At 46.3% G+C, this 248,094-nt stretch overlaps 1 protein-coding gene and 1 long non-coding RNA gene across 7 annotated transcripts; one reads left to right on the forward strand and one right to left on the reverse strand.

The window, feature by feature from the left end:
- Nucleotides 1-9,530: 9,530 nt before the first annotated feature.
- MYLK (myosin light chain kinase) lies at nucleotides 9,531-239,719 on the forward strand. 6 transcript variants are annotated; one of them, XM_081138328.1, is made up of 33 exons: nucleotides 9,531-9,615; nucleotides 40,598-40,651; nucleotides 80,484-80,651; nucleotides 116,051-116,258; nucleotides 126,446-126,491; nucleotides 127,417-127,582; nucleotides 128,762-128,927; nucleotides 130,557-130,575; nucleotides 131,807-132,342; nucleotides 132,905-133,111; nucleotides 135,636-135,770; nucleotides 139,024-139,176; nucleotides 150,549-150,686; nucleotides 152,754-152,951; nucleotides 153,648-153,897; nucleotides 159,525-159,596; nucleotides 160,037-161,127; nucleotides 168,546-168,662; nucleotides 177,036-177,122; nucleotides 190,795-190,845; nucleotides 191,608-191,735; nucleotides 193,588-193,741; nucleotides 199,255-199,557; nucleotides 205,963-205,995; nucleotides 206,094-206,187; nucleotides 207,465-207,668; nucleotides 213,298-213,515; nucleotides 215,682-215,805; nucleotides 224,579-224,731; nucleotides 227,547-227,670; nucleotides 233,355-233,484; nucleotides 234,936-235,067; nucleotides 237,695-239,719. In XM_081138328.1, the coding sequence occupies exons 3-33, from the start codon at nucleotides 80,487-80,489 to the stop codon at nucleotides 237,934-237,936; spliced, it is 5,844 nt and encodes a 1,947-aa protein (XP_080994454.1). In that variant the 5' UTR covers nucleotides 9,531-9,615; nucleotides 40,598-40,651; nucleotides 80,484-80,486; the 3' UTR covers nucleotides 237,937-239,719. The 6 variants fall into 6 exon arrangements, with proteins under 6 accessions (XP_080994454.1, XP_080994453.1, XP_080994456.1 ...); XM_081138327.1 differs by lacking the exons at nucleotides 9,531-9,615; nucleotides 40,598-40,651 and adding an exon at nucleotides 74,353-74,558; XM_081138329.1 differs by lacking the exons at nucleotides 9,531-9,615; nucleotides 40,598-40,651 and adding an exon at nucleotides 74,647-74,920.
- On the reverse strand, nucleotides 178,949-195,370 carry LOC308557668. Its single transcript, XR_013998873.1, has 3 exons — nucleotides 195,320-195,370; nucleotides 189,074-189,131; nucleotides 178,949-179,035 (listed from the first exon to the last, which is right to left on the reverse strand). It is a non-coding gene; the product is annotated as an uncharacterized lncRNA (long non-coding RNA).
- Nucleotides 239,720-248,094: the final 8,375 nt, after the last annotated feature.

A 248,094-nucleotide genomic window follows, 5' to 3' on the forward strand; every position in this document is an offset into this window, starting at 1 on the left:
ACTCATAACTGATTGAAGGCTGCTTCTCATATCACCAGGAAAGAAAGGTGAGTATGCATCTTCCTAAGACCATCTAGTTATAGTCTTTCTGAGTGGTAGGGGGAGGGACAAGAAGAGACCCTGGAGGACCAACAAAGAAGAGGAATCCACCTTAGCTGCTTTGGCTCAGTGGTTAGAGCATCGGCCCTCGGACTGAAGGGTCCTGGGTTTGATTCCAGCCGAGGGCATACACCTCAGTTGCAGGCTCTATCCTTGCCCCTGTTGGGGTGAGTGTGGGAGGCAACCAGTTGATGTGTCTCTCTCACATTGATGGGTTCTCTCTCTCTTTCTCTCTCTCTCCTTTCCACTCTCTCTGAAAGCAATTGAAAAATACCCTTGGGTGAGCATAAAAAAAAAAGAGGAATCTGAAACGTTGCTTGCTATCTTAGCTAAACTCCCAGTTTCAAGCTTCTGTTCATGTGAGGGCTCTTGGCTTAATGAGACAGTTTTTCCAATAGGTACGTGGACGTGTAGGAGACCATTATAAAACATGCTGGGGATAATCCAGGCAAAAATTTCCCAAAGAAGGCTTTCTTCTGGGTATTTCCCCACACACACACTTTTAGAAATTTCATTTTGTTATTACAATATAGCTTGGTGGTTTTGTTTTTGCAATATCTTTTTGTTGTTACTTATTTCCACAGGTAAGTAATACAATAAATGTACTTTCTCATTCACTTTGTGTTTTCACAAATAATGAAACGAATTTTAGCCCACTTGGGGCCAGAGTGTTGAATTTGGCATGGCATGTGGAATAGCTAATTGATATTCCACAGAATAATAGTTACTATTTGTGGAGCAATTACTATGTGTCAGGCACTCTGCTCATATGCTTTGCAGTGCATCTTCTCATTTGACCTTCACAACAACCCTATGAGATGAACAGAGTTTATTTCATTTGTATCTTGTTTCTAACAATTAGGAAATTAAGGCCCAGAAGAATTTAAGTTACTTGTTCAAGGTCACACAACTCATTAATGGCAAAGCTTCAAGGCAAACCAAGTGGCTGACTCAGAAGATCTTACCACTACACTGTACTCCTTCCACACGAAGAATCTGAGGTAGAAACGTATGACTTACCCTCCAACCTCCATTTCCCCTTCACAAAACAATGGATTTTTAAATTGGCGATACCATCCAGCTGCAGATTCTCATTATGCAGAAAACTGAGATTACAGAATTTATAAGTCAAGGGTCTTATGTATAAAATGCCCCTAAATTTGCTTTACATGATAAATAGATTTCTTACTCATGATTTTTATGTGTTCCTTTTGTCCTTAAATGTGGTCTTTGCTGTGCTGGGTTTTTATAGTGCCTCCCTCCATGGTTTCTAAAATAAACCTCTACAACATGTTTGGAGGGTGGGGGAGCAGATACAGAGCCTATAGGTTATTATCAGTAGAATAAGAGGAAGAATGATAAATAGAAGGTGAAATAATACAATGTGATCACTAGAGTTTACATTTGTCTGTTCATTTAAACTTTGGTTGCTGTTCTTTCAGACTGTATGAGAGTGGTTTAAGTGTTCTGCAAGACTTCTCTGCAAAGTGTTGCATGATATAGAGAAAAGCAGAGCTGCTCTGGATAAGGAGTGAATGGGGACCTGGGGTCCTGGCCCCAGGCCCCAGACCCCCTCCAACCCACCCCCATCACCTTCTTGGTTCCTGGGGTTCTGCAGCTTGAAATCAGTTGTTTAAATTTTAAACTTGTTTCTAACATCATAATAACCACAGGACCTTTAAAATAACAGTTTAGACTACATTTTAGAATTATTATTATAATAAGTGATCTAATAAAACAGTCCTTTCCTGAAAGATGCCCAAGAAATTCTGGACAGAGGTTGCTTAGGGGATTGTAGGAGGTGGCTGTGGGGGAGATGACAGTTACTTCTTACTTCCTACCTTCTGTTCTTCCATTCTTTCTTTCCTTTTTAGCAATTACAATGTATGACTTTTATGGTTAAAAAATTAATTTAAAATTTATTTGGGAATTTGGAATTATATTTTCATTAGTGGCTTTATAGTCAAATATTTTCCCCCAAAGATTAACTATTTCAATTATATAATTATAATGCATGAGATAATAGGACTTAAAGTACAGAAAATCTGTTTACAGTAAATATTTATAAGAACAAACCACAAACACATTCCAGAGTTCAGTATGTCTGTATTTTCATATGTTAATGCATCTGATCAAGATGCTGGTACTTAAACAAAGCCTTTAGAACTGAAGAGCAAACAGAAGCACATTTAATTTCCAAACTGCTCTTTCTGCTTTGAATTTTACCTAAGCTATAAACAGTTGTGAACTCTGGTCCCATATCAGAATTACTGGGGAATTTTTAAAAAGTCATTCCCCAGGCCCCACTTCAGACCAACTGAATCAATTTCTGGGGGTGACACCCAGGTATAAGTATTTTTTAAAAGCTCCACCGGTGAGTCCAACATACAGCCAAGCTTGAGAACCAGCAAACCTTTAGCCTTAATCTGACAATGCTGATCTAGGTGGATTTAATAAATTCATAAGCTAAGGTGAGCTATTTATTACTTAACACTTGTGAGAGATTAAAAAATGTGACATTTTGCCCTTCCCTTTCTTCTTCGGGTTTCCTGACAGGGACCCAGCAGTGAAGGGGGCCAGAGATAGGAAGGAAGTGCAGAGGATGTGCACAGACAGATGGAGCCCAGGGCTTGCAGATTAGACTTCCAGGAAGGCAGTAAAAACACACAGGCACCCCTCCTCACCAAGCAGAGCAATATTTTCTACAACTAGTGTCTTGCTTTGGGGCAATGGGGCGGAATTGCATTATTTCAGAATGTCTAAGGGAAGGAACAGCCATTTTCTCTCTGAAGCAGATTTATGTATCTTGATAAACCAGACATCATGTGCTGGTTTTGTGTGTTTGGACCAGGGCATTTTTTTCAGGTTAATCGATCTATTTCCTAGAACTTTGGGCAAACCCGCTTGACCTCCAGTCACTAGCCAGAGTTTAGAAAGACTGGTGTGGTCTAGCTCTCATTAACTCTCAACACTGACCAGCCAAGGCTCCGTCCAGGACAGGACTGCACACTGAGGAGAAATTTTGGAAGTGAAATAAAATTGACATAATAGAGCAGGATGCAAAATCAATAAACAAAAAACCCAGTTGTATTTCTACATACTAGCAATTAATAATCTGAAAAGGAAATTAAGAAAACAATTCCACTTTCGATAGCGTCAAAATGAATAAAGTACTTAGAAATACATTTACCAAGGAGGTGAAACACCTATATACTAAAAACTACAGAACATTGCTAAAAGAAATTGAAGAAGACCTAAATGAATGGGAAGACATGCTGTGATTGTAGACTGGAAGACAATATTGTTAGGTACTACCAAAATCAGTCTACAGGTTCACTGCAATCCCTATCAAAATCCCAATGGCAGTTTTTGCAAAAATAGAGGAAAACATCCTAAAATTTATATGAAATTTCAAGGGACTCCCCAAAATTTCCAAAACAATCTAAAAAAAAAATTAACAAAGTTGGGGGTCTCATACTTCATGATTTTAAAACTTAGTACAAAGCTTCAGAAATCAAGACAGCATAGAAGTGGCATAAAGACAGATATTAAGACCAAATGAATAGTCTGGCCAGGTGTGGCTCAGTGGTTGAGCATCGACCTAGGATCCAGGAGATCGAGGTTTGATTCCCTGCCAGGGCACATGCCCAGGTTGCAGGCTTGATCCTCAGTTGGGGGGCGGGGGGGGGGAGGCAGTCAATCCATGACTCTCTCATCATTGATGTTTCTCTCACCCCTCCCCTTCTCTGAAATCAATAAAGATACATTTAGAAAAAAAAAAAAAAAAAAAGACCAAATGAATAGAATAGACAGCCCAGAAATTAACCTTTACACATATGGTCCATTGATTTTTGACAAGGATGCCAAAACCATTCGATGGGGAAAAGATAGTCTTTTCAGCAAGTGGTGCTGGGAAAATGGATATCCACATGCCAAAGATATTTCTCTGAAGATGTACAAATAGTCGATAAGACCATGAGAAAAGAATGAAGTTAGACTCTCACCTTATGCCCTATGCAACGATTAACTCAAAATGGACGAAAGACTGAAAAGTAAAAGCTAAAACTGTAAAACCCTTAGAAGACTACATGGAAGAAAATGTTCACGACCTTGGATTTGGCAATAGTTTAAGTATGACACTAATAGCACAGGCAACAAAAGAAAAAATAGATAAATTGAATCGCATCAAAATTTTAAAATTTTGTGGAGAAAAAGACACAATCAGCAGAGTAGAAAAGCAACCCATGGAATGGGAAAAAATACTTGTAAATCTATACTTGAGAAAGGATTAATACTCAGAATATATAAAGAACCCCTACAAGTCAATGACAAAAATCCCCAATAATCCAATTAAAAAATGGGCAGGCCCTGCCTGGGCCAGTAGCTTGATTGGTTAGAATATCATCCCAATACACAAGGTTTCAGGTTGGATCCCTGGTCAGGGCACATACAAGAAACAACGAATGGATGCATAAATAAATGGGACAAAAAATTAATCTCACTCTCTCATTTCCTCTCTCTCTAAAATCAATAAATAACATCTTTTTAAAAAGTGGGCAAAAGAATTCAGACATTTCTCCAAAGGAGACATACAAATAGTCAATAAGCACATGAAAAAATGCTCAACATCTTTAGTCATCACAGAAATGTGATCAAAATCACAATGGGATATACGTCACACTTGCTAAGATGGCTATTATCCAAAAAGCCAGAAAATTTAAGATGTTGATGGGAGGCTTCCAGTTTTTGGTCTGGCATGTAAGAAGTTTGGAAATGTCCATCCTAACAAAAAGCTGAACAAACAAAAATCAACCCTTCTTGGAGCTGTAAGAGAAGTCATCTCACAGGGCAAACTGCTGGTGTCAATATTGGAGAGCCAGACAGGTGGATATGGAGAATTACAATTTACCAGAGCAGAAAAACACAAGCAGAAACCTCCACAGGAACCAGTACCCAGTGGAAAAAACTTGAACTGTAACTGACAAACCGATAGAAACTCAGTGTGGACAAGTCTGACAGTTAAAAACATCAGGGGGGACACAGACATGGAGAGGGAGGGGCCCACACTCTTGTGAGTTTTACCTCCAGTAGCCCAACTTGATTCTCACAGTGAATATCGGAGATAAGAACAAGGGCATCAACTAGAAAACAGTAACAAATATGGCAGCTATATCAACAACCAATCCAACCATATCAACAACCACTTTGAACATCAATGGTCTAAATGCATCAAGTTAAAAGACAGATTGTCAGAGTAGATTTTTAAAAAGACCCAAATATATGTTGTCTACAAGAAACCCATTTTAAATATAAAGACACATATTCATAGTAAATGTTTGGAGAAAGATATACTATGCTAACACTAATTTTTTAAAAAAGAGTAGTTACATTAATTTGAGACAGAGCAGACTACAGAGCAAAGAAAATTATCAGGTTTAATGAGGGGGCATTCCATAATGATAAATTATGGTCAATTCTCCAAGAAGATGTAACAATCCTTAACATGTATGTACCTAACAACAAAGCAACAAAATGCATGAGGCAAAACCCGACAGGACTGCAAGGGGAAACAGATGAATCCACTACTAAAGTAGGAGACTTCATCACCCCTCTATCAGAAATGGACGTATCAGCAGACAAAAAATGGATAAGGATGGAGTTGAACTCCAAAATGACTAGATTAGAGAGACATCAGGAACTAATACTGAGCATTAACTATATATTTACCTATAGGCCTAAGACTAAATGCAGGTTAAATGAGAAAGATAATAATGTACAATGGTGTAAAAGCTGACAACTAGTGGAATACAACTATAATAAAATTTAAAAATGTCTGCAAAACGGTTTTCAAGATTCATAATTGGCGGTGGTAGTATTAATATTGTTATTTTGAGATTATCATATGTTTAATGTGAAATAAAGCAAATTAGCAAATTGGGATATTCTAATTTCATCATCCCCTGTATCCTTGAGAATCAGAATTTTCCATGTGGAATTTCTTCAGAGACTCTGATGTAATATAGAAGTTAATTAAAAACATTGTGGTTCTGAAATTGAATTAGAAATATTAATATGAATTCATGAAGCATTCTTTCTCAATCTATCTATTGAAAAGGGCTAGAAACAGTTACCAATCTGGTAGAAATGAAATCCCCTAGTGCCCATATTGTCATCTTGAAATTTCAATAAAAGAAACTAGAACTTCTTGGAAAAATGGCTGATTCCAGGTCTGAAGCAGCATATGTAGAAGATGAGGCTGAAACATTTTGTCATATCAGGTAGCAAAGGTAGCTACATATTGACCAAAGATGGAACAATTTTTTTTTTAATCCTCACTTGAGGATATTTTTTCCATTGTTTTTCAGAGAGAGTGGAAGGGAGAAAGAGAGAGAGAAACATCCATGTGAGAGAGACACATCGATCGGTTGCCTCCTGCATGCACCCCCAACTGGGGATTGATCCTGCAGCCTAGTTACCTGTCCTTGGCTGGAATTGAACCCAGGACCCTTCAGTCCATGGGCCAACGCTCTGGCCACCGAGCCAAACCGTCTAGGGCAGATGGAACAATTTGAGCTTTAATGAAGATTAGAATTGCATTAGATTAAGCCCATCAAATATATTTAAATCCATGAATTTATAATGACACTGAGAAACTGAATAAGTAACTTCCAAGTATGACAGAGAACCAATTTATTATCTTGAAAACTGAGTAAATTAAAAGAAAGAAGTAAGTATTTGCCCAGACTTCCCTATATAAATTTGATCATGGTAAATACTAGATGAGAGGAAGGTCTCCTTATAAACTTACTTAGCGAATAAATATAAACAAAATGATAGAATTAAAATATCATTGTTTTGCAACCCTCAGTGAATTTATGAATGTAGGAACTGAGCATAAACAGCTGCTAACCTCAAAAAAGAGTAATAACAGACATTATATGCCTCTTGACGACAGAGCACACCACCACCTCTGGTCTTGCAAAAGGGATCAAATCTCAGTTGGAGAGAGGCTCTGCATTAGCTGCCAGTTTGCAGGAATTGCAGAGGACGGAGGAATATGCTGAACTGCCCCAAGAAAACGCAATGCCCAGAGTGTGGGAAAGTCCACATGTCAAAAGGAAGGATAGTCCAAGTGAAGAGATCAGGAAACCTACAAAACCTTCAACGGATAATTGCAACAGTTCATTGCAACAGTAGACTTAAAAGGCACATCAAGTTTTTAGAAAATGAGCAAGATGCACAAAGGAGGTAAACTGTAAAGAAGCTAGCAAAAGTGATTATATGAAAGACAGGCTGTGGGGACGACTGTAACAGTGTAAACAATAAAAATAAAGGGAAAAAAAAAAGACAGGATAATGGTTACTTTTGGGAGGAGGGTGATAGGGGGCTGTGATTGGGGTGGAGGTGCATGGAAAGACTAGTTGTTGACTAGTCACCACTAGTTGTAGTGGTGACTGCAAGGATGCTTGCCTCATAATAATTCACCAGTCTATATATTTGTTTTGTGTGGTTTTCTGGACCTGTGTTTTATTTTACAATAAAAAGCATGACAAGTACTCCTTTACCTGGAATAAACAGTTTAAAAAAAGGAAGGAAGGAAGGAAGGAAGGAAGGAAGGAAGGAAGGAAGGAAGGAAGGAAGGAAGGAAGGAAGGAAGGATAGTTCAAGTGAAGAGATCAGGAAACCTACAAAATATTGCATAGCAGGTGCAAACTAAATATTAGGCAAGCCAAATAAATAAGGAAGTAAGTAAGTAAGTAAGTAAGTAAATAAATAAATAAATAAAAAGCATCTAAAGGGGCCTTTTAGGTACCCTCCAAACCAATGAGAAGTTCTTAACACAACAAAGGATGGTGTCAGAAGATCTCTGGGGCCATAATTTAAAAGCTGGAAGATGCCTGAAAAAAAATTTTCATAGAGTTTCCTCATTTTACAGATTAGAAAACTGAGGTTCTGAGGGTAACTCATGCAAGCTCTGGAAAGCTAGTTCCAGAGCCAAGTCGACCACCCAGGTCTCCTAGTCTGGGACTTTTTTTGCCACAGGACAGACTTCGATTCCTTTATAGTTCAACCCTCCCTCCCTCCCTCCCTCCCTCCCTCCCTCCCTCCCTCCCTCCCTCCCTCCCTCCCTCCCTCCCTTCCTTCCTGTGACTGAGTTGAACATTTTTTTTTCCCCTCCAGAACACTCCCAAGATAACATTTCACAATGTATCCAAGGTTGGATCTTCTGGAGAAGAAAGATACAGAAGACACAGAAATGCCTTCTCGGATCTGGGTCTGGTTAGCTTGACAGCAGAGTTGCGTGGAAGCCCGGCGCTGAGCCTTGGGGGACTGTCTCGTCTCAGGGCTCCGTGTTCTCTGCCGCCTCCCGGGCCCCTCTCGCTCCCCGCCTGCCGCCGGCCTCACCTCGATGCCGTTGCTTCTCCGCGGAGCACGCGCGCCTCACACCTGTACGTTTAAGGGTTAATCGTAACTGGATGCTGCGCGTTGCCACATCTCACGGAAGCCCCGCATCCCTGGAAGGCACTAGATTTCCCCATTGTAGAGAGAAGAAAACTGAGTAACCGAGATCACAAGTAACTAGCCCAACGCGCCGCAGCTAGAAAGCAAGTAGAGCGCTGCACTCCAGGGCCACGCTTAAGGGACTATGCTGTCCTGCCTGGACCATTTCGTAGTTCCTCGTTCACTGAACGAAACTGCATGTTAGCTTGTTTGTTTGTTTTTTAATTATTATATTTTGAGAGAGAGAGAGAGGGAGGGAATCGGTGTGTCTTTCCACTCATCTGTTCATTCACTGTTCGACTCCCGTGTGTGCCCCGACCGGGGTATCAAACCCGCAGCCTTGGCGCGTCAGGACGACGCTCCAACCAAGAGAACGAGTTACGTTTTTCACGATATTTTGTCCAAAAAACAAAGTTGTATTCATTTCAGGGATCGACTCGATTATTCGCTATTTTTTTTTATAGCCACAGCAAAGAAAAAGGAAATTAAAAGTCTGCAGAGTTCTTCCAGTGTGTGGTCCTCTTTTGTCCTGGATCGAGTGGCCACCCCGGGAAAATAAACTTTAAAAAAAAAAGTGGAGAGAGAGAGAGAGACTCTCGGACGGTCCCGGCGGGAGAGCGAGGAGCGGGGGAGCCGCGGGGAAGGGCGAGGTGGCGGAGCTCGGGCCCGGGCGCCTGCTAGGGATCCTCCGCTGCGGACTCCCGGGGAGCGCGGGGGGCGTGGCGCGGAGGGCGCAGGTCCATTCCCCGAGCGCTATGCAAATGAGATGCAAATCAGCGCGTGCGGCGGGCGCCCGCAGTTAGAGCCTGGACGCCGGCGGTCGGGCTCTCAGTCGCGCTCCCTCTCTCCCGTGCGCTGCGGACGCTCCCACTTGTTCACTCTCCCGCCGGGCCGCTCACCCCCGCCCCGCCGCGTCCTCCCGGGCGCGCCTCGCCGGTTCCCCGTACCGCCGGGTCTGCAGCGGGCGGAGGAGCGAGCGCCGAGCCTCGGCTCCCGGCCGCCTTCGCCGCGCGGGTGAGTGAGCCCGCCCCACGCTTTGTCCCGGCGCGGCTCGGGGGGTCACTCTCGGAGGGTGGGGGTAGGGGGCCCGGGGTCGGGACCTTCCCTCGGAAGCCTGCCCCTGACTCCCAGCTGGAGACGGGTTCCTACGTGCGGCGAGGAGTTGGGGCAGGGGCGCGTAAGGGGACAAGCCCAGGACTCCAAGCAGCCGGGCTTTTTTGGGAGGTGAGGTGCTTGGGGACAGTGATGCTGTTGTCTGTTAGCGTCACCGCAGGACGTGCCTTGGATCTCAGGGGTTCGGATCGCCGCTAGCCCCCAAGGAAGAGAGGTGGGCTCTGCTCCCAGCTCCCAACCCCTGGCAGGAGGGCTCCGCTACGGCCGCGCGGGGCCGGGGTGACACGTTCAGGTCCTCCCAACCCAAATGTGAGACGGAGAAAGTAGGGCAGTGAAGGCTGCCGCGGGGTCCCAGGCAAAACTGGGGCATCGGGCGTTGCCGTCTTGCTCTCTCACTCCTTGCTCCTCGCTTAAGCCCGTCGCCTGCTCTGCCTCCTTTACTTCAACTAGGGCTCCAAGATTGAAGGACCCTTGTTTGCATAGCGTTGCATTGGAAAGTTTTGGATAAACTAAGTCCCAGGTATAGCTGTCAGAGGCTGAGGTAGAACTCCCTGGAACTTGTACTGCTATCACCCTTCAAGAGCCAAAGGACTGAATTTAGGAGTGGTTTAGCAGATGCGAAGATGGGCTGGTGGGGAGAGGTTTTCCAGGATTTTTTGTTTGGTTGGTGGGGACACACACACCCTGTGGATCATAACCGGAAGGAGAAAGACCCCACTCCTCTGGGACCTAGAGGGGGTGAAAGTAGCTGTTGCAATTCTGAAGGTGGATGGGCCTGGGGATGCACCTGGGCGGTGGGCATAGCGCCAGGCCACCGGTTTTCACCGTCTCTCCTCTCCCCAAGTTTAAAGAGCAGAGTCTGTGCAATGTCCCCACCTCCCCAGCCTTAGGGAACTTGCCCTAGAGCTGCATCCCCCTTCCAAGCGGGGCTGTAGGTTCTTCCTTGCCCTAATGCAGTCCTCTTGGTGCAAATGCCTAACTGTCGATACATTATTTCCAAGTGGGGGGACTTGAGAGGATCATTTGTGGAATCCCTCACACTTCAAAGCACCAGCTTATCCACAATGCAAGTCTCTGGGGGGAAGTGTAGATACTTCTGGTAACCTTATTGTGTTCTTAAAAGGCATTTCAGGTACTAGAAAAGTAGTTTTTGTTTTTCTCACTTTCTCTCCCCCCTCTCTTTTTTCCCTTAAATTCGTGACCTCCTTTTCTTCTGTTTTCTGTAATCCTGTCATAGCCTTTCCCCCTGCATTGCACACTGCAGGGACCGGAGGAAGGTGCCACTGGCCCCACAGCATCCTAGGCCATCATGGAATGTTCTCTCCTGGTGCACAGAGTGAGGCTGGCCCTTTGTCTCCCACCTTCAGTGGGCCAAGAGCCTTGAGCCAGAGCAGGTAGGGTAGGAGCTTGGGCAGTTGGCCCTGGGTGGGGAGTGGCTGGACGCTGGGTGCTGGATTGGGTAGTGGGCACTCTGAGGGCTTTTATAAGAGCCTTTTCACCAGGATGTGCACGTCTGTCCCCTCATTCACTAAGGATATAAAAGGATGCTGGCCCTCACACAGCATTAGGCATGAGCTTGGAGAGTCACCCCACAGTGGTGAAGGATTAATGCGTTTGGTTTCTTATACACAGTAACTGGCTAGCTGCAGCCTTGGAGTCGATTTTCTCTGTGTGAGGTTTATTGACCTCACATCAGGAGACTGTTTCCCTGGGGGCCAGATTTTGGGGGACATGCATAGAGAAGACTAGGCCCTTGGGAAGTTTCTGGTCTAATTGGTAGGTCAGGTGGAGGGATCTTAGACAGGTATACTCACTATAGGACTGGGGCCCCCAGCTGGCAGTTGTAGGAGGGTCTGCTGGGAAGGCTTATCAGAAAAGGAGGCTGGCCCAGGTGGTGCTGAGGGGAGAGGGGCCCAGGTAGTGCCAGAGGTGAGGGAGGAGTCTTGATCCTGGCTAGGGAGGCCTTCTCCGGCCTCAGAGGAATAGGTCGTGAATACTCTGGAGTCACAAGAATGACCCCTTGCTTCCCCCTCCAAAAAATGAGTCTATGAAACAGAACTAGTTGATTTATTATTGGTTCTTTGCCTATTAAGAGGATTAGGAGGTGGCAATTTGAGAATGCAGCCCAGCCTGGGTGTAGAGATTCAGGGGCCCCATGAACATGTGGAGTCTTATTTACTGTCTTTCTGAGAACATTACTTGGTATTTTGGAAATAGACCCCAAGGCCACTTGAAAGCCTAACTGCCCTTTCCCCCACTTCAAACCAACACACACTGGTTGGAAATTGTTCATTTTCAAAAGTTTCTTGTCCTATCCTTTCTATAAATGGAGTGACGTTTAGAAGACAACCCTTAGCAAGTAACCTTTCCCAACAGACCACATTGTCCTCGCCCAACTTGACTATTGAGCCATTTTCCTCTGACCAACAGAAGGTAGATGCGTGAAAAACATACAAGCGGATACTTGGGTGGCAGGTGGGTTCAGAATCAAGGAAACATCCAGGCAATAATCCAGAGGGAGGACATCACAGATGTCACCGTACAGAATAGGCTCCGTACCATGTGACTTCTGCCCCATCCCTTCCCTCTGCTACCCTCCTACCCCACAAGCACAGAAGGGTGAGTGTGCTGGGCTGGAGTCTGCTGTGTGGGCCATTCACCTCTCCCACCTGTGCCATTCTGCAGATGAATTCTCTGTGTCTTTATTGAGTTTTGGCTTCATGCTTTTGTTTGTTTTAAGCCAACACATTGAGCAAATAAATGCAGTTTTCCTTACACTCTCCAGGTGAGTGGACCTTGGTGTTCGTCACTATAGGTCAACAGTTGCATCCCTCCTGCCTTGCTGTATGCACCTGGTGTGCCAGGGCTGCAGCCCTTGTTAAATGGACAGTGACAGCCAGCCCAGTGGGGCAGGGACAGGAGGAGGGACAGTAAGAATTGCTCCCTGTTTACAGCTGGTGGGGTGGGGACAAGGCTGGAATTCCAGATGCTCACACCACCTTCTTTTCATGGCCCCCCTTGGTAGCTGAGGGTGAATGCTCACAATGGGCACCCCACCAAGGAGCTGTGGGAATTTTGGTGTAGACTGGCTTCTCGAATTTCCCATTGTCCCCATCCCACCGCTGTTGGCACTTCTGTCCCCCTTTCTCTTCTCTTTTCTCTCAGGTCCTGAGTACAGCGCCCTCTGGAAACAATAGAAACGGGATGAGGAGAGGATTTTCTTTTCTTTCAGATCTACTCCTGGATTTTCTTTTCCTGCTCACCCCCCCCCCCCCCCGGCCCCCAGATCTGATGCTAATTTGTTAATGAAGAACCTGAATGATTTCTCATAATCTTTTGGGAACCGAACACCTACAGTTTTGAGCTTTCCTAGTTGAGAATGCTGTTTATCTTTTTTGCGTTCAGAGACTGAGATTTCTAGTGAGAGTAGGTCTCCTTCAGATTTATGGCAGGAGGAAGCAGTGCAAGGGGAGACTGATCTCTGGTGTTAAACTTGGGTTCAGAGCCATCCCGTTCTCTGACTGGCTGGATATTCACGGGCATTGTATTTAATCTCTGTGAATGATTCCCCTTTCCTCATCTGACAATGAGGATGGTTATAAAAATTAAATGACTATGTGAATTTAAGGCACGAAAGAGTGAATACTCAGCACTACCCTACATACCGAGTAGTGTTCTCTTTGCCTGTGGAAGGACCTATACATCAGCCAGCAAACATTAATTACGGACCTCCTCTCCGTCTAGCCCTGTGTAGGATTGTGAAACAAAGGCAATATGCTCAAGAGACTTTGGGTCTGTGTGGGGACACAGCTAACACGTATGAAGTAGTTAGAAAACGGACACGTTCTGTGGTACAGACTCAATTAGGGAACTTATGGGTGGCAAAAAATTCAGGGGTTGGAGTGGTCAGGAAAGGCCTCAAAGATGAGGAGGGAGGGTTGTCATGAGCAGGATCCTGAAGGGAGGGCAGGCACTGGCCAGGAGAGAGGAAGACTGAAACACTTGGCTCCAGTGTTCAGAACTCTCAGCTCCTCCTTTGTTGGAACCTGGTGCAAAACCTTTGACCCTGTGGTGAGCTCTCAACCATGCAAGACCTGCTTGTCCTGAGATTTATTTTGGGGGTGGCTTTCATTCTGGGCTTGTTTTCCCTCTGTTGCCCAGGATATTCCTGGAACAATTTTGTTTTAATTTTATGCTGGATCGAAAATAATGAGAAGCAAATTTATGGCCAGAGTGAAAGTCCAGTCCCATGGAAGACTTTTGGGTTTCCAGGGCTTTGTGCTCTTTCCTTAGGCTTCACGTATTGTAACTCATTTCCCGGTTCTGGAATGGCAGGGGTTAGCGCTGCAGGAGATCAGTCCACCTGACATCTGCATTATGCTGAGGTGGAAACTCTGGTCTAAGAGGCCAAAAGATGGGGTGGGGTGTGGGGCAGAGCTGGAAACAGCCAGAGTCTTACCCCACCCTGATGGAGGGTGCTCAAGGGAGTGGGAAGGCCTGACGTAGGTCAGAGGAATGGATGCAGATTGGTTCCATTCCTTGTTCCTCCTGGTTCTTCAGAGTCCTTGAAGTTTGTTCTGTTTAGCCTAAGGGTCTCTGGGGAGCAGGGGTAAATGTTCCTTTATCTGGACTGACTCTGTGATTACTGCCATCTGTCTGCCGCCAGGCACCTTGTATCTATCCACACAAAGTCCACCTACCTTAAAGCCCTAGCCCCTATCCCACCTAATATTCAGACTCAATGCCTATGGCTGACACTGTATTCTGGGTCTGCCTTGACTCTGGAATGCACCGTCCTTCACAGGAATTTTCACTCTTATGAACAGTTCGAGGCTCTGGCCATCTCCGCTGACTCTGGCAGGAGGGCTGGGCGAGGTAGAGTATTTCCCGGGGCTGTGTGAAAAACCTGGAAGAGCCCATGCTTCGGATCAGCTCCCACGCTGTCCAGGTCTCTGTGTGTGCGTCTGTAAATGCAGAGGGGAACCCCTTCTTTGCTTACCTGAGCAGGCTTTGGGCGGATGAACAAGTGCTCGGTTACCTTTTCTTGTGATGTGGTTGTAAGGCTTGGTGTCCCACTGGTCTGTGAGCTCCTGAGAGCAAAAGCCTTGGTTCATCCTTGTGTCCTTAGACTTAGTTCAGTGCCTTACACACCACTAGGTGCTTGGACATCTGGGTTGAAGGACTGGCTAATGGGGTGAATGGAAGTGCTCAACAGAAGATTCTAAAGGATTTCCCGCCCGGGTGGGCATGGCTTAGCAGTTGAGCATCGACCTAGGATCCCGGTGATCGGAGTTCGATTCCTGGTCAGTGACTCTCTCATCATTGATTTTTCTTTTTTTTCTTTTTTGTTTTTTGTTTTGTTTTATTGATTTCAGGGAGGGGAAAGGAGAGGGAGAGAGAGGGATAGAAACACCAATGACAAGAGTCATTGATCAGCTGCAGCCCGCAACCCGGGCATGTGCCCTGACCGGGAATCGAACCCTGATCGCCCGGATCCTAGGTCGACGCTCAACCGCTGAGCCACACCCGGCCGGGCCATCATTGATTTTTCTATCTCTCTCTCTCCCTCTCCTTTCCTCTTTCTGAAATCAATAAAGATATATTAAAAAAAAAAAAAATTAGAAAGGATTTCCCCTCTGCTGCTTTGTAAGAAGGCACTTTCCACTCATCTACCTCACTTCTACAATTGTCCTCTTTATGTTTAAGTATAACCATTCTAATTTTTCTCCTGCACTTTTTTTATGCATTTTTCCTGCTAAGTGCTAAGCCTATTTATTCATAGATCATGCCTAAAATGGACCTATTCCTTCTTTCATTCTCCAAGTCAAGTTCCCATTTGACATTTTTGTATTAGTAATCTCCCAGTCACTTGGTTACCAACCTTGTGGAAATGAATATGTTAATGAGGAGGTAACAGGTTGTGTCAGAGTGTACCTGGAGGAACACAGCCCTTACCCTGTAACTTGCCTCATATTACTACCTAAGGCTTCTGTCTTCATAGTGGGGCCTCATGATGGGCATGGTACAATTAATGCAGTGGCTGCTGATTTTACCTCTTCATGTTTTAACCAGTGTTTTTGGGAGTTCTCAGGCTTTTTGTTGTGATTGGTGGCCACCTAGGGCACCAGCTGGTGGTAGATGACCACAGGGGGCTCGGCCACTCCCCCTGTGGACAGTCTGGTTGTCCCAGTCAGAGAAAGCCTTGGTTTTACTTTCATATTGCTGTTGCTCCTGACCAGACCTTCACTGGCTCGTACTTGGACTATTAACTGTGGCTTCTTTGTGGCACAAACACATTTTACACTTGATTGCCTTGTTAATCTTAAAACACAGTCTAATGGTGTCACTTCATATTCAGAAACCTTCAGTAGCCCTGCTTCTCACAAGACAGCCATAACCTGAAGTTCAAGGGCCTCCATAATTTGACCTCCAAACCAACAAGACTTGTTCACTTATTGCCCCTGAACCCAGTTTACACTTTTCTGTCTCTCTGCCTTTGACTGTGAGCTTATCTTTTCCTTGAATATTCTCCACATGCCTCTTTGACTGACAAATCCTTCTATTCTTAAATATTTGTTCAGGGGATGAATTAATTTCCTAATAACTGTCAGGCACTACTCCCCAAGTGGGGGCTGCCTCCAACCTCTTCACATTCAAGTTCTCTCCCTTACTTGAACGTCTGTAGCAATTAGTTCCTATAAAATTCTTTTGAAGGCGACAAGTTATGTATTATTATGGAATGTTTATATATTCTGTTTAGTGCTTTTCATGCTAAAATTTGTATATGTACAACTACATTGGAAACAACTTCAAGAGGAAGACAGGACTAATGCCTCTATTTCCTCGGGCAGTGGCTCCAGAGCTGGCAGATAACAAAATCCTTTTGGGAGCCTTGCTTACAGAATAATCCATGCCTCCCTAGTCCCCAGCCCAGCGCCTGGGTGGGCTCAGGGAATTTCTGTTTTTACAAAGCTCCCCACGCGTTTCCACTGTCAGCCAGATTTGGGAATCAGTCTTGGTTGCTTTTTCACCATGTAATTCTTTCTTTGATTTGTGTATTAGGAAGGATTATTCAGAATTAACAGAGCCCGGCGGGTGTGGCTCAGCGGTTGAGCGTTGACCTAGGATCCAGGAGACTGGTTCAATTTCCTGGTGAGGGCACATGCCCGGGTTGCGGGCTCGATCCCCAGTTGGGTGTGTAGGGGGCAGCCGATCAGTGACTCTCTCATCGAGGTTTCTATATCTCTCTCTCCCTCTCCTTTCCTCTCTCTGAAATCATTAAAGATATATTTTAAAAAAAGAATTAACAGAAACCAACTCAGGCTAGCTGAAGAGAAAAAAAAGGTAAGTGATGACATTCCATATTTTCTTGATTTCAAGCTACCATAGGCTGTAAGATTCATATCACTTCACTGTTTCTCAGGAAAAAAAGGACTTTAATATATAGTTTTAGAAAATTTTCTAAATTATCATTTTATTCACAAAATTGTGTACCACTTTCTTTATTATAATCAGAATCAAAATATTAAGATCCTTCTGAACTATGTTTGCCTATCAGAGTTACACATGATTTCAAGATGAATTAATGGTTTTCATAATCTATGTTCATGATTTATTTATTTGTTTGTTTATTGTTGACAGTATTACAGATGTCCCCCATTTCCCACATCCTTTGCCCCCCTCCACCCAGCCCCCGCTGCACCTCAGGCCTTCCTTACTATTGTCTGTCTGTGTCCAGGGTTATGCATATATGCATATATGTTCTTTGGTTACTCTCTTCCCTCCCAGTCTGTCATTCTGTTCCATGCATCCATGCCTCTGGACCTGTTTTGTTCGTCAGTTTATTTTGTTCATTAGCATCCACATATAAGTGAGATCATGTGATATTTGTCTTTCTCTGACTGGCTTAGTAAATATTTTCAACTTTGCAGGCTATACCATCTCTGTTAAAAGTATTCAACTCTGCCGTTGTAGCATGAAAGCAGCCATAGATAATATGTACATGAACGGGCATGGCTGTATTTCAATAAAATTTTATTTACAAAATAGATAATGGGCTGGATTCGGCCATAGTTTGCCCACTCCTGCTTTAGTCTGTTAATATGGTGAGTTATGTTGACTGGTTTTCAAATGTTGAACCAGCCTTGCAATCCCTATATAAACTCTACTTAGTTTTAGAGCATTTGGTCTATACCTGTCTTTGCTTCTTAGCTTGTGTTGTCACCAAGCTGTGAGCTTCTCAGGAGCAGGACCACAATGTTACCACCTCTTATCTCCCAGCGAGCATATAGTCAGTGGCTAGGAAACATTTGTACCAGATGGAAACAACTGTGTGTGTCCACAGTGCCTCTGCTGAATTCCCTTTAGGGGTCCAGAGGAGGTGAGGGTTGTGTGGAGGAGTTGGGCCCAAGTGCTGTTACTGCAGGCACAGGCTGATCTTTCATTTTGGAGACTATTTTGGAAACATGACTTAAGCTTGGTCTGTGGGGCGCTGCTTTCTAATTACTCTCTCCTTTTCCTGAGGGTTGTGGTTGGCACAATGGCTGCCAGGCCCAGGAACTCAGGCATCCAGATGCCAGCCCAGTGCTGGTGTTCTGATGGGGCTTGACTGACCCCTTTCCCGGGCCGCGGCCTCCTTTACAGAGGAGTGTGCCTGTGTGGGAGAGGTAGAGCAGGCGAGGCCGGCCCGCTGGCTCCTGAACGTGAGCGCGCTTGACCTTCATGTCTGTGGTGAGCTATGTGTTCACCACCTAGTGCTCTGGCGACATGGCACACCAAGCAGATTTTGTACAGGCAGATTGCAGAACCCATCTCAGCTACTCTTCCTCACTGATCAGGAGAGCTGGATGTGTAGTTGATGGGAAGGGTCTGGGCTTCGCAGCTGACAGACCTGGATTTGAATCCTGGCTCAACAACTTATTAGATGGTGAACCTGGGAAATTATTTAACTACTCTCGACTCATTTCTAAAATGGAGATGTCTGCAGTGTCCCAGCATGTGAAGGTTACATTAACTCCACACTCTGTCCACAGACTTGGGGAGAGGAGGAGAGACTTTAAGGATATAAAGCAGGATTAGTGGGCAAGTCTAGAGAGAGATGCAAAACAAATGGCAAACATGATGGGAACATCCGTTAGAAGACTGGGGTGTGAAGAGGTGGTATTGGTCGCTTTCTCCCTCCTCAGATACTCTGGACTGAAGGGTGGACAGGGTGACGCAGGGGCTGAGTCTCTGGTCTTGCTCTGGAGCAAGGAGGGGCTGACTGCCAGGTCTGGGTGATGCCTTGGATTGCTTGGCCCTTTCGTCTTTTCGATATTCAGCCTGGTTCACTGGTGTGGAAATGGGGTCCTGGGGCTGTGCCAGACCTGGGTTAGTGGAACCAATTTCATAATCGCCTAGGATTTATAGTGCCAGGTCCATAAGACCTGGCAACAATAATAACCCTCCTTTATATAATTATAGGCCCTCACTGCTGGCAGAATAGGTTGACACAATCCTTACAACCACCCAGTGAGGAAAGGGTGAGGAGAGTCCCCTTCGAATGCCATCAGAATGCCCACACCTCTTTGTGCACTCTAGGGTCTCTGTTTTCCTCTTGCCAAGGTTTGAGACCCCGGGTACAGCAGTTAGGGTATGAAGCCCCTCCATTTCTTGCAGACAGTCAGTGAGTTTAGGGAAGTACTGCTTCCAGGCCCACCCTGCCCACCCTCTGAAGAAATCAGACCATGTTGTACTAGAGAGTTCATAAAACTTGAGGATTAAAAATTAGAATTAACAATTCTAATTTTTCCACCCTGAGATGATTTTATATTATTGTACCTTAAAACAACATTAAAACACAGATCTGCTTGTAACACTCCTGGTTATAAAACAATCTTAACCCTCTACTACATAAAAGATAAAATTCTAGCTGTTAACTTCGCATGCAAAATAGACTGCTGTCAGACTCCTGCCACATAAGATATTCACAGTTATCAATGAGTGGGGCTGTATTTTTCATTTAGTTAATGCTTTATAGTTTACTTAATGTTTTCACACATATAATTTTTTTAAATTGATTTTAGAGAGAGAAGAAGGGTGAGGGAGAGAGAGAAACATTGATGTGAAAGAGAAACATCGATTGGCTGCCTCCTGCATGCACCCTGACCTGGGACAGAACCTGCAACCTGGGCATGTACCTGACCAGGAATTGAACCTGTGACCTTTTGGTGCACAGGACGTCACTCAGTGCCACACTGGCCAGGGCTGTTTTGACACATTTTGCATTTAATCTTTGTCAGTTTTATGATGTTATTCTTATGCTCATTTTATAGTCAATGGCCTAAAGGTTAGGGAAGTTAAAAAGAATTTGCCCAATTTAACATGGCCACAGTCAGGTCACTACTCTAAGCAGGGGGCATAAAGTAGAGGTCACGTGCTTCTTCCTGTATGACCTTGAACAGGTTTCTTTATCTCTAAAACCGGGATAATACAGCTATGCCATAGGTTTCTGTGAGGGTTAAGCAGGATAACCCAAACGAAGCACTTGGTGTAGTGCCTGCCATATAGTAAGGGCTCAGGAAATGTCAGGTATTATTATGATGCTCTCTTTTAACTACTCCACAATTAATGTTTCCAGTTTTTATTCCACTATTATGAGTAACACTGCTATATTATCTTTGTCTAAATGGTTTATTTTTTCTGTTATGTCATTTCCTTGAATTATATTCCAAGAACAGCATTACCAGGTCGAAAGATATGATCCTCTCTTTTTGCTTCTGGTTAATATTGCCAAATAGCCTTTTAGTGAGATGATTCCCATTTAACAGGCCGCTGCTCAACTCATGAGTGATCCCTCTTCTGTGGGTGGTACTTCCCTGTGACCTCTCAGCCCGTCAGAGGGCCCATCAATCATTCTTAATGAAGGCGAAAAGACCAACAGGTCCTAGACTGGTTGGAGCCAAACCTTGTAAAATCAGTTGTGCCTGCAGCAAGACATAGACCAAGCTGGTCAGCAAACTGTACTGACAACACCAGGAATTGCTGGATTCTCACCTGCTTTCTGCAGGGCTCCGTGGGAGGTCTTTGCATGTGCACTGTAGGTACATATGAAGGAGAGTAATGTTTAGGGAGGCGGGAGCTGCTTCTGAGCCCTGCGATTGCAGGGGGAAAGACTGTGTATGAGGACCAGGGGTGGCTCCAGACTTTATCTGTGAGGGTGTTCTAGTTTCTCAGTGCATCTATAATGAACGTATCACAAACTGGGTGGCTTAAAACAAAATAAATTTATTCTTTCAGTTCAGACTAAAAGTCTGAAATCAAGGTATTGACAGAGCCATGCTCCCTCTGAAGGCTCTAGGGAAGTCTCCTCCTTTGTCTCTTTTAGCTTCTGATGGTTTGCTGGCAATCCTTGGTGTTCCTTGGCCTTTATATGCATCACTTCAGTCTCTGCCTCCATCTTTATGTGGCCTTCTCTCTTCTGAGTCTGTGTCTGTTCACATGATATTCTCTCTTTATGTGAGGACATTGGTCATTTGATTACAACCCACCCCACTTCAGTATGACCTCATCTTAACTTACAAAACCCCTATTTCCGAATAAGGCCATACTCACAGGTTAGGGTGTTAGGACTTCACCGTGACTTTTTGAAGGACACAATTCAACCCACAGCAGAGGGGCTAAGATGAGAAAATGGAAAGTGTCCATTTTCTCTATCAGAGGCTGCATTGTGTTGGGGTTATTGATGGAGATGTAGCAGTGCCACTGGTGGGAAGGCTGCCATTGTTGTCTAGGGTCAGTGCTGCTTCTATTCTTGGACTTCTCCACCCTGCCCACCCTGGGGACTGGTCTCGGACTGTCTAGTGACAATGTGGAGCATCAGATGGATCTGGCTGGGGTCATGCAGCCAAGAGAGAAAGAGCTGAGTTACTGATGGGATGTGGTTTCCCAGGAGCCAGTGGGGAGTGGGAAGGAGAGCACAGGGCTGGGCAGATATGCAGATCTCGTGCTAAGCCTTAGGCGAGCTAGAACATGTGACTTCAGTTTCAGGTGCGGGGTAAGACCAGATAGCTTCTGTGGACTCTTCCTGCTTTGGCATCACATAATTCTTATTCGAGAATTGATGTTTTAGAGAAGCGCACGCTCTTTGACCCTAAGGACTGTTGTGAGTCTGTCTGAGTGACAGTGTGTGAGCAGCTGACATGGGAAGGGTGCCTCGTTGGGGACAACCAGATGGAGCTTGGTATTTCCCATCTCAGGCCTTTCCGAAAGGACTTTATTCAAGTCACCTTCTCTGTGAAGCCTCTCCGGGGCACCCTTTCTAAAATTTCAACCCCACCCCTGGTATTTCATGTCCTGGCTTTAGTGTTCTCCATATTCTTAACCCCTGTCTTACATGACTTATGTCTTACTTCCTTGCCTCACTTTTTGTCTATTTTCTCCACTAGATGGTAAGCTCCTAGAGGACAGAGATTTTTATCCAGTACTAAAAGATTGTCACATACGAGGCACTCAATATATATTTGTTGAATGTTGAATAAATGAAGGTATAGTAAACTTGATAAACGGGATAAAATTTTAAAATTTTATCTTCAAGGAGTGTCAGTCTTTGTTGGCGCCTGGCCCCCAGCCTACCCTGCCCAGGGCCTGCTATAAGTAGCACCTGCTTTTGAAGGGATAGTTCCAGTTACCCATTGCTGGTAACAAAACACCCCCGAACTTAGCAGCATAAAACAACATTGTTATGCTCAGCATAATAATATTAATAATAATAATAATATATTGTTTCTTATACTCAGTCGTTTTATGGGTCAGGAATTTGAATAGGACATGAGGGTGTGTGGTTTGTGAAGACCTGAATGGCTCAGGTGACTCAAATGGCTAGGAGCAAGAATCATCTGAAACCTTCTTCACTTACTATCAGGTTACTAGGCTGAGATGACTTGAATGCTGGGCTCAGCTGGGACACATGCTGCTAGTGTGCCCACATGTGGCCTCTCTCTGAGGCTTGGGTTTCTTCACAGCATGGTGAATGGGTTCCAAGAGGGGGTGTCCCCAAAAGGAGCATTTGGAAAATTAACATTCCCTTAGAGCCAGGTGGAACCTGTCTAGTCTTTTATTACCTGACCTCAGAAGTCATAGTGTCACTTTCATTGTGACAGGCAGTCAGAAGCCAGCCCAGATTCAAGGGGGAAGAGCATAGATTCCCCTCTACTTTGAGGGGAGCAGTGTCAGAGATTTTGGGACCATGTTTTAAAACTGCTGCAGGGCCCGGCCAGGCGTGGCTCAGCGGTTGAGCGTCGACCTAGGATCCAGGCGATCAGGGTTCGATTCCCGGTCAGGGCACATGCCCGGGTTGCAGGCTTGATCAATGACTCTGTCATCATTGATGTTTCTGTCTCTCTCTCCCCCTCTCCTTTCCTCTCTCTGAAATCAATAAAGATATTAAAAAAAAAATGCTGCAGGGATCCCACTGTATAGGTCTTTATTTTGGCAGACATATGCTTTTATTCCTCTTGGGTAAATACATAGGAGTGGGATATTGCTGGGTTATAGGATAGACCTAGGGTTAGTTTTGTAAGAAACTGCCAAAGTGGTTGTGAAGACCTGAATGGCTCAGGTGACTCAAATGATGCTGCTAATCATGATTACATTTCCACACACATGTATCAGGGTCTGGTGCTTCTGCATCCTCATCGCCGCTTGTTGTTGTTAGACTTTTTAATTTTAGCCATTTCGGTGTCTATGTAGCAGTATCCCCAAAATGGTTTCAATTTACATTTCCCGAATGATTAATGCTTTTCCCCCTTTATGGATATCCAGTTGTTCCTGACCCATTTTTTTTTTTGGTAAAAATACTTTCTTTTTTGTCAGGTACTATTTTTAATCCTTGTTGTGCAGATGAAGCAACTGAGACAGAGCTGGATTAAATAACTCGTTCACAGGTCCTACAGCGGGTAGACACAGACCCAGAATTTGAACTCCGAGCCTGGATTTTTAACCAGTGTGCTGTTTCCTTCTCACACTGATGACTCGGAGGCTTTTGAGCTGGGTGCCAGGCAGTTCAGTGTAAAGCCCTGGCAGAGAAGTCAGGAAGGGGGGTGAGTTTCCTTTGGACTTGGGTTGAGGAGCCCATGGGATACCTGAGTGGGGAGAAGACAGAAAAAGAAGGGCAGAACAGGTAAGGAGTGGGGAGCTAAGCAAGGAGGGAGGGGGCAGGACTGCTGAAAAGGAACATAAGCCTAACCTCAGCTCTGCCTTTTCTGTTCAGTGCCAGGGGATTGGTCCCATGTCACATCAACTCTGGCAAGAAGAGCCTGTGGAATAGGCAGATATTAGTCTCACTCTTTGGAATCGAGGCGGGAAGGGTGACATGAGCAAGAGTCATAAGGCTAGAGAAGAGAAATAGATTAAGCGGGGCAGGGAGAGTTAGCCCGCAGCATGATTAGGCGAGGGTATAGAGCTGGCCTACTCCGTGCCAAATAAACTTGGTTTTAGGCCTTAATTCCAGCCAGGCAGCTCATTAACTACGTGAGCCCAAGCAGGTTACTTCATTTTTGTGCCTCATGTTCATCATCTGTAAAATGAAGGTAACACCAACCTCACTGAATGAAATTAGACAATGAATTTAAGTCAGTGTGGTGTCCAACACATGCTAAAGACTCAGAAAATGACCAGTTAGTGATTTTTATTAATATTCAGTATTTTAAGCATGTGGTTAGGAGCTGGAATAGAGTAGGCCCTTGGGGAAGTTTACTGAATGAACAAATGGCTTCCGGAGACGCAGAATTCTCCCACTTACATTGCACAGCTGGGCAGTTTTAGAGCACACGGCCAGGAAGTCAGAGTAAGAAGCTAGGATCATGAACTGGAGCTGGTCTCCAAATACCCAAGGTGGCACAGGAGGCAGTCCAGATGGCTGGTGCTGAGCCAACTTGGCCTTAAAAACTTCCTTGGGAAGGACACAGACTGCTGGCCCAGGTTCTGCGTGGGGTCCCCACAGGCCCGGAGCTCTGCAGCGGGCAGGGAAGATGCTCCTGCTGGGAGTGACAGAGAGCTCCCAGACAGTGAGGAAGAGAGCACCCTGCCTGTGGAAGGGACGGCACCTTCTAGTGTGTTTTTGCCCAGTGAATCACAGAAACCCGTATCTGTCTCTGGTTTTAATTTGCCTTGCAGTATCTAGCTGCACTTCTAGAAAAGCCCATTTAAATAGAGTCTGTATTGTTAATATTTTGAGTCCAGTCCACTCCACTTATGAACAGCAAGTAGAGTCAATCAAGTAAGTATTCACTGAGTAAGTATTCACTGAGTGTCTATTAGGACACCGCCTGCCCTCCAGGAGCTCACAACCTAGTTAGGGAGATGACACAGGCACAAAGAGGAACATGGTAAGTGTCAGATGTAGATAGCCAAACACATGAAATGGCCTAAAGATGGCTTGGGCAGAGCATGCCTTCTACATGTGTTGTCAGACTAATAATAGACATTCACGCCCTTTAGCATTTCCTCCAGCCCCACCACCTCCCCCCTTCTAGGGGTAATAACTAACATTTGAGTGCTTTCTGGGAGGGCGGCAGCGCTTTAATTGTATTGACTCCATTTCCCCCTTACGATGGCCCTATGAGGTGAACCCTGTGAGTATCCCCATATTTCAGACAAGGAAACAGAGGGACAGAGACTCCAGGAGACTGACACACAGCCATATAGCTGGAAGTGATGGTGCCAGGGCGTAAACTAGCAGCCTTGCTCCAGAGCCTACCTTGTTAGGCCCACAGGGCCCAGCTGGCTAGTATTTTATAATTCTCCTCCTTCAAATATAGAACAGGAAGGAAGATTATTGACATTTCTTTCATAAACTTAACATGTAATCACATAGAGTACAACCAGTTTTTAACTAAATACAGCCTCCTGTACATTTTGCCCTGGCACTAGTTCAGGTAAAATATTCTTAATTTCAGAAGAGGAGGCAGCAAGACTGAACCACAGTGTTTATTGACCAATTTAGACTGTCTCGGGGCACTGCTTTGAGGATCGGAGCACGCTGGGAGTGAATATTTTAACAATCCATGGCAAGATGACAGCATCTTGGGCTCAGACACAGAATTATTCTCAGACAGGGCTTTTTTTCAGTGCCATAAATTTAACCAGCTGGAATTCTTTTCCATCCTATTCAACCTCCCCAAGTCAAGCATTTTGCCTTTTATTGGGAAATCTGCATTTCATTGTATAGATAGAACGCTATGTCCTTGGCTCAGTGGGTCTCCAACAGAACCTGGGTCTCTATTCTATCGCAGGCCCTGGGTGTCCTAAGGGCTCAAATACCAGAAAGTCTCTTTCAAGCATGAATGCTCCGATCAAAGAATGTGAGAGGCAAATCGTCCACCCCAGTGCAACCCAAGCCTTGTACATGATCGTGTGGGGAAGAACCACAGTCGGGGAGAGAGCGGTGCTACTGCTCAGCAGTGTGGCTTCCACCAAGCCTCTGGGCAGGGGCCCTGTGCTGGGCCTGCCAGGGAATGAGCTCTGCCACGCTGTCCAGGATGGGACTGTGGAGCTGGAAGAAGGGTATTTTAATCAACATATCAGAAGTCATTGTTTATATCATTGATGTCCTTCAAAATAGTGCTCTTCAGGGAGTATGCATTACTACTTCTTATTCTGGTGATGTTGCCATGGCTCAAAATGTTTTTGGAATTTTAGTTTTACAATAGTGTTTAAGGCTTGGTATACTTCCTTCTTCCTTCTGAAGGAGAGTTTTCCTGTTTATTTAGCTGCATGTGAAAACATTAATAACCTCATCACTTAAAAATTTATTTATGTATGTGGACTTTTTGTTTCTACTACCTACAGGAAACTACTGGTAACAGTTTGATATGTACACCTTACCAAAACCAGATCATATCAGTCATTTAAACTTTTGTCAGTCTAATGGGTAATAAATGCTCACTCTTTGTTCACTTAATGTTTACTTACCTCTAGTAATATTGGGCATGTTTTCATGTTTTTTGGCTATTTGTGAATGAATTGTCTTTTCTAGTCCTTGGCTCAATTTTCTATGAAACTATTTGTCTTTTTCTTTTTGATTATTGAAGTTATTTATATGACAGGGATATTTGGACAGTCTTTTAATATCTTGTATTATAATACAGCTTCATCTTTTGAACATGGGTTAGATTTTTGGAAAGGGCTGATATGTGGCATGACTGAGTCAGGCTGAATTATATGCGAAGTTAGTTATATAATTTAATAAATAGAATTGGCACAAATGGTTTTGGGGACAGGCCAGCTGACAGCTTACTTGGAGGGAGCAGAAGGTGGACTAGAGAACTTGAGAATAGCCTACTGGCTCTGAACATTCAGCAGGATGTGGCATCAGTCAGTATCTTGTTCAGAGGGAACAAAAAGTGCTAGCTAAAAGGGTGATTCTGGTCAATGGAGGTTATATAAAAGGGCTTCTACTCCAGCTAACACTTACTGAGTAACTGCTATGAGGAAAATGCTCTGTGTGCCAAGGGCCCTTCTGTCCCCTCCAAATGTATGGAAAGGTCAAAGAGCATAGCCCTTTCTCCAGTCAAAATATGGGTTGTCAAAACCGAATCCCCCCAAATCCTTATAACTAATTATGTACACCAGGGGTGAGGAACGTATGGCTTGTGGGCCATATACGGCCCGAGAAATCATTTGGTCTGGCCCTGCCAAGGCAACCACAGGCAGGAGTCGAAATTCAATAAACCTAAAGCTTTTTTCATAGCTAATTTTTAAGTTGATAATTTTGTATGGTCCGTAAATCGTGTTATAAATATCCAAATGGCACTTGGCAGAAAAAAAGTTCCCCACCCCTGATGTACACATACAGATTTTATATCCATCTTTTCTGGTTTATACCATGAAGCTGTTTCTATAGTGGTTTAGAGTACAGCCCCTGTATCGACTGCTTAGTTTCAAATCCTAGCTCTGCCATCTGTAAGTTGTGTGATTTTGTTTAAATTCTAAAGCTTTTCTTTCCCTTGGTTTTCTCATCTATAAAATGGAAATACCAGTACACACACCTCAAAGGATGAGGTAATGATTAAACAAAACAGTGTACACCAAGCACTTAGCACATTTGGTTTCAGTATGGGGTGGGAGGAAGCATTTTGGTGACCTGCTGCTTGTGGTCATCTCAGGCTGTCCAGGGAATTAACCGAAGAGGCCAACGATGTGGGTGAAAGGTTAGGGCCTGTCTACATTTCTGGGGAACCAGCTCCAATTTTTCTTTCCTTAGTACTTTGAGGCCTCTTCTACTCTGGGGACCTCTCAGTCCTTTCAAGTTCCACTCTGCATTTTTCTGCCTATTATACCATCTTCAGGACCAATGCCAATACCACAGGATCTGGGCACTATCACAAGTGATAAAAATAAGCTTGACAAGCAGACAAATCCCCAGAGCTTCAGCAGCAGCAGCAGCAACAACAGCAGCAGGAAAACTATCAAACTTCAGGGCACTAACTGAGAAGGGCCCAGAATCTAATACCAGGAGGGACCCAAAAGTTCTTGGTGCCTCTGCATTCTGCCTGTAGCTGAGAGTTGTTGGGCCATAGGCCCCAGAGGCACAAATGGGAGAATTGTGGTGAAAGGGAAAAATTAATACATACAGGCCTGGTGACACCTCTAACATAGGCTGTTTTATATTGGAGTTGCCTCAGTTTGAAAACCTAGGGCCATAGCCCATAACACACAATTTCTTTACACCAAAAAATAGGTGTCCTCAGATTGCAAAGCAGAAGCAGTGAAGGCTATGGAGTCATATCCAAATTCAAGCTCCAGCACTGAACTTCTCTAAACCTGTTTCCTTTATTGAAAAATGAGGATAACAATGCCTATTTTGGATGACTAGCTGTTGTGAAGATTAAATGTGTATATAAAATGTATTGTCTTGCATATCAACGGCCTCCATTAGAAAGGAGCTGTTATAGTCATCAATAGGTGATTGATAAATATTTGAATGGGCAGTATAGCTAAATGGAAGACTGGTTCTGTTAGGATAGGCTTGGCAAAAGCAAAAACAAAAATAAGCACATATATAATGTAATCTCCTGGTGGTTAGTGCTGAGATGGTTGTGCCTTTTCTTGTGCCACCTGGTGCTGAGACCAGTTCTGGGAAGATCCCAGTGGATACACAGATATGTCACCCCAACATAAATGAATCAGGAGGCTTCGCTAGAATTAAATGACAAAGTTTTATTCGAGGGTCTTAAACGAGTGAACTGCAACTCTGGGAACACTACCAGGCAATACCCAGACTGTTTCAAAGAAAAACAAAAGGTGAGAGTTTCTATGGTGAAAAGCACATCCTTGAGAAGAATCAGTCCTGCATTCTTAGCTTCTGGATTAGTCCACGATGGTGATCTTCCAGCTGTTCAGAGGTTTGGACACATGCACATTCTTTCCTAAGTTCTTCAAAGGGTTACCTATAGGTATTGACACAAACGGAAAAATTCCCAAGTTCAAGTTCCCAGGCTACTTACAGTAAAATAAGATTGTTTTCCTCACGTTGCAGTGTATTCTGATTTTTGTTAGTGCCTTCATTTTGTTTCTTACTCTTTTCTCAGGTGACAGAGTTGTAGTGCCATGTCACAGGGAAAGAGAAATTGAATTGCTCCAACTGAAAGCTAACTTTCTTCCTATGTGTTTGTTCACAGGCAAGGAAGAGTCCTTTTCCCTGTCAAAGGGAAGCAAAGCTAATGCAGTGTTGTGGTTTTGCATTTATTGGCTCCAGGCTAGATTATACCCCTTTATTTGTCCAGTAACTGTATAAGGACATCATGAACACTGGAGACTCAGGTGCTCATGCCCCAATGTACCAAGTTCTGTTTTGAAATGGATGGGCTTGTAGTTTTGAGATATGCCACATCAAAATGTTTACTGTTTCCTTCTTCCATCGAATTCTTTCTAACTGAAGGTTTTAGCTTTGAATGAATGGGAAAGATTGTGTTAGTCTTAAGTTCTCGCCATAATCCTCTGTTCTAATTGATCAGCAAACAGCTTAAATGTAAAGGACGAGTTCCCAAATCTCCAGGGGGGGGGGGTGGCAGAGGACAGTGGGCCTATTTGCCTTCATCACCCGATTGCCTTTTGGACACAGAGGCTTTAATGAGGCGATGATGTTTCTCTGGTTCCAGAGAGAAATATTGGCATTCGCAAACGAATCCCTTCTTTTTTTTAAGTTTTGGGGGAGCATGCAACTTTTCCAAGGAGGACCAGATTGTTAATTTACATGTTGTTTACATTTTCAAAACTACCTCTGCTCCAAATTCATCTCTGATGGACAAAAAGAAAGAGAAAACAAAATATGGACATAAGCAGCCAGACATGAAGTAACCGTCTCTGTGGATCATAAAAGAAGAGAACTGCAAAAGGTGACCAGGGACCAAAGCTTGCTGTTCTCTGCTTGGAAGGAGGCAGTGGCTGCAGAGAGTTTGGCTCCTGTAAAATAAAGGGACCAAAATGCTCTGCACAGGTTGAGAAACCAGAGGAAGGCTTGAAGCCAGGGGCTGAAGGAGAGCTCACCAAGTCATGGAAGAAGCCTGGGTGCAAGAGGGAAGGAGGACCGTCAGCCTGCTGACTGTGACAGAAGTGGCGAGAGGAGGAAAGCCAGGACAAGCACAAGGCCTTGCTCCCAGGAACAGAGCCCAGCCGCCTGATGGCTCCGGGACTGCGGCTCCGTGGGGCTGTAACACCCAACCTGCTTCTGCGCTGGAGGCCTGGAGGGTCAAAAAAAAAAGAAAAGAAAAGAAAAGAAAAGAAAAGAAAAGAAAAGAAAAGAAAAGAAAAGAAGGAAGGAGGGACAAAATAAGAAAAGGAGAAGAACAGACTCAAAAGGAGCTTGCAAATCTAAAATTGTAAGTAAATTGTAAAATACAGCTAAGCATCAACTGTAAAAAGAAGAAATGACCCCAGTGAAGTTTATTTTGTACAATAGTCTAAAAAAAACTTTATAATAAGTAGGTGGTAGATGTGCCCCTGCCCTAAAAAAATAAAAAGAAGGCAAGGCATAACTTTCATTTAAAAAATAAAGAATTGTAAGAAATACATAAAATAAAATTACGTATGTAGAGAGAGAAAATTAAAGTGTAGAAATTAAAAACGTAGCCATTGAATTGAAGGTACTAGACAGGCTAGACACCTAGATACCACTAAAGCACACGTTAACACATTGGACAGGGGTGCAGAGGAATTTATCCTGTCTGTAGCACAGAAATAAAAAGATGTAAAAAAATAGAAAAGAACAGTTTAGAAATATGAGAGGCACATTGACAGGCTTCAGCATTCTTTAATGAAAGTTACAGGGAGAGCAGAGGGGATGAAAGGGAAGCAATAGTTAAATAAATGGCACACACTTTTCCAGAGTTGAATAACAATGTGAGTTCTTCGATCAGAAGTGCATTAGGATACAATGAAGGCTAAGTAAAAGGTAACCCACAGTTAGACAGATTGTAGTGAGATTGCAGCGTATCAGTGGGGGAAACAAAGACCAATGTGTGAGTCTGCTTGGGCTGTCATAACAAAATACTGTTGACTGAGTGGCTTAAACAAGAGACACTTATTTCTCACAGTTTTGGGGGCTGGGAAGTTCCAGATAGCTCTCTCCTGGCTTGCACGGGGCTGCCTTCTCACAGTGTCCTCACAGGGTGGGGAGACAGAGTGCAAGCTCTTTCCTGTCTCTTCTTAAAAGAACACTGATCCCTTCTGATCAAGGCCCCACTCATAACTTCATTTAGCCCCAGTTACCTCTATAAAGTTCTAAACTCCAAACACAGTCGCATTGGGGGTTGAGGCTCCAATGTATGAATGGGGGGGGGGTAGACACAAACATTCTGTCCGTAACAACCAACTAAAAATCAAAGTTAAAAATATGTATAAATGAATGATAGACTGATAGATGGTTTAGCAGCCCGGAGGGGTAAGAAGACATAGGAGTAACAACTTCTAAGCGTTGAGCCTAGACTACTATACCTAGAAAACTATCCTGTGCAAATGAGGGCAGAACAAACACCAACAGTATAAATTCACAGACTCTCACTAAAACAACTTTTAAAAAATATACTTTAGAAATAAAAAATTAAACTGAGAAAAAGTGCACAATATAAGAAACAACAGTGAACACAGTAATTGGTAAAATATACAGGGTGTCCCCCAAAATGTATATATACTTTAACAGCTGATAGCTCAATTTTGAAATTGTAATCTATTTTAATAAACACTGCCTTTATAATTATTCAATGTGTGTGTATACATTTTTTGGGACACCCTACATTTATATTTACATTCATTTTATTGTTAACTATGCAAAAAATGTTAAGTGTGTGGTTTAAAAAACATGATTAAAATGAAAACAAGGCAATGATAACAAGATGAGGCAGGCTCTTTACAGAGAAAAATATTAAGGGTCAGGAAGATGATAATTGATTTTGTAAGAAAAAAATTATAATTTTATCAGTTGAATTTTGCTGCATAACCACTGCAAACCTTAATGTCATGTAACAAACATTATCTTATTTAGCTCTCAAATCTTTGGGTTGGCTGTGCAGTTTTTAAAATCTGGGCCAGCTCAGCTGATCTTGACTGGGCTGTGACTGGCTGGTGGCTAACTAGACGATCTAGGATAGTTTCACTTATGTGTGTCTGGAAGTTGATTGCCTGCCTGCTGGGATGCCGCAGTTCTCTTCCAAATTGTCTCTCACCTTCCAGATTGTCTGCTGGGGCTGTTCCCGTGGTAGTCCAGGTTTCCAAATGCAGCCAGAGAGCGAGCCTCGCCGTGCAAATATTTTTCAAGCTTCTGCTTGTGTTACATTTACTAATGTCCCAATGGCCAAAGTAAGTCGCATGGCCAAGCCCAGATTCACGGAGTGGAGAGATAGACTCCACCCCTTGGAAGGAGGAAAAGAGTGTGTGTGACTGTTTTTAGAATCTACCATCGCCTGCTCCTTGGCCACATATTACTCACATTTCTCCCACGTGCAAAATTTGCTGATCTTCATCTCAGGCTCTCGGTTTCATCCTGTGTACAGCATCGGGCTGGAAGCCTGTGACTGCAAGGCCAGGATGTGAACGGTGCTCCTCAGATGTAGCTCCTTGGGTAAGGCTCTTAATCAAGAGACCTGTGAATTAAAAATGACACCTGCTCCCTACACAACAGACATGCAATGGTGAGACAGGGGCAGCTTATATGAATAGACTCTCCACTTCAAAGAAGGGGAGAACAGAGATTCATAGCAGTTACAGGTCTAAAATACCCCCTGGGTAAGTGTAGCCCGGTCACCCTACTCCAGAGCAAAGAATAGCCCTTCGTTAGGGTTCAGTTCTGCGTCCTAGTGTCCTTCCAGTCCATTTTCTTCAAGGCTCTTTATTCCATTCTCTAGTTTCTTGGTCATCCCCCCCCCCCAGAAGTCTTTCCTTTATTTCCATAAGAAATGACCCACATTAACAGTCCAGTAGTTTTCTCATCTGGCCCCTGCCCACTGATAGTTGAGAGCTCAGAGACCTTTCTGCAGTTTAATCAATCTCTGTCCCTCTAGTCCAAGTTGATGGTGCTTTTGCTAGTATAGTTTTCTTTAAAACATTTCACAATTTCTATGTAACAGGTTATTGTCCACCTCATTGAACAAAAGCCACACCCACAATTGTTTTTCTCTCTAGATTTAGTCACAGTGATTTTGGATTAGGGCTCTGTCATGCCCTTAAGATTCCTTTTTGTCCAGCTAAGAAGGTATACTAGGCGCTTCCGTAAATCCTTCAGAGGTCTTAACACATGGTCACACCCTTGACTCGCCCTTTGTCTGAAAGCCTCCTTTTACTTTGAGACTCTTTTACTCAAAGATTATCAAATATGGGGAGGCTGGAAATGAGAGACAGTTTGGAAACGACACAGCAGGCCCTGGCCTTCTGCATTTTGTCTCAGTTCTGGTTGCAAACTGGACATTTCCCTCTTTAGCTCATTGTTGTCTGGACACACTTTATCATGTGCAGTTGAGAGCACCCAACTAACACTCTCCATATTCTGTCTGGAGAGCTACTTAGCTGTAACTGAAAGTTCATTGGGTTCATCTTTTTCTCTCTCTCAGGTTATTTCAGGCTTCAGTTTTACCAGTCGTTCTATCCCTACATAGCACAAGTCATTGTTCTCCAAGCCTGCCGTAGCAGTTCTCATTCCATTTTCCCAGCCTTTCCAAGCTGTTTCCTGAATGCTTTTTCTAGCCACTGTCCTAATCCCAAGCCAACACCACATATTTTAGGTTTTTGTTATGGCTAACCCCCGCTCTTGAAACTGTTGGGGGCGGCAAGAACGCCGCCAGGTGTTAGACCAGTGGGATCAGATGGGACCTGTGTTCAGCAACCTCAGTGCTTGGGTTCTGGCTAGGAAAGAATTCAGAGCCAAGACTCAAACTATAAGAGAACATTTATTTATAAAATCACAGGGGTAGAAGAAATAATTTGTAGAAGAGATGGGCTTAGGAAACAAGTTATAGAGGCAAAGGAAGAGCCCTTGGAGCTTAGAAGTGAGGAAAGTAAAGGTGATGCTCCTAGGGGGACGGGGAGGGAGAGGGGAAAGGTGTGAGTGTGCTACTGGGAGGAAGAGTGCACTTGGTCCTCTGTCCTAAGGGTTTTAAGGGTGAAATTTTATGGAAGGTCCCAGGGGAAGGTCTTAATATAATATTCATCAGCTTTCCAGTTATGTCCTTTCAGGGTCGGGGTCTCCACTGATTGGTCAGCACCACGGCAGGGGGGTCATTATTCAATGCAGCTGGTCCTGAGGTCAGTTGTGACAGTGCGTTGCTTGTCTGGTTTTGCTGCTTTCTGGGCCTGGAGCTGAAATACCACTGAGGCCTAGATGCTATCCCTAGGGAGGAAAGGTCAGGGGTCCAAACTGCATGACCAGCAACATGCTGGGGAGGAAAGTCACCCTGGGGATGAGGTCCCACTCTGCAGTTGTCATTTGCTAGGCACCCAGGACTTTTCACCCTGGTGACCTTCCATACCTGGCCCATAGTCCTTGCTCTGCTCATGTCTGTTAACTGCCTACCACAAAACCAATACCTCTATTAGTTAGCTTTTCTGCATAAAAAGCACCCCAAATTTAGAGACTTAAACCAGAGCTGTTTTTATTTATATTACAATTCTTTGGGTTGGCCAAGTGGTCTTTCTGGTCTGGGCCAGCACAGTTGATCTCTTAGTAGAATCAATAAAGCTATTCTTTGAGCAAAATTTATGGCCTTAAATGTGTTAATTAAAAATTTAAAATATGTTGAGTATTGTGTTATGTTAAATTGTATTTGGCTATGTATAAAAGAGAATCTAAAAGACCATGGCTTAAAGGAGCTAGAGGTTTAACATCTGTCACATAATCAGAATTTTAGAGGGAGACAGTCCAGGCCAGATGTGGAGACTCCATTATGCCATCAAGATCCCAGACTCTTCATGCTGGTTAGCTTTGCTCAGTGGTTAGAGCATCGGCCTGAGGACTGCAGGGTCCTAGGTTCGATTCCGGCCGAGGGCACATACCTCGCTTGTAGGCACGAGCCCTGGCTGTGCGTCCCATTCGGGATGTTTCTCTCTCACATCGATGCTTCTCTCTCTCTCTTTCTCTCTCTCCCCCATTCTCTCTGAAAAGCAATGGAAAAAAATATCCTCAGGTGAGGATTTAAAAAGAAAAGATCCAAGGCTCTTCTAATTTTCCTTTTATCTACACTTAGCTTTCAAATGCGTGCTTGCAGCTTCCTCGCTGCAAGGTGACTCCTTTACCTCTAGCTTCGTATCCATAGTCCAAGCACGATGGAGGAAAGGACAGATTGTGAAAGAGGCATGTTCCAGCCGAGTCTGCTATTTTATGTAGAGCTTTCCTGGAAGCCCTACCCAGTAACTTCCACTTATGTCATTGGTAAGACATGAATCACATGGTGGTTCCTAGCTGCAAGACAGCCTAGGAAGTATAGTTTGTTACTTAGCTTGGCACATTGCCTTCCCAGATCAAATAGGGGCTACATTAGTAAGGAACAAAGGAGAGGAAACATTGTGTTGACAACTGCTGTTGTCTATATGTGTCCATGTCAAGAAGTTAGAAATAGAACAAAGTAAGCCTTTAGAAAAGTAGAAGGAAGGAAACAAAAATAGGGAGACAAATGAAATGAAATAGAAAACAATTTGGAAGATTAAAAAAGTATAATAAAATAAATTCCTAGTAAGACTTTTTTTCTCAAAAAGCCATAAATAATATTTTTAAAGAAAGGGAAATACAGCTAAATGTATGAAATAGATAATAAAAATCGTAAGACTGTACTCTGAAAAAGGTTATGCCAAAATTTGGATTGGGAAAAGGCATGGAGTTTTCTAGGCAAATATAATTTGCCATAACTACTTCAAAATAAACAGAAAACTTCAATAAAACAACAATCATTTAAGAAATTAAACTGATAACCAAAAGACTTTCTCTCAAAGAAAGTACCAGGCTTAGGTGATTTACACCTGTACTTTGTTCAACTTCTAAGAATTAGATAATATTGTACAAACTATTTAATGGAATAGAAAATGAGGAAAAGCTATCTACTTTTACAGTGATAATATAGTCTAAATGCTCCAAGCAGATGAGCAAAATACAAGAAATTAAAATTATAGACCAGTCTCATTTATAAACATAGATGCTTATGAGATGTTTGCAAATCTATTTGAAATATTTGCATTCTGACTAAGTAGAGTTTATGCAAGGAATTAAGATGATCCAATATCATAAAATATATTAATGTAACAAACCATATTAACAGATTAATAATACCTATAGTCTATAAGATACAGAAAAGGCATTTGTCAGAATTTAGTACTCATTCATGATTAAAACAAACTTCTCAGGAAACTAAGAACAAAAGGGAATTTCCTTAATTTGATAAAGGGCATCTATCAAAATATTACAGCAGAAACTATTCTTAACACTAAGATTTTAGGCTCCCTTTCAGTCAGTACAGTCATAAGAAAGATAAAGATGTCCTCTCTCATCTTTTATATTCAGCATTGAACAGGAGGTTCTAGGTGATGCAAAAAGACAAAAAAAAAAAAAAAGGGTGTGAATATTGGAAAGAAAGACGAAGCTGTCCTTATTTGCATGCAATTTGATTTTCTTGGAGTTTTTAAGTGGAGACTATAAAGAGCTTGCAAATTTCCCTAGATACTAAATCAATATATCAAAATCCCATTCACCAATAATAACTAATTAGAAAAATTAATAGATAAAGGATCCCATTTTCAGTATCAAGATACCTAGAAGTTCTCCTCACTAAAACATATACAAGAATACTGGAGAAAATTATAATTATTGAAAGAAAAAACAAACAAACAAATAAATGGAGCAAAAGGCTATGTTCATGACCTGGAAGACTCATTATGAAGATGCCAGTTCTCCCCATTTACTTATAAAATAATAGACTTACAAGTGCGGCTGAGGATGTGGAGCAGCAGAGTCATTTACCACCGAGAGAAGTGTAGATCAGCACAACAGCTTTAGGAAACAATTTGGTTACACCTTTTTTTTTAAATTATGTTTTTTGTTTTTTTTTAATATGTCTTTATTGATTTCAGAGAGAGGAAGGGAGAGGGGGAAAGAGAGAGAGAAACATCAATGATGAGAGGGTCATTGATTGGCTGCAGCCCGCAACCCGGGCCTGTGCCCTGACCGGGAATCGAACCCCGATCGCCTGGATCCTAGGTCGATGCTCAGGCGGCTGGGCTGGTTACACCTTTTAACCCAAAATTCCATTCCTAGATGGAGAGCCTTTCTTGTGTACCTCAGCAGACTTGCATTAAAATGTTTATTGCAGCAAAAAATAAGAAACAGCCTAAATGTCCATCAGCAGGAGAATGGATAATAGTGCTGTGCTCATAGAAAGAAACACTATACATATTATGAATAGCATTAAAATAGAACATTATTCTCAACAGATAAATCTCAAAAACAATGTTGAATGAAAGAAGCAAATTATGGAAGGATATGAAAAAAAAAGTATTTATATAAATTTAAAGCTTGGGAAACAATACTACAGGGTGGGGCAAACATAGGTTTACAGTTGTGAGTACATGAGACAGAGTTTATTTTTGTGTTATCATTTATTAATTTTATTAATTGTATTATTTTCCATAAGAACAACTGTAAACCTGTGTTTGCCCACCCTGTATATAGCATTTATGCTTAAATTGTCCTTTTAGGAGACCACGCAGACATGCTCAGGCATGGTAAACCGTGAGATTATGATGGTGGTTATCTCTAGGGGGGAAGGAAAGGACATAACAATGGGAAGAGAGGCGTCACAAAGAGCCTCCGGTGTGTCTGATATTCTTTTAAACAAAGGTCTGTTTGTCTCTAGTTTAGAAATCTTTCACCATTAAAAGATGTTTTATCCTAAATGTAATGAGGTGTCCTGGCTTGGATCCTGGAACATGAAAAGGACATTAGTGGAAAAACTGGTGAAATCCAAATAAAATCTGGAATTTAGTAAATAGTAATCTGCCGATGTTGGTTTCTTAGTTTTGACAAATGTGCCATGGTAATGTAAGATGCTGACATTAGGGGAAATTGGATAAAGGAACTCTGTGTATCATCTTAGCAACTTTTCTAAAAATCTAAAGTTATTTCCAAAATAGCCATTTATTTTAAAAAGTGAGGGGTAAGCCCCGGCCAGGTGGCTCAGTTGGTTGGAGCACCATCCTGTGCACTGGAAAGGTGGGTTCTGTTCCTGGTCAGGGCACATACCTAGGTTGCTAGTTCAATCCCAGTCAGGCTCATAAGGGAGGCAGCTGATCGATGTTTCTCTCTCTCTCTCTCTCTCTCTCTCTCTCTCTCTCTCCCTCTCCCTCTCCCTCTCCCTCTCCCCCTCCCTCTCCCTCTCCCTCTCCCTCCTTCCCTCTCTCCTTCCCTCCCTTTCTCTCTCTTTCAAATCAATAAACATATCCTCGGTTGAAGGTTTAAAAAAATGGGGGGTTGGATTTTATATTTTAAAATGCCCCTCTTAGCTCTCCCCCATCTCCACCCTCCCCACTGTCTACCCTGACCTCTGTCCTTGTGTGGATTCACTTCTGACAGGTCCTTGTGGTCAGTCCTGTTTGGATTTACTGCTTCTGGTCTGGTTATGTCCTGCACATCTATCTGCCCTGCTTCAGAACACTCTTAGAGGGCAAGATTAGTGTCTGCAGAATCTGATTTATTCTAATTTCAGGGGTTGTTTGGTACTCAAAGATCTTAGAGTGGGAAGGGACCCTAACAGAGCATCCTGCCCAACCCCTTTCCACAGGGAGGTAAGGCAGGGAAGTTATTTCAAAAGAAACACCTGGTGGCCAGAGAGGCTTCGGGACTCAGTGAACAATGAAGACTGGAACCCAGAAGTTTTACCTCCTTGGATGATCTTTTTTCTCACCTCATTGTCTCTAATAATAAAGACAAGTGAGATTGAATAGCCTCACTTGTTTGTTTTGAAAACCAGAGAGTTATATATTACCCAGAAATGGTTTAGGTGACAGAAACACTGTAACTGTAGAGGTCAAGGTGAGGTTGGTCCATCTTTTTGTCTCTTTGTTATGAATCTTCTTAGGATTAGAGACTGCCTACCACCCGAGCAGAGTGAGCTGGGGTGGGGAGGGAACCAGAGCTGTAGAATGCATCTTGGCTCTCAATCCTTATCCTAACCCTCTGGATAGATGTAATTGCTCCCATCTTACAGATGAGGTAACAGGCTTAGAAAGATTAAATGACTTCCCCAAGGCCATAAAACTAATAAGCATAAAGGTGAAATGGGTGTTTTTGGTCATTTATAACGAGCCTCTTTCAGCCACATCCGAGTTTATAAGAATCAGGTGAACTTTGGAAAGTCCCTAGATAGCCACAGGATGAGGGCTGGCTACCAGGGGAACCAACCAGGTTATTAGAGGGTTGGAACTTTCAGTATCACCTCTTTACCTCTTGGGAGGGGACAGGAGCTAGGGACTGACTTACTGACTAATGGCCAGTGATGTAATCGGTAATGCCTATGTAATGAAGCCTCCACAAACACCCAAAAGGACAGTGTTTGGAGAGCTTCTGGGCTGGTAAGCAAGAATGTATCCATGTGCCGGGAGGGTGGTGCACTCTGGGCTTCTGTGGTTGAGATATTTCCGGACTTCATCCTGTGTATCGCTTCATTTGATGTTCATTTGTGTTCTTTAGTGTCCGATGTAATAAACTATTAATCTAACAAATGATTAAACCCAAGGAGGGGGTTGTGGGAACCTCTGATTTATAGCTGGTTAGTCAGAAACACAAATGACAACCTGAACTTCTGATTGGCGTCTGAAGTTGGGCAGTCATGTGGGATCTGACACTGACTCCAAGTGGATAGTATCAGAATTGAGTTGAATTGCAGAACACCTAGCTGGGGTCTGAGAATTACTTGGTGTGAGGAAAGCCTACACACATTTGATGACCAGAGTAGTGTTGTCATAGAGAAAAACAATGGAGAGTTTCCCTTTATACCTATGTTGCAGGAAGCCAGGGCTGACTCTAAGAACTCAGGATGAAGGAAGACCCTTCTGAAGGCAGGGAGGAGAAATTCCCCAGAGCTGACTGCTGCTCTCGGAACAGCTGGGGCTGGGAAAGATGCAGAGCATGGGCCAAGACAGAACAGCCTGGAACAGGCTGAGAAGAGCTTTCGGGGTGGGGGGTGGGGCATCAGGCCTGCCAGGGCTATGAGCCTCTGTGGATTCTTCCCTCTGGAAAAGAAAAAGCCACGTAGGTTGACTCCCCTTTCCTCCCACCCCTCGTTCCTCTGTCCCAACCCTGCTGTAGGGCCCGTGCTAACTAGCCTTCCTGTGGATGCCTCCTTAAAACCAAGGTTCTCACTTTGTCTCTGTTTAGGTGGTGTGGAAGAGGCTTGTGTAACTGAAGAGGACTCCTCAAGGCTTAATTGAGGTGATACGGGTAAAAGTAAACTGTAAATCACTATATGAATGTGATTGTTGGCTGAACAGAATGTAAACCAGGGAAGTTTGTGGGGGCAGAGGGGGAAAGTGCCTTTTGAGAGAGGTCTCCCAGGAGAATGTGAGATTAGTTGAGGTTCAATGAATTCCTTTGTTGGTAACTCAAGAAGCATATTTGAAGGGATAAGCCCCCTCACTTAGAGCAGAGCATCCTAGACTTGTCACCATAGTGACTATGATCAAACAGAGGCTTAAAAACCAGAAAACACCAGGTCGGAGGGATTCTTTTGGGACTCCAGTAGAGGACTCAGCTATTGTGTGCTAGGAGGAGAGGGGGCAGCGAATTTGAATAGTTTCCCTTCCTTCCTGTCTCTTGCTGTGGGGCTTTTGTTTGGGTTTTTCTCTCTGGATTGATGTGGCTTTTGGAAAGGGGTGACTCCCTGTAGAAGGAACCTAGTCTTCATTAAAACTTGTGTCAGAAGTTGGAGGCATGAACAATGAACTATGTAAAAAAGAAATTAAGGAAACAATTACATTTATAATAGCATCAAACAGAATATAATACTTAGGAATAAATTTAACCAAGGAGTAAAAGACATGTACACTGAAATCTGTAAGACATTGATAAAAGAAACTGAAGAAGACACAAGTAAATGGAAAGATATGGATTGGAAAAATTAATATTGTTTAAGTGTTTATACTACTTAAAGTCATCTACAGATTCAGTGCAATTTCTATCAAAATTCCAATGGCATTTTTCACAGAAATAGAAAAACAATTCTAAAATTTGTGTGGAACCAAAGAAGACCCAGAATAGCCAAAGCAATCATGAGAAAGAACAAATCTGGAGGCATCACAGCTCCTGAATTCAAACTGTATTACAAAGCTATAGTAATCAAAACAATATGGTACAGGCATAAAAACAGACAGACAGATAAATGGAACAGATTAGAGAACCCAGAAATACACCCACACATATACAATCAAGTAATCTTTGACCAGGGATCCAAGAATTCACAATGGGGGGAAGAGAGTCTCTTCAATAAATGGTGAGAAAATTGGATATCCACATGCAAAAGAATGAAATTGGACCCTTATAGCATACACAAAAGTCAAATCAAAATGGGTTAAAGATTTAAACATAAGACCTGAAATTGTAAAACTACTGGAAGAAAACAGGAAAAAGTATTCTTGATATAGGTCTTGGCAATGATTTTTTAGATATGACACCGAAAACTCAGGCAACAAAAGCAAAAATAAACAAGTGGGACTACATCCAATCAAAAAGCTTTTGCACAGCAAAGGGAACCAGCAACAAAGTGAAAAGGCAACCTACAGAATGGGAGAAAATGTTTCTAAACCATGTCTCTAATAAAGGATTAATATCTAAGATATCTAAGGAACTCATGCAACTCAATAGTTTTTAAAAAAACACACAAAAACAAACAAATAATCTGATTTAAAAATGACCCAAGGGCCCGGCTGGAGTGGCTTAATTGGTTGAGCTTTGTACTATGATGGTTCGATTCCTGGTCAGTACATACGTGGGCTTTAGTTGGATCCCCTGTTGGGGCATGGGTGGAAGGCGACTGATCGATGTTTCTCTCTTTCTCTCTCTCTCTCTCTTTCTCCCTTAAAAAAAGAAAAATGAGCAAAGGATCTGAATAAACATTTTTTCAAAGAAGACTTTTAAATGGCCAGCAGGTATTTGAAAAGGTGCCCAATATTACTAATGATCAGGGAAATGCAAATCATTGAGATATCACCTCACGCCTGTTAGAATGGCTAGTATCAAAAGATGAGATAACAAATGCTGGCCGAGGGTATGGAGGAAAGGCAATCTTGTACGCTGTTGGTGGGGATATAAATTGGTACAGCCATTATGGAAAACAGTCTGGAAGATCCTCAAGAAATTAAAACAAGAACTGCCGTATGATCTAGCAGTTCCACATCTGGGTATATATATATATATATATATATATATATATGTAAAGGAAATGGAATCAGTATCTGAAAGAGATATCTGTATTTTCATGTTTACAACAGTATTTTCATGATAGCTAAAATATGGAAACAACCTCAGTTTGGTTGATAGATGAGTGGATAAAGCAGATGTCACACACACACAGGAATATTATTCAGCCATTAGAAAGAAGGACATGATTGTTTCTTCTAATCTGTGGCTTTATTTGTCTGGCTGATTGCTTTTTCTAATCTTCATATCTTCCTGTTCCTTTGACATTCGTCTGGCCTTGTGCAGCTCTGTTTGACAATTTGGTTTCTAGACTTGGGCCTGCTTTGACCCTTAGACCACTGAGACCTGAGCTATTGAGTTGCCAGTAGAGGGGGGACGAGGGGTGTCTAGATTCTGTCACTCATCCTGGTCCCAGGTCTCTCCCTGATGAGCCATGTTCTACTCCCACCATAGTACCCCAAGACCGTACTCTAAACCCCACCAAGCCCCCTAGCTTCAGTGTTAGGTTCTACCCTGCCAAAACCAACATGACGTCTGGCCCAGAAGCACAATAGAAGCTACCAAGTCTGTACTAGACATGATCCTGCCTTAAGGCACTTGCCTAGTGATAGAGGTGACACTAGAATGTAGGCTCCTAAAAGGAGGGACATTTCTCTCTTTTGCTTTTTCATTGATGTATCTCCTGTGCTTAGAACAGTGACTGGTATTTAAGTGTTTAATAAAAATATATTAAATAAATTAATGAATGGTACAACCTCCATATACAATGTCTAAAGAGAGAAGTACAACAATAAATAGGGGAATTTCAGAGGAATGAGATGTTGGCAGAAGAACCAACAGAAAAGATGATCTTTTCTATTAATATTTACTATATGATCCTTTGGAATTTATTGAGACTTACATCATGGTCCCTTGCAGGTTAATTTTTGAAAATATTTCCTATGTGCTTGAAAAGAAAAATGCATATTTTGTAATTATGAGATGTAGGGTTCTGTATGTGTCTGTTAGATAAAGCTTTGTTGCCCATGGTAACAAACTTGGGAACTTTCACACAAACAGTTGTGGGATTGAATTAAATTAAGCAGAATTGGCCTGGTTCTGAGCATTGCAGTTACCGGACACTCCTTCCCAAAACCAATGCCAGGGATATCCTCTACACCTTTATCTCATCCCTGTTATCATTTTATAGTAATTCTCTTTCCTGATTAATTACATTAAAATCTATTTTGTCTGACACTAATTTTACTATTCCAACTCTCTTATGGTTAGTTTTTGCCAGAAATATTTTCATATTTTTCCGTTCACTTCTTTCCACTTCTTCGTGTGCTTTAAGTTCATCTTGTAAGAAGCATATACCTGCCACACACACGCACACACACGCGCACACGCACACGCACGCACACACATGTATATGTATTTCAACACTCTTTTCTCAGTAATTGATAAAAGAAGTGTATGAAAATAAGTAAGGATAGAGAAGAGCTGAATACCACTGTCAACCAACTTGACTTAACCGTCACTGTACCCAACAAGGCAGAATACACATTCTTTTCAAGTGCACATGAAATATTCGCCAAGATAGACCATATTCTGGGCCACCAAAAAATGTGAATCAATTTATGTGTGTGTGTGTGTGTGTGTGTGTGTGTGTGTGTGTGTACAATAATATACTAGGCAGAGACTGGAGGAAGGAGTTGAAAAGGAGAACTGACATTTATAAAGTGTATTCTGGTACACTGTTGTGGTAAATTGTCACCCATGATGGCCATCAACAATTCTTCCATTCCTGTACTTCCATTTCTGTACCCACATCACTCTAGTTCCAACTGTATCAGAAATCACAATAAATATAAATTGACCAAATTTATTAGCATATACACAAACACACATATAATATTTACTTATTATTTTAATGTCTGTAGGGCATTAGTAATATCTCCTTTTTTATTCCTGACAATTTTATAATTTGTATCCTATTTCTTTTTCTTTCTTTTTTTTAAAATTTTTCTTTATTGTACTGCTAGGACCTCCAGTACAGTGTTGAACAGTGGTGAACTTATTTCCAAATTCAAGGCGAAAATTTTCAGTATTATAACCTTCAGTATAATGTTATCTTAAATACTTTGCCAAATTAATAAAGTTTATATTTTGAGGTTACCAAGAGAGTTTTAAAAAAATCATTAGTGGTTGTAGGATTTTATCATATTCTTTTTCTGAATTTAGTGAGATGATCAGCTTTTGAAATAATTTTTTGTTGTTTATCATGGAGATGGTTTTTTTTATTGAATTTATTGGGGTGGCATTGGTTAGTAAAATTATATTGGTTTCAAGTGTACAGTTTATAATATATCATCAATATATTGTATTGTGTGTTCGCCACCCAGAGCCAAGTTTCCTTTTCTCACTATTAACTTCCCCTTTTCTAATACCCATTACATCCCCTACCCCTTTTCCTCTGGTAATCACCATACTGTTGTCTGGAGTCTATCAGGTGTGTTGTTGGTTTTTTTTTTTTTCTTAATCCCTTCACCCCTTCACCTTTTCACCTAGCCCTCCAACCACCCTCCCCTCTGACAGCTACCAGCCTGTCCTCTATCTATGAGTCTTTCTATTTTATTTGTTATTTTAGTTTGTTCATTAGATTACACATATAAGTGAAATCATATGGTATTTGTCTTTCTCCAACTGGCTTATTTCACTTAGCATAATACTCTCCAGGTCCATCCATGCTGTTGCAAAAAGTAAGATTTCCATCTTTTTTATGGCTGAGTAATATTCCTTCGTGTAAACATACCACAGTTTTTTATCCACTCATCTACTGTTGGACACTTGGGCTGCTTCCAGGTCTTGGTTATTGTAAATAATGCTGCAGTGAACATAGGGGTGCATGTATTCTTTTGAATTAGTGTATTGGGTTTCTTCGGATATATTTCCAGAAGTGGAATCACTGGGCAGTTCCTTTTTTAAGGTAACTCCATACTGCTTTTTGTTATAAAACAACCTTCATGCGAGGCCCATGGAGAGTTCTCCAAAATGAGAATTTCAGGACTATTTCCCTACAGGGGATTCACTAAGAAATCCACAAGAATCACATGATGGCCTAGGAGATGCTTTTCTGTGCAGTGAAGGTGCACATGCCCCTGTAGTGTTGAATGTTCTCAGACACTCAGAAGTCCTCTAGGGTGTTTTTGATGTTTCTGATATGGAGAAGCCTAGGAAATATATTAAGTGGAAAAAGTAAGGTATGAAACATTGTATATAATATGCTATCATTTGTATTTAAGATAAAGTGGGGATGAAAACATATAGGAATATTTACAACATATTTCTGGAAGACACTGGTGACAACCACCTGTCTCTGAGGAAGGAAAGTTGGAGCTGGGTACCTAGGAGCAAAGGTGGGTGGAAGGACCTTTCACTGCATATCCCTGTGTATCTTTGAATTTTGAACCATGTAAATGTATTGGCTCTTCAAAGAGAAATACAAGTTAAATTAAAAACAAAATCCTTCTAGGATGGTTAATCAAACTTGAGACTTCAATTGGCCCCTGATAACTTACTCTTTGCTCCGATTTCTTCTCACTTAGGTCTTTCCTCTTTAGGCCCTTCACCTCTGGTCATTTGCTGGCAACACCCCCCTCCTTCTCAGAGTCTAATAGAAACTCTGCAGAGAGGTGAGGCAGCATTTCTAAAACAGCTTGTGACTGATGGCCATCTTTAGCCCCAAACCATCTAGACCAGTGGTTCTCAAACTTGAGCCAACATCAGAATTACCTGGAGGGCTTGTTAAAACAGATTGCAGGACCCCACTCTGAGTTTCTATTCAGCAGGTTTGGGGTAGTTCTAATATATTCCCAGGTGATGCTAGTGGGAGCACATTTTGAGAACCATGGCTCTAGGCAAAAATAGTTCCTCCTGTGATGTGTTGATGTGCAGTTTGGGTGTCCCAGCTGTGTGTTCTCATTTAGATCTGTGAAGAAATAAAAACCAGGCGAGGTCAGTTCCGTTCGACTGGCACACCTATAGCTCCCCACTGTCCAGCTCTCTATCTAGCCAACAGTACCCGGTCAGGCTCCACCCCCCTCAAAAGATAATATGCATGTCACTACCAGCAGGATTGGCATATCTGAAGCCTGGCATTCCTACTTCCCAGAACAGACATTCTTGTGGTCACCGCTGTCAACTCCCTGTGAAGACTTAATTGGTATTAAAAGCAGGCATTAGAAGAGTCATGCTAGTTCCCGATTCCTCTTCTAGTGTTTCTCAGCAGGGGAACAATTAGCATTTTAGACTAATAATTCTTTATAATGAGCATTCTGTTTAATGTAGGATATTCAACATCCTTCCCTCTTCTCTATTCTTAGTCATTAGAGCGATCAATAATCCCACTGCTCCTTCCCCACCTTCCCCTCCCCCACCTTCCCCACAGAATGGGTGGTGAGCACAGCACAACTTTCCACTGAGAACCACTGTGTCTTGTATTAAGCAACCAGACCTACCCCCCAAACCACATTGCTTTAGCTCCCTACAAAAATTCCAAGTAATATTTTACTATTTTTCTTTCTTTCATTAAATGTTGATACTAAAAAGTGACAAAATGGTGACTATTTCTTTGTGAAAACTCTGTGGGTAGAATTGTCCATCATGATATTCAGCCCTTTCTCTGTGGAGATTATCACTGATGGAGAGCCTTGTGTCCTGATGAAGTGGCTTTGCATCCTTGGGGATAGATGGAATGCTTGATAAGGTGGCAAAATTAGCTTAGAAAACCGTTTTGCATGTATTATCAGTTTTTATACAGTTGTGGTTTTTAAACAATCAGTAGCTTGCTTTTGCCTTTTCTTGTGAGTAACTTCAAGCCCGTATAGAAGCAGTCCTTGGTACAGGTTGAGTTGTGAAAGGATTATAGTCAGGAGTGGCCTCATCAGCCAGGCAAAAAACAGATGTAGTGGAGCAGCCAGGGCCTCTTGCGTGGGCACAGGACAGGTGGCGGGCCTGAGGCATGGGAGGAGCAGCAGGAGAGGAGGCCCCTCTTGCTGGCAGCAAGTGGAAGGGTGGCTGGTGAGGAAGAGGTGCCAGGTGTGCTCAAGCTGGAGGTAGAGTCTAGATCAAGGAACTAAGAGCCACTGACATGCCTGAGCCCTCACCAAGGGTGGAGAATCCCAGGCAGCAGATGGGCTAAGCTTGCTGGGCCAAGAGAAATTCTGCTGGGTCTCACTGGCTTAGTCCATGAGAAATGCAGAAACCATTACTCATAGAAACTCCATCCTGCTTCGGCTCCCACTTGGCCCTGTGAGCACACAGATTCCCAGGAGCAGCTAGGTGCAGATGGGCTGGTACTCTTGGGGTCAGCTTTCAGCTGAAGATCCCAATTCAGGTAGAAAAGAACATCTAGCCACGGGACTGTAACAGAGTGGGGATTTCACCCTTCCTCTGATGGCCCAGCAAGTTCCATTTCCTCTCCAAAGTATGTTTCCAGGTATGGGGGGCCACCACGCTAGGCCTGGGGTCCCCACCTTCAAGATCTGTGTGATTTAAGGGATGTGTAAGGACCTTGTGGTGCGACTGTCTCTCTGCTGAAATTCCACCATGAGAGCTCAGTTTCCTCCAGGTTTACAGACTAACCTTTATAAGTTAATAGATCTTCTGGAAGGGTCTCACACAGAGGGCTCAGAGACAAGTCATTTGTGCCTTTAAGAGAATGGATTCACTACTTACTGTAAGCATTTGTTTCCCTCTGAAGAAGTATGTCAAATCTGCTATGGAGGGAAACAGGAGTTTCTGAAGGAAGGAAAAGACGCCTGGGCCAGGCTGAGGGCTGGGCCCTGTGGGCTACCTGGGTGGGGGTTCTGGGGGAGCAGGGGATGTGAGCTGGGCTCTGGGACAGTCGAGCAGGTCACTCACTTCTGAGGACAGTCCTCTCTCAGGTGTGGGTATTTTCTTCCTGTTCTTTCAGACCCTCCTTCCCCTGGCCCTGTCACTGAGCTGGACCCCGGATTTCCCAGGAGCCAGCTCCCTCCAGAGGCTCCAGTGGCCACTTACCTACTCATGACCTTCTTCCCTCACGCCTGCCAGGGCCTCTGCCAGAGCCTGCGACCTCACCCCAGCTCCATGCTTCTCTGTTCTCCAGCGTCCGTCCTCTGTGGAGGAAGAAAGCACCCCATTCTGGTTCTCCTTTTAACTATTGTTCTAAATTCTAAACCCATCACCCCTACACTGGGCAGTAAAAGTAACTGTTGTCTCTGGGACTTTTCCACATGGCCTCCCTGAGTGACGTGCTCCTCCCAGCTGCTCCCGCTTCCTTTTGCACGTCTGTCCCTGGTTTGGCTTTCCTCTACTCCTTCCCACCAGCCACTGGCCAGGTGGCTCCCAAATTGGCTGCATCTGCGGCAGCCAGAACAACTTTAGGAGCTTCCTGCACCCACAGGAGGCAAACCTCTTTCTTTGTTTCCCCGCCCAGTTGTCACAACAAACAGATGAGGAGATGGGGAGCGAGCAGAGTTTAACTACGTTGTCCACCATTCCTCTGCAGGCCACCCTGAGGACGCTGCAGGGAGGAGAACTGTGTGCCTTGCTGTGTGTCTTGCTGGGTGCCCCCAAGGTGAGATGACACCTGGTCAGGTGCCCAGGCAGGTGGGGGTGAAGTCAGCACGCTCTAGCATTACCTGTTGACCTTGGCTTAGCTGGCCAGAATCCTAGAAATGGTGTTGGTGGGAACTGTCGTTGGAGCCAGCAGGAAACCAGGTTGATTAAGTGCCTGCTGGGTGCCCTGGCCTCTGCTAGAAGCTGTTCACGCTGCCAACTCTGGTACTCCGTCCCTCCAAGTTGGCCCAGACCTCCCTCCTCCTGCTTCTCTAGGAGGCTGCCCTGATGTACTCTACTTGGTTTTGATTTTCTTTTTGGCTTTGTGGTTCTTTAGCGAGCAGAATCGCCGGGGCTGGAGCACAGGTAGAAGTCTGTGTTAATTGTGGGACTGAGTTGTTACCGGGCCTGGCCAAGATTTCCCACGAGCCCTGCTTCGCAGACAGGGTCGTCTTCACTGTGTTCAGTGAGCAGTCCGTGTGAGCGTAACATTGAGTGAGTCTCTTTAACAAAGATGGTGCTTTCTTTCAAAAATGTGAATGATCTTTTTGGATTTCATATGTATAACTCAGGGACGGGGGTCCATTGCTTTCTGCAGCTTGGGCTCATGGGGAAGATGGTTTCCCTCTGCCATCCTCAGCCCTTCTCCTTAGGGTCTCACAGTTGCAACGCTTCAGGGGTCATCTGCCAGCATGGGGGGGCACTCTGTTCACTTTCGGGGCAAAGGAGGCTGACAAGGTCACACCCAGTTCGAAATAAACAAAGTGAGGAAGAGGAATTAGTGAAAGGAAGTATGGCCTGCGATTTTATAACACTGATTATGTCCCACAGTGTTGTAAAGCTGCTTTGAACAATAGTCCCATCACTCGAGTGAGAAAATAGCTTCTTGGACTACTTTGAAAAACAAAACTAAGAGGTTCTGCTCTTTTGTTGAGAAAATAAATTCTGTAACTTTAAAGGAATTTTTAAAAAGTGACTGTAAGGTTGGACTCTAAAGTGGCTGATAAAGGGAAAAAGCAGTGTCCTGTCACTGCCTGAAAGAAAATACAAAACCTGTAGCTGAGATGGGAGGCTTTATTCTAGGATTCAAGGGAGGCTGGATCAAAGTGAACACTATATATATGTGAGCATGGTTCCCTTGAAAGGCAGAGCCTGAAGGCACACTGTGAGGCAGCAGAGGCAGATCAAAGGATTGGGAACGTTCATGCAAGCCCCTTCATTTAAAGGCAGGGTTGCATTGGCTCCAATCAGGATGAAGGTAGACCCTCTGGTGCTGAGGAGTGGGCTGTGCAAGACGCACTCCTGTGTAGTCGCCAAACGTATGCTTTTGAGAAATTTACAATGAGGCAAAGAGGACAGTCAGACTTGCCAAGGGGACTGCAGAGATCACCCAGTACTCCTTTCCCTGCTTGAAGAGGAAACGGGGCCTCTTGAGCAAAGCCCTGGCAATGCAGCTGTCAGTGTGGAGCTGGTCTAGAACCTGGCGCCCCTCTCTGGAGACCCTTAGAGTCAGCTGGTGGACCACTCGCAGATGATGCAGGAACCTTTAGCAGGACACATTTCTTGATAGACTTCTCAACAGGGCAAGTGATCTTTAGTCTCCTCCACACGTTTTTCCAGAGATGCCTGTGGAAAGTCCCTTATCTGAATTCCATGACCTTAATGAAGATGTTCATTCTGCCTTTTCTTTTTTTTAAATATATCTTTATTGATTTCAGAGAGAGGAAGGGAGAGGGAGAGAGGGAGGTAGAAACATCAATGATGAGAGAGTCATCGATCAAGCCTGCAACCCGGGCATGTGCCCTGACCAGGAATCAAACCCCGATCGCCTGGATCCTAGGTCGATGCTCAACCGCTGAGACACACCTGGCCAGGCCTCATTCTACTTTTGATAAAATAACTTTGAACAATAAAGTGTGATACTCGATCACATCAAATTATATTCACATAGGCTTCTTGAGTCATCTCTTCTAATGAAAGCATGTGTGTTCTGGAGAGCTTTATATTGCTTCATATATAACTTGTAATTAAGTACGGGTTTACTCATACAATAGTCCCCCCATATCCACAGTTTTGCTTTCTGTGGTTTTAGTTACCTGTGGTCAACTGTGGTCTGAAAATATTAAATGGGGAATTCCAGAGATAAGCAATTCATGAGTTTTAAATTGTGTGCCGTTCTGATGAAATTTCAAGCCATCCAGCTCCATCTGCCTGCAACATGAATCATCCCTTTGTCCAGTGTATCCACGCTGTGTACACTCTCTTCCCCTTAGTCATTTAGTAGCTGTCTGGGTTATCAGGTTGGCTGTTGTAGTATCGCAGTGCTTGTATTCAAATAACCCTTATTTTACTTAATAATGGCCCAAAGATCAAGAGTAATGATGCCGGTGGTTCAGATACGCCAAAGAGAAGCCATCAAATGCTTCCTCTAAGTAAAAAGCTATGAATGTATAGGAAAAACCATCGTATAGATAGAGTTCAGCACTATCCATGGTTTCAAGCATCCATAAGGGTCATGAAACATATCCTCCTCGGACAAGAGGGCATTACTATATTTTTTTAAAAGTTGGGCATTAGGGCCTTCATAAATATTGTATCCATCCCTTATATTATTGTTTCTATGAGAAATTCAGTCCCCTTTCCAAGAAAAAAATATAATCCATGTCAGTGTGGTTAACAGTGATCTGATTAATGTTCATCATAAACTCCTTGCTCTTGTGTGATTTCCATTCTCATGAGAAAGGAAGACAGTACTGTCTGGCATTGATTTCAATGTGCAGTGAAGAAAAATAGAGCAGGGCTGGGGAGTGGAAGGATTGGGATCTTCAGATAGTCAAGGGAGGCCTCTGTGGAGGTGAGGTGTGAGCAGAGAGCAGAACGAAGTGAGGAACAGAGTCTTGAGATCTGGAAGAAGAACTGTATTCAAGGCAGGAAAACTGGCTCTGAGGCAGGAGTGCCCTTGGTGTGGTTGGAACAGCAAAGTGGTAAAGTGGCTGGTGAGGCGCAGCATGATGGCAGCTGACTTTGGAGCAATAGGCAGGGCTGGGTGAGGTAGGGCCTTGTAGGCCATGGGAAGGAGTTTGGATTTTATTCTGTGTATAATGGGCGGTCATTGGAGGGTTAAGTCAGGGAGTATCATGATCTGACTGCTGTGCGGAGAACAGACTGTAGGGAAACAAGTGTGAAAATGGGGAGGCAGTTTGCGGCGGTTGAAGAGCATGAGGCTGACGGCCTGGATGGATGGCCGGTGACATGGAGGTGACATGGAGGTGGAGAGGAGGGATCAGCTTGAAGGTAGAGCCAATGGGAGTTGCTGATGGGGTGGAGTGGAGTGAGAGAGGGAGCAAGGGAGCAAGGGGTGACTGCTAGGCCTGAGCATTTGGACGGGCGATGGAGCCTTTGCCTGAGGGGGAAGTGCTCCAGGAGGGGCACCTATGGCTGGAGAATATTAAAAGAGACTGTTGGATAAGCCAGTGGAGATGTGGAGTAGGCAGTTGGGTGTAAAATTCTGGAGGTTGGTGGAGAGGTTGGGAGAGGGAATGTGTTTGGGAGTCCTCAACTTGTAGGTGGTACATACACCCATGCGACTGGGTTGGATCCCCTGGGAGTGAGCACACCCATCATTTAGAGACCAGGAAGAGGAAGGAAAGGGAGGAGAGTGCAGAATCCCAGAAACCAAGAGAAGGGAGTCTGCCCATAAGGAGGGGGTGATTAACTGCCAGTGCAGCCAAGAGCATTTAATTCCATTATCAAGCTGGGAACAGTGTCCTCTTGATGATTCCCTGGTTTCTCATGTACTCACGGGGCTGGTCTTCCTCCGTTTGCTCAGGAGCTCCCTGAAGCCAGGGACTATGTCAGTGTTCTTCTGCCTGCACTTGGAGCCACGCAGAGCTGTGACTTAACTGCCTACTGGCAAAGCTGTGCTTTGTGGAGATTGAGGCACAAAGGACACTTCCTTGGAGGAGCTACTTTTGTAGTTGTCCATCACTGGAGCTGTGGGGACAGTGTTGATGAGGAAGGGGCAGGACCAGCCCCACTCTAAGCAAAGAGGCCAGTGATGTCCCAAATCTGAGTAGAAAGAATTGGGTGGCAGAGGAGAAGGCAGATGGGAAGAGCAGGAAGGAAACACAGGAGTGTCAGATTCTGGATTTAGGGAACTGTTAGTCCCTTAAATATCGTGAGTAATACAGCACTAACCTGAGGAAGGGAGGCACTGAAAGGCTAGTTAGTATGCGCTCTTTGAACGGTCATGGATTGAGGCAGCATTTGGATTCTGTACCTTCCACCTCTGCAAAGTGTATATGACCCCAGCTATGGCTGAAGAAAGATGGAGGAGCCCCTCACAGCTTTCCTTGAAGGCACCTGACTCAGCACCGCAAGGTCAGGTCCTGACAAAGAGCAGAGTCCCAGTGGGACCTGTGTCTGGGGAGGAAGTCTATGGGCAGTGCTTCAGGACAGTCACGGCCTCTTCCCTTGACTGGGCTCCACTGATCTGTGTCTAGGCGGGCAGGGACCTGGGCCTGAAGGTCTAGCCGTCTCTGACTGGGGCAGTGTCTGTGATGGAGCAGCCTAGAAGACAATTAAGGGCTGGGCACACTGGACTTAATCTGCATAGGGAGAGAGATGAGTTTTCTGGCAGTCAGGAGTCTGCTATAGGGTTTGGATCCTATGAAACGAGAGGACCCATAGGATTATAAGAAAGCATTGGAGTAGCCTCTGGTTGGGGCACTGGGAGAGCTTTGAAGAGATGGGAGGCCATCTTTAGGAAGGAGGACCAGAAGTTGAGGGTCCTCTACAACACCAAGGAGATGCTGGTTGTGGGATGTGGGTGGGTCCCTGGCCCTGCAGAGTTTAAGCTGCTAATAAGCCTGCAAGGCAAGGGCCCATCCCCTGGAGTTATCCTGGGAACCTAGTTGCTAAACTTTTCCAGGCAATCCCTGATCATGGGGCCTGATAAAGCCCAAGCTTACTGCTAAAACAGTGTTAAAATAAAAGCTGTTTTTATTCATTTTATATCCATTAAAGCCATCACAGATTAATTATTTTTCAAAAGAAAGAAAACTGTGCCACAGTTCTGCAAGTAACTTGTGACCAGATGTTGAGGTCTCGGGACACCCTGTCATGCTTAAAAATATTTTAAGAAATCTTTAAACAGTAGGATTGATTTTAAATAAACCTAAAAATAACACCCTCCCCCAATTAAAAAGATGAATAAGAGAAAAGCATTGTAGTTCAAGAGATTTATTGGCTTATTTATTTTTATTTATTTGTGAAAAGAATCATGTCATAACGTAATACCAGATGTTGAATCCTAGATTTTCTCAGTTTTGTAGTGGAGAGGGAGGGCAATTATAAAATGCAAGGGAGAAAACTATGTGAATCGCTGGTAGCTTAGCTGAATAGTCAATGGGCGTCTACAAGCTAGAGTCCATCATGTGCGTGAATCCCTGAACTGAAAATGAGTGGCCGTGGCAGGGACAGTGGTAAAGACCACCTCCCATTAACTTATGGAAAATTTAGAACCACTGACAGCTTCCAGATCACCAGCCTCCCTCTGAGCTTCCTGGGGTGAGTTGAAATTGTAGTGAGTGAGTTGAAATTGTATTTTGTAACATTACCTCTAACTGTGTTCCTTTCTTTCTTAATGCCCAAGGTGAGGCTGAAGCACATACATGGCAGTATTTACACTTCTCTGCCCCATTCAGATCTCAGCCTGCTCTGGGTTATAGTTTCAGCTGGTGTCTAGGCCAGATTTCCCAGAAGAACACGGGTGTTCTTACCTCTTTTTCCTCACTACACCAGCTGGAGTCCTGGTGACCTTCACCCCTGTCATATCTATTAAGCCACGCGTCCCCACCTTTCAGGGGGGTGGTGGTGGTTAGTTAGAAAGGCCCGCTCAGTGCTCCCCGTGGAGGGTGAGGAGAGAACCAAGAGCATCCTGGGATGATGGTAGAACTTACCATTCTTTTGCCCACAAACCCAATGAAGGTAGAAGCTTGTCATGAATTTCATGGGCAAAAGTAGGTTTACAGTTGTAATACAAACAATACAATAATTAATAAATAATAATATGAGAATAAACTCTGTGTTTCATGTACTCACAATAGTAAACCTACTTTCGCCCACCCATGTACAAACCCAGTGTCTGGTACTGTGGGTGAGAACCTGGATTTGGACCGACGGTCTCGTACGCAGGAGAGGTTAGTGGAGTGGGGGGAGAGACTAGGGTCTGTGCGTCTAAGACAAGGGAACTTGAAAGGGGGAACTTCAAGTTTAAAAGATGTCTCCCCCTCCCCCTCTCCCCAAAAAGCTTTAGAAGGACCTCAAATGAATGGAACTTTCAATGAAAATCAAGAAGATTAAAAAATCAACATGAATAAATACAGAGAAATCTTTGACTTAGAATTTTTAAAAAAATCAGTTAACCATGAGCAGAATGTAATGGAGTTGATGATAGTTTATGGTAACAACTGCAGGAGGCCGGAGGAGTTTATTTGGCCACCATCTCTTCCCTAGGTTGCAGTTAAAAACTATGGAAGGTCTGAGATTTCTCCTACTTGAAAGCTAACAAGTTATCCTGCCACAGTTTCTTGACTGCTAGTGGAAGATGAGACCCATGGGCTGGGGACAAAGGACTTTGGTTCACAACAATAACAGTGACCAGGGCATCAGCATTTTCTTGCATTGGTCCTGTGAGCTCCAGTCTGTCTAGGGTGACACGAAAGACCAGCACCTGCACACACAGTGGAGAGAAATTCTGAGCTTAGGGAACTCAGATCTTTTCTAATGAACAGTAAACGTGCCTGCGCTTTGCTCCAAAGGTAGATACTATCTCTCTCTTCCAAGGTTGTTTATGATACAGATATTTTTGAAAAGATAGTTTGGAACAAAGGCAGTCAGTGCCTCTACTTGCAAGATGTGCAGAACTGTGGGAGATCCGGGGAGAAGGGCTCCCAGCTGCAGCATCAATACAAAGGTAAAGGAAGCTGATGTTTATTGTCTCCTTGTTACGCACCACCCCTCACCGGGGGACTTCTCATTCCTCACCTCCTCAAAGCTCAGAGGTAGTACTGTTGTTTTATCAGTAAGGAAGCTGGTGAATAATGAAACTGGAATATCCAGATGCAGGATTTGCATAGGTTTCTATATCCTTATATGCTAAGCATTGTGCTAAAAAAAAAAAAAAAAGAGTTAAAACTTAATTAGATGCTTATCAGATGCCAGTTCTAAGAGTTGTCCATGAATTCACTTATGTAATTCTCATAACTAAGATTATCAGGTGCTGAGGAGGAAACTGAGGCACAGTGAGTGAGGGTCTGGGATCCAAACCTGTGTGCTTAACCACTGTGCTCCTGTGTTCTTTCTTCAGTCCCCAGGGTCATACCAAGGTCACCATGGTGTTCCCAGAGGATGTGGAAGGGCTTGGAAACAGTGCCAAGTAGGCACAGTTGAAGGGGCCAAGTGTGTTTCGTCTGCAGATGGGTAAAAGATAAATGTCTTCAAATATTTGCAGGCATGTCTTGTAGAAAAATAGAGTTTACTCTCTGTGATCCTGGGAGCAGAATTGGGTCCAGGGATGGGGAGGCATATCATGGTTTAGCTCATGATGAAATGGGTTGCTTGTGCAGGTGGGAGCTTTCTCCTGCAGGGTTATCTGGGTGATCACCTTTTGGGGTGCCCTGGCTGGGATCTTTTGAGGGCCCCACAAAAAGTTGCTTTGTTTCTACTCTCTACAGCTGGATGATGGAGGAAGATGGCCCCAATGAGGTGCTGTAGACTTTTCCTAAGAAAGCAAGCCCTGCTGAACACAATGACCTGAACTCCCTCCCCCGCCATTCCTTCCTGTCCCCTTTCTGAGAATTCTCTACTGTCAGACATGCCCGGAGAGTGTTCCTGCACGAGTGACAGGGATGCCCTAACTCTGGGGCATCCTGGCCTGCCCTAAGTTGGCTGGCAGCATTCATCTCAACTGCATCCTTAGGCCTGCAGCTCCTGGCACATATAGGTCTGCTCTATCTCATGGAGGGGTCTGCCAGGATCATGGCTAAGTCCTGCTTCTAACCCTCATGGGTCAAGCTCCTCCTTGCCGCCAGCCTGGCATCACCATCCTCAGGCTTTGCTAGGCAGTTGTCCACACACTCACCAGGCTCTCTGTTGCCCAGTTTGGGACAGAACAGAATTCTTCTACTGGGTCGAAGGTTGAATTAGAAGATTTCCATGGTCTCTGAACTGTATCTGTGGTTCTGTGGTTTACTCTTTGTCAATAGCACATGCTTTAAAAAGCAAGAGGGTGCCCGGCCGGTGTTGCTCAGTGGTTGAGCATTGACCTATGATCCAGGAGATGGTGGTTCAATTCCGGGTCAGGGCACACACCCAGGTTGTGGGCTTGATTCCCAGTAGGGGGCGTGCAGGAGGCAGCTGATCAGTGACTCTCTCATCATTGATGTTTCTCTCTCTCTCGCCCTCGAACCAAGGGTCGTGGGTTTAATTCCTGGTAAAGGGCATGTACCTTGGTTGCAGATTCAATACCCACCCCAGTCGGGCGCATGTGCATGTGCGAGAGGCAACCAGTCAATGAATCTCTCTCACATCAATGTTTCTCTCCCTCCCCCTCTCTCTAAAAATCACCCGCTCTCTCTAACTCTTTAAAAATCAATGGAAAAATATCCTCAGGTGAGGATTAAAAAAACAAAACAGCAAAGTGGCTGAGTCCAGCACTGCTCTGTAAGGACCTGACTGTGGCCCTGTGATCATTTCCCTGGTTTTGGGTAGCTCCAGTCCTGAGCAGAGCAGGTTTGGTCCAGATGCAGGTCCAGGGAGAAGCACTGGGCAGGTGGGGAAAAGAATTTGAGGAGATGGTGAGGAATAGGAGTGGTGGTAATTGGCCTAATGGCATCTGTTCCACTCAGCCAGAAACATCTTCTGTTGGAAGCTAAAGTGGTCTCCCTAAATGTGGTCTCAATTAGCCTGTGCATATCTTTAAAATAATTATATTTTCCTCAAAGAGTTTTAGAGAGTGATGTAGCCCAAAGTAAAGGGTGTGATTAGGATCTGATCCTGAAATAATGTCTCTGCTATCCCAGATGTAGGGAGTACTAAAAATATACTTAAAACTCTGAGAATTCTTGGTTTATTGGACCCATCTCCTTTTTCTCTCATCTTCCCTCCAGAAAGTGAGAGAGTGAAGAATTGAGCCAAAAATCTTTAATTATCCAGTCTGCTGACATTATTTATCTGCACCACTGATATTAAATCTGGACAGCATTCCATTTCAGTCACACAGCTGAGAACAACCTCTACGAATCTGGCCTCTGTCCTGCCGGTGGTGGCCGTGTCTGTTTTCTGCCCTGCCCCATCTTCCCTGAGACTTCAACTCCAGGGCTCTCTGTGGCACCCGAAATTACCTGTCTGTGGAATGTTCAGACTTCAGGAAACTCCCCGAACTGTGTGTGTTCATCCCCACTTCTGTTCTCTTGGCCATTTATGGTTGAGTTCTGGCATGGGACCAGCATTGGAGTATCCTTGGTTTGGCAGGAGCATTTTGCCATATTTCCATCATTGACATAAATAAAATCCTATCCGTTTCTATCAGTGGAGAAGGAAGAGAAGGTCTGGCTAGGTTTTTTTCTTCCTTTCTGTACAAATTAATTTTCCCTGTTACATCCTTAGCCCTTCTGGCCAGTCAAATGAATCGTTAATTTCAGTTGGGTCCTCTGGTCTGTGACCTGTCACCTGGTTTAATGTGGACACAGTCACCTCTTGGGTGGTTTACTTAGCACCCAATTAATGCTCTTGTCATTGCTACAACTGGGTTCATTTATTGGGGTTTCTGGTGTGCCAAGCACTGTGCTGAGACCTTCAATCTTAGTAGGCAAGTACTCTTACCACCGTCCCCACTTGATAAGTGAGGGTCAGGCTAAGAGAGATGAAAGAATTTGCTGAAGGTCCCGCAGCAGAGCCAGGATTGAAAGCCAGGCAGGGTGGCACTGGAGCTGGCTAACTTCTTGCCCCTTCACACTGTTCACTGGCCCCTGCTGTGTATATGACAAGTGTTCCCACTAATTCTCTGGGAAGTGTTGGTGTCTTTATGAAACCCTGTCTTCAGAAAATATGTGAGAACTGACTGTGCAGGACACTCCGCCATGGAGATATAAAAATGTACAAATCCGAGTCCCCCTGGAGGGCACTACCACTGTGAGACAAAGCCACTACAGTCCGAGCTCAAGGTCTGGGCAGGGGCACCGTTTCCTGTTTGTCTAAGCCTATTGATAGTGACGCTATTGGCTAGAAACGCATGGGGACACTCACCTGGGCCCACCGGTACTCCGTGTGGGGAGCCCTCACAGACATTTCCCAGATAGAGCCAATGTTGTGGCTGGACTGGCCCTTGTGGTTCTTATTAAGATTGCACCATCTGTCAACAACCATCCATCCAAACAATCACCGTCAGGGAACTTAGAAAATACAAGGTTTATTACTCACAGGTCTTGGAGGGTACATTGCATGCCTGGGGCCACACAGCGAGAGGTCCTGGGTGGAGGGAGAGAGGAGGAGGGAGAGAGGGAAAGGGGGAGGGGGAGAGAGCGATTTCAAGCATGGACCTGGAGCACTGCTTTAATTGAGATCGAGGGTGAGGTGCTTAGGGTTTTACGGGTTCTCTCTTTATTGGTGAATTTAGAACATAGGAGCAGGAATTAAAGTGCAGGAAAGGAAAAGCAAGCCATCTAAAGTTACTTAAGCCAATCAAGCTTTCTAAAGACAGGAATTTCATGGGTGAGGGGCCAGGGTTTTTATCTAGTCCTGAGGCTGGCAAAGTGTTTATTCCAGATGGATGTCTTTGAAGTGGGTGCCTTGGCAATCAAAAGCTTAACATCAGGCACTTAAAATACAAACAATAAAGCTCACTGTCAGGGTTCACACTACAGGTACCTTTGTCTGTTGTGTTCATAGCTATGTCTCCCAGGGTGTAGCATAGTACTTGGCAGGTAGTGAGCTCTCAGAACATGTGATGAATGAACAAACTACTAATCAAATAAAACTGTGACATTTTTACAAATAAATGAAAGAATACATTAATTCTAAAGAAGTGTGAAGATTAAAGAAAAAGCCTTTTAAAGTATGTATAGTGAGCTGTGGAAAACTCCACGTGTCCTTTTCGTTTTTCATATTTTATCATGGGTTGATGGGAACTTTGTCCTGGAAGAGCTCTCATGAATCCATGTCAAAGATCCCACTGGGAAGGTCTTAGGGGAGAGGAGATCTTGAGGTTGGTTAGGGTAGGACTCAGTTGGGTGGGAAAGACTACCTATCGAAGGCATTCCAGAGCTGCCCCGCTTGGCAGGATTATAGAGGAGAGGGCAGAAGGCCTCATGTTTTGCTTGATAACAGCACTTGTTTTGAACTTCCTGACTCCTTGGGGTTGGATCCTTTCCTGTCTTGCTCCATACTTGTCTCAGTTCCCAAACCTTGCCTAAGCCGGTTGATATTTAAGTTCACATCCCTTCAAACTGTGCAGGAATCCCACCTGGCCATTGCCTTGGACCAGGCAGCAGATCAAGGACTTCCAGCTCACACTGGGGCTGAGGAAAGAATAACCTATTGGGGAGCCAAAGTTGGCCTCAGGCAGTGGGTTGGCAGAAATCAAGAGGCCCCAGATTCAAGAGCCACAAAAATGTCATGCACTTTGACTCAGTAATGAAAATCCTTGAAATATGTCTTGGGGAAATAATCTAGAATGAAGGAAAAGTTATGTTCATGAAATTGTAACTTGTGATGTTTTAATGGAATTGGAAGCAACCTAAATGGTAAATAACAGGGCACCATTGAATAGATTATGGTGCAACCATTTGATGGAATTTTATAGAATCATTAAAAATGAGATTATGAAGAGTAGGCCATAACCAGGAAAAAGTTTGTGGTTTAGCTTGAAGAAAAGAATGAAAATAAAGGCAAAGATAATGTGTAGGCCTAATTTTGTTTTAAGTATACTTTTAGAAAAAGACTAGAAATATATATAGAAAATAATAGTATTTACATTAGGGAAAAAATGTCACTTGTAATCCTATCCACAGCCAGACTTTCAGCAAATATTGTTTATGAGCAGTGACAAAACAAAATGGAATGAGGGAACTGGAGTGGATTTAAAGTTCATGTAAAAAATCAGCAACCAAGACACTGTTTAGAAAGGAGCAAGGACATATATGAGAAAATATCCAAATATATCCCAGTGTGGGAAATAACATAACAGTTTCCTGGACCGAGGACATGTGAAGCATGAGCTTGGCCAGAATAGGGTGACCGTGCCCAGGAAAGACATCTTTGAAGTGACAGCTCACGCCTAGACTTAGGGAGGCTGTGGAGGTGATTAGGGTGCTGAACATACATTTGGTTTCCTGGGACAGTCCCAGCGTGAATATTAATAGTGTCCCTCTTCATACTCAGAAGAGACCTGGTTTGGATAGTACAGCCTGTGGTCACTCTAGTTATTGAAAAGGAAGGAGGAGGACATTCTAGGTTGGGGACAGTGGCTCTGCCAGTTGCCTCTAGCATTTAAGAGCTGGTGAATTGAGATTCCCTGATGCTGAGGGAGGTCCAGCCTGATGAAGAAGTGACCCAGGGGTAATGTGAATGTAGCTCTGCTTCCCGATTAGTTGTAGGAAAATCAAGGGGAGTATTTCCCAGTTGCCCCAGCGTGGGGCTAGAATGCACGTTTCACTCTGACCCTGGAGCGCCTCTTTCCCTTGCACCCGTCCTCACCTATCCCACACATCTAGTACATGACAATACCATTTTCAATGAGCAGAAGCAGTAAGAGTGGATAATTTGACAGCTGAGCCTTCCTACTTATTTGTGTACCTGGAAGCATTGCCCTAGAGAAGTTCTTGCCTTGTAATAGAGAAGTCCATGTATGGCTAATGCAGAAATAAGTTCAAATGGTAGAAGATGACAACTTTAAGGGATAAGGCATAGCCTGGGTGGACTCCGTTTACTTCTTGATGTCTGCCCTCTGTTCTATTGGCTCTGTTGAGACTGACTTATTGGAAACCCTGTTCCTGAGCAGAGGCACCAAGTTGACCATTTGCACTTGCAAGAAAAATGGGGTGGGATTATTGAGGAGGCCCACTCCCCTGTGCCCACAGGAGTGTTGCTCTGACCCTGAGTGTCCCAAGATGCCTATCTGGACATCATGGGACTGGACTTTCTGAGGGCAGTGTCTCCTCACAGTCTTAGCTCAGAGGGGTTTCCAGTCAATGGAGAAGCCAGCCAGACGCAGCTCACTTTGCACCCAAGCAAACAGATAAATGGTTCAGGGATTGCAAAAGTGGAGAGATAGCTAAACCTTTTTTAGATGTTTTTTTCCTGTTGTTTGGTTAAAGAATGCCGGTGGTAAGTGTGGTAACAAGTTATCTTTGGTTTTTCCTGGACTTAAGCAAGAAATTACCTTCTGGCTCCTGGAAACTGTTTTAACCCTCTAGTTAAGACATAGGGGGGAAATCATTGCCTCACTTAAAAAAGAGAGAGCTCTGCTTTGGAGGCCAGGCTATAGACAGACTTGCCAGGAACCTTGTAACTGAGGGAGGACACCTGAGCAAGTTTGACTCATGCCAAATTGCTGCTTCCCATAGTGGCCCAGTGGGGGAAGTTGACCTTTTCATGGGGGAGAAAGTACTGTTGTGAAGACATAAAAGGAAAGTAAGTAAGCGAGGCAGTTCTGGCCTTCCCCTCCTTTTATTTTAGCACACTACAGAGGACAGGTGTGGTCAGGAGTGAGGTCCAGGTCTTACTTGGGCCCAGAAATCAAAAGGGACAAGGCCATTAGGGAGACGGAACAGCCCTGACTAATAGGTGTGGGCAGGGCAGAGTTGATGGCCGGAGTTCTTCAGTATAATGTCCTGAATCTCCCCCCATCAGACCCTGGACTCTGGGAGTTCCCTGGAACTGCTTTCTCTAAGAAAAGTTCTGTATCAGGTCATAATTTAAAAACCAGCCAGAGGCCCAGCCAGCCTGGCTCTGTGGTTGAGCATCGAGGTTCCAGGAGATACAGGTTTGATTCCCGGTCAGAACACTCACCCGGGTTTCGGGCCCGATCCCCAGTGGGGGGCGTGCAGGAGGCAGCTAATCAATGACTCCTCACTGATGTTTCTCTCTCTCTCTCTCCCTCACCCTTTCTCTCTGAAATCAATAAAGATATATTTTGAAAAACACACAACAGGCAGAGAAAACTTATTCATTACCTTAAACATTAATGGTAAAAGCTCCAGATGATAGCATTTTGTTAAATGTTATGTGACTGTTAGAAATGGAAGTTAGTAATTAGAAGTGCATTGCCACCTTAATAGATACATTGGGTATCGGTGAGCACATTCAGGCCTCCTCCTTTTGTCTAATCAGCCACACCTAGAGGCCTAGCTGGTTGGCGGCTGTGCCCACTGGGTAGAAGCTTGCCTAAATTACCTAGAAGAAAATGTTCCGACAACTAGAATGGTCATTTCAAAGCTTTGCAGTGATGGTAAACAATATATTTCTCTGTGCCATCTTGTTACTGTGGGGGAGGGAGACTATTTAACACCCAATAAATTCTGGGACCACACACCACTCTTGGCTGAATGCCAAGAGATGGACTGCTGCTTTTGTGTTGGCTGAATGTCCTGAGTAGGATGCAGAATTGCTGGGTTCAGGAGTGGAAAAACATGAAGGGTTTAAGGGCCTGTGACCAGGCCGGTACCCTACTAGCTGTTTTATTTCTATTGTTTATTATTTTGTTTCTATTCTCTTTTGTGATCTGGCCTCCCCAAGAAGATTCTAAGTCCTTTGTCCTCAAGGTATGCCCTCCCCTGGCCAGTTGTGAGCCCAGCTAATACTTGGGGGTGGCCCATTGACCTTCTTGCTGGCCCGCATCAGCCTGCACCTCCCTCTCTGGTGGCTGGTGGGGTCTCTTGTGGGAAAAGGTTTTTCCTCCAGGTGTAGTGACCCCCTGTTTCTGAGAGAAGGTTGGGAGGGACAGAGGCTGTCTCCTCCTCACCGGGAGCCAGTTGAACTGACGCAGGTGCTCTCTCCTGAGGGTCAGTCACATTTTGCTGGGTTCATGCTGATCCACTTTTAGCCCAAGCCTGAAATTGGGGCCCAGAGAGGCCCAGGCTCTGCAAATACCAGCTCCAGACCCAAGGACACCTGTCTACCTGTGGCATTCAGGGGCTGCAGATTGAACTCTTCACCCGGAGAGTGGGTACTTCAACTGGGGAGGAAAAGCAGGGGCAGGCGTGGGAGGGCGGTCAGGGTGTGAGGGAGGGAGCTCATGGGAGCAAATGGACCACCAGCGGAGTGAAGTCCAGAAGTAAGGGTGTGTGTGCACTCTCACTGCAGCGCGTATGTCATCGTATTGGGAGGATGTGGTGCCCGCCACATTCTGTTTAACCTCTCACCTTGTTTATGGTTACAGGGGTCATTGTAGGTGCTCAGTAAACACACAGTGGTGGGTGTGTGGACAGACTGTGCATTCTGATCCTCAGGCTGAAGTTTTTTCTACTCTGAGGGGAGCATAAACTTGATAATCCTGGCTTGGTTGTCTAGGTGGTCAGTATGGGAGCCAAGGATAGTATAAATATTCTAAGTTGTCAAGAGGGAGTTGCATCTTCTCAGCATGCTTTCGTCCAGCCATGGAGCAGGCTTTTTAGACAAACATTAGTGGCCTAAGAAGTTGGGATCTGGAAGAAGATTCTTATAGGTGTGAACCACAGGATGAATGAACTTCTAGAATTTCCTTGCTGTGGGGGCTGTGGCTGTGGCTGTGGCTGTGACTTTTGGCTACTAGTATGCAAGGCTTAGCTAATTACCAGCAGAATGGCTAATCACTTCAGAAAAAGGAGTGAAAGGCAATCATCAAATGAGTTTTCTTAGCAAACCCCGTCCAGCTACCTGGCAAGAGGGTAAAGGTAGCTTGTCTGAGCTGCTGTCTGCAGACTAAAATGTGTAAGGTGCCCCGGGCTCATGGAGGCTGACCGGATGTGCATGTCAGATTACAAATTGATACGCCCAAGAGGAACGTTAGAGGATTTCTAACCCCAGAGAGGTTAGGACACTTCCCCAGGACCTACTGTTAGCAGATTCTGTCCCTGAAATACAGTGGCTCTGGCTTTGAGCCAGGCCCTTCTCTCTGGGCCTGGATTTTCTTATCTGCAGATTGAGAAGGTGAGCTAAACTCCCTTGTGTTTTGTGGCTGTGTGTAATCTACTGGCAGAGCCAGGATACGACACCAAGACCTTGGACTCTGACCCACTCCCAGCTCTTCCCCGTGGCATCTCTAACAGTGTGACTTTGTTTCCAAGGGTCTGAATGTTGGGGCCAGAGACCTGGGTTCAAATCTAACTGATAAGAAGTAGTGGTTATTGTTAGCTCTGTGACCTTGGATGTATTGCTCAACTTCTGAGTCTTCATCTTTAAAATGAAAATAATACCTATCTTATAGAGTTGCTTTGAAAAGGAAAGTTAACTTAGGTAAAAACCTCAGTACAGTACCTGGCCCCTAGCAAGCATTTAATAAATGGGTCATTTTTATTACTAACAGTAGGTATTGTGGTTCAGTCACTTCATCTGATCTTCGGTTTCCTTTCTATAAAACATGAGGGTTAGATGGGACCAGTGCTTCCGACTTTTCCATCCCCAAGGGAAGTGGAGAAGGAACATGTATTGTGAGGTAGGGGCTTGGGCATAGCCTGAAGCAGCTTACAGAAGGCATCACATTCCTTTGAAGTCCTATAGTTATTTGTAAAATCTACATATAGTTGTCATCCTATAGAACAATGTGAAAGCATTGGTTTTAATATAAAAATGCTTCCCCCAAATCTTTGAATATAGTTGATCCTTCAGGATGAGGTGTTTTCAGCTGTCCCCAAAGTGCACACATCTGCATCGGAGGATGAGGTGGGGTTACATCATTTCTAAGGTCCCTCCCAGCCTTGACATTCTAGGCTCCTCGGGTAAGTGAGTCTCCTCTTCAAAAGACCTGAGGTTGGTACCCAGGAGTCCCGCAGGAACCTCAGAGAGCCCCTGTGCCTCTGCGCCTACTGGGACTGGAAAGTGCTAGGTGGAGGTGCAACCAGCAGAAGGGAGGGAGATGACACAGCCCCTTGGAGTAAAGAATGAAGACGTCTGGAGGAGGGGCAGGGCTCTGTCTGAGCCTGACTTTGGCTGTTGGCTGATAAACCTGGCTGGGTTAGGCTGGCAGCCCTCCACCGCCCCAGGTAAGTATCAGGAAACACTAAGCCATTGTTTCCCATCCACAGCTGGAGGCTGTCCTGGGAACGGGGCCTCATATCATGGGAGGTTGGGTGAGGGCAAGGGGTGAACTGCATGTGGAAACATAGGGCTTGTCCCACGGCCAAGGCAGCCTCCTGGCAGTTCCACCCAAGGCCGAGGTCTGGGGTTGTGCCCAGCCCGTGGGAGGAGAGTTGAGGGAGCCTAAAGAAGAACAGCGAGCTTTGGGGAAGAACACAGAGATTCCTGTCTGTAAATGGGAGGAAAGAGCATCTCTGTGTATGGGGAGAGGAATATCTACTGATGGTGGTGCATAAATTTTCTACAGCTTAGTCACTATGCCTCTTCTCCCCCTCAGGCCTGTGGGATTGAAATGAAGTCATCCATTTGTTTAGGACAAATACAAGGGGCTTTCCCTGGGTTAGAGATTGACTACATTAGTCAAATTTGTACCCATCAGATATCATTTTAATAAAATCTAAGGGACTATCAACACAGTTGTTATGCTGGAAATTTCCTGTTGGGCATGGTATCTATTAAAATAAGATTTAACATATCTTGCTAAATCTTTCCTGAGCATGTTACCAAATTGAGTCAGCATTTGGAGTAAGGACTAGATTCTAGTTCTTTTTTTTTTTTTTAAATATATTTTTATTGACTTCAGAGAGAAGAAGGGAGAGGGAGAGAGAGAGATAGAAACATCAATGATGAGAGTCATTGATTGGCTGCCTCCTGCAGGACCCCTACTGGGATCGTGCCTGAAACCCGGGCATGTGCCCTGACCCGGAAACGAACCTCAGTCTCCGGGATCAGGTCAATGCTCAACCACTGAGCCAGGCTGGCTGGGCTCTAGTTCTGCTTTAATAGCTACGTGGCTTTAGGCAAGTCCCTTGGCCTTTGAGCCTCAGATTTCCCATCAGTAAAATGGGGTTATAATGTATCTCAATATGTAGTGAAGTTAAAGTGAGATCTTGATTGGGAAAGTGTTAGTAAGTTGTCAGTAGCTCAATGTTAATTTTAAGTAGAAGCCCTTTGGGCAGCATTATCTAAGGGGATTGCTATCTTCTGGGTCCTCCACAACCTAGTCTCAATCAATTTGATGACTGTCTCTCTCAAAACTCCTTTTGGCCCAACCCTTTCCAAAATGAGTCCCCTTGCTCTTAGACATGGAGCACCATCTTCCTGCCCCAGCTCAGCTCTGCTTAGATGGCACTAGCCCTTTCTCTGTGCTTTGCAAACTTCAAAGATCCCCACTCCTGTCTTTGAGGATACAAAGGTCCACTCTGGGACCATTTCCTCAGCTGTAAAATAAGGGGGGTGGATTAGATGATTTAGGTCTCCTTCCAGTCCCCACATTCTGCGATCCAGCCATATCCCACTGTGCTGACCATAAATCACAATTTGGGAGGGTGAGAGCAGTGCTTATTGTGTAGCCATTGACAAGCAACTGATATAAAGAAGTCAACGTAGGAGCATGAATTAGTAACCTATTCTTTGTGATAGGTAAGGCTATATCTGCAGCAATATTGAAATGGACTAGAACATCTAAGTGAAATAGGATACCTCTGCTTCTTCATCATAACTATTATTAGAGAGTTACCATTTGTTGAGTGCTTGCTATGTGCCAGGTATTGTTAGAAATCGCATATTACAGCTATAATGTATTGAGTATTCTGTGTGTCTACTTTGTGTTAGATACTTGAAGTTTCCTCTGATCTCCATAGAGCCCTACAAAACAGATTCAGAGATGGGAAAATTGAGGATTAGAGAGATTCAGTAAATCACCCAAGGTCATCTGGCTACTAAGTGGCAGAAGCAAATTCACATCGAGGCGTGTCTGACTGCAAAACCTGTGATGGGATCATTCACAGAAATCCCCTGGTTGACTGGCACCACCTAGCTTACTTTTAGATTATTGATTTATTGTTAGTGGTGTGCTAGGACTAGTGGTGACCCCAGCTGTGTTCTTGATACAAGTCGGGGTTTGACCCTAGAGTAGTGATTGGCCTCTCCCTAGGTGAGGTGGCCAACCTGAAAATTGCGTGGGGAAAACTCACCTGGGAAAATCACATGAAAAAACCCCACTTGCCCAGCTGGTGTTGCTCAGTGGTTGAGTGTCTACCCATGAACCAGGAAATCACAGTTCCATTCCTGGTCAGGGCACATGCCCAGGTTGTGGGCTCGATCCCCCATAGGGGATGTGCAGGAGGCGGCCGATCAATGACTCTCTCTCATCATTGATGTTTCTATCTCTCTCTCCCTCCCCTTCCTTCTCTGAAATCAATAAAAACTTATTTTAAAAAAACCACACAAACAAAACAAAAACTCCACCTGGATTTAGCACCCTCCCTCCTCCCGCAAGTTGGAGACACCAGGCTCCCGCTGCCTCCTCATGCACCTCTGTGCACCTACCGTCTTGTCTCAGTGGTAAGCTTGAGTGGAAAGAAAACTAGAAATCCATCACACTGTTTGCCAGGCCTTTGGCTTGAGCCAGAGGAGGCGATTGTGTTGCTGGAAGTAATTAGAAGGCAACTACAAACTTGACTTTCAAATCCTGGAGCATGTAGGAGCTGATAGATCAGGTTGGCTGTGCGCATTTTCTTGTTCCCACTCAGAGTGGGGAAAGTATCTCCAGGCCTCTCAGTAAGGGAAGCTCAAGTGAGCCGTGGACATGCCATGGCCACGTGGGTACTGGCAGCTGCCTGGGCCCCAGGGAGTCCAGCAGGAGCTGCGGACTCTTGTGGCTGGAGACCATCTTCAAACCCAGCCTTGGCTCTTACCTGCGTTCCCCATCTCTGCAGCCCCTCCTGTGAGCAGTGCTTCCTGCCCGCCTCTCCTTGGAAGAAACTGTCCCAGCCTGATGCCTGGGGCTCTCACGGGGAAAGGCAGGACTCCCACAGAAGGATCCTCCTCATTTTCCCTCCTCCACTCATCCAAGCCGTAGTCCAGCCACGGAGCTAATGTTTTCCCAGGAGAAACAGGCCAGGGGAAGCTGGCATCTACCCTAAACTGTGTGGAGAGGAGCAGGGGCCACCGGAGATCTGCTCACAGTTCACCTGCATCCGTGTTCTCAGAGTCTAAGGGCCCCCAGAGCACAGGATCCTCTGGGCCTGTCCCTTCAGATCACCAACACAGGGCCAGCCCCCCCCGTCCCCTCCCCAAAGTAAGGGGCAATGTGCCCCTCAGGCGACTCAGAAAGAAGGACAGGACATTCCAGTCTGGAGCCAGAGAAGCTGCTAGAGCCCCCTTCAGGGCGGGGTGTGATCAGCAGAATCATGAGGCTCACTTTCTTCCAAGGCCTCCTTTTCCAAAGAAGACCAGGAGAGGAGGGTTAGGGCAGACTCATGGCACAGACTGGTGACCCTTCTCTTCACTCCCCTCCCTCCTCAGCCCTCTGACATTCCTACACCATCAGCACACCCATCCGCCAGGGGCTGCCCCACCTGCCCTCCCACCTGCTCTTCCCTGCCCAAGACTCATGTTTCTAAATAACTCAGATTACTAAATGTTGGCTGAACTGGGGGAGGGAGAGGAAGAATGAAGTAGTAGAAAAGGAATACATTCCATTTACTGAATGATAGTCCCCATTAATTTTGCTGTTATTTTTGGCCACTCTACTAAGGGATTAAATGAGATAAGTCACCTCAAGTGCTCACTCCAATGCCTGGCACTGGCGAATAGTGCTCATTGAAAGTAGCTCTTATTGGTCGCCTCTCATTCTCCTTTTTTTCCTGAGTTTCCGCTCAGCTCTTAGCCCCAGACCCTTCCTGGACAGACCTGGGAGCTGGCATAGCTGCATAGGTGCCTGTTCCTAGCACTGACCCAATGTTCAGAGCCTTCCTGGCCTATGCTGATGTGCCCCGAGGACCAGGTGTGCCTGCTTGATGTGGCTGCTGGGCCTGTGGAGCCCTGCGTGGCAGGCCCGGAACAGAAGGCTCTGGTAGGGAGGGCTTTGCCTCCTCCCTGGTGTCCCGCAGCATCTTGTTCCTGCTCCGGGCTTGGCTTCCCCTGCTGGAACCTTCCCTACCTGTCCAGGTGGCCTATAGAGAGCTGGTCTCAATCCTGGAGACACAGGTATGCTAAGGCAGGAAGGGTCCAGAGAGGCCCTTCAGGCCATGTAGAAAAGACTAGAGGAGGAAATTGACTTTCTTAAGGTCATAGCCAGTGGGGTACAACCATAGTAAGCACTAGAGTCACTGACTCTCTTCTGTGCTGTGTTACCCTCTAGTGCTGTCTTCTGTTTTCTCTTGTGCTGGCTCCCTTCTTGGCCAAGGCAGCTTCTATCCTCTGAGCTATTGACAGGAATATGAAACCAACAACATTAACAATAGCAACCACCACTGTTTGAGCACTTGTTCTGTGCCAGTGACTGGCCTGGGGATGCTTTTTATACATGTTGTTGACCCTCATAGCAACCCTGCAGGTATGGGGGTTGGTATTAGTAGTAGCCCCATTTTACAGATGAGTAAACTAAGACTTTAAGAGATTGTCACTAGCTTCGGGCCGCCCAGTTTAGATGTGGAGAACACAGCAGAGCAGTCTGTTCCCTGCGATGGGGATTGTGGGGATGGAAACAATGAACACTGTTCCTATTCCTTGAGTTGATTTCCCAGGGTCCCACAGACCTGAGTACTCACAGTGCTCATTTCATATGGTTTAAAAAACTGGGCACAACTGGTGTAGCTCAGCAGACTGGAGGGAGTAGACCTGGCAGTTGAGGAGATGGTTAGATAAACATACTTGTGACCCCAAACTTCCCTCTGTGGAGATGATGCCTGATAATGAAATGAGTGAACTTGAGGATTGTTGCTAGATTGTGATAGGAATGTGCATTTTGCTAATTTGGTTATAATCGGGGTTTCTGGCTTTGATTTCTTTTTGCATGTGACTTTTATTGCAGAAAGCCTCTCTCAGCCTGTTCTCATTAAATCCCAAATTAAGCAAGAATCCCAGCAGGAAGGGAGCAGCTCCAGGGGACCAGGCCTCGCTCTTTCACACTGTGTGTACGGTTGGGTGTGTTTATTTGATTTGATCTGTGTGTGTGTGTGTGTGTGTGTACGTGTGTGTGTGTGTCCCCTTTTGAGAAAAACTTAAAAATAACTTTCCGCTGAAGATGTGGGCACTCGGGTCGTGTTGCTGAGCAGACACCCTCCTCCCACCCGTAGCCTGCTGCTCTGCTGATGTGGCCAGGCTGACGTGGGCAGCTCATCTGCCTGGAGAAGCCCAACCCCTCCTTTAATGTGTTTTCCAAGAGGAAAGGCCCAAGAAGGCATAGGGAGGGAGAGGCTGAGTGGTGCTCAGGGAAGAACTCAGCTGTGTGGGACAGAGCAGGCTAGCTTTTCATGATTTCACTTGGGAATCCAGGGTTGTGGATCTGAGTTACTCAGGGATGCCAGCAGGAAGTCCAGAGAGTGTAACCCAGGCAGAGCGTCATTATGCCCATTTCACACACAGGAAGACTGAGAAGCAAAGAGTAGAATGGATGCACGGGTTACAAGCCAGGTTTAGAGCTGGACTGGCATGTGTCTAGAACCAAATACCTGCGGGCCCCAGAGGGGTGGATATTTTACTAGTGTTACCTGTTCACCACTGCTTTTCCTACATCATCTCTCTAATGTTTGCAAGATTCCCTATACAATAAAATTAAATGGGGCTGTAGTTTGGAAGTGATTTTTAAATGTTTCTTTTTTAGCCCTAATTTCTATTCATTCATGTATTCCACAAGCATCTGTTGAGAACTTACCAGTAATTTCACTTATCAGAATCCTAGGTATTAAGGATAGAGCAGTGAGAAAAACACACAGGACCTGTGACCCGGTGAAGCTCGTGTTCCAGGTTAATCATATAACCACACAGCTGCGCGCTGCCAGTTATGACGTGTGGAGTCTGACGCGCTTTCCTAACACGGGGCCTGGCCTAACCTCGGGGGGACCGGAGTCTGTGTTGAGTATTTCCAATCAGCCATTTCGTGCCTGGCAGTCCTTTAGTTTTTGCTTTGAGCCTAAGCACAGGAACTTAAAAATTGTTCTTTTAAACATCCCTCAAGCTCCGGTCCCTTTTGCTCATTTTTCAGGGGTGTATTTATCATCCACGTGATCGCTGTTCCTACTTGCTTAGTGTAACCCACAGATTTGGCAAACACACCTTCCATGATTTTGTCCAAATCCAATGACTTTCCCAGTCCTGTTGTCCACTACCAGAGACCTCTGTCTAAGACTCATATCCAATTTTCCTCCATTCCTCAATGGTGAACAGCATGGTTCTTCTTCTTTTTTTTTTTTTTTTTAATTCTTTCCTCCTTTGTTAGCCATAAAATATTCAAATATCTATTACATTCAAGGTCTTTCGGCATCTGGGTGTATAGTTAGTTCTCGACTAAGAACTTAATTGACTTAAAGGTGTTCTCTTCGTTAGTATCTGTTTCAGGCTTCCGATCTCTCGGGTCCACATTTGTTCAACCATTTTCTTTGGGTGAAAAGATGGAATCAGGTTGGGTATGATACACCCTCTTCCCCACCTGCCCATGAGAGCTGCACACCACTGTTCTCACAAAACCACTTTTCCACTTGTTTATTTTAAGGAGAACAGAAGTGGGGGCAGATGGTGACAAGGAGAGTAGGGGGAGAGACTAAAGCAGCGGTTCTCAAAGTGTGCCTTGGTGTCCTTGAGACTTTTTCAGAGGCCTTGAGTCCAAATCATTTTTGTAATAAAATGTTGTTTGCCTTTTTCACTCACTTTCTCTCTCCAGTAGACAGTGGAGTTTTCTAGCAGCTACAGATGTTAACACTGTGATGTCACAACAGACTGGATACAGAAATAGATATGAAAATTTAAGTGTCTTCTGTTAAGCCAGACATTTAAAAAAATTAAAAAAATGAACAACTCTTCTTACTTTATTTGTTTTGGAAAATATATTTTTCTTTTGAAAATGTTATGTTAACATATAATGGGCTTAATGATGCTTTTACATGAACTAATATTTTTTAGTTTTAATTTCTAATACAGTAAATATTGATAGCAGTAACTTACAAACAAAAGTTCTTTGGGATCCCCAATAGTTTTTAGGAGCATGAAGGGGCTGAGAACAGCTGATAACCCACAGGATTAACCCCATAGAGGATAAGGGGTCGCCTAGGTGTTATGAGAATTTCAGTTACTCAAGAATCAGACATGAGCCAACAGAAAAGCTTAAATTGCCAATTCATACATTTGTAGTCTGTCCCAAGGTGTGAATTGCATAGGATGAGAGATTCCTCTGGAATTATGGAAATCCTCTGTCCCTTGGAGGAGAGGTACTGGGCTAGGCATCAACTTGCTACCACATTGTAGAGGTATGCTTCAGGAACTGCTCCTGAAGCTCCCCAGGGGTCAGGACTAGTGCCATTGGGTCCTCTATACGATGTGAACACAGTCTGTGGAGCCTGGTTGAAACCTCAGCCCAAATTCCCTAAGACAATTAGAGCCTGGAGTTCTCCCATCCATCTGCTGTCTGGGCTTGCCTCCCACTCAAGGGATCATAAATGGGGTTTCCTCAGTTTTAGGAGGAAGGAGCTGGTTCTCAGGAGGCAAATGTCCCATGAGCCCTGGGTGGTAATTCTAGGCCAGATGTGCCAAGGGGTGAGTGGTATTCCAGGCCAGATGCAGAGCTGAGGGTGTGCCCAGCCCCTCCAAGAGTTCAGCTCTCTGCTTGACAGCATCCTCCCTTTGCTCCACACTCAGACTAGAATCTGCAGCTCTGTAAAAACCCATGAGCTTCCACCCCTGGCTTCCCCAGGACTCCATTGAGAGCCTCTGCAGCTGGCAGCCAGGGGTTTCAAAGGTCACCCCAGCTGGGCGGATTAGAACAACAGATCTCCCTGACCGGGTGAAGCTCGCTGCCCAGCGGAAGGCAAGTTGCAACATCTGAGAACAAAGTCAACCCCCCTTAACTTTTTCAGTCTGGTCCTGGGCTCTGCGGCTTCCTGGCTCTCCTTCCCTCTCTTCCTTCTCGGATGGACGGACTCTGGGCAGGAATCTCTGCAGTACAGTGGTAGAGAGTGGCTGTCCACGCGTGCCCACTCATGCGAGAGCTGCCAGGGGAAGAGCCACGGTAAGGCGTGTCTGTTCTTTGGTGTGTGGCCCTGCTCCGCTCTTTGCTCCCATGGGTCACGGCAAGTCAGCGTGGCACAGCCCACAGCAGGGGAGCAGCCACGCAGGGCTCAGAGGAGCAGTCAGGGAATTCGTGGGGATTTGAGTCCTGCGGAGAGAGGATTAAGGCGGGGAGTGGAGCTGTCATTGCCTGGCTGGTGTGCTGCCTCCGAGCCGGGCTGTGGCCTGTCGGGAGGTTCCCCCTGACAGCCAGGCTTCCAGTGCAGAGCCTGTGGGGCAGCCCTGCCCTGCGGGGAAGGTGCGGTATTTCCAGGATGCCCTGCTGGCTGACCAGGTGCTTAAAGACAGCTGCGATCATTTAAAGTGAGTGCACTTTGGGTAGGGAAGGGGATTGCTGGTTTCTCTAAACCTGTTCCGCCCTGTAACTTGACCCCTGATTTTTAACTTTTATTCTGAGTCTTTTTTTGCCTCAGAGTTGCACTCTGTTTTGGCCATAGTTAAAAGTATTCCTTTCTGGGTTCAAGAGACAATTTATAGTGCTTTTGATCAAATTAAAGTCAAATTAACTTCGAGCTGCTTTGAATGATTAATACATTCTGTTAGTTGTGGAAACCTCATTTGGAGGTGAGCATTGTGTGTGTGTGTGTGTGTGTGTTGGGGGTGGGGTCTGCTTCCAGCTCTTCCACCACTGCTCTTTTTGGCCTCCTCCATTGTTTTCTCATCTTACTTCTCTTTCTTTGATGAATATTGAATAAAGCCCTCTCGCTGATCTGTCTAAATCCAGCCACTGAGCACCGCTCTGCCGATAGAGAAGATCCTGCTGGTATTCTTGGTGGGAGGGTGGTCACCAGGCTGGTGGGGGCATTAGAAGGGAACAGGATTGGTTTGCTTTGATTTTTTTTTTTTTTTTTTTGATAGAGCATTCCAAATATGTCAGTAGCCATTAATTGGCAGTGTGGACGGAATCTGTTTATGTGTTGATGGCAGTGGGCAAGGCGATGGGCTGAGCAGAGCTGTTTGGTGTGTCTGGCCCGCCTGGGACTGGGCTCTGGTCCTGCTTGCAGATAGTTAAGTAACTGCCCCCGACAACCGCCTTGCAGGGGACTGGATGTCTTCTGGTTGTATTGACTTGCCTGTTCTCTTTCTAACCATGAAGCCAGACCACCCCTAAGGATGGATGGCTTCTGTCCTCTGTGTTCTTGGAGCCAAGCATGTTCCTTTTGATGACTGTATCCAGGGCCTTTGGGAGGTTTAGGTGGACCTCAGAAGGTCTTGGATCAAGAGGATTTGTAGAGAGGGTCCTGAGCCTGGTGTCACCACTCCTATGTTTCAGCTCCTCTTAAAGCGGAGGCAGAAGAGTCTTGTGTCTTTCAAAGCCAGGCCTGAGAGCAAAGGGGAGACACATTCCTCCCTGCAGCTCCCAATATTCCTCTCTGCAGTAACCTCTGCCTATCACATCTCCCTTTACTGGGAATAGCAGGAAATTCCTCATCTGGGTCATGGGCCTAGGGTATGACTCAGTTAGACTTTGGCTTGGTTTCCACTTCTTAGCTATGTGACCTTGGACAAGTGTGGTTGGCTTTCTCAGCCTCGGTGTTGTCGTTTGTAAAGGGAGCATAGTCAGAACTGCCTTGCAGGACTGTGCTGGTGCCCAGCACGATGTCAGAGGCACACACCCTGCCCATTAAACGGTGCTGCTAGGACAGGACAATCCTTCTTCCCCATCTTTTCACAGAGTTCTGCCATCTGCCTCCTCCTGCTGTTATACAGCAGTCCCACTGAGCTACCCTTCCCCTGAAGGTAATCGGGCTGGCCTGGGCATCTTGCCGTCCTTGGTGAAAAGGGTCCGTGTCCGATAGGCTGGGGAAACTGGTTTTCTTTTGGAAGCCGGATGATGATATTGACAGCTACTACTTATTGAATCCCTTTTGTGCTATACTATGTGTCTTATATACACTCTGTTCAAATCCTCCCTTCAACCTTGTGAGGTTGATATTATCATTCCCATTTTATGGAAAAGGGGACTGAGGCCAAGGAGTTGAAGTACCTTGCCCAGCTCATAGTTAGAAAGTAGCAGTGCCCCTGGATTTATGGCAGGGTCTGACCCTTATGATACCTACCCTCACCTCCACCCCACTCCCCTTCCCCCCTGGTGCTGACAGCACAGAATGTATCTGTCATCTCACCTCAGTGGCAGTGGAGGAGAGCAGAGGGAGCAGTGTCCCTTCTAGAGTATGTTACCCCATTTTACCCCATTTGACACACACACATAACTGTTCACTGCCACACCCTAGCATCTAGCTTGGCATGTGATAGATGTTCAATAAATAGGTTTAATTTTTCAATTGCAGTTGACATTCAATATTATATTAGTTTCAGGTGTACTGTATAGAGGTTAGACATTTATATAACTCACAAAGTGATCCCCCAATAAGTCTAGTACCCATCTGGCACCATATATATTTATTATACTATTATTGACTATATTCCCTATGCTATACTTTAATTCCCATGACTGTTTGGTAACTACTTCTTAATCCCTTTTCCATTTCCAATCCCCTAACCCCCCTCCCATCTGGCAACCATCAGCTTTGTTCTCTGTACCTATGAGTTTGTTTCTGTTTTGATTATTTATTTTGTTCTTTAGATCCCACATAAAAGTGAAATCATATGGTATTTGTCTTTGTCTGACTTATTTCACTTAGCATAATACACTCCAGGTCCATCGTGTTGGTGCAAATGGTAAGATTTCAGTCTTTTTTATAGCTAAGTAATATTCCATTGTATATATACCACATCTTCTTTATCCAATTGTCCAATGACAGACACTTAGGTTGCTTCCATATCTTGGCTACTGTTTATGAAATGTCTTTCTTTGTCTCTTGTTATAGCCTTTGTTTTAAAATTTATTTTGTCTGATATAAGTATTGCTACCTGGCTTTTCTTTTCATTTCCAGTTGCTTGAAATATCCAGTGTCTTTCGATCTGAAGTGGTGAGTCTCTTGTAGGCAGTATGTGTATGGGTCTTGTTTTCTTATCCATTCAGTCACCATATGTCTTTTGATTGGAGCATTTAATCCATTTACATTTAAAGTAATTATTGATTAAGTATGTAGTTTTTGCCATTTTGTTATTCATATTTTTAATATTTTTCTTCTTCTTAAAGAAGTCCCTTTAATATTTCTTATAATCTGGTTTGGTGGTGATGGACTCCTTTAGCTCCTCTGGTCTAGGACTCAATCAATATGTTTTCATTGAGTGAATGAGTATATCATGATTTGTGCCATTAAAATTATCTCACAGTTACTTTGAAATGGCTCTGCAAATACAAACACAATGATATAAATATGACAAAATGCTAATTGTTGAATCTAGGAGATGGGTATTTGAGGTGCTGATTTTATCATTCTTTCTACTTTTCTGTATGTTTGAAATTTTCCATAATACAACTTATTTTTAGCTTAAAATTTCTATATTATTAAGTTTCTGTCATTATTTTCCTTCTAAGTATACACTCATGTAACCACTGATATTCTACTGTGTTTAACCCATCTTAGATATTTTAAGGTATTTTTTCTGTTTCTATTTAACTGAATTATTTTTCTGTTTCTTTTGCTATAAGTAATGTGATTACTGTTTTCATATATAAATTTTGGGCTGCATCTCTGATTGTTTCCCAATCACACATTTCTAAATGTAGGGTCACTAGGAAAAGAGATGGACATTTTGTTCAGAATCCTTTTGCCAAATTGCTTTCTAGAAAGATCACACCAATTTATATTTCCCTGGGTGCCCACCTCACCAGTCTCACTGCCATTGTGTTATTTTTCCTTTTAAATATTAATTTGGTTAGTTTTCTAAGATAATAGCTTGTTCTTAATTTGCACTCTTGGGTTCTCATTGTGGCTGGGCAGTGTCCCTTTGTATGGTCATTGGTCCATCTTCTATGAATTGTCCAATGCATAGCCTCTTCCCATTTATCTGTCAGACTGTTTTCTTATATGTAAGGTGCCCTAGTCCTTCGTTTTTATTGTAAACATTTTATCCCAGATTATCACCCATCTTTTAATGTTGTCGAGAGTGTGTTTTGACATGCAGAAAAACTTAATTTTTACATATGTGGGAGCAGCTTTCAACTTTCTGCCTTGTTACCCCAACCTCACTCCCCTTCTCACCAGCCAACTCTGACTGCTTACAAGAGGCGTGTTAAGAATAGGAGCTCTGCCAGACAGCTGGGTTCAAGTCCCAGTACTGCTCCCTATTAAGTGCCACAACCTTGGGCAAATTCCTTAATCTCTTTGCGCCTTGGTTTCTAATCCATAAAATGGGAGTGATGAGATTATCTGTCTCATAGTGTTGCTGTGAGGAGCAAATACGCTATTACTTATAAAGTGCTTAGAACAGTTCCTGGGTTACAGAAAGTGGTGCATAAGGTTTGCTTTCATTATTACCCACTGCAGTGAACCTTTGGAAAGGATTTTGCTTGCAAAGCTAATATCTTATTAGTGAAAGAGAAAGCTGGATTTGTCAAGCAGGGATGTGCCCTGTTAATAAACAGTTCTAGGTGTCTGTTATTTTAACTTTGAAGTCAAAATATTATCGCCATTTTATTTTTGTTAGATGTTATTGAATTTAAACAAACTAATTACATGCTCACCCAACTCACAGCATAAGATTTAAATGCGTGACTAAAGATCCCAAGAAAGTGAACAGAAAATAAAAACTAGGCATATTGTTCTTGTTCAGTTTAGCAGATGTTTGTCATATGCCTGTAGTAGTCCAGGAGCCATGGATTCTGTAGAGAATAAGGAATGGTCCCCAACCTGGGGCCATCCCAGCCTGGTGTTTCCACCTGGACTTGGAATCTGGAGCAGGCATACCCAGGCTGTATTCTAGGTGGTGGTTGCGAGTGCCCAGGGACCTTGGCTGGGATCTGACCTCTCAGCTCTGTCACTGCTGCCTTTTCCCAGCCTGGTTCTCCAGCCTTTCCTATGGATTTAGGGAGTTCCCCCCAACTCCACCTTTCTAAGGGATCCCTTCTCTGTTTATGACAGCCAGAGTCGGTTTCTGTAGTTTGCAACCAAGAGCTCAGATTCATACCTGTTACTAATCCCACTTCTGGAATCAACCCTAAAACTGACTGTACCAGTCCTCATCCATAGACACCTTGTCTAGTCCCAGCTAGGCCTGGACCAGGAGTCAGGAACCTGAGGTCCCCTTGCCCCCTATGGCATCGTGTTTGCTTTGTCTCTGGGCCAGTGACCCCCTTCTGGGCCTCAGTTGTAAATGAAGGAGCTCACCTAGACAACCTTAAAACACTCTCTTCTCTGATGTCCTGGGACCTTTGAGCTTTTCCACAATCTAGTCCCCGGAAGTGGGAGGTCCTCCTAGCCTGCCTTCCCTGCATTCAGCCACACACTCTCACCTCACCCAGGACCCTCTCATATTACTCTCAAACTACTTTCTTTCTTGGAGTTTGGATCCTGCTTTTTGTTAGCCCATGAGTTCTCCCAGTGCAGGCAAAAGCAGCCCTCGCTTTCTCCCACAAGTGCCTCATGGAGGTGTTGATTCTGAAAGGTCAATGACTAATAAACGCTGGTTTTAGATGCCCACTGTAAACACCCGAGGACCATTTGGTTTCTCTGTGCTTACCCCAGCCGCCCCTTTCCTGGAAGTTCTCTGTGGGGTTTTGCGGAGGCTGGGGTTGGCCCTGGGAGCTGGCACCTGGGCCCAGCTGGACCTCACCCTGGCAGCCTCGCGTGCGGAGAACACAGAACCTCTCATTCCCAGGGGAGCTGCAGGTGCACCCTGACCTGACAGGGCACCCGCCCCCTGTAAAACTCACAACACACTGGGCCTGCTGCTGCCTGCGGGGAAGCAGGGCTGCACTTTATCTCATCTGACCTGCCTTCCTTCCTGTTTGCAGACTATGGGGGATGTGAAGCTGGCAGCCTCCACGCACGTTTCTAGAACCTCCCTCAGTGTGGATCACTCGCGAGTCGGCTCCATGCCCCTGACAGAGGCCCCTGCTTTCATTCTGCCCCCTCGGAACCTCTGCGTCAAAGAAGGAGCCACCGCCAAGTTTGAAGGGAGGGTAAGAAGTGGGCTTGAGGAGGTGGGAGGGGGTCGTCACTCCTTCTGGAGACTTTTCCTCATCAGGATGGATCTGGTAGAGGACCTGGTTTGTTTTGGACCCACATATAAAATGAATGTATACCAATTTGCCCTCTTTATTTTGTTCATGGTTGACTTTGGTCTGTGTTGGTGGACTCAGGTGGGGTGTGGGGAGGGACACCAAGAAGTGTTGCTGTTAATATAGGTCGTGTCTGGGTATGTGCTACCTGATTATAGGAGAACACGTGGGCTGGTGGCAGGAAGCATACAGCTTGGGTTTAAATAAGTGCCTTGGAATATGGACAATTAAAAACTGACTATAATTTTTCTTTCACTCCCTCCCTGAAAGGAGCGTTTAGTTAATTAAGCTTCTCGTATATCTACTTGCTATACCCAGTGCGGTGGGATGGGAGGTAGGACCCGTTATCGGCACTGTCACCCTTTGCTAATAAATATTGGTCTCTTTCCCTTACTGGGTCTCCATTTCTTCTTCTGCAAATGGGCATGATAATTCCTTGTCTATCTTGTACTAGAAAGGAGACTAGCTGTCAGAATATCTGGTGCTGTATCCAGTTGGAGAGACTTTGAGTAAGCTGCTGGCTCAGACCACCGGGAAGTCAAATCGTCAACTTGACGTAGGGATGCATGTGGAAGTCGGGGGGCGGGGGTTGCAGGTAATAGTTGTCCTGGGATTAAACACAGGGGTCTACTCCAGGAAATGCTTTAGAAGCTAGAGGACTTCAATCTGAGCAAAAGGCAACTGAGGTGGTGGGAAATTCATAGGTTGCACTGTGAATCTACAGTTGACTCTTGAACAACACAGGTTTGAACTTCAAGGTCCACTTATACGTGGATTTTTTTTCAATAAATATACAGTCAGCCCTCCATATGCCCAGGTTTCACATTCACAGATTCAACCAACCACGGATCAAAACAGTACTTTTAATCTGTGGTTGGAAATCCACAGATGTGGAGGGCAGAATTAAATTATATGCAGATTTCCCACTGTTCAGGGGTCAGTGCCCCTAACCCCATGTTGTTCAAGGGCCAATAGAACAATTCAGGAGAGGCCTCCAAAAGCTTGTAGAAGGAAGGGATTGAGCACATCATTCTTCCCTGGTGACCCTGGGCCTTGCCTTTGTTCAGGTGCCAGGTTTGGCTGGGTGGTCCTCTGGTCAGTGTGCTGGGGCTGCTGCTTTGAAAATGGCCCGGCTGGTTAAGACTGTTTGCTGGTGGTGAGACATAACAGTCCTTGTCGCAAGTTACCTGAAGAAGATTGTGGAGAGTGATGGTGATGCTGCTGAAGGGTGTATGTCTTCTCTCTGGGCACTACCAGGATGAGGACCCTTTTCTGTCGTCCTGACTGTGGTCCCCCATCATCGCCACAGCTGGTAGGAAGGAAGCGACAGGAAGAACCCTGGGGGTTTAGAACGGGCTTAGGTGGCCAGAGAAAGGAAGGAGGTGCTGATTCCTGCCTCACCGTGGGTGGACATGGAAAACATCACACTAAGTGGAAGAAGCCAGACATAGAGGCCACGCAGTCGATGATTCCATGTATATAAAATGTCCAGAACAGGCAAACCTATGGAGGTAGAAGGTAGGTTAGCGGTTGCCAGTGGCTAGCCGAGTAGAGAACGACTGCTGATGGGTTGGGGTTTCTTTTGGGGATGAGAAAATGTTTGGAAATCATATAGCAATGAGAGTAGCACAACTTCGTGCATACATTATAAAACACTGAATTTGCACTTAAAAATAAAAAATTTAAAATGAAACAAAAAATAGCTTAGCAAACCTATACCCACCCTCCTGCCCTCTGCCTCTGAGATGAACTCCTTCCTCGGGTTCAGACACGTGGAGAGGAAGCGATGACTTTGCTTCCTCATAGCAGGTTGATCCCCTGGCCTCCTTTGTGACTTTGGAGGCCACCAAGGAGCCGCACCTTTGAGTTCCTTGATTTGGACCCTTTGAGGAAGGAGCACTGGCCTAGGTGCCAGCACACTGGAGTTCTCTGTTGCTCGTCACTGTCCAGTTGGCAGGTCACACCTTCTAAGGACCTAGTTTCCTTACCTGAGAATAAACAACTAGTTGTTTCTGTGTTTCTAGCCTATAGGGATGGAAAAAGAAAATGAGTTGAAGAAGAAAATGGTAAAAAGCATGCTATAAAGTTAAAAAGTGTAATAACACAGTATTTTTTAATGAGGTGAAATTCACATAACATAAATGTAACCATCTTAAAGAAAGCAATTCAGTGGCATTTAATGCATTCACAATTTTGACTGCAGTCTTCTTAAAGTATAGCATTCTTTATGGGAAAATTTTGTTTATATTGATGAAATAACTGATGTTGTATATTACATGTGGACTAGATGTCAAGATGAATGTGCTGCTAAAAAGTCAGCCTGGAGATCTACTTGACTGCTTACCACGTGCCTGGCATTAACCCAGAACTTACCATGGCAGCATGCTGGTGGACACTGGGCACGGGAAGATGATTCCAGAGAGGTGTTGGATGGAGTGGGAGGCTCCACCTGCAAACTTGCAGAGAGAAACGCAGAGGGAAAGGCTGTTGCAGAAAGTGCTCTGTACACTAGCATGTTGCAAGTGTGTGTTATCATTAAAACAAAGGAACATTTTGCAACAGGGAAAGGCCACTCAGATGATTCCAGAATGAGGAAGCTGTTTGTTTTGATACCAGAGATGATGTTGATCAGGGGTGTTCCTGACCTGGAGCCCTCAGCAAAGGGAAGGGTGAGGTAGTGTTAACCTGAGGTGACATAGGCATTGAGAAGGGATTGCTAGTTACAGAAGCCTGAGCTTCAAAGGGGTCACCCACTGAGCATGGTCTGTGGTCGTTCCTGGGGCCACTTGACCCTGCCTGCAGCTGACTCCTCCCTCCAGGTCCTGTTCTTCGTAGTAGCCCTCAGGAGCTCTGCCTGCTTTCCTGTCCCCCCACTCCCCTTCCCTCTTTAACGTTGCCACCAACAGCTTGAGCCCTGAAGCTTGGGTGTGAAGGATACCAGGATGTCCCAGCTTCTTCTGAAGGGGGCACAGGGATCCTCCCATCACTGTAGAAATACAGTGGACACCACAGATATGAGAAAGTTATAAAAGTTTGTTTCCTACCACCTCCTGAAGCTGGTAATTAGACTTTGGTTCAAACCGCACTTTCTGTTTTTATTCCTGAAAGAGGTAAAAACTATTGCCTGCCCTGCTCCCATTTCTTTTTTATGCCTATTTTTAGGCCAAGGACTTAATGAACCTTTTTCTCTTCTTTCTAGCAAAGACTTGGGTGGCATTAAGGTGAGGCCACAGGTGCCCCTTGTGGTTAATGTCTTTTTCTGAGAAGCCCCAGACTCTGAGATGTTCAGCTCTGTGGGTCTCTGTCCCTCACATCTACTAGAGTTTTTCTGGTTTGTGGCAGATGCTTTAGACAGCCAGCACATACCCATTACCAATCCCCGTTGCCCTTGCCCTTTTCCACTGTAGAGGCCGCTGTAGAGGTTTTCTTTGCAGTCAAGGGTGGACCAGTGACAAATTATGGCTGAAGTCTGCTGGGGAGTTTCTGGGAAAATTCTTGCTTTTCTGTTTTGTTTTATTTTTAAAGAAAAGGTCATCACTGCTGCTCTCATATTCCACCTCTCTCCAGCTTCCAGCCTTGAATACAGATGTGATACCTGGTGCTCAGGCAGCCATGTTAAAACCATGTGGCAACAAGCCAGAATACTAAGGATTGATTTGGGTGGGTATGGGTGTGGGGTACAGCAGTGGATGGAACATAAAGACCAGTAGCTAAGAGGCAAAAATCATAAGGCTTAAAGGCTTTCTCAGTTAAGATCTTCGGCCATGGTTATTCTCACAGGAAATTTTACAAAAAGTATTCCTAACTGATAAACACCTAATAAGATGCATGCAGAGATGTCTCTTTAAATCAGGGGTGGGGAACCTTTTTACTGCCGAGGGCCATTTGGATATTTATAACATCACTTGAGGACCATACAAAATTATCAACCTTAAAATTATCTATGAAAAAGGCTCCTATTAAAAAAGATTTATTGAATTTCTATGCCAGCCTGTGTTTGCCTTGGCAGGGCCAGACCAAATGATTTCTCTGGCCATATATGGACCGCAGGCCGGATGTTCCCCACCCCTGCTTTAAATGATGGGGATAAACAGGGAAGGAGACATAGCACAGAGAAAAACTAAAGAACACTTTCAGACCCTTACTAAATCTACCAACAATGAGGGGAGTGCCTTACTCTGAGTTGAACGTGACCCTGCAACTCAGGCATTCTAGACAAATCTGTTCTTGGCGGTGATCATCTGGCTTGAACCAACAGAGTCTAGGGTTTCTGAGTGGAAGTCAACCACATGGGGTCAAGTAGTAAGCTCATGTCTTTGTATGACAAGTACTATTTGATCAGGGTCTATTGAATGGGCCAGAACTACATTCCTTTTCTGACTGCCAGGCTAGAGCTTGAGATTGTATTTCCAGAAACTCATAACACTTTGGCTCTATAGCTCATCAGTGCCACCTTGAGACCTAGGCAACCTGAGCCCATGTTCTAGAAACCCCAGTTCCTTTGTCTGGCTGTACCTTTGCCTCAGAGCAGGGGACCTGTCTACCCAAGGCATGTGCCTACTGGAGCCATACCATCCCCCTTGGTCTGGGCACCCAGGACCCCAGAATTCTTTACCAAATGGCCCTGAGTCCACTTCCAGAGCCTGTGGGAGTCTCTTCCCATGCAAAGATATTGCTAGGCCTGAGTGGGGCACCCGTTTGCTTGGGGGGGTGAGAAGGTAGGTGAAACTTGGATGTGCATAGGTGGGAACTAGGATGGGAAGAGTAGTGCTCTGCACTGTGCCCTGCCTGTGATCGCTGCTCGGCTCCGGGCGCTGGGGCCTCTGTGGATAGATGGCCAGGGCCCCCCAGTGCCAGGGGCTGAATGAAACTCCTCCAGCTGTTCTATTACCCATGCAGGCAGTTCGTGTCCATGAGCTGCTTCCCCCACCACAGTCAAGTATGAAAGGAGCCAGATGGTAGCAAAAATACTGAAATTACTGGGGATCTCTTCCCCTCGGCCCTGGAATTCATTCTTATCAGAAAAAGCAAACATGGTGATAGGCCCTGGCTGTGCTGCGAGTCAAATGAGCTGATACGTTAGTGCCTCTTGAGAAGCGCAGCCTGAGTGAGGTTTCCGTCCAGGCTGGGTTCTCGGCGTTCACGGACATGGGCCCTCAGTCCAGGGCCTGCCTGGCCTCGGCACGGCATGTTTATGCTTAAGTCGTGGAGGGGAGAGGAAGGGAACCAAGAAAACCTGACCCATGAAAGCCTGAAGCATTCCTCAGTTCCTCCTCCAGGCTGCTTTCCTTAAGTATGTTTTCCCCCCACAACCCCTTCCCAGTTCACGCCTTGCTCGGAAACACTCAGCCACTCTGAGAAATTTGAAGGAAGGATCTGATCTGCTTTCTGTCCTCAGGAGTCTTAACGATGTGGTTCTGGAGAAAAACGTGCATATGAAATAGTAGGATATGACAGTGTATAATTCAGTGCTTGAAATAGTTCAATAAATTGTATGTATTATAGGAATTTAGAGGAGGTTAAGACGAGGCTTGGAGTGGCTTGAAAACTGGTTTCTTGCTGCCTGACTTCTGTCCTTCCAATGTGTCCTTCCTACTGCTACTTAAGGGATCCTCCTAAAATGCCGTCTGCCTGTGTCACGCCCCTGCGTCACCCCCCTGCTTGATGTCCTTGAACAATGGATGTTCTCCAGCACTGCCTGAAAGGCCTTTCATCCTCAGCCCCTAGCTCTTGGGCATTGAAGGCAGAGGCTGGCCTGGCTCACCCAGCCCACTCACACATAACACAGGAACCTTGTTCTGCTATCGCTTGCGGAGAAAGGGTAAACAAGAAAAATATTTTATCTCCCCTGTCTATCGATTTGGGCAGAGTGTGATAGGAAGGAACTAGCATTTGTTGGGGCCCTATTGGGGCTGGGCATGTAACCCCAGTCACTTTATCCTCGTGGTAGGGTGGCCGTATCCCCATTTCTATAGAGGAAGAGCCTGGGGGCTCAGAATAACTACAAAACTTGCAAGGGCTGCATCTGGAAGAGATAGAGGCAGTACTTTAGGGCCCAGAGTTTGTGTTCCTCACTGTATATGATGCGTCCCTTTCACATGTCTCATCTGGTTCCTTGAACTTGTGACTGTTTCTTATTTATCACAACACCTGCCACATGGTGGGCACTTGGTAAACATTTGGTTCCCCAAAGAACCAAGGTGGTAGGGTCTAAGACTCCAGGCTCTCTTGCCTGTCAAACTTGTAGGGATTTGGTCCCAGGCTTCTTATAGGGGCTTCTTCCCTTATGCCAGCCCACTCCCTACCCTCACTGTCCCTCACCCACAGGCCTGCATCCCGGCTCCCCCATTTCCTCCGGCTATGCCTCAATGTGGAATGCCCTTCTTTCTCTCCATTCTATCCAGACTCAAGGTCCTATTTAAATTCTACCTCCTTCTGGCTGCTTTCTCTTTAAAGCATTTGATTAGAGGACAGAAGAGCCATGGTAATAGGATGTGGACTATTCCCAGTAATCACATAAGATCATTCATGAGAAATGACCACTGGAAAGAGTTGACTGCTTTGGCCTTTTAAAAACACATTATTCATTAATCATCTCTGTGCCTATAACTTTGTTATAAAGGAAAAAAGGATTTAAATGTTAAACTATTTTTAAAACAAAAATTCAAACAATGGAAAAATATTCCTTGCCTTGACCCTTCTGTTTTCTACAGGTAGCCATTGTCAACATTCCTTCTAGAAATGTTCTATGCAAAAATAAGCATATATCTATATATGATCTGTAAATATAAATATATGTACATATATGTGAAAATATATACAAGTGGACCCACATACATATACATATCTGCAACTTGCTCTTTTTACTTGACATCTTTTGACTTTTTTTATACATCAGCACATAGATATACCTCATAGATCTAATCCTGAACTTTCTAACCTTCAATAGCTCCCTCCTCTGAATTTCTATAATACTTATATATGTGACTCATTTTTACTTTTTGTCAATTTTCAATTTTATCAGTTATTGTGTATTGTCTTTTGTTTCCTCAATAAGAATGAGTTGTTCAAGGTCTAGGATAGCTACTAGCCACATGTCGCTATTTATATTTTGGTTGGGACTAATTAAAATTAGGAATTCAATTCCTCAGCCACACTAGCCACATTCTAAGTGCTCAATAGCCACATGTGGCTCATAGCTACTTTGTTGGGCAGCATAGATTATCGAACATTTCTATCATCACAGAAAGTGTTATTGGACAGGGCTAACTGACACCACTGTTATATTTAATTCAGTTCCCATACACCAGAGAGCCACAGCTAGAAGGTATATTAACAATCATTCCATTCACAATAAAAATAAGACATTAAATTCCTGAAAATTTACTTAGGGCATGAGATTCATTCAAAGAAAAATGTAATTTCTTGATGAAAGACTCTTCGTCTTCCATTTTTGTTGAAGAATGGTAATCCTGGTATTCCAACCAGTTTGAATGTGCTCCCCAAATTTCCATAGCTGTCTGTTACAGAGATTCTCATGGCAGGGAGACTGGGTGGGCTGCCTGTGTGTCACAGAGTTCCCGAAGAATCCAAAGCAAAAGCAGCAGAATGGGAAATGTCAAGGCAACTGTTGTTGAAACTACAGTTGTCAGCAGCTGGTGGTCACTTCTGGTTCAAAATGCTGGACTAAACAGACTAATTAACTGCTCCTTTCTGCAAGCATGCCACTGAAATGAATATAAAAGGTATAGAGAGAATGAATTCAGAGCTGCACTGAGAACAGGAGAGGGGACATTAGTGGATGAGAGATTTTCTTGGGGCTACCTTGAAGGACGTATCAGCACTGCCTGCCATGACATATGAGGGGTGAGGCTCCAGCAGAAGTGAGAGCCACATATTTAAGATGAAAGGATTTGGAAACTAGGAGTGGGTTATAGGCCAGAAATCAGAATCATTAATGGATGTTTACTTAATGTCTATGTGGAGAAAACAGAAGCTCCTAGTATGGAATTAATCAGTATCTCAGAGGAAAGTCTTTTCACTTTGGCACCAGGTGAAATGTGTTGGATGAGTGTCTGTCCAGTTGCCCTCTGCCCAAGCACTCCCAGTGAGCCTGCCCATGGATGTGCTCCATGCGGCCCATGGAGCTTGCGGTCAGGCCCTCAGGGAGACAGGACTACACCCTGGGATGGAAGACCCACACCGGCCACCATTTGGAAGCTACTACTTCAGTCATAGGTTGTGAAAAGTTAATTCATGGCCACCATGAAGATATTTGAAGAAAATACTTATACAATATCAAGAAAATTAAAAAAAAAAATCAACCCCTAGACAGAACTCAAGAGCATTATAGTTACAGAACAGAAAGTAATCTGTGTAAGCTTTGGCAAGGCGGAAGTAAAGGAATGGTGAATGGTAAGGTAGAGGTGGGAAATAACGGAAGAGAAAACTATAAAAACACTAATGTCTTCATCTTACAGAGTGGGAAGTGAGGAGATGCCGTCTAAAACAGATGGATCACATAGCAGAGGTTTGAGTATATGACTTAAAACCATAATGACAGGGGGCAAAAATGGTCAGCTCATGGGCCATATTTGGCACACAGACCTTTTGTGTTTGGCCAGTGGTGTTCTCAAAAATTTTGAACTAAGATTTAGAAATGAAAAGCTTACACATACGATTCATTTCTAAATGGCTTTTCTTAAAAAAATAAGATCAGCCAACCTTTCCACATGACAACAGTTGGTCAGTGGGCACTACCCCCTGCATCTAAACATGTCTCTGCCAGGTTGCTACAGTCTCCCCCATTCCTAGTGATTGTTTCACACATGGACACACATCTGTTGCCAGTGATAACTGCTTTCTCCCCAGCCATGCCCATATTAATAGTGGGAAAGCAAACAACGGGCAGGAAGGGCATCGCGATAGCTCTTGTCCGCACCTACTTTCTGTACTTGGGTATCATGCCCAGACGCTGTAGGCATTTGAGTTTGTGACCTTGCCATTAATGTCCAACAGAAGATCAAAAAATCAAAACAGGCCTGGTGAGAGGAGGGCAGTGTAAGTCAGCGAAATTCCTTGTCATTCATAGTGGGGATCCAGTAAGTGTTGTCCAAATTCTTAAATAAAAAAATAGAGTATGTTATCTAGAATTACTGATTTTAATGCTAAGACTGCAAAGATGATTCAAGGGTTATATCTGGGAAGTGAAACTATTGCAAGGAGGGGGAAAAGTAAGAGGAAAAGAAGCCTTTTGCCATTTTATTATACCCTATCTTTCCCCCCTTACTTTATACATATTCTCATTGCTTGCATTTTTTGACAGTAGATAGGAATTACTTCTGTAATTTTTTTAAAGCACAATAAAATTGCCTGTAAAAAAGCTTGGCATGTCTGTCTGAGCTCAATGTCCAGGTTCTGTTGGATAAAATGGTCAAAGATAAATACACAGTTTACATTGAAAGAAATGTAGACAAGGCCTAGGTGTGAAAGAATATATAACACTGCATTACATACACCACAGAACACTGCGAGCAATAAAATATATGGAAATTAAAATACCTTGAAAGTACTTCAAAAACTAGCAAACTAAAAGATGCCCACTGTTGGGGCTGTGAGAAAACAGGCAAAGGCTCCCTTTGCTGGGAGCACTGATTGTTGGTTCAGCCTTTCTGGGGCTCAGACTGGCAGAATGTTACAGGCACAATAACATCCTTGATATGCTTTGCCAAGACTTCTGCCTTTGACACTATAACTTAACTCTTACAGGAGGACAAAGGAGTTGGTGCAAAGATGTTCAGAGTACTGTGTAAAATAGCAAAAAAGGAGCTAGTTTTACTCAAAAGGAAATAATTAAACACATCAATATGGCAAATATTACACAGTCACATACTTGTAATTTTCGGAGCTACGTCCATAAATGGAAATGTGTGTGAATAATATGAAGTGGAAACAGAAGCAAAGCAAGAACAGTGCATGTTATGATCACCGCCACATGAAATCATGGATGTGTTTGCTACCTAGAATTAGAAGAGGGTTTGGAACCACGTAAATAGAGTTTTGTTGTTGCTGTAAATTCTTTAAGTGTTTGTATTTATTAAATTTCACAATGGTAGTTTACCCATCAGGGAAGATAGATCTATCTCTCTACTAATAAGTCCTTTAGGCTATTATTTTTAACATGTTTCAAATTATCTTGACTGTCTGCCTTGAAATGGAAATGAAGTTGTGCTGCAGAGTGAGCCATGAGAGATGGAGACACTGGAAGAGGCTTTTCTTGTTCTAATGGTAGCTCCTAGGAGAAGGTGTGGGTGCTGGGTTTGGCATTTTTCAGTGGGCATTTATATAGGCGTGGGGGATGTCATTAAGGCCTGGCTTATTTTTTCACATAGATACAATTTCTGCAGAACCCAAGATGTTCACATTCCTTATAATAGGCAACTTCCTTCCGACTTTAAATGAAGTTAATAATTAGACTCTCTTAAAAGCTGGTGAACATGAGTTGATTTTCCTCTGTGCTCTGGACACTGGGACAAATAAAAATAAAACATGATTCTCATCATCAGTGTGATCTTGCAACTAATGGACTGTCGTTTTTGGTAACAGAAAATTAAACTTTTCCTCCTCTCTGAAGCCTTTTCTAGCTCCTCCAACCCATTATATTCTTTTCCATTGTCACATTCTAGGAGGTTTCTATTCTGCCTTGTACAATTTAAAATTAACTAGGTGATTAATATAACATGTGGAAGGAACACTGGACTGGGGTTCTAATTCCTGCAAAGTTGCCTTAACACTTTTGACAAACCACTAAGCCTCCCTGAGTCTCAGATTCCTTCTTATAAAAATCATGATTTAGATTACCCATAGGCCCTCTTTGATCTGAGATTCAATGTTTTATACATCGCAGTGTGTGTTCCCAATTTCACATGTCAAATTTTTAAAAACACACCTCAGTCCCAGCTCCTGGTAGCTGAGCACTAAAGAGAGAGTATTTGCTCAATCTGTGAATTTGCTAAATTTTAATCTCTTGCATCATTTAAAAAAGTAATGTTCGCTTTTATTTAAGGTAGATTTCTATTGTTTGGATTATTTCATTCAACCAGTGTTTACTGAGCACTTTACCATGAGCCGGCGGCTGTTAATTTTTTAGGACTGAACATGTTGAAGGAGCGCCGGACCATCATTTGTGAGGACTTTAGTATTTGGGGTCTATAAATCAGCCTGGGAGTTGGACCAAATAATCCTGACAGTTGTTCCCATCTTAACGTTTTATTATTTTATTTGGTTCCAAAGTCTTGGTGTTGGAGTTTTCTTTGTATTTTGTTTTGATCACATCTTATTTTAAATAATGGACCCTACATTTGTATAGCACTTTATAGTGTACAAAGTTTTCTACATTTGTTAGAGGGTAGAAAGCACTAATTGCCCCGTCTCCCATTTCTAAGCACTTTGGGAAAGAGACAGAATGAAACAGAATGACATATATGAATGGAGAGCCAGTGACTCCCAGAGCACAGTGCTCTCAGGGACAACTAGACCGAAGGATGAGGCTGGGCTTCTAATCACCTTCCCTGAGTTAAATCTGCCCACCCACTAGTGGGCAGCACTGCTGAAGAACGTCTGGCTTCTCTTGAGGGGTGAGATCTTACCCCTGGGGCTGAGCTGACCTGTCAGGGCTCCCAGGAGCTCCCCCTCAGGCCCTTCCAGGCTTCATCTGCTGTGAGGTTCTTCTTTAAGCAACACTTCTCGGCCCAGAAGCCTTCCGTGGTTTCGAGTCCAGGCTCCCTGCCTGGCATTTAGATGCGGACCAGTCCCCTGGACTAGCCCTCTTCCCAAATTCCCTGGAACCTAGGCCCTACCATTCCTGAGCAGGGCCTGGGCTTTGTCTCTCTGACTCTGTCATCTTTCTACCTGGAGTCTGGACCCTAAGGCTCCTGCAAATGCCACTTCTGTCAGAGATCCATCCAGCTGCTTCTCCTCCAGGTACAGTCTCCTCCGTCCAAATCACCAGGGCTTTCTTATACTGTATTATAATCTTAGGCTTTATGTGCTGGTTATTTATGTAATTGTCACTAGAATGAGAGCCCCTTGAACAGTTTCTGACTCACTCTTGTGCCCTCCCCAGCATCTAGGATGGTGCCCTGTGCACGGCCTGGCTGGCTGGTGGCCGGCAAGGATGGGTTTAAGTGCACTGCAGTCCGCCCGGTGAGGCTGAAGTGCTGTCTTTGCAGACGCCTTTGCTGGGCAGTTTGCTGGTTATTATGGGGATCTGGCTGCTCTCAGGACCAATGATGTGCTCTGGGCTAGTCATGGGTCTGGGTCTTTGCCTCTAATTCGCTCTGACCTCAGGGCTTTAGCTTCCACATCTATAAATTAGGAGATTGGACCAATGAGGGATGCCTCTTTCTGCTCTAACGTTCCACGATTCCATAAAAATAAAATTTAAACAAGATTTTGGAGTAGAGACCTAGTGTTTTATTACTGTGCTGACCAGCTGACCCCGGTGCTGCTGGAAGTTGTGACACTCAAGAAGGCTGACTTGAGTGCATGGTTTACAAGTTAATTCAGTTCAGCAAAAGTTAGCCATATACAAGATGTTTGGCACCTCTGCGATAACAAGATGACAGAGGACCAAGAGAGTGTCCCCAAATTTAAGGGATTCACATTCTCTCACAGCTGAGGCTGTGAATCTGCCCCTTCACACCCGTTCCACACACACACCAGCCTTGAGTGCTGGGGTTACCTCTGGGGAGGGAGGATTCGAGTTTTGATTTGATGCCACATGTCAGACACAGTGCCTCCTTCAGGTTCAGTTCCTGTCCCCCGTCTCTGCTCAGGGACACTCTGAAATGAAAGAGGGTGGGGCACGGGGATGGTGGGTTGATAAATACCTGTGTCCTGACAGAGCTGGCTGAGTGGTGCAGAGGATGGGAAATAGACCCATTCATTTTCTTTCATTTGCTGACCTGCTGAGCAACTTCTCTAAGAGATGCAGGTCCGTCCCTCTCAGAAAACTCAGCGGGGTTCAGGGCGAGCCAAGGTGGTGGGAGCAGGCGGGGGCCTGCCGAGCGCTGGCGTTTAGGTGGCGGGCACAGGGCCCGGGAAGGAGGGTTGTCTGCAAAGTGTGAAGAACTTGGCTCACTTGGCCCCCAAACCCTGGGAAGCTTGACAGGGGAGTGAAAAATGAGCCTGGGAGAGATGGAGCCAGGAAGGCAAGGAGAAGCAAACCAAATCTGGATCCTGATCTAAAAGGCATTAGGCCCTGGGGAGCCAGGTACCTGAGCATACTTTCCACAGCCCGTCACGCTGCACTTGCATCACCCGTGAGCAGCGAGGGGAAGTTGAGGCTGCTCGGGGGCAGACACCGCCCCATTAAATGCCATGCTTTGTTGGGCTGGGGGACAGGGAGACCTGCTGCAGGTAAGCCCAGAGAAAAGAGAGAGACACTGGTGTCTGGAAGGGGGAAACATCATGACCTAGTGTGGTCAGTCCCATACACATATGATGAAACGGGGGCCTAATTAATGACTTACTTGAGGCAAAGCTTTTTATAATAAAGTCAGATCAGTCAACTCCACCCTGGTGCCTGCCATTTGTGGTGACACTAGAGTGTTTCTCACAATGGGGTCCACCAGAATCCACTGCGGCGCTTGTAGGCTCTCCCCCAGACCCCCTGAGGTGACACCAAGGTCTGCGCTGGAACACCATTCCCACACAGGTTACTCTTTAAGCCACGAAAGGGAGACTGTTTGTTTCGAGAGCTGGAAGCAAAGGTCGTGGCTGCAGGTTCCGCTGCAGATGGGGGAGCACGTGGGCGTGGCTGAGGCGGTGGAAGCAGAAGGGCTGGTCTTCTGTGTCTTGTGTAATTTTTCTTCTGGGGATGACGTGCCTGGCAACCTCGTGTCGGGGGAATATGTTCCCTTATCGATGGGCTCAAGCACATGATGGACTCATATTGACCAGTGGTTCTCAAAGAAGCGTTTGGCATCTGTTTATGTACTAAATGTATATTCATATATGTGCTGTCTACACAACAATTAGGAGTTTTTTGCCCCCTCCTCCTGAATCAATTTTTGCCCCTTGGAGTGACATTGCCCCATATTGGTTAAATTTTATAATGCTTAAAATTCTCTACTTGGGTGGAGATAAGGCATCAGAAAAGAGCAGTATGGAGGAAATAATAGACTCGGGGTCAGACTAGCACACAGAAATGAGTGCTTCAGTCTTTTCTAGTTGCTAGAGACAGGCCACACATTTGACTATAAGCTCCTGGAAAGTCATGATCAGATACAAGAACCATTTTGTCCTTAAAAAGTAAACCTACTTGCTCAGGAGCTGCAGCACAGAATATACCCAGTGGGAGCGCTCCCGATGGTACGTACCTGTAGATACGAACACATTTCCTGTGCTGTCCAGATGTTAAAGGCGGCACGAGATGGACGCTATTTGGACAGAAAAGTGGAGGACCCTGCTCTTTCATGGTTCTCTGCTCCGTGATCGTCTCTTCCCCGGAGCTCAGATCACCACTGTTGTCCACTCTTCCTTGTTCCTAAACGGGCTCAAGCCCTGCCAGTCTCCCTGTGGCCCTAATCTCATGTCCCTCAGTCATGCTCCCTGGACCACTCAGTGCCCCCACCAGGTGAGAGGCACGATCATTCCGAAGTTTCAGGGATGGGGAGGCAGGGAGGCTGGGGAGACGGGACTCCAGCTGTGGCCAGAGGCAGGTAAATACCGCTGGGAGGCCCAGTTCACCTTGACCTCTTCAGGGAACAGTGGCCAGCCCTGTGCTTATAAACATGTGTTTTTCAGAACTCATATGTCTTAAAATATCACGGCAGGGACCCAAGAACCTCCATGCAGTGGGCTGTAGGAAGAGTCGAAAGAGTACAGGCTTTGCAGCCAGGAGATCTGGGTTTGAATTTCTTCTCCCTGGTTCTCTAAGTTGCATAGGTGAGCTGGAAATAATAATTACTACTTTATACCATTACTTGGGGAAAGGGAGGGTTGATGCAATAGCAGAAGTAGTAGTTGTACTATGCTAGCACATAGTAGTTGCTTAATAAAATGGTAGGCATTATATTAGTAATAAGATCAGGATCACTGATCTGTCATTAACACCACTAAAAATCTTACTTTAAGAATGTTTTAAGGTAAAAATATAATATACTATTTAAGAAAGCTTAGAAAAACAAAAATAGAAGGTTAAACCTACTCATGGTTTTACTTTGCTATATGGTCACTACTATAATTTTGTTTGATAGTTCTGTCTTGTGTTTCTTTGTTAAGCTGGGGGCTGCTTTTGCTGTCACTGTGGGGATAATTGTAGTATTTATAGGGGCAAGGTGGCTTGCTGGAGGATGGCAGGCTTGGAGTCTGACTTGATTTGAATTCAGCCACATCCTTTACCAGCCGTGATCTTGAGTAATTTGCCTATTAACTCCTTTTTTTAAGACCTATCTTTATTGTTGAAAATATTACAGATGTTCCCTTTCTCCCCCAACTGATTCCCTCTACCCCACACCCACCTCCACTCCCAGGCCTTCTTCACACTGTTGTGCCTAGTAGCTCTTTAAGTCACTTTCCTGTCTATAAAATGGATAGATTACCTGTATTATGGCATTGTTTAAATGAATTTTCTCTGCTACATATGTAATATAACAAGTGCTTAGTAACTTTTTGTCATAATTAAAATCATTCATACTGTTTTGTATCTTGCTTTTTTCCCCCACCCAGCATACTGTTTTTCTAATCACCATCAATATAATTTTGTTGTTGTTATTTTTGCTAATCCTCACCTGAGGATATTTATTTCATTGATTTTTTTTTTTTTTGGAGAGAGTGGAAAGGGGAGTGGGGGAGAGAGAGAGAGAGAAAGAGAAACATCAATGTGAGAGAGACACATTGACTGGTTGCCTCCCACACATGCCCCAACCAGGACCAGGGACTGAACCTGCAACCCAGGTACGTTCCCTTGACCGGGAATTGAACCCACTGCCCTTTGGTCCACAGGCCTACGCTCTAACCACTGAGTCATGCCAGCCAGGGCAATGTAATTTTAATGGTTAATATTATATTAAATTTGATGTATTACCATTTACTGAATCATTCCTCCATTTATAGTTATTTAGGTGGTTTCCAGTATTTCCGTTTATAAATTAAATTCCAGTGAACATTTTTATAGGTAAAGCTTTCAGTTCCATATTTAATATTATTTCCTTGGGATGGATTAGTTTGCCTTACCGGGATTGCGAGGACAAAGGCCCTGGGCATCTTTAAGCTCAAGTGCTTTCCTCACACTGCCATCAGTAAGCAATGAGATGTGACTTCCTTGCAAAGGCTGTAGTGGGAAAGGCATGAATTCAGGGACCTTGTACAAATTACTTAACTTCTTTGAACTTTATTTTTCTCTCCTGTAAAATTAGCGTGGTAATGCTGACCTTCTAAAATATGGGGAAGATTTAAATGAAATGAGGTACATAATGTGGTGTGTATGTAGTGAGGCCAAGTGTCCAACCCCTCTGTCCTTGGGTAGCAGGGGGAGGAGCGGTAAGTGCCTCGGAGGCCTGTGCTGTGGTCTCCACTGACCCTGCAAAAGTGCTGTAACCCTGGCCTGACCTGCTTGTAGGTTGCTCAGGGAGAGGAGCTGAGAAGTGACAGGAAAAAGGTTTTCATGTGCAGTTCATGAGTTAAGAGAATATTACTTAAGTGCGGGTTTGATGGAAAACATTATGTGAAGTTGGTTCAGATCTTTCCAGAGGTCTGCCAGCAACCTCAGAAGTGGAGCCTTATTGAAAACAGCTGGGGAGGAGGTTGGCGCCCAGCCTCTTTGCTTTTCCATGCCCCAGAGCTGTCTCACTCTGTGGCCGGAGCCCAGCCCCAGGACTCTGCCAAGGCCCTGGCAGCCTCAGCTGGGGACTAGCAGTGACTCTGCCTAGCTCCAGACTCTAGCTCAAAGGTTGAAACCAGTTAAACCTGAGAGGGGATTTGGCCAGGACTGCCAGTCGGTAATCCTTTCAGGGCTTGGAGTTAACCACTGACTTCAGCCTTTGCCTGATGAGTTAACCAATGCAAAGTTCTCTGGGCAGGGGTGTGAGCTGCCTGCTGGGCAAGTGAGGATGGAGTGCAGTGTCCTTTGAAGTCTCCTTTCAGCAGTCTCGCTGGGCACCAGCTAAGGAGTGAGGACACTGTTCAGAGCAGAGCCCCCCTCAGAAGGCTGACTGCCCCGTTGCAAAGGGCCTTCCATGGAGCAGGCTGTTACCTCTGCTACCACAGAAGCACATTTTGTCTTGTCTTGTTTTCAAAGGCCATGCCTATTTCAGCCAAAATTTCTTTAAAAAATTTTTTTAAATTTTTATTTATTGATTTGAGAGAGAGAGAGGAAGAGAGAGAGAGATTTGTTGTTCCATTTATTGATGCATTCATTGGTTGATTCTTGTGTGTGCCCTGACCAGGGACTGAACCCACAACCTTGGTGTATCAGGACGACTCTCTAACCAACTGAGCTACCCAGCCAGGGCTCAGCCGAAATTTCTTCCAGACAAGTGTGGCATGCCATTCCCTCGGTCTTCCTTTCTGAGGAGACTTTTAATCACAGCCATTCTCTTTTTTTATTTATTTGCATAAAAATGTGCTTGTAACAAATTTACGTAATTTGAACTTCAGTAAGTTAAGTTTTTAAAGAGTAAAATATGTTCATTGTAAAAAATAAATAAATTGGAAATACAGAAAAATATAGAAAAGAAAATATCCCACCACCCAGAGATAACCATTTACTTTTTTATAGGTGTCCTTTGAGTTTTTTCTTTTATAACAGTGAGAATATATATGATTATTAAGTATCATGTTATACATATTAAATAATGATAGTTTGTCAACTGCCTTTTTACTTAATAGTTAAACATTTTCTCATATGCCTCAAGATATAATTTTTAATAGTCATATAGTATTTTATTTTATTGTTTTACCATCATTATTTTAAATGGACTATATTTTGGACATTTGGATTTCTAATATTTGATCTTTTAAATAACTTAAACTTATATCCATCATCATGGACATCTTTGATAATTTCAAAGGCAGATATTAGACTTATTGAATCTTTTTAAGCCTTTTCATAGCTATTTCTAAATTGTTAGGATAGCCATTAAGATCAACATTACTATGCTACCTTATAGATAAGAAATACGAAGGTTAAGTTGTTACCCTTGCATCGGCAGTGATAAAGAATTTGTAATCACTAGTAGTCACTTTACCTATTAAATTAACAAACTTTAATGAAGGATATCACATTTTACTTTACATTTGCTTAATTTTAATTAAACATTTTCGTATGTTTGTCTGCCTCATGAGCTTCTTGTTCATATCTTTTATGTCTTTCTTTATGTGCTCCTTTTATTTAGTCATATTAACTTTTTATATATTAAGATCTTTTGCCTTTGTTTCTGTATATAATTCAAATATGTTTAGTTTGTTTACCTTTTAATATTGGTCATAATTTTACTTTTGTACAAAATTTAAAATTTAAGTGGCCAGATATCTTTATTGTTTCTGTTATTGGTGTCATGCTTGGAATCCTGATTATATCTGCATTTCTTCTACAATTTTTTTTTTTTTTTACTTTTAACATTTTAATCAAAATGGGTGTTTCTGGGTATAGTTTGAGGTAGGAAATTCTAAATATGATTTTCCCCCCAAATTATCTGTACTTACTGAATAATCCATTCTTTTCCCACTCATTTGAAGTCACTTTTATCATGTACTAAAGTCTTATGTATAAGGTTTGTTTTAGGATTTTTCTGGGCTGTTTTATTAATCGGTATGTATATTCTTTTATCAGAACCAAAATGATTTTAGTTGTTGTAGTTTTTTACCATAGTCATATCTATTAGTATAATCTCATTGACTACTTCTAATCCAAGGGCAAAATATTTCTCTTTATTTACTCAAGACATCATATGATTTAGGAAGTTTTGAAATTTTCATTATATGGGATCTTTGCACTTTTTAAGTTTATTCCTAGATGCAGTGTATGTGTATGTTTGCTTTTTCTAATTGGTAATAGCTACTAGATGTGAAAACAATTTTTTTTTTTGAGTAGTTAGTTTATAAGTGGCCAAAGTCAATATCAGACGTATATGCATGGCCTTCAATGCTTTTATTATTGAACAAAAAAAACCCTAAAAATTAATGAACCAAGCAGTCAACTTACAAAATCAGAGAGTAGAACAAACTAATGGAAAGCAGGAGCAAGATATTTATACAAAAGCAGAAATTAGTTCATTATAACATAGAAAAACAATATTAATGAATAAATTTAAGGACGAGTCTTGAAATAGGAAAACCCAACCAGGCCAATCAAAGAAAACAGAAAATATACTTTAATTTTGGAAATGAGACAGTAACCACTGATCTGAAGTTGACAAAAATTAGATTTTCATGTTCAACTCTGATAATACACTTGGAAATCTTGAAAGAAATAGATGCTTTATAAGAAAATAGGAACTTTCAAAACTGACTAAAAAAGAAGCTGAACACCTAAAACGTTTAGTGAAAGGAACTGGAAAGGTTGAGGTAATACCTGCTGAAAATGTGCTGGACCCAGATACTAGTTTTGTGGGTGAATTCATTAAACCCTTCAAGGAACAGATCATTCCAAGCTCTGATTCATAGCACAAAGGTTACTTAAAGTATAAATGGAATATTTCTTTCATGTTCTCTCTCACTTATGCTTTCAGTTCTGATAAATTCTTAGGAAACTAAGATTGGGGTTGGGAGGTACCTTAGAGGGTCTGAAGTCTTGCCTTGACAACATACCAGCTGGATGGTCCTCCAAGCTCATTGTGAACACTTCTGAAGGTGGGGACCTACCATGTCACACTTGGTCCCTGTGGCTATTCAGGCAAGGTTATCCTTCCTTGTATGAGCCTCAGTCTGCCTCCTGAGATTTTGGACCCATTCACTCCTGTTCGGTCTTCTGGAGCTACACAACACATAGATTCTTTTATACAAGATCTCTTCGTATACTTGCAAACAGATATGTCCTTTTATTGTGTTTTATTCTAAATATACTTACTTCCATCAACTGGTCTCTCTGTCCTTAAGTAAACATCTTTTGAGCACCTGTAAGGTGCCAGTTGGGCAGTGGGCATTGCCATTCTCTCACAGATCATGAGCCCTTCATCAAAGCCCTGTTAACATGTGGCATGTGTGCCTAGAAGCATCCTGTCGGTGGTCATCAGACAGAATGGGACTGCCCTCTCCTTGTTCAGACACCATGTTCTGTTAAACAGCTTAAGACTGAATAATGTTTAGGAGACTCTTACCCAGCTCCTTTTACACATGAGCTGCCCCCTACTCCGAGTTTGTCTAGATGACTTAAGGCCTTAAAGTTCTCTCCTAACTTTCTTTTTCTTTGGACCTGTGTTCTTCTAGAATGTTGATCTGGTTATGCCCTCAATATTGATGCCAACTTTAGTTCTCATGAGCAACCTTGCAGACTTCACTCAAGTAGTTAATAAAAATGTTAATGTAAAAGAGAAATATGAGTCCTAGGACCTACCAGAGAGACCACGTCATTAATTAAAAACTACTTATCGATCACCTACTATGTGCTAAGTGTGCTGGGAGTTGGTGATTCATTGGTGAGCCAAACCATTGCAGTTCTTTCCACAGGCAGTTATAGTCTAGTGCTGTGAGACAGGAGAGAGTAACTGTGATATAGGTGAATGATAAACCTTGATGGGACCCACTGAAACAAGACTGCAAGGTGCCATGGGAGCGTAACAGCATGACTTAGTTTGGGAAATCAAGAAAGGTGTCTCTGAAAATACACTTGAGCTGGGACACAAAGATAGGAGAGGAGAGACATCAGTCAACCATTCACTCAGTTGTGGCTTTAGTAGCCATGCTAGGCATGGAGAGAACTTCAAAATAGGTGTAATGTCTAGTTTCCCCTCTTGAGTAACTCATAGTCTTGTAGGGAGTTGTGCCAATTGTGTCTGAAATAAACAAAAGCATCACTTGTGTTACTGGTATAGAAACTCTCATCTTGGACTGTTGTGGACCATTCCAATTTAGAATATTCTCACTTTTTCCAGTAAAGTCATCCAAATATCCTTGGAGTTCCAATATTTCAATGTTGAGAGTTATAACACCAACTCCTTCTTGCACCTGGAGGCTGCCCATAAATTTCTTGTCAGATAATGTGCGCTGGGTTTTTTTTTGGTTTTTTTTATGGAACATATGGTCACTGGGCTCGCTGTAGGGCAGAAAGAAATATGAAAGGTGATGTAATGGTGATTAGTTGCCTCAGATTTTCTGGGACAGGCCTGATTTTAAACAGTCTGTACTGTGATCAGATAAATGTCTGCTGGTTTTGAAAATGTGGTCATTTCAGACAATAGTGTCAGTGCTGAAAGTTGGGAGGCGGGAAGGATCAGAGGGGGCTGAATAATTGGGGAGGCCCCAGGGAGGGGGAGTGAGTAGCCCTGGAGAAGTGGGCAGAGAGGGAAGGGTGTAGCACCTCAGAATTGCTCCTTGCTTGGTTCCCTAACCGTGCACATTTCTAGGGTATTTATCTTGTTCACCTAACAGCGTATGGTGAGCATTTTTTAAAAGGACAGCATTAGGAAAAGAAATCTGAGGTACAACACAGGCTATGGGCAAATAGAAATAGAACCAGAATGATCTTTTGCAGCAGGGAGATAAGTGAGAATTGTTTGTGTTGGCATTTAGCCCTGGCTTTAGGATCCCCCCCCCCCTCCCAGCTTTATTAATAAATACGACCTACTTAGGGATGGAGCTCTCTCCCCAGTAGCCAATCTGCAGGTATGTTTAGAAACCAGTACCCAATCCGAGCCCTGAGTGGTGGCTTGGATGAGTCTTATGGGTCAGTGTCCCCCTTGTTCCATGGGTCTCCCCACAGGTGACTCAGCTGGACAGGCAGAGCTGAGAATTCTGGCTCTGCCACGGCCTGCACTGCATCTCCCGTATCTGCTCTGGTAGCAGACCCTGCCAGGGGCAGCGAAATCAATTGCAAAGAAGCTGAGGGCCGAGCAGCTTTAGTTTCTCCCACTTCTGTCTGTCCAGCAAAAGGAAAGGGAAAATACCACCCTCGCAAATGCGACCCTGGTCCTGGACCCAGCTGTGAGGCTTCTAAGACAGAAAACGGCTTTGAAATAAAAGCTGCTCTCACACGTGTGTCCTGCTGCTGAGGATGAAGGGCTCTTGGGCCCCAGGCATGCCCATTCCTCTGGACTGCAGACTGGCCTGGCTCCCATGGCCTCTGGGGCAAGAACCCCTGACCTGCTCGGGCTGTGGCGGGCACCAGTGTCAGTGAAGCGGCTGCCGTGAGTTGTGGATGAGCAGCAGGGAGTGTTACCAGCTTCCCAGAGTTTAGGGGCTCCCTGAGAAGGTGAGGGGTGCTGGTAGATGTTAGACTTTTCTAGTATAAAGTCGACTTTCTAAAGTCATAACAAGTTTACAGATCTTTCCAGTACCCACAGAGCACAAACCAGGCCATTGCCCAAGAGCCACCAGGGTCTCTCCCGGCAGCCTGTCCCCCTGAAGGCAGCCTACAGGCACCACTCTTCACGGCGAATGGCATTTCTCTGCCACTTTCTGATACTCCCATGGGACTGGCATCCACCACTCTTACCTCTTCCTCGCCCCTCAGGCTTGGAGGTGACCATAGCTGACCCCCTTCTTTCAGTAAAGGCCCCACTTGGGGTGACCCTGGAGCCTGCCAGCATAGCCACTCATTTTTCATAGCAGCTCAGGGTGCACCAGGAATTCTCTGAGCTGGGTGGTCTGAGCAGTTGCCCACACTGAGCTGAGGCCGAGACCCATCCACAGGCTCCTCAAACCAGATTAGTAACCAGAGCTTCTATCTAATAGGGCACTTATTTAATTTTTTATAGTTTTGTGTGTCTAGAAAAGGAGCGCAGATGCCCAGGCTTTCTGCAGGCTGCCTGCTCACCCTCCTTTCCTTAGGGATACTCTAGGGGGTGGGAGAAGGGCTGCCTGGGCTGCGAAGCTCCCGACACAAGAAGCCCTCCAGCTTCTCTCGTAGCAGTCTGGGAAACCGGCTGGTTTTGAATCCTCTACCAGCCAGGGCTTGGTCAGGCTGAAGCAGCCTCCACTAACCCTGCATGCACAGCTTTGGGGGGTGGGAGGCACCCCAGCCTTCTGGTCAGTGACTGCAGCTGCTGCTTGTACTGCCAGCCTCCTGGGGTTGAGGGTGCTCTGTGCCAGCCCAGCTGGGCCCCAGCCCCCATGGATCCCTGAGGATCACATAGTTGAAAGGGACATTGGCAGAAGTGGGAAAAGGAAAATTTGAGCTTTGTTTTTACTAAATAACTGGGCAGCTTTTCCCTCCATTTTTCCAGATGCTTCTTCAGAAAAAAAATTTCAATGTCTTGGACTGGAATGTTTAAATCTGGTTTAAATACGTGTTTTGCGCTAGGACTCAAACCCCCAACACGCCACTAACAAACAGCCAGAGAAGCTCCACGCAAAGGCTTGCTCACCATAGGACCTTATTCGAGGGCCACTGCCGTTTCTTCCTTCTGTCTCTCCTGTGCCGCCTGCAGCCCTGCCCTAAAATTCCTGAACAATAACTTGTGCAAGAACCACACTGCGTGGAACTGAATTGGCAGGAGCAGTAAATCAGGCAGAAGCGGCTGAAGAGAATGGCTCTGGTTAGCCTGGAACTGTCTGAGGAGAGAGACTGGAGGAGGAGAGGGAGCCCCAGGGCTCCTCCTGGCTGTGCCTGCACTGCCCTGGAAACCTGGGTTTACCTCTCCTGGAGCTCAGCCCAGTGTGGGGTCCCTGAGCCGCGGAAATAAGGTGGGCAACCAACTCTTGTCTAGTCAAACTTGCATGGCTGGTTCCTACAAACCCAGTCCTCTCAGTCAGGCCAACCCAGGTCCCTTGGCGCAGAGTGCTGCAGTGGGAAGTGGCCTGGGGTGCCCGCTCAGCTCTAAGCAACAGCCCACCCAGCTTCTCCCCGCCCTCTGTGCTCCCGCAGCACTAACTGGACGTGCTCTCGTTGATGGCATACCTGTCACCCAACAGACTCTGGGGTGGAGACCCTGCTGTCTTCGTCCCATCTCCTGCCCAGAGAGCAGCTCTGTGTGGCAGGAGTAGAGTGGGACAGGGCAGAACAGGAGAGAAATAGCAGGGCCTTATGAGCCATGCTAACTGGATTTTATTCTTAGTGCATAAAAGCCATTGGAAAATTTTTAAATCGAAATGACTTTGTCTGATTTATATTTTTTCAAACTTCTTTTTCTTCATTTTAATACTTAACATAAAGCTATTTTACTAAAGGCAATGTAGTATTTGGCAAAGGGATAAACATACAGGTTATTTTCAAAAATAGATCCACACATATATATGGTTCATTGATTTTTTTATTGTGTTAAATATACATAGCATAAAACTGACCATTTTAACAATGTTTAAGTATACAGTTCTGTGGTATTAAGTACATTACATTGCTGTACAATTATCACCACCATCCATTTCTCAAGCTTTTTTCATCTTACAAAACTGAAACTCTGTACCCATTACATAATAATCCCCCCTTCCTCCCAGCCTGTGGCAACCACCATTCTGTTCTATTGTCTCATGAATTTGACTACCCCTGGTAGCTCATATAAGTGCAATCATACAGTATTTGTCCTTTTGTGATTGGCTTATTTCACGCATCACGATGTCTTCAAGGTTCATTTGTGCTGTGGCATATATCAGAATTTCCTTCTTTTTTCAGGTTGAGTAATATTCTGTTGTATGTATATATCACATTTTGTTCATTCATCCCTTGATATGCCTGGGTATCTTCCCTCTTTGGGTTGTTGTGAGTAATGCTGCTATGAACATGGATTACAAACACCTCTTTGAATCTCTGCTGTCAATTCTTTGGGGTATTTACATAGAGGTGAAAACTGCTGGATCATAGGGTAGTTCTACGTTTAATTTTTTTTTTTTGAAAATATATCTTTATTGATTTCAGAGAGAGGAAAGGAGAGGGAGAGAGAGAGATAGAAACATCAATGATGAGAAAGTCATTGATCAAGCCCACAACCCAGGCATATGCCCTGACCAGGAATTGAACCCCGATCGCCTGGGTCCTAGGTTGACGCTCACCCGCTGAGCCACGCCCGGCGGGGCATACGTTTAATTTTTTGAGGAAACATGATGCCGTTTTCCACAGCAGCTGCACCATTTCACGTTCTCACCAGCAATACACACAGATTCCAGTTTCTTGTCATCCTTGTCAACATGTTATTTTCTGAGTTTTTAAAAAATAATAAGCATCCTTAAAATGAGTTTTCATAAAAACTTATAAACCCATGAGGACAGATAGAATGGGAGAGAGACAACAGCGGATAAGAGATGTCAACAAATTGGTGAATGAAGGAAAGCTAATAGATGGTTGGCTGCCTTGGGGTTCAGCTTTCTGTGTTGGGCTATGACTGTAGTTAGGGGTGTGCAGTAAGAAAAGTAAGCCTGCTTGTGCCAGAAAATTCCTGAAAAGGCTGAGGAATTAGAGATATCAATGCTTTCAAAGCCCAGGTTGTGGAGTGAAACTAAAAGCTGGAGGATTGGTGAAAGCGTATGTAATAAGGAGCAGTTAGTCCCCAGACCCCTGCTGTGAAAGGAGCAGTTAGACCCAGATCCCCTTCCGTAGCCACGTGCCAAGCCCCTGTTCCCCGCCTGCCCAAAAGGATTGAAGGTTCTCTTTGGAGACATGGAACCTGACCAGCTCTCAACTCCGGGACACAAAGCACAGCTCGAGGTGGGGGTGCGGTGTTGCGCTCACAAAGGAGAAGGGGCTACGTGAAGGTCAGTATGTTGAAGTGAGACCCCCCCTGGCCTTCCCTCAGAATCCTAAATGCTGGTAGACAGGCTTAATTACTGTGTCCCCACCACCACCACCAAAGCAGGAAATTGGGAGAGTACAGTTTCTTTGTGGAAACTGATCATCTCACAGAAGGAGATCCATAGATATCGACAATTGAGGGGTTTTACCCACTCACTGTGCTGGGGTCTCACAAGTTGGTAAGTCCCCACCTGTGTGCATGGAATTTTTAATTTCTTTACTCATGTATGTGAGAAATCAATGAAGGATCATCAGATGGCTGAGGGAAGCCTCTGTTATGAAATAGACCAAAAGAACCACAAAAGGAGGTAAGTAGACTACAGAAAATGGAAAACGTCAAAGAAATTCCTCAGAGGTGATGTGTTGCTTCCATCAAACAAGAAGAGGAGATTATTTAGAACAGTTTTGAAAAACTGAAAAAGAAAGGCTTTTTTGAAGTTAATGATAGCCAAAATAACAACTGTAACTTCAAAAGGCTGGTTGGAAGATAAAATCGAGGAAGTCTCCCTGAAAGAGCAAGAAGGTGAAGGCGGAAAGTAAGTGAGGAAAGAAGGGCAGGGGTCAGTCTAGTGGGCCTCCTGGCCAACTCCTAGGAGCTCTACAAAGAGAACTTAGAACAAAACAGGGGAGAAAAAGTTGTCAAAACACAAAAACTCAAAAAGAAAAGTCATGCAATGCCGATAATGAAAAGACCTATTCCCAAAGATCCAACACCGTGAGTGAACAAAGACCCACCCCAGGGCAAATCATGAGACTTTAGACTGTCAGGGAGGAAGAGAAGATTCCAAAAGTTTGAAAGGAAAACACACACACACACACCCGCCCAGGCTGAGGTCAGGATCAGCATGGCATTATAACTCTCAACAGCAACATTGGATGCCAGAAGCATTGCCTTCAGTGTCATGAAGTCATGCCTTCAAAATTCTGAAGAAAAAAAGATTTTCCATGGAGAATTCCATCCTTAGACAAACTGTAAGTTGTGTATACAGGTAGGATATTAACACTTTCAGAAATGCCAGCTTTAAACATTTCAGCCTTCATTCATTCTTCAGAAGCCACTGTGGGGGCAGATGCTCGGCCACAGCGGTGACACACGCCGAGAAACCCGCACCCAGCCCAGCGAGCGCCGGGCTTCGAGGGGGGAGGGCGCGTCAGGGGTACCTCCGGCCGAGGGAAAAACTAAACGCCAGTGATGAATCCACTATCCGACCACTGCTGAGAAGAATTTTATAGTTCTTTTGAGAAGTCGGGGTTCTTAAAAAAAACCAAAGCATGACTGCTGTTAACTCCATGAACAATGAGAGGTTGGAGCAATTTAGTTGTATACTGCGGAGCTTGGCGGTGAGCAAAGTTCGAGTGAAGCAGACACTGACACACTGATGTAAAATCTATGATGTAATCGCTGGGGGGTAGTGGGAGGGTTTCTGGGGAGGGATATTTGAGAGCTACACGCTCATATTCTATACAGAAAGTTAAGAAATAAATGTCTAAAATATGAAAGAATAGAACAGGAGTTGTGAAAGGCTCTTGTTTAGAAATATGGAAGAAAATACCAGATGAAATGGCTAAAAGAGTTCAAGATGATTGCCTCAGGGAAGGAAAGTTGGGGTTGGGGGGGGTGGAACAGAGCCCTGCTTTTGTCGTTGTTACTTGTAGTACCTTACAATTGACCATGTATATGTATTGTCTTGGTAAGAATAAAAACAGTTTAATAAATCATGTTTGGTTGTGCTTTTCAGCCTGGTGGGCAGGCAGACACTGGCATCGCACAAAGAGCAACTCTGACTCCTTGTCTGGTTCTCCATGCAGATCAGGATGCCTTTGGGCAGCTAGGGTCTGGGGAAATCATTCTGCCATAAAGTAGCAAGCTCACACGACTGCCTTCTGCCCCTTGTGTCAGGTATTTTCTGCCAGCGTCCCAGAGATTCTCAGGCAGCAAGAAGGGTCCTGCTTCCCAAGTGCCTCCTGCTCACACCCCCTCCCTCCCAGCCTGCTGCCTGGGAGAATCAAAGCAGAATGCACACTTTGTGTGAGGACGTGCATGTGGACAGGTGTTGGGTCAGAGGGAAGCCTGGGAAGACCAAAAATCAGAATTTAAGGCAAGGGGACCAAGTTGAGATGTTCTTGGGTTGTTGGGACCCTTGAGTTACCTTTGCCCAACTCTGCTTTTAAACAAAATTACCTAATATTCTCAGAGAGTCCTGCTAGGACAGGACCATCCCAGTACAATCCATGACCAGTTTCAGAGTCTTGTGGCATCTGGGCTCTGCTGTTTGAGGCATGAGGAGGCATTGCCAACTCATCTGTGTGTTATTTGGGGAGGAGCCCTCTGCTCCATCCCTTCTGCCAGTGAGGTATGCCTCTCTCTCTCCGGGTCCAGCCATGACTGGCTAGAAACTCCAGATTTATTGCCCCAGATTGATTTCCTTCCCAGCACTCACTCATGCCCTTGAAATTCCAGGGCTGCATTAGGCAGTGAGGCAGAAATCAAGGGATGGTCTCTGTCTCAAAGGTGCACATGGTGTTACAGGACTGGAATGATGGGACAGTCAAAACTACAGACTGGATATTTGTTTTAAAGTGTGCTTTGTGATGTTACGTAAAAATAATTACTTTTCTAATGGGGTTTACTCTTTTTTTAAAAAATATATGTCTTTATTGATTTCAAAGAGAGGAAGGGAGAGGGAGAGAGAGATAGAAACATCAATGAAGACAGAGTCATTGATTGGCTGCCTCCTGCACGCCCCCTGCTGGGGATCCAGCCTACAACCCTGGCATGTGCCCTGACCGGGAATCGAACTCTGATCTCCTGGATCATAGGTCGATGCTCAATCACTTCTTCAACCACTGAGCCACTCGGGCCAGGCTGGGGTTTACTTTTTAAATAAAAATAATAAGCCAGTTCAGCTAAGGCAGAAGTTGTTCTCAGACTGTTCGGTGTTTATCGAAAAGTGTGATGCCTTGCAGTTGTTTATAAGAATGTGAGTTGTGTAAAGTGAGGTTCAGCAAGCCCAGAAGTTCACAAGTGCTGATATTTCTTAGGGCACAAACAATTTCACGCTGTTAAACAAAGCTGGGAGCTGAGTGGTTTCTGGGGTACCTGATTTTAAAGAGTTATTGATTTTGAAGAAAAGAAGAGACAGAACTAACCTTTAGACTTTATTAATGTACTATTGTACTTCATTTGATCAGAAACTTTCCCATGGAAGTGAATACTGCTATCATCTCATCTCACAGTTGTATAAACTGAGGACCAGATAAATTAAGTAACTTGCCCAAAGTCGGGCAACAGGTGATCAGTGCAGCCAGGAGCCACACACAAGTCTGATTCCAGAGACCATATATTTTTCTGAATTAGTCAGAACTCGTTTGCAAGTGAGAGAAGCCAACTTCATCTGGGGTAAGCGATAGAGATGTATTGCCTCATATGAGTGGATCTGGAGTCCACCACAGCTCTGTCAGGCAGCACCTCCATCTCTTCTCTTCTTCACTGTGTGTGTGACATCTTCCTTTGTAGGTGGCTTCCTCTTCTTGGGTGGGGGCAAGAAAATGGGGGCAGGGATAGGAGAAGATGGCTGCAGGCAGCTTCAGGTTTATATCTTTCCACCTTGGGATCCCCGTGAAAGTAGACAGTAGTTTGGTCTCCCTTTGTTCTAATTTAAAATTGCAGGGAAGAGCTCTGATTGGCCGCCTTGTATCACATGCTCAGTTTTGGAGCCCAAGTACCTTGGCCAGAAGGCAGCTGACCCAATCACACCCCACCAGACTCACTGTGGTGTATGGAGGGGGGAGGAGCTGTTCCTCGAAGGAGGAGTGTGCAACTTACATTGGGGAAGGTGGGCAGAAGATTCTGAACGAATTAAAAACAAAAACAAACCCAAACCACAGCACTAACTTGTTAAACCTCTGCAGTGCCAATGCCTCTTATTAATATTTTAATATATTTGAGAGTATATCAGCTCCCAGGCCAGCCTTACCAGCTGGAGATGCTGTGTCCTTGGAAGGCTTTTGAGAGGGAATAAAGCCAGATCCCAGGACTTTGTGTAGAGAGGTTCCCGGTGAGGCTGGAATCCCACAGTCATCCCACAGGGACTGGGGGCTCAAACAGAAGGACCCTAGTTTTTATATGAAAACTATGAATTTGGAAGAACTAAGAAAATGTCACGTAGGATTCTGTTTTTGCTGGACTGCTTCAAAGGCTTTTAGGTGCTTGTATCATTAAAAAGGAATAAAAAAGTTGCATGCATTGATAAGCCTAATCTAGATAAAAGGAAATAGATCTTTTTTGGTTTTTGAAAGATTCAGAAGAGCCTGCGGTGTGACCCAAGGCAGCCAACCTGTAACCTGCCTTGTGCTCTCAGTGGGAGAAACTTGCAGATGTTAGGGTGCGGGGGGTGGGGAAGAGGGAGGAATCTGTGTCTTGGGCCTTAGGAAAAGAAAACTTGACCTAGAAAGAGAGAGTGGCTGATTGCAGAGAGAGACTTTCAGCATCTGTCCCTGAAGATTCATGTGGCATTTGCTGGGCCAATTTGAGGAATGGCTCTCGACATTCTGAATTTATTTTTCATGGAACCACTTTTGTCTTCACTGTTTCACAAGTTGGACTAGGGACAGGGAGCATCCAGCAGTTTAAGCCTCTCACTAATTGCTGTTTTTAGCTGGTATGATCTCTTCCTGATGGATTCTGTGGTTTCAGTTAAGGCTTTTGACAGTTGGCAACGGGATTATTCAAAGCCTTAATTAAGTTCCAGCCTGTCCAATGGGCGGTGTGCCAATTGCTGACACAGACTCAGACCCTAACATTGGTCATGTCATGCCCACGGCTCACCCTTCACTCTTCACTCTCCTACTGTATCCATGATGTAAGTTTTATAGACATTTTTTTGTGATCTAATTTGTTGGGGGATGTTAATGTTTTAATTCTCCTTTCTGTGCCTCCATGACTATTTATTATTTGGTGAACTTATACTCAGAGATGTGGCTGAGGATTCTTTGTCAACTAATTCCTCAGCACCATTGGTTTATTTCCTATTATTTTTCAGCTTTTAAATAATCAGTTCTGTTCTAGTCATTTATCATAGAATATATTTATTGTAGGAGAAGCTGCCTTGAAATAGAAGTTCAAAGTAATGTGCTACAGGCAGGCAGGCAATTAAAAGCATGTAGACAGTCATGTTGCAGAATCAGCTTTGTCTAGCTTGGGGGACACACTTGTCCAACAGGCTTCCTTAATGTCCCATCCTCCAGGCTCAGCCTTTCCCAGCGTTGGTTCAATTGCTCAACAAGATTAAAATAAATACTTAATGACAACCCCTTGAGTCAGTTGTTACTGGCCCGGAGAATTTCCCAGCTCACTGCTGACTTTTTCTTTGTGTAGCTTTCCAACTCCCCAGTGTCCTGGTGGGCAGCCTGTTTTCACCCAGCCTCAGCTCAGTTCTGCCTTCTCTCCTTTTGGTCTCACTCCATCTCAACGTGGGCAGAGCCTCAGTTGCACCTCCTGCCCAGCTGTGCGCTGCAGCTGCGCGGGCTTACAGTGCTCATACAGGGACAGGCCCACCCAGGAACAAAAGACATGTAGGAGATTATCAAAAACAGAAAAAGTATCCCCTTCTGTTCCTCATCAAGCTTAGAAGACAGCAGATGTGTTGCTCTGAATCTTGCAAGGGTTGTGGAGACAGAGAACCTGCCACTGCTCTGGGCTCAGGCTTTGGTAACCTGTCCTGAGCAACTCGGAATTGACTGAAGGCCCTTTACACATGTCAGGGAAATATCAAGAGGCTTAGTGCCCTTAGAATGTTTTACTTTTCGTCATTAAGTAAATCTCAAGACAGCACCAGGTTCTGAATAACTGTCCCTCAAATACGACAGGTAGATGTAAGGTAGCAGCAGCCGCCTGCCTACCTCCCAGCTTTCTCCCCACCACCCAGCACACACAAAATGAGCCCCCATTCCTTTTAAAGGCCTTCTGAGGCCATAAAGGTTTTTGAGGACATTTTATAGAGCTGGAGCACAGTTTTACTATTTTAAATTATTATAGGGGTTATGGTTACTATATCTTTATTTTTATGACAAGTTGTCGGTATGCCCTTGATTTATTTGATCCTGGGCTTTTGTTCAAGAACACAACCTCCAATTACATGTGGTTACTGTGGCAAAAACATGATTCTCCTTAAAATGACCCTCTTTGGGGCTGTGTCCAAAAACTCATTATGGTGAAAAGTCAGGGCTGCCTATTCATGTCCATGAGCATTTCTCCTTGTGGTCACTTGGTTTTCCCATACAGAGGATTACAGGGGACCAAGGCTGTGGGCTGAACCCAGAGGAGTCTGTAGGGAGAGGAAAGAATCTTCCAGTGGAAGCTAAGTGGGTCACTGTTTAGAACCACACTATTTCAGAGATGGGAGGGATCTTAGCCTGAAGCATCTGGGAAGCCACGCTAGACCCCAGGACTCAAGCCCCAGCCCCTCTCTGTACCACACCGACTCTTCTAGGGGTGTCTTGAGCACATGCATAGGACCAGTCCTGTCTATCTTAGACCATTTGGGCATCTCTGCTGTAACAGAGATACCATAGACTGGGTGGCTAAACAACAGAAATTTATTTCTCACAGTCTGGAGGCTGGAAAGTCTAAGATCAAGGCACCAGCAGATTCCATGTCTGGTGAGGTCCCACTTTCTGGTTCACAGATGGCTGCCTTGCCTTGTCCTCACATCATAGAAGGGGTGAGGGAGCTCTCCAGGGTCCCTTTTATAGGGCCACTAATCCCATTCATGAAGGCTCCAACCTCACGTTCTAATCACCTGAAAGTCTCATCCTAATACCTCCTAGTTCCATCACATTGGGGGTTAGATTTCAACAAAAGAATTTTGGAGGAACACAAGCATTCAGTCTATAGCACTGTCCTGTTACTACAAGAAAATGGCCCAAGACTTGCTATGGATGGCCATATCTTTGGTGAACCCTTTGCTTTTTCCGCAAGTAGAGAGAAGATACTGCTTTAAACGAGAAGAGATTCAGGGTCTATTAGAGATAGATACTATCCGTGCTTTGGATTCTACAGTATTTGTCTCACCAAAAACATGAATTTACAGTGAGGCACAGAGAGACAACCACTCAACTTAGGGACCAATATTGTCCCGATCTGCCACTTAATCTGCCCTTGTGAGATCACTGGCAAATAGTCCACTTCTCCAGGCCTCTTTTCTCAGCTCTCTGGGCTTAATAATATGATTGACTTTGAGTTCTGTCACAGATGTTGTTGGTGCCCTTCCCAGACCCCTTCACCAGGTGGGTACATCCATTTCCAGCCGCTGGATTGTTGGCTAAGGGTTTGTAGTTAGGGTTCCCTGAATCCCAATTTCAGGTTCTGCTTCCAGGGAACCCAATCCAAGACACCTTCCTCATGGTGTTGTTCCAAGAATCAAATACGATTCTGTATGTGGAGGCCCTCTGGAAACTAAAGTATCAGTGGGGTTTTAGTGCGGTCCTAGGCCAGGCTGTAAACATACCAGCTGCGGCTCCTTGGCTGATGGCCTGTGATGAAGGCAGATAAGGCACCCAGGGAGGGCAGGGCTGTTGTCAGGGCTATTGTTGTACATCCCAAGAATGAGGACCCAGGCTTCTCTCCCTTCCCCACCCAGGAGTCCAAGAGAGTGGACAGACAGTAAAAATGGGTCTACTTGAAGCTGAATAATTTTTACGCAATGTTAAGTAGTGGTTGAGCAAGTTTTTCCCATGTTGGGAGGATCAGAGCTGGAGCTGCAAATCATTCAAACCTTGGAACAGAGCAAGGTCACAGAAATTCCTGCCTTTGCTTCGGATGCAAGGTGTACAAAAGTCCCATTGCTGCAAATGACACAGCTTCCTAAGAGGTATCAGTTTCAGCATATTTAAAAATCCCTAAATATTTATTTTAACAGGACATTTCAGATGTAAGAGTGTGTGCGTGTGCGTGTGTGTTGTGTGTAAAATGAGAGGAAAATTGAAAGGGAAAGAGGGAGCTGTGCCCCTGAGGTCTGGAACACTCGCAATGTCCCCAGTTAATCATTGACGCCTCAGGGACTGATGGGCCACCAGAGTTGGCAGTGCTGCAGGGGGCCAGAGTACTTGCTAATGGAATGCTAAGGATGCCTTTGGTACAGTTAATGATTTATCTGTGCCCAATTACAGTGCTCTACATGCCCTTTCTCTGAAGCTCACAGAAGGCTGGTGATCCTCTTCTGGAGGTTAGGCTGGCCCTGCCTAATGAGATGGGGGAGAAGATAATGATGATTTACAAATTCAGTACATGACCAGACTCCCCAAGGGCCTATAGAAAGGGTTTCTTTTCCTGCGTTGTTTCCTGAAGATACACTTTAACAGAGGAATCGGGCATCGACAGAATAATTGCTGTCTGATAATCCTTTGTGTGGACTTTTGTGCCAAGATAGTGCCACAATGTGACACATTATGTAGACACATGACATCTGTCACCGTCAAACATGCATAAGGTTTATTTGTGTAGTGTTTTTATTTCCATTGCTAGATTTAAATACTTTGAAGGCCTCCACAAATTAGTGAATGTTTTGTGCTATACATTCATTATTTAGACACACTAATATAAAAGGAACACATTTTCATTTAAGTTGCTTTTCTGTTTTACAAAATGCAGGTGTGTTGTTTGCAGAAATATCAGAGAATAATAGTTAGGTAAAAGGGAAAGAGGAGAGACCTGGAGACAACTGCCAGTAGTACTTAGTTTTCAATGTGTAATCAATATTTTTAAATTATTGAGCTCTTTTACATTCTTTTTTCATTGTGTCTGAAAAACACAATGTATAATTTAGTTCACATTGCAAGTCAGTTAGGACGAGCCACATTTCATGTACTCCTTCACCACCTGTGGCTAGTGATGCCATTCTGGGCAGCTCGGGGCTAGAACCTTGCTCCTCAAGGGGACCAGCAGCGTCAGCATCATCTAGAGTTTGTCTGAACCGCAGAGTCTCAGGTCTCACCCAGGACCTATAGAAGCAGAATCTGCATTTTAACAAGTGATTCATTTGCATGTTAGGGTGGGAAGCTCATCTCTACCCCTTGGGATTCTGATTTAACTGACCCAAGGTAGGGCCTGGACACTTGTATTTTTCAAAGCTCCCCTCGGCGATTCTAATATGCAGCCACGCTTGAGAGTCACTTGTGTCATGGGCTCTAGAGCATGGATGCCTGACTGCTTCTCTCTACCTTCAAGACCTCAGGAAACCTACCCAAACTCTCTGGGCCTCAATTTCTCATCTCTGAAATGGAGATGGAAATAGTATCTGCTTCAAGGGTTGCTATGAGGATAAATGAGTTAAAACATGTAAAGGACTCAAAACAGTACCAAGCACATAGGAAGTACTCCCTAAATATAAACTCTCACCCTTTCTTCTTTTTCTTGAAGGTCCGGGGTTACCCAGAGCCCCAGGTGACATGGCACAGAAACGGGCAGCCCATCACCAGTGGGGGCCGCTTCCTGCTGGATTGTGGAATCCGAGGGAGTTTCAGCCTTGTGATTCACGCTGTCCATGAGGAGGACAAGGGAAAGTACACCTGTGAAGCCACCAACGGTAGTGGTGCCCGCCAGGTGACAGTGGAGTTGACGGTAGAAGGTGAGTCCCTGGACGGGAGAGCCCTGGGGGGAGCCGTCCACTTCCCCAAGGCCCGCAGCTCCTGCTCCAGCCCTGTCTTGGGAAAGGAGCCCACAAGAGAAAGCACATCCGTCCCTGAACTCAGGAGGTTTAAATCTAACGGGGAAAATGCAGTTCTGTGAACAAGGGAGGCTTCCCGAGAGGCAGTGTTTGTCACACGTCACCTCGTTTTCTTGCTACAGTCTTCTCATGTCTTCCCCTCACACAGACAGAGGCCAGAATCCTTCCGAAGCCCTGCCCAGTCTGGTCCCTGGCTGGCTGGCATCCCCTGCCAACCCTCACCTCACTCCACTGTGGTCACGCTGGTCCTCTGCTCATCCGAGAGCAGGGCCCGGGGCCTGCACCTGCAGTTCCCGTCTGAGGAAGAGCTCTTTCCATGGCCTTCACCTGACTCCACCCTCACTTCCTTCAGGTCTCTGCTCAGATCTCCCCTCCTCAGGAAACCCTTTCTGACCACCCCGTCCCCAGGCCTCTCCATCTTCTCATTCCACCTGAATTTTTTCCTCTAGGACTCACATTCTATTATCTCCTTCATCGCCCACCACTAAATGGAAGCTCTAGGAGGAGGGGGACTTGATCTTGTTTACTGCTGTATCTCCAGCATCTGGAAAACCTCCGGGCTCATGATAGATGCTAAAATAGTTAGAGAATGAATGAGCAGTATTTATTATCATCATTATAAAGTAATACATGTCTATTATAAAAATCATCATAAAGTAATACATGCCCATTATAAAAAATTATGTAAAATTAAAAAAACTATATGAGATAAACACTCCAGTGTTTTAACACTGATTATTTTGTCTTCACCCCCCCCCCTTCTTTATACTTAAAATTCTATTCATTTTAAAACTTCCAGGAAGAAAACATTTGACCATAAGTAAAGCTGTTTCTTTTGCTGCTAGTTCATCCCCACATGCAGAAGCACTTCCCTGGGGAGGATGTTTCCAGTTCAGGCTGTGGGCTGACAAAGACCTGGTGTCTAAAGGGACATGGGGGTTTGTCAGAACCTCACGTAATGGCAAGGTTCCCTCGACCCTTCCAGGCCTTTTTAAGGACTTATACACCAGACTTTCAGAGTCGGTTTTCCTCTCTCAGAAGACATCCCTCCCAACCTGGGTTTCAGGGAACATCATGTGTGAGGATTAAGGTAGCCAGGGAGGGTTCCAGAAGGTGGCAAGGGGCACCTGAGCCAATGTTTTTCCTGTTTCCTTGCATTGTAAGAGGACAGACTGTTTCATAGAACAGAACATGCATAGTTTGGATAGTTTCCCCAAATTCTTTAACTGAGTGACTCGTTTCTTTTAATGACCTTCCACTGCCTGTGGGCTAGGGCATTCCAGATGGAAAGTGGTCCCCATCAGAGTCTCTGAATGGCCCTCATCTCAGCCAGTTCTGGTGGTGTTCTTTCCCCTACATTGTGCACTTTTCAATGCCCAAACTTTGAGTTGAAGCCCACAAATAAAAATTACTTTATCCCCTTGTATTAGTCAGCTTGGGCTGCCAGAACAGACTGAATGGCTTAAATAACAGAAATTAATTTTTCACAGTTCTGGAGGCTGGAAGTCCAAGATCAAGGTCCAGTAGGGTTTGGTTTCTGGTGAAGACTCTTCCTGGTTTGCAGACAGCACTTTTTTGCTGTGTCCTCACATGGCAGACAGACAGAGAGACAGAGAGAGACCTTATGACCTCATTGAACCTTAATCACCTCCTCACACGCCCTGTCTCCAAATAGTCACAATGTGTATGCTGGGGGGCGAAAGGCTTCAACATTATGGATTTGGGTGGGGACACAAAAATACAGCCTATAACACCCTGTTTCTGATATTCTGTTTGGAGCTGAGGAAATGGGTAATTATGAGTCAAGGATCCAAAGTTCTGGTCCCACCTTTTACCAATCAAATGTGGATCTCTGTTTCTGCAGAATGAAGTGTTTGAATTCAGTGGTCTCTAAAACGTGGGCTAGCCCTGGTTTTCTGTGATCCATTTTAAAGGAGTGGAGTAGGTTAGGAGTGCAGGGCAGGTATATAAAACCTAGGTAATATGAAACCTTTTTTGCAATTCCCATTTTGAGGAAGTTAGATCTGATCTCTCAACTAAGCAAGAAAAATTTTAGTAGGTCATGATACTCAGGACAAGGGCAGAAACAAAACAAGAGAGGCACAGCAGAGTGAGAGAAGACTGAGGCTCTCAACCTTCCCCCACCCCATGGGGAGACTCAGGCTCAGACCATTTCCGATGCTGTATATATCTTCTAGGAGGCAGAGAGAATGGCCTACAGGCTGCAGCCTCTTTGAAGGTGAATGGCCCTGTACACATTCTGCTTCTGCATCAAAGGCCACTTTCAGCTGATGTGTGGTTTGGGACCACCCCATAGACCATAGACCTAGAAAGGTCCACTCTGGTTCCGTCTGCCATGAATAACTTGTTACTGTGCCAGGCCAGCCCAAACTCATACAGAGGGAATCTAGCAACCCATCTGCCTTCTTGCCAACTCTCTGCTATGATTCTTACTTGGAAAGAGCAGAGGTCCTGGAATTAAGAGTGTAATTCATATGTATAGCCTTTTGACCCCCTGGTGGTCAAGTTTAGAAAGCAGTGTCATCAAATGGTCTTGGATTTGAGCTCCACAAATTTTTAATCTTTCCTGAAGCTGGAGCTAATGACTACTCCACAGGGTTGTGTAAGGATCAGTGCAGCTCTGGCAAAGAGTAGGAACCTGGTATTAATATCCTGAGAACTACTTCAAGGGGCAATCCTTTTATGGAGAGTAGAGGAGGAAGCTTTCTCGTCTGATTTCCAGTTTGGTAACCAGGGCCAAGAAACATGTGATATCTTCCATGAGGACAAGCACCTTAATGACAGGGCCATTCATGACCTTATACAGTGGGATGCACCCTAGTCTAAGCCCTGGAAAGACTTTCTGAAGCCAGTCCTGACACTCACTCACTTCCAGAGGACTGGCCCAGAGGCTTGGTGTAGAGTAGGGAAGAGACATGGTACCTGCCCTCTGGAACCTTTCTCTCAAATGAAGGAGCCACAGGACTGTTCTCTAGCACACCACTGTCCATAAAAACATGATGTAAGCCACATACGTAATCTTAAGTTTTCTAGTAGCCACATTTAAAAAATAGGTAAAATTAACCCAATATACCCAAGATATTATCATTTCAAAATATAATCAATATAAAAATTTTAATGAGATACTATATATTCTTCAACATTTGAGTATATTTTATACTTACTGCTTATGTTTTCTTATAGGTTTTTTATGATTTAGTGACTTATATTTAAATCTTTAATCCATTTTGAGTTTATTCTTGTGTATGGTGTAAGTTGATGGTCTTGTTTCATTTTTTTGCATGTATCTGTCCAGTTTTCCCAACACCATTTATTGAAGAGGCTGTCTTTACCCCATTGTATGTTCTTGCTTCCTTTGTCAAATATTAATTAACCATAAAGGCATGGGTTTATTTTTGTACTCTCTATTCTGTTCCATTGATCTATATGCCTGTTCTTGTGCCAATCCCATGCTGTTTTGATTACCATGGCCTTGTAGTATAGTTTGACATCAGGTAGTATGATAACTACAACTTGGTTCTTCTTTCTCAAGATTGCTGAGGCTATTCAAGATCTTTTGTGGTTCCATACTAACTTTTGGAGTATTTGTTCTAGATCTGTGAGATATGCCATTGGTATTTTAATAGGAATTGCACTGAGTCTGTAGATTGCTTTGGATAGTATGGGAATGTTAATTCTTTCTATCCATGAACATTGTATGTGCGTCCACTTATTTGTATTTTCCTCAGTTTCTTTCTTCAATATCTTATAATTTTCTGAGTACAGATATTTTACCTCCTTGGTTAAATTTATTCCTAGTACCTTATTTTTTGTTGCAATAGTAAATGAGATTTTTTTTTCTCTTTCTGATAGTTTATTATTGGTGTATAAAAATACCACCAATTTCCGAACATTAATTTTGTATCCTGCGGCCTTGCTAAATTCATTTATTAGATCTAGTGGTTTTTTGATGAAGTCTTTTGAGTTTTCTATATACAATATCATGCCATCTGCAAATAATGACAGTTTTACTTCCTCATTTCCAATTTGAATGCCTTTTATTTTTTCTTCTTGTCTGTTTACTGTGGCTAGTACTACCAGCACTGTGTTGAATAAGAGTGGTGAAGGGAAGCATCCTTGTCTTGTTCCTGATCTTAAGGGAAATGCTTTTAGCTCTTGCCCATTGAATATGATGTTGGCTGTGGGTTTGTCATATATGGCTTTTATTATGTTGAGGTATGGTCCCTCTGTTCCTACTCTGTGGAGAGTTTTTTTATCATAAATGGGTGCTGGCTTTTATTGAATGCTTTTTCTGCATCTATTTATATGATTGTGTGGTTTTTATCTTTCATTTTGTTTAAGTGATATATCACACTTATTGATTTGTGAATATTATACCAATGTTGCATCCCTGGAATAAATCCCACTTGGTCATGGTATATACCCTTTTTAATGTATTGCTGGATCCGGTTTGCTAATACTTTTTTGAGGATTTTAGCATCTATGTTCATCAGGGATATTGGCCTATAATTTTCTTTCTTTGTAGTGTATTTATCTGGTTTTGGAATTAGGATAATGCTGGCCTCATAAGTGAGTTTTGGACGTCTTCCCTCCTTAAGAAAGGTAGGTGTTAGTTCTTTGAATATTGGTAAAATTCGCCTGTGAAGCCATCCAGTCCAGTACTTTTGTCTGCTGGGAGTTTTTTTAAATTACTGCTTCAACTTCATTAGTGATAATGGTCTATTCAGATTTTCTGATTCTTCCTGATTGAATTTTGGAAGATTTTATGTTTCTAGGAATTTATCCATTTCACTCACGTTGTCTAATTTGTTGGTATATAGTTGTTCATAGTATTTTCTTACAGTTGTTTGTATATCTGTGGTGTCAGTTGTTACTTCTCCTCTTTCATTTCTGATTTTATTTGTTAGGGTCCTCTCTCTTTTTTCTTGATGAGTCTAGTTGAAAGTTTGTCGATCTTGTTTATCTTTTCAAAGAAGCAGTTGTTGGTTTCATTAATCTTTTCTATTGTTTTTATAGTCTCTATGTCATTTATTTCTGCTCTGGTCTTTATTATTTCCTTCTTTATATTTACTCTGGGCTTTGTTTGTTGTTCTTGTTCTAGTTATTTTAGGTGTAGGGTTAGATTGTTTATTTGAGATTTTTCATGCTTCTCGAGGTAGGCCTATAATGCTATGAACTCTTAGGACTGCTTTTACCATATCCCATAGATTTTGGGTTGTTTTGTGTTCATTTCATTTGTTTCTAGGTAACTTTTTATTTCTTCCTTGGTCTCATCGTTAACCCATTCATTGTTTAATAACATGTTATTTAGCCTCCTTGTGTTTGAGTGTTTTTCAGTTTTTTTCATTGTAATTGATTTCTAGTTTCATACTATTGTGGGCAGAGAAGATGCTTGATATGATTTCAATCTTCTTGAATTTATTAAGACTTATTTTGTGTCTCATAACATGTGGTGTATCTTTGAGAATGTTCCATGTTCACTTGAGAAGAATGTATATTCTGCTGTTTTGGGATGAAAATATTAATTAAATCCATCAGGTCCAGTGTGTTATTTAAGGTCACTGTTGCCTTGTTGATTTTTCTGTCTGGAAGATCTATCCACTGATGTCAGTGGGGTGTTAAAATACCCTACTATGACTGTATTGCTGTCAATTTCTCCCTTAATGTCCACCAAGATTTTCTTTATATATTTAGTTGCTCCTATGTTGGGTGCATACATACTTACAAGGGCTATAGCCTCCTGATGGGTTGATCCCTTTAGTATTATGTAGTGACTTTCTTTGTCTCTTGTTATGGCCTTTGTTTTGAAGTCTATTTTGTCTGATATAAGTATTGCTACCCCAGCTTTTTTTTTTTTTTTTGCTTTTTTCATTTCTGTTGGCATGTAATATTTTTTTCCATCCCTTCACTTTCAGTTTATGTGTGTTTTTTGTTCTGAGGTGGATCTTTTGTAGACAGCATATATATCATGGGTCATGTTTTCTTATCTATTCAACTATCCTATGTCTTTTGATTGGAGCATTTAATCTGCTTGTATTTAAGGTTATTATTATTATTATTATTTTTAAAATATATCTTTATTGATTTCAGAGAGAGGAAAGGAGAGGGGGAGAGAGAGAGAGAAACATCAATGAGGAGAGAGTCATTGATCGAGCCCACAACCCGGGCATGTGCCCTGACCGGCAATCGAACCCCGATCACCTGGACCCTAGGTCAATGCTCAACTGCTGAGCCACGCGTGGCTGGGCTCTCCTGAATATTTTAGATTGAGCTTTACATTCATTTTCTTTCTGAAGTGAAATATGTGGGTGGTTAGCAGCAAACTTCAGTTCAGCGTGGCTCAGGAGGCATTGCTAAGTATCTGTTATTAAAAGTGGGCATTTGTTCTGATTAAGTGGAGAACCACTATTTTAAGTAATCCTTAAAATCCATTTTGAATTTCCCTACTAGTAGGATGACTGCTCCCTGGTTTGCCTGGAACAGTCTTGGTTTAATCTATTTTCCTGGCAGAATTGTTAATTATGTCCCTTTCAGTGTCGAGAGTCCCTGTTTGGATGATAAATTTTTGGAAGTATTTCCTCTCTTTACCATCTTGATCATGTCATTCCCCTTTCCAGCAGCATTCTCTGTCTCCACTCAGTCTTTCTATATCCTTTGACAGAAAGTGCTAGGCCTCTCCACTGTTGAACTTCACTGCTAGAAGCTGCCAGCATTCTGTTTTACTTGTCCTTGAAAAAAATGAAAGATAACTGTTTAAATACCTTCAGTACCTTAGCTTTTTCCTCTCATTAACTTGAACCTGTCTTCACCAATTAGTCTTCTATTTTTAGCATTTCTACCTTAATCTCCTTTCCACTTATTTTTCTACATAGCCTTGCTGTTCTGCCAAATTTTCATGCTTTCATGAAATTAATTTTGTCTTATCTGACAATTTGCAACCTCAAATTTTTTGCCTATAAATAGACTCCATTAGTTCTTTTAGCCCAAAGTCCTTTTTGTTTTGATGTAAACTCTCTGGTGTTAACTCACATTAAAATAAGCATTCCTCAGTTCCAGGTTTAGCTGAATGCTTTATGTGTTACCTTTGGATCAGATCATAAACAGCTCTTACTCTGATATGGAAGCACCTCCGACCAGCATTCTTTTGCTGTTGTCTGAGGAACTGCCATCTTTTTCCTTTATTTTATTTTTTAAGGAATACAGGAATTTTAGCCTTTGGATTAACATGTTTAGCTCCCAAGAGTTTTAAAGACTCTTACTCTAATAGTTTTTATTTTGGTAAATACATATAACTTAAAATTTACCATTTCAACCATTTTAAAGAGTAATGTTGAGAGACATTACGTGTATTCGCAGCGCTGTGCAACTGTCACCACTGTCTGGTTCCAGAACTTTTTATCCCACTCACGCTGAGCAGTCACTCCCCACCCCCTCTCCCAGCTGGTGACAGCCACTCATCTGCTTTCTGTCTCTGTGGAGTTGCCCCTTCTGAGCATTTTATATAAATGGAATTATACATTTTTTGGTGTCTTGCTTTCTTCACTTGGCATATTTGTTTAGGGTTCGTCCATGTTATAGCATGTATCATTGCTTCATTCCTGCTTTTTGTTTACCCATTCATCAGTTAATCAGTCTAATTTTTATCAGCTCTCTACTCCAAAATGAAATGAGTGTTACAGTAGCTTAAGTGCAGTGAATGGTACGTAGATATTTTAAGGTGCGAGTCCTAGTGTCTGGATATGTGGCTAATGCTGTGGTATAAAGCATGCGTAAGAGGGCCTATTTATTTCCATTTGGATACTGGAATCTCTTTCCTTTTTAAATTTTCTTTCTCTACCACCACCCCCAACACTTTTCCTCATTTTTTGGATAACTAGATTATGTTTTGCTTTTTTTTCTTTACCATTATATTTATAAGTTTTAGAAAATACAACTAAATAAAATTATTCATAGTCCTACCACCCCCAAACAACATCTTGGTATATTTTCTTCTGGTCATTTCTCTATGTTTGGGTATTTTATTTTTATCTAATTATGATCACCTTGAACAGAACATTTTAGATGCCACACTTTTTCAAGAAATTCATTAATGTAACAAATATTTGAATATCTACACCATGCTGGGCACTGTTCTGGATGCCTCTGATGGACGAATAAGAAGTACTGATGGGATGTGGTTCAGGAGTCGTCAGCTTACAGATGGTAGTTAAGGCCACGCGCTGTCCAAGCCCTCCTGGGGGGGAGCCGGCGGTGCTGAGGGGGGACCCAGGGCTCATCCTCAGTGCTGCTGCTGCAGAGGTGGAGCAGAGAAGGAGGGTGAGGAAGGGGGCAGCCTGGCGAGCCTGAGGAGCAGGAGCGTCTGGGGAGCCGCTCTGAAGGGGAGCGCCCCCCCCCCGGGGGCGTCTGAGGGAGCCCGCAAGAGGACTACCTGCGGGTTTGGGGCCGTGGTGGTGCGGATGGAGCTCATGGAGCAGAGGATCACAGCCCAGTCAGAGTGTGCTGAGGAGCAAATGATAGGATATTTCAACATACTTCTATGTTTCATATATTCCTGAACATAATTTGATGACAGAGTAAGATGCTAATTGTACATTTTACCCAGCCACTTACTGTCTTCCTGCTGTGTGACATTTACATTCCTTCCAACTTTCACTACAAACAAGACCAAGGTGAACAGCTTTGTAAACTTGCTTTTCTCCTCTTAGCTTCACTCCCTTTGATGGAGGCACAGGAAGGAAGGTGCTGGTCTGAGAGCCCAGTGCCTTTAAAGCTTCTGCTTCTCCTTCGCTCAGACCCTTTCTAAGAGGACTCCCGGTTTCCCCCTCCAGCAGTGTCCAGCAGCGCCTTGACTGCAATTGTCAGTGGGATTTTCCGAGAGCAGGTCTCTTCTGCTATCAGCTTAGAAGTTCTTTTAACCTTGAAGAGAATTGAATGACAAGAACAAAACCCACGTCATGGAGTGAAAACTATACACAACTCCCTAGACATGTTAAACAGAATGCATGTGCAGTAGTTGCCAGTCCGTGTGGCACCACAGTTAAATGTCATGCTGGTGTTGTTATTCCTCTCTCACTAAGGTTCTGATTGAATCTTAGACCAGCTACGACCGAGGGAAATGCTTAGCCATGATCTTCATCTTCTGTTCCTATGCATCCTTATAGATGTGGTCAGAACTAGAACACAAGGGAATTTACTCTTTTCCAGTAAACACTCCGCAATCTCTCATGGCAGCTACCTGTTGATACCAGAGGATGATATCTGCCCTTTCCATCTGTGCCTTGGGTGGGGGTTTCATAAACATTCCCAGCTTGTGGCAAAGAGAGAGCAACTTCCAGACAGATCCCCAAAATGCCCTCCCCTGCCCCTCCTATTCCTCAAAACCCCCACCGCTTTATAGTCACTTCATGGTCACATTGTGAATTGTTCCTCCCTGCAGTAGCAGCTGGATAAAAGGAGCTGACCCCAGCTGCCTTGCTGGGTTTGCTGTTAACGGCTCGCTCCACAATAGCTTGTCCCTAGTCATCTGCGGCATTCCATCAGGGTGGGTATTTGCTATTTGCTGGGCCTTAAGTGGAAAGATGGAGTGTTGATTGTGTCCAACATGAATAGATGCGGTAAGAGAGGTGCAAGTAGCACTCTCTCCCTCCATCCCTCCAACTGAGTCATTTCCTGGAGAGGTCGTGGATCACGGTAGATAATCCCCAGAGTGGAAACTCCAGCGGCATGAAACAGCTCAGCAGGTGGTTGAGTAGTCTGGGACAGGCGGACGTGGGTGCATTGCTGCACTGATACTGGCTCTGTGGCTCGAGTGGGCGACTTCTCTGAATCTCATTTTTCTTGTCTGCTTAAAAACTAGAGGGATGATGTACCACCAGCCACCTTAAATTATTGCAGGAAATCATGTGATGATGTGTGTAAAGTGCTCACTGTAGTGCCTGATCCATACAGGCTGTCAGGGTGAACTGTTTCCTTTATTAGCCCACCCACCCTTGTTGACTCCAACTCGTTGCTTCATGTTGGTGGCTCAGATCCAACTCTTCAAGCCTCTTTCTGTTTCCTACTTGCAGGGGGCTTTCTGAAGAAGCATGGTCAGCCTGTTTCCAAAAGCTTGGGGTAAGTTCTGGGATGTTCAAGCCAGGGTAAGGGCTGAATTGGCTTTTCCTGCTGACTTGACCAAACAAGTCTAGGGAGCACATCTTCTTGGGCATCCCAGGTCATGATAACTAAAGCAGGAGCCTATTGGGATGTGATGGGTCATTCATACAGCGCCTCCTGACCTGGCCTCCTCTGTGGATAGCTCCTTGACTGGCCCAGCTGCTAAATGCTAAGGAACCAGGCTCTGTGGCCATATAGTCTGCAGGGATGTCTAACAAGGCAACAGTTGAAAGACTTAAGTAAGCAGACTTAAAAGAGGAAATCTATGTTACACTTCTTGTGGAAAGTGAACCTATATTGGTAAGGGTAAGTAACAGTAGCTGCTGTGACAAGCAAGCCTCCTAATTGCAATGGCTTGACACAGGGAAAGTTTATTTCTTACTCAAGCAAAGTCAATTCAGATATTCTTGAACAGGTGGAGAAATATCCTATTATTTTTCAGGGATCCAGGTTCTTTCCATTTTGTGGCTGTATCATCTCTTAGTCCTCAGAACCTCTGCTGGATCCTGTGCATCTAGCTAGAAGAGTGGGCAAGAGGGAGTATGGAGAATCTCACAGGGGGTTTATAGGTCCAGCCTAAGAAGTGACATACAGCACTTCTGCTCACCCAGGCTTTTGGCCAGAACTCAGTATCATTCAGGCATACCCTACTTCCAGACAGTCTAGTAAATGAAGTCTAGCTGCATGCCCAGGAGGTAGAGAAAATAGGTTTTGGTGCCATAGATTTTTCCAGGGAGTGCATCAGAAGTGTGTTTGAGACATAGAGTTGGGAAGGCTGCCCTTTACTGGTTCCTGGCCCCACCTCAAGTGACTTGATGGAATCAGAGAGAAGATCTGAATTGCTGCAGTGTCTGGGACGGATTCTCTGCTGATTTCTTTCCAGGGACAGATTCACATCCCCCTCAGCGGAGACCCGTCCTAGCATCTGGGGAGAGTGCCCTCCAAAGTTTGCTACGAAGCTGGGCCGTGCGGTGGTCAGAGAAGGACAGATGGGACGATTCTCCTGCAAGATTACTGGCCGGCCCCAACCACAGGTCACCTGGCTCAAGGTGAGGTTTTGTCTGCCCCAGTGCTGGCCAGGCCTGGGGACCCTGAAAGTTTAGGGTTAGGCCCTTGGACTAGTGGGCGTGTCTTTCTAAGCAGCTCCTTCTGTTTCACCCATAGGTGGTTCTCAGGGTTTCTCTGCATGTTTTGCAGCCATGCTTGTTCTTGCCCCTGTTTGCATACTCTCCCTCTGTTACTCAGTCCACAGTGTCCTGTGATCCACACACGCACAGAACAGCATAAGACTTCTGAGGTGACACAGACCTGGCCGTCTCCAGAGAGTGGAGTTTGAAGTCGTGGGACTAGGTTTTAAGCCACAGCTCCCTGGCTCACAAACCGTGTGACACTGGGGAGTCATTCGGCGTAGTAGAACCCTGGTTTCCTTATCTGTGAGGCGGAGCTATCCCACCTGCCTTGAAATGCTCCATGTGGAAGTGCTTTATAAATCTTTCGTGTCTGGGCAACGTGAAGGCAGAGGTGGTTGGGGAGGTAGATGGGAATTGGGGGCAGCTGCAGGGAGAGGACAGGGTGGGTGTTAAGCAAGGCGCTGAGGAGCCGCGGGGAGAGCTTGGGGCGGAGGCCAGCGAGAGCAGGTCTTCCACAGATGGGACTCCTGGATTAAAATGGGTGGTGGGACACGTTTTACCTGTTTCCTAATTCTCCTAAACTGGCCCCGGGGGAAAAAATAAAAGGACCAAGGAGGCGAAGGAGAACTACAATGAGGGATATAGGATTTCCCACCTCAAACTAGGGCTCCTTTGAAACAGGTTCCACACGTCTGCTCTGAGCTCGACCAAACACCGCACTGCACCCGCAGGCCTCGAGTCAGGGCAGCGGGGCCGTTCCCAGGCTGCTCTTGCACAGCCTGGGGAATAGAGTCAGTAATATTGTCATGACTATCTGTGGTGTCAGATGGAGACTGGACTTACCGGGGTGATCACTTCGTAAGGCATATAAATGTCTAGTCAACTATGTTGTCCACCTGGAACTAATATAACAGTGTATGTCATCTGTAATTGAAAAATAATTTTTTAAGTCTGTTTTCTAAGCATGTTGACAGAGCCCAGAGCAGAGGGCTCTGCTGCCCATGGCTGGTGTCTGTCCCACTAGGATTGGCTGGAGGTAGGACAGAGCCGGCAGGTGAGCAGGTTTCTCTGACCAGGCCACCCTACTGCCACCCACAGGGAGATGCTCCCCTGCAGCCAAGCGCCCGAGTGTCGATGTCCGAGAAGAATGGGATGCAGGTTCTGGAGATCCAGGAGGTCAGCCAGGATGACGTGGGCGTGTACACGTGCCTGGTGGTGAACGGGTCGGGGAAGGCCTCCATGTCAGCCGAGCTTTCCATCCAAGGTGGGCATGGTGGAGGGCTGGCTCGTGCGTGCGGGCCCGCCTGGCGTCCGTGCACTGCCAGCCTGTTCGTTATGCATCTCTGCGTTACATGTGTCATTTATGTGCCCGCGGGTTCCCCAGGGCGGGGTCTTGAACCAGAGGAAGGAAGCCGGAGGCAGCACAGACACGGCCACCCTCCGCCCACACCTGTGTCTTCAGTCTTTTCCTGCTCACGCTACTTTTTTATATGTCTGAATGCCGGTTGGAAGAGTGGGCATTGCTAATGTCTTGCCGTCACCCCAAATGTAACCTGCCCCAAATCTAACTTATACCCACTCTTCGTTCTGTCCTTCAAATCAGTGTTCCCTCACTTAACTCTCTCTGCCCCAGGACCCCCCTTTTCTTCTCCCCCAGACCGGACATCCCCGCCTCTCCTTTCACCCCGCCCTCCTTGCTGGAGTCCTCAGCCCGCCAGCTCTTCCTTTGAAGGGTCTTTGAATATGTGTCCTTCCTGTCCCCCTGGGCTCCATCAAGTCCGGCCAGGGAGAGCCGGAGTGTGTGGAGTGGGGACCTCGAGCAAGGTGGGATTTGGGGGATCAAGGAGGGAAATGACCTGCACTGCTCCTCCTCCTTTCTTACCTCCTTTCTTCTGTGACTTTTCTCTTCCCATTTTCTTCTGTTCCCAGAAACTATTCCTCCTTACTTTCTTTACCATTTTTGACCCAAACGTTTATCACAACCCACAGAAAGAAATGCATTCTGCATTGCAGCCCAGGACATTCATCTGTATATAAACGTATTTGACTGAAACAAGCTTCACGAAACAGTCCTGAGTGTACCGTGTGCACTACATGCCGGTATTTTCTGTTCCATTCTGCATCACCTGGTCCCAACCAAAGAATCTGGCTTCACAGCCCACTGCAGGCTCAGGACCTGCCGTTAGGCGTGGAGAGTTGTATATAAGCCATTCTTCCTTTACTTGCCGGAGCATTGAATTAAAGACCTGTTCCCTTCTGAAGGAATTAATAACAAAATGCTGTGTCACCTGGGATTTGTTTTAAAATGCTCCCAGAAAAAGCTCCACAAAACAAAGCAAAAGGATAGATAAGACTGGCAAAATATTGACGTTTCCTTCATCTGGGTGATGGCGTTCAGAGTTCGTTACATCCTGCTCTCTACTATTGTATATTTTGAAATTTTCCATGATAAAATTATAAAAAATAATGTGGCAGGAAAAAAATATTTTTTTTAGGAACTAAGTAAAAATACTCTTTCCCTTAACATTTTATAGCAGGTATTTCTAAAAAAAAAAAAAAAAAGTCACTTGGGGGTTGTTTTTGAGGGCCACATGTAAGTTAAACTGCTTGAGTTTGGAATTTTCAGTATGTGTTTACTTTTATTTGTCCCTCTGTCGGCTTTGGAAGCACTGACAGTAACCCCAAAGCTCGAGGGGTTAGTCAGATTAACCAAGGAGTTCAGGACCAGAGAATCTGAAAGGAGCGAGGGAGGTGGGACCATGGGTGAGGGGGAAGGTGAGCACTTAGGAAGTGAAAACTGAAGTAAATGGAAGAGGTTGTCGTCTCATTCCTTTCTCCTCCTGGTGTATAGAATATCCCACTAACAGTGTTCCTGCCCTCTCCCTTTTTCCAGGTTTGGACAATTCCAATAGGTATGTTTGCACTTTGTGATTATTATGTTTCCATCTTGAAATGTCCTGAATTTCTGAGTCATAGAGGGAGGGCGAACTGTTTGAGGGGCTGTTGTTTTATTTTGGGTGTAGGGGGAGGGACAACTGTTTGGAGGTGTTGTTTTATTTGGGTATAGAGGGAGGGTGAACTGTTTGGGGTGCTGTTTTATTTCGGGTGTTTCCTTTTGCTCCCCTATTGTAACATACCATCCGGGTTCGATACCAGGCTTGCCATCAGCGTTGAGGCTCTGAGACAGTGCTGTCGTCCTCCTGTGTCTGCTCAGTGTCCTCTCCAGCCAGCGTCACTAGGAAGGGCTCTGTGCCTGGAAGGCTGCCTTCCACATGCGGGGCCAGAACCCGCCCCCATCCATCTCCTCCTGCTCGGCAGCCTCCCCCCTGTGCAGGCCCTGGGTGCGCGGGGCGAGCAGATACCTGGTGTTGAGAAGGGCTTTCAACAGAGCCTCACAAATACTTAGTCACAAACCGTGATGGCTCTTGAGGAGGAGTAACAGAGAAGCGCACCTCTGTGTGGACAGAGGGTCAGAGAAACCCTTCCTGCGAGGGTGATGTGTGAGCCCAGGTGCGACGAGTATGATTAGCCGTGAGGAAGAGCTCAGGGAGAAAGTGCTCCAAGCAGGCGGGCACGTGTGGGAGCAGCGAGAGGAGAGGTGGGCGCTGGGGTCACCATGCGGCTCCAGCCCGGTAGGCCACGCAGACAGTGTCTTGTGAGGCTCAAGAGGCATCCTGCTGGCCTTCTCGGGAAGCTCAGTTTTGTTCTTAATATCATGGGAAAGCTGTTGGAAAATCTTGAAGCTTGAAATGACATGATGAAGGCTTCTGTATTTAAGATCCACTACGCTTGCTACGTGGAGCATGGATTAGAGAAGGCCTTGTGGACAGGGGAAGCGGTGGTGTGGTTTGAACTGGATGGTTCTCGTTCAGAAGAGAAAAAAGGCAGATTTAATACGTGTGGACAGAACAGGCTCTGGATTGGGCATGAGGGCCGGGGAAGCGTCGAGAATGGCTGCTTGTTTTCTGGCTTGGGAAACTGAGAAGACTGCAGAGAAAGACTTACTCTCACTTTCTCTTAATCTGTGGGCCGTTGTGATCCCTGGAATCTGTGCTTGTGATGAGTAATGCTTGTGAGTAGCCAGATGATCATTCTATTCCTCCTTCTCTGTCCTCGCTGTCCTCCCCACCCCCACCCAAACAGGTCCTCATGCAGGGGAACAAAGGCAGCCAATGCAGATATCAGGAAGGAAGTGACCAATGGAATCGGCCCGGGGCTGAAGCTGGACGGCCTGGAATCTGCAGCTGACAGTAAGAACTGCTCCAGCACCTGGAGAGGAGGCTCCCCAGCCTGGGCTGCAAGTAGCCAGCCTCAGCTCCCGAGGGAATCCAAGCTGGAGCTGCCTGGAGACCCACCGGGGAAGACCCTGAGAACACCTGTCCTGCAGAAGACTTCTAGCACCATCACCCTGCAGGCCACCAAAGTCCAGCCGGAACCTAGAGTGCCAGTCTCCGGTGCCCTCTTGCCTTCCCGAGATGAGAAGGAGAGGCCAACGGCTTCCCCTCCAGCCACCCTTCCCACCAGGCAGTCTGGCCCGGGAACCCAAGAAGTCATGAACAAAGGTGCCACCAGGAAAATCCCCATGGAGAGCCGGAGGGATTCAACCTTCCCCACATTCGAGAGCAAGCCCCAAAGCCAGGAAGTCCGTGAAGGTCAAACAGTCAAGTTCAGATGTGAGGGTGAGTAGAGCTAATCAAGGTCACTGGCCCCCACAGTGCAGCCCTGGGTGGCCACTCCCCTCCGTCAGCACAGTGGCCTGAGCCTCCTGTACCCAACCATCCCCTTGGATACCATTCACCCTAGAAGCCACTGTACAGGGGTCTTCCCTCAACAAGGACTTGGTCTAGTGATGCCCCTTGTTCTGGAGACATACCCATTGCTCTATTATTGGGCAGAGCATTAGCTTTGTGCCTTAATTCTCACCACCTTGGAGGGGAAAACTGGCCATCACCATCACCATCAAAACACCAGCCACAGGGTCTCCTTCTCTTTCCTCCCTTTTGCTGGTTTTGGCTCACCTGGAGACCTAGCTGTCACCCTGTATCCCTCCCCCTCCCCAAAGGACCTTGCCTCTGTCTTGGGTTGTTTACTTTTGTGACATGGAGGACTGAGGGGTAAGAAAGTGGACTCAAGCAGCAGGCAGCTACACACCAGACTGAGCTCTTCCCTGGGGTGCAGCCTTCCATCCCCCAAGCACAGTGTGCTCGCTGGGAACCTCACAGCCTCCACCTGGCCCTGTAGTTTCAGGGATCCCGAAGCCCCAAGTGACCTGGTTTCTGGACCGTGCCCCCGTGAGGAGACGAGAAGGCGCCATTGAGATTTATGAGGACGGCGGGTCCCATTACCTCTGCCTGCTGAGAGCCCGGGTGAGGGACAGTGGGAGCTACAGCTGCACCGCCTCCAACATCCGGGGCCAGGTGTCCTGTGACTGGACTCTCCTGGTGAAAAGTGAGTACATTCCTCTGGTCACCCGGGGTTCTTGAGGGGAGACTTCATATACTGCCCAAGGTCATCTCCCACACACCTCACCTAGGGTATACAACCCCACAGAAACAGTGTCCCCACACACATGCCAAGGCCAGAGTCATTGCCCCAGGACAGTGGTTCCTGATCAGGAGTTCATCAGAACCACCTCAAAATAAACTTGCTCAGGCCCCACAACCAGCCCTGCTGAGAGCTGCTGTTTTTAGGTTCCTCAGCTGTCTGAGTAGCACCGTGACTCACTTTTGTAACCACAGGGAACCAAGCGTTCACTAAATATAAGCATTTAAAGTAATGTGAGATGTTGTGGGATCCCACATCTTTTGTGTTTATTGTAATATCTGTTTATAAAAGTAATGCATGTTCACTGTGGGGAATTTAAACAATACATGATCCTATGATGCAAATAAATGATATTTTAATGTTTTTAAAACAACATCGACACTGCTGTTTGTATACTGCTTTCTATTCTAGTTTGCTCAAGTTACAATAGTATCTTTCTATACTATTTCTCTCTATATTATTTAGTATCATTTGAAAACATAATTTTTAATGGCCTTGTAATGTTTCATAGAATAATGTACCTAGTTTAGTCATGGTCTTATTGTTGAGTATTGAGATTGTTTCCATTTTTTTCACTCTTGTAACAAAACTGTGATAATGCTTTTACCCATCTACCTTCCTATAAAATTTTCCCCTTTCTCTTTTTTTCTATCACTGCAGAAATGCTGTCTGTTTCCCTTAGGGAGACTTCTCTTTCCATGCTTTCCCTTTCCACAAAGATTGCAGCCAGCAATGACTTACTCTCCCGCCATTATCTCGCCCCCTCCCTTTATCTAGAGGCCTCTTTCTTTTCCCTGCAGGCACATGGTCCTCCCTGTGCTGAAAAGGAAAGAAAAATCTTCCTTCTGCTCGACACCCCTCTTTAGCTCCTACTGTATCTCTCCAGTCTCTCTCATCCTTGGGCGTGCTGCCAGGTATAGGTCGTCTCTATGCCCAGCTTCTATTTGATTGTAACAGCTAACACTCCACCTGAAAAGCCTGCTCAGTGTGCCAGGGTTGGTGATAATGTTTTACTTGCGTTGCTCCATTTAGTTATTTCAACAATCTTACAAACTCATTATAGTGACACCCAATACTGAGTTCTAGGGAGGTTAGGGACTTATCCAAGGTCACGTGCTTTGTAAAGGAAGCCTACTTCTAACCCACGTTGGTCTGACATGGGAGCCCATATTACTTTCAATGGCTCACAAAGGCATTTCTCTAATGAGAGAATTTGACACTGATGGGGGGAAAAGTGGAGGTGGTGCCTCCCCACAGCTCTTGGGTAGCCCTGTTCATCCCTTCCTCAGGGCCGTCATCAGAGGCCCATCACTCTGACTCCAACTGCTCCTCCACTGCCTACTCTCCCCTTAGGGGAGCTGGTCTAGGGCAGGAAGTGTGGGTGTAGAGTCAGAGAGCTGGGCAGCCTTGCTTCACCATTGGACTTAACTATGGGAAATTATTAACTTCACCTGTAAAATTAGCCAAGGTAGCAAACTCAGGGCTTGTCATGGTCACATCTGGAAGAGGACCTGGCACACAGTAAACCCTCAATATTAGTTTTTGTCCTTAAGCCCCTGCAATGCAATAATATGGCATGCTTCTCGTCACTGTATTGAACAGCTTATCTTGAAAGCACAGGTGAGATACCTTCTAATCATCACGTCCAGTTACGTTTTCTCAGCTCTCAGTGGCCTTGACATTTCTGCAAAGTGTTCTGGTCATTGTAGAAGAGTTGATCTACTCCTATTGCTCTTAATTAAGATCCTCAAACTACAAAGTGCTCCCCAGTTCACCAATGCACAAGCCTTCTTGGAAGCTCAGCTGGGTGGTCCTCAACTGGAATGTGCATCAGCATCATGAGGGAACTTAGTAATGTGTGGTCCCGAGCCCCCAGTGGCTCTGAGCCATTGGCCTGAGGTGGAAAACTAGAACACATAGGAGTCTGTCATCTGATTTAGTCCTAGAGTTGGAAAAAATGATTATAATAACTTAGAATTGAAGTGTTCTCACCAGTGAGCTACTCCATGTAAAAAAAGATTCACAGGACTGTGCAGTCACCAATGGGACATAAAGAAGATAAGAGACAGTAGAAAGAAGAGTAGGACCAAGAAAGGTGGGAAGGAGGAGCTCCGGGGATGCTCCAGGATAGCAGAAGTCAAGACAAGACAGGAGGTGCCTGAGTCCCAGGGAGAGGAGGCAGGCCCAGGCCCTGAGCACGCCCTGACCTGGGGTGTTCTGTGATGGTGAAAGGCCCTGCCAGTTACTCTGCCTCCAGCTCCAGGTCGCTACACTGGAAGTGTGCCCGCTTCCAAGTGTGAGGCCTCCAAGGAAGCCCTGGGTGTCCAGAGCAGCGAGGCGTCTGCCTGCAGGACTTGGGATGACTAGTCAGTTGCCAGAATGGGCCAGCCGTGATCTGAGATGGCCGATCTATTCTTTGCCCTCGCAGGACTGGCCATGATGGAGGTGGCCCCCTCATTCTCCAGGGTCCTGAAGGACTGCGCCGTTTTTGAGGGACAGGACTTTGTGCTGCAGTGCTCGGTGCAGGGGACCCCGGTGCCCCAAATCACTTGGCTGCTAAATGGTGAGCCCCCTGTCCCAGTGCCCGACCCCAGTGCCCTGCCCCAGTCCTCCGGCCCCTTTGCCCTGCCTGCATTCCCACTTGGCTTCCCGTTTGTCACTCTGAACCACACACGCATAAGAAGGAAGCACAGGCTGCAGAAAGGGGATGGGACCGAGAGTCTGCTATTGCCTGCAGGGGATACCGGGCAAGTCACTGCTCCTGTCTGAGCCTTGAGCTCCTCGCCACCAGAAGGAAATAATGCCGCCTACCTTCCAGGGCGGCGGCTGTGAAATTAAATTAGATCCTTTATATAAAACAGTTAACGAAGTGCCTGGCATATAGGTGCACAAGCAATTTAGTTCCTTTTTATATGGCCAGACTCATAATAGGCCCTCAATAAATATTTGTTGAGTCAATAAATGAACAAATACACCAAATTAATGAACCATACTAGAAGTTACTCAAAGGACCTGGTCTTTTATTTAGTGGCAGGTGGTTTTCGGGTTCATAGACTAGTAACTCTTTTTAATGTTATAGTCCTATGGAGACATGCCAACTTTTTGTAAAATTTTTATTTATTGATTTTTTGAGAGAGAGGTGGGGGAGAGAGAGAGATACCGACTTACTGTCCCACTTACTTATGCACTCGTTGGTTGATTCTTGTATGTTCCTTGATCAGGGACAGAATGTGCAACCTTGGTGTATGGGGATGACGCTCTAGCCAACTGAGCTACCTGGCCAGAGCACCAACTTCTTTTGTTTTGTTTTTGCCAAGTAACATCCTTTTTAAAAATTATTATATATTATCATCCTTCTCTTTTTAAAAATTTATGAAATTGAGCAAGGTCTGCTTTGAGGATCAACTTGGGATGGAACAGCTGCCAAGAGTCAGGAGACAAGGGCACGTGTCCTTCTCTGCCATTGAGTGGTTAGGTGACCTTGGACACCCCACTTTACCTCTCTGGACATCAGCTTCTTTATCCATGAGGAGATGGGCTGGAATAGAAGGTTCAGGGTTTCAGCCAGCTCTCACAACTGATAGAATAGGTTCCTTAAGGGAGCACATAGGTGTGCAAGCACCCATCACCTATGGACCAAATAGTCCCAGCTGTTTCTGCACCATTGATGGGTTTGCTGCCTGTAAACCTTCCTTGTTGGTATAGTTTGTTAGACTTTGATGGAAATTATCTTTAGTCAGTGAGAGAAGGTGATGTGTAGTTTTTCTATGTGTCATCTACTTGGATAGATAAGTGAGAACTGAGTTCTCCCTTCCCTCCACCCTCCTTAAGAACAGAGCTCCTGTTGGATCCCCTGGATAACTGCAAGGAGGCCGCCTCCTTGTGGCTGGAACAGAACATGGACATTAAGGACTAGTGATGGATCTGAGTAAGAGAGTTTCACTTCCATTGGCTCAGAGTCCAAGCCAGAGGGGCAAGAAACTTCTTCTGTAAAGGGCCAGATAGTATTTTCAGCTTTACGAGCTACATTGTCTCTGTCACAGCTACTCAACTCTGGCTGTTGTGGCACAAGAGCAGCCAAAGACAATATATAAACGAATGAGTGTGGCTGTGCTGCAGTAAAACTTTATGAACACTGAAATGTGCATTTCATACAATTTTCACATGTCATGAAATAATTTTCCTTTGATTTATTTTCAACCATTTAAAATATATAAGAACTATTCTTAGCTGTCAGGCTGTACAAAAACAGGCTTCCCGTCAAATTTGGCTCACAAATCGTAGTTTGCTGACCCTGGTCTGTGCCACTCAGGCCTGAAAAGCATCCCCACCTTCTTACTCTTGGTGAATTTTGGCATTTCCGTACTCTTACCACTAGAGGACAATCGTGTTCAAGTTGGGCTCCCTAGGCTGCTAACTGGTCTTAGCCTCCTTAGAGCTGGGAGAGTTCTGTCTCTGGATTCTGAGTACGTCTTCTCTGGGGCCACCATTTCATCCCATCTTGTGAGGACAAGATGAGTTATGCTCCAGGAGAGCTCTCAAACAGCTTGTCAGCACATGTTTAGATAGCAGAGCCCTTTGGCGTCAGTCTTGGGATGTACTGGAATTCTCAAGGAAGAGAAGTGTTAGGATGTGATTTTCACGAAAAATAAAAACCAAGAGCAGTGTTCAGCCCTCTCAGTATCAAGATCCTGGCCCTTGCCTTCCCCAGCCCCACTTTTATGCAGTGTCTAGGCCGGGCAGAGCCTCTGCTCTCAGGTCTTGTGCTTGCTCGAGGCTGCCATGGAGATGTGAAGTGTTGTTGCAGAAGAAAACATTGCATTGCAGGGAGAGCGCTTCTTCCTGTACTTTCTCCCTCCCCTACTGCCCACCCCCACTTTTATGAAGTGCAAACCAGGACCCTGTAGCCTAACAAGGGAAGAAACTGACAGTTGCTTCCTATATGGTGAACAGACACATTCCTGCTCTGAGGCCAGAATCTTCAGTAATGAGGTTTTTGGGTGTGTGTTTTTTCCTGAAATGAAAGTTTACATCCTGGAATAACCTGAAAGCCCCAGGAACATACAGCATTGGAATAACCTGAAAGCCCCAGGAACATACAGCATTAAGGGAACCCCTGAAGTTCACAGCATGTGTTTCTGTCTCCATGCAGGATTTTGTAAAGGGCCTCTTGTGGAAGGGTCTCTGGGAAGAAGGGGCCAAGGTCATTTTTCATCCCCCATGTCTATCTTTTTTATGAACCCGAAAATGCACCTTATCACTTAAAAGGAATGCACCTAGCTGCAGCATTGGGTTGAGATTTTTGGTAAATATCTACAGTGGGATATGGAATCATTGCTTCTGGAAACTTCTAAAAGGAGCCATGAGTCTCCCATTCAGTCTGGCCAAGGTCTGTTCTGCCTGAGACTGGGCCATGGGCTAGATGACCCTGTAAGATTCTTTCCAGGCTCAGAATTCTGTGAAGTCCAAGGGGGGGACTGTTCATTTAAATAGAATGCACAGAGCTATGTCCCCTTCCCTCCCGCATCTTAAATGCCTCCAGAACCTCTCCCCAGGCCCTCCAGCCCCAGTCTCTTTCCTTTACCCCACACAGTTACTCCTCTCCTTCATCTCTCTAGCACCTGCCTCTTTCTCCATCTTCAAGGCTCTGCCCAGGTGCTTTGCGGGGAGCGGAGGTACTGATATGTCATTAGCTCTCAGTGGATCTGAGCAACCATGGAAGCATCAGGGTCACAACAGCAGCCATGCTGAGGTCAAGGCTCAGGTCCCTACCTCCAGCGCTCCCTGGCCTGAGCCTCCTGTGCTTCCCTCCACAGAGCAGCCCATCCAGTATGCTCACTCCACCTGTGAGGCCGGCGTGGCTGAGCTCCACATCCAGGACGCCCTGCCGGAGGACGATGGCACCTATACCTGTCTGGCGGAGAACCCCTTGGGAAAGGTGTCCTGCAGCGCCCAGGTCACTGTCCATGGTAGGAGCCTCTGCAAACACATCTGTTTTGAAAAAAGGGCACTGCACCTGAGAGCAGGCAGGTGGAGATGGCCTCCAGGAGTTCACAGTGACAAGGGTCTCCCAAGGGAAGTGGACATGCAGAGGCCAATCCCCACCCCTTATCTCACCAGGGCTGAGGGAAGAAATGGAAAGGAGGCAAAGACTCCTTTGGCTCGAGCAGCTCCTGATCTGGTAGGACGAAAACTGCACACCGAAAGGTGACCTCAGAGGAATATCCTTATCTCCTTAAAACTTAGGGCTCTCACAAAGGACCCCTCACATGCTGGAGAACACCAGGGACAGAGTGCCAGTATTGAGGCTCCTAAAGGGTCTGCCCCTGCTTCTTCCCACCACCCCAGGCTTGTTTTTATACATCAGCCACCAGCCTGGTGTACAGTAATCTGATTATCAGGGTCATCCATTGATCCCCGCCAAGCGCTTAGTACCAGGAAGTGGCAAGGCAGCTACAGAGCTCACGACAGAGCTGTCTGGTCTGTGGTATCAGAGGTGGTGACAGTGCCCAGGAAAGTGCTTCTCGGGTCCAGAGTGTGCAGGTAAGCCTGACTCCCCACCCTCACCCCTGGCCTGGGCCCTGGCTCCTTTGTGTGACTGAGGCCTGAGTACTTGAACTGGGTGCTCTGTACTCTGCTTTCCCTGCCGACAGCAGGAGGACCATTTCTGCTCGCTCAGTCCTCCCAGGGAGAATGTCCCTGTAACATGAGCAGCCACCTGGAGGTTTGCATGGCCTACCCCAAAGTCTAGCGGTGGCAGAGAGCCAGATGGGGTTCAGTGGGCATGTCGTCTGAGATGCTCCCTCACTAGCTTCAGCCAGTGCCTGCCCGGGGTTGCCAGTGTTAAGATTGGATTAGACAGACCCAGCTGAGCTGATCGTCCAGCTGTAAGAGGGGGACCCCAGATAAAGGATCAGAAGTCCTGTAGCCAACCCTGCCTCCAGGTCTGTGGGAGGAGTGTGTGTGGGGGGTGGTGATGGCCCATCCAAACATGTTTTAAAGCAGAAACAGAGAGGTTCCGGCAAGAACTCTGCCAGACCATTTGGACTTGCTCTGAGAGCAGCCCTGCGTGAGTGAGAACCCCCTCCGAGTGTGGGGATTTACTGACCTGTGAAGGCCAAGCAGAGGCTCAGATACCATAAATGGTGAAGGAGGCTGAGAGACGCAGCCATATGCCGAGGCCGCTGCGTCAGGGCTGTCTGCACAGGGATTGGGGCAGGCAGAGCCTGGCACAGTGAGACCTCTGGCTCTGTGCCCCAAGGCACTTGGGAAGCTCGAGTCCACCTCCTGTGCCCCTCACGACACAAACTGTGGAGTTTTTCTTACTTTATTGGCAGCTCCTTTGGCTCCAGGTCCTCTGAGGGCCGCTTAGGGGGATGGGAGATGACTGCAGTGGAAGCCTTTGCTCCCCACTGTGTGTGCCGCTGTTCTGTCCTCTCCCTTAACTGCCCAGGTCTGGCCTCTCTGCTGCCCTCAGTGTGGCTCTGAGTCATGGTTGGAGCACAGTTGTGGAGCCAACTACCTGGAAGTGAATCCTTCTCCAGTGCTCACCAGCCCTGCAACCTGGGCTGCTGTTCAACCCCCCAGGCCTCACCTTCCTCTTCTGTGAAATGGGGACACTGATAGCCACCCTAGTACTGTGAGGGGGAAATGAATGAATATGCACAATGTCTTCAGAATATAACAATTGCTCAGTAAGTGTGTGCTGTTACAATTGTCCAAAAGGGCCCTGACCTTTAAACAATATAAAAGTTTAAAATGCCAGGTCTAAGGAGCTGTCTTACCAAAGGATCAACTTTGTCACAGTGGGCGGTTGTCAGTCTGTCTGTCTGTTTTGGGTAAAGGGAAGAGAAAGTCAGAGGCTCAGAGAAGGGAGCCTGAACACTAAAGCCATAGTCTCAGGCACCCCATTTTAGGGGCTCTGGCCACAAGAGGGCACCATCCAGCAATGCGTCTTCCTCTGGTTGTCTGGGTTCCAGGGCGAGCTGTTTCTGAGGGCTGCTCTGCAGGGTCAGTGGGAGAGGTCAGCCAATAGTTTGCTGAAGACCAGATGTGGGGACTCTTTCTCACCTCTTTAGTCTTTTGCCAAGGTTTTGCAATCATCCAGAAGTTGCTGGCCCAGCACTCTGGCATGATTTCTGCAGCCACTTTTTCCTGCTTTCTCTGCCTCCTCTCCTTTGTATCCCTTCCTCCAAAACTCCAGCTAACTCCCTCTTACATATGTCTGTTCCTCTGGGAGGCCTTCCCTGACCACCCCAGAATGGGTTCTCTTCCCAGCTGTACCTCTCTTAATATCACTGTGCTTATGTACCAGCAGGTCTTTGTTGAGCATTTACTTTGTGCCAGGCTTGTTCTGGGGAAACTTCAGGGAATAGGACAGAGAAGCTCTGCCTTCATGGCATTTACATTCTGATGGGGAGACGGGTAATACTCAATATCCAGTTTAATTAAACACTGACAAGTGCTATTAAGAAAATGAGAATAGAGGAGGGCAGAAGGCTTCCAATTTTAGTTGGGTGATGAAAGAAGTCTCTACAAAGAGTTAACTTTGAGTAGAGTCTTCAGTGAACTGGAGAAAGAATGCCCCAGGCGGGCGGTACAGCACATGCAAAGGCCCTGCGTTGGGAGCACCTTCAGCCTGCCTATTCAAGGAACAGCGAGATGGCCAGTGTGGCTGGAACAAAGTGAGTGGGTGGCTAAGTGGTAGCGGATGAGCTCAGAGATAGAGGCAGGGGTACGCCATGCAGGGCATCCAGGAGTAAGGACAGCGCATTTTATTCTGTCAAATTTTACTCTAATGGCTATTTGTCTTCCCCACTAGACTGTAAGCTGCCTCCAGGCAGGGACCACGTTTTATTCACCATTTCAGGTAAAGCAGGGCCTGCCATGTGGGCATGTGTCTGTTCAGTGAGTGAATGAAAGAGCAAACTGAGGTGGTGAGTCTCCCTAGCAGTGCAGGGGAAGGGAGCATTCTGTCCACCTCTCTTGCCTGGGGCTCAGTCAGTGCTCACTGGAGGGTGCAGGAAATCCACAAACTAGCTCTTAAGTCCATCAGCAAATATTCCTTCTTTCCTTGCCCCTGCTCAAGGGAAAAAAAAATCCCCAGTCGTTAACCAGGCAATGAAAGCCTTCCCTCCTGACCCAGGATGGGGCCTAAATGGTGATTAATCCAAATTCCTGCAGGGCCCAGGAAGATCTGAAGAGAATAAATTTTTTCAGTGCATATGGACTGTGTCATTGGTGGGGGGCGTCCTTGGGCTAGAGTATTTTAATTTATTTCCCTCTGGAGTATCTCTGTCAAGGCTAAAATTCTTAAGTGACTAGATTTATTAACCTACTAATTGCAACCATTTTGACATAGTTTTTCAGCCTAATGGTTTGTTTATTTAACTGAAGGTCTGTTGGGCTTTTTAAAGACTCCAAAGGACATAGAAAAAAATGAAACTTAATAACCATATTTATTAGAGTATTTGTTTTGATTCGAGCTCCTAAACACAAAGGGCACTGGTGAAGTGAAAGCATCAGGAGAAGCCCAGCTTTTCAGATTAGTGGCAGCCACTCTGTGTGGCAGCCTTGAGCACTGACGGCCTCCGTGGCTGGAAGACACTGGTGGCCACCTCTTCTCTCCTAAATTATGCTCAGGTATTTTGTACACTGTGTGATCTGTCCAGTGGGTGTCAGGGATGGATCCTGCCCACCATGAGTGTAAAAACACTGAAAACTTTAAAAATACTTATGTTAGCTAAATAGAAATTTACTAAAGGAGAAGAAGAAATACCGGTTTTAACTTTTCTATTTTTTTTTTTTTTTTTAACACATCTGTCCAGAAGTCTTTTAAATTCTAAGAAGGCCAGCAATTAAATGTTAGGTTATTATAAAACCAACATTTCAGTTTTATATAGGTAGACTGCAACAGAATTTGGACACGTGGATCCTTCATGTCACAGAAGAACTCCCAAGTATATATTTGCACATTTGTGTCCATGTCATAGAACTTGAGCTTCATTTTACTAATTGAAGATTTATACTGTCTGCTTGTACAGCACACTGTAGGTCATATCTGCCATTTACTGGCTTGGAGTCCTTGGTCAAGAATACCATCCCAAATTAGAGCTCTGTGTTCCCAGTGGCAAAATGCGATCCCTGCTGCGACAGTGTGGGGAGGAGCATGGTCGCCAGGCACTCGTTGGGAGGGAACGTTGGGTGGTTTGGATGGTGCATCTTGCCGTTTGGAGTTTGATGATACTTTTAAGGCAGTAAGAAGGCCGTGGTTGCAATGATGCCAGCTTCCCATCTAGCAACCCTATCATTACTGGTCAGAGATCTTTTTCAGGATGTCATACGTCATTGTTTCCTTTCATTCTCTTCTTTGCACATGTCTCTTCCCATTTGCTTCTTAGGTTCTGGAGAAGTCCATGGTGGGGGGGGGGGAGCCAAAAGAGAGCCAGGCTATGGGGGAAAGAATCTCTTTGTGTGCCACAGATGTAGCCGTTGTGTTGATTCTCCAAGTAGGTTTGTTGGTTAGGACTTCTGTTGGAAGAGAAGTCTGGTACCTCCCTGGGGATTGCACCTTGCATAGATGTCCTGCAGACGGGAAGGGGCCGGGCTCCTCTTTAGCTGGGTGATGGTGACCTTCCTTTGATGAGTCCTCTGGAGCCAACAGTCCTGGAATTTAGGGAAAGGAGGAGGCTAGTCTTCAATCCCTAGCCCAGGCTGGGTTTTAAGCACCAAATAAAGGAAGAAGGGAGGACTGTGTTTCCAGAACTCCTTTCAGTTGGTGATTTACTGAATTTTCATAGCATAACAGTGTGTGGAGTAAATCAGATTTGCTGTTGAAATAGTATTTTGCATTCTAATGACGAAGCAAAACAGCCCAGATTTCAAAGCTTAAGGAAAACCCTTTGGAGATCTGAGAAAAAGGCAATCACTTTCCCTTCCCCTAACTTCCCAAGAGGTCTGTGTCCTCCTGCCTGAGAAGTGTTGGGAGAGGAGGTGTTAGGAAGTAGGGGAGGGGAATGCCACATCCATTTTCATTTGGTGATCACCTCTGAATCCAGCGTGCTCTTAGGTTGTGATGGGCAGAGGCTGGGACTTAGGAAATGGCCGTGACAGCAATAGGTGGAGGCCTTTGTAGGGAAGATTCCTGAGGAGCTCTTTAGAGGGTAGTGTTTCTTACCAGTATGCTGTCTGTTTTATATTTCTGTGTCATCTGTTTAAACACTTTAAATGTAACATTCCATAATTTTTTGTTTGAATCCAAAACAAGTTTTAAGTGAGCTGGGAGACTGCAGTGGGCCATTTTCAAGGAAAACTCTTAAACTATTCGCGTGTGAACATGTGCATTTAATGCAAATTCAGATCCATAAGCTTATCCATAAACATGGGGCTTCAGAGAGCCTCAGGTTGGCTAGTAAAAGTTGACAAGTGAAGAAAACACATTAAGGAGAAATTCAGAACTGTTTTTCCTGCGAGAGCCATAGAAAGAAAAGGAAGGACTCCGAGGGAAGGACAGGAGAATTATGTAGTGTAGAGGACGACGCTGAGACCACAGCCAGGCACCGGTACACAGGCCTGAGGGGCTCCTAATTTCAAGCCCGAGAGAAATTAAAGGCCTTGTCCATGTCTCTGGGTTTGAGGAACAGGTTATATAGATTACTGTGTGAGAATTAGTGAGAAAGGTCAGTTGTACCTGTTGTGTGGGTATTTCACTCTTTCTCCAAACAAGAGCTTTTCAAAATAAAATATCAGGTTAATACCAATTCATGTGAGTCTTTTAAACTAAAACTACTATTAATTCATGTTTTTAATGAGGAACATTGCTTTGACAGAAAAATCTAATCAATTGAAAAACTGGTTTGTTTTGTCTCATCCCCACAACAGCTCTACTTTCCCTTTTTGAATTAAGTCCACTTTACAGATGAGGAAAACTGACACTTGGAGGTTACGTCAGCTGCTGACAACCCATCCCCCGCGCATTCCTCTCTCTTCTCCCCTTTCTCGTCTCTCCTCTCTCTCTCCTTCCCTCTCCCCTACTGTTCCCCTTTCTCAAGTCCTGTTGACAACTTTCGTCTATATGGCATCACTTTTACTTGTCAGTAAACTGCTTATAAGTATTCTTAATCTTAGCTCTTATCTTCCCCATTGGAAGACAGGCCTGGTCCTTTCCCTGCCTCTCAGATGGACAGTGCACCAAGAGCTGGCAGTGACGGAGCCGGTCAGTGGGGGAATGGAGAGGCATCGGCCACCGACCAAGTACCAGAGCAATAGATGGAGTCACGTTAAAGCTTTCATCCTAGGCCAGTAACCAAGGAGGCTCAGCCCTTCCTGGACCGCAGAGGAAACGCCGTCTCTGGCCTTGGTCTCAGCAGGGCAGCAGGAAGCACAGCTGTGGGAAAACCTGGGGTGTATTTAGTCTGGTCCCATTTAAGCTGGGCAGCAAGTCTGTCACTGGGTCCCAGGCACCCCTCCCTTGCTCTTTGAGTGCCACAGCCAATGCCTGCCACCTCCCCAAATGAGCTCAGGTTCCCTGAGGCTCAATTGCCACTGGGGGGCCCACTTCAGACCCTGGCCTTCCTACCCCTCAAACCGGGATGGTGACAGATGACAGCTAAAGCACAACCCCAGAAGGGCACATCTCTAGGGTGATCAGGGACTGTGGGCATGCGTACAATGACAGGAAGCTCCTTGTGAAATCTAGGTGGCCGGCCTTTGTTTTCAGGGCAGTGGAGGGAGAGAGCCCAGACCAAGACCCTGCTGATCATATCAGCTCTGGGGTCTTAGGACAAGCCAGCGTCCTTCTCTGAGCCTCAGCTCCCTCCACTGTGAAATGGGAACACAATCTCCCCCACTTCAGAGGCAGTTCAGGATAACACCCAGCAGAGTCACGACATCCTTCAGAATCACAGAGTGCTGAACTTTGTAAGCAACTGTTACAGTGTTATCTCAGTGATAGATGTCAACACCCTTTCAGGTCTCTGCCTGAGGAAAAGTGATGTCCTGGTTTGGGGACTTTTCTCGTAATTATTGTCAGTTTGAGTTTGCCCGACCAAAAAGGTCAGTTGGGTTATAAGAGGCACAAAACATTTAATGTTGTCCTTATTACCTGCCAGATATTGTTCCAGCTGTTTTCCATGTTATTTCTGTCAATTGTCTAAAAACCCAGCAGAATTTATCCTGAATGACACTGATGATGTATACAGTATACTCATAATATAGCATTCTCATTAGTGATTGATGATAACTGTATTATCAGCAATTTGGAGGAGAGAATACTGAGGCTTGGGTTGGGGCACTTCCTTCAGCTCACACAGGTAGAGCTGTGAGTTCAGGGCACTGGTGTCCACCTGTCTTCCTTTACCTACATCCACCCAAGAGTGAGCATAAGCTGACGCATGGTCTGTAGGCCACAGATGAGCCAGGATCATCTGTTTGGCTTTGGAATTAGATGAATTACACACATGTTGCCCTTTTCACCTGGCTTGCCCCTGCTATGCTTTAGTATTCCTCCCTTGTCAGGATCTAGGATATGGGTCCACAGATAATACACTTGTCCTCATGAAGGGTTCACCTTGGGCACCACTGGAGGAGGCTGGTTCCCTGGGAAGAGACCATCTCCAGAATACCTTGGTCTTGCTGTCAGGAGACCTGGCTGTGACCTCTAGGACTGCCCCTAACTATAACAGGCTTTGCGACCTCAGGCCAGACGTCACCGGATCAGGTCCTGGTTGCTCCATCAGTAAAGCAGGTGGTGGGGTTTGACTGGGGTGTCAGGATTCTGTTAGGGCTGCTCTTCTGGGGTCACCTAAAGGAAGCTGCTTGCCCCCAAATGGAGATGCTCACTGGCTCCTTCATCCCAGTGCAGGATGTGTTTGTAGGGAGGGTGGATTGGTTTTCTCACCCTATGGAAACTTTGAAGCGCTTGGATACTGAGATGACTCTGCCATGCACAGGCCTAGATTCAGTCTCTGCAGTCCCACGTGACCCCAGATGCAGGTCTGAGGACAGGTCCATTTTGCACATTTTCTCCCAGTCGTGTCCCTCTTTCCTCCATTCTTGCTGTGGCACCTGGGGGAAGAAAGAGCAGGGTCAGAGGTCATGGGTGACACTGGAGCTAACTGCCTGCCCTAGGGTCAGTTCCCACAAAATCAGTCACTCTTATCTCTCTCCTGGAGGGAGTGCAGTGAAAGTTTGTTCTCAATTTACTTTAGATTTATCTCATGATATTTTAAAGCCAGAGTTTATATTCCTAAACAGTATTTGCCTCAGGTGGCATAAAAGTGAGTCTGTATTCCTTGGGTGAGGGCCAATCTCCAGTGGTTCTGCTCCTGCTGATAAACCCACCAGGAAACTGAGCCTACGTGGATATGTGTGAGTCAGCTCCCACCAGCCTCACACAGGTGGTATCTGTGATGGTGAGTGGTCTACAGAGTGCTTTCATGTGTTACCTCTGACACCCCCAAAGTCCTGTGATGATGCCATTACTACTGTTATGTACAGACGGGGATGTTGAGTTTCAGAAAGAGGCAGTGGTTTGCCTGAGGCCAGGACCCAGCCTCAGATCCGAGATTTCCAGTGGCTTTCAGAGAGCCGGTGAGCTGCCGTGTGGGGGGGAGCAGTGCCCAGACTGCCTCTCAGGAGAGAAAGGCACAGATAGGCTTCTAGTCCCCATTGGCCGAGGCCCCTGGGGTATCAAAGCCCCAGACCAGGACACTGGGCATTGGGAAGACTCCAGGGAGGATGGGGGTCAGAGAGGAGCCACCCCAGCTCGAAGGAGAGGGAGCTGGAGTTTTAGATGTTCCCGCAGCACCAAGGAACAAGAGCCTCCCTATCTGCACGGAGTTCTGTGAGGCTGGGGACTCTGGCAGAGACAGCAGAGAGGCGGGAACGGGGAGGGCTCTGGACAGGCGAAAACATTCTGTCCTCAGGCCTCTCAGTCTGTGCAGGACAGGAAATTCCTTAACTCTCCCGAGGCAGCCTGCTTTCCTGGCCACCGCAGCCCAGTCAGAGAAATGAGATCTCTGCATTTCCAATGCCGGGCCCCGGCCCGCTCCCGGGCCTTCTGCCAAGGCTGCCCGGTGCCCCTCCGTCAAGGGCAGCAATGCCCCGGCTGGGGCAGAGGAGCGGGGGCCTGAGAGCCCGCCCCTGTTTGTGGGCTATGAGGGTACCCTGTCTCGGCTGCCCTTACACTTCAGCTCCGTGCCCTTCACACCACGCCTGACGGGGGGGGGGGGGGGGGGGGTAGTTTTTCCTCCAGCCCGCCAGGCCTTCCCAGGTTCTCCCGTCTTCATTCCCAGAGGCTGTGCTGGGAGAGCTCTGTAGTGGGCTATATTTTGCTTTCAGTGCCAACAGAAAAAAATTCAATGGCAAATATGGTGTTAGTCCTTTCTCAGGTATGTAAAGCACCCTGTAAATGTATCCCCACAGCTACAAGCTTCCAGGAGAAGACCTGGTATCTGTGGCCCTGTGCTAATAAGAACCCAAAATACTAGAGTCCCTTTCCCCCTAAGCTTAGATTTTAAGTTAGAGATAGCATAGCCTTCTCTGATCCTACCCCTGCTCCCACCAAAAGGCAAAAATAAAAAAACTAACAAAAAGAATTCGAAAGTCAAAGCCACCTGGCTCGCAGGACAAGGGCAAGATCAGAGACTGGGCAGCTGTGAGCTCATTTTGCACCACGGCTGGCCTGTGTGGGGAATAGACTCCACAGCCCCTTCGCTGCCTTTCCCCTTTGGCCTGTATATGAGGCAGGTCAAAGCTCAGCTTGGGGAGGGCTCCAAGAATAATGGAAACCCTATTTGTTAATCGGTCTCCCCAGAAAACTGAATGGGGGTGAGTGGGCCAGCCCTAAACCCAAAGAGTTGTGCTAGTTTATGTCTTTGACAAGCTGGTGCGCTCCCTCCCTCTCACACAGAGAGAGAGAGAGAGGCCTCCTCCCACCTCCCACCCCCGGTTTTTACTGAGGCAGTATTGATGTACAATAAACTGCATATATTTACAGTGCTTAATTTGAAAGCTTTACCACAATTTTAAGAAATGAACATCTCCATCACCCCCAAATGTTTCCTCATGCCCCTTTACAGTCCATCCCCCCATCCACTGCCCCAGGCAACCACTGATCTGCTTTTTGTCACTATATTTTACATTTCCTAGTGTTTTATATAAATGGAATCATCCAGTATGTGCTCTTTCTTTGTCCAGTTCCCTTTATTCAATGTAATGTTTGTGAGGTTTGTTTCTGTCGTAGTGCTGGTGTCATCATTAATCCATCCCTTTTGCTGAGTAGGAGTCCACTGTGTGGCTAAATCAGTCTGTCTGTTCATTCACTTGGTGATAGGTTGTTTTCAGTTTAGGGCTATTAGGAATAAAGCTGCTATGAATGTTTGTGGACCGGTCTTTGAATAGATATATGCTTTCATTTCTCTTGTATAAATACCCAAGAGTAGAATCACTGGATCACATGGTAAATGTATGTTTAACTTTTTAAGAAACTGCCAAACTGCTTTCAAAAGGGTGTGCACCATTTTACACTCCCACAGCAGTGTGAGAGCTCCTGTTGCTCCATGTCCTTGCCACACCAGTGCGTAGGATGCTCAGCCTTTTCAATTTCAGTCATTCTAATGCTGGTCATGTCTTTGGCTCTTGGGAGCTTAAAATCTCACAACATAGCAATGGATCAGCACACAGTCATAGAGAACAACGAGGAAGCTCTTCAGTTCTGTTTTATGATAGACGTCAAGATACATTGTTAAGTGAAAAAGCAAGATGCCGGTCATTGTGTGTACTATGCTATCGTTTTTTTTTAAGAGGAGAAAATAAAAGAGTGTGCCTATTTGCTTATATGCATTATACACATAGATCAGCTCTGGCAAGAAACTGAAAACTGGTTGGGGAGAGAGAGAGAGACACTTCATGGCTGGAGGACAGGGGTGAAAGGGAAATATTGCACGTACTCTTTAGTACCTTTTGAATTTTGTTCCATGTTTAAAAAGTAAATAAATTGAAGAAAGAAAAAAATCTCATAAAATGCCAAGTATTGACTCCCTCCCACCCCCTCGAAGTTCTCCTGAGGAGCCAGAACCTGGATTGGGCATGGCCCTGCAGAGCCTCATCCTTTCCCTACTGTCTGGCAAGAGCACTGCCATATCGGGCAGAGAAGCAGGCCCACCTTGTTCCCAGTGACCTCCAAGGCCTCTCTAAACTCCTCATCTCTTCGTGGTCAGTCTCTGGTGGGAGCCAGAACCTGACAGTCCTGTGCCGAGGGGTCGGTTAGTGTGTGTTTGTCTAATGAATGAATGAATGAATGAATGAATATTCATCACACGTTCTGTTGTCTGCCACACAGAAAGGAAGAGTGACGGGAAGAGTGAGTACCTCCTGCCCACGGCCCCCGGCAAGCCCGCCGCACCTCGTTTCCTGCAGGGCCTCTCTGATCTCAAAGTCATGGATGGAAGCCAGGTCACCATGACAGTCCAGGTGTCAGGTGTGTCTCTGTATCTCTTTCTTGGGGTGTAAGTGAATGTGGGCATGGGTGCAACATGGGCATCGCTCCCACTCAGGTCATTGGTCCATCAGGAAACCGGCATGGGACTGTCAGTCAGTGCACCCAATGAAGGAGACCCTCTTGGTCCTTCTTTTTTCTTTCTCTGGGCAGGATTTTCTGGATTTCAAGTTAAGTGATCCAGGGGAAGAAGATGGCCACAGCTAGAGGTTTGAGGGATTGATGTGAAAACATAGTGTGGCCAGTGTAGCTGGAAGATTTTGAAAACTGGTACTAAACCAGGTGATGTGAGAACTTCCCAACTCCTGGAAGATGTTCTCAAGTTGCTCTATTCAAATATTAGGTGAGAAGAAGGAACAGAGGTTCTTGCAAAAGAGGGACTGGATTATTAGCAGCCCAGTGTGAGCTGTCACAGCCCTTGCTGGAGGCCAGCAGGAGAAGCCTGGGGAGACCAGATCCCCCTTCACTGTATAAATGGTTGCTGGCCACTGGCTCAGTCCCCTTGATACCCTGGAGGTCACTCTCTTGGGTTGTTATTTTTTATCATAACACACAGAAGTGCCAGAAAAATGAGTATTTTTATATAAAAGGATTTTATTTGTATGTGTCATTCATTTTTTATTACAGTTTACATTCAATATCATTTTGTGTTAGTTTCAGGTGTCAACACAGTAGTGAGACAATCATACACTTTCCAATCATACACTTTCCAATCATACACTTTCCAATCATATTGTGGGTACAATATTTCCAGTACCCACCTAGCCCTATAGTTATTACAATATTATTGACTATATTTCCTATGCTGTACTTTACATCCTTGTGACTATTTTATAATTACCAATCTGTATTTCTTACTCCCTTTACCTGTCTCACCCAGCCCCCCAACCTCTCTCCCATCTGGTAACTATCAGTCTGTTCTCTGTGTCTATGAATCTGTTTCTACTTTGTTTGTTTATTTTGTTCTTTAGATTCTGCATATAAGTGAAATCATATGGTATTTGTCTTTCTCTGTCTGACTTATTTCACTTAGTCCTCCTGGGTTTTTAGTTCCTCTTGAACTGCAGAAGCAATAAAGATGGGCTGCGAGAGGCCCCCTTGGCTCACCATGTTAGAGCTCCCTGCTCCTGCTGGCTGGAGGCAGTCCTGGGACAGCCCCCGTGGAAGGTTGAGTCCCCTCCCCTGTCTGCACTCCTTGAGTTGATAGAAATCAGTGGCGCTGTGCACGCAGCCTTCAGACACGTGCTAGCCAACCCCTCGGAGACAGATGTCGTCCCCTGTCCTTCCTCCAGAGCCCAACACCTCCAAGGCCACCTCCTGCAGCCTTGCTCCTCTCAAGCAGAGCAGAGCAGAGCAGCTCAGCTCTTACCACAGAGGAAACCCCCAGATGGCCATTGTTTTATGCCCCAAGAAATTGCTAGAAACCACCCAGGAAAGCAGACTAGTAAAATTGGAAAATGCTGGCCTTCACGAGCCCTGTTTAGAAATCCCGTACAAGCTGGCGCTCATCTTTCCCCTCAGACAGCACTTGTAGGGTGACAACAGGAAATGCAGCGGAGCATCCCTCCTGGTGAAGATGACAACAGAGTTGCCATAAAGCCACGCTGAACGCACAGTGAGGGTCAGCCCAGAGCGACAAACTCGGGCACTTCACACCCAGCCGCCCAGCTGCCACTCAGGCAGCTTGAATTCTGATTTAAAAACCATTCTTCCTGGGTTTCCTTTTTCATCCAAGAAATCATAGTTTTTCATTTCTGGGTTCTTCTTCATTGCCCCAAATCTGTTGTGAAATAATTATAAGAGCGAGCATTGAATACTTCTTTATGCCAGGTGCTGTGCTAACCTGCTGTTCTAGTGAGCTGTGATGGGGGCCGTGCGAACTCGCATCATCTTCCCAAGAAGCCTAGGAGCTGGATGCAGTTAGAGTACTTGCTGGACGCTGAGGCATAGTTTAGTATTTACTACAGTGACCCAGCACTATGTGCAGAGTTGTCACACGGCCCAGGAAAGCACCTCCCTGACCAGACCCCCAACCTTCCTCCCATTCAGGGAACCCACCCCCTGAGGTCATCTGGCTTCACAATGGGAACGAGATCCAGGAGTCCGAGGACTTCCACTTCGAACAGAGAGGCACTCGGCACAGCCTTTGCATCCAGGAGGTGTTCCCAGAGGACACGGGCACTTACACCTGTGAAGCCTGGAACAGCGCTGGAGAGGTTCGCACCCAGGCTGTGCTCACAGTGCAAGGTGAGGCTGATCAGCCGCCCGGCAGGGTTGGGAGGGGTGCTGCCAGGGTCTCTCCAAAAGTAATCGGGAGGTGAGGAAACCACGTGAACCTACTTTGTTCCCACCATGAACCCGGTGCTGTCCTGGTCCTATCCCAGCCCCAGAGACCAGCTCCTCACCCTGCGTCTCCAGGTCTGACTGAGTAGGGCCGCTGTTCCCTACCTTCTGAAGTCCTGCCCTCTCTGGGTTTCTGGTGACAGCTGCACAGAGTGCTGGGAGGGACATTTCATAATACATGTAACCATTTGGCAGGGTTCCCTTTTGACATGAGTTTTGGGCTTATCAGAGTCCTTACCTATAGAGAGCCTCCATTTAAGAGAAGAGACAAGTTCAGCGCACATACAGCAAGTGGCAACTCTTAATCATCACATCTAATGTAGATCGTTGGTGCCCGGCCAAGTGCCCCTGTACATTCTGGGCTACCTCTCCTTGCTCTGGATATACAGTTCTTGTGAATATTATCCTCTGAGAATGTAACCACAACAGATTTGCCATAAGAAGAGTATGCTATAACTGTATATCCAATAAAAGTGATTTCTGAACAAGCTGTAATTTGGGTAACATGCTGTCTTCCGACCTTCACCACCATGGAGAGTCAAGTGGATACTCTCTGCTGAAAGGTCTCCCTCTCTAACTCAGCCCTTTGCCAACTTCCAGAGCCCCAGGATGGCACCCAGCCCTGGTTCATCAGCAAGCCTCGCTCGGTGACAGCCTCCCTGGGCCAGAGTGTCCTCATCTCCTGTGCCATAGCAGGTGACCCCTTCCCCACCGTGCACTGGCTCCGAGATGGCAGAGCCCTCTCCAAAGACACTGGCCACTTCGAGGTGCTGCAGAATGAGGACGTGTTCACCCTGGTTCTGAAGAATGTGCAACCCTGGCACGCCGGCCAGTATGAAATCCTGCTCAAGTGAGTCTGCACGTCCCGCCCCCGAATTCCTACCTCCCGTCAAAGTTCCCACCTGGGGCTGGGAAGCCAGAGGAAGCACAAAATAGTGTGGGACTAGGCTTCAGGGTAAAGAGAGCACAGATGTGGCGCTGCTCACAAGCTTTCGTTTCTCCTCTTCAGTAGAGCAGACGCTCACGGAGAACCTTCCCTTCTGACTCGGTTCTCCAGAGCCCTCTGTCTTACTACACCCCGCGTCTGTTCCCTGTTATTTGGTACATGGAGATTATGAAGGAGGGAAGTGTGGATCAAAATGGGAAAAGCAGCAGGTAGAGGGAGTGTATTAGTTATCTCTTGCTGTATAACAAATTACCCCAATACTTAGCATCTTAAAACAATAATTATCTCACAGTTTCTATGATTCAGGAATTTGCAACAGCTTAGCTAGGTGATTTTTGGCTCTGGGTTTTACATGAGGTTGCATTGAAGATGCCAGGAGAGACTGCAGTCTCTGAAGGCTTGACTGAGGCTGGAGAATTCACTTCCAAGAGGGCTCACACACAGGGCTGTTGGCAGGAGGCCTCACCTCCTTGCCATGTGGACCTCACCATATGGCTGCCCGCGTGTCTTCATGACATGGCAGCTGGCTTCCCCAGAGCTAGTGATCCCAGAGAGAGACGAGCTGGAATCTGCAGTGTCTTTTATGGTCTCCCCTTAGAAGTCTCACACCATTACTTCTGCCATGTTTTATATCAATTAGACGTGAGTCATTAAGTACAGTTCACACTCAAGGGGAGGAGAATTGAGTTCCGCCTCTGGAGAGAGGAGAATTGAAGAAGTCATAGATATTTTCAAACCACTGCAGGGAAGTTAACTATTCCCATTCCTTTTTCTTCCCTTTCAAGGTCTTTTTAGGTTACATGGGAAGGTAAGCTCCATGAGGGCACACTGCCATGTTCCCAGTGCCTAGACCATGTCTGGCCCATAGTCAGCGTGTGGTAGCTATTTGTAAAATGAATGTGATCCAAAAATGCTATTTTAAAAATGCTCTAACTCAAAATTCCATGCCAAGCCTGGGTTGGTGAAGACAGAATGCCAGCCCCTAGGGTTGGTGTGAGCACTGAAGAAGAGCACTTGTCTGCACCTTGACTCTGCAAATAGGTTGTGCCACATCACAAGGATAGTTGGACCTGCCCTGGCTCAGGTGCTTGGCCACTTTGTAAGGGGGCTTGCTCTCCTGGATGAATCATTTCCCTATACTGAGCTCATCATGTTTAAGACACTGAGCTATAGACAGGCTCAGTAGCCACATGCCATGGCTACTGCCACGATAGAGCATTGTTCCTGCAATAATCACAAAACCTGGTATGTGTCCCCTCCACTTGGGTCCTTTCTGGGCATGTTCTTTATACTTGTATCAGTCGGCTTTTGCTGCCTAACAAACCACCCCAATACTTAGTGGCTTTGAAAAGTAGCCATTATTATTTCTTAGGAGTCTATGGATCTGCTGGGAAGTTCTGCTAGGCTGGGCAGGTCTCAACAAGTCTCAGCTGAGCTAATGACACATCTGTGGTCAGCTGATAAGCTGGTTGTGGGGTGGCCAGTCATCCTGCTGCTATCAGTGTATGTTCAGAAGCCACCAGCGGCCTTTGCCTTGTGCCTGAACCAGCTATTCTCAGGAAGGCAAATCTCCCTCCAAAATAGGAAAAGATACACTTTTCCTCTCTCCAAGGCCAGTACAAGTCATGGAAACATCGTATGTGAGAATAGAGCTTGTCTGTATGGAAGGGGTAGTGCTTTGAGGCAATTACTCATATCAATCAACCAGACATCCTGAAAGAGATGAGCTTTGGGGGGCATTTTGAGGAAAACAGGCTGAGGCTTAGCAACAGGCCCTTTGTAGCTAAGGGCCTGCTGAGGGCCTGCTGGATAGGCTGAGCAAGACAGGGTAGGGAAGGGCAAAGCACGGGCTGTGGGAAGGCGGCCAGGCCAGCGTGGAGGGTTGCATCAGGAGGTCGGCAGGCAGACTGTCTGGGCCCAGCTGGGGACAGTCATAAAACTTAGGCCGTCCCAGTTGGAAGGGACTTCAGAAGTTATCTAGCTGCCTCCTCATTTAATAATGGGGGAAACTGAGGTCTCAGGGTCATGGACTTGCTCATGGCCACCCAAAGGCCAGTAGCAGAGCCCAGATTAGAATCCTAATCTCTGTCTTGAAATCAGATGCTCTTTCATTCCTTGTTTCTCCCAAGTGCGCTGGGACCTTGGGGAACCTGGGAAATCACACTAGAGTCCTCACCCCACAGCCCTTGCCCCTTTTCGCTCTCCAAAGTCCAGTCTTTCCATTCCTCTGGGAGGCTGGTGCCCTGGCCTTGGCTTTGTCCCCAGCGGGGAAGGAGCAAGTCAGTGGAAAGTTCTCCCAAGGAATGTGTGCCAGGCCTGCCAGGGGCCTCGCTCCCCTCTTGCTTTTCTCATCCTGACAGAAATCAGACGGAGACCCAGGGCAGAATGCCTTTCAAGGAGGAGGGCTGGGTGACTGGGAGGAAGCGGGGGTGGGAGGGCTGCGTGGTTTCTGCCTCCCCTTGCTTTCCCTAGCTCTTCTGTCTGAACTAAAAGGGGAAGTGTCAAAAAGTTAGCTCCAAATTCCATCTGAAAAAGTTGCTTCCCAGGAACTTAAATCTTTAAGCTAATTTTGCATATAAAAATCCATTCAGAGGTGGATGATTTAGAGTGGGACAGGCTCCAAGGCTTTGTACCCAAGGAGTAGGCTTCTTATTCAAGGGTTGGGAGGTGGGGGCACAAAGGGCTCTGTTAGTTTATAAAAGGTGCAGGGTGATAGCCCCATATCCTCTGGGGCAGCACCTGGGCTGGGCACAGGGCAGGGGCCCCAAAGGTTCTTCCAGCTGGTTAGATTATCTGGTGTGGGTCCCAGGCAACAGGCCTCTCTGACCTTCGCAGGCTTTGAATGAACCATGATTTGCCTTAAAGGCCTCGCAGAGATTTAAGTTTATAGCTGCAGAAATAGTGACCCCCAGACCACCCTGAGGGATGGTTCACTTGTGAGCCAGCCATGGAGTCCCAAGTTCTTGACCTCCCAGCTGCCCATGACACTGCCCTGGGGGTTCAGGGTGAGGCCCCGGAGTGGGTTGAGCAGCAGGCCACCTGTGGTCCCCTCCTCGAAGACAGGGAATTAAAAACAACAGAAGCCCTTACCTGTGTCCCCCACAAGGAGATAGAGCTTAGTCCAGCTCAGGAGTCAGGGCGCCCCACTGTTTAAAGCTTCTGAGGAGCTTGGCTGGGGTAAAGCGGGGCCATCTGGTCAGTGTCTGCTCCTGGTTTTTGCATCTGGGCTGCGTTCTCCTTGTGACAGGAGGAAACTCAGTTAAGAAGATGTTGAAAAGGACTCGCAGGAAAACATGGCCTTTGAGCATCCTGTCCTCCTGCTTCACACCAGCCCTGAGCACCACACCCTGTGCCTGAAAGAAAAGTGGGAAAAGAATAGCCTAATTCTGGCCAGCAGCCTGGCAGAAGTGGGTGCCAGGGGCTGGGCATCCCCCCCCTAAGTTACTTCCCATGGTTATTCTACAAGCTGACCCAAGTTCCATAGCTTTCTGTGCTAGTGTTCAGGGTGCTGTGAGGGCCCCTCAGCCTTCCTGGGGTCTGGCACCATGGAGGCACCTAATTGCTGTTTGTTGAGCGAAGGAGCACCTTGGGCTGTCAGACTCTCCAGACGTGAGGCTCCCTGAACCTTGAATCTGTGCTTCTTGAGAGCCTGAGCATTGAGGAAGGTGTCCAAGAGGAGATCCAACAAATAAGAGGAAGGATGGGGGCGGCAAAGATCAACCTCTCCTTCCTTCAAATGGGTCCTAGTGCTAGAGAGTGAGCAGCAACCCCCAGGACCCCTGAGCATCATCTGCTGTGCCTTGGGCTGCCAGGGTCTGACCCAGGTCAGCCCTCCATTGGGAGGGTGGCTGGGCACAGTGAGGCAGGTACCCACAAACATCAGCAGAGCTCCGTGAACACATGCTCAGGTGTCTGTCGTGTGGAGTGACTGGTGCATGGGCACGTGTTCCCAAACACACACCTGAAGGTGCAGGTGCCCACCAGGTCGACCCCACATACATGTGAATTCATGTGTGTGGTTGATCTGTACATATACACATAGACATGCGCACGCACACATGTATCCCAGAATAGATTTGTACTGATGAGCACTACAGGGCTGGGTGGGAAGGTCACAGGTCTTAGATTCAGGTGGACCCACGTCCCAGCCTTTTTCCCCGCTAGTTAGCTCTGTGGGTTTAGGCAGGTTACTTTACCATTATAAGTCTCATTTTTCCTACCTATATAAATGGTGCTGACCCCAGCCTCACAGAGCTGTCATATTAAGTGAGATGGATTATGTAAGGAACTTGTCACAGAGCTTGGCACATCCATGCTAGGAGGTGAGGCACACATTGGTCCCTGAAGGGCTGGTAAGACACTGTGTGCCGTGGAATGAGTGGGAGACCCCAGAATCCCAGCATTGCCTCGCGCAAACTCCTGAGCCTCTTTTCCTTACCTTTCAAATGAGTACAGTGGTTCTCTGTACCTCACTGGGATGTCTGGGGACAAGAAAGACAATGGATATGAAAATCATGAAAGCTGGTGGGTGCCGTATAAAATAGGTGGTTATTATCATGAAGAGTTGCCTTTGGCTTTCAGACCTGCCCCTCCCCCAACCCCGTCAGAACAGGACCTCTTGGCTGGTCAGAGCTCAGAAACGCCAGCAGATGGCAGCCTTGTGGGGCCAGAGGGCTGCGCTGCTGCTGTAAGTCCTCTAAAGCACCCAAGCTTGGAATAGCCCTTCCACTGAGCAGAGGGGCGCCTCAGCTGGTCACCCCCCAGCTCGGAGACACTGAACAGTTTTAACAGTGAGTTGAAGAATCCAGAGGCCTCTCCATCTGAAGGAAGCAGAAAAAGGGCCACCCATTACGGAGACACCTGCTAGGTTTCAATACAAAAATTCTGATCTGAGGGCATTAGCCAATGGGTACGGATTGGAGGGTGTTCTCATTTCATGAGCAGGCAAAGGGGAAGTAGCCGATGGGGGGACACTGTGAGGAGAGGGGAGTAACCAGCTCTGTACTAAGGGAGCACAGAACCCAACTCAAGGACACTGGGCAGACTGACCAAGGCCACTCAGTCCAGACCAAGCAGCTCCATCACAGCCCCCATCAGGTTTAGTCTTTACTCTTTTTTTTCTTGATTGAGTAATCAGTTGATTGAATTATTTTTGTAATATACTTACAGAAAAGTATTCCTGCTTTTGGATGACTGTCTTAGCTGTTGTCCAGAAGATACTGGTTTTTTTCGTCTTGTTTTTGTTTTTGTTTTTTCCTTTTTAAACAAGAGCTGGGAAAATAAATAGTGAGCCAAGGGGGAAGGGAGGGGCGGAGAAGTGAAAGAAGGGGAGGGGAGGGCCTGGCCCTAAATCTAGGTCTGGGGTGGGTGTGTTGGGGTCACAGCTAAGCCTGTGGTCCCATCTTTCCTGGAGCCAGCAGCCAGCCTATGGCCAAGTTGCTGCCTGCCCTGCCCTCATCACAGCCCTTGGGCTCAGGAGGCCCTCAGCCTAGAGAGCCTCTTGATCTGTACTGATCCCTTGAATTCTTTAGGAACCAGGTTGGTGAATGCAGTTGCCAGGTGTCACTGATGCTGCAGAGCAGCCCTACCCGAACCCCCCTGCGGTGAGTGCCCCCCAGGAGGTGACTGGCCAGGCCCCCTGCCACTGCCCACGCACCTTCCTCCTGGCCCCTGCAGGCCCAGTCCAGCAGCCCCAGATTGTTTGTATCCTCCAGCTGAGGCTGCCCAAGCCAAGAGGGAGAGATTGGAAGGCGAATGAGGGAGGGAGAGCAGGGGAGGAGAGGGGGGTGAATTTCTTTCTTTTTTTTTTTTTTTTTGCACACACCCTTATAAGGCTACTGAAGTCATTACCAATGTAACAACCAACTAAGCAAGCAAGCGCCTCTCCCCAATGCTCCCTTCTATAAACACAGCCTGGCCAGCCCCACCATTCCTTCCCCTCCCCTCTACCCTCCTCCCTCAGGGATTTGCTCTCCCCTGACGGCTCCTTTTCACCCGGCCCCTTTCCTCCTGCTTCTTTCCATTTTCCCCTCACTGGTTGCAGGGGGAGGGAGCCTGCCAGCTGTGAGGGCCTCTGCGGCCGAGGAGTTGGTGCTGATGGTGGCGATGGTGACTGCTATGGAACCCTGAGGCCTAGCTGGCCAGCAAGAGGGCAGGGTTGGCCAGAGGAGGACGACGGCGAAGGCGTGCGGGGGGTGCTGAAGAGGCGCGTGGAGACCCGGCAGCACACGGAGGAGGCCATCCGCCAGCAGGAGGTGGAGCAGCTGGACTTCCGTGACCTCCTGGGAAAGAAGGTGAGCACCAAGACTGTGTCGGAGGAGGACCTGAAGGAGATCCCAGCTGAGCAGATGGATTTCCGTGCCAACCTACAGCGGCAGGTGAAGCCCAAGACAGTGTCCGAGGAGGAGAGGAAGGTACACAGCCCCCAGCAGGTCGACTTCCGCTCTGTCTTAGCCAAGAAGGGGACTCCCAAGACCCCAGTGCCTGAGAAGGTACCACCTGCAAAACCTGCCACCCCGGATTTTCGCTCCGTGCTGGGCAGCAAGAAAAAATTACCAGCAGAGAATGGTAGCAACAATGCTGAGGCCTTGAATGCCAAGGTGGCAGAAAGTCCCAAGGTTGTGGGCAATGCCAAGCCTGCTGAGACCCTGAAACCCTTGAGCAATGCCAAGCCAGCTGAGACCCCAAAACCTTTGGGCAATGCCAAGCCAGCTGAGACCCCAAAACCCTTGGGCAATGCCAAGCCAGCCGAGACCCCAAAACCTTTGGGCAATGCCAAGCCAGCTGAGACCCCTAAACCCTTGGGCAATGCCAAACCAGCTGAGACCCCAAAACCCTTGGGCCACGCCAAAGCAGCTGAGACCCCGAAACCAGCAGTGAAAGAAGTCACGAAGGAGGTTAAGAATGATGTGAACTGCAAGAAGGGGCACTCAGGAGGCACAGATAATGAACAAAGATCGGAGAGCCAAGGGACAGCCCCGACCTTCACGGAGAAGCTACGAGATGTCCATGTGGCCGAGGGCGAGAAGCTGCTACTCCAGTGCCAGGTGTCTTCTGACCCCCCGGCCACCATCACCTGGACGCTGAATGGAAAGACACTCAAGACTACCAGGTTCATCATCCTCTCCCAAGAAGGTAAAGAGGGCAGGGGCTGGGGAGGAAGGAACTTTTGCATGAGGGTCACTGCCAGCTCATGGGGCCTTGGTCTTATTGAGGACCCCTCTTAGTACACAGCCTCTGTGTGCCTCTCACTCACAGGACAGGTGCCCTGCTCAGGGTCCGTGGGCACACACTCCATTCCTGTGGGGTGTGAGTGGGAGTGTAGTTCTGTGGCACATGCCCAGATCTTGGCATCTCTCCAGCAGGGCCCTCTCAGCACCCCAGCAGTGGCCTCCTCAGAGCACACGGGGCCTGAACTAATGCCCCACAGCTCTTGCTTGGAGAGGGCTCTGTTCACAGGTTTGAAAATGAAGGCACAGGGGCCAGAGCCCACCAGGGACTCCAAGCTTACAGTTGCTTTTGCAGCAGCATTTTGGGTTTAGGGAAGGGTGTGCAGTGACGGGATGGCATAGGACTGATTTGGGGTCAACAACTGAAGTCTTGATAACATAGTGGGTTTGAAGGGACCTGTGGGAGAACCTAAAACCCAAACATCCCCTATGGCACACGCTCCCAGCAGACAGAGCAGCTCGCTTCCTAATTTGGATGAGATTTTCGTTTGCTGCTATTTCACATTCTTGGGTGGGGGGGGGCTCTAAGTCTTGCCATCTGGGGCCTTTTGGGGTCTGGAGTTCTAGAGAAGTGATGAGGTGAGGGGGGTATTTTCCCTGGACCCTCAATTGGGTTTGAAATGTTTTTGTAAATTCCAAACCTGGGAGGGAGCTCCAAGTCCGGGAGACTTCCCTCACCCCATTCTGGTGGCCAGCAGAGTATGGCCTGAGCATGAGGCTGATGCTTGTGGCTCTGGGCTGGGCAGGGCACAAAGCTCCCCAGGAAGTGGCATTTTACCTTGGAGGGTAGAGAGCTGCCAGAGCAGAGGCCCAAGAGGACAGGTCCTGTCAAGTCCAGATCAGCTGAGATTTCAGAAACACTCCCTGCACTGCTGCTCTCCTCCTGTCCTCCACCTCACCCCTCTCCACTCCCTCCCTGACACTGTGATCTGCTTCCTTCCTCCCTTCCAAAGCCCAGAGTGAAGCCCTGGAAGATAGAGGTAGCCCCTCAGGTCATGATGAAGCTTCTCTCTCGCTCTGCATCTCAGACAGCAGATCTGGAACAGCTGAACATTTTGAGTCTAAATGCTGGAGTAGTAGAGGGGAAATTGGCCAGGAGAGAGAAAAATGTTTTCTTTTCTGCTAATGTGTTGACAGGATAGCTTTTCCACATGGATATGGCCATATTGGTAGGGTCCTCCAGAAGTCACCTCATCCACCCTCTTGCCTTTGCTAGTCCAGCCTGCCACACGCAGGTGGGCATGGGGACTACCAATGGTGGGGTGAGATGTCCAGGGGGGTGGATGCCACAGCCTTCCCTGTCACCCCTGTGGGCCCCTCCCAAACGGAAAGTCTTTGGTAAAACTGATCCAGAACTTTGACCAGGAGCATTTCCCAGGTTACCCTGAGGTGATATCTCCTGGCAGGGTGGAGGGTGGGCCGCTGCCGTCCTTGGGGCATGTGTATCACACAGGATTGCGCAATGTGATGTCCATAGCAGCACAGCCTCAGAAAGACTGATATTCAGACAGCTGAAGGCAATGCCCAAAGCTCGGAGACCTGCATGGAACCTGCAGAGTCACCAGCAGTCACTTATAAACAATCCACTCAACTAAATAATGTAAGCAGACCTCAGCCCTGGTCTCAGAAACACGCTTGAGCCATTAGACGTTGCTGCTCTTGCCCAGAGTGCAGCAGTCTGTTACATCTGCTGGTCACTGAGTGTTAAAGGGCATAGAGACCTGGCTACTCCAGCATTACTTCCCCCAGAAACCATCTCAAAGGGGCAGTTTTGATCCAAAGCAGCAGAAGAAGACATGAAAAGAAGGCCAGCACAAGGAGAAGATAGACAGGGACTATGAGGGAGATGAGAGGGGTTTATGGAGACAGTCCCAAATCCAACTTTAAAAAATATTCTAAATAGTTGTAATTCTCCTTTGAAAAATAAGAACAGCAGGCATGTATTGAACACTACGGGCCCAGCACTGTCCTGGACATCTTACACTTTTCCCTCACTTAATCCTCCCAACTACTATGCTACCCATCGAACAGAGAAGCTAAGTGCCTTGCTCAAGGTTGCACAGCTGGCTAGTAACAGGGCCGGGATTTGAATGCAGACAGTTCCAATGCCTAGACCACTATGATATGTTACCTCTAAGTTAATTCTTGTTAGCATGTCAGCATACTGATGCAGCTGGGAAACCTTTCATGATCCATCCGCTCACCAAGAGAGCTGCCTATCAAGGAAAAATGCTAATGACTACCCCTCATCACTGTCAACAGTGGTCAAGAGGCTGAAGGACTGGTGGTGCTCTCGGGCTTGCCAAATCTCTGGTATTTTCACTACAATGGAGGAAGCAAACCCTGAAACAGTCCTGTCCTGTCCATCTTGCCACAGTAGAGAGAGTGCCTCGTCTCAAAATATCAGCCCCACTTTCTTTCTGTCCAGCCATCATTCCTCCCTCAGAGCTTCGCTCTCCAAGTCGTCAAGATCCTGGGTTAAACAGAGACCCAGGAGAAAGCCCATCTTAGAGCTCTATCAGTGACCACCTCAAGCCCCACTGCACGGAGTAGGTCCCTCAGAGAGGTGTGAGTGGATCTGCTGTCAATAGAAAGAGAGAATACACGTTCACAATGATCAAGCTATCCCAGTCAAGTGCCCATGATGAGCTTCTGGGAGCAGGAGGAGAGGGAGCTGAGTGCTGGGGCCACTGATGGTAAGAGCTGGGTCTAGATTGTGACCTTGAAGGTAGACCAGAACTCCCAGCCCAGAAGAGGGAAGGTATGGGCTTCCTAGGCAGGGGCACAGTAGCTACGAATGCAGGCCTGCTCACAGGATGGTCTGGGCTATAGAGGAAGGGAAGGCATGGCCTCAGCCCACCCTGTGTCATGCTGAGGAACTATTCCAAAGGCAGTAGGGAGCCATGAGAGAGTTTTGAATGAGAAGCAGTGCACACAAAGCTGGGGTTTAGGGGGCTTGATTGACTCTGTGCCCAAAGACAAGTAAGGCGCCTACTGAAGAGGTTTGAGAGGAAGGTGGTGAGGCCTGAATTAACAAGGTAGGCAGGGGCACAGACAGGAAATAACCAGTTCAAGAAGCAAGGACAGAATTAGCAGAACCTGTGGCTTGAAAGGGTGGGGATAGAGGGGCAGGGAAGAGGAAGGGGTAGAAGACCACTGAGCGTCACTGTCTGGGTGACTGGGGTCAGTGAAGGCATCAGTGAATATAGGAAGCTGTGGTTTGAGGTGGTTTGTCGGAGAAGATGGAGGGGGTGACTGTGCAGGTCTCCTGGCGCTTCACACCCCACAGCATCCCCTCTGCCCCCACTTCCCTGACTTGAAACTCTTGCTCCACTGCACCGAACCATGTACAGTCTTCCCTTCTAAGATCAAGATTCACTTCCTCCAGGATGCCCTCCGAGACTCCTGTCACTGCCTTTGGCCATGAGAAACTCTTGGGCTCTCCTCCCCCCACATCAGCATGTATGTCTGGGCACTAACTGCTAGTGGATGCTCTGTTTATAGGTTTCAGGGGGCTTCTCTGAACTTGCGACTTGGATAGGGCTTGTAGCCCGCATGCCCTCCGAAACTGGGTTATGTCCACCCCACTTAGTGCTGAGGAGAGCAGAGGAAGTGTGACAGCAGCCCAGTCAGTTGGAGTGTCCATTAATTCTTGGAGGGACATGTGGAGATGTCCTCCCTCTTCCTGTCTGTTCAAGAGCTTCAGGGTGCCTAGTGTTCATTTCCAATGCTGGGCCTGCCTGCCAGGCTGGTAGAGTGGCCACACCAGGCCCTCTCTGAACCTACAGCAGCTGAGGCCTCAGGAGTGGGAACCCGATGAGCCAGGGGGGCTCTGTGCTGCCCTAGAGGGGCTTCCATCTTTGTGCCTTGTTTCCTGTCCCCAGGCCAAACTTCTTTCTTGGCAAAAATTTTTACCAGTCTAATAACAAGGATTCATTTTTGTTGCTATTGTCAACCGATGATTCATTTTTAATTGCCTTCAGTGTGGGACCTTGCAAAAGCTTTTTCAAAACCTTTATAAGTTCATCCTACAAAACACAAGGATTTATGTAGCACCTACTATGTGTGAGGCATTATTCTAGCCCTTTTCATTGTAGGCACAATCCACTCAAGAACTCTGAGTTAGGAGGGGTTTTTTCTTTTAAGAAACTAAAGGTATACCTTGGAGATATTGTGGGTTCGGTTCCAAACCATTGCGATAAAGCAAGTCGTAATGCAATAAAACAACTTGTAATCTTTTTGCTGGTGAAGGGTCTTGCCTTCAGTTTGTAAAAAACGTAACACCTGTGGAGCACGATAAAGCAAAGTGCAATAAAACGAGGTATGCCTGTATATTATCTTTTACGAGGCAAGTTGAATTTGATTAAATGTTCATGACTCTCTTTTGCATAAATCTTACCAGGTCACCTGCTACAGAAATGCGCCTTTGTCATTCTCAGAATGGCAAATATTTTTTTTCACTGTGACTGCATTCCAGGCTCAGGAAAAACATTCATAATAGATATGGTCACTGCCCTCCAAGAGCTAGTGTGGGAGACAGGCATAGGTTTCAGCAATGGCGTTGAGAGACATGTTTTGATTAAGCTAAGCTTAGGGCACAGAAGAGGTCCATCTATGGCTGGGAGTGCTTAGCTTAGGAGTGACATGGAAGGCACCATCTCTGAGGAGGTGACCTGGAGCTGAGTTTCACTGTTCGGACATGCCAGGGAGCCAGGCCCTGCTGACTGAGGGCAGCCTTGGAGCAGAATCTCCAGGGCTTTGGGCCACTCCCTCCACCATGCACATCCCTGTCTTCTCCATACACCATGCACTTGGGAAAAGAGCAAGGTGGGGGATCTTAGACCCCATGACCGTGAGAGGCTCTCCCAGGGACAGTTTAGCTGAGCCATTCACTGGATTCCTGGTTCTGTGGTAACTGCTCCCATCCCCCTCACCTCCCTCTCAAAATTCCCCACCAGGCTGAGGCTTCTCAAAAAAACACGCTGGGAAACGTTTTTCTTCTGGAGGTCAGGAATAAGCTGTCCCACAGGAAATACCAGATTCTTCAATCTGAGCTTGCTGAGGCTCCAAGCCTGCCTGGGGGCCCTCCCCCAGCCCACGCATGTGGCCAGGGGTCCAGGCTTTGAGCGGCTTGGGAAAGCTGCCTACTGGCACTTTCCCTGGTGAGGGGCGAGGGCTGTGGTCTAAATGCTCCACTTGTCCCGGTGGTCGACCTCACTACTGTCTCTGCAGTTTGTGCCATTTGGTTTAAGGCCGAAGGCAGCTGGGGGACTGAAACCAAAAGGCAATCAAGGATTCGAACAGGATGTGCACTGGGAGTGGGGTATCTGCTCCCAGAGCCTTAGCCTCAGACTGAGGGGAAATTGCAAGATGGGGTCTGTTTCCTCTAAGCCTTGAGTTTTGGGGTCAGAGGTCATCTTAGCCTTCTACTCCCCTCCCAGATAAGTGGAAAGTTCTCTCTCTAGAATATAGTTAACTCATTCCTCCATTCCTGTGCCTCAGGGCTCATATTCTCATGACAGACTTCCTAAAGATCCAACTTAAACCCTTTCTGTTACACTTTCTGCAGATTCTCTCTTACAGTGAAAGAAATCCCAATCCATTGCCCTCCCCTGTAGAAGAACTCAGCAAGGCCTTGCCAGAGAGGCAAGGTCTTATAAGGGGGTGGGCATGCAGATCAGCCATCCTGCCCCACGTAGTCAGTAGGACTGTGGTTTCCCTGTGTTTTGTTGTTGTTGTTGTTGTTTTTCAAATATAAGTGAAAGTTATTTGGAAAGTCACAGAGAAAGAAAAAGTGAGCCAGCTGGGCTGCATGGGCTCAGGAAATGAGTTCCTGAGGCAAAAGAATGGCCCTTGAAGCTTAGGAGAGAAAGACAGCAATGGCCTTGAGGGAAGAAGAGGGGGAAAGGTGCAGGTGTGCTCCAGAGAGAAAGCACCAGGTTTTCCTGTTTAAGCCACACCCAGGTGCCAAGAAGTGAAGCGAACTATTAAGACTCCTCTTCCTCTTGCAGCCTTAGTGAGGTTGTCTGGGCAGAACTCACATCATCCTTCCTCTCTCTGAATATTCTTGTATTTGTTGGTCAAGTCTGCATCTGTCTAATAGAGGTGAGGGTACTTGTTGAGATCCAAGGCCCTTTGGGAGTTGTGTCTGCGGACCTCCCTTCTGGCCAAACCACCCACACATACCTGGGTGGGATACACAGCTCTGCCCACCCTGGGCAGTGGTAGGGGGAAGGGAAGTGGCCAAAGCCAGTGGCTCCAGGCAGCAGGATGCACATGGCTCTGGCTCTGTCCCCCTCCTTGCGTGATGACTACTCCCCTGACAGCAGGGGCAGCTTTGGGCAGGACGGCATGCTGTTGGCTTGTTGTATGTCTCAAGGCAGGAACTAGGGAACTGATTGCTGCCCGACTACCTGGCCCAGCAGGCCCAGTCCTCAGCTGGCCTCTCCCACAGCCCGAGGGAAACTCCCCAAGGGGATTCCCCCAGACAAGGAACTAGCCATGGGATGAGAGATCCAGGATGGGTAAGGACCAGACCCCAGATTCTTGTGTATACCCAGCCCATCTCCTCCTTCCCCCAGCCAGGCCAGAAGAGGTGTGCTGGGGTGAAGGTAGACTGGGTGAGAGTCCTCGGGATAGAAGGCCATCTCTACCCTTCCCTGAGGTGGCCAAAAGACCCGGCACCGAAGGGAGGCAGCTCCAAAGTGCCCTTCTCCCATCCCACGATTCTCAACTCAGATACCATTCCTGCAAAACCAGCTCCAGGGTCCCAGGCTACAGTTACCTCCTTCTCCCAGCACATCTTCCCACAGGCCAGGGCCCCTGCGGGACAGACTCCTGCCTTCCCCCACCCACCTCTCTGTTCAGAACTTTTTCTGAGATGCATTCCCAGAATCACTGCTGTAAACTGAGCAGAGCTCCCTCAGCGGCTACCTTTCCTCACACAGGTCTATAAACCTGTGTCTGGCTACTGCTTAGCGCTCTTGGTGATGCCCCAGTGTGTATGACCTGTGTCCACCTGCTCCTTCATTGGATTAGATTGTAGAGACTATTTCTTTCCCTTCTTCTGTGCCTTTTCCTTAATGTCCTCATAAGAGAACTCTCTAGAAGAAGGTTACAGGGTCTAAGAGGGAGTATGTTTAGGGATCAATTATTTTGGACCTGGCGTTAGTGGGGATAGCGGTTGGTTCCCACCGGGCCTCTGGCTCCTGGGCTCCGAGTGGCTGCCCGTGGGAATAACACTTGCCGACCGTGCTGCAGGTTCCAGGGCAAGTATTGGCCCCATACCTGGTCCATTCAGCAGTCCTTCCTCTTCCTCTCCAGGCTCCCTCTGCTCCGTCTCCATCGAGAAGGCACTGCCAGAGGACCGAGGCACATACAAGTGTGTGGCCAAGAATGTCGCCGGCCAGGCCGAGTGCTCCTGCCAAGTCACCGTGGACGGTAGGTCGCGCCCACCCGTCGCCATCACCCAAAGTCCCACCTCTCACACACCCTCCCTTCCCACCACACCTGAACAGGACTGCACCGAGGCTACTGTCCGACCCGAGGCGTTCCTTCTGTGGGTGTCAGGCTGTCTTTTGCAGAAACATGACAGGAAGGAAAGTGGGAGCCCTACTTGAAGGTCCTGTGTGGCCTCAGCCCCACTCCTGGCTGGGAGGAGGAGGGGATCACCTTGTCGCCTCCTCTCCCCAGTCCTGGCTCCACCCCCCAGAACCTTGCTGAACAGGGAAGCCGGGCACAAGGCAAGAGGAGAAAAGACACACCCACAGGAAAGTGACTGCCCAGTCACTTTTTTTATAAGCCACACAAACAAGTGCCTGTGCTGGCAGAATAGCCGGTGAGGAGCAGGGAGCAGAGTGGGGTCGATGTGGGGAGGCTTCGTGGAGGAGGTGAGTCGGAGCTGTGTCTTTCCCTAGAGGGGATAGGGCTGCCTCTGCAGGAAGGAAAAAGCACCAGGAGCAGAGCAGAGGGAGGGGAAGGGACACGTGGGGACAGAGAGGCCTGCCAGGTCTGAGGGGAGTTTCCGAGTGATGAAGGGGTAACACCAAACTGTCTTGAGGAGTCAGGATCTGTCTTAAAGAAATGCAGGCAGTGTGTTTGTGACTCTTCTTTCTCCCCTCTGTGTGCAGTTTAGAATTAGAGACTCAGAAGTGGAACAAACCTGTGATGGTTTAGGCTACCACCCCCACTTTATAGAATAGAAAGCTGAGGCCATTCAGAGAGGGACAACGTCCTGCCCATTTAGGGCCAAGCCAGGGCCAGAATCCCATCTCAGGCCTCAGTCCAGTACCCTTTCTTTACGTTGTTATTTGCTTGGAACTGCTTAAAAATGTAGTTTGGGGAAAACAATTTTTTGCCCTTGAAATGCTGGTTAGTAACCTTTAGTGACACGATTTAAAAACTGGTGTTCAAAGAAAGCATCTTGAAGACCAGCTTTGTTGTTCCAACTGCTGAATATGACTGCTTGGGCTCTAAATTCTGACCTATTTCATTGTCAGTCCATAAGATGTAGAATCTTCATCCCCATTCTGGATTTTATCATGATTTCCTGGTTACAAAAGCTGAGATCTATGATATATAATGAATGGGAGAGAAGAGTCTTAAAAAGAAAAATCTTTTTAAAAAATACACACAATGGCATCACAAATTAAACTGTCCAAAGCAAAGAGAAAAGCTGAAATTGTCAAATATTGTGCATCTACCTAGAGTTCTGTGAATGTCTTTGCCACAGGGGCTCTGAGTCTAAGGGAACAGATTTGATGGGTTAAGGTGTGTGGTCAGTTCTGAGGGGGGTTTGAAACACATGTTTTGAGGCTCTGAGTAGGGGCTGCTGCTGCTAGTTAGTTACTCCTGTGTGTGACCTGGGCTGTCACCCACCCAAGTGGATCCTGCTTCTTTCTAGACAGGTGCTGCAGTTAAAAAAAAAAAAAATAGTGTTTCTGAGAACTTGACCCCAGAAGCTTATTCCTAACAGCCCCACTACTCATGTGGGACCCATGCCGGTTCCAGCCAATCTATAAGGAAGCTCAGCCTGCTAATGAGATTATCTGCTGTGGAATCCCCAGCCTCTGGGTCCTGCTTGCTGAAGGCAGAACAGCAGTTTATTCTCTTTATCTGCAAAATGTCAGCACCTTTTCGAGAAACAGCAAGTGGTTTGCTTTTCAAACCAAACTTTATTTTCAAAATAAAATTTCCTTTTCCCCTACAGAATACATTTGGGGAATCTTTTCTTTTTCAAAAGTTTTGGAGAATCCATTCTGCAACTTAAGGGACTTTTTTGCCCATAAATAGGTCTCCTAGTTCATTTTCTTGCTCTCTCCATTAATCTTGATGACCTTCATTATTTATCTCTAGTTCCTGCAAAGAGGCCTCTGCAGGAGTTGGCCTCAGGCTGCAGATTGGGAGCTGAATCTTTGGAGAAGAGCAAGGAAAGGGCTCTGAGGTAGACCAGCTGAGATAACAGGACTGATTCTCGGTTACTTGGGTCTCCCCCTTGACATGCACTGCTTTCCCTGTTGCTCTACTTGGAGATATATTAGTGCCCTGTGTGCAGGTGGGCTTCTGGCCACATTTAGCTGCATTTTTCCATCAAGAGCCACCTCTGGGAAATAGTAAAGGACTGAAATCTCCTTAACTGCCTTCCTGTGCTCCAGCAGGCTGAATAGGCTTCCTGTCCTTGGTTGGTCTCCTGATCTTCTCAGCTCTCCTCTCTTCCCAAGGCAACAGCACCTAACTTAGAGATCACAGTGGGTTCATGTACCTTTGAAACTATGGGCACAATTTTGTGTTTGTGGGTGAGAGCATTTTTGTGAAGAGAGGATTCATAGTTTTAAATCGATTCTCAAAATGAGCCACAAATTAAAATACACTGGAGAACTGCTTGCCACATTAGTTAACCGTGACTAAGTTTTCAAGCCCAGTCACTGTGGGGTCTTCCAGTCTCTCTCCATCTGCAGCCACCTGCCTGATCTCTGGATAGGACTCGTCCTGCATTCCTCCCAAGGGGCTGTGAGGTCCTTCTCCACAAGGGGTGGGGAAGACAGCTGATGCTGACGTAAGGCAGGCTTCCCCCTGCCACCCGCCCAGCAGGACCCTGCTCCTTGCACTGTCACTCACACAGCCTGTGCCAAACACCATTAAGACTATACATCTCTGGCCAATGTAATGATATATTTTAAGACCTCGTAAAATGACTTTGGCACACTGGCTGTTCTGTATTAACCACGCTACTGTTTCCCTCTCATAGCAAAGGCAAAGGGAGGTAGCCTTTATGATGCAGCAGATCTGGCTATTTTAGTCCTGCTCTTTGAGTCTCTTCCCTAAGAAAAAGGGTGCCAGTGCTCATGTGCACTTTCTTGATTGTGGTCACACTGCCCTTTCCAAGTGCGGCAGAAGACAAGTGTCAACTTGTACCACAGAAGGTAACTGAAGCCTGCAATATGTAAGGACTTGCCAGAAAACTCACCAAGGAAGAGAAAAGACTGACCTTCAAGGCCTGACTCATGCATTTTTAGTTGATGCATTAGTTGGGCAGAGTGTCTTTCTCACTGAGAAAAGCAAGGCTCAGCGAGTGTCAACAGCCTTCCCAGGTCAGGAAGACAGTATACAGGAGATTCAGTGTCTCTGGGTGTCTCTGATCTCGACACACACCCCTCGAGCCACCCTGCACAGGGAGACACAGATGAGTTACCCTGGCAGGACTTGAACCTGGGTATGCCTGGTTTTGAAGCCTGCACCTTTCCACAACCTAGCGTGGCCTCCGGTCTCATGAATCACATGGCAGTGTCCACTCCAAGAATTCCACATCTCCTTTAGTAACAGCCCTTCCCGCTGGGAAGTCCTTTGCATATGTGGCTTGAGTGACCCATTCCCTTTTATTCTGACCCAGGTGAGAGGTGAGGAAACAAAGCCCTTTGTCAGCCAAAATCCCAAGACAGGAGTCAGTGGACACCTCAGTGCCCTCACTGGCTCACCCAGCCCTTCCCAACTCAGGCTGCCCTTCCCCAGCAGCCTGGCTGAGGGCATCTGGCCTCAACTGCTGGTAAGACCAAGGGCTTCGTGACCAGGGAGGGTTGTGCACATGTGTGGTAGGAGGTAATGTGCCAGTGGTCGCCCACGCCAACACTCATTCAATAAATATGTGGGTGCCCACCCTGTGCCAGGCACTGCTTCAGGAGCTGAGGCTAAAAGCAGTAAGCAAAACAGAAGTTTCTGCTTTCAGGGCCTTTACATTCTAGTGAGGGGAGACAGGAATGGGGATGGACAGATGCGGCATAAACTCTCAGGCAATGTCATGTGTTTGAAAAACGCAAAGTGGGGTAATGGGGGAGGGAAGGCTGCCTAAGTGTGATGGGACAACACTGAACATTGAAAGGATTGCTCAGGTGGCTGTGAGGTGACCAGACCCAGAGAAGGTAAAGGGGAGAGCAGGAAGACGCTCTGGGAGGTTGCTGCAATTGTCCAGGCAGGAGACAGTGGCAGCTCAGGCTCCATGGGAGAGGTGGGAGGTGATCAGCCTCATAATCTATTTTGATGGTAGGGCCGATAGGATTGGCTGGTGAATTGGAAATGGAGAAAAAAAGAAGTCAAAGGCAACTCTTGGTTTTCATGGGGAGTGTGTGCAGATCAGTGGTGGTACCACCTACTGAGATTAGACTGCAAGGGCTGGGGTAACGAGCAAGAGTTCCATGCATGTGAAGTTTAAGATGCCCATGAGACTTCTAGGTGAGCATGTCACATAGGCATTGAGATAACCCAGGTTGAGGATAGAGCCAAGATTGGAGACAGGGTATGGGGAACTGTGCACAATGAGGCCATTTGATGCCCTGGGACTGAATGAGGTTCCAGAGGAGCGGCTGTGGATGGAGCAGGGAAGGAGGCAGAGTCCAACATTGAGAAGTAGGGTGGGACAAAATCTGCAAAGAAGATAAGATGGAATGGTCCCAATGAGACGAGACGGGAAGAAATCCAGGAGAGAGGATGTCCTGGAAGCCAAATGGTGATCATTCTGATAGCAAAGGAATGATGGAGATCAACATGTCAAATGAGCTCGGACATTGGCCATTGGATTTGGCAAGCTGGATCTCTTTGGTAACCACGACAAGGGGGTTTAGGGGAGTGATAGTAAAAAAGCCTAATTTGAGGCGTACAGAGACCAAGTCTTTGCTGAAGTCCACACAGCTAATAACTAACTGGGTGGGACTTTAAACCCAAGTGTTGGCTCCTAAACACTGAGATCCAGCTGCTACCATGGCCACCTCTGACTGTGGCTGAACCAATTTTGAGTCACCCTTCTCTTGCTGGCCTTCGTCCTGCCATATTCATAAGTCTGCTCCTATTTTCACATTTCTTCTTCTTTTTTTAATATATCTTTATTGATTTCAGAGAGAGGAAGTGAGAGAGAGAGAGAGAGAGAGAAACATCAATGATGAGAGAGAGTCATTGACTGGCTGCCTCCTGCACGCCCCCTGCTGGGGATGGAGCCCGCAACCCGGGCATGTGCCCTGACTGGAAATTGAACCACGATCTCCTGGATCATAAGTCGGTGCTCAACTGCTGAGCCACATTTATTCTTAATACCATCACAGGTAACTAATGTGTATTAGTTTGAACTAAATAAAGTTGGTGTTTTAGTAGGTCCAAAACATTTGAATATTGGTGAATAGTAGGGTTTAATGAGAAACAGCATAAAAACAGTGTTATGCCAGGCACAGATAAGTACCCAATAAATGCCAGCTCTGACTGCATGCCCCATTCACTCCTTGGCTGAGGTGTTGTTATTCCTGTGTTCCTGGTAAAGGGTCAGGCTCAGAAAAGTCCAGGAATTTGCTCAAGGACTCAAGTCACCAAGCAGCACAGCCAGAAAGGAGCCGTTTCCTAACTGGACTCTTGGTTGTGCCCGCATGCTGCTTGTTCATGGCAGAGAGGGAGGCCGACTCCTCTGCCCTGCCCCCTCATGGGGCTTCTGGAAACTCGGACCCCTTCCTAAAGGCCTCCCTACACCCCTTTCCCCTTTCCCCCTACCTAGGGTTAGAGCTCAGGGAACTGATCTCTTGGGGGAGACAGAAGCAAAAATGTGCCCCTGGAGGGCTGAGTCCAGAGCTAGCCCGTGAGTGGAAGGGGTAAGGCATTGTCCATATAAGGACACATTTTCCTCTCTATATGGAGGCCCCCCACATCCCCCACTGCCATCTTCTTCCCACATGCTTCTTCAGGACACAACCAGACCAGCAAAGGACTCCAGCCCTGGGGCCCAGGTCTAGAAATGGAGTTTAGTTTCATCACCAACTGATTAAAATAGACAGAAAATACAAGCTGCTCTTAAACTTTTATTACTATTATTTTTATCCCCTGGGCAGCTGAGTGAGCACAAAGCTGGCTTTGATTAAGCACATGGTCCTTCCAGCCCACCCCTTGCTGCAGTTCTCACGGAGGTCTAGCGGCTCCTGGGGCAGGCACAGCCCACACAAGGCGGGGGTAGGGCTGCAGAGGAAAGAGGGGCTCCAAGCCAGGGTGGCCTGGTTTGAAAGGGAAAGTGAGCCCCTTTCCTCACGGCCAGATGGGAAGATAAGGTGCAGAGAGCTTCTAAAAACAAGGCTCAGAGCACATGACAGGGGAGTGCACTCACATCAGTGTAAAGCCAGCACCCAAGAGCTGAGGACAGACATAGAGGCTGGAAAAAGGCAGTGGGGGAAGTCAGGGAGGGCTTCCTGAAGGTGGAGAGTTCTAAAGCAGATTTGGAAGGAGATGAGGCAATGTGGTAACAGGAGGGATGAATGAATAGGAAATGATCATTTTTTTGCTCTCCAGAGCACTGTTGCTTTCTCTCCTGTGAGCCTTGTAACACTGTGAGGTAGAGGAAAATCAGTGGCATTCCCTGTGTTCAGATGTGGAAATAGAGACCCAGGGCAGCTGGGTCCTCTGATTATTTGTCCATGATCCCAGGATGGCTGATAACGAAGCCCATACTAGAACCCTCCTCTCTTGGTCACGCCTAACGATGTTTACAAGCAAAACCCAGCACAGCCCCACCAGGAGAGAAGGAAGCTCAGGCCCTATCTCCCTTCTTTCAGGAACCCAGGAAATCTTGGCCTCTCACCCTTTGCTTGCTTATGCCTCGGTTTACCCACCAGTTTAAAGAAACAAAACAAAACAAAAAACCCTCACCCTTCTTTATCTCCCTCCTCTGATGCCCCCAAACGCGCCAGGAGAAAGTTGGCAAAGAGAATGCTGGCGCCGAGAACACAGAACTGTCTGCACGTGTGCTGCCCTCTCCTGCTTGTCCTTAAAAAGGGGGGAAATAGACACATTGCCGGTGCACCTTTCTTCAGATTGTCCTTGGTGCATGTCAGAAGACCTGTGTGCCTCGTTGCCTCCGTGAGCCTGGACAGTGCCTGCCCCGGGCCTCCACCCCTGGGTTTCCCAGCTAACGGAGTGGGCAGGCATCAGCTTGGGAAGGAAGCCTGACCGGTGTGGGGGATTCATGGGCAGATCCACATCCTGGAGCAGGAAAGAGACCCAAATGCCATCTAGAAGGAGCAGTGCATCCAGATGGGAGCACCGAGAACCCACGTGCTAGGCCCCAGCTCTAGCCGCCCATGCCCACCCCTAAAGCCCTAAGAGAGAGATGTGTTGGCAGCCAGGACTGCCCCTCCAGGAGGCAGGGACAGCAAGATGCCCTTCCTCCCCAGCCAAGCCACAGGAATGTGGCTGCGGCCTCAGCTGGAAAGTCCCACCCCACACCCCACCCCCTTTCTCCCTCTGTTTCCTCTCTTCTGGAGCCGGAAAAGGACTTTGAGGGGAGGCTCCCTCCCAGCACCAGCCCTGAAGAGAGCTCCTGGGGAAAATGCTGCAGTGTAGTGATAGCTGGGGGGCCAGCTGCTGCTTATCTGCGCCCCTGGGTGGTTTCCCCTCAACTTCCTAAGTCCAGTCTCCTCAGGGCCAGTGAGGGCCTTTTATGCCCAACCCAGCCCAGCCCAGCCCAGCACGATGTTGCCTGTCTGCCTTGGCAAGGGAGGGTTCCCCTGCACTGCCAACACTGTGCATCCCGTGTGAGAGGGAGCATGGAGGAGGGGCCTGAGGGTTTGTGCATGCACCCATGCAGCATTTTAGCCACCAGGAAGGCTGCTGTCACAGGGTCCCACTGGGTCCTCTTTGGGGAGGCCTTACAGGAGCCCCCACAGTGGGCTCAGGCTCAGTCCAGAGCATGCTGGCTGCCTGCTCAGAGATCTGTGTCAGGTTTGGAGGTTTGATTGTCAGTGTCCATCTGTAGAAGGAAGTCCAAGAACTCAGAGGCTATAAGCCCCTCCAAACTGTGAGCCCAAGAGCAGGACCCTGTTCCCTCCTTCTTCTGTACAAGAGACCCCTCAACACAGAGCAGGCTTCTGGAAACCCAGAATGTTTGCCCTGAGGGAGTCAAGACCCAGTGAAGGGAAAGGATGGGAGAGGTGAGCCAGGGGGTGCCGACTCTCCCCTGCCCTGCGTGATGTGACGCTTGCCAGCAGGTGCTGCTGTGGAGGGGAACGCGTTAGCCATCTCCCTGGTTAGCCTGTGCATCCATCTTGCCCGGGCTCTGCGCTCTCCACCTGATTTATAAGGCCCAGGGCAGCGCCACTCCTTCTTTGGTGCTCTTGTGGAAGAAGGTCCCAGGCCCAGGCTCCGCCGCTGCTCAGCAGCCGCTGAGGTCCTCAGAGTGGAACAGGGACGGGAGGGGACTGTCATTTTGGTTGGGGTGGGATTTTTTTGAGATGCCTCCCCTGCTCATTTCCTTGGGCAGCTGCTGACTCATGTTTGTTGTCACCTGTTTTGTTCCAGATGCTCCCGCCAGTGAGAATGCCAAGGCCCCTGAGATGAAAGCCCGGAGGCCCAAGAGCTCCCTTCCTCCTGCGCTGGGAACAGAGAGTAAGTACTTGTTCAGCTTTTCTAGGCATCCGCAGGACTGAGGGCCAGTGGAGACCCCTGCCTGCACCTGACTGCCCTGTGACCTGGAGCCGGAGCCGGTGGCCTTTTCTTAGGTCCTCCCATCCTTACCCAACCTCCCCACAGCCTGGGCGGAGGCGCATCTCCACGTCCACCCTCAGCGTCACTCGGGGCCTTTCTGCCTCTCTGACTCCTGTGAGAGCGCCTCCTCACCCCTCCCAGTGTCTTTCCTGCTGGCGGGTACACCTTTCGAAACTGTGGCTCAGGCCTCATCACTCCTGGTTGGAGTGCCCGGCAGCCCCTGAGCCTGTGAGTGTCACACAGGTGGACCTCTCGCACTTTGCTGCCCGGCACACCTGCCACACAGGTATACACGCACATCCTGACACTGCCCTCAGCCTGCTTTCCGAGTGCTGCCCCCAACTCCGTTACTCCTATTTTATACTCAGCCAGACCGAGCTCCTCCGTGTGCGCTGGGCAACCCTGCGTTCCTTCCTTCACACCTTGGTTCTGGCGCCTCTCTCATGGGACAGGCTCCCATGGAAAAGCCACCTTGTCCCTGATTTTGTCCTTGCTCCAGCTGGAAGTAACTCTGCCCTCCTGTGAGCTCCCGTAGCCCTCAGCACCTCCCTTCTGCCATTGTCTTCTTCCCAGGGTCATGGTGATGGGCCTGGTCTCATTCTCCCTCCCCCACTGTGGGCTCCCTGAGGGCCACAGCGAGGCCTACTCAAGCTCCCCTTTCCGGATGGCTCTGCTGTGCCTTGCTCACAGGCCCTTATCAGAGCCTCCGAGGATCCGGCGGTAGCTGTGCTACACATGGCCAGGAGGGGAGGAGCTGCTTCTGGGACTGTATACGGCTTTCTCCCTCTCTTTGGGTCTTGGCTTCCCCCAGGGCCCACTTATCTGTTGGCAATGCCTTTACAGGCCCACAAAATTATTCTAACATCTTATAAAATTAGAAGAAAAAAAACTGTAGGTCAAAGAAAATGTTTTCATTCATAATATTAACATAATCATCTTTATACCAGTGCAGTTAGAAATATAATTTGTATGTGTGTATATTTGTGTGTGTGTGTGTGTGTGTGTGTGTGTGTGTATATATTTTTTTTTTCTTTAATGGAGGAAGGGGGTCAATGAAGGCGAAAGTGCCTAGAGTTCAAAGAAGTCATAATGCAGAGCCCTGGCTTCCCCTACTGACTAATTATTGGTCTGATTTTGTTAGAACTATGCTTTGAATCCTCCAGTCTTAACAGAGGGTGTGGAATTGCTTGAACAGCCCTAACACACACTTACTGTGTTTAAAAAACAAATGAGATAGGCTCTTAAATACCCATACTAATAGAGGAAAGTGATTGAGCTTGATGAATTCAAAGGCTGTTTCTCTCTTTCATTACTGTTCAGTGTTCTGTGACTTAGTTTTACTCTTCTTTTCAAAGGAACTCATTTCCCTTCCTAATGATGAGCTTGGGTTCCCGCGTATATACCAGCCAGGCCGTCGGGGATGCTCAGCCTTCAGTTTGGCAGGTCTGCCAAGTCAGAATTATAATTTCTCACGGATATTGAACTGCAATGGGGAGCCTCTGTTTATCAAGAGTAAACCTTTAATAAGTTGTTGGAAGTGCATAAACAACTCTAAGAAAAACCTAGTAAAAATGGGTTAATGATTTTTATCTCGCAAAAGGATTTTTATGCCCATGCTCTGTTAGTTACAGGGAATGTGAGCAGAAGATGCCAGATCTTAGAAGAGCACTAAGTACTTGTGAAACAGGAGTCTCCTGGGGGCGCAGCGGGAGTGCATGGAGCTTAAGCTGGGATGTCAGCAGCCTCCTGTCCTCAGCTCTGGTCCATTCATCCCAGTGAGGTCCTGAGGGAGGTGAGGGGGGGTCAGAGGGGATCTGGGAAAGAGGAAAACAAGCTGGAGAGTAAGCAGACCGGTCCTGGGCTCTTTGCCCCGAGAAGAGAGGGCTGTGGAAAACTCCCACCAAGTTGTCATCTTGCGGTTCTGGGGCAGGGGCTCTCCACTCTGGCTGCATAGTAGATTCACCTGGGGAACTTTCAGAAACACTAATGCTGGGGCTGCACCCAGGTGAATTAAATCAGAATCTCTGGGGATGGGACCCAAGCCTTAGCATTTGTTTAAGCTCCCTGCCATTCCAGTGTTCGGCAGGTCAGGCTGGAAACCAGCTGTTCCAGGGAAAGCCTGGGGCCCCTGCGCTGCTGGTCTTGAGGAGCAGAAGGGGTCTCCTCTACCCCTTCCATTAAGTGTGAACACCTCCGGGCGACTCATGCCCCGGTCCTCAGAGTATCTCAGTCACCTACCCCAGCCTCCACACTATAGGGAGGGAGCAAGGTGTTTGGCTCTGCAGTGTGGATGCTGGAAGACTCGTTCTTACCCCTCTAGAGGGAGCAGGAATGCTCAGTGGGCAGTGCTGCTTAGTGGGAGGGGCAGGACTGGCAGAAAGTGCTTCATCTCTCTCGAAAATGAACACGTTCACTGCTGGATTAATTCCACAGACACTGCTTGTCTGCTGAAGGGGAATTTCACTCTGTGTAGAGAGCCTTCATGTTAGAATTACAGACACACATGTGTCTCCATGTGCAGAGTGGCCACTTGGAATTCCTCTGCTGGCCCATCTACCCCCGCCCCCATCCCCCCACCTGTTACTCCCTGGAGGCACCTGAGGAGGCAGCTGCCCAGTGATAAGAAATGAAGAGGATGTCTTTTAGGCCTGCACTGCAGTTCTTTTCTCACTTTGGGATAATTTGTATTATTTATTAATTGCATAAGTTAAGTATACATGCATTCTTGTTTAAACATTTTAAACAGTATCGAAATATACCAAGTACAATGTGAAAGGCCTCTTTCATCTACCCCCAATTCCACTCACCTCAAATAGATTCACAATTACTTTATTCTGTGCATTTGCATTTACATATGCAACTTTATCACACAATCTGTATACCTCTGCAGCTTGCTTGCTTTCTCTTAACATTGCCATCTCCAGTCCCAGATATCTCTGATTCCATGAGAAAGCCCAGAGACCCGTGTCCCTGATTGGCCTGGCTGTGTGTGTGTGTGTGTGTGTGTGTGTTCATTTTTGTTAAGGGCTGAGAAGTACCTAATCTAACCAGGAAATCCATCTTTCCTGCCTGCGACTGAGGGAAGGTTGAGTGGTTTTCTTGTCAAACAGATTGTGGCCAGATCCCTCTCTGCAGGCCTCCCCTCCGCAGCGCCCACGTTCAGTCCCATAAGTGAGCTGTCAGGTGTGAGAGTGGACAGCACTTGTCCGCAGCGGGGCCTGAGAGCCCCGGGAGCCCTGCCATGGCTGAGCCAGTCTCCCCAACCCCAGAGGAGGGTGAGAGGAGTGTGAGTTAACCTGCCAGACACCCACTCACAGGCACAGGAATGAGGTGGGGTGGAGTGGGAAGATTTGGGGGTAAGGGAGACTCTGGGCCAGGCTACGGAGGAGGAGAATTGGTTTGGTTGAAGAGGAATGATAACATTGTTGGAGGGAGAAACTGCACAGATGCCAGAATGAATATTGTGAGGACACCTGACTCAGAGGATCATCTGCAGGTCATACGAAACAAGCACGTACTGAGCAGACATCTTCTTTGGTGCTCAATCTATGTCACTTCAGGCAAGTCTCACCCTACTGAGTTGTGCCCATTTTACAGGTGAGCAAAACTAAGCCTTTAAAAATTTAGAAAATTTAGAAAACTAAATTTTCCTGCCCAGGGTCTCATAGCTAGTAAGCTGTAGAACTGTGAGGCCAACCCTGCTCTACGTTCCTGCCACAGCAAACACCCTGTGCCTTGGCGTAGCCTCAGAGCCACACTTTGTACTGTCCACACAGGCCTGGGCAGCACTTCTGTCTGCCCACTTTGGGGGCAGAGGTCTGACTGTCATTGGAGCTGGGGGGAGGGGGGGCAGCTGGCAAGCTTCCCTGGATCTTGAGATCTGTCAGGGTGTTTGCTGCAGGTTTCTCAATGAGAATTTTTAAAATACCTTTATTTGATATAATTTCAAATTTGCAGAAAATTTGCAAGAATAGTACAAGAAACTTTTGAATACACTTTACCTAGATTCACTAATTATTTACATTTTGTTTCATTGCTTTATCGTGCCATGTGTATATATTCATATACATACTTGCCATTCATCATATATTCATACAGATATATATTTACAGTATATCTTAGAGCTCATATACATATATACTATGTATATGTTCATACAGATATTCACCGTTCATCTTATAGATATATATTCCATATATGAATGAATTAGAGACATCATGCCCTTGACCTCTAAATACTCATTGTGTATCTAGGAACAGAACCACAATGCATTTATTAAAATCAGGAAACTTAACATTGAGCCAATACTGCTATCTAATCCACATCTATACTCGATTTTTGTTGATTGTCCCAATATCTTTTTGGCTGGTTTTCCCCTTCTTGATGGGTATTTAAATGGCATCACTCCTGGAACATAATGGACTCCTCCAGCCCAGAGCAGGCTGTCTCCTACCTTTGGAGAACTAATAAGAGAGAAGTGTGCACCGAGAGAAGCATCCAAGACTCCTCCCCTGAGCTGAGAGGGTGTGGAGCGGCAGCAAGCTCAGGCACAGGGTGTGGCCAGATAGCCACTGGGCTAGAGAGCAGGGGACAAAAGTCTTGGTTTTATCACTAATTAAACACTTGGCCTTGGTGAAAGTCCTTTGTACCTCTGGACCTTGGCTTCCTTGCCTGCCAATGCAGACTTTCTCCGACTGATCCCAGGTTTTTGCAGCTCTGACATCAGGCCATTCATTGGAATGCTTTTTCTGAAGTGACACAGTTCAGGTGAGGTCAGCTAACTCCCTTGGTACCATCTGATGTGTGAGGCTCAGAGCCACAGCCAACATGGGTTTGTTGCACAGCAGCAGGGACATCCCGACAGGAAGGAGGCCGTAAGCATAAGGCCCAGGCTTGAGGTGTTCTAGCCAGAAGGAATCTGAATGGACTTTGTGGGAAGAAGACATCAGTGGGGCTTAAGAAATGGTTTTAGAAAATACAGATGAGGCCGTGCCAGCGCAGTAACAGACTCGGGGTTTTTCCTATCAGTCTGCAGAGCTGATGGTCTTTTGGAAAAGAGATAGATGGGCGTCCACAGGGCACTTTTATAACTTGAGGACACGCACCAGGGCCTGTCCACCTCTGAATCTTCTGTGCCCGGCCTGAGCGGGAACATAATAAGTGTTTGAGTTTCCAAATTGATTCATGAATTTCCAGGCTTTAAGGGCCTCTGCCTCCACCATGTTTCTGGGATTTGGGGAGACACAGGTGGAGCACCCCTTTGTATTCCATGCCTGGCCTTGGTCTGAGCTGCACCTCTGCCACTGGTCACTTTGGCTTCAGTCACCACGATGGACCATCCAGATATGAAGCTTGTCGATATCTCTGCTTTGGCCTCCCATGTGTGTCTTTCTTTGAAACCAAAAGTCATGCCAACTTGAAAGCATCTTGGGATATCAAAAACAGTGTCCGGTTTTCCTGAAAGGTTACCCCAGAATCAAATCTTTCTTTTAAATATTCTCTCCAGGTCATTCATAGGGAATATTAAATCCTGATAGGATTCAAGAACTAAAAGGAGATGCTGGAGAGGCTGAGACTTGGCATCAACTCACCTGGCAGTGAAAGATGTGCGACGTGGAGAGAAGCTGGGGTATTTCCATGAATGTCTTTGAAAGCTGGTACCAACTCCCACTTACTCCCAACCAGAGTATCGGTCTATGAGGAGCAATGGTGCCTACCACCGTCCTCTACTCTGCCATGCATGTGACCCACCTGGGGCTGCTGCCACAGCTCCTTCTTGGCTCTCCCACTGCCTCCTACAAGCCAGTTAAATGTCAGGAAGGGTCCTCCCCTGGAGGACGCCGGCAGGCCACCCTGGCACTGCTCTCTGTTACGCCTGGCTGCCTCTTTCACAACCTTCCTGGCGTTCCGTGTCCTGGGGGCTTGAGGATGGGTGTCTGTGGTAACAAGAGGAGCAGTGTTCTTCCGGAATCTTCTTATGTGGCAGCCTTTGCTATGGGGGGATGCATCCAGGAACTTTGCCCAGAGATGTTAATTCTGGGAAAACAACCAGTATTTCTGCACAAATCTGTAAGGAACTGGAAGGGGCTTGGTGTGTGCAGGGGAGAGGTGGTGGCTGTCAAGTTGCCCGGAGCCTGGGCCTGCCCCAGTGCAGGGCAGTGGGACTCAGCCTTCCATCCCCAGGTCCTCACTGCCACCCTCCTGCTCTGACACAGCCTGTAGGGTGGGCACTCCCTGCACCCTTCATCCAGTCCGAGACCCCTTTGGGAGCCTTTGGCAGAAAGTTAATGCTGATTTTGGGAATTGTGAAGATTTTGATGTCTATTTTTAGTTAACTACCTAAAAAGGGCAATGTCCCCAGAGAGGCAGAGATCCAGGGACCTTCTCGTACCCAAGGCTATTCAGGCCACCTCCCTAATTCTCCTTTGCTTTTCATTATCTCAGAACCTTTGACCCTGTGAGACCCGCCTTCAAGCTCTGTAAATATCTCTCCCAAATGCTTGCTCTTGTCTTTCTGCCCTTGAGTCCCTGGAGAGATGTACTCAGCTGCCTTCAGACTGAGCAGTCTGGAATCTTCTTGGCTTGTTGACCTCCTCCCTGCCAGGACAGAAGGTTCATGAGGCTAGGACTAGTTTCGGACTTGGGCAGGCTGGGGCAGAAGCAAAAGATAGATTATGCAGGCACCTGCAGGCTGGCCTCCTCCAGCCCTGCCCAGGTTTCCCTGGAGGCATCCACATTCAAAGCTTTGATCCATGATGTTTTCACTGGACTGCTTCACTCCTTCCAGCCCCCTTCTCCTGTCTAACGTGGAAGGTTCAGCACCTGGAAGGTTCCATCTGGTTGGTAAGCCAGGAGGCTTCTCCTTTTCATGGAACGTTGCACAAGGATTCAAGCTCCAGGACCTATGTCTCAGCATCAGAGCCCAGGAGTGTTCTTGGGAATTCCTAGGTTAACAGAAATCCTCAGGGGTTCCACTCATGCCTTTAACAGCTATTTTTCAAGTATGTGCCAGGTTCTGTGCTAGGCACTGATGATACAGAAGGTGAGCAAGGTAGGTCTTGTTCCTGTCCCCAGGGAGCTTGCCGTCATATATGCATGTTGAGGCAGGTTTCTGCAATTGCATTGCCTTGTGATGGGTGCTGAGATAGAACCACCTCGGAAGGGCATGGGACCCAGCCTGGTGGTCGTGATCCATGAGCTGAGACTTGCCTGTGGAATGTGTAGCAGTCAGCAAAGAGCTGATGGCAAAAGCCTGGTATTGCAGAAACTGAACGGCATTCAGTGTAGAGAGCAGTGCCCCCCAGAAAGTGGTGCAGGGACCAGCAGCATTGGCATCCCAGGAAGACCAGGAATCTGTGCTTTTAGCAGTTTCCCAGGTGATCATAATGCGCACTAGATTTTTTTTTTTTTTAAACCCACATCTTTATTGATTTCAGTGAGAGGAAAGGAGGGGGAGAGAGAGAGATAGAAACATCAATGATGAGAGAGTCATTGATCGGCTGCCTAGCCCACAACCCAGGCATGTGCCCTGACCAGGAATCGAACCCCGATCTCCTGGATCCTAGGTCGATGCTCAGCCGCTGAGCCACGCCCAGCAGGGCGCGCACTAGATTTTGAGAACCACTGATACTGAGCGTCAAGGGCATGGGTGAGGGTGTTCCCCAAAAGGGAACGCAAGAAGGCAGGCTGGAAATTAAAGATCTCCAAGCGCCTTGTAAGATGAGTTGGACTTGATCCCGAGTGGCAGTGGGCAGTTACTGGAGAGGTTTGAACAGTGGAATGACATCAGACCTGCATCTGAGAAAGAAAACTTTGGCCACAGAGTGATGGATATGTTAGGTTGGGGCCTAGGAGGTGGTATACTTAGGAGTGGAATGGTGATAGTGGGGATGTGGAAGGTGGCAGACCGAGGAGGTATTTAGTTGATGGAATTGAAGATGTTAGTGACTGGATATGGGTGGGAAGGGGGCCTTGGGAGAAAGGGGAACAAGCAGCAGTGTGGGGAGAAGATCCTGGTTTGGGTTGGGAATGTATTTCTACTCAGCCACATGTGCTTTTATGAATCCAGCAAGCCATCTGACTTTTATGCAAACCCACCTCCTTTTTCATGAAATGGAAACAGTGTGAGGTGCCCTGCTTAAGTTTGGTTGGGTAAAAACCAAATGAGAGAAAGGACCATGGGTTAGAAACAAGGCAGAATCCAGCTCTCTACGGGAAACCCGGTTTAGAATCAGGCGACCCTACTTTCCAATCCATAAATTAGGTTCTAAGCCCGGAGTACAATTAATGGATTGCAGCAGATGGTCATATAATATATATATATAGAATAGGATACAGAACATTGTTAACATTTAAAATTGGTTTTACTGGTAAGAACCAAACCAGTTTCAAATGCTAACCAATTCAAACATCAGAAGCTCCAAATTTAAAGAACAAACATAAAACTTCGGCCTTCAATTCCATTTGACTGTAACACAGAAAGATGGATATTAGTTCAGACTCTACCTCTGGCACATAGGTTTACTCAGGGCTGCCAGGAATAGTTGGTATAGGGCAGGGCTTGGGCATCATCTGATTTCACACTGTGCTGTTGCACCTCCTTGTCAACTCCTGGTCCACCACTCCAGGGGCTGTCAGCCTCCCTCCTGGCCCCAAGGCCCACACACAGCTGCATTCATTTGTCCTAACAAAGCACCACAGACTGGGTGGCTTAAACAGCAGAAATGTATCGTCTCATGGTTCTGGGGCTAGAAGTCCAAGATCAGTGTGTCAGCAGGTTTGGTCTCTCCTGAGGCCTACCTATCTCCTTGACTTGCAGATGGCTCCCTTCTTGCCATGTCCTCACATGACCTTCCTATTGTGTCCAAATTTCTTAAGACCCACCCTAATAGCCTCATTTTAACTTAATTACCTCTTTTTTCTTTTCTTTTTTCCCAATCCTCATCTGAGGATACTTTTTCCCATTGCTTTTCAGAGAGAGAGTGGAAGGGGGGGAGAGAGAGAAACATCGATGTGAGAGAGACACATCAATAGGTTGCCTCCCACATGCGGGCACGGGGATTGAGCCTGCAACCCAGGTACATGCACTTGGCCCGAACCTGGGACCCTTCAGTCCACAGGCTGACACTCTAACCACTGAGCAAAACTGGCTAGGGCTTAATTACCTCTTTAAAGGCCCTATCTTACAGTCATATCCCGAGGTACGGGTGTTAGGGCTGAACGTATGAATTTGGAGGGACACAACTAAGCCCACAACAGTCCTCCACAAAGTTCCTCTGACCAGATGGCTTTCCTCCTCCACAGGAGGTCAGATCCTGGCTATGGTCACAGCCTTTCTTCTTCCCTCGAGGGCCTCTCTCTTCCAGTTGTGCCCTCTCCCTTCCCAGCAGCCCCAGATGAAGAGGGACAGGGGCTTCCTGGCTCAGCCAGTCATGGCTGTTTCATGTTCCATCCAGTACCCACTCCCGAGGGATCTGCCTTTCTCATGTTCTTCCTGTCTAGCACCTTTGAGCTCTCCCTTTCCTAGCCTCACACTCTTCTCTCACCCTGGAAGAAACCTTAGCTGCACCTTCCTCTTCTGTCACCCCATTTCTCTCTGTCCCTTCACCTCCAGAATTCTTGATGGATTAGTTGACTCCCTACCTGTTTCCTTGAGAATATCCTCTGGAGTGACGTCTGACACCCCTGTCCCACTGCACCTGCCCTCTCCAGCACCACCCATCACTCGGTACTGGTCAAACCTGAAGCCCACTTCCCAGTGCCTGTTGTCTTCCCCCCTTGGTCACAGTGACTGTCTTCCTTCTGCCTCGCAAAGTCCTCCCACAGACTCTCTCCTTCACTCCAGTGCTTCACTGTGGGCATCGCCTGGGATCAGACATTGGCCCCTTCTCATCTTTTACTGCATTCTTTTCTCCAAAGAACTGACCCACCCCAAGAGTTTCCATTACAGATTGCATTTTTGATCCTGAAATCTTTCACTTCTAGTCTCCACCAACCTCTCTCTGATCTCTGAATTCTGATATGGAGTTTTTGCCTACATACAGATTAAATTCTTTCATCTACCACTCTCTCTTGGACCAAGCCAAACTCATCTTTTACTCCCAAATTCCAAAATCTATCAATATCATTTCCCCCATTTATCCAAGCGAGAATTCTCTAAGGAATCTTTGTACCTCTCTTTTATTTAGCCCTAATTTTTTTTAAACTTTCCCTGTGTCTCTTACTCATATTTTCTTTTCTGCCACCTTTACCAAAGCTGGGCCTAGATGACCAGTTGCTTCCAAGAGTATGGCAATAGCCTCCTAATTGGGTATCCTTGTTCCCCAGGGATTGTAGATGTCCAGATGTCCTCTGGCCCAGGCAGACTGCTGTTTGTGTGGACTCCCTGACCACTCAGGGCAAAGACCCGACTCCCAGACTTGGCACCCCAGACCAGCACTGTCCAATGGGACTTCTGTGATAGCGGCAGTGTTCTGTGTCTGCACAGTATGGTAGCCACTAACCACATGTGGCTATAGAGCACTTGGAATGTGACTAGTGACTGAGGAGCTGAACTTTTAATTTTCTTGGATTTAAATTGTCATACTATTCTCACACCACTGCTCTCTAATCCCAGCCCTGTGCTCTGGCCACCCTCCCCAGACATCACCCTGACTCTCAGCTCTGAGCCACTCCCTGCCCCTGAGCTATGGGACAGCTCTTCTCCCTTCTCTATTTCAGATCTTCTCTAGTCCTCGGGCCCTCCCCATGTCCCGCCTCTGAGCCCTTCCTAACCATCTCCTTATCCCACAGTGTATGTTCTTTCTCCCTCATGTGAGCAACCATGTCATGTTGGCTGGATAAATTCATTTTTAAAATGTTCTATTCAACCTCTATTTTGAAATAATTTCAGGCTTATAGGAAAGTTGCAAAAATAATACAAATCTTATATACCTTTTACTCAGATTCTTCAAATATCAACATTTTATCATGTTTTCTTTATCATATTTCGTCTCTCCCTCTCTTTTTCCATCTCTCTTTCCCCCACACCCACACATTATCAGCAGTTTGAAAGTAAGTGGCATGTATGTTATCCTCTGCACCTAAATTCTTCAGTGTATATTTCCTAAAAACACAGTTTCTTATGAAAGCACATTTGGGAGGTCAAAACACAAAATTAACATTGATGCAATACTATCATCTAATTTATTGGACTTAGTTAAATTTTTCCAGTTGTCCTATAAATGTCCTTTATGGCAAAAGAACAAGACCACGTTTTTTGACATTTAAGCTCTTGAGGACAAGCCCTGATGTCTACGTTTGGTTGGTTTTCTCCTCAGCACGCAAGCTAGTAGTCTGTACTAATTGGCATGTTCCTGGCACATAGTAGGCCCTCAGTAAGTTTTTTTTTTTAATCCTCACCGAGGATATTTTTTTCCATTGCTTTTCAGAGAGAGTGGAGGGGGGTGTGGGGAGAGAGTGAGAGAGAGGGAAACATTGATTGGTTGCCTCCCCCACCCACCCTGACTGGGGCCGGGGATTGAGCCTGCAACCGAGGTACATGCCCTTGGCTGGAATCAAACCCAGGACCCTTCAGTCCACAGGCCGACATTCTAACCGCTGAGCCGAACTGGCCAGGGTCCTCAGTAAGTTTTTATGAGTTGGACGGATAGATCAATAATGGTGACAAACCAGGGTCAACTTGACTGAAGCAGGCCTCTCCCTGGGCTCAGCCACGTAACTGGTAGTTATCAGCTCTGTGCTCCCAACATGCTTCTGTAGGGATCAACTGCTTATACGATCCTCTTGGGGCTCTCGGTAGCAGTTCTCCCATTTTCCTGATGCACTTGACAATCCACAGTTAGCTGACCTACCTGTGGCCGCAGAGCAACTGCATGCCTAAGCCAGGACATACCACTGCCTCTCTGTAACCTGCAGAGGCAAAGCGTTGTGGGTGAATAATGCTAACATAACCCCGCTCGTTCATTCAATAGTCATCGAGTGCCTACTGCGTGTCAGGCACATTGGGTATACAGCTTATACTTTAGGGGGAGGCAAAGGGCAAACAAATAAGTGAATACATAGTTATATAGTGGTAAGTGCCCCGGAGAAAATAAAGTGGGGAAAGCAGTGCTGGGGTGAAGGATTGATATTTGATATAAAGTGCTAAGGGAGGAACTCATTGGGTAAGTGACTTGTCCCCATTTTTTGTGTTAAGGTATAATTTACATGCGGTAAAATTCACCCATTCTAGTGCATAGTGCTGTGAACCTTACATATAATCAGGTAACTACCACCACAATAAAATATGGTTCCATCACCTCCAAACATGTCCCGGTGCCTCACACTGGCTGGGTGGCTCAGTTAGTTGGAGCATCATTCCATACACCAAAAGGTTGCAGGTCGATTCCCAGTCAAGGTAAACACCTAGGTTGTGGGTTCAGTCCCTGGTTGGGGTATGTACAGGAGGCAACCGATTCATGTTTCTCTCTCATATCAATGGTTCTCTCCCTTCCTCTCTCTCTAAAAATCAATTAAAAAAAAATATCCTCAGGTGAGGTTAAAAAAACACATACACAAAAACATGTCCCTGTAATGGCCAACCCCTCCCCCACCCACCTCTGGCAAGCACTAATCTATTCTCTGTCCCTTTAGCTTTGCCTTTTCTAAAATGTCATGGAAATAGAATTATACAGTTTGTAGCCTTTGATTCTGGCTTCTCTTAGCAGAAGAGATGAATTGCCAATGAGATTCATCCATGCCGTGTATCTGTAGTATGTTTCTTTTTATTGATGAGTAGTATTTCATTGTATAAAGGTACCATTCTCCAGTTGTATTTGGATATCTTCTAGCTTTGGGTAATATAAATAAAGCCACTACAAAATATTCACATTCAGGTATTTGTTTGCATGTAGATTTTCATTTCACTTGGATAGATTACATGGCCTTTAGGCAAAGCCCTGAAAGAAATATGAAAACAAGCCATGAAGACAGCTGAGGCTATTTTTGCATATTTACCGTATTATTATTTAGCCCAACGGATAGGTTTGTGCTGCAAAACGGGTCTGTTTGGGTCATTTTTTTATGTGAATTGTTTGGCGGTAAGCATGGAGGAGATCATTGGTTAGCTCGTTCATTTGTTCAGTCATTCATTGATCCATTCAACAAAGATTAAAAAAATGAAAGTCCACAGTCCACAGTCCACAGTCTGAGACCCTTGGATACACACCAAAGGCTAATTTTAGTTGGTTTATCTGACATAATTTCCTTTTCTGAGTTTCCTGAAAGCTGGGGTGAGAGAATAGTTAGTGAGTCTGGGTTGTTGTCATTGAAATGGACAATGGAGGTGTAAGCATTTTTCAGTTTCCTCTCAATGGAGACTCTAGGGACCCTCTCCAGAGGCCGCCCCGAGAACTGATATTTATTCTATCATAAGGTTTTCAGGGTGAGCCTACAAGATCCCCAGAAAGACGTACAGCAGTGAGAGCTCTGTCTAGATGAAGGGCCAGTGGGAAAGGCTGCATCCTCCTAGGACTCAGGAGCTCTGTGAAAAACGGAACTGACAGAAAGTAACCTGTGGACTTCTTTGTTTCAGGTGATGCAACTGTGAAAAAGAAACCTGCCCCCAAGACACCTCCGAAAGCAGGTAATTGGTCATAGCAATGTGTGGGGAGTCATCTGCCATGAGGACTGTTCCTTTGCCCTGCTAGACTGACCACCGGGTATGTGGCCCCAGGAGGCCACCTGCATCCCTAGTTCAAGCTCTGCATTTTCCAGGCTCAACTTTCCCCCAGAGCCCCTGCACAGCTTAGTCCCCAGCCTCTTTCACTACTATCTTTTCTCCTGCTTCCCCTGTAAGGACCGCGTCACACAGTAGTCTCCACTCTCCCATCCGTTCTGCAAAATTCTACTTAACCTTCTCCCTTCACTCTGCCCCTAAGGGGGCGATCCACACTGTGCTGTTTTAATGCTCTGCTCTATCTGTCCTTGTCATATGGAGCCTTGTCTGTTTTCCATTGAAAGACACTGGGGGACATGAACCATACTGAGCCACCCAGCCAGGGTGACCTGGAGGTTGAAAGGCAAGGTGCTGTTTAATTAACAAAGGAGTTAGAATGGAGATTCAAAAAATTAGGGTAATATACAAATTCTAGTGCTACCAACCAATGGAGAATTATGCCATGTAACTTGTGTGGCCACATCCGAGGGACTCGGAATAAAGAGGTGAACAAACCGAGCAAGTCCATCAGCTCCGGGTCCTGAAGCAGTGGCCATGGCCCTCGGTCCTACCCTGAGGTTTCCGGGAGACGAGAGAGGAGCGAGGGACCAGCGTGGCCAGCAGGGCCCGGTGAGACCAGCATGTCTGAGCCCCTTCCTCCTCACTTGCTCTCTCACCCTTCCCCTCCAGCCATGCCCCCTCAGATCACTCAGTTTCCCGAGGACCAGAAGGTGCGCGCAGGAGAGTCTGTGGAGCTGCTCGGTAAAGTGACCGGCACCCAGCCCATCACCTGCACCTGGATGAAGTTCCGAAAGCAGGTCAGTGGAAGAGGAGAGTGGCCCGAGAACGACCCACACAGCCTCTAGGCGAGGGGGACGGGAAATGCTCCAGTGGAGGCAGCGTCGCCCTTCCTCATCACGGGCCTTAGGGACGGGGGGAGCCCTCGCCCACTCACCACCACCCCTCCATCGCACCTGAGTTCTTACAATAGCCCTTCCTTCCGAATCTCTTGACACCTGCTTTATAGACTATTGGTATAATAGAGAAAAGTATGAAGGAAGAAGTAGAAACCACCCTTGGTTCCCATCTGATTTTTAGGAAAACAGAATCACTGACCTAAATGACCTCTCGGCCCCTGTAAGCGCTCTGGGATTCTGTGCCAGTCCGATGAACCCAGTCTGTGGGAACAGCTTAAACTTACCACATGCTGAAGGGATAAAAGTGAATCTGAGTATTTGGATAGATAAACTGTACGTTAAATAGAATGTTGACTTGCTGGCCCAGAAATCAAGCTACCATTTATAATCATGGCCCTATGGGAAAATGTTTGAAATTCCGAACAACCCAGCTCTTAAAGGAACTTGGAGATCCCACACTGGCAGTGTGTGCCCAGACACATGATCAACAGAGGCCCTGGGGCAGAGGGCTGCACTGGATCAGAGACTCTATAGAGGTGTGAGGATTTCTTCTGAGCCCTCTGTTACTCAATTTCCAAACCATTCAAGTTGTCTTAAGGCCCAGAAATGGGAGGCTAGTACCAGGAAGGAAAAGAGGGTTGGTCTCAAAAGCTGAAGAAGAGAAGCTGGCCTTCACCATCCCAAAGCACGTTCGCGCTGGGCGATGACTGGGCCAGCATTGTCTGAAGTAAGGTGGACTCTCATCCCTTTTCAGAGACATTTAGCCAGGTCTCAGCTCTGTCTCTGTCGTACTCTTGGAAATGTCCTGTATCTCTTATCCAGTATGTAGCCACTAACCATGTGTGACTGTTAGTACTTGAACTGTAACTGATGTAATTAAGGAACTGAATATTAAATTTTAAGTAATTAAAAGTTATTATAATAGCTTTGTTGAGATATAATTCACACACCATAAACTTCACTCTTTTAAACTTACTCTTTAAAAGTGGTTTTTAGTATACTCACAAGGTTGTGGGACCATAACAATGATCTAATTCCAGAATGTTATCAGCAGCCCAAAAAGAAACCCCAGACCCATTAACAGTCATTCCCTCCCTTCCCCCAGACCCTTGGCAACCATTTGCCTACTTTCTGTCTCTATGGATTTGCCTATTCTGGGCACTTCTTATAAATGGAATCCTATAATATGTTTTCTTTTGTGTCTGGCCTTTTTTCACTTAGCATAATGTCTTCAGGGCTCATTCACATTGTAGCACGAATCAGTACTTCATTCTTTTGTATGGCCAAATAATATTCCATTGTCTGGATATAACATTTATCCATTTGTTAGTTGATGGATGTTTGGGTTAGTAGCCACATGGGGCTAGCGGCTGTGGTTTCAACTGCACAGAGAGGTCAGAACCCATAGGGCTGGGATTTATAAGTGGTTTTGCTCAGATGTGGCCTCCCACTATCCCATCCCAGGGTGATGGAGGAAGACTAGGATACTCCTGAACTCCGATCTAGAGCAGCCACTGCAGAGTTCCTTCCCCCAATCCTGCCCAGCACCCCATGTCTGTCCCAGATCTGGACCCCTCAGGGAGGCTTGGCTCTGGAGGCAGCAGAGGAGGGGTCTTGGGGGGAAGCCCAGAGTCCAGGCAAGGCCAACCCCCCACAGCTTGTGCAGCTGTATCCCCTTGGGAGTGGGGAACAGGGGTCAGCCCCCCTTCCTTTCCTGGCCCGTCTCCAGTGCCTGCCCACCCTCTGCCCACAGATCCAGGAAAGCGAGCACATCAAGGTGGAGAACAGCGAGAGCGGCAGCAAGCTCACCATCCTGGCCGCGCGCCAGGAGCACTGCGGCTGCTACACGCTGCTGGTGGAAAACAAGCTGGGCAGCAGGCAGGCCCAGGTCAACCTGACTGTGGTTGGTGAGTCTGGGGACGGGCAGCCTGGGAGTGGGGGACAGGGAAGGTGGGGACCTCCAGGCAGGATGGTGGACCTCAAGGCCTCATCTCCCAGGGGACCTGTCCTTCTGCACCCATCATCCCTGCCCACAGCCTCCCCTACTCCCACTTTATTGCTCTCTCCCTGGACTCACACTGTTGCTGTGCTTCATGCTTGTTGAGAACTCCAGACCCCACCCCACGCACACTTCACAGGGTTTCCCTCTTCCTGCGCGTCCCCGCCTGGCTTTCTTTCTGCCCTGTGGCGACCCTGAGCTCCGCTACTCCAGGCCCTCTCCTGCTGGCACCTAAAACTCCCTCTCCCTCCACCACCCTTCCCCCAGTCAGTCCCCTTGAAATCTTCACCTTGAGTTAAGGCTGCCTTCCGACTTCACTGCTCCCACACCTGGTTTTCGGGGCATTGCGGGAAGATCACATCAACCAACAGGTTCAGTCTGGACTCTGACAAGATCCAGCCTTGGTCAAGGCATCAGTGCTGATCAGTGCCCTCCCCCACTCTCTGAGGTCGCTTATCACCCCGCTGGTCATGGCCTCTCACTTCTCTGAGAATTAGGAGGCATCAGGCATGGCCTTGCTCAGGCTCTTGGCCCCACACCTGCAGGTGGCAATGTCCGTCCCCAGGCTGACCTCACCCTCCAGGCTCTGGGGGTGGCCAAGCTTTCTCCCCTTGAGGCTGCTTCCTCCCCCTGCTCTCTGGATCCAAGGCTCTTGGGGTGCCACCCCCTCCTCTCTTCCCTTCCACTCCACCTCTACTTCTCCCATCTCAGCCACACCGGCACCTCGCCTCGCTCTAGCCACCCTACCATCTCTTCCTGCCCCCTCCTTATGGCCAAGCCCTCTGGAAGGGAATGCTCTCTCCTCTCATTCTGCTCCCTCACTCCCAGGGACCCTTAAGCTCCCTGCAGCCTCCCCTGCACACCCCAGGAGTCTGCTGGGATCACCCTCCTGAGGTCACTATGACCTCCTAATCCTAAATCTACTCCTTTCTTCCTATCTCCTACGTCCCAGTGTTGGGTTGAGTCTGTCTCCAGGCTGATTCTCAAGTTCACTCTGTTCTCTTCATTCCAGCCACTGTGTTGTTCATGTCACTGTCCTCTCTCTCCTGAAACACCTACTAGCTTCCTAACTGGTCTCCCGCTGTTGGTCGTGCTCAGATCCTTATCCCCCCATGAGGCAGGTGCTCAGGACAGACAAGGAATGGCAGATGACAGAGCAGACTGATGGACAGTAGGCCGTGCCCCTGTACACTTGTCAGCCTTCATATGTTGTGCACATGAAAGCCTTTGACCTGGTGCTTATTGATCTGATCTTTCTTTTGTTTCCTTAGGTCAGGAGTTTTAAATCTGGGGAGCCAGTGTACCGGGGGTCAGGGAATAGAAGGGGCCCTTTTCTCTTTTGGTGACTCTGGATGCTTACTCAGTAGTTTCCCCCCATAGAGCCAGGAACATTTGGGGCAGGGGGTCCCGGGCTTAGTGCCAGTGATCCAGTCTCTCTTTACATTAAGACCTGTGCCTGCAGTATTGATTGGCCCCACGCCCTTACCTGTCAGCAAGCATCGGTTTCCAGTTTTTCTGGGTGTTCTCTCTCATCTGCGCCTGCTTGGGGAACTTTGGGGTCCACTCCTCTGAACTGCTTTTCTGTGCCCAGTGCCCCCTGCACTGGACCAGCGCCACTCTGTGCCACACACTCCCCTCCCCCATCACCAGTGCACGAGCTGCAGATCTGGCCTTTTATGGTTTAGTTTCTTATGCTCCTCGGCCAGTACTGACAGGACCATTGCCGTGGCCGCCCGCCAGCTGGCAGGAGCAGCATGTTAAATACCGTCCTGGGAGGGGAATGGAATGGAGGGACCGGGCTTTCTGTCTGCCTCCCCTTCGTAGAGCTAAGAATAGAATTGCTCAATAAATGAGGACTTGCATTGATGCAAACAGCAAATCCCCACTCATTCAGGGCCCGTGGATTTAGAATTACTCTAAAGTAAACCTGGATTAAGCCCAGATTTACCTGCACATCTCTATGGACATCTGTGTATTATCTGATCAAGGTTGATTAACTAGATGTAAAATGTAAACGAGATGAAATAGGAATTGTTTGGCTTATTCTGGACGGTTTTCAAGCCCTTTGGAAGCATCCATTTACAGGCTAGCTAAATAAGGCTGGTTTAACACAACTTCTGCTTGTCAGCAGTAAATGTCTCTTCGTGTATGTTCTTTAGAGCACCACTTTCTTTGCAGATAGTTTGTGACTCCTATTTTATAAATGACAATAAACAGCCTTCCCTTCAGTTAGTTTAAATGAGTAATGCTTAGCTATTTTAAAGGCTTATGATTATTATATGTTGAAAAGCAGTGCAGGGATTTGTGACGCTCAGAGGGCCTGTGCCTATGCCTGCACCTCTAGCCACAGCCTCAGAGGGATGGGGGTGTCACTCGGGCAAAAGAGAGCAGCCCTACCCAGATGATTTCCTTCCTGTAATTTGTCCAGCAAGAGAAAAACAGGTCACTTTGCATATCTTTAAAGGAGGAAAACAAAGTAGAGAGAACCCCAAATACCCAGTAACCCCCAAGTTCTATCTGAGCCTGGAACTTGCATGCTTTTTAAGGGCCAGAGACTCTCCTTCGTAGTGCTTGGCTTGGATTTCAGCACAGTGTGTTCCTGATCTTATTCTACCTTATAGCCTGGAAAATAAGAGGCCCTTAGAGCAAGGCTCTGGAGATTTTTTGGAATCTCCTTTTGGCTCTGCCACAGGCTAGCTGGATGTTCTTGGTAAGCAGAGTGCCTTAGCATCCCAGGGGCCAAGGGCCAAGATTATCCAGGTAGATGACCCTGGAGCCCTTGCAGCCCCCTGCCATTCTAGAAAAGATGCAGGCAACTGCTGAGGTGCTAGTGAAGGAGATCCAAATGGGGTTAGGTGCAGCCACAGATCATCTTCAAACACACAGGCAAGTAGAGCCCACCAAAACAGTTCCTCACAAGAGCAGCATTAGCCTTGAGATCCTCCGTTTTCTCAGGAGTATGAACATTTGCTGAACAAAAAAATCCTGGAGCTGGGTGCCATCAGAGACCTGTCCCTTGGACTCAGCATTTTCTCTTCTGTTATCAGATCTCCAGGGAGCCACAGGAAAATTCCCAGGAACCCTGGAGTTCTGGGCTCTAGACACTGAGCCTGCCTCCCCTTTACCAGGCCATGCCCAGGCCTCCCTCCCAGACCAAGTGAGGCTGTGTCTTAAGCATGGAGGGCAGGCTCACAGGCGCTCTGCTCTGGAGGTTTTCACCTCTGGCTAGTCTGTCTCTGCATGGGCTCTGCAGGTTGTGAAAACTAGGACACATCAGGCATAGCCCCTGGCCCAGAAGGGGGTGGGGCTTCCAATCTCAGACCACCTCAGACTTGGGTCTTTTCTGAACTCCTTAATTCAAATTCCTTGAGAGAACTGAAGTTTCACTTAGAATTGAAGCCCCCCTCTCCAAGTTTTGCACTTCCTCTTATACCGCAGGGGGTGATATATATGTCCTATGTCAGTTCTCTTGCTTTCAGACGAGACACAGCTGAGCAGGGTAGGGTACAAATAGTACCTTTTCCACAGTACACACTTCTCAGAGTTTTCTCTTCTTGACTAAAGCAGAAGGGGAGAAAATCAGTCAGTGGAGTGTACTGCATTCACTATTTAAACCCACATGACCCTAAATGTGTCCAATCCGACGCATTCCAGGCAGTTTTCTTGGGGGAGCAGTGAGTCTGTCTGTCGCCCTTCTTTAGGCTTTCTTCCTGTTTTAGCTGGGTCCTCAGAGGACTTGATCCACTTGTCTCTAAGAGAGTGCAGAGCAATAAACATCTTAGCCAACACCAGAAATATTTTTTAAAAGACCAATATATCTTTCAGAACAAACAGTTTTCCTAAGAGAACATACTTAACACCCAGTGAAAGTGGTTCCATCGCAGGAGGCCTCCAGAGTGACTACAGAAAGTGGCCCTGTCACAATCCCAGAATCAGCACCGGGTGAGGTCCAGGCTTGGGTTGCAGGGAATGGACGGTTTCCAGGCAGAGCGCTCTTGGCTGGAATATAGAAGCAGCAGGGCTTCATGGAGGGGGGAGTGAATATGTGTATGTATGTGTGTATGTATATGTTCACACACGCACAGTACAATGTTTTTCCCCCATTTGCACAGGGCCATTTGAAGGAACTTTGGGTTTCCTGCCTTGCTAAGGGGTGGGAGAGTGGGAGTCAAGGTTTTCTTACTTGATGCTGGCAAAACCTCTAAAAGGAACATATATATTAGCACTGTGTTTCCAAATGAAAAAGTCCTAGGAGTTAAGGAATTCGCTAGAGCTCACATAGCTTATAAATTCACATAGCACAAAAGCATGGTTTTAATTGCTGCTTAGGGGAGCTCTGCACCTCAGACTGCCTTGGAGGGATGAAGGTTTACTAAATACTGATATCTGTAACTAAACCAACCACCTGCAGAAACTAAATCTGAAAAAATAGGTAAATTTTGTTCAGATGAGCAACTGACAAAACCAGCAAAGCTCACGAGCCTCATTAAAGTACTGGCTGCCGAGACTTGCCTTGAAGTTGGCAGCGTGACTGGTTCTTAGCATTACTGGTCTGAATGGGAAGGCAGCCAGCCAGAGTGACCACTTCTTGTGTCCTCAGCTCGTTTTCCGGCCCTTAGCCAGCGATGGTTATGACTTGCAACTGTGGTTTGCTTTTGAAATTCTTTACCTCATTTTATGCCAGTCCTATGAGGATAAAAGAGGTAGGGTAGGGGTAACGTTTAACATATTACAGAATCAGAAATGAACTCCTGTGATAGTGATGACAGTAGTGGCTACTCACCCCAGCAACTTTTCTAAGAACTTTTAATAACCACCTTGTGATCCAAGTGCTGTTATCATCCACATTTGACAGACGAGGAAACTGAGGCACAGTAACAAATAGTGAATAGGATCAGAGCTGTGTTCAGGCTCGTATCTGTCTGACTTCAGAGCTCACTGTGCAGCAGCCTCTCAGCGAGGCAGGCGTTTCCCAAGTCTCAAAGAAAGTGGAGTCTGACCCCACAGGTCACAGGTCATTGGCCTAGGGCCTGAAGGACACACACACACACACACACACACGCGCACACACATTGAACTCTCTCTCAAAACACATTTTTGATGGGAAGCAGTCCACGCCTTCTGGGCAACTTCCTAGATCTGTTTACTCTAAGAAATATGTTTATGCCTGGGACAAAGTACAGGAAATCATGACTTGTAGACTAGAAAACTAGCCAGAAAAAAAGAGTTTTCTCTGAGCAAATAGGTATTTGTAGGGCTTTCTCGTAGGCGGGTTTGTGCATAGGTGTGACTGTGTGAACCAGAGCCTGGGCCAGGGATGTCAGTTTGAGTTCTGTAGACATCTCCCCCACAACAGACCTAATTCAGAAACTGCCCCTGAATTCTGAAGAGCTGAGTGATACTGTGCTTCTCTATCCCCAGACAAGCCGGACCCCCCAGCCGGCACACCCTGTGCCTCTGATATCCGGAGCTCCTCCCTCACTCTGTCCTGGTATGGCTCCTCATATGATGGGGGCAGCGCCGTACAGTCCTACAGTGTCGAGATCTGGGACTCGGTGGACAAGACGTGGAAGGAACTAGCCACGTGCCGCAGCACCTCGTTTAACGTCCAGGACCTGCTGCCTGACCGAGACTATAAATTCCGCGTGCGGGCAATCAACGTGTACGGAACCAGCGAGCCAAGCCAGGAATCCGAACTCACAGTGGTGGGAGAGAAACCTGAGGGTAAGCTACCTTCACTTCATCACTGGCTTGCAATAATGTGCGTGAACTACCTTGTGCATGTAGAAACCTGGATGGAGAGGGGTGCAGAGGAACTGGGAAGACCTCAATGGTGACAGGCAGAGCCTTTTTGGATCTTGATTTCCAAGGTTGTGATGCTGATCCATACTTTAAAAAAAATGCCTTTCAGGCACGACTGAACCAGCAATTTTGGCACACTGCCACCAGGGGGCGATGGTGTGTTAACCAAGAGCACAGTCTTGGAAGGCAGGAGCTCAAGGAGACTTAAAGTTTCAATGTCCCCCCACTCCCTCCTCCTCTTGCACTCAGATTTGAGTGTCTACAGCTGTGTGCACAGCTAACCATAGCGAGATGGACTACATCCTGTTCCAGCAGCATAAACAAACTGCAAGGAGACACAGCAGAGAGGGGAGTAACTTTGTGATGGAGGTAGAGGAAAGCTTCCTAGAGGAGGTGACATTTGCACTGAGTTTTGGAAAAAGGAATGGGCTTCTAAGAGACAGGGAAGATAAGGAAAGGCACTTCTCACAGAGGAAACAGCATGAGCGAAGGTACAAAGTAGTGGAAATGTGTGACATTTTGAGAAGCTTGTGTGTGGCCAGGATATATGTTGTGTGAACCAGAACAGGAGGAAGCGACACTGAAAGGGCAGTTTAAGTCAAATTGTAAAGTTCACCAAAGATCTTCAGTCAGGGGATTGATATGATAGAGCTGTTTGTTTTTTTAATGCAGCCTAATATTTATTTCAAGTAGCATAGACTCCAGCAATAGACCAACCCATGTGTTCCTAAGACTTTTGAAATGTCGCCTTTCTTGGGAGATTAGATTTTCTTAAAAATTATTTTACTATGTACAGCATTATAATTCAACATCTGTATACACTACAAAGTTACTACCACCACAAGCCTAGTTTTTTAGGAAGAGAATTAGAGGAAGAGTAGAGCTTTGCTACTCAAAGTGTGGTCTGGACTAGCAGTCTTGGGATCCTGGGAGTTGGTTGGAAATGCAGACTTTCAGCTCCCCTCTCTTCTAGTCTCTTCTGAACCTTCACCATCCACCCCCTCCACCCCACCCCACCCCATGGATTTGTATCATATGAAAGTTTGAGAAGCACTGGAGTGGAGGAGGGGATGAGATTGGGATCAGTGAGACAACAGTTGGTTCTCTGTCCAGGAGAGGATGGTAAGGGTATGAACTAAAGCTTCAGGAGATAGAACTGACGATTCTTGATGACTTTTTGGGTAGGGAGTTGAAAAATAAATTAGAAGAATTTAAGATGACTCCCAGTTCCTGGCTTGGGTAACTGAACACAAGTTCAAGAGCCATTTAGAAGGTTATTATTAAGATTCATTGTGGCTAACATATATTAAACACCTGCTATATGCTAACAATATGTTAAGCATTTTACATGAATTGTTTCATGCATCTAACTCAGTGAAATAGATACTGTCATTACCCCCATTTTACAGGTGGGGAAATGAGGTTTAGAGGGGTGACGCTACTTGCTCAAGGTCATAGAGTTTATAAATAGTGAGTTGAAGCTTGGAGTCAAAGTTGACTGACCCAAAGCCTGTGCTTCTTTGGTTGAACTGATGGAGGAGGTCAGGCTGCCTCCCAGTGACTTGAAGGTTGGATAGTAGGGATTCCAGGAGAGTGGGGAACAGGCAGATTAGAGTGGGGGTGCCAACAGAGGCAACCAAATATGCTTTTAGCATATTTCTTCAAGAAGACTCCTTAACCTCTTGGAAAAGTGACAGAAAAAAGTATAACATTCCAGTGAGAAGGTGTTTGTTAGCTGGAAAGGAAACTTCCAGGTCCATTATGGCATAAACCAGGAGAAAGTGTAGAATCCCTGATGAACCCCACGCCAAAGACCAGAGGCTACTGGAGATGCAGTGAGGTGTGGCTCCCAGAAGTCCAGGACTGCAGTACCCAGGGCTGTAGGGAGAGCCCACAGGGAGGGTTGGCTGGGACCTTTAGGCTCTGGGCAGGTCGCCTCTCCCGTCTTCCCTGCGGCCAGCTAAACCCCCTCTGTGGTCCTTAGACTCCCCCTGGGGCCCCTCCTGGCTGGGAGCAGACAAAAGGAAATGTTGAAATTGCCTGCAATCCAGAGGAATGGTCCAAGCCACCCAGGGCTCTGGACTGGAAGCTGCTCCCACCCAAGGCCCAGCTGGATTATTCAAGGGGGGGGGGGAGGAGAAGGCAGAACAGTTGGCTGAGGGTCAGAGGATAGAGGGCAGCGGGAGTTGGGGTAGGGGTTGAGGGTTCCAAGCGAATCCCTCTTCAGACTACTCAGATGCTCGTGAGTTGTAACATGGGGAAGTCATCTCTCGCTACTTTGAAAGGGAAGTGGCTCTCAGGGAAGTGGGCTTGCGTGTGCACATGTGTGTGCGCATGTAGGCGAGGGATGGGATAGGTGGGTATTGTAGGTCGTTCTGTGGAACCAGTGTGGTATGGTGGTCACCAAAAGGCAGTGCCAGTTAACCCTCCCTCCACTAAGCCCAGCAAATGCTGGCTGTTCCCTTCCCCACTGCCCTCCTGCCTCCGCCTTTACCATTTCAGTTCTTCGCTTCATCCTGACCTCGCCTTTCCACCGGGCGCCAGTGGCCTCCTTATGCCAGAGCTGTTTCTCCACCCTAAGCCAACAGCCCCCTCCCTGTCTTCCCAGAACTGAATAACCAGAGCCCCCGCCTCAACACAACTGCCCTCTCCCATCCCAGCCAGGTTTGGATCTCCACTCCCACCTTTCCTCAGCTCCAACTCTTTTTGTTTTTCTTTTCTTTTTTTCAAGTGTTCAGCAATAAAACTTCATTTTTAGTTTCACAATTAAAATTACTAAAACTGGGTTCATGTAGCAAACACTAAGTGACAGTAAGGTATACTTTTGTTTCCTGGCTTTGCATGAATTATGTCAATGTCAAGGTAAATCCAGACTTCCATTATGGAAGACGCATTCCGCTCCAACCCTTAATCCACTTTGTCCTTGCCCTGATCCTAAAGTGTTCTAGTGTATAATGGTTGTTAGCAGACAGCTGTGGTAAAGGTTCTTGCAGACGTGGGACTTCCTTCCAACCCTGCGGAGAGTTAGAGATGCGGAGCCTGCAAGGGGCCAGGGCCAGAGCTCAGCCGCTGCCCCGGGCTACGGCAGTGCAGGCCCGCAGAGGCCCTCTCTGGCGATGGGGTGCCCCCTAGTGACCGACGGGCGTAACATGACAGCTCTCTCCGCCCAGGGCTGTCTACACAAGCTGCCTATGAAGGCGCTGAGCGCTCATCTGGGCCTCCCTCAAACATCTCCTCGGGGTAGTGAGGCTCATCTGTCTGCAGAAATATCTGAGAAGCATTGTCCAAATAGTTCTTCCACTTAGCTCTTGGATTTCATAGGTCTTTCTGAATAGATTTTTTTTAAATGTTTTATTGAAGACTCACCTACTGCAATTTAGTTCCTTCCTTAGTGGAGAGATGGAAACAGAGTGGTCACCTCTCATTACTACAACCCTTAGTTGTAACGTGGGGAAGTTATCTCTCGCTACTTTGAAGTCATCTCTTGCTCCTCCCATGTGGCCTTCCCTCCAAACTGAATGGTGACAGGACAAGAAGGACGGGAGGAAGGGAACTGGCTCAGCCTGGAGCCTTGGTTGGAGTGTCACACAGAGGAAAGATTGCAGTGTAACAGTGAGCCGGAAGGAGGGGCGAGAATTCCCTAAGAATGGTCTAGGTCCTCACAATTAAAGTATCAGGGAAGCATCCTGCATCTTGATCGCCAAGGAGAGAGGCTGGAGGTGAGAGGCAGGTGTAGTGTTTGTGATGAGGGCAAGAAGGCTGGCTCTTCAGTTTCTAACCGGTGTCGGAGCGATTGGGAGAGGCTGGTTCTACAACTGAGTGCCCTGCTCAGGGGTAGCTGGGAGATGCCCCCAGGTGACAGGCCATCGGAAAGCCCCTGAGGCTCACAGCACTGCCGCTACTCCTTCACTAGGAAAGGAAAGACGTTTCCTTCAGAAGATGCCAGGCCAAACAAGCCTGTTCCCTTTTTTCTCTCTCGTCCTGCAGCTCACTCCACACCAGGACGTGTGGCACAGGAACCAAAAGACAAGGGATCCTCAGCAGGTCAAATGCCTGTCTCAGAGGGGGGCTAGGACAACAGGGCCTCCCTAACAGTGAAATGCTATTATTTTTATTTTGTGCTAACTGAAGGGTTGCTGAATTGATCTGCATCTCCTGCTGCCCTTAAAGTCCTATTTGAAATTACCATTGTTGAACCTATTTGTTGTTCTTATGGTACCTCCTGAGATATGAGTTCCACATGCCTACAGCCTTCCTCCTCTGTGAGGTGTAACACTAAATTGTTCTCTCAAGTTATAGCATTCATTCATCAATAAAAGACCGTAACCCTCATCTCACCCTTGGCAGTTGTGATTTTATTTATTTATTTTTCTTTTTTTGATACAGGGGAAGGAGAGTTAGGAGTTGTGAGCAGGGCTAGCTGTAGAAGTCCCCTGGACTAGGTTTTAGTTGTGATATTTTTTTAAAATCATGTCTGCTTTAGACTTCCTTCCCAACCAGAGAGGCCTAATCTTCTCTGATAGTCCTTACATGGTAGCTCTTCTTTTCAGTGGCCCCCCCATGCCTCCTCCTGCTCCATCTTGACTTTCTAAGTGCCAATGGCCCAAATTCCAGAAGCATATGACCCCAGGCCCACCAGGACGGAGTAATCGTGCCTCTTTGCGGCCACAGCAGTAGGTCGAGGAAGGGGGCTCTCCTGCTTGGGTTTTAACTAGATGCCTTAGGGCCTGTCACCCTGAAGGGCTGGATGATGCTCCCTGAACACATGACTCCGTTACTGCTTTCCCATGCAGCGCTCTTGGGTTTATTCTGGTTGTCTCTGAACTTGATAGTGTGACTCTCAACTCTCAAATGGGTGATTTAGAAGACTTGATCCTGTTCATGTTTATAAACCCCCTCAAGGTTCGTTTCACAGCGAGGGGTACTTATTTTATATAAGGAACCGTGTTACTTTTCTTCAGATTGTTTAGGTTTCAGTGATTTATTCTACTCTCAGCTAATAGAGAGGCTCACCTTCTACATCCCAGCTGCCCCTTCTCCCCAACCTGCACGTCCATCGCAGGCATGCAGCTTGCAAAGCACACAGCCCAGCATGTGCACATACAGCTCCTCCTGGCCTGGCAGTGTCCAACCCCTCGAGCCAACACCCCACCCCCCATCACTCTTGTCTGCCTCCCAGGAGATCATCAGGTGCTGTGCCCTCCTTTGCTCAGTCCTGCTCTGCAGGGAGTTTCAGCAATTCACACCATTTCCCCGTCTTATTCCCACGCTTGTGCCCATCCACATCCACACCTTCTAACTCATACTCCCTCCCTAACTCTTCTCGAGGAACCTCTGTCTGCCTCCCCAGGAACCTCCCTGGGCTCCATCTGTCAGCCAGAACACAGCCCACATCACAGCCGAGAGACACAAAGCACATTATTACAAAGGATGTTGTCAAGAGCTAGCCAGGGACCCCAGAAATCACCTAAAAATACAACTCCTTCCTTTTACAGATGGGGACCCAGAGGGAGGCTCAGAAAGGGAGAGACACTTAGCCAAGGTCAAAGAGCCAAATTGGCCCCTAGGCACAAACCTAGGACAGGGCAAAGCAAAGCCTGGGGTTCTGATGTGGACGTGTTCTGCTGGACACTGCCTTGTCCCCTCACGTCTCCTCACTCACTGCCAACACTCCATGTTCCAGCCAGTGTGGGCTGCTTACGTCCCTCCTTGCCACACCTCACAATTCTTACGGTTCCATTGTGTGACGTCACCCATCTCCTCACTGTGTTCCATCATTTCCTTTAAGTCACAACTCAAAGCTACTTCTTTTCAGAATAATTGCTCTGACTTTGGAATTGCCCCGTTTTGTGTCACCTTCTTCCACGTGTACTGTGATATTGTGTGCTTGATTATATAACACTTGTCACAGGTATTTCGAGTAAATGTGTTTTTGCCTCCCCAACTAAGTTGTAAGCTCCAAGAAAGGAGATATTATGCCTTTGTGTATTTTGTTTTGTATACCCACAATAAATGGCCAGATGCTTGGTACATGGCTGGAATTCTGTAGAAAATGTTCAGTAAATGGATTTGGCATGAGTGGCAATCATAAGGTGCTGACTTTCGAGCCAGAGCAGAAAGGGACCGTCACAACTGTGTGCAGGTTCTGAAAGTCAGAGGGACTAGAAGAGACGTGAGGAAGGGGTTGCCGTGTGAGCTGACTGACCACGTGGCAAAGCCCAGAGCTCTGGGCTTGGTGGTCCTGTGCCTGCCTGGGGAAGCTGTGCTCTCAAGGGGCCTTCAGTGCTAATCACCCGTGTCCTCTCTGCCCCTCCTTGTTCCCCCCAGAACCGAAGGATGAAGTGGAAGTGTCAGATGATGGTGAGTGCTGGCCCCCTGTCCTCGGATGGGCTCTAGGGGTGGAAGGGGGTGAGCGAGGGGTCTGGTAGCTCACACCCACCCCGACTCCCACCCTGCAGATGAGAAGGAGCCTGAAGTCGATTACCGGACTGTGACGGTCAATACTGAACAAAAAGTGTCTGACTTCTACGACATCGAAGAGAGACTAGGATCGTAAGTGGAATGGGAAGCACCCCTCGGGCCCCAGCGTGAGGGTGACACAGACCCCCCAGTTGAATTCTGTGCCTTGTCTTCCTCTTCTGTCCTGGGCTTTGCCAGCTCCCCAGGCTGGCATGCGTGCAGAATCTGGGGCATTGACAAGCACTCCACGAAAGCCTGACCACCCAGGGCTCTCGCAGGAGCCGCCTATGGGGTTCTGAGCTGGCGCAGCTCTGTGGAGGGCTTGGGCAGGTCCTTCCTTTCCTGTGCCTCACTTCTCCACACAGGACTGAACTGAGGCTCTGGGTCTGGATCGGACTGTCTTTAGGATCCTTCCATTCGATCCACAGAGGCAGCCAGGCCTGACCGGTGCTCAGAGTTCAGCAATTCTAGCTTTTGTACCTCAGTAAAACGCATACCCTTGAAATGCACAGCTGGCCATCGTGGCTCTCTCTGTGAACCTGGTCCACACTCTCTATTCTGAATACTCCCTGAGGTTGGACCCCAACCCTGAGCCCTTGTTACAGCCAAGCTGTCCCCTCCAGCAGCAGCCCCCCAGGCTGTCTGTCTCCTGCTAACACTCTATTCCTGGAGGCGTACAGGAGGTGGAAGAGAAAGGATGGGGCTCAGCTGTTATTCCCAGGCTCACAACAGTCTGTGCGGGGAGCCCGCACCGCCAGTGGGAAGATGAGTCTGAGGACCAGCACTACCCCTGTCTCACAGTGGGCAGCAGGGGCCTCCTGGGCCATCTCCAGGGGACAGTGCTGAAGAGTGCAATGGAAGGAAGGTAGCTGCTCCGACATTCTCTGTGTTTGGAGAGACTTCCTCAACCTGACTCCATGGGCCGCTCTGCAGGGAAGGGGAGAGAATCCATCAGCCACGCTGGAGGCCTCACCAAGGAGAGAACATGCTGGAAGAGCAGCATGACTGGCCAGTGTTTGGGTGGGGAGGTGAGGCTGGGCACAGGCTGAGGCTGACAAGTGATAAAAAGAGAGTAGTTTGCAGTTTCAGAAATGCACTTCATTGATCTAGAGCAGGGCTGACCAACTCTTTCTGTAAAGGGCCAAATAATGGATACTTTAGGTTTGTGGGCCATACAGCCTGTGTTGCAACTATTCCTCTACACATTCAAGAGCCAAAGCTGCCACAGACAGTATACACCATATGGGCATGGCTGTGTTCCAGTAAAACTTTGTACAAACAGGCCAGATTTGTCCCATAGGCGATGGTTGGCCATCCTCCATTTAGTGAAAACTTGACTAAATTTGCCTTTTCTATCCTTTCATTTGCAGTGGGAAATTCGGACAGGTCTTTCGACTTGTAGAAAAGAAAACTGGAAAAATATGGGCAGGGAAATTCTTCAAAGCATATTCTGCAAAAGAGAAAGAGAACATCCGGCAGGAGATCAGCATCATGAACTGCCTCCACCACCCCAAGCTGGTCCAGTGTGTGGACGCCTTCGAAGAAAAGGCCAACATTGTCATGGTCCTGGAGATGTGAGTAGCCCGCTGCTCTGCAGCCCAGAAGCTATGAGAGCTCCCCCGTTTGTCTCCCCCACTGTCTCCCCCCCACTGCAGGCAGGGATGTGATCTGCAAGACCCTCCCCAGCCCATATAGCCAGGGGCTGGCCACTCAGAGCAGCTCTGTGCTCAGCACTGGACCTGACCCACTGGCCACCAGCCCCCTGCAGCCCCCTTCTCATTTCCATAACAAATGGGCAGATCTTTGAGGACTCTGTCCCCTTTCCACCCTCTCCTCCCTGTGAAAGGGCTCCTTGGTTTCATTCTGACCTAAAGGTGGTTTTAGGGTAGGAGAGGAGGGAAAGAGCAGCTTCCAGACTAGCCTGTGAAAGGGAAGGGGGCCCAGGACTGGGAACTCAGAGTGTAGGAGTGTAGCCCTTGCTCCCATCCTCTTGCAGTGCTCTGCATGCCTGGTCCATGCCTGCTACTTTCTTGACTTCTCATCACCAAAGAATAGCGCTTTCTGTGCTGAGTTGTACACAGGCAGAGGGATGGATCAAGGCTTTCCTTTTCCAGTCTTTCCTCCAGTCCCCATTCCTCCACCTCTCTCACCTCTGAGCTGCTGGCACACACACACACACACACATAAACACACACACACAAACACACACATACAAACACACCTGCATGCAAACACACCTGCATGCAAACACATCTGCACACACAAACACATAACAAAAATACACATCCTGGTGTCAGTAAGTCAGATGTCCTCCACAGTATCTGTGTTTTTAAAGAATTTTTCCTTTTTCTAATTTGACTATTTTTAATATATGATACTGTCTCATCAGAAAATACAAGAACACATGCAGTGAAAAATCCCATTCCCATCCCCTGCCCTCATCTACCCTGTTCCTACCCCACCACCGGGGACCGATTTCATTGGTTTTGTCTGTATCTTTCCAGTTTCTTTATGAAAATACAAGCATCTATAATACATATATCCATAGTTTTCCATCTTTTAACACAAAGGTAACTTGTAGTTATGGTTCTGTACTTTGCTTCTTTTCATTCAACAATTTCTCTTGGAGATAGCCCCCTATGAGGACCAGCGAGCTCCCTCAGTCTCCCAGCTCCATGGGGCGGGACGTCATCACAGGCATATGCCCCCGTTTACTGACCTCTTTTCACAGGAGGTGGGATGGTTTCCCGGCTTTTGCTTTCACGGGCGAGCAGTTTTTGTAGCCTGGTCCCTCCGTCTTTTCACTCATGCCTGTGCACACCAGTAGGGCACATTCCCGGGAGCGTGGGAGCGCTGGATCGATGCGTGTTCGAAATCTTGAGAGAGACTGCAGCTGCCGGCAGTGTCCTCGCATTGCTCCTTCCCAGGCAAGGGGAGGCCAGTGAGGCCAGTGGGGCAGCCCCAGGCCTGAGGTGTGAGTCCCTCCCCTACTCTGAGAACACTTCGCTGCGTCCCTTTCAGTGTATGTTCCTTAGGAAAGGCGGTGGCTAACAGTGCAGACCCGAGGCCCGTAAACCTCACCGCAGGCCCTGCTCTGCCTCTTGCTTGTGGTGCGACCTTGAATAAATTATTGGACTATGCCAGCCCTTAGTTTATTATCTGTGAAAGGAGAGTATAAACTGCCTCGTGAGTGATGTGGGGACTGAATGGAATAAAGTATGGCAGGCAGTGTAATTGAGAGTTATTCTTGACTTTTTCTGTATCTTGGTCTTTTTTTCACTCAAAATTATTTCATGAGCATTTTAACACCCAATTAGGTATTGTGGAACAAATCCTACTATTCAGGTTCTATTACTGCTTAGCAGTGAATTTGTAATTATTAAATCCTTCTAGTAGAAGAGGTATTTGGGTTAGACTCCTGTTTGTTCCAAGATTTTCTGCAACTGTAAAAGATTCAAAGATCTTTATTCATATCTTAAACTCTGTTTACAGCCCCAAACTCAAACTAACCTCTCCACTCCCAGGAAGGATTTTGCTATGTCAGTAGCCTCACCATCACCACAGCCCTGTGGGCTGCAGCTCTTCACATTTATCCTAGAACAGGTTGCTGGGTCCAGGCAGCGTGGGCATGTGGGGACATGTGACTAAATGTCTTATCTTTAGAAGTTAAACCTTGAGCAAGTTCATGAGGGCGTGCAGGGAGGGGGTAGGAGGCAGCCCAGCCTGGGTAAGGCCAGGCAGCAGAACCAGTGGGCAGAATACCATACTTAGCTTGGAATTGGGAGTTGGCAAGCTGGATGGAAAATGTTGGGAGAAAATGTAAGAAGGCTTCAGCTGGTCTGGGTTTCATCCCTCCACCGCACGCCTCCCCCAAGGACAGGAGCAAGTCTTCTGTGCACAGATGCTAGAGAAAGGGGTAAGGAGCCTGCCCCCGATAGGAACTCACCCCAAGAAGTGAGAGCAGATTCACACTCGATCTGTGCTTCCCTCCAGCACAGAGGTTGGTGTTCAGCAGTACAATTTTGCTTTTCCCCTTGTTTCATGAGAAACTGGGATTAAGAGAAAGACAGTGCATAATAATATAGAAAATAAAAATGTATTGCAGGGTCTCAGCCCTTGGTTCAGGGGCCTCAGATACAGTGAGAAGCCAGAATTAATGCATCTTTGGCCTTTCTGACCTCTGATTGCAGGACAAGTCCCCATCACTATAGCAGTGTTGGTCTAAGACGGGTTCTTCTGGGCTGCTGGCCTGGAGTCTGGGCTTGTCCTTTTGGGACATTCCAAGTGGTGGTGGGACCCTGAGCACTGGAGCAGATGTGCAGTTTAGGCTGAATCATCTATGGCCCATCTCATCTTTGTGTTACCATTGACAAAATTTATTAAAGGATGTCCAGCTGGCCTCCATGAGTCAGAGAGTCTGGTACTGAGTTACCTGAAGTGCCATTCCTTCTAGCTGCCAGTGAGTGCTGGTGAGGTCTACAGTTTGGGGGGTAAATTTGATTCCTTGGGATTAGGTAGCCTTGGTAGTAGGTGTGCACTCATTCATTCATTCAATCACTTAATCACTGTTAATTTATTGAGCACACATTTCTTCTTGGCCTTGGCATTATCCCATCTCTGTGAGTGATGGTTTTTTTTACAGCCAATACTTTCCAGCCATAGTCTTGAGTGTTTTGAATAGAAACCTATAGAACCATTTTTTTTTTTTCCAACTGCCTCTTTTTTTTAAATGTTTTTATTGATTTTAGAGAGAGAGGAAAGGAGAGAGAAACATCGATTGGCTGCCTCCTATATGCACCCCAACCAGGGATTGAACTTGCAACCTGGGTATGTGTCCTGCTGGCAGCTTTTTGGTCTAGAGGATGATGCTTAACCAACTGAGCCCATTGGCCGGGGCTGAGACTTATAGAACCATTAATCCTATTTTTGTAACTCCTTTTATCCTAAAAAAAAATGGAACACAGGAATAGCTGTCAAAATATTTTAAATATATTTGAATAGGTTTGAACATGTCTGAACATATATTGACTAGATTACTTCTAGAAATGCAGCAGTAATTATCTCCATGGTTCTGGTTTCTACTGCTCATTGCTTCAGACATTCCCAAGGGCACTGCAAATAATGGCTGCTTGCTTTTTCTGAATATTTTAAATTTAAAAGCAAACATTTTGGGGCATCTTGTCTGTGCCAGACATTGCCAGGTATAAATAAGGGTCTAGATATGAGCCAGGCCTTTCCCAGACATGTTCACAAACAACTTTAAGGAAAAGCAGACTTGATACAAAAAGTACAGAGACAAGGCTGTGGAAACCTAGGGAGGGAAAGGTCATTTCATATGGCACAATTGGGTGTGATTTATCAAGAAGGTGTGAATTTCACCTGGCCTCTCAGAGGTAGTAATTGAGTAAGCCAGTATTTCCCAGCCTTGTCTGATCATGAGAATGAGCTGGAGTACTTATTAAAAACATGGATCCTCAGATCCCTACCAAGATTTTTAAAATCAGAATCCCCAGGAGTAGAGCTTGGAGTCTGTGTTTTCAACAAAAGCCCAACTGGTTCTTTAAAAAGAAAAAAAAAAAAAGATAATTAGCATTATTGAGCACTTATTATGTGCCAGGCACTCTTCTAAGCACTTCAGGCAAATTAACTCAGTTTTCACAGCAACCCTGTGAGGTAATGCTGTTTTTATCTGCACCTATGAGGCACAGAGTTGTTGAGAATCACCTGTGACCTAAGAACAAAGATTAGTGTGACTTGGAGCCCTGGGTGCAGAGTAATAGAAATGAAGAGCTTGAGGACAGAGGCGCCACCTGCTGGTTGCCCAAGGACCTCCTTCTCGGTTGGTTCTGAAAGGGGTGGTTCCAGCCATTCGCACAGATGATCTTTCCCAGCTCAGCCCATCCGGAAGTGAAAGTGGTTGTCATGTGGTGACAGAGGCCAGCCTGGCAGAGGTGGTGGTGTTCTGGGCACCACCATGCGCCTCTGTCTGTCTCTCCCTCAGGGCTCAGTGACAAGATCCACTTAGCAATAATATGTGCTGAGCACCTACTGTGTGTCAGGCACGATGCTTTACAAGGGTTCCTTCTTTCCTAGCAATTCCATGAGATAGGGTCAGATAAGGAAACTGGGGCTCAGAAAGATTAACTCACCCAAGGTCACACAGCTTGTAAAAGGCAGAGACAAGATTTAAACTTAGCTCTTTCCCATTTTCATGATGATGCCCCTTAGAAGAGGGAAGGGCCCAGGAAGAGTATTAGCCCAGATTGAAGCCCACCCAGCCTTGCTCAGCTGGAGGACCTGTGGGTCATTCTAGAAAAGAGCTTACTGATGTCTAGATGCTGCATAAGTTACCAAGGAGGTGCTTTAAACTTTCTGAGCAATGAGCAAGGAAGGTGGATCAGGGGGGTAGGCAGGGGAAGAGGGAGGACCCATGCAACTCAGAAAGTGAGGCCATGCATTTGCACTGAAGGGCAATATGCTGGCCGCCTGTAGCCTCTGGGGCAGTCCTTAAAAGAAGATGCTCTCTATGGGCCCCAGAGGCACCGTGGCTAGGCCCCAAAGTCTATCCAGGCAGGAAGGATGTGCTACACTTCCAGCCTGGGCCACGGAGCATGCAAAACAAGTTAGTTAGGGCTGGAAGGAGTAAGCTGATACTTTAGGACTAGCCAGAGGAAGCAAGTCGATCACAACCATAGGAGTAGTAGGTTCCAGCTAGCGAATTTGTTGAGGCTCATTATTGAAGATACTTTCCTGTTTCTGTGAGTATTATTCTAAGCTTCATTTATCTATGACTAAAAGACACGGCTGGAGTAGAAGATGGTCCCCTATGTATCTGTAATCATTTGGAGAATGGAAGCTGCCCAAAGGTTAACCTTTTGCTAAGGAGATCATGTCTGGATCTCTCAGTCCATGACCACCCCTGAAACTGCCCAGCCTAGGTGCTTCCCTGAATCCCCAACAGCTTAGTGGGCTCAGGCAGAGTCCCCCAAGCAGGAAGCCAGGAGGCCTGGGCTCTCCTTGCACAGACTGGAACCAGTGCAACGGGGCAGTGGCCTGGGATGCAGGGAGCTGCAGAAAGTGCCCAGCACTCCCATCCCCTGGGCTTTCCTGCCAGTCTCTCCAACCCCCAACCTGCCCTTGGCAGCTCCCTGCCAGCCTGGGCTCTGTGACCCTGTGGTCTGACTGCCCCTCCTGCTCCCACAGCGTGTCGGGGGGTGAGCTGTTTGAGCGCATCATCGACGAGGACTTCGAGCTGACGGAGCGAGAGTGCATCAAGTACATGCGGCAGATCTCGGAGGGGGTGGAGTACATCCACAAGCAGGGCATCGTCCACCTGGACCTCAAGCCCGAGAACATCATGTGTGTCAACAAGACGGGCACCAGGATCAAGCTCATCGACTTCGGTCTGGCCAGAAGGCTGGGTAAGGACGATCCACCTCTCCTGTTGTCCCCAACATGTACTGGCAGTGTCTGTGGCTGTGTCTCACACACTGGGTATTAGAGGGAGTGCATGGTATTGCAGTTAAAATCAGAGACTGTGGAGATGGCTCAGGTTCAAATCCTGCCCCTACCACTTACTAGCTGTGTGACTCTAAGTCTCAGCTTCCTCATCTGTAAAATGGGCTGATAGCAGTTCCCACCTCACAGTTGTTACAGGGATCAAATGAGTTAACGTAGGCACGGTGATAAGAGCAGTGCCTCGCACACAGTAAGCAAGCACCATGTTGGTGTTAGTAATTTATTATTATTGTTGACCCTTCTTATACAGGGTGGGGGCAAAAGTAGGTTTACAATTGTGAGCATGTGAAACAGTTTATTCTTTATTCTTTATTAATTACTGTGTTGTTTTCCATACGAACAACTATAACCCTGTATTTTTTGCTCTGGTGCCTTCAGCAGCAAAACTCACCTTGGTGACGGTGCTTCCTTACATTTGCCTCCTGCTGTGCAGTTTCCAGAGCACCTTCAAACGCTTTCTCTCACTTGATTCCCACAGCAGCCCTGTGGGGTAGGCAGGGCACATTTTATGAGCCCAATTTATAGGCCAGGGAAACAAGGTTCACAGTAGCTTTGCCCAGCAGGTCCCACCAAGAGTCAGGGGAGGGGCTGAGGCTGGACTAAGGACTCCAGACGCAGTGCAGTTCGCAGTTCGTGCTTCTGAGGCACCTGTGTTATTACTGCGCCATGTGGGGAGGAGGCAGGAGGTGTCTGGGACCTTCATACCCAGTCCTGAGGTCATTTTGGTAGGTGGCTGGCTGCCTCTACCACCCACCACTACCACCCACCCTGCCTGTGTAGCTCTGATGTCTCAGGAATTGAGGAAACTACTTTCCCCTCTACCTCCTGACACTGTCTTGTCAACAAGGGCTGGGGTCAGCATGAGCTGGCCTTTCTTTCACTGCTCTGCAAGGAGCTCGTGCTACCTGGTTAATCTTCTCGCAGGGCACCCAGTCCTGCTGAGGCCGTGTAGGTAATAAAAGAGGAAAGTGAGGGAGGGACGTCATGCCAGGCTGTGACTCCCTCCTGATCAGTACCCCAGGTGGGGCGAATGCACCTGCTCTGCTCTCTGCTGCTGAAGGCCTGGCCTGGGGCCACCGCTGGTATGCAGGGCCTGCCTCCAGGCATGAACCGCTAACAGTTTGAACAAATAGGGCACAACTGGCCTGGGGAGCCAGCCGTGTCAGAGCCCAAAGAACACAATGTGCAGGCTCCCTTGGTGAGGGGATACGTGGGGACAGGGTGTCCACCAAGGACCAGAGAACTGGGAAGATTAAAATGTAGTCAGAGCAGAGCTTCCATGTCCAAGAGCCATCAAATGCTTTATCTTAAAACACTTATTATGGGCTCTGTAGTTAAACAAGACCAGGGGCAGCCCACAGGCCAAGGTGCACCCCACGCCTGACAAGTCCTCCAAAAGCTGGTACATTGCATGCATATTTCCGGAGAGCTTGTCCTTTATGGCTCAGAGGCACCACCTGGGTCAAGGTTTCTCCCATTATCCTCCCAGCAGCTCCTGGGAGGAGAGACAGGGTGCTACCCATGGAGAGGCCGTGAGTAGGAGGAACATGGCTCAGGAGTCAGGCCAGCTGGGTTTAGGTCCTGACCTCCCACCACCATTAACTGGGTGGGTAAATCACTCCACTTCCCTGGGCCTCCCTATCCTCCTCGGGAGCATGGGGTCATACCTCCCTCTTAGGACTGTCGAGGATATAAAATAGGAAAATCTTTGTCAAGCAGCCAGCAGGGTTCATTATTATCAAGCACAAGTCATAGCCCCTGCCTCAGGGCCTCGTGGGAGAGACAGACACAGGAAAGAGCATTCGGGGGCAGGACCTTTAACAGCCTCTCTTCCCACACCCTACTCCCCTGAAGACATTTGAGGTGTGTGTGCGGCTTGTTGATTTCACTGGTGTATTGATCCACTTGTTTAATGGGGAGGCCAGTGTCTATGCCGTTCTCCCAAGAGGGAGCAGCTGAGGGCGGGGCCTTGTCTGTGTGTCCCCTGGGCACACAGATGAGGGCATCTGAGAACTATGGGTTGGCTCCACAGAGTTCTGGCAATTGATCCCTCTCCATCCTGCTTGCAGAGAATGCAGGGTCTCTGAAGGTCCTCTTTGGCACCCCGGAGTTTGTGGCACCTGAAGTGATCAACTATGAGCCCATTGGCTACGCAACAGATATGTGGAGCATCGGGGTCATCTGCTACATCCTGTGAGTCTTGGGTACATGGAGGTGCAGGCAGGGAGTCCCACAGGAGGGTCCCCAGGCTGCCCTGACGTTCAGTGGGCCAGGGTCAGGAGGGTGGCAGTCTCCCATCTTACCCCTTGGCCTGCCCTTCCTGTGCTCCCATGAGGTCAGCAGCCCCCTGCACACTCCTATGAGAGCATCTAGCTCCACACACCAGGATCTGCCTTCCAGGCCTTTCACCATCTCTGATGCCTGCCAGCCTGGGGCCTCTGGTCAGGAGGGTGGAATGTGGCTGGTACCATGTAATCTTCCTTCACTTGAGTAGGTGGGTATGTAAAAAAGGAGGGAGGAAGCCCAGGTGCACATCTCCTGTGGGCGTCATCAATGTCCTCAGAGGACAGCACTCCATCCTCACTGCAGAGGAACCCTAGCTGCCAACTTCATCTCTGAGTCTCATATCTGGACCGATTAATAAGGACTTTTGATGATAGAGCCTCCAATGAAGCCAACAGACAACAGAAAGCCAACACAGTCACTAGAATTGGGAAGTCAGGTGGAAAATACAAAGCCATTTCTGTTAACAATGCTAGAGAAAAAGAGGGAAGTCAGTAGTCAGGACCAGTGTTTCACAAATAGTAACATTCATGAATCACTGGGGCCTCTTGTTAGATCGCAGGGCCTGGTTCAGAAGGTCGGAGGTACCTAAGAATCCACATTTCCAGGAGGGTCCGGGTTGCCGGTGGTGCTGGTCCAAGGATCACACTCTGAGTACCAGGCTCTAGGACAACCCCTCTTGGTGGGATCTGGCAGCTTTAATCTCTGGAGCCCCAGGCTGCAGACCGTCATTAGCCTCAGAGGTAGCCCTGAATTTGTGTGCAACAGTTATGGAATGATTACCCAGAAGGTAAAGATGTGCATGCATTCATCTTGGAAGAATAGTTTTTTTGTTAAAGCAAAAGGAAAAAGTGTTTTCATAGAAAATAGGAGGAGGACCTCTCAGAATGCTTCCTTAGACCCCTGGGTCTCCAGACCCCAGTGTGAGAAATTGCTCTGGGTGACCCTGCTGCACAGCAGGCTTAGGAGCTACTGTTCCACAAGCTTTACCACAACTGGAGTGATTGTGTGTACAGGGTCACTTCAGGAGTTTTCCTCTCCCTGTGGCCTGCTGGGACAGCCTCCCTCAGTTGAACATGCATCACAGATTCTGTACCCCAGAGTCATCCTCTCCACTGCCTGATGTCACCCTCCAGAGCAGCAGAGAAGAGCCCCCAGGCCAGGAGTGCGTTTTCCCACCTCTCCCTACTCCAGACCCCTCCAGGAAAAAGGGAGCTGACAAGTAAAGGAACTGCACCTGATTCAGGAGGCCTGGCTCCTTGGTAAAGAAGGAAAGGCAGGGCGGCAGACCTGGCCTTTCCCTTCTGGGGCTGCCTCTAGCTGGACGATGCTCACGCTGGATCTTTGGTCCCGGGGGAGACCCTGTATCTTGAGAAACAGTCTTTGGTCAGCTCACTGTGTTCAGACCCAGCTGTCCTGGGGCCTGGCTTGGTCCCTGAGTCCCTCTGCACCCATCAGGAGCCTTGCCTTGCTGTCTCCTTGGCTTTCCCATACTGTGGAGTGGAGATCATCTGCTGCCATGGATTTTCACAGGGGCTCTTATTTAATCCTCAGAACAAACCTGGGAGTGGGTCATGGCAGGGATTCCACCTTCATTTTGGCACTGAGGTGACCAGGACCAAGGACTCCCATGTGACTGTCCACTCCCCACAGTCCTAGAGGGTGACCAGCCATCCCAGTTCACCCAAGACTGACTAGTTTCCAGGATACAGGATTTTTAGTGCTAAAGCGAGGACAGTCCTGGGCAAACTAGGGCCTTTGATCTCCCTGCTCAGTAAATTTTTACAGTGAACGTATCCATGTAACCTATACCCAGATCATAAACCAAACACTACCAAGACCCTGGGGCCCTCCTAGGGCTCCTCCCAGTTACTGTCTCCCCAGATGTAGCTATAATCCTCATGCCTAATGTCATGCATTAGTTTTGCCTGTTCTTGAACTTGATATAAACAAAATCACACAGAAAGACTTGTCTGTCTGCTTTTGCTCAACACTGATTGTGAGACCCATTCATCTGATTGTGTGTAGTTGTATCCGCTCATTCTTGGTGCTGTGCAATGTCCACTGTGTGAACATCAGCCCATTTATGTATCCATTCACGTTGATGGGCTTTTGAATAGATTCCAGCTGAGGGTGTTGCAAAGATTCTGGTACATGTGTGTTAGTGAATATATTTATGTATTTCTGTGGGATATATATATATAATCTACAACTAGAATTACTAGGTTATAAGAGCACTTTATTTTAAAATGAAAATCCTTTCAGGTGGAAGAATGTAGTAATTGGGATAATATGTTATATTGTTTACTAGATTATTTTTAAAGCTAAAACCAAGAAATAGATGGGGAGAAAATGATTTTGATGAGTGGGGCACCCGCCTGAAGTTGTTTAGGTGAAGGGTTTAGGGAGGAGAGAGAGGTGTGTGTGGCAGGGAGACGCAGGTCGGCCCTGCACAGCCTCCCGCAGTCTCCCCAGGGTCCTGGCTCCAGCACCCATTGCTGAAGGCTACTCTGCTCTCTGGGACATTTTCCCAGTGGCTCTCACAGTGGGGATTGAGGTTTTGCAGTTCCCCTCCCGAGGTAGGGCTCTCAGCAGAGCACATGGTGCCAAAAACAACAGTTGGAACCAGCCAGATTGCTTCCTTCAGGCCCTGCTGTGCAGAAACCTGGAGCTGCTGCTGAAGCACCCAGAGGAGGTTTTCTGGTGCCCCCTGCACCCCTCGTGTCTCTCTTTGGAGCTTGGTTGTCTGTCTGACAGTCCCTGTCAGGTCCACCTTCCACATTTGTGCCAGAGAACCTCCTCCCTACCCCTCCACCTGCTTTCTGGGGCCAGTTAAAGATGGAGAGGCCGGGGAGTTGGGGGGACAGGTGGTCACCCATTTATTATTCAACATGTTTGGTGAGCGCCTCTTAAGCAGGCAGCACTGCCTGCTGTCTTCGTAGATGGCTCTGACTTTGGTGGGAGGAACCTCTTCTCAGACCCTGGGAAAGGTCAGGGCAGAGCCCGTCCTGGCGCTGGACACCTGGCCCCCCACCTGTTGGGGTTTCCAGGCAGAGTGGAGGTGCAGCAGGCAGGGCTGTGGGGCTCCTGCCCTCTCGCTCTGATTCTGAAGAGAGACAGTCGATTTTGTGAATCTCCTGGAGACTCTTCTCGTGTTAGAAATACCCGTTTGGTATCTGGCAGGAAAGAAGAGAGAGGATGGAGTGCTCTAGACCACACTTCAGTGTGAAAGAAATTCTAAGCCCCACCTTTTTCCTAAGACCATCCCTCCCCTACCTCCTTCTCCTCTAATTCTTGAGGACTTGGTGTTCCCTCACTGCCTGTGGGGACACCAAAACCCTTCTCTGTGCCCTGCCTCACCCCCCCCTCCAGAGTTCCTTCTCTCTCCCCTCCCCAAACCAAGGTAAAGAGCAATTGCTGTTCTGCTTTCTCCACCCCGACCATCTTCCTGTCTGGGCTCAGGGACAGACTTCCCACTTCTGCTCTTTTGCTGAGCACCCACCACGAGAGACAGCCAGAGTCGTCCCCATCGGAGTCTAACTTCTGGGGACAGCAGACCGGGAACTGGGGAGAAGTCCCAGTCCCCAGGCATCAGGACCTACTTAGGCTTGGGTTTGAATGCAGGGCTCTTCCGAGGGATCCAGTAGCCCCACCCAGGGCTGCCCTCCTCTCCACCGGTGAGCCATTCATGCTCTCTGGTTCCAGCTCCTGCGACCTCCAGGTCCCCCAAGCCCACACCAGGCCCAGGCACTACTTGCAGGTTCTTGGGTGGTGGCTGTTCAGGTTCTTGGGATGCAGTTAGCATGACTAAACTCCAGCTCTCTGCCTTCTGGACCACTGCACAATACGACACCCAGCTCTTCCTGTGGGACCTGCCACCCTTGCAAATCTCCCACCACACCTCAGCATTTGAAGGCTAAAATGGGATCAAAGACGAACTCTTCCTAAGTGCCCAGTAGTTGTGCTAGCGGATGTGTGGTCTCCTCAGCTGGCCATTCATGCAGCGGGGTCATCTGTTTGCTACTTGAAAAACACCGTGGAGAACATGTAGTCCGAGAAGCATTTCTGCACCCTTCCCTCTCCTGCCATTCTTTCTTGAGAGCTGAACAGGCCTCACATCAGATTCCCTGGGCAAAGTTTTACTGCAGTGAGGTATTAAGAAATTAGGACAGCCCTGGCTGGGATTTTCTCAGTGGCTAAGCACCTGCCTGTGCACCAGAGGGTTGTGGGTTCGATTCCTGGTCGAAGGCATGTACCTGGGTTGCAGCTTTGATTCCCACCCCCGGTTGGGGCACATGTGGGAAGCAATCAATTGACGTTTCTCTCCCCTCTCTCTTTCTCTCCCTTCCCCACTCTCTAAAAATCAATGGAAAAATATCCTCACTCCTCGGATGAAAATTAGAAAAAAAAAAAGAAATTAGAACACCCTGCAGTCATGACCTTTGTGACTCATCAGCACAAAGACTAACATTGGACCATTAAAAATCAACATGAAGACTCTGTGTACACTGGGGAAAGACCATGTCAAGTGAGGAAAAAGAGCATCCAAGAACTTGCCCACACTGATTACAATTTTGTGAAAACCAGATAAATCTATTGGTTATGTTGGGCGGGGGAGGGGGAACTTTCCTCTGCCCTTTTAGATTCAGTAGTAGGAGAAGGAGGCCTACAAATCAAACTGACAAAAGACAGATTCACAGGAGAAAAAAAACCCAACAGATTTAATTATGTACATACGCATAAGTGATAAAGAAATGTGACTCAAGGAGGCATTTAGAATTTGAAGCTTATATACTATTTTAACAGATAGTGATAAATTGTAGAGAAGTAACTAGACCAGGGAAAAGGGTCTTCAGGCTTCTGGAGGAGTTAGGTTGTGAGAAGGTCCTAGGAAATGTATGGTAAATAAGGGTTGTAGAGCAAGTTTGTTATGCATATGAGTCTTCTCCTCTACAAATGGAAATTTGCATCACCTTAACAAAGAGAAATTTATATTCTGCTTTTAGACAGAAAGAGGGAGGACAGAGAGCTAATTTCCTTCAGCTCAAGGCAATCCTCCGTATTTTGGAGTGGCATACTCTGATCCCCTTCAATTAAAAACTAGGCAAGACTAGGGAGAGAGGTGAATGGCTGAGTTTTTAATGCTAAGGTTATTCTGTTTGTTATTGGGTTAATTTCTTAATAAAAAGATGTATAATCCTTATGTAAATCCTGGCAATGACCTAAAAGCTCAAAGAAGAAAGTTTAAAAAAAAAAAATCCCACCACCCAGAAACGGCATTACTAAAATTAGAACACTCTCTTTGTTATCATGCTCTGCGTATATTCCAAGTTTCATTTTAGAGATATACTCTTTAATGGGGTTGATGCCGGGGGAGCTCAGACAGGCGAGGAGCCAGCTGGGGTTCAGGGGTATTTCAGATGGATGGGCTGCCAGGAAGGAGAAGCGCCAGAGGCCAGAGGTGAGGAGGCCCTCCCTGGCTGTGAACTTCACAGAGATTAAGGCCTATCTTTGCAGGATTACAGTTCCTAATTAGGAAAGGAGGTTTACAGAAGGGGACCTTTCAGCATTCCACAGCAGGGTTGTTTGCTTTTCCTGTAATCTTTTGGAGAGCTGAAGGACTTCCCCCCCGCCCCCCCCCATGTTTCAAATGGAAAATGTAAAAGCAGAAGGAAGCAGGTGGCTGACAGGCTAGTGGGGCTGCTTCTTGATGGGGCTAATTTGGGTCTGCTGAAGAACAAAAATTCAGTGGAGTAAATGTGAAGATCAAATTGACTTTGTTGAACAATTCACAAACCAGGAGCATCCCATCTAGTGAACAGAGAGATATTCCCAGCGGCTGTACAAAACAGAAGGGTTTATAGGCAAGAGGAGTCATAGCAAAAGAAAAGAAAGGATTGTTTCAGGACAGGTCCTCTTCTTTCAAAGGGAAGGGAACAGCAGGGGTTTTATCCTGCTGGTTACCTCACAAGGGCTGATCAGGAAGTTTCAGATTGACTGTTCATAGATCACATTTCTGGAAGAGATTGAAATTACAATTAAGTCTTGGCTTGATGTTGTGAGAGCACATGATTCCATCTTGGGCCTGTTACTCCTTTTTTTAGCAAGTCACACAGGATCACAGAGAAGGGAAAGCTGAGAGTCCCTGGGAATTCTAGCCCAGTACCTTTGGAACCTTTGGTGCTTTGGGCCAGAAGGGGAAGCTCAGGCCCAGAACAGTGTAGACTCAGGGGATGATAAACTCCCACCCTTCCCCCACTGTAATGTGATGGAGAAGGATGATCTCCGTGCATTCTTAACACATAAATCAGTGTCTAAGACACTTCAATGCCATCTATAAAAATCTGTTACTCAGAAACACAAATCTATTGATTAGGGTGAGATAATTCACATTACCAAAGCTTTCTTCTTTTTACAAAAGGTCTTACCAGAGGGTTCCTTCCACATCAAGGTTTTCTCACAGCATTTCAGTGGGTTTTGTTTTACAAAACTTAATTTTCAGGTACAGGTGTATTTCGTAAGCTGAGCCTCTTGAATGCCAAAACCGCTCCAGACGGGTTTGTGTTATTGTTTGTGATGATGGGTTCCTAAGGATTTGGGAGAGGGGACTTTAGTGAAGCCTTAACTTGGGAGGTTGATGGCATGAATGCCTCAGATTCACCTCATGGGGCTCAGGTGGGCTCAGGGCAGGATCAGCTACATAATTTGCGGGGCCCAATGCAAAATAAAAAGGTGAGGTGACTTGTTCAAACATTATTAAGAATATAAAAATGATAGCAGCAGAACATTAAGTGTGGGGCCCATCAAATGGGTGGGACCCTGTGCAGCTATGAGGCTGGCCCGCCATCAGGGTGAATGGGGGGTGGATGCTTGGTACGGCAATGAAGTGCTCAGAGGTGAGAGGTGAGGCCAGTAAGCCATAAAGCTGTTCTAGTCATCTTTGAGATACTTTACCATCCTAATTTTATTCGGTGTAAGCCATGGGTAAATGAGTCATTCCTGAGATCACAGATTGGTGAGGCAGTGGGGATGAACTGCATACAGAAGAAGCGTGACACCTGTGGTCATGGACCCAGCACCTTCCTGTAGACCAGGCCCTGTGCAGGTCTGTGCACTGTGATTTACTTCATGTTCATGGAAATGTGCGTATAAAGTGGCAGTTAAGATTCAGGCTCTTGAGACAGATGTTGTCACAGAACCCAAGTTTGTGTGCCCAGTGCTTTGAAAAGCCAAAACTCAAAATGTCAGAGTTTGGAGTAAGGAAAAGTTTATTGATCGAGAAGGTGGCAACCGAGAAGATGGGAGACAGCAATGCCTCAAAACCACCTTGCTCGGTGGACTGGGTTATGGTTTTTAAGGGGTTGGGGGAACACGTATGCAGAATGGCTGGTGGGGCAGGTTTCAGTCGGAGGACCTTGGGTCTTGGCCGTCTGTGGCAGGGGCTGCCGCACTGCATCTTCCCGGACAGCAGGCCCTTTGCTCTGAAACGGCTGTGGCATCCAAGTTCTGGGTCTGTCCCAGCCCTTTGGTTCCGTGTGTGCCTGGGTGCAGGGGAGACTCTGGCTCCAGGCGCAGCTGGGGGTCGGAGTTCTCTCCTCTGCGCGTGCTTCGGCTGCGTGGCACGAGGTTTTTGGTCTCTTGTCTCTGAAAAGCAGCTCAGTATCTTGTTCAATAGGATGGGACTATTTTGAGCTGGTTCTGAGGTTGCAACACCTGGGTTTAAATCTCACTGGCGTGAATCCTTGGAAAGTACCTAACACCACTCTGTGCCTCAGTCTCCTCATCTGTTAAGCAAACTAATGAGTTACCTGCAATATAGGGTAATGTTAAGGTTGAAAGTTCATCTAGTTTGGTGTCTCTGTCCAGTGCCTGGCACATAGTGAATATCTGATAAATGTTTGCGGCTGTGGTGGTGATGACAGGAGAGGAGGAAGAGGAAGGAGGGAGAAGGAGAGGCGGTGACCACTCTGTGGCTGAGTAGTAGGTTCCCCTTTTTACAGAAAAGGGATCTGTGACACCAAGAGCTTAAAGGGGTTATCCAAGGTCACCCAGTGAACACAGGCATGCTCTGGCCTCGGCCATGGTGACTCTGGTGGAAGCTTTCTGGCTTGGCCTAAATGCCTGAGTGTAGATGGGCCACGAAACCCACATTGCTGATTCAGGGCCCACCGTTCCTCTCTCCACACACCCTTGCTGGGCCCTCCTGGTGCTGATGAGAGCCGGGAGCGGGCACCGCCAGGTGCAGTGACAGGTGCCATATACCACAGGCCCACCCATGGGGGGGCAGGATCACAGGGACCTTGCAGAGGTTCTGGGGGGGGGGGGGTAGTTCTAGCCTGGGCTCTGGGGAAGAAGAGACAGGAGGGGCCTGCTGTGTACGGTGTAAATGGAAGTAAATTCCTTCGGCCCCAGCTTCACAGGCAGGAAGTGTCAAGAGGCAGGTGACACCCCAGAAGTACTGTGAGCACTAAGAAGAGGCTGGGCCACAAAAGACTGGGGAACCACATCCTCTCATCTTTCCCCAGGTGGGAGGAGAGGCAGGCACAAGTTGGGGGAGGGGGGTGCAGGGCTTTGCTGGCCCTCACTTAACCTCAGTTAGCATTCATTTGGGGGAATCATTCCACCCTGCTCTCCCTGCCACCTCCCCCCCAAATTCACCTGCTCTCCTGCTCTTTTCTCCCAGGGTCAGTGGACTTTCCCCCTTCATGGGTGACAACGACAATGAAACCTTGGCCAACGTTACCTCAGCCACCTGGGACTTCGACGATGAGGCATTTGACGAGATCTCCGATGATGCCAAGGATTTTATCAGCAACTTGCTGAAGAAAGATATGAAGTAATGAGTTGAGATTTCCATTTTTCCAGCTCCCCACTCCCCAGACTGGTGTCCGGAGGCAGGGATTTTCCTTTGCCTGTCGTGGGTCCCTCCTCACCTGGGAGGGGAGGGTGGACACTGTGAGTGTGGGGGGAAGGGAAGACGTTTTCCTAGGCCCCTGCTTCCCTGTGGGAGGTTTTAGAAGCTCTGAAACTTCCCTTGAAAAGCAGCCCTTAGCCAAGCGTTGCAGGGAGAGTGGGTGCTTGTGTATGAGTAGCAACAGCCCCTTTTGTTCTCTGTGTACGGTTGTGGCCTGTAAAAGCCCTGCTGAAACCTCGGCCCCTCTTCAGGTTGCATTGGAGTATCCTACTTGTAGGTCTTGGTCGTATCTCCAAACTACTCTAGTTTGGTGTTTTTCATATCTTAATTATTTAAGAACTACCTGCCTGAATATGGCCAGGTCCCTTCTCCCACTGGTCAAAGTTAGCCTATGGTCCCAGATCAGTGGGCTCAGCCTCTCCCAGCTCCATCTGTGTCCCCCCATAACAGTGCCAACTGTGCTGCCTGGAGCTGCCCAAGTGGTCTGTGGTTGAATATATAAAACATTTGTGCAAAGGGGGAGGCAGTGTGTGCAGGTCTATAGGAAAAGGCTGTGAGGAAAGGTCAGACACACAGGCACTCAGTAAGTATTTCATTGAAAGAGGAATGGAGCCCAGCCGGGCACGGTTCAGCGGTTGAGCATCGACCTAGGATCCAGGAGATCGCGGTACAATTCCCGGTCAGGGCACATGCCTGGGTTGTGGGCTCGATCCCCAGTTGGGGGTGTGCAGGAGGCAGCTGATCAATGACTCTCTCATCATTGATGTTTCTATCTCTCTCCCTCTCCCTTCCTCTCGCTGGAATCAATAAAGATATATTTTTTTAAAAAATGGAGGTTGAGAGTCTCAGAGGAGATCAGAGCAGAGGAGGTCAGGTTGGTGGAAGCCTTGGGTGTGGTAGACAGAATTCATTGCTGTGGACTTACCTGGTGAGGAGAACCAGCCAAATTAAATCAGGAAGCTGAGAGGGGCTGCGTGCATGTAGGCAGAGCTGCCTCCCCCTAGGGGAAGGGGATGGGGAGGTATCTGTTGAGAGCATCTGGCCTATTGGACCCCCCACCCCTTCTGTGAACATGTGGCCAGATGAGGCAGGGCCTGGCTCCAGGGCCCTGAGGAGTTATATTTTGCAACAAGAAGCAGTTATAAGCTCGGCCCAAGGGCAGTGTTAAAATAGGTGATGTGACAGAGGAAAGGGAGGGGCATCCCAACTCCAGGGGCAGGCAGAAGGCTCTGCAATCGCCAGGTGACTTATGGCCTAGGCTTTGCCCTACCACCTGACCCACGGATTCCCCTCAGGCTGTTGGTCATCTTGCTCCCTCTGGGAGAAATCCTGGCTGGGACAGGTTGAGTAGTAGGTTCTCCTTTTTACAGAGGAGAAATCTGTGAGTTTAGGGGAATTGTCCAAGGTCACCCAGTGAATACACAGGCTATGCTCTTTCCTCCACTGTAGTGCCTCTTATGAAAGTTTTCTGGTTTGGCCTAAATGCCTCAAGTGTAGATGGACCACTAAACCCACGCAATGTGGGAGGGTCTCTTTTTAGTGATCTCAGGGCCGACCCCTCCAGAGGCTGCGTTCCACACTCCCTGGCAGTGAGGTCTGTAGCACTGTTCTGTCTGGGTCTTCCTATCAGAGTAAGCATGACCTAAGGAGGATCTGGATATCTGACCTGCACTCCCACGGTGCCTCAGGAAGATCCATACCTTTTTCCTAATAACTCTGGTCCAAGGATGGCTTCATTCACCAAGGATTTGGTAAATGGGGTATTATGTATATTCCTTATTTTCTCATCTGAATTTGAATTAATTCAGTGAGCTATGTTGGCCACTCTGTGCTCATAAAATGCCCTCATGAAAGAACTGATTTCAAATAGACCAAGACATTAGATTCCCATAAACTCTCAAACTTATCAAGTCTCTTCAACCAGAAATCCTGATCTATCAGCACTTTTTAAAATGTTTTCCTATTATAAAAGAAATACATGTAAATTATAGAAAAATTGAATATAAGAAAATTAAAATAATTCATAGTCCTTTATCTACAGATCACTACATTTTGCTCTACTTAGCAAATTTACGTCTACTCATTTGTCTACGTATGTTAACATTGGATTCTTTGGGCTTTATTAGTCCTTAATCGTAATTAAGGGGATGGCCCTGAAATATTCCTAGATTCCCAGAGCTTTCAGAAAGATAAATGAGTTTCAATGTGGCCCTGAGGTTGTCATAATACATAGGTTGTATGTAGGACATAACTCTTTGCATTTTAACAGAAAAAACCTGATACTCAACCTCAGCATAAGACATGAGAGTTTAGGGATTCTCAGAGATTTGAGCCTAGCCTCTGAGACAGTGAAGCGGAAGGATTAGGCCTCCATAGCCACCAACTCCACATGACCAGCAGAATGACCCTGCTTTATGGTGCGAGCCATTCCCAGACATGTTTGCCCTCCTGCACTTACCTTTCCTAGACCCCAGAATTGGTCATGAGACTCCAGTTGCTTACTTGGTGGTTAGGCCTTCTTAACACTAACCTATTCTGCATCTAGTCTATAACCCAGACCGAGAGAGGAAACAGGCCAGGAGCACAGTGCCCCTGGTCATGGTGGAGGGACTGGGAGCAGAGAGCCCTGGGCTCGGCCCTGTGTGACTGGGAACAGGTGGCCTCCCATTTCTGACCTGACCAGCAGTCCCTTAAGTCCCCTCCTGCTTAGAAATCTTCTGACCTCTGCCCCCATCAGAAACCGCCTGGACTGCACCCAGTGCCTTCAGCATCCGTGGCTGATGAAAGACACCAAGAACATGGAGGCGAAGAAGCTGTCCAAGGACCGGATGAAGAAGTACATGGCAAGAAGAAAATGGCAGGTAAGGAAAGGCTCGCTCTGGACTGCAGTGTTGCTTCCCGTGTTTGCTTTTTTCAAGCCACCCTCATTCCCAGTTTGCCTCAGACTCACTCCAAAAATGTGTAAATCTGTTTCTGAAACAGTCTGGGACCAAGGCTATTCAGGACTAGGAGCGCGCACGGTCACCTTTAGGACTATTTGGCAACCCTGGACAGTGTGGTCTCCTTAAAGGCAGTGTGATGGTCTTACGTTTCTTTTCGATGAAGGGGGAGGGCACATGATCTTCAAAGAGAGACACAGCCCCACTCTGTAGGGAGATTGTATGTTACTAGCTACGTGTCTTTAGACAAGTGACTTAACTTTGCTGTGCCTTTGTTTTCTCATCTGTAAAGTGGGGATAATACCAATGTGACAGCATTGTTGTGAGGATTATATGAGATAATCTTCATGTGGCTTTTAGCACAATGCCTGGCATGTAGCACATGTTCAAAAATAACACCAGTAGCTAGTATGTGTGGAGGGCTGGCCGTGTGTCGGAGAACATTCAGAGCCCTTTCTATGCATTGTCTTTTAATCCTTGAGGTAGGTACTATGTTATCCCCACTTTTCAAACAAACTGAGGCAGAGAAAGGTTAGGAAAGTCACCTAGGATCACCAGCTAGTAAGTAGGAAAGGCAGAATTCAAACCCAGAGCCTGACTCCAAAGCACAGTCTTAACAATGATACGAAATTGCCTTCGATTGTTAGCAGATGGATAAAATGATCACCCAAAACCAGAGAGAACTTATCATCTACTGTATTATTTTACTGTCATTATTAGTGTTATAAAATTCCTGGGCTACTGGAGCGAACATGGTTTCTATGCTCAAGGAATGTATAGTGTAGTGGAGGGACTGAAGCAAAGAGACATAAAAGGACATGACACCCACCAAGAATTATAAACTATTGCTATAGCTCTCCATACCCATATATGTGAGTGCGGACAGGAGCATAGAGCCCGTCGCGCCAGACTTGGATGTGGTCGTGAGGAAATGCTGCCCGGGCAGGAGTTTGAAACTGGTCACGGAACACGGGCTGGAGCCCAGAGGAGGGGTGACAGTGCAGACGGAGGAGAAGGCGCAGAGGCGGGAGCCTCGCCTCGCCTCGCCTCGCCTCGCCTCGCCTCGCCTCGCCTCGCCTCGCCTCGCCTCGCCTGGGTTAGGCTGCCCTGAAAGGAACAGAGCCTTTTAGCCGGGCAGTCGGGGGACCTGGGGCATCTAGACCTGCCTGTGCGGCCGAGGAAAAGAAACTCATTGTTTTAGGGGCAGCTGGCACACTGGTGATTTGCCACACAGGATGACTAAACCACAGTCCCTCAGAGACGACACTCCACGCAAAGGTGGGGAGAAGGAGCGGAGGCAGATGAGGGGCTCTGGTGGGTGGCATAAGGGACTGTACCACCTGTGTTCTGGAACCCCCCCCACCCCACCGCGGGAGTCAGTTCTGGATTCCCGCCTGCACCCCCACCTGTGTGAAAGGTTAGGTGGGTCTCCTGGCCCCGTCAAGTGCAGGTGAGTTGAAAGACCTGTGCTGCTTACCTTACCCTCTGGTGACATCAGGATCCAGGGAAATCAGAGTAGCAAATACTCTTACAAACAAAACAAAGCAAGATGGGATCCACAAAGAACAAAGAACAAAGGCTGACTTTCTTAATGATCCTGTGGTCAACAAATCTCAAAGAAACAGCGGGTTTCCTGGAGCGGGCGGGGCTGGGGCGGGCTGGGGCAGCCCTCCAGGGGCTCTCGCCTGGTTCTGGCTGGACAGGCCTGCGGGTCAAGGGGCAGCCTTACCACTCCGGGCTCTCAGGGAGCAGGGACGTATCTGCTGCTGCACAGCCCAGGGATGGGCGTGGAGAAGAGATAAGGGAATGGGAGAGGAAGCGAATGGAATTTTCTAGTCAAATAGGTCAGGGAACCATCATTTGTGCCAATATTTTAATCACTTAAATTTTTTCTTGTTGTTTACACTGTTATTAGTCAGAGGGTTTTCTGGAAGTGAGGGGCAGAATTTCTGGAAGAAAAGGGCAAAATTCAGAGAAGGAATTTTAAAGTCGTATTTTAATTTAGGTGGCAGCCTTTGGAAATTATTTTTCCACACAGAGGTTAGGTTTCACAAAAGCAGACCACACCATCCCATGTGACCCGCACTGTCCCTGAAGCATAATTTCACTGGTGATGGTTCAGCTGCAACTGAACATCTTGTGTGATGTTGCTTCCTTAGGAGAATGTTTTCCGCGTTTTTAACTCCAGGCGCCGGTTCCTTGGCTGTCCTCGAACAGGTTCCCTGTCAGAGCAGCGAGGGTCTGGGGGGGGCCAGCATGGAGTGGAGAGGAACGGAGTACAGTGGTCTGTGGTGGGGGGAAAGGAGCAGGGCAGGCCCAGGCAGCCCGGACTCTCTGCAGATGCTCCAGGGAAGGTTTCCTGTTTTCGTTCTGGTGTGGCATTCATGAAGGCCCAGGAGGAAGGCAGGAACATGGAAGCAAATCCCTACACTCTAGGCAATATAGAGATGACTAGTCATATTACTGCTCTTAGAATGAAGTTATGCTGAAAGGGTATGTTCTTTCATTTATATCAAAATTTTAAAAGCTATGGTGGTAAGTAGAGCGTTGAGGGTGGGCAAGTCGAGCAGGATAACAGGATTCCTGCATGCAAACTAGAAGCAAAGGACTGGAATCTGGAGGCCCATGGACAACCATCTTTATGTTCTGGGATCCACGAAGACCTCAGCAGTCTGGACAAAAGGGTCGTAAGGAGGAAAGCTTTCGGCCCAAGATAGCACAGAGTGCGCTTGACGATCACATTTGGGTATCATGCACTTCTCACAGGAAACACTAATCTTGGGGCTGCTGGTGTATAGGGTCTCTGACAGCTGGCTGGCTCTTAGGTAACCAGCTTGCCCCATTAGCCAGGGACTGTCTCAGCTTTAGCACTGAATACCCTTATCCTGGAAAGCCCCTCTGTCCTGGGCGCATGGGGCTGGCTCTCCCAGGGGAGGGAAGCTGCTGCCTCAGAGAGGCCAGTACAGACAGTGCCTGCTGGGTACACAGGAACCCAGCCTTGGCCATTGCCCTCAAATGAGAAAAAGGCTTCCTCTAAACAAGAATGGAACCTAGGGAATCGAAACTTTGCTGCTTTGATGTTCCAAAAATTTCCAAAGGTCTTTACCAAGTAAAACAGCAACCAATATTCAGCTCAAAGGCATGAACCTGGACGATGAGAACATATGGATATATTTCTTTTCCAGCTCCAACTAACTTCCCTACCAATTTTTTTTTCCATAAACCAGTTTCCAAAGATTGAATTCTGGCATAGATTATTTAAATTTTTTTTTTTTTCTTATTAAGCACGTCTTACATTTCTCCCTGTTTTAGAAATTATGTGCTATATCACTTCATCTGACGGAAAATGTCCCCCCATGTGAATTTGCCGCCGCCTCGGAAATATTGCAGCTCTTTTATTTGCCTTGCTCTGGTAACTTTGTATTAGTCGGTTTGTTAATGGAACAGGAAAGGCTTTATTCTTCTAAACAATACAAGTGAAGACAGTCCTGGTCAGTCACAGTCCCGGTGTTTGGAATTAGGGAGCCCAGGGGCTCAAGGGAGGTGTCCCCTGCTGCATATCCCTGAGCATGAATCCTAGTCTTTCTGTAGAAGACCAGAGCTGCAGGGAGATTTGAATCTTCTGGTTTAAGGACATGAGGCCCGGAGAAGGGAACTGACTTGCACATGTCACACAGTAATCAGTGGTTTAAGAACTAAGCTGTCCCTTATTGGGAATGAACTCTCTGAGTTTAGAGACTCCTGGACAGGGCAGACCTGCCTGTGTGGGGTAAAGGAAATGGAGGGAGGAGGAGGAGGGCAGAGACTCTGAGAGTCTGGCCGATTAGGAAGCAGCCTGGCCTGACGTTGATTTCATATGAATGGCTGCCTGTCTCTCCGACCTCGTACACGTTCCCCAGGTCAGGGTAAACCCCCACGGGGAGAGTTGGATCTCGCAACACTCTGGCTAGCACAGGAAGCCCATCAGTGAAACAGCCTTCTCCAGAAGAGCACGCAAGGTTGCCAAATGGTCCCATTCTCTGCGGGGGGAGGGGCACAGTGCCACTGCACAGAGTTAAGTTGCTCCATCGTCACCTCTCACCTTCTTCCCCTGCTCATCACCTCCACTTGGGGCTTCCTGGGTTCAGTTTGGAGTGACCCAGTTTCACCGCGGTGGCAGAGGGCCAGAAGCATACCCACACCGCACAGCGACACATTTGAGAGGGTGGATGGCCAGAGGACAGTAAGACGGAATGTCTGTCTGAAGTGCATGAAAATAGCCTGCAACAAGGATGGCATGTGACACAACAGAAGAGTGATCGTCACCACAGCAATAGGCCACTGCTTAAACCACACACACACACACACACACACACACACACTTTTCTGTCTGATTCCTTAGTGGCCTGAAATTCTTTACTTTGGAAATGATCTTTTTATGAAGCATACTGGCTTTCTAGCTAGTCCAGAATTGTGAGGCTTTGCTGAAATACTTGAATGTATGAGGTTAACTCAGGAGGGAAACAGCTTTGGCACAGTTTGAGGTCCCGTGGGGTGTGTAAGCCCATTGCCGGTGTCCTCCCTCTCTCAGCAGCAGTCTGTGGTGACATCTGCTCTCTGGATGTGCAGCATCTGGGTGCCTGAAAAGTCGCTTTGTGTGGAAGGAGTTGGTTATGCTTTAGTTTCTTATCTTAGTCATTCCATTGACCTTGGGAAAGGGGTGAGAACCTTTAATTAAAGGTAAGAAACTTAGACACATTGTATATTATTGGGGATTTCTGTACCTAAATCCTATGCTTGGTAGAATTTTCACACTGCCAAGAAATTTTCATCTCAAGTTCTGGCTTCCTTTCCAGCAGAAATTCTGTCCACTCCCAAGGTGCCTCGACCCAAAAAAGCAAAGTGCCATAGCTTTGCATTTCCTTGGGTTTGTGGTGCCTGGGTGTGCTCTGGGGAAGAATACCCCTCCAGAACCTCACTGCGCATTCTTAGACTTGTGCCAGACCGTTTCCCAAAATCTCTTAAGTATCTGAATCATGCACAGAACTAAATGAGACCTTGGAGTCTTGTCCAACCCCCTCCTTATGCAGAGAAGGAAACTGAAGCCCAGAGAGATTAAACGACTCACACAAGGTCAACAGCATGCTTTTTTCCCACTTGCATGAGGACCTGTGGGATCTGTAGTAACTATTCTCTTGACCAATTAAAATTCTATCATTAGCATTGTTTAACGAGAAACAGCCCTACTGCGCCCCGTCAGCAATAAGTCTTTGGAGCTGTCTCAGCCTGCAGTTGCTTTATATAAACTATCCCTTTTATGGGAGTTGAAGCACAGTATGAAAAGGGTTTTTGTCTCATGTTGACCTTGTTTAGTCACATTAACGCACACATTGGTTCCAGGCCCCATTCCATTCTCCGAACATCTTCTGACACACTGATAGTGCTGAGCAGAGCAAGGTTGGGCTCACTTCTCTGGCAGAACCTCGGCGCTCGGGCGGCCCTCGTTCCAAGGACAGCTGCTTCTCCTGGGCTGGGCTCTTCTCCCGGGCTGGGCTGTCATCCCTGAGCCCCACTGCCCAGCAGGAACAGGGAAGCCGCCGAGTCCAACCCCGGTGTCTATTTTCCAGAAAACAGGCAATGCTGTGAGAGCCATTGGAAGACTGTCCTCTATGGCAATGATCTCAGGGCTCAGTGGCAGGAAGTCCTCAACAGGGTCACCAACCAGCCCTCTCAACGCAGAAAAACTAGAAACTGAAGGTAAGGAGCTCCAGGAGGATTTTTCTCCAACCAGGTGGTGAGAAAGGAAGGGCTGGGGGATGGAGGGGCATTTTGAGGAGGTTTTTTTTGGGGGAGGGGGTAATACAATCTACAAGGATTAAATTCAGAACGACTTTTAGGTTGCTCTGACAACAGTTACTAAGTCTAGTAAATACTCTTTAATTGTTTTAACTTAGGTTTAACTATTTTCTGAGGGAAAGTTATTATTTGTCTAATAAAACTAGATCACCTCTGCTATTCTTTCTCCTGTGTTTTACATAAGAATTAGCAAAGGCTTTATTGAAAGTTTCCTTTTTTTCTCATTACAAAAGTGATACTTATATATTGATAGGCAAACATAAACATTAAATCACATATAGTAGTGTACTTTTAAAAAATATCCTGGTTTTTTAAGTCTTTGTGTTTTTCTTTTAAACAAAAATTAACTCACATAGTGCATATTGGTTTGGCATTTTTTATGATGCTGAAACCTGTCCTTTGAACTGGGTAGACTGTGGTTGGAAGGGCTGCTCCTGAAGACCAGTGAGGTTAGTTACTTTCCCACTGTCTTGGAGATGCTGCGCTGCCCATCTCCTCAGTGAATGCCTCCGCCTCTTCCTGCATCAGATGCATGCAGGGTCTGGTCCTTATCTTCTTGAGGTGCCTCGCTTGGCAGAGATACCCCCTACCCCCTCCTGCCTGGTGCTGCTGGTATCCACAGGTGAGAAGTCCAGATCCCTTTTGTGCACAAAGGCAGTGCCATTGGTGAGGCTTCCTGCTGGGCTGCTCTGATGCAGCCAAGGACAGAGTCTGTAGCACTTAGTCTGGTCCTTCCTGATCCACTCCTGCCACTCCTGGATGACCCACAAATAGCCTGAAGAGGAGGGAGAGGACACAGGAGCCCCTCCAAGTTCCGACTTTTCCCTGGCCCAATCCCATACCCTGGTCTGCTGCCACACAACGTGAAGGCAGTAAAAGTGAGGAGAACAGAACTGCTGGCAAGTAGAAGATGCCTCTAGGACCTGGCCCCTCCCTCCGAGAGTGGGAAAGGGCCTGCAGCTACAGGGGAGGGCAAAGGGGTACAGAGACCAGGAAGGCTGGTGTGGTTCTGTCCCTCTTACATATCTTCAACCGAATCCTGAAACAGCAGGAGATGCAGCCAAAAATGCTTTTTGAAGATTATTTCTCTTTTCAGTGTGTCAGCGTAAGGGAAGGGGGAGTCCAAACATTTCCCCAGTTTAGTCACAGTTTTCTCTTCTGCCAAAACCATTTGGCAGCTGGCCAGCCTATCCCCGGCAGAAAGGTGTGCTGATGATTCAGTCCTCTAAGCTGCGTTATTTGCTAAATTGGAGCTACTTTTAAAAAAAATTTTAAAGTCAGCTTTTTTAAACTAGGGGAGAGGAAAGAACAAGGAATGCAGGAATGACCGTGTCCTCTCCCCTATCTCCTAGGTGATGTCTCCCAAGCCTTCCTGGAGGCTGTTGCTGAGGAAAAGCCCCATGTGAAACCCTACTTCTCTAAGACCATTCGTGATTTAGAAGTGGTGGAGGGAAGTGCTGCTAGATTTGACTGCAAGATTGAAGGTAAGTTGTAGCTGTAACTACAAAAGGGGTTTGGGTGGTTGGTGGGCCCCAGCTGTGTGCCCTGGGCAAGGTGTCAGTTCTGGGAGCAGTTAGCAACAGCCAGGCTCTGAGGGAAACTGGGTCAGGAGGAGCTGGCCCAGTGCCCTCACTCCCCCGCCTGAAGGTTAGTCCATTCAGTGACTTACCCGGGGGCACATTTGATATTTCGCTTACTTACATCAGCCACTAGGCCCAAGTTAAAGTGGTTTATCATGGACTGTAGTATGTGGCTATGGGACATGCTTAATGAAATGAAATTTCCAGGAAGCCTGTGCCCACAACAGGCTCTCAGAAGGAGGTTGGACCAGAGCGTGGGATGTGGAGTCAGCAACTCAGCTGTTCCTCAGTGGGCTGTGACCTTGGGTGGTGATCTGACTCTTCTGAGCCCCAGGCCCTCACCTGTAAGATGATATCTAATGTCCTGAGTGTCTCTGGGTATTCTTAGATGACATGTATAAAAAGAGAAACCTTTTAAAATCCTTTAAAGATGTGACAGAGTCCAGGGGAAAGTTGTGGGATTGATAAGTGCAGAGCATGCAGTGTGACTTCAAACTGAGGGAAGCTGGGACCCAGGCACTAGTGCCATCTTACCCACACTTCCCTGCCAGCCAGGCAATGTGGCCATTGAACCGGGAGCTGCTAGAGCTCAAGGGACCTTAAGGGACCTTAGCATGGCACACGAGACATTAGCATTGGTGGTGACTCAAAGCATTTCAGTTTCCACAGACTGCAACGTTCTAGAAAGATAAAGGGCGAGATAAGATAGGCTTTAAGCCGGTAACTGTCCAGTGCCAACCAGAGTGGCTGGGTTATCTCCCATTTCAATCTGGCAAAATGAAGGAAGCACAGGTGTTCGTTAAGCAACGTTCCCAGGACCACAGTCAGAACAAAGCCTGCTCCCACTCTGTGAGAGTCTCCAGCAGTATGACTGTATAATGCCTTTGGGTAAAGTAACCCAAAGTTATGGATGAAAAAGCAAGTTTTCGGCTGTGTCATTATACTATCAAAATGCCTTGTAAATGCCTTGCCTACCATAATCTTTCTTTTCATTCAGTTTTTTAAATGTGATGTGCTGCCTTGGCTTGTGCAGAAGTGCTCGGCCTGGGGGTTCTGCCGAAAGCTCTGGGGCCACTGTTGTAACTCTCACCACCACCATTGTCTTTGGGTCTCCTGAAGTTCTTTCTTTTTTCCTTTTTCTATTAAAAATAAATTATTAGAACATAATAACTGCCATCTTTGTACTTTTCTCTTTGGAATTATTTCTTTGGTATTTGCATAACTTCGACTGGAGCACTGAGGAGAAATTAAAGCATATGGATGCTGTTTTAATTGAAACAAAATTCTACTTGGGAAGAATGTTAGAATTCTTAAATTCTAATATATAATTTTTATTTTGGTTGGGGCTACAATTTTTTTCTGTAAAAATACTTCTCCAAAATTTAAGAACAAGTCAGTTAGAATAATTATATACACAGTATGGCAAAAGTAGGTTTACAGTTGTATGTGAAACAAAGTTTACTCATGTTATTATTTATTAATTATTGTATGATTTTTCATACAAACAACTATAAACCTACTTTTGCTCCACCCTGTATTTTAAAGTCATATTTTATTTTATTTATTTATTTTAAATATATCTTTATTGATTTCAAAGAGAAGAAGGGAGAGGGGAAGAAAGAGTTGAAACTTCAATGATGAGAGAGTCGTCATTGATCGGCTGCCTCCTGCACGCCCCCTACTGGGGATCGAGCCCACAACCCAGGCATGTGCGTTGACCGGGAATCAAACCATGATCTCCTGGATCCTAGGTCAATGGTCAACCGCTGAGCCACACCCGGCCAGGCAAAAGGCATATTTTATATATGTATTTTTTATGCTGAACTTTGCAGAAACATGATTAATTCATAAAATGAAGCTAATCAATGTGGTCAATTTCCAGTTATCTAGGGGCAGATTATGTCTTTGGATCAGCCTAAAACAAATAACTGCTTTCTTTTTCTTAGCAATATTACCAACTCCTCTAACTTATGTTTTATAGAGCTGTTATCAGCTTTAAGTTATAACTTACATACCATATTGTGTGTACAATTCAATTATATTTAGTGAATTTACAGAATTATGGAATCACTACCACTATCCAATTTTAGAACATTTCCATCACCCCCAAAAGATCCCTCGTGCCCATTTGTTCTGAATCTTTTTATTTAAATTTATTCAAGTTCAACTTTTATACAAGATGAAAATTTTTCATTTCATCCCAGAAAGATAATCGGCTCTAGGCGTCTAGCTGGAGTTGGGGCAGTGTTCCAGGCAGTACTCTGTATCTGTGTATAGGTGGGTCATGGGGCAGGCCCCACATGGATGGGAAATGGGATGACTGCAAAATGCCTCTTGTGGGGTTTCAGATATTAGTGTTTATAATACACACCCTATTCAAATGTCAGTATCAAAACAGCTGCTAAAAGGCATCATAGTTTTTTTCCTTTCCTGCATTAATCAATAGGGGTAGTTTGGGAGCTCTTTGCATGAACCAATAAGAAGTTTTGAATGATAGTTTTTGCTACTTGTGTTCCTTCCTTGTGATGCAGGATACCCAGACCCTGAGGTCGTCTGGTTCAAAGATGACCAGTCCATCAGGGAGTCCCGCCACTTCCAGATAGACTACGACGAGGATGGGAACTGCTCTTTAATCATTAGCGACGTGTGCGGGGATGATGATGCCAAGTACACCTGCAAGGCTGTCAACAGTCTCGGAGAGGCCACCTGCACAGCGGAACTCATTGTGGAAACCATGGAGGAAGGAGAAGGAGAAGGGGAAGAGGAAGAGTGAAACAAAGCCAGAGAGAAGCAGTTCCTAAGTCCTATTACAAAGACTATTTCTCTAAAGCGCAAAAAACCCAAGATAGTAAAAGCACCTAGTGTGATCGATTACCCAGTTAGGTCATTTGGGGGTCAGTTCTTAGCAACAGCAGTTCATACCTAGCAGCGTTATTGATGGGCATTAATTCCAAGTAGCTGGCACCGTAAGATACTAGTATAACTAGATTTTGTTTTGGGAAATCACTAGTAACTTGCCCAACTAGTTGATTTTAGAGAAAAAGTAACCAAAAGAAGTATTTTTCTGGGCATAGTCACAAATTCCCCAACTGAAAGAACTCATGAAAAATAAGGCCCTGCTGCCCCCAGGTCAGCCCAGAGGCCCCTGGAGATGGAGGTCTCCCTCCCAACTCCTAACTCCAGAGAACTGAGTCTTCTCCAGACTGCAGCACTTCAGTCTAAACGCAGTTGAGCCGTTTTAACTTATGAGGCACATTTTATTCCAAAGTATACTGTAGACATTCAGACTTTTCATTTTCCCCATTCTGCCTGCCAGTTTTTCTGGATCTGAGCTTGCCATGAGTTTAAGCACTAAGGACATTACACTTAGATTCTGAAGACAGGTGTTCTGCTCATGGATGGCTGACTTCCTTAGGAAAATAAAACCTCCTTTCTTCCAAAATCAGTAGGAAATCTAACCTTATCCCCTCTTTGCAGATGTCTAGCAGCTTCAGACATTTTAATAAGAACCTGTGGGGAAAAATATCCTTGCTAATGTGCTTTTCTTCTGAAACCAGGATTCCTATTTGTGCTCTTATAGACTATCAGCTCTGCATGTGTGATAAAGATTTTTATGTTTGTATGAAAAACCAGTTTGCTGAAAAGTTAGTCTTAGTTATTTATTGGCCACTATGAGACATTTCAGCTAATGAAGAGCTGTACAACTCTACATACTTTGGAGTCTCCTTCAGGATAGTCTGAGTTTGATACACTTTCATTCTAAACACCTTCCAGAGAACTCCTACCCTGTGGGTTCCACATGGTTTTTTTCTTGAATGTGCATCAATCATGCCTGGCCCCCAACCTTGAAATATATTCTTAAACCTGATAAATGCACTCAGACTTGCATCTTTAGGAATTTTTAACTTTCTTTCACTACATTGGCACTTAAATTTTTCTTTATAAAACTTTTTGAAGGTCTTAAACAAAGACCATAAACTGATATGCCTAATACATTTCCTCTGTGTGTGTGTGTGTAACATTCCAAATGCTTTATTCTTTTCCACTGTTTGTAAAGTGCAACGATTTAATATTTCAAGGGACTTTTTAACAGTTCCTCAAGAACTGATTTTAAATTACTTCAGTGCAATCCTACACAGTATCAACATTAGAATTTTGCTATTACTTAGTTTTATGTTATCTTCCATTCTATCTTATCTGCTTTTTGCTGCTAGTTTCAAATTGCCAGTATTTTTCTTTTTGCTTTTTAAACAGTTACAATATTTTTCATAATAGCCACAGTATTGCCACAGTTTATTATAACAAGGGTTTTTAATTTGATTTAGAGCATTCAGAGCTTTTCTTCATCACTTCTGTGTTTAGACTATAACCTGTGTGTGTGTGTGTATGTTGTGTGTGTGTGCGCATGTGTGACGTGTATGTTTGTTTACAGGTTTTTGATGCCTTCTTGAAACTGTGTTAATGTTCTCCCAGTTTATTATGCCATCAGAATGGTAAATGAGAACACTACAACTGTAGTTAGCTCACAATTTTTAAATAAAGGATACCACAGTGCATACTTTTTGTTCAATCTTTTCAGCCTTCTCTTTCTTCCCATCCCACCAGTTGTGGACTACCCAGATAGACCTTGGAAACTGAAAACAGATGTTGTGCTGCATAAATGGCTTACATGGTTGTGTTCCACTAAGGAGCAGTATGACTTGAGTAGTTCTTGTATATACTAGGTAGCCTAATTTGCACTCTTAGTTCAAATTTCTCTCGAGCATCATTTTGGTTCAGTTACCCTCCAGGTATCCATAATGCTAAAATCCACCTGGCATTTTCAGCATGTGGCAAAATCGTCCTCATCATTAATATTATTTTCTAGGGTTTGGGTGCAACTTTTTATTAGCAACCAAGTGCCACCTTTCCATGTCTTGATATTGAAGCATTTGTTAACAGGAAACTGTCACTCCTGCTTTACAAGAAGTCTGTTATCAGATATCAGACTGTGACTCTCCCATGTCTGAAACTCCAAACAATATTGTAGATATTCTGGAAATAATCAAGACATGCCATTCAATGCTGGACTAGATAATTCTATGATTCTACAGTGTAGTCTGGAAAGAAACAATCCATTTGTCCAGTTAATAAATATTTAATATTTTTCATCTTTTTTTTAGGCAACCACAATTTACAAATATTCCTAGTGAGAAAATTATGATTTTTAAAGAAAAGGACTTCTTATTCCTTGCTAGTGAAAAAATGTACCATATATATTCTGTACTCTGAAAAAATAACAAATACATTTTCTTTCATTCCACTTTCATCCCAAACATATAAAGAACAACCCACTGATTGTTCCTTACATTGCAGAGCTTCATAGTAAATGATATTTCTGTGTATAACTAAAAAGACATGCTGACTGTTGTCAGCTCTAACTTAATTTATATAAAATGTCTTTTAAAATGTTTGAGTTTTACTTTTCACATTTTACCTGCTTTTAATAAATCTGTGCAGTGAGTATCCAGGAGGTGAAGGATAACTGAATTATAAAGAAACTCAGTTCTCCACTTTTCAAGAAAACACAAGTAATACTACTTTCCTCACCCCTCAGGAACACTTTCTCTGCATTTTCAGAGGGAGGCTAATGTCTGTGGCAGTCATCAGTGAGGCTTTTTGCCCGGCACAGTTGGGACTGCACTCCTGCTTCCTGGCTCGCTGGGCTGTGTGACTAGTCCTGGTCAGTGAGCTGTGAGCAGAAGTGATGTGCATCCCTGTGGGCCAGAGCATTGGAGTCCTGATGCAAAACTCTCCACAATAACTGCTAACATGTGAGATGTGGCTGCTTTACCCACCTGGCTCCCTAGACAACCCCAAATACATACAGAACACAAGCAAGAAATAAACCTTTGTTCTTACAAATCACCAAGATTTGCCCGGCTGACGTGGCTCAGGGGTTGAGCATCGACTCATGAACCAGGAGGTCAAGGTTCAATTCCCATTCGGGGCACATGCCCAGGTTGCAGGCTTAATCCCCAGTGGGGGGCATGCAGGAGGCAGCCGATCAATGACTCGCTCTCATCATTGATGTTTCTGTTTCTCTTCCTCTCTCTGAAATCAATTTAAAAAAAAAAAGGTTTTAGGATTCTTTGTAGCTGCAGCATAACCTAGACTATCCTGTTATAAGGTCATCGCTGTATTCTAGGTCTGTTCTGACCAATATGGTAACCATGAGTCACAAGTGGCTATTTAAATTTAAATTAATTTAAATAAATAAAATTTGAAATTCAGTCCCTCAGTTGCACTAGTCACATTTCAAGTGTTCAGTAGTCACATGTTGACTCGTAGCTACCTTATTGGACAGCACAGATTAGACTTTCTGTAAAATTCTATCAGCACTGTTCTAGTTAGACTGAGGAAAAGAGAAACCCCAAATTTTACCTTAATTGTGCATATCAACTTTACTGTGATGGAGCATACGGTCTAGAGTGTCATCAATTGTATTGGAAAATATAGACGGAATACTTAGGTCATTGTTCTTCGTTAATTATATTCATATATATTTTTCACTTTTAAAAACATTTAAAATGTACCAGTTCTGTGATTCTCACCACAAAAATCTAAATAGACTTGCAATTTACAAGCAGTTACCAGATTACTTGTGATATGAAAACCAACTAGGCCCAAAATCTCCTGTGTGTTTGTAACTTGGAGCTATTTGAGATAGGGGAGTACCCAGTGGGGACACATGAGATGGATGCAGAGGAGAGAGAGACAGGGTTGCTGAGGTGGAATTTCCTTGACTGTGAACCAAAAGAAAAGGGGATGGGCCATCCTTAGAGCTACAATCACTTTAACTTCAGTGGCTTTGATCATAACTCCCTTCCCACTGGAATTGGAAATATCCAGGAGATCTACGGTTCTTGGAGACAACATTAAATTTCTAACTGCTGATTATTAGAAATTCTAGCCCCAAATCCTTACCCATGTTCCAAATGCTCACACATTGCAGGGAGGGTTTCATGTCAGAGACTATAGCCCCAGTAGTGACTGCGCCGAGGTGTATAATAAATCTTCACATTATCTGACTCTCTGGGACTAGATTTCCTCGAGCTGGAGATAACTAAGAAAGAAGGAGGTTACAAATTAACCTGTCACTTTAGTCATACATATTTATTAGCTTCTTTTGGGCAGATGTTAGTAGCCTCCAATAGTCAAAAGATCGATTGAGCTATAGGGTTTCTCCACAGTGGTGCTCCAGGTGGTATATTACAGTGAAAGATAGCTTCAGGCCAAATTCATCAAACATTGATTAGCAAGCAGTTATATAACCTATTCGGGAAGGTCCATGAAGTCTCAGATCTATCTCTCCGGAAAGCTCTTTACTGTTCATTGAAGGCAAATGCTGTAGGATTCTAGGGGAGGATCTAGCTAACCTGGTTAATCAGCCAAGTAGAGTCAGTTCCAGCTGTACCTCTTACTGGAGCTGTGTAGCCTGTGCCTCAGTTTCCTCGTCTATAAAATTAGAGTAACAATAGTTCCTACCTCACAGGTTGTTATAAAAATTAAATGAGCTCATACATGCTACCTCATCCTACAGTAAGCCCCTGTTCTTCTGGCACCCAGAGATGCTAAGATGTGTCAAACATCCTCTGACAGTGCTCAAGGAACTGATTATACTTCTGCAAAAACAAAACAAATATGTGAAAGAGTTATATACTTTTAAATAATGAAAGATGAAAAGAAATATTTAAATTCCACCCACCTCCCAATAAAGGATCTTTGAAACTGAAAGTGCCCATGCAATTGCACAAAAAATAATTGCTGGGAGTTTAGGAAAGGTTACAACTGTTCTCTTGTACTAAGGCAAAATTTAACTCTCAGCTTCTAAATACCTTCTTCTTCATACTCCAAAACTCATCTGACCTTATGAGTCTTATTTTCCAGTCAAGAGGAAATTCCTCAGGTAAGCTTGACTTTATGCTAATACCACTTACCCTTTTATCCACAAAAGTTCCCTGGTTTTCAATTGATATTTACAAAAGCTAATTCACATTGACTTCTTTTTGACTGCATATTAACTACAGATCAAATAGGGCTCTGCTATGCAGTCTCAGGGAAAGCCTAAATAGCTATCTTTTTAAAATTATCTAGAAAGCTCAAAATTGGAGGGTCCTGTTTTCTGGAGAAACAGATCAAGAGTTTAGAAAATGGGAAGCTATCATACTAGAGAGAAGGCCAAACATGAACTACTGAAGAGAAGCACTAACTCTGTTCTCTTTAGAACCTCCATTAAATGAAGAGTAAAGGAATAATATATTTATATATATTAAAAGTCATAAACCCTTCAAAGACAAATATGGGAGAAGATAGATGAAAAATATCAGAAGTTTGGAAGATGGAAAGTAAATAGGTGAGTGGGTAACTGAGAGCAGAAAAGCTGAAACCTAACTTCCTACAAAGGAGGAAGCCAATAGGAAGGTGAATAGTTTGCCCTGAATAAAACCCCAAAAGCTAGAGACTGGAGGAACCAGGCACCCATGAAGGGGAGCCTCAAAGGGAATGTAAGCTATCATCAATATGTTCACTGATGCAAACCAAGGTCTTTAAGGTCAAAGCAGGTCAAAAGTCCGACTAGGAGCTCAAAGCAGAGGTGGGATGGGACAATTAGGAGTTAGTACAGATAAGTGTCCAGAGTTCAGGAAGTTATCTGAACACATCAATAGTATATTCATGGTCAAAGTGCAGAAAAGAGCCTGATCCTAGAAAAGCATTTGCTTGTTCGAGTTTTTAAAGACAGATAAGCTTCTTTAAAGTTAAATTGGTTGTCCAAGGAGCCAAATTATTGGACTTTCAATAACATACCCTCTTTTATGCATGTCTTATATTGTTATTTAAAGCAGAAGTTCAGTAAATCTCCATTTAATTCAACTTGCTCCACTTAACCAAAGTTTTCATTTACTCTGTGAAATAAATTAACTGAGGCCCACACACTTCTGTTCCCATTAACTGAGTTGTATATTTACCAAGCACCCATCAATTGGCTTTGTTCTTAAATTTATTTGTATTAGTTCTACTTGTAATTGTAATTACATAATTTAACTAAGTATTACATAAACCAACAAAAATGGGTGCCAAAAAAAGACTGGTTGTTTCTATGGAAACTCAATTGAGACTAGTGGTCATACATGGCAGATTGAACACTTCCATTTATCTCCTGTTTCCCAAAACCTCACTAAAATGAAACTAAAGGAACAAAAGGCACAAACCCACAAGGGCACAAAATGAAAGGTGACGCAACAACTTGAGTTGTTGACAAATTTGGCAATAGAATAGTTGGTAATTAATTTTGTTTCCATTTTTTCCACTAATGTCCACAGAGACGAAAGCCTCAACAATGCAAGCTGAGTCCTGAAACAGAACTAGGCAAAAGTAAAGGAATTAGATCAACCCCCTTCCACCTCCTCCTCTAGCCCATATGTCCTCTGATAATCCCGCCCCAGCCTGGCTGAAAGGGAGGTCTTTTAAAGTTAGACTAGAGAGGCTGTGGACTGGTGGAAACAGGCACAACTGAGGGTGGGAGGGATGCAACTCAGAAAACACAGAGATGCAGGGATTGGGGGGAGCTACATAAAGAACCTTGAAACTCTAGCCCTCTCCCACTGTGTGGCTGCCAGAACTCTGCCTGCCAGGCAGGACCAGCTACATAATTTGCAAGGCCAGTGCAGACTGAAATGGGGCTCCTTGTTTTAAAAAGTATTAAAAATTTCAAGACTGACAGCAGAGCATTAAAACAAGTGTGAGTCCCCTCTAAGTGGACCCGCACAAGTTATACACCCATGCAGCCAGCCCTGATGTTGCAGATTATTTCTGCACATGCAGGAGATTGGAGGATTTTTTTTTCTTGGAAAATTAGCCCAGACAAATGACTCATATATGCAGGCATTTCTCAATAAAACAATCTGATTCTCATAAACTTGTCAATAAGGCTATTTTATGCGTTTGGGGGCAATTTTTGTGCACATAAAAGATTATTCAGCAACTATATTAATGTTGCAAATTTTAAAACCTAGTTCTTATTTAAACTTTTAAATTCCAGATCTGATTTGGTAGATTTATAAATCTACAAAATGTGATATTCATTTTTAAGAGGGTTTTTTAAATCTAATTAATTCCCTTAAACATTTTTAAGTTGCTTTCATAAATGTAATAAACGCATTTCATTTTCATTTTCATTTCTTCAATTATAACAAATCTTTCCAAGAAAAGTCCCTAGCAAATACCTTCTCAAATAAAATAAATCTCATAATAAATTAAATGTATAAACACGATGGGACTTAACTTCTTTTAAATGGTGCAATACTGTTTATAAATTTAGTAAGAGTTAAACTTTGAATTCCAAGCCTAAATCAGTTACACAATTTATACTTCACTTTTATTTTTTCAAATTATAAGAGAAAGTTTATTTAGTAAGTTTTAGAGGCAAAAGAAGGGCCCTTGGAGCTTAGGAAAAAGAAAGGCAAAGAGAGAGCACACCTGGGGGAAGTAGAAAAGTCTCTGGGAGCTCCAGAGAAAGAGCTCACCAGGGGAAAGAAGGGGGTGGGGAAAGGCAAAGGCTAATCAAGAGACAGAAGGAGCATGCCACAATTTATACTTTAAGTTGCAATCACAGCCCAGCCGAGCGTGGCTCAGTGGTTGAGCACTAACTTAGGATCTGGGAGATCGAGGTTCGATTCCCGGTCAGGGCACATGCCCGGGTTGCAGGCTCCATCCCCAGTCGGAGGTGTGCAGAAGGCAGCTGATCGATGATGACTTTCTTCATTGATGTTTCTATCTCTCTCTCCCTCTCCTTTCCTCTCCCTGAAATCAATAAAGATATATTTAAAATAAATAAATTGGAATCACAGATTAACCTATTCTCTGGTATGCCTAAATCTCTTAAACATTAGAAAACACGGATAGTATCAAATAGTTATAACCCACATAAATAAAAGCTCTTTATGGTCCTCAATACAGTATTTTTAAGAGCATGAGAACCGCTATTCTTGGTTATAATTTAATCCTAAATATAGCTATGCAGTGCACTTTAGTTTGAAAATCCCAGGCAGCACCCAAAATGTAACCCATATTACTGTTGTCTCCTCTTCCTTTTCCTTGAGCTTCCCACCAGAAATTCCATTCATACAGAAACATCAAAGAATTTACTGATTTTGTAAGGAAGGTAAATAAGGGAGTTTATATTGGTCAGCATTTCACTTGAAAAATCCTCCCAGACCTGTCTCTTCTCCTCGGTCTCTTCTCTTTACTCCCCCTATGCCTTCTTTATCTTTCCCTCACCCTCTTGCTTCCCCGCTTCGCTGGGCAGTTTAAGTATATCCAAGATTGGGGGTGGGGGGCGTCACTGATATCTACTCCCACTAGAAAGACAAAAAGGGATTCTATTTTTCTGATAAAGAAAGAATTTTACTCACAAAATCACTCACAGGAGAAAAAGCAAAATACATATAGGCAAAAAGAACATTAAAAAAAAAACACCTGATGCTCTTATTCAACCAAAGATAAACACTAATAATATAATGGTATACCCCTTCCAGATTTCCTTTTCTCTGTAGATGTACATACCTATACCAGTTATAAAAAATAAGGCCTTACTTACACACCATGTATAATCCACTTTTCTACTTAATATATTCTAAACAATTTCCATGTCTGATATATCTCTGGATTATTGTTTCCCTAATTTTTTATTTAAAATTTTTTTCAAACTTAGAGAAAGCTTGATAGAACAGTTCAATGAAGAGCCTTACACCCTTCATGTAGAATTACTGTTGGGGGATGATTGACTCTGATCATCTCACTTTCCACACAGTTCAGGTCTCTGATCAAAAGCATTTAAAACCAAATCAAGAATGTTTGTGTAAGGAGCTGGAGGGGATCGGAATGTGCTACCCCAAAATACGCCACTTTGGCATAAGGACTATTTTAAGATGAAGGCAACTGAGAAATAGAAGATGCAGAAAAAGCTCTCTCTCCTCCCCCTATTTGCCTAAAGCAGGACATAAATTTCCCTTTGTGAATGTGTTCCCCACCTCTCTCTCATACCAGGAAGAACAGAACAACTTGTAATCACCAGACATGACTCTAAACTTCCCAGCCCAGAGAGATCATCCAGATATCACAGACTTTACTAAAAATAACCTTTATATCTAGTAGCGTTTCTCCATGTATTTACCTTCCCACAATTTACTACCCATAAAAACCTAAACCCTCGTTCCTTTGTCTCGTCATTTCTCGACAAATTTATTACTCTTTGTTAAAATGATATATAAGCCTCCCAGTGTGACCACCTCTTTGGAACTTTCACTTCATTTCTGTGACCCCCTTGTCCCCTCAGAATGTGAACTAAAACTTATTCTCCTATTAATCTGTGTTTTGTCATTTCAATTTGCAGGGCCCCAGCTACCGTACCTAAAAGGATAGAGGAAAAGGTATTTTCCTCCCCTACAGAGCCAATCCAGGGTAGTAAAGCTTAGACATATTTCCCTCCCTGGAGCTGTCCAGAATAATCAAGGTAAAGACCTCTCCTTCCCTTCCTGGAGAGGACTTGCTTACTGTTACATGGGCCAGGAACAGAAACCCTGTTCAGAGACTGACCAGGGCAGGAAGCCCTCCTCTAAGATTTCCACCTGCAAGAGAGATAAATACACTCAGAACAAAGGGCCCAGCGCATGCTCCCCACTAGGGGAGCACACCAGTGCCATCTCCATCCTTATGAGGGGACCCCACAAGATTTGCAAGCAGGGGAGCAATGGGCAGCGGCAACTCATCCCAGGCTTACCCCTTGAACCTGTGTCCAAGGTCCCTGAACCTGTCTCTGAGGCCCCCTTCTCTCTCTGACTTCTCAGTGAGCCAGAGCAGCCCAGCCTAGGCTCTCCTGTTGCTTCTTCTA

This window comes from Miniopterus schreibersii (genome assembly GCF_964146895.1).
Source record: "Miniopterus schreibersii genome assembly, chromosome: 5".
NCBI lineage: Eukaryota > Metazoa > Chordata > Mammalia > Chiroptera > Miniopteridae > Miniopterus > Miniopterus schreibersii.

What these genes read in the sequence shown, in the direction of transcription:
- MYLK (XM_081138328.1), top strand. Translation starts at nt 80,487, where the DNA reads ATGGGGGATGTGAAGCTGGCAGCCTCCACGCACGTTTCTAGAACCTCC. An exon ending in CTGGACTCTCCTGGTGAAAA is followed by an intron (nt 133,112 to 135,635) that starts GTGAGTACATTC and finishes TTGCCCTCGCAG; the next exon opens with GACTGGCCATGATGGAGGTG. An exon ending in ATCGAAGAGAGACTAGGATC is followed by an intron (nt 206,188 to 207,464) that starts GTAAGTGGAATG and finishes TTTCATTTGCAG; the next exon opens with TGGGAAATTCGGACAGGTCT.